Here is a 288358-nt window from a genome sequence, read left to right as displayed (position 1 = left end):
GCAAGATTGGGCTGGAGATTGACGATGTCCGTCACTCACTCAATCACATAGCACTTTGTGGTTCAATCTGTGAGAATGATTAGCATCTGTGACCCATCTCAAACCCTGCCCACTTTTCTTGATCCTCTAATCACAACTGTTGCTTCTTGTCTGAGGGAAGCAATAGTTGCGATTGGAGGATCAGGAAACGACAGCGGGTTTGAGATATGTCAATGGCTTCATACAACAAACATACAACATTGTATTGCTGTTGTAATGCCGCCATGCTGATAAAAGAAATCACAAAAAAAACACTAAATTAACACTTTAGTGTTAACTAAATTAACACTTTAGTTAACCACGCCGGGTTTTCCTTTTTACCCCCTGAATGCCACGGTCCGCTCCAATGTTAACGTTAATATCGCCTAATCTATGTTTTAAATTATGGCTATGTGTCTAATCTGCCCATCGCATTATCAAAGACTATTTTCCAGTCAGTGCTGTCAAGGCAGATTGGTTTTTTATCGCGTCATTTCCGTTTCAGAGCATTTAGAAAAGCACCCGTTTTGAGATAAAAAACAGCCCATTCTGGACCATTCTATGAAAATCGTCTTTTACTGGAATATTCCACAACGTTGATATTCGTCGGCCTTTTTATGAATCGTTTTCAAATAAACGCTAGATGATCAATATTATACGTGCACGCAAGCACATTCAGGCCGCGCACGGATAATCGCCGCATTGATTTCATCTTGGACTTTTACAGTGAAACCGAAAGAGCCCATTTCACAAAACAGCTTATAACTTCATCAAAATTAGTCTGATTATCCTAACACTGATAACATAGATTCCTTACCAGACATCAGATGGTATCCAACTGGTATATTCCAATTCCTGATCACCATTCGAAAAAATCGATAAGTGTATAGATCCAACGCGATACAGTAGAACTCCATGATCAGCGGGGCTCAGAGGCTCCAGAATGAACTCTGATAACCCCGGCTGGATCAGTGGACTGGAAAATGTGGAGTACCGGATTTTTTTCCCCATCCATTTTCATTGAGTCCATTCCAAAATCCCTTATGTCATCTGGGAGACGATAGGGGGCGCTTTTTTCCACATATGATCTCCGGCGGTGCTCGTGTATACTCGGGTAGGCTCGCGTGATGCAATATGATTTCAGATCGCTAAAAAAAAAAGATTCCGAGAAATCTCGTGAGTGGCTTTCAACCACATAAAAATAAACCAGAGATATCTCGTGTGTGGCAGTTAAAGTGTTAACACATTGGACGCCAGAGGTCGCTGTGGGCGTATATGGCCGTTTGTGCCAGTGCTGTAATGCAATGGGGGTAGTGCTAAAACTATATTAAATATTATAGCTATGGATCTAATAACAACACACACAAATGAATTCTGAATGGAAATAGCGAATAAAAGAAATAACGATCCAATAACGAGTTTACTCGTTGTTGGCATTATTCGATTGGCGGGCTATAACGAGTTAACTCGTTCTTGGCAATTAATGTGTTAACTTAATAGATGAATATGAAGAAACAACAACAAAAAACTATCCAGAAAGTGACCTAAATGCGTTTGAGTGTTTTTACCATTTTATGGCTCCAAAACGGGAGAAGATAATTTCCAGGTCCTCATCTGTAGTCACTGGGTTCAGCTTACACACAAACAGAACATTCTCTGGAGGCTTCACTTCTGCGTCAGGGAGGTCACCCACCTATATGAACACACACACACACACACACACACACACACACACTTGTGATTCCCTTGTACTGTAATGCACTAGCATTCTCTATAGCAGTGGTTTTGTGGTGGGTCCCAGCCTTTTTCCAGGTGGGTCGTGTGATGAAAACTAGCACCCCATCAAGAGAACCAAGTCTTTAGTGTTCTATCTAAGTAACTGATGAACAAGCTAGACGACTAATGATGCATTATTTTCACTTAACAGTTTAGAAATGAGCTATTATGAAAAGGTTATTATTAGCCAATAGCCAGACATAATATAATAATAATAATTTAGGACCTGCTCAGAGGTCATCAATCGGCACGCATGCGATGCATGCATGCGATTCATATCTGCGATTAACCCATCCCGTCGTCCTTCCCCCCCAAGGGCAGCCGAGAGCAGACAGGCGTCAACGTGAGCCGCGCCAGGGGACCAATCCAAGTGCTCCTGTCCGTCTTCGTCAAGGACACCACAGCGTTAGCGATCTATTGTTGTGCATGTTTTTCCATTGGGTTTATCTTATCGGGGGGGAAACCCTTGAGAGCACGGGGAGAACATGCAAACTCCACACAGAAAGGCCTGGGAGATACCCCACCTGGGTAACTGGCATCATGGAAACCTGGTCCCCAAGCGGGAATCGAACCCTGGACCTTCTTGCTGTGAGGCGACAGTGTTAACCACTACACCACCGTGCCGACATGGCCATGTTTCAGGTTTTGTAGGTCCTGAGCAGGAAAACACTGCTCCTGGTGGTCAATGCTTCTGCTGTGGAAGCTTTGGGAAGCGCTGCTCCATCAGGACCGGGTGAAACGGTCCAGGCACCACTCACCATCTCCAGCAGAATGGCCTGAGTCTTGGCCTCCTTCTCCTTCAGCAGCTCATCCAGCTCCTCCGCCTCTTTGCCCTCCAGGTCGTTTATGGCTTCGTCAGCTCCGATTCGGCCGCTCTGCAAACCAGTGGTGGAAACAGCCGGTTTGTTAAAGCAATGCTGACTTACTTGGTGCGACAGGAACTCACGCAGACCATATTTAAAGATGAATCTCAAATGTTTACCTTGGATGGATCCCAATAATCATCTCTCAGTTAAAAAAAATTATAATAATAAAACAAAGAACTATTGGTTACCATCATCGCCCCAGGTAAGCAATAAATTAATTAATTAATGCCATTATTATTTCACATCACATCAGTAATGAATACAGCACAAATTAATGAGGACATCTGCTATAGGGCAATTCCATGCAAATGTCAACCTCACCATGAAAAAATTTAAATAACATGATCATAACCAAACCAATTTCAAATGTATCATCAATGTCTATATTTTGAAGTACAAAATAGATTTGCTCGTAATATTTATGAGAATGCATGTTTTTTCACACTACAGGAGACACAATGATGTAAACATTTATTTTTCGATTAACCTAATTGTATGACTTTCTGAATGGCCAGAATGGCAAAAAAAATCAACATTTTTGCGTTATGGATGTTACACGTCTGAAATAGACAAAAAACACTATCAAAAATGTGTGTTGTTAAGTCCGATTATGACCCCTTTGTTTGATTTAAATCAGAAGTATTTTATGACTCCTTGTTTGATTAAAATCCAACATATTTCCAGACACAACTTTTTCACACATTGTTGGTCTAGGCAGAGCAGTGTCCACGTTAGCCTACTGCTAATCGGCTGCTGTCGGCCATCTCCCCCTCGCGTCTGCTCAGCCTACATGTGTATTTGTTATTGTTTTGCCGAGTATCGTGACAAGAAACCCACCCCAAAAAACACAGAAACCCCAAATGAAACCAAATTAGTATTATTCCAGGGACGACATTTCAAGACAGGGCCCAGGAATGAAGGATGCAGTGACCATAAGAGAAGGAGTCAAGCAGAGGGTTCAGAAACGCCACATGTCCATGTCCCTTATGGAGGCTTACTGCTGCACTTCCAACCAAAGAGGACAAGTCCTGGGTCAGTTTTGATCAGATTCGTGAATGCCTCAATCCTCACATGGATAACAGAGGGAGATACCATTTCTCTGAACCAGTCCAGGCAGAGTGAATTGGACTTGATTTTTTATAACCTTCTTTTTCATGGTGAGGTTGACATTTTCATGGAATTGCTCCAAAACTCATTTTCTGATTTAACCGATATTAATATTGCTATTCTCTGTATAGAAAACACTTTTTTGTTAATCAAATAAAGAGCTATTTTCCAAAAACGTTGTAATTTATTTTCAGAAGTGACTGATATTTTGAAACCAAGACCAATATATTTAAGACCAAAAAAAAAAAAAAAGTAATTTGTTTTTTTGTGATGTCACAGTATAATAGAACATTCTAGAACATTTGTGATGTCACAGTATGTCATAATAGAACATTCTACAACATTTGTGATGTCACAGTATGATGTCATAATCAAACATACTATAACATTTGTGATGTCACACGGGGCGGCTACGTGGTGTAGTGGGCAAGGCGCTCGCCACGAATACTGGAGACGCTGGGTTCGCCTGTTCGAGCCCAGCTCTCCACATTGCTTTCAGTTTAGCTGGTCGTCCGTACTAATACACATTGGCCGTATTAGGGGGTGGGAAACTGATGGGTGGGGATCGGGCGTTGTGGACAGCGACTCCTACAGGTCGGTTGGTGCGCCTGCGCAGTAGAATCAGGAAGTGTCGGGGGCAGCGTGAGCCTCCCACGCGTTACTCCTCGCCACTGAGAGATCGCGCTGTGCAGGTGAAAAGATGCGACTGCTGTTACCTCAAGTATCGGAGGGGACTCGTGCTATGTATGACTTAGTCCACATTGCAGCCGGCTTGTGGGAGGCAAGAAACAGCGTTCGTGACAGGGGAGGGTTGAATTGGATGATACGAAATTGGGATGGGAGAAATAAATAGAAAAAAGTAGCAGCATTAGCTGCACTCCAATGGACAATGTACGGGATGACGGGTTCCAGTAGACTGCGGGAAAAAAAGAAGAAGAGCCCATCAAAAGAATTGCGGAGGGCAGTAATACGCCACGATGCGTCTACACTGCCGGAAAATCAAAAAAGAAGAAGAAGCATTTCCTGGCATTTTTTCAGACTACAACATGAATCCAGACTGGTTTGACCCTCAAAATGGTCCACCGAAGTCAAACACATGTGGGTATAAAGCCCTATTTTTTATAGTGTTTTTTGTCTATTTCAGACGTGTAACATCCATAACACAAAAATGTAACATCCATAACGGCACTTTTTTGTGATTCATTCCTTGAGAGGAAATGCCAGGTTTTCCTGAATGTGCTTTTTGGGTACCTCAAACCCTTCCCTACAAAGTGATAGTAAACATGTTATTCTTTGAAAAAGATATTCACAGAGTTTTCATCATGTGTTCAGTGAGTCCGAAAAGCTTGTCCATTTCCGTAACATCCATAACGCTGTGTATTTTGTCACCTATCTCAAAATCCAAAAGGTCAAAACATTTCTTACTGCAGGCTCATCTTTATCTCAATAAGTGTAACTAAAATGTGTCAATTATACTTCCAATTCAAATCAATGCCTTGTCAATGTTAACACTTTGACTGCCGGAAAACGCTTTAAAGCGTCATTCCCGGCCATGCTCAAGTTGCCGGAGGACGCTGTACAGCGTCCTTATATCAATATTTCAAAAATCTGCGATTGGATTCATATTTCCCCTCCGCTGGCCTGAGATCCACCAGGAGGACCCACTGAGCTCTCTGGCGGTTCAGGAGCGCCATCTGGTGGCCGATCGGCGCAATCGCCAAACAGGAAGTGCTATGGAGGTTGTGCTGGTCGACCATATTACTTCCGGGCACTCTGTTTGGCTCACGGGACTCGATCTCGACACAATACATAGCGATCGATTGCCAATAACTCGATAAACAACATGATTTGGACATATATACCATTATACAAGCTGGAAATGGACCCGATATTTCTACATACCATAATAGGTAAATGACTGTTCCACGCTCATCGCCCAACGGCGCGAGGAGGATACGGTAAGATTCAGCGTTATTTTTGATCGTATTCCATATAAACTGTTATGATGAACATATCACCCACACTAGATGAATGATATAACGCTGCCCACGGAATTATAAACAATCCCCCGCCCATCCGGTCATCATCAGATCATACGTAGATCATTCTAGAAGTACGTCCAATTGAAATTTTTTATATCGCCCCGATTGCCATCAAACTGTATTTCATCATCAATATAATGCATTTGGGGCTATATATCACGTTCTGGAGAAAGCTGCAGAAAGAGATGAAAACATACTTATACATTAGACCATACTTTACTATGAATATGTGAATGAAAAAGTTTAACGTTGCTACACAATGAACAATACATATAGGACTTTGAATGGGCCCTAATAATGGCAATGTAGCAATAGAATTTAAAAAGTTATAGCCCTGCAAAGAAGGGGAATTTCTCCATAGACAAATAGCGCTGGCAATCCACAGTCATTTTCCGGATTTCTGGCCGGCACCCATAGTGTTAAGTTAAGTTTCCAATGTTCTCTCTGAATGTAACATCCGTAACGCTGGAATTGCCCTATGTTGTTTTGGTTTCATAATAGGTTTAGTAACTGTACTGTACATTGGGCCACTCACATCTAGCTGCTCCTTGGTAGGCTCAGGGGAGCGATCAGGCACCGGCAGGTCCGGAGGATCGTCAAACGGGTCGTCCAGTATCACAGTGTGGTTGATCCTGCAACAACATGACATCCAGTATCACAGTGTGGTTGATCCTGCAACAACATGACATCCAGTATCACAGTGTGGTTGATCCTGCAACAACATGACATCCAGTATCACAGTGTGGTTGATCCTGCAACAACATGACATCCAGTATCACAGTGTGGTTGATCCTGCAACAACATGACATCCAGTATCACAGTGTGGTTGATCCTGCAACAACATGACACTCTCATCCAGTATCACAGTGTGGTTGATCCTGCAACAACATGACATTCTCATCCAATATCACAGTGTGGTTGATCCTGCAACAACATGACACTCTCATCCAATATCACAGTGTGGTTGATCCTGCAACAACATGACACTCTCATCCAGTATCAGTGTGGTTGATCCTGCAACAACATGACACTCTCATCCAATATCACAGTGTGGTTGATCCTGCAACAACATGACACTCATCCAATATCACAGTGTGGTTGATCCTGCAACAACATGACACTCTCATCCAATATCACAGTGTGGTTGATCCTGCAACAACATGACACTCTCATCCAATATCACAGTGTGGTTGATCCCGCAACAACATGACATTCTCATCATCACATCTGTACACTTTATACAGGGAGCTTCCTCTGGGGAGCGATGACGTGGCACAGACGTTCACTCTATAGCAAAAATATAACTTAACTTAATTAAAAACAAGAAAAAGTTCATTCTAGTTCACCTGATATCCTGAAAAGGGATGAAGTCCTTGTCGACGAAGGTCTCGTTGATCCTGGCCAAGATGTCCATGCCCTCCGACACCTCCCCAAACACAGTGTGGACCCCATCCAGGTAGTCGAGATTATCTCCTGTGGTGATGAGGAACTGTGGATAAGAGCCAAGAGAACATCAATAAGCTGACACATTACGAACAAGGGTAAGCGATCGGAATCATTATGATTAAAGTTGCTGTAAGTGGCATTTATCTTGTTAAAATAATAGCTCTACATTCCGACAGCCATCACTGATATAGAGTTTTTGGTCAGTAACATGGGTCTCCCAATCCCTCTGCTCTGGAGTAAACAGAAAATGTATCCAATCAGGAGAGAGACCTCTCACTGCAAAAATAGTCTGACAAAAATAAGTTTTAAAGGCAAATATGGGCTTGAAATAAGTCAAATCTGCCAGTACAGTAAGCTAATTTGGCATGGCAAGATTTCTCTCTCCTGATTGGATAAAGTGGGATGGGATACCAGAAAATGTATTTTCTGTTTACTGCAGAGTGGAGGGACTCTATATCAGTGATGACTGTCAAAATGTAAAGCTATTTAACACTTATTTTAACAAACCACCACTTACAGCACCTTTAAGATAAAAGCTAGGCAAGGCATAAAGATAACTTCAATTACTTGGGAGCCGTGCTGGTCGCTTCCATTATTCACCATGGACACAATCCCCTTCTTTCTGTGTTTGATGCGTGGCGCTTTCTCTGCGTCAAAGAAGCGAGCCTGGTCCCCATAGAGTTTGCTAATAACATTGAGGAGAGAAGGTAAGCTACTTCATTGGCTATGTTACAAAAAGGCAAGCTAATTGGAATTTGTATGTTTTGCCCTACACACATGCATGCATTACTTCACAGAGGGTCGGCTGCAGAGCGCCCACACACAAGTTAGGAGTTCACAATTTGGCAGAGATCTCAGGCATATTAGATATGCAGTAATAGTAACCACCAGCTCAGAGCTCAAATAAAAATGACTGACCCATAGATGGACTCTCCACCACGACCTGATCCCGTAGGGTCTCCAGTTTGCACCATGAAGTTTCTCTGTATGGATGCGATTAATAACAGTGTTTTGTTAAGTGCATGGTCTCCAGAACTAATGTAACATGGTTCTGTGTGGGCTTGTACTGGTCCACAAGCTCTTCAATCTAGATCCAGTATATGTGATTGTGGTGAGGGGTTAGCGGATATTTATATGGCGAGTCGAGGCAAGCAAGCTTTTTACCTGAACATTGTGGAAGAGACAGTAGTTGTAGTATTTTATTTTGCATAACTTCAGAAAATTCAGGGAAGCTGCAAAACAAACACAACAAAGAAAGGAGGAGAGTAACGTTAACACTTTGATTGCCTAAGGCTAAATTCATGATATACCATAGGTTGCCAGCTCTATTTGCTCTATGGAGAAGTTCCCCTTCTTTGCAGGGCTATAACTTTTTAAATTCTATTGCTAAATTGCCATTATTAGGGCCCATTCAATGTCCTATATGTATTGTTCAGGGTGTATGAACGTTAAACTTTTTCATTCACATATTCATACTAAAATATGATCTAAAGTATAAGTATGTTTTCATCTCTTTCTGCAGCGTTCTCCAGAACGTGATTTATAGCCCCAAATGCATTATATTGATGATCAAATACAGTTTGATAGCAATCGGCGCGATATAAAAAAATCCAACTGGACGGACTTCTGGAAGTTACTACACGTCATCTGATGTTGACCGGATTGGCGAGGGGGCGTTTATAATTCTGTGGGCAGCGTTATACCATTCATCTAATGTGGGTCAAATGTTCATCATAGAAGTTAGTGTCGAACACGGAAATATTACACGCTAAAACTCACCCCAGTCTCCGCGGGCCGTTGGGCGATCAGCGTGGGGTAGACAGTTTTCCATTATGGGATGTAAAAATATCCGGTCCATTTCCAGCTTGTATAATAGTATATACGTCCAAATCATGTTGTTTATCGAGTTATTGGCAACGGATTGTGACGAGCTAGAGTAGGGCTGGGCGATATGACCAAAAACGTTATTGCGATAAAATTATAAAATTATTTTCATATAATTCGATATCGATAATTATCGTCAATATAATGTCTGTCAAGTTTAATTAACTTCTTATGCTGCTGCGAATGTCTCAAGTCGAGTTGATGTCGTCATCAGTCCGTGCACGTTAGCAGTTAGCCGACAAGCGGAGTATCTCATGACAATAAATATGACACTAAAATACTCTCTTCCGCCACAATATATTGAAACGAACTGTATACCCCACACTACTATAAACGTGGCCTCAGAATTCAAAACACACACATACTCGGCACGTAAATATATAAAACAGTGCCGTGCAAGCTAGTTATACTAGCCAACCTGTTTTATCTTAGCGGTGTATTCCATGACAATGTGCTAAATATGACACTAAAATACTCTCTTCCGCCACAATATATTGAAACGACGTCCACTGTATACCCCCACTACTATAAACGTGGCCTCAGAATTCACGCCACACACATACTCGGCACGTAAATATATAAAACATCGCCGTGCAAGCTAATTAGCCTAGCAAGCCTTGTGGTTGAGTGAGTCCTACCTCCTTCCGGGTCTACTTCGCTCTCGGCCATCTTCTTCACTGATTGGTTGTTAGCTGTTGTGCGTAAGCACGTCATCACGTAACGTTGGTTGTTGTTAGTGAGTGTGCTGAGCCGAGGCTGAACGGAGCCAAGCTTGGAAAATCGATATATCGAAACTTTGCGACCACGTTTCATGTTTATTTCGAGGAAATAATTTATCGCGATAGTTATCGTTATCGTTTTATCGCCCAGCCCTAAGCTAGAGTGCCGGAACCTATACCGAGTGCCCGGAAGTAATATGGGTAGAGCTGCCGCGGTATCGGTATTACCGCGGTATCACTGTTACATCATGCCCACCGCAGCGTTGGGCTGAATACCGGCATCACCGCTGTTTTTTATTATATTATTATTATTATTACGCTCTCGTTGGGCTTGCGGCTCTGCAGATATACCCTACTTCTCTGTCGAGATTCCAAGCGACCCTATTGGGTACCAGAAAAGTCACATGAAACACTGCAGACCACTGATTGGTCAGAAGAGATACGCGTCACATGCTTGGAGCATCTTGCAGTGCGTTTACTTCCTGAATCTCAGCCATCACAACACGGCTAATAGTACGTTAGCTCCCACCGGAGACCGGAGTGGATTACCGACGCCGTCGCTCCTCAGGGAACGAGGCATAATGATTTTACTGCAACGAAATGTTATAATAAAAGCCCTTCGTTCTATACACTTGTCTGATTGAAAACTTTATTAACAGACCGCAGAATGGGTACAAATCGGCACGCTCTGAGCAAAGAAAGGAACTTAGATATTAATTGAGTAACGCTTGCCTTGCTATGTGGTCCGGTAAATACGAACGTGTAACTATACTAACGTTAATGCCACAAATCGAATACCTTTGTAATCATAAGTAGTAACGTTATAATAATAAGAAAGAAAGGGTCGGGGGGGTAACCGGCGGGCGCGACACCGAGGGGAGACTTCGAATCCGTGTTTCACTTTTAATAACGAATGCGTGCATGCCGAATCCCAAACAATATTCATGCTGCAAAGTCATCCTCTAAAGATAGACATTTAGACTAGAGGCAGGCTATATGCTATATAAAGAGTAGACTACAAAAAAAATGCATTCAAACTTTTTTTTTTGTGTGTGTGTGTGTGCGGTAATACCGCGGCGGTAGGAAATATTTAGCAAATGTGTGCGGTAAGGAAAACATCAATACCGCGGCAGCTCTAAATATGGGTGAACAGCACATCGTCCAAGTAACTTCCTGTTTGGCGATTGCACCGATCGGCCACCAGATGGCGCTCTTGAACCGCTAGAGGGTTCAGTGGGGCTTTTTGGTGGGTCTCAGGCCAGCGGATGGGAAATATGAATCCGATCAGATTTTTGAAATATTGATATCAAAGACGAGTTACGGCGTCTTCGGCAACTTGAGCATGGCGGGGAAGGACGCCTAAACTCGTCTTCTGGAAGTTAAAGTGTTAACGTTAGTTTGATCTGATTGATTGAAAATGTTATTAACAGATTGCAGAATAGGTACAATACAGTACAGCTCAATACACACAATTGTTGTCTGTCAGGATCGCTGTACAGCGTTTTTTAGATCAATATTTAATTTTTTCGCCATGGCATTCATAATTCATATACCCATCCCGGTCCTGCAGCTGGACCTTAGATGTGACTGCAACGACGGCTCAATACCGCCGCCTGGTGGATGGTCGGGCAAGTTACACTCGCAAACAGGATGTGCCATCAGTGCATCGATGAAAATCATCCGGCAGTCACATCTCGTTACGGGACTCCCGACAGACACTATGTACATAATGGATTGCTTTCTAAACTTAATAATCTATATGATTTCGGCGTTTATTGCGCCATACAAACCGGATATGGACCTAGGCGATCGGCGTCGTATAATTGGGATCTCTCACCGCCAGTCTCATTGGCCCACGGTAAGAGGAATATAACGTTATTTTCAACCCGATTGTGCATTTCCTTGTTTGCAGTTACTGATGATCGGGGAATTATAAACGACCCCCCCCCCTTTCCTCCGCGCATGATGAGGCATAATGTATACCGATCATATACAAACATGAGTTTTTTGGTGTAGCGTGTATGGGGGGGAAATGGCAATCGATAATCTATATAATGTGTTTGGGCCTATAACTAGCGTTTTTGGAATTACAGCAGAAAAGATTAAAAACATACTTATATTCTAGAAGGTATTACTATTAACACAACAATGTATGAATGAAAAAGTATAACGTTCCCACATCCTGAATGATAGATAATCGATGTTGAATGGGCCATAGTAATGTCAATATAGCAATACAATTTATAAAGTTATAGCCCTGCAAAGAAGGTGAACATCTCCATAGACTTACTACTACTGGCAGAGAATGGTATAAGATGATCAAAGTGGTGGCAGGGAATGGGTTAAGCCAAGGGGATGCAGATCAGAGAAAGACTTTCGTCTCATCATAACATATATGACAGATACAGGTAGACAGTACTGTTACATCTAGACATTTATGACATACCAGATCTACAAATATACAGTACTGTTGGGAGTACAAAAGGAGTCTAAAAGAGGGGAGTGGGTTTGGACATTTACAGGGGCCAGTTTTCTGTTGCAAAACATTCGACTAGTATTATAAATAAAGAAACATGTGTATGAATAAATATATTCAAGCAGATTTGTGGTTTAACACATCTAAACATGTCTTCATCAGCTAGCTACTGTAACATTAACTAACTATATATAACTAACGTTACTAGTTAACGTTACTATTTGCAAGCAAGCTAATATTAAATAGCTGGCAGATTTCAGCTTCCGTAACTTCACCTGGCCAATACCTTGAAAAGCATGCATTTGTCGTAATTAACAACAACTAGCTACATTGCGTGTGTAATATTGTTTAATTTACTTACTTTTAGGCCTTTCATCTGAAAACAAATCAATGACAATGTCGCCCAACGTTGTTTCGAGGAGCACCGCCATGATGGTAATGAGTTTGTAGTACGCATGCGCTCATTGCGCTGTCCGGCGCTATTTTTTTCTGACAAGACGCTCTCTGGTTGGCCGACGTCTGTTTCTACACTGGTTAAGCTTAGGCACTCTTTCGAAGTTGGTTACGGTTAGAGTTTGTCTTAGAGCGTGACGGCAAGTTCTTTCGACGGTTAAGCTTAGGCACTCTTTCGAAGTTGGTTAAGGTTAGAGTTTGTCTTAGAGCATGGCGATAGAACGTCAGGTAGTTTGCAGGCTGTTCGACGCGGAAATGGGCAAAGACGACAGCTTGTCACGCGATTGGGCAAACATGTCAGTGGCCAATCAGAGAGCGTCTGCCAGAAATGCGGCTACGGAAAGAAATAACGCGTCCGGGCGGCGTGTATACTTTCCGCAACGGAATTCGGTTTCCGGGTTCCTCTGATTGGCCGCGACCCCCACGTGACGCTGCCGCTCTGCTGTGTGTTGTGTTTGCAGCACGCACCAGAGCGGCAGAGACGATTGATTGATTGATTGATTGATTGATTGATTGAAAAGTTTATTAACAGATTGCAGAATGGGTACAGTACAATACAACTCAATACAATTGTTAAGAGGATGCAGCAGACCTGAGAAAGACTTTCGTCTTGTTTCCATTAGGGTCCCCCATTTTCAATTCATCATATGAATGAATGAATGAATGAAAACTTTATTTAACAGATTGCAGAATGGGTACAATACAGTACGGCTCAATACATACAATTGTTAAGGGGATGCAGACCTGAGAAAGACGTTTGTCTTGTTTCCATCAGGGTCCCCCATTTTCAATTCATATAGACATATATGACATACATGACATACAGATAGTCAGTACTGCTACATCTATACATTTATGACATACCAGATTTGCAAATACAGTACTGTTTGTGATACAGAAGGAGTCAAGAAAAGGGAGTATATACATTTGACGTAGAAACTGTACATTGGAGGAGGTTGGGTGGGGGGGGTTGGGTACATTGGGATATTGACAACCATACTGGGTAATTTACATTGGAGGTGGTTGGGGGGGGGGCCGGGGGGCACACTGTATAAACAAGTAACACTGTACATTGAGGGGGGGGGGGGGAGGAGACACTGTACAAACAAACACAATTGTACATTGAACTATTGACAAAACCATACTAGGTAAATGACTGTACATTGGAGGGGGTTGGGTTAGGATATTTACAGGGGCCAGTGTTGAATTGCAGTCTCCCGTAGGTGTCCCTTGAGAGAGGTTTTGAAAGTGGGTAGTGATCCACATTCCTTTACAGCTTTGGGTAGGGCGTTCCACATTGATGTGGCATAATTGCGAAACGTGTTTAGTCCCTTATTTGAGCCGAATCTGGGTTTAACATGATTTGTGGAGCTCCCTCTGGTGTTGTGATCGTGGTATTCACTGACCTTTGGGAAGTATTTTGACATGTACATGGGTACCTTGGTCGTGTAGTGTATCTTGTAGACCAGGCCCATTGCAAGTTGTTGTACTCTGTCGTCTACTCTAAGCCATCCTAGGTTGTCAAAGTGGGCAGGGGTGAGGTGGGTTCTAGGAGTAAGGTCAAGCAGTAGTCTGACCAGTTTGTTTTGAGATGTTTGTAATTTTGTTTTTAGCGCCTTTGAGGTGCTTTGGTACCATGAGGTGCAAGCATAGTCGTAGTACCCCTGAATGAGTGCTCCTGCCAGAGTCTTCAGGGTGTTCTTGTTTACCAGAGAGGAGATCCGGTACAAGAATCGAGTTCGTTGGTTGACTTTTTTTATTACATTGGATGCCATTTTGTCACAGGAGAGATTAGCCTCTAGGATGGAACCCAGGTAGGTAATTTCATCTTTCCTTGTGACAATATTGTCACCCACTGTAACTGAGAAGCCGTCGGTCTTGCTGAGTTTGTTATTTGAACCGAAGAGAATGGACTCTGTTTTGCCCATGTGTAATGATAGTTTGTTATCAGCGAGCCATATGCAGATTCTGCCTAGTTCCGAGCTGAGGGTTTTTTCAACCTGTAACTTGTTCTTGTCAGAGACCAGCAGGGCTGAGTCGTCCGCAAACAGGAACAAGTTGCAGTCACAAGCTGACGACATGTCATTTGCATAAATTAGGAACAGTAGCGGTCCTAGTATGCTTCCTTGTGGAACACCACAGCTCACTGTGAGGGGGGGGGATAGGGTACCGTTTACCTCCACCATCTGTTCCCTCCCCTCAAGGTAGGATTGCATCCAGCTCACTGATAGACTATCAAAACCAATTGCTTTTAGCTTGTCAATCAGAATGGAGTGATTGACCGTGTCAAAGGCCTTTTGTAGGTCCAGCATGACCATGCCGCAGTATTTGCCTGCGTCCACCTCTTGTTTGATGTGGTCATTCAAATAGAGAAGGCATGTGTCAGTGGAGTGGGATGTTCTGAAGCCAGATTGGAATTCGTAGATTAGATTTTTTTCCGCTAGGTACTTTTCGACCTGTTCGTAGACTATTTTTTCCATGACTTTCGAGATGGAGGTGAGAATAGAAACAGGGCGGTAGTTGCCTGGGTCTAATTTGCTGCCCTTTTTGTGCAGAGGGGTCACCCTCGCAATTTTGAAGTCCTTGGGGACGTGTCCCTGTTTTATGGAGAGGTTTATTATGTGTGTGATGATTGGTGTGATGGCGGCTGCTGAGTCTCTGAGGAATTTGGAGGGGATGTTGTCATGGCCAGTGGCCTTGTTAGGTTGGAGGGCGCTCAGTTTATTGAGTACCTCATCTGTTGTTACCATTTCCAGCTTGAAGTCGTCCTTGCGGACCCCTAGGTTTTTGTAGTAAGCTACTATGTGTTCTACCCCATAAAGCCCTGAGTGGGAGGGTAGTTTGTTTACCAGTGTTGTGGCTATGTTTGTGAAGAAAATGTTTAAGTAATTGGCTACATCCAGCTTGTCTGTGATGAGCGTGTTGTCCGTTTTTATGTTTATGTTTGAGAATCTGGTTTTAAGTTTTTTACTGCATCCTAGTTGATTATTGAGTAATTTCCAAAGTTCACGTGGTTTGTTTTTGTTTTCCTCAGTTTTGTCATTGATGAAATTCTTTTTTGCAGTTTTGATCATGGAGTTTACGTCGTTTCTTAGTCTGTTTCTTTCTAGTTTGAGTTCAGTCACGTGGGCTTGGAGTTCACTGCTCGTGCTTTTAGTAAGCTTTGACTGACTTTTACGAAACTCAGAGCATTTTTTGTCTCTGGTTTTCATAGCGGCCAGTGACATACAGATGACACACATGACATACAGATAGACAGTACTGCTACATCTATACATTTATGACATACCAGATTTGCAAATACAGTACTGTTTGTGATACTAAAAAAATCCAGAAAAAGGGTGTATATACATTTGACATAGAAACTGTGCATTGGAGGAGGTTGGGTAGGTGGGGTGGGGCTGTACATTGGAGGTGGGGGAGGGGGGTTAGGGTAAAGACCCTAACCCTATCAAAAAGCAGTCAAATTGTATATTTTATATATATAGTTTGTTTACCAATGATTTTTAAATAAACAGTGTATAAGTGTATAAATATCTCGGCGGAACCCTGATGAATTAGACACGAAGGAAATTACGCCGTCATTCAAGTTTGTAGTCCTAAGAGACTCAGTACTGTGAATGAATGAAAACTTTATTTAACAGATTGCAGAATGGGTACAATACAGTATGGCTCAATACATACAATTAAGGGGATGCAGACCTGAGAAAGACGTTTGTCTTGTTTCCATCAGGGTCCCCCATTTTCAATTCATATAGACATTTATGACATACACAACATACATGACATTTATGGCATAGGGACATATAGGTATTTAGTAGAATAGAATAGAATAGATGTTCCTCTTCGGGAACAGGTGACGTCCAGACAGGGACGGCGGTCCTTTGGGGCACAGGAGAGAAACGGGTTAGAGTCAGGGGCGGATCTAGGATTGCCCCCCCCCCCCCCCCCCCTTTTTTTTTTTTTTTTTTTTTTACCATTTTTTTTTTTTATTATTTATTTTGTGCAGGCAAGGGGTGGTTTGATTTTTTTTGAATTTAATTAACCTGTACGTGCAATTTCCTGCAATATAGAGCCTTCAATCTTGACCAATAAAGCTGCTCTTTTCACTATAAAACTCAGTTAACCATAACGTAGTTATGGTTAGATTTATATATTGGGGGGGGATATATAATATTTTTCATATGATCAAAAAGTGGTGGAGCAAGAGCATACCTTTGCTCCCCCAAGTTCAATAGTGGGAGAGCAGAGATGCTCCGAATGCTCTTATGGCCAGGCGTCTATGATTCACTGATACAAAGTAAAATAGTGCAGTGCAATAAAATAGTTAGTAAAATAGAATAAAATAATGCAATAGTGCATTGCAATAAAATAGTTATCATCGTATTTTTTCGGGAGGCCGGTAAGGAGTGCATTACAGTAGTCGAGTCGGCTTGAGATAAAGGCATGGATCTGGTTTTCAGCGTCCTTTTGATTTATAAATGGCCGTACTTTAGCTATGTTTCTAAGGTGGAAGAATTAAGTTTTTGTCAACTTGTTGATTGTGATTTAAATCTTAGGTCTGAGTCTACCATAACACCAAGACTTAACTCACTCAAATACAGTTAGCAGCTGGATAGACCACAGATGGAAATTAGCTTCTGCTAAATCTGGTGCAAACATCATTTTCTTTATTTTTTTTTTTATTTTTTTTTTTATTTTTTTTTAAATAGATTCGGGGCTTTTCAGAATACATCCGGGGCTTGAGCCCAGGTAGCCACCCCCTAGCTCCGCCCCTGGTTAGAGTAAGCCAATACACGGAGGGTATCTAGTAGTAGAGCTTTCGGCAGAGACGTCGTACCTGGACAGTGGTAATTAATACCACGACAGCTTCTGGTCAGCGTCGAGGTGCAGATATAGTCCCCTCATCAGGGGAGGATAGGGTGCAGCTGGGGAGAGTGGGGTGTTTGCCCGTGTGTGAATTAGGGGGATGGAATACAGCTGGGTGAATGAGGGTGATGGAAGGGCAGACTGAAGAAAGAGAGGATGATGAGGAGTGCGCAGTGGATAGAGAGGGGGATGAAGAGGAGCGTGTGGAGGACGTGAGGGGAAAAGGAGGGGGAGTGAAGTAGGCCCATGCTGTGATTATGACACTGTAACTGAGAAGCCGTCAGTCTTGCTGAGTTTGTTATTTGAACCGAAGAGAATGGACTCTGTTTTGCCCATGTGTAATGATAGTTTGTTATCAGCGAGCCATATGCAGATTTTGCCTAGTTCTGAGCTGAGGGTTTTTTCAACCTGTAACTTGTTCTTGTCAGAGACCAGCAGGGCTGAGTCGTCCGCAAACAGGAACAAGTTGCAGTCACAAGCTGACAACATGTCATTTGCATAAATTAGGAACAGTAGCGGACCTAGTATGCTTCCTTGTGGAACACCACAGCTTACTGTGAGGGGGGGGATAGGGTACCGTTTACCTCCACCATCTGCTGTCATAATCACAGCACGGGCCTACTTCACTCCCCCTCCTTTTCCCCTCACATCCACTGCACACTCCTCCTCATCCTCTCCTTCTCCAGCCACCCCTCCCTTTACCCTCATACGCCCAGCTGTATTCCATCCCCCTAATTCGCACGCGGTCAGGCACCCCACTCTCCACAGCTGCACTCAATCCTTCCCTGATGGGGGGACTACTTCTACCCCTCGACGCTGACCAGAAGCGGTTGTGGTATTAATTACCACTACCCAGGTACGACGTCTCTGCCTGAAGCTCTGCTGGATTCCAACCTTATATTTGCCTACTCTAACCTGTTCTCTCCTGTGCCCCAAAGGACCGCCGTCCCTGCCTGGACGTCTCCTGTCCCCGACTAGAGGAACACTTGTTCTCCCGCTGCAGCCCAGCAGCTTCCAAGACAAGCACAAGGACCGCTTGCTCGCTCGCTGCCGCCACGGCAGCCACAAGACAGAACATAACCCTGTTCTATTCCCCCCAATTACTGTGTTGCTCATTTGACAATTAAACACCCTTGAAACCGCTCCATTCTCTTCTCGTGTATTCAGCAATTGGGCTGTGCTCCAGACTCCAGTTCTCACATACAGTGGGTGACAATATTGTCACAAGGAAAGAAGATATTACCTACCTGGGTTGAAGGGTTCCATCCTAGAGGCAAATCTTTCCTGTGACAAAATGGCATCCAATGTAATAAAAAAAGTCAACCAACGAACTCGATTCTTGTACCGGATCTCCTCACTGGTAAACAAGAATACCCTGAAGACTCTGGCAGGAGCACTCATTCAAGGGTACTACGACTATGCTTGCACCTCATGGTACCAAAGCACCTCAAAGGCGCTAAAAATACAATTACAAACATCTCAAAACAAACTGGTCAGACTACTGCTTGACCTTACTCCTAGAACCCACCTCACCCCTGCCCACTTTGACAACCTAGGATGGCTTAGAGTAGACGACAGAGTACAGCAACTTGCAATGGGCCTGGTCTACAAGATACACTACACGACCAAGGTACCCATGTACATGTCAAAATACTTCCCAAAGGTCAGTGAATACCACGATCACAACACCAGAGGGAGCTCCACAAATCATGTTAAACCCAGATTCGGCTCAAACAAGGGACTAAACACGTTTCGCAATTATGCCACATCAATGTGGAACGCCCTACCCAAAGCTGTAAAGGAATGTGAATCACTACCCACTTTCAAAAGCACTCTAAAAAAACACCTACGGGAGACTGCAATTCGAAACTGGCCCCTGTAAATGTCCTAACACAACCCCCTCCAATGTACAGTAAATTACCATGTATGGTATTGTCAATATTCCAATGTACAGTTTTGCTTGTACAGTTGTACAGTGTCCCCCACCCACCCCTCCTACCCAACCTCCCCCCACCCACCCAACCACCTCCAATGTACAGTACCCCCCCCCCCCCCCCCACCTACCCAACCTCCTCCAATGGTACAGTTTCTACGTCAAATGTATATACTCTTTTTTCTGGACTCTTTTCGTATCACAAACAGTACTGTATTTGCAAATCTGGTATGTCATAAATGTATAGATGTAGCAGTACTGTCTATCTGTATGTCATGTATGTCATATATGTTACGATGAATTGAAAATGGGGGACCCTGATGTAAACAAGACAAAAGTCTTTCTCTGGTCTGCATCCCCTTAACAATTGTATGTATTGAGCTGTACTGTATACCCATTCTGCAATCTGTTAATAAAGTTTTCAATCAATCAATCAATCAATTCAATCAGGTAGTTTGCAGCATAGATATCTATAGAACACTAGATAGCTTAAGGAGGAGTCACCAGCGTCACTGAACCGCCGCCATCTTGCTCCAGTTAGCCTTGAGTGAGAGTGAGTGAGCTGCACAGACAAAAATACTCATAACTCGCTGAAATATTGACGGATTTACAAACGGGTTGGTTTGCTATAAACATCAAAGATGTAGTTATGATACTGCATACTTATAAAAAAAAAATTTAAAGATTTTTTTTTTTACAAACCGCTTGAATCATAGCCACGTTAATAATGCTTGTAATAAACCAAACAGTTTGTAAATCCGTCAATATTTCAGCGAGTTATGAGTATTTTTGTCTGTGCAGCTCACTCACTCTCACTCAAGGCTAACTGGAGCAAGATGGCGGCGGTTCAGTGACGTCGCTCTCCATTGGCCGGCAGCGCGGGCAAGCTATCTAGTGTTCTATATATATCTATGGTTTGCAGGCTGTTAGACCCGGAAATAGAAGCAGAACTAGGCGTCACACGATTGGCGCACATGTCACATGACCAGAAACGTCAGTGGCCAATCAGATTGCGCAAACCGAACGCGGAAGTACAACCCGCTTAGGGAAAATCTTCACGCGTCCGGGTGTTTTTGATGACGCGTTGGTTCAGCCGAACCAGCCCGATAACGTTAGCTAGCCAGTAATACGGAATGAAGATGACACGAACATTAATTTATGTTGTCCTCCTGTTCTTCATTTCAACAGGTCGTACCGAGTCAACACCTAAACAGCTGAACACGGTAATAACATACACTAGCTAACGTCACTACTACAGCCGTACTAGTTCGCTAACGTTAAGTTATGGTTACCAGTGAGTGTGTGATGATGCTAACGTTAGCTAGCGTAACGTTAGCATACATTAGCTACCCCATCTGAATCAAAACAATAATGATTAAGTTCCTTTCTCTTATTCTTGATTTCCACAGGAAAACATTCTGATTAACGTGACTACAGGAACCCTAGGTGACACTCATTTACAAGAATCCAACAATTTACAGGTAATGTCTATGTTAGATTATTCAAGGTAACTTGCTATCATATCTGTCTAAAATAATGCCAGCATTGTGTTTACAAAACGTTAGTAGGCTTTTATTATAACACGCTATGGACCTGTGCAGCTCAATGGGTAACAATGGAGGAGTGTGACTAGAGTGCTTGGTGCTCAGAGCATTGGCACTGCCAGGGGGTTCAATTCCCACTGGGACCATCCATACTGTACGTATGCAGTCGTTCAGTTGTAAAGTGCTTTGTGTCCTTGTACTAGTAAGCATTATATAAATGCAGTCGGTCACACTGCATTATGCATTAGACACAGAATTAGTTGAATCGGCTGAGTCGTCATCCTATTTTGTATTTCTATCCAAATTTTTCAGATCAATCTGAATATTTCTGTGGATGAGGAGCAGGTGTTCATCAATGACATCCCTGTGGAATTGTCAGGGGTGACGAGGTTAAACTGCCAAGCATTGCTCTGTGAGTTTTCCTTGGTGATATTTTATTCTGTCGGTTCATGTGGAATATTAATGGTGCTGCTAGAGACGCATGCATACAGACTAATAAACATTTTCTACAGCAGACATTTCACAACTTTTTTTTAAAATGGCTGAGCCCATGGAAGTTTGTTATGCCGTGGAATTATTGTAAATTTAGTCTTTCTTAGTCAATGAATAATATATCTGAGGAAAATGTTTGTCTTCCCAATGGTCTCATCTTTTTCTTCAGTCATTATGACTTTGTTAGTTAAATCGCTAGCCTCTGTGGCTTCAAGACGCATTACCCGGTTGCCTAGCAACGGTGTCATAGCGACATCAACCACTTTAATGCTAAGCATAATTGTGTACTCTGCTTCCCATGTCGAGACCACAAACTCACGAGTGCCGTTTGAAGGCAGCAATTTGTCACAGCTAAATGGAACAGTGTTATGCAATTCATGATGAATTGTAAATGGGGGACCCTGATGTAAACAAAACGAAAGTCTTTCTCTGGTCTGCATCCCCTTAACACTTTGGTCGCCAAGGACGCCTTAACTCGTCATTCCCCGCCATGCTAATTCTGCCAATGACGCCGTAACACGTCATTGAGATCAATATTTCAAAAATCTGTGATCGCAATCATATTTCTCCCCCGGAGACTTGAGATCTACTGTTGATCCCCTCTCAACTCTCCAACGGTTCAAGAGCGCCATCTGGTGGCGGATCGGCGGATCGCCCAAACCGGAAACCGCAAACGGAAACTGGTGCTCATCCAAATTCGGTCCGATCACTCGCTATAGGTCCCGGGACTCGAGCGCGACACAATGGATAGCGATCCGTTACCAATAACTCGATAAACAACATGATTTGGACGTATATACTATTATACAACCTGGAGATGGATCGCATATTTCAACATCCCATAATAGGAATATTTTTGCTCCACGCTCATCGCCCAACGGCCCGAGGAGACTGGGGTAAGTTTCAGCGTTTTCTTTTACCGTGTTCGATACAAACTGCTTTAATGATCATATCACCCACACTAGATGAATCATCTAACGTTGGCCACGGAATTATAAACGACCCCCCCCCCCCCCCCCCCCATCCGGTCAACATCAGATGATAAGTAGTAACTTCTAGAAGCACGTCCATTTGACATTTTTTATCTCGCGCCGATCGCTATCAAACTGTATTTGATCATCAATATAATGCATTTAGGGCTATAAATTACGTTCTGCAGAATGCTGCAGAAAACGATAACATATTTATACTTTAGACCATATTTATTATGAATATGTGAATGAAAAAGTATAACGTTCCCACATCCTGAACGATAGATAATTGACGTTGAATGGGCCATAGTAATGTCAATTTAGCAATACAATTTAAAAAGTTATAGCCCTGCAAAGAAGGGGAACTTCTCTATAGACAAATAGAGCTGGCAGAGGACGGTATAATGATGTACATAAGCCTGGCAAAGAAAGTGTTAACAATGTGTGTATTGAGCCGTACTGTATTGTACCCATTCTGCAATCTGTTAACACTTTGAGTGCCACGCCGGGTTTTCCTTTTTACCCCCTGAATGCCACCATCGGCGCCAATGTTAATCTGCCCATCGCATTATCAAAGACTATTTTCCAGTCAGTGCTGTCAAGGCAGATTGTTTTTTTATCGCGTCATTTCCGTTTCAGAGCATTTAGAAGAGCACCCGTTTTGAGATAAAAAACAGCCCATTCTGGACCATTCTATGAAAATCGTCTTTTACTGGAATATTCCACAACGTTGATATTCGTCGGCCTTTTTATGAATCGTTTTCAAATAAACGCTAGATGATCAATATTATACGTGCACGCAAGCACATTCGGGCCGCGCACGGATAATCGCCGCGTTGATTTCCTCTCGGACTTTTACAGTGAAACCGAAAGAGGACATTTCACAAAACAGCTTATAACTTCATCAAAATTAGTCTGATTATCCTAACACTGATAACATAGAGTCCTTACCTGACATCAGATGGTATCCAACTGGTATATTCCAATTCCTGATCACCATTCGAAAAAATTTTGTGTATAGATCCAACGCGATACAGTAGAACTCCATGATCAGCGGGGCTCAGAGGATCCAGAATGAACTGTGGTAACCCCGGCTGGATCAGTGGACTGGAAAATGTGGAGTACCGGATTTTTTTCCCCATCCATTTTCATTGAGTCCATTCCAAAATCCCTTATGTCATCTGAAAGAAGATAGGGGGCGCTTTTTTCCACATATAATCTTCGGCGGAGCTTGTGTATACTCGGGTAGGCTCGCGTGATGCAATATGATTTCAGATCGCTAAAAAAAAAAGAAAAAAAATTCAGAGAAATCTCGTGAGTGGCTTTCAACCACATAAAAATAAACCAGAGATATCTCGTGTGTGGCAGTTAAAGTGTTAATAAAGTTTTCAATCAATCAAAGTTAAAGCTGTGTGTACCTTGCTTTGATGTGTCTGCTGTAAAAAACTGAAAATAAGTCTATTCACCCTCTGGCTGGCTCCCCCAATGTTTTTCTTCCTTCGTGTTGTCATAGTGGATGCCACCAATGGAACCAGTGAGTTTGAAAGTGGTGACCTGGTCTCTACTGTCACCCGGGTGATGGTCAGCCAGAACCGGCTGTGGAGTGACTCAGAGGAGGTGGTGGCTGTGCAGGTGTTCAGTGAGGTCATCGAGATGGAGGGGAGAAAGGTTAGTACAATGACGGACACAACTCTGTGCCGTGTCATTGTGATTTCTTGTGTCAGAAACACTTAAAGGGATATTTCACTTTAGTAGAACTTGTCAGAAAACTTGCGGTCTTACCTTCATCTAAAAGTCAAGTAAACTAGTGACCACTGCTGTCCCTGTTGTCTGCTGTCAGCACCGCCATTCCTCCCAGGTGTCAGGCTCTTCATTCACTTCCATTCATTTTGTGGGCCATGTTTATTGTTTACATATCATACTTCTGAATTATAAACACATTACAGCAATATAATTGGGTGTAATATAGTCAGGCATTAAAGTGTTCCGTCTTGGGACGGATATCCGTCCATTTGATTTGGAGATTCCGTCATTTGATTCGGAGTCGTGACGGATTTTAACCTGAGCCAATCAGAGGCGTCAAATATACTTTTTTTCCCCTACCGCGGCCGCACCAAGCAGTCATTTGCGAGCAATCGGCAAATTCTCAGGCAAATGCAACCAACCAGAAGGCGAGATTGTTCTGAGTTTACAGCCCTTTCACCCGCCTCCGCTGTGCTCAGCACCAATGGGAAGCGCCCATTTTCTTTTGAGTTTCTGAAACCGCCATTGCTCTCTAGCGTCTAGCTCTACTCGCGAGTAAACTTGACTCATCAACAACATGCGGCAACTTTTACGAGACCGTAAGTTCATTTGACTTATTCTAGTCTAAAGAAACATATATATTACTATTGCTATTGATAAATCTAGGTAACGTGAATGCCACAAAACGAATGCCTTTTGTTAATCAGAACGTTATTTACGCGACAAGCAGTGTAGCAGTGTGTTGTTGTCGTTGTTGTTGTTGTTGGTGGTGGTGTTGTTTCGTGTGTGCTTGCGCCGCTCGCTTTCTGATAAATGTATGAATGTTGATAAATCTAGGTAACGTTAATGCCACAAAACGAATGACTTTGTTAATCAGAACGTTATTTGCGTTATCAATTGTTTTTAAGCTCAATAAACGTCTTTCTCCCATTTGTCCGGGAGATCTCTGGGTAACAGTACTGTATATTTGCATATCATATATGTCACAAATGTAACATTACTATATGTAGTATGTCATGTATGTCGCTATGAATTGAAAACGGGGGACCCTGATAAACAAGACGAACGTCTTTCTCTGGTCTGCATCCCCTTAACAATTGTGTGTATTGAGCTGTACTGTATTGTACCCATTTTGCAATCTGTTAAATATTGATTGATTGTTATTAACAGATTGCAGAATGGGTACAATACAGTACAGCTCAATACACACAATTGTTAAGGGGATGCAGACCAGAGAAAGACTTTCGTCTTGTTTACATCAGGGTCCCCCATTTTCAATTCATCATAACATATATGACACACAGATAGACAATACTGCTACATCTATACATTTATGACATACCAGATTTACAAATACAGTAGCCTATTGTTTGTGATACAAAAATAGTCTAAAAAGAGTATATACATTTGACGAAGAAACTGTACATTGGAGGTGGTTGGGTGGGTGCGATGGGGGGGGGGGGTTGTAACTGTACATTGGATTATCGACAACCTTACTTGGTCCCAAGAAGAGGGTCTCGTGTATTAAATAAAGTTTTCATTCATTCATTCACTCTGGATCTTGTAAATCCAGTAGCAATACACACAATTGTTAAGGGGATGCAGACCAGAGAAAGGCGTTTGTCTTGTTTACATCATCAGGGTCCCCCATTTTCAATTCATAGCGACATTTATGACATACACAACATACATGACATCATGACATTTATGACATAGGGACATACATGCCTTACAGGTATATAGTTTAATAGTACTGTTACAGTTGTCACATATACGATATGCAAATATACAGTACTGTTACCCAGAGATCCTAACAGTAAATATATACATATGATGAGGAGGAGACTGTACATTAGGAGGGGGTGAGTGGGTGGTAAAAAAATATATACAAACGTGGGGAGGAGACTGTCCATTGTTGTTGTGGCATAATTGCGAAACGTGTTTAGTCCCTTGTTTGTATGATAACAAGCCGTTTAGTTCATGGTTCAAAGTAATGGGAAAAGGGTGCTAGCTCGCCATCAATCAGAAGCTAGCCACAAGACTTGCATTCACGCTCTCCAGCACACAGCCTCCCTGCCTGGCACAACAACCACAACAGTAGGGTCTATAGTCACAGTCAGGACAGTAGGATCTACAAGTAGGCTCCCTTAAAACGCTAACGTTATTAAAAAAAAAAATACAGTGGAGGTTAAAATAAGAATATGACTTGGCCAGAAAAAAAGTTCAGTCAGGAGATTTTTTTTGCTTTAATCCCTGAATATAGTCAAAGCTACTTGTTTTTTTTAAGCTAATTTAGTTAATATTACATTATTATTTTACAGTGGTACAAGTATGAATACATATGATAATAAACCAGTCTAGCCAGTGGTTTAACTTATATGAATAGTCGATTATGGATATATGTACAGATATAGATTAGGGATGCACTGATACCGATACTGGTATTGGATATCGGTCCGATATGAGGCTAACATGGAATATTGGTATCAGAGAATATCCCTGATAATAAAATCCGATACCAAGAAACATGTCTAACATGTCGGAGCAAAATGATTTGCTACATTTTTGTAGAAGCATGTTAGCTCTCTCTAATGGAGAGAAATGTATTATATCTCAATAATATTTGTCCAACGACCCCAAAATGACAGTCCAAGTCTATACTGTTCAGTAAAAGCGGTGGATTGGAACGGTACTTGGTATCGGCTGATACTGAAAGTTCTGGACTCAAAATCGGTATCGGTGGTGAAAAAGTGTTATCGGTGCATGCCATAATGGTGTTATATGGATCGACTATAGGTCGGATATAGTGGTATGATGAAAGTAGGTATGAGTACAGTCTACAGTTGTAGGCCGTATATTTTAAACATGTTTTTGCTTCCTCCAGGTCCACCAGCCTGACATGTGTGAGGTGAAGATACTGATGAGTCCAACTTTCCAGAAACTTGCACAGTTCACCAACATCTACCCCATCGGCCACAGTGAGATCTTCAGAATCCCCAGGGAGAACGACGTGGTCATCATAGACCCAACAAATCCTAAAAAAGGTCAGAGAATATTGTATTTTTTTCTCTAAATGATGAAATTCTGTATAAGCAGTCTAGATCCTTGTGGTATGTTGTTTTTGCGAGTAGGTCTGTGTTAAAACCATTTAACGCACACCTACAAGTTGATTATTCTTATGCCATGGTAATTTGTCAACAATATTAAATAAAAGCATTTACTCTGCCACAGTTGATAATGAATAAGCTTAGACAGCTGTGCTCTTTAACACTTTGACTGCCGGGACCCGTCTTTAGACGTCTTTCCTGGCCATGCTAAAGTTGCCGGGGGACGCTGTACAGCGTCCTTATATCAATATTTCAAAAATCTGCGATCGGATTCATAATGTCCCTCCGCTGGCCTGAGATCCACCAGCAGGACCCACTGAGCTCTCTGGCGGTTCAGGAGCGCCATCTGGTGGCCGATCGGCGCAACCGCTTAACAGGAAGCGCAGTAGAGGTTTTGCTGGTCGGCCATATTACTTCCGGGCACTCGGTATAGGTTCCGGCACTCTAGCTCGTCACACTACATAGCGATCGATTGCCAATAACTCGATAAACAACATGATTTGGACGTATATACCATTATACAAGCTGGAGATGGACCGGGTAATAATATATCCCATAATGATAAAATTTCTACTCGACGATGATCGCCCAACGGCGCGCGGAGACTGGGGTGAGTTTCAGCGTGTAACGTTACCGTCTTCGATAATAACTGATATTATCAACATTTGACCCACATTAGATGATTGGTATAACGCTGCCCACGGAATTATAAACGCCCCCTCGCCCATCCGGTCAACATCAGATGACGTGTAGTAACTTCTAGAAGTACGTCTAGTTGGAATTTTTTATATCGCGCTGATTGCCATCAAACTGTATTTCATCATCAATATAATGCATTTGGGGCTATATATCACGTTCTGGAGAAAGCTGCAGAAAGAGATGAAAACATACTTATACATTAGACCATACTTTACTATGAATATGTGAATGAAAAAGTTTAACGTTGCTACACAATGAACAATACATATAGGACTTTGAATGGGCCCTAATAATGGCAATGTAGCAATAGAATTTAAAAAGTTATAGCCCTGCAAAGAAGGGGACTTTCTCCATAGACAAATAGCGCTGGCAATCTATGGTATATCATTAATTTAACCTTAGGCAACCAAAGTGTTAATGTTGCTATGGTTATAGGTTGGGTTGTGGATGAATTTAGAATGGTGATTTAAACTTTAAATGCACACCTGCTGGCCAATCAGAAAAGAGTATTCACCCAGACCAATGGCATAAGACTAGATAATAGCAGGCATTAAAGCGTTCCGTCTTGGGACGGATATCCGTCCATTTGATTTGGAGATTCCGTCATTTGATTCGGAGTCGTGACGGATTTTAACCTGAGCCAATCAGAGGCGTCAAATATAATTTTTTCCCCCTACCGCGGCCGCACCAAGCAGTCATTTGCGAGCAATCTGCAAATTCTCAGGCAAATGCAACCAACCAGAAGGCGAGATTGTTCTGAGTTTACAGCCCTTTCACCCGCCTCCGCTGTGCTCAGCACCAATGGGAAGCGCCCATTTTCTTTTGAGTTTTTTAAACTCCGCCATTGCTCTCTAGCGTCTAGCTCTACTCGCGAGTAAACTTGACTCATCAACAACATGCGGCAACTTTTACGAGACCGTAAGTTCATTTGACTTATTCTAGTCTAAAGAAACATATATATTACTATTGCTATTGATAAATCTAGGTAACGTGAATGCCACAAAACAAATGCCTTTTGTTAATCAGAACGTTATTTACGCGACAAGCAGTGTTTTGTTGTTGTTGTTGGTGTTTCGTGTGTGCTTGCGCCGCTCGCTTTCTGATAAATGTATGAATGTTGATAAATCTAGGTGACGTTAATGCCACAAAACGAATTACTTTGTTAATCAGAACGTTATTTGCGTTATCAATTGTTTTTAAGCTCAATAAACGTCTTTCTCCCATTTGTCCGGGAGATCTCTGGGTAACAGTACTGTATATTTGCATATCATATATGTCACAAATGTAACATTACTATATGTATGTCACTATGAATTGAAAACAGGGGACCCTGGTGTAAACAAGACGAACGTCTTTCTCTGGTCTGCATCCCCTTAACAATTGTGTGTATTGAGCTGTACTGTATTGTACCCATTTTGCAATCTGTTAAATATTGATTGATTGTTATTAACAGATTGCAGAATGGGTACAATACAGTACAGCTCAATACACACAATTGTTAAGGGGATGCAGACCAGAGAAAGACTTTCGTCTTGTTTACATCAGGGTCCCCCATTTTCAATTCATCATAACATATATGACACACATGACATACAGATAGACAATACTGCTACATCTATACATTTATGACATACCAGATTTACAAATACAGTAGCCTCTTGTTTGTGATACAAAAATAGTCTAAAAAGAGTATATACATTTGACGAAGAAACTGTACATTGGAGGTGGTTGGGTGGGTGGGATGGGGGGGATTGTAACTGTACATTGGATTATCGACAACCTTACTTGGTCCCAAGAAGAGGGTCTCTTGTATTAAATAAAGTTTTCATTCATTCATTCACTCTGGATCTTGTAAATCCAGTAGCAATACACACAATTGTTAAGGGGATGCAGACCAGAGAAAGGCGTTTGTCTTGTTTACATCATCAGGGTCCCCCATTTTCAATTCATAGTGACATTTATTTATTAACATACATGACATCATGACATAGGGACATACATGCCTTACAGGTATATAGTAATAGTACTGTTACATTTGTCACATATACGATATGCAAATATACAGTACTGTTACCCAGAGATCCTAACAGTAAATATATACATATGATGAGGAGGAGACTGTACATTAGGAGGGGGTGAGTGGGTGGTAAAAAAATATATACAAACGGTTGGGAGGAGACTGTCCATTGTTGTTGTGGCATAATTGCGAAACGTGTTTAGTCCCTTGTTTGTTTGAAACAAGCCGATAGCTTGTCTTTCTTTCCAACAAACATGTTGGTCTAGCGACTCGTGTGAGAGGACTACTGTGAACCAATCAAGTGATCAATGATGCAGACCCTACTGTGAAGCCAATCAAGTGATCAATGATGCAGACCCTACTGTGAAGCCAATCAAGTGATCAATGATGCAGACCCTACTGTGAACCCAATCAAGTGATCAATGATGCAGACCCTACTGTGAACCCAATCAAGTGATCAATGATGCAGACCCTACTGTGAACCCAATCAAGTGATCAATGATGCAGACCCTACTGTGAACCCAATCAAGTGATCAATGATGCAGACCCTACTGTGAACCCAATCAAGTGATCAATGATGCAGACCCTACTGTGAACCCAATCAAGTGATCAATGATGCAGACCCTACTGTGAACCCAATCAAGTGATCAATGATGCAGACCCTACTGTGAAGCCAATCAAGTGATCAATGATGCAGACCCTACTGTGACAGTGTTAATTCTGTCAACTAAAATGATGACGAAAGATGTTTTTTTTTTCATGACGACAACAAGACGTGACGTCACGTTATTGAAGACCATGTGACGCTAACGAGATTAAATCGTTTATCAAATATCGTTGGACACAAAAAGGTAATTTACAAAAGGTTGTTTTGGCTTTTATTCCATTTTAATAACCTATTCAAGGTCGCCGAGCTGCACTGCAGATGTACCCTACTCTTTGAATTCGAGAAAGTGCATTACCGGCCAGATCCTCTTAGGGGCGCTATCTCGATAATGCAGTGTTCCCTGTGGCAGAAGCTGTCTTTATTTTTTTGGATCTCTAATGTAGTTTTCTACTCGCCTGAAGCGATCGCTATTGTCTGTTGCACGGAATACGTTTTGGATCGCGGATTTCACTATGCAGTAAGGGGATTTATCATCAGCCAATGGACATATCGATCTACCAGATGGCGATCGATAACTGGGAAATGCTCGGGGGGATCCAACCGGCTCATGGTAAGATCTTTTTCACGTAAATTACAGCCCGATCGGGCCTTGTTATGATACTCAACCAGGCAATCAGCGTATATGTGGCTACTTAGACGAACACGGTTATTGGTAATCAATAATCAGAAACGACGTCTCCCGCCCCCCCCCCCTTTCATGCATACATGCTTGAGGATTGTACCGATCATATGCAGTTTGAGTTTTAACTGTAGCTTCTGTATAACGGAAATGCCATTGGATATAACGTTAGTAGCTATTAGCCCTTTATCCAGCATTCCAGGAAATATACTAGACCAAACCCCGTATAACACTTATATTCAAGACGCTATAAAATGAGAACGTATTGATGATTTTTTTTCTTCTTTAAGCCATTTTGAAGGGACACTTTATGGTCTCAATTGACAATGAGAATGGACAGATAGCAATACTATAAAGTATAGATTTAGCTCTACAAACAGCCCCACGGACTGTGCAAGTCTATTTACATATGCTGGCCGTCTAGAGTGATATTAGACGCATCCCAGTGGCCGCCAATGTGTTAATGCCCTCGTCCCGACAGAGCAGTGTGACAGGGAGCTCTGTTATTAGCATTAGCTGAAGAGCTATTTGAAAAGCTAGTTTTAGCTTAACACAATCGCGGCCACTGGGATGAGTCTAATAAATCTCTAGAGGACCAGCAAATGTAAACAGACGTGGGGCTGTTTGTAGAGCTAAATCTATACTTTATAGTATTGCTATCTGTCCATTCTCATTGTCAATTGAGACCATAAACCGTCCCTTCAAAATGGCTTAAAGAAAAAAAAATTCATCAATACGTTCTCATTTTATAGCGCCGTGAATATAAGCGTTATATGGGATTTCGGCTAGGATATTTCCTGGAAGGCGAGATAAAGGGCCTATCACAAACAGTACTGTATTTGCAAATCTGGTATGTCATAAATGTATAGATGTAGCAGTACTGTATCTGTATGTCATATATGTCATATATGTTACGATGAATTGAAAATGGGGGACCCTGATGTAAACAAGACGAAAGTCTTTCTCTGGTCTGCATCCCCTTAACAATTGTATGTATTGAGCTGTACTGTACTGTACCCATTCTGCAATCTGTTAATAAAGTTTTCAATCAATCAATCAAGCTACTACCGTTATATCCAATGGCATTCCTGTTATACAGTTAAAACTCAAACTGCATATGATCGGCACGATCCTCAAGCATGTATGCATGAAAGGGGGGGGGGCGGGGACGTCGTTTCTGATTATTGATTACCAATAACCGCATTAGCCCCATTCATTGATCGGATGGATGGCTATCAAAAAATGCCAGATCGGGATGTACTTTACGTGAAAAAGATCTTACCGTGGGCCGGTGGGATCCCCCAAAGCATTTCCCCGTTATCGATCGCCATCTGGTAGATCGATATGTCCATTGGCTGATGATAAATCCCCTTATTGCATAGTGAAATCTGCGATCCAAAACGTAATCCAAGCTACAGGCTGCACATCCAGAATCGAGCTAACTGAAAACTCCATTGAAAGTAAAAAAAAATAGTCCACCGTTCAGCCACAGGGCACACTCCATTATCGCGACAGCGCCCCTAAGAGGATCTGGCCGGTAATGCACGTTGGCGAATTCAAATAGTAGGGTACATCTGCAGTGCCGCTCGGCGACCTTGAATAGGTTATTAAAATGGAATAAAAGCCAAAACAACTTGCCACGGATATATCCGTCCTTCTGTCCACAACGGGTGGAATCGAATCACGGAGATATCCGTGCTTGGGCGGGATTGTGTTAATGTTACCTTGGCTAAAGTTGGGACTATTCATAATCCAGCTGCAGACCTGCAAGCAAAGTACAGCAAGTTGGCAAAGGAGTATTCCAAGGTAAATCACTTTTTCACCAGTAACGTTACATTGTTTGTATTTCCATCTAGCTCGCGTTAATTAGTGGCTAACCTAGCTCACGCTAATGTGGCTAACTGATCGACCTCTCGCACACAATTAATGACATGTTGCGGACAGCCATACCGGTGACAATGTTTAGCTTTTAGTGCCAAATGATAAGAGTCTGAGGCGGAGTCTCAAAAGAGAATGTTGAATATTTATTGTGCATTTAAAATCACAACAGAGCCTCTGCTACTAGCTAACCTAAACAGAGCCTTCTGGAAGCAAGTGCAACAACGTATAATGTCTGTGTGGAACCAATGTGCCAACAACCTTTCCGTGGGTGAAGCATAGTTGTCATTTAATGATACTAATACTAATCTATACAATCACCTGTTGTTGAATAAATACCATTACTTTCTAGTTATTACTAAAAAACAGTATATATAAAACAGTAGCTGTAAAAAAAGAAAAGAAAAAAAAAGTTTTATAATTCATATAATATAATTCATTTTTTTAGTACATTAACTAAAAATAGACATGTCATCCGTTTTCGTCTACTAAATCTAGACTAAAACAAAAAAGACAAAATTGAGACAAAAACGGACAGACTAAAATGATCAGACATTTTATTTAGTTGACTAAAACTGACCAAACGAAAAATTAATGAAGATGACTAAATATGATGAAAATGAAAAAGGAGCACTTGACACATGACTAAGACTAAAACTAAAATGAAAATAGCTGCCAAAATTAACACTGTACTGTGAACCCAATCAAGTGATCAATGATGCAGACCCCAGGCATTAAAGCGTTCTGTCTTGAGACGGAATTCCGTCCATTTGATTCAGAGTTCCGTCCATTTGATTCGGAGTCTGACGGATTCCCCTGTCAATTGGCTACCTGGTATAATATAATTTGTAGATGCATACAGATTAGGGCTGGGCGATATGGCCTAAATATGATATCACAATATTTTCTGACCTTTCGGCGATACACGATACACATCACAATGTTTTTCTTTTTTTCCCCAAACAATTCATTGAGGCTTACCAAGACAGTATTTGAGTTTGCAAGCTAACATTAAAGACAAAATAAAATACCCATGCATTTTTATATTATATATTAGATTTATATTATTGGATTATTAGATTATATATTGCATATATTTAGCAATGAGATATTATATGATTTAGATATGAAATATGATGAATTGAAAATGGGGGACCCTGATGTAAACAAGACGAAAGTCTTTCTCTGGTCTGCATCCCCTTAACAATTGTATGTATTGAGCTGTACTGTACCCATGGGTATTCTGCAATATGTTAATAAAGTTTTAAATCAATCAATCAATAGCATTTTAGCATTTTTATGAAACTACTGTATATTTGTATGTCTCTAAATGTTTTGATGAATTGAAAATGGAGGACCCTTATGTAAAAAAGCCGAAAGTCTTTTTCTGGTCTTCATCCTCCAGTCCACTGTTGTTGTATTGAGCTGTACTGTATTGTACCCATTCTGCAATCTGTTAATAAACGTTTCATTCATTCATTCATTCGACGACAACAGAATAATTTTGATCGACAGTCGAGTCTGCCAATTACGTCACACCGCTTGCACCCGCCCTGCTGTTCTTAGCACCAATCGACAAGTGCGTATTCGTTTTTTACTTCCAGAATGTCCTCCATTGATTTTGACGAGTGCTCACAACGAGTGCTCACAACAAAGCTACTAACGTTAGCTCCCCGCGGCCGACGAGTAGATTACCAGCGCTCCGCAGGATGACTAAACGAGGCATAATGATTTTACTGTAACGAATGTTATAATAAAAGCCTTTCCATACATCTGTCTGATTGAAAACTTTATTAACAGACCGCAGAATGGGCACAACTCAGCACGGGCTGAGATATGAACGAGTAATGCTTGCTATCTATCTAGGTCATCCTCGGACGTTGCTATGGTCCGGTAAATACGCTGATGCTATTGAACGTGTAACTATTAGGGTGACCAAATCCATATGATCCAAATGCAGGACAGCGTGTCGATATGTATACAATCTGAGTAAGTAATTTAGTTTTTGGAGGAAGTAACTGTAACTAGTTACTTTTTTAAAGTAACTTGCCCAACACTGCTGCCTACAAACCTACCCACCCACATAACCAAATGCATACCTACATGTATGACCTATTTATCTATCTACTACACTTTGGCATTCTCAGGATGATTCCCCATGTTAACCCCGAGTCCTGGCACTCAACGCATGGCGAGATAACCCGACTATCATTGAGTCTGGCGCTGATTGAGTTAACAATTATTATTATTATTATTATTATTATAATTTTTTATTATTATTTAAACAACAAATGTATGTTTATTTTGCAGCAATTCTTTGTCGTTGCCGCCATCTTTAGTGTTACAGCCCCTCACACTCTAGTTCTCAGGCTGCAGCTGGTTTGAAAGCGAAAGTAAACAGGCTTCTTTGCTGGCTGTGGCTCCAGGGGAGTTGAACAGTTCTGGCTCTGCTAGTTTCTTTTCTATCTTTTGGTGTTTTTTTGGTGGACAAACCACCGCACATGTGCACCGTGACTCGCGACTGGAGACTAGCTCTGCTAACACACATAGCCTACTGTGTACAGACAGTTTCAAACTATTTTAAATTAGAAAGCAAACTAAATAAGAGAGAAAAATAAATATCAATTTGGTCAGTATTGTCATTTGGACAAGCAAAGCCATTACTTTAAGTTGCAGGCAAGAAAGACAAGTCTGTTCACTGTCTCTGGTTTTAAAGCTGCCCTGTTGCAGGTCACAATACAAAATAAAAAATATTATCAACCACGTTTCATATTTATATCGAGGAAAAATATATTGCGATAATTATCGTTATCGTTTTATCGCCCAGCCCTAAGCTGTTCCCTTCGCTGCACAGTATGCCAGGTCAAGGACCTTGAAGCGGATTTGTGCGGCGATGGGGAGCCAGTGCAGCTCTCTAAGAAGTGGGGTAACATGGGCTGACTTTTGTAGGTTGGAGATTAGGCGGGCCGCTGCGTTCTGTATGAGTTGAAGTGGCTTGGTGGCGGTAGTCTGTAGACCAGCAAGCAGTATATTGCCGTAGTCGAGGCGAGACATGGCTATTGATTGCAGGAGGAGTTGAGTGGCTTCTTTTGTCAGGAAGGGGGTGGATCCTTCTGACCTTGCTCAGGAAGAATCTGCAGGTTCTGGTTGTTGCTGCGATGTGAGCGGAGAAGTTCAGCCCGTCGTCAACAGCTACACCAAGATTCTTGGCGGTCGGGGACGAAGCCACAGATACATTCTCCACTGTGATCGAGAGGTCAGTCAGCAGGGAGGATTTGGCCGGCAGTTGAAGTAACTCCGTTTTGCTTAGGTTCAGTTTGAGGTGGTTGGTCGTCATCCAGGTGGAAATGTCGGACAAGCAGACAAGCAAGATCCGTTCAGAGACTTGGATATCTGAGGGAGGAAAGGAGACAAAGAGTTGAGTGTCATCGGCATGACAGTCAGTGATATGAGAAGGCATTATAACCGAGCATGATGAATGTACAGAAATTCTCAATTCATTCAGTTATTCTTTACTTGTTCATTCAGATGAGGACCAGGTGGTTTCCCAGACCACCAGCCAGTACCCTCTGAAACATGCCGAGACCACCCAAGAGGAGATAGCCGCCCCGGGCAAGCTCCCAGAGACCCCTCTGCGCATGGACCCCAACCGGCTGTACGACGCCACAGACAGCAGAGATGACTATAACGATGAAAGGGAACTGGGCCAGTCGGACCAGAAACAGACCGAAACTCCAGTCCAAGAATCCTTGTCATCTTACTCTGTAAGCAAGTCAAAGATTGTGATTTTCAAAGATAATTTTAATTATAACACACCAGAAGCTATTCAATTATATCTTTGGAATGTCATCTGGCTAACTGTGTAATCCTGCTTCCTGCTTCTATGATATTCTTTATCACCAGGAGAATTATCCTGATTAAATGTTCTCTCCTCTCCTCAGGCCATGTGCCGCTGGGTGGAGGAGGTGAGGGAGCGTCTGAGGCGCTTCTGGTCCGAGTCCCTGCCCCTCTTCTTCCTCATCATGTGGGTGGTGGTGATCGGGGTCGTCGGGTCAGCAGTCATCGTCAAGATCCTAGACATGTTCTTCCCCACATGTGAACACAAGTGAGTTTAAACCAAAGACCAGAAACACTTTGCTCACATTGTCCACACGTACACGGGTATAAAACCGTAGGTTTTTCTATGCGGTTTGGCCTTTCGTCCACAACGCAAATAGCATTTTAGATCATAGAAACCTTTTTGAAAACTCTGAGACCAGATTATTTTCTCTGCTATCAGGGACCAAAGGGTCTCGCAACTCTTTTTAATGCTCCCAATCTAGTTTATTTGTAGACTGGTAGCAACGTTTCAAAATGTTGTCTGAAGTCTACTAATGAACTACATTGGGAGCATTAAAAAAGAGTTGCAAGCCCTTTTTTCTTTAAAATAAATGTTTAAAGTCAATGTGAATGATTTGAGTTGACATTGACAAACGTCATATCTATTCCGCCTTCTCATGTCTTCTCTTATTAGCACTAGCATATGAATATGAAAACTGTTGAAAACATATGGAGATGAAACCCTCTCTTCTCTTATCACAGGGGAATATTTCACCTCAACCCTGTCACTTTGCTGCCGGAGGACGAGAAGCACACCCTGCTGGAGAACATCGAGATAGAGGTAGAGGACGAAGAGAAGAGAAAAGAGGAGGCCCTGAACCATCACTGAAGAACCAAGTCCTACCCGGAGCTGTTGAAACACATTATGTTAAGAGAAAACACCTCTTTCTCTACGTAGCACTAAATTACCAGTCATACATTTACCGTTTTCCCCTCCAAAATCAACCCTTGTTTGAATTGAAAACACGGATTCTGAGGCGTTACTACTGGAAAGAGAACTCGCTTATGGACCTTCTGCACACAATTACGCTTCATGTTGCGATTGTGTTACCTCACAGTGCCTGAGTAACAGTTCCATGTAAAGGGATACTTTTGACATTTTGATAATTTCAAAGATAATTTCTTCCTCAGCATTCGTCCATTCCCTGTCCTTAAAATGGCATGTTAGCATTATTAGCGCATTACAAGCTTACTGCTATTCGTGCCCCATTGTTTTAATGAGGCCAGTTTAGGGAAACTGCATGACAAATGTAGAAACATTTTCCTCCAATGTGAAGAGTGTCTAAAATAACATTTTAAATGTCAGAAGTATTCCTTTTTAAGAATAATTATTGTAGAGTGGCTCTATTATAGTATGTTGGTTATGATTCAGTTATTTCTTTTATTGCTCATTTCATTTTTCTTGAATTCCTTTGTTTAATCTGACTGGAGAATATAAACAAAGATTGTATGTTTGTCTGCATGCACCCTAAAATTATAACAGACAAACTAACGCTATGACTTTCACATACTGTACTGAAGACCCCCTGCACTGAATAAGATGTGATTTTGGCCCACAGTATGTACAGTATGTCCTCGAGCACTTGTACATTTAATGTGAATTCTTGATGTCATCTTGTTGCATTTTGATGGAATATGTTACCCTGACTTGAGCCTGCATGGACTTTGGGCTTCAGTTTGTATCTAGCAATTTTGAGAACGCTGTACCTGGTTATCCATCAGGAACTTGGGTTCAGGTAGCAGGCAAAGTGGAAGATGGCAAACCAGGGTAAATAATGACCAGGTAAAATGCCTCATCCCAAAACATTTCATAGAAGAAAGAAAGCCCTGTATGTTTTATTTTTTGTAAATTACATTTTTATTTGGCTGTCTGTTAACTTATACAAGTTTGTAGGTAATAGAATGTACAGGATGGACATGGCATAGTGCTGATATCAAGTCGTCCGTACATGCTTTGCAACACCACCTACTTAAATGACTCCTGCTTTTTTATGCTTGTTTATGAATGTCAGTCCTATAGTTATGGATGTGGATTGTGATTTTTAACACTGGTTGCACATCGTTTGACCAAAACGCAGGTGGATGCAATGGTTTTCATTTCCATTTTAATTGTTTCAGTAACCCTATTATGTTTATATTAAGACACTACTGGTTTGTTGACTAGAGTGGCCCGGTGCAGGCGAGGCATGACCAAAATTAACATGTTCACTTCTCAAGATCAGACCCCATTGACATTAGCATGTCGTTTTATGTAAAGGGTTCCAAAACACCACAAGCTGCACCAGCAGAGCCTGCATGTTTAGTCTAATGAAAGCAGTTCCCTGTCTCATCAGCCGCTTCATATTAGGAGACCGCATGATGAGTTGAACAGACAACCCTGCATTAGAATCGATCTGAAAATACAACTGAATGTGTGTTTATTATTTTTGTTGCGTCTCCGTGACCCTCGGTCCCTGCATTTTAAATGTTTCGTCCCCAGCTGGTGCTGTCCCTGGATTCGCTCCCAAATATCTGGTTACCTTATTGACCATATTCACACGGTGGCCGTTTTGCTCTTATGCCACACTCCGTGGAAAGGAATCCCAAGCTGAGCATGATATGAGCAAAATGGCCACTGTGAATATGGTAAATTCTATGGTGCCTCAGACTAGTTCCACACTAGTTCACAAGTCTTGTGCATGCTCCTCTGAAGCGAACCTATATATGGCTTGTTTCTTCTAATTGTAGATCAACCGTACATTTGGTTTTAAAATTCTGTTAAAATCTTTTTTTTTGGTCATGAATATTTCTGGTTTCATTCTCTCAACCACACACCACACTTCTTTCATACACTTATTTACATCAGAATCATTGGGATTCTCCCTTTGAATAAAGACACTGAAGTATATGTTAACTTAATGTTTTCTCAACATTAGGCTTGTTTCAACCCCTGGTCCCGTCTCACACACTGCTACAGTGGATGAATGAAAACTTTATTTAACAGATTGCAGAATGGGTACAATACAGTACGGCTCAATACACCCAACTATTCTGGGTCCTGGGATATTTTCAATGTTTTGGCTAATTTTGATTTCTATTGTATAATTCCCATTTTAAAATGTTTTACCATGGTATGTTTGGTATCCTTTTTTTCAGCACAGTCTCACCTATATGACTGACAGTTTTCATACTGTATATACTGCATAATGTACAACACAAAAACGGATTGAGAAAATTTGTTCTTTTTACTATAAACATGCAAACATAGTCAATGAAGCATATAAAACAGTAGAAATGCACCCTCAGGTAGAATATATACATAAAAACAATTCAATTTACAACGCATTATTTTCTCCATACACAGGTAATAAACACATACGAAATTTTGATTCTCAACTGGAAATTATCACCATGCTTTATTTTTTGTTACAAAAAGTCAGTAAAATAAGTTTTTTACAAAAAAAAGTTAAATTCAATATACATATATTACACATATATGACTAGAGTGCAGTCATATAGAGTGCAGGATGCCTGAGGCGGGTGTACGTGTGTGAGAGACACATGCTGCATGTGCTCAGCTGTGCCACTCTACAAAACAGTTTCTGTCTAGAATGAGACAGGGCTACATCGCAGCACTGGCATTTCCATGCAGTGAGGCTCCTTTTCCCAATAGTATCCAACTGCAGAGCCAGCGGCGCTCTCAGGTCGAGTAGGGTATATCTGCAGAGCCCAACGTCTGGGCGGGGCTTCGTGGCGTGGACTAGGCTTGAGGCGGGGCTTCGTGGCGTGGACTAGGTTAGACTGCGTGGGCGGGGTGGCGTGGACCTGGTTTTGCACTACTGCGGATGAGGGGGGGAGGCTCTCTCGCTCTCTCTCTCCTTGTTTACAACATACACAACTTTCGTCTTGTTTACATCAGGGTCCCCCATTTTCAATTCATCATAACATGACATACAGATAGACAGTACTGTTACATCTAGACATTTATGACATACCAGATCTACAAATATACTAGACATTTATGACATACCAGATCTACAAATATACAGCACTGTTTGTGATACAAAAATTGTCTAAAAAGAGAGTATATACATTTGAGGGGGAAGAAACTGTACATTGGAAGAGGTTGGGTAAGTGGGGAAAACTGTACATTGGAGGGGGTTGGGTGGGGGGGACTGTGCATTGGAGGATTGGAAGAGGTTGGGTAGGTGCCTTTCTCAGCCTTTCCTGAGCTAGACATCAAACAGATCTATAAGCAGATGTATGGATGTCTGGCATCTTTGTCATGGCAGCTAAAGCTTCTTTCGGTTTATTGTCTGTGGCTGTGCAGGGATTCATGGGGAAAGAAACAGGTTGGTACGTAATGGGCTGCTGGAGTTAAAATGACGTACCTGAGGCCTGCCTGGACACATGACATAAGTGGTGGTCCACCCGTCACCTCTCACTTTACCATGACTGCACATTAACCTGGCACACAACATACTTGTTCACGTCATTTTTCTTTCACTCTAAAGGAAATATGTCTCATACAGTAGACCCCCCCAGTACTTTGTGGAGACGAAGATGGGAGGCCCGTCTGTGGACCTGATGATGAGTACCAGTCTTCTCCTCAGACATATAAAATCAGTTCTGTATCGTATGGCTCCGCTCGGCGTCACTACTGCAGTGCACTGTACCTCGCTCGTGCATGCGCACTGAATAAAAAATTCCACAATGTACCTTTACATCCCAACATCCGTCTGGCCACACCCCTATCAGCTTACCTACATAAGCAGGGGTGGGGCCACATACTTGCCTCCTTCTTCGCTTTCACCACAAGGAAGTGCCTTCGGTAGATCCCCACTTGACGAGGTTGTTAGTAGAAGAAAGTTGGAAAACAAGAGATACGTTGACATCATATCTTTATTTTCTCTCTCACTATTTTTGAGAAAATACGGCGATATTGTCTTCGTTACTGGAGTGTCTGGAAGATGATGATCATTCTACACCTCCACCGGTTTTTTCGTATTAGGAGTTCACGCCGCTGACATGCCTCCCAACTACAATCCTCCTTGCTGCGGCTGGATGGGGTAAGACCCTCCAGCAACACAGCTGGACTGTAGGACGCACCGACTGTTGTGAGAAGCGGTGGGTTCCAGGTTTGGTGAGTAATGTTTGCTTGCGAGCACCACTTGTCTGTTAGTGCTATGGGGGCTAGGTGACAATGTTTACGGAAACCGGCCCCAGATTAGGGTCCTTCTGTTCAGCCTTTTAGGCGACAGCGGAGGATCTTGGTTTGAAGCCCATTATAGTCAACTAGTGGGCCACGACCACTAACTGGTGATCCCAGGATTCTCTGGACGAGTGGATGCTTCTCTGTCACCGTGTAGGCCCCATCTTTCATATACAAATGAGAGTATTCCCTAACGAGGAAATGTGGGCATGGATGTTCGTTATCGGGAGATCCATGTTCAAGTCGGCTACAGCCCAGATGGGACTTGTGCTGGCTCCGCCGGATGTCTGGTAAAATCACCGTTGTAAACTGTGTTGACATCTCTTTTTCTCTTCTCTCTTAAAGGGGGGGAGGGTTTCAGACGGCGACCTGTCGGAAGTGTGGCTTGTTATATCGTTTGTGTACGGGTTCAGGTGTAGCTGCTTAGCTTGCGTGCTAGTTGTGGCCTACCTGTTAGCCACGCAGCTGCTAGCTGCTGCGTTGGCTCGCTGTGTTTACCAGGCTGGTATACGTTAGCTTGTGGCTATCAGCCGTTCGGCTGTTAGCTTAATGCTACACTGTTGAACGTTCTGTGACTATAACATGCTTTAAACACTCTGACTACGACGTCATCTTTGACAGAGGATGTTAGTCGAACCTACCCGGAGCCCGGCCGGCGAGGACTGCGTCAACAAGGAGAACCGTAGCGGCGGGATGGAGCAGCGACGCTGCCCGTGTCGTCAACACAGATGCTGTGTTTACTATCGGTGCCCTGTTAGAGACTGCAGTTCGCTTGGTCTGCGCTCACGGTAGGAAAGGTCCCGACCGGACCTTGAACACTTCTTCTTTCTTTCCCTTCTAAATGTTTTGTAAATAACGATGTTTTCCAAAACGAGTGTTGCTGCACTACATTTAGGATACGACGCGAGTTGTGTGTGAATTGTCTTGTCACTGGTATTAGCTTCTCCATGCAAATCGGGTTGTTTGTTACAGATGTAAAAATGATCTGGTTTGTTGTGTTGAGAAACATCATGTACCGTGTACTCACAAGTTGTAACTGAGAAGCCGTCGGTCTTGCTGAGTTTGTTATTTGAACCGAAGAGAACGGACTCTGTTTTACCCAGGTGTAATGATAGTTTGTTATCAGCGAGCCAGGTGCAGATTCTGCCGAGTTCCGAGCTGAGGGCTTTTTCAACCTGTAACTTGTTCTTGTCAGAGACCAGCAGGGCTGAGTCGTCCGCGAACAGGAACAAGTTGCAGTCACAAGCTGACAACATGTAATTTGCATAAATTAGGAACAGTAACGGTCCTAGTATGCTTTCTTGTGGAACCACAGCTCACTGGGAGGGGGATAGGGTACCATTTACCTCCACCATCTGTTCTCTCCCCTCCAGGTACTGCACCCGGGGACCAATCGAAGTGCTCCTGCCAGTCTTCATCAAGGACACGACAGCGATCTGTTGTGTGCATGTTTTTCCATTGGGTTTATCTTATCGGGGGGGAAACCCTTGCGAGCACGGGGAGAACATGCAAACTCCACACAGAAAGGCCTGGGAGATCCCCCACCTGGGTACCTGGCAACGCGGAAACCTGGTCCCCAAGCGGGAATCGAACCCTGGACCCTCTTGTTGTGAGGCGACAGTGTTAACCACTACACCACCGCGCTGCCATTGACCGTGTCGAAGGCCTTTTGTAGGTCCAGCATGACCTTGCCGCAGTATTTGCCCGCGTCCACCTCTTGTTTGATGTGGTCGTTCAAATAGAGAAGGCATGTGTCAGTGGAGTGGGATGTTCTGAAGCCAGATTGGAATTCGTATTAGATTTTTTCCTGCAGGGTACTTTTCAACCTGTTCGTATAAAATGTTTTCCATGACTTTCGATGTTGATGTTTATGCCAAAATAAGAATACGGATTCAGTGCTTTACATTCTTTATTCATCACCCTCTTCCCTGCAACCCAACCCCCCCCCCAGAGCACGATGTACACAAAAATAATACAATTATCTCACCTCGACATGATTACAACAAAACCAGTGCAGAAAGGCCAGTGGACATATTCCATTAACTACATCAGAGATCTTTCCTAAACACCACGTGCACCTACTTAAATGACTCCTGCTTTTTATGCTCGTTTATGAATGTCAGTCCTATAGTTATGGATGTGGATTGTGATTTTTAACACCGGTTGCACATCGTTTGACCAAAACGCAGGTGGATGCAACGGTTTTTATTTGAATTGTTTCAGTAACCCTATTATGTTTATACACTGATATGAGCAAAATGGCCACTGTGTGAATATGGTCAATTCTATGACGCCTCAGACTAGTTCCACACTAGTTCACAAGTCTTGTGCATGCTCCTCTGAAACAAACGTATATATAGCTTGTTTCTTCCAATTGTAGCTCAACCGTACATTGTTTTTTAAATTCGGTTGATTAAATCTTTTTCTTGAGTCATGAATATTTCTGGTTTCATTCTCACAACCACACACATACACACTTTCAACATTAGGTTTGTTTCAACCCCTGGTCCCGTCGCCTGTTCCTTAATGATAAGCAAGCAGTGCAAGAATGCGGAAGCATTCTACCGTAGTGGCGTGCGGTAATGCGCCTTTCATTTTCCGCCGCCCAGCGCCCAGGTGCGTGCACCGGCGGCGGCGTGCTCGCTCAGGTGCGTGCGTGCGCCGGCGTGCTCGCGCGAGGTGCCCGCGCATGCGCATGAGATCCCGCCTTGGTTCGACACGAGCGGAGCTCAATATATATAAGTCACCGCCCCTTATTCAGTATCGAGAAATAGCTCAATTGGCAACACTGCATGGCTGTGGATCCTACAGCTCGTTTGCTGGCGAGTTCGAATCCCATAAAATATATTTTTTTTAACGTGATTTTTTTTTTAACGTGTATTCTTTCGCCGGTTAAGGTTAGGCATGGTTAAGGTTAAGGTTAGGCATTGTTTCGGAGTTGGTTAAGGTTAGAACGGTTAAGTTTAGGCGCTGTTAAGGAGCTGGTTAAGGTTAGAGTTTGTCAAAGAGAATGGCAATATTCTTTCTATGGTTAAGGTTAGGCATGGTTAAGGTTAAGGTTAAGGTTAGGCATTGTTTCGGAGTTGGTTAAGGTTAGAACGGTTAAGTTTAGGCGCTGTTAAGGAGCTGGTTAAGGTTAGAGTTTGTCAAAGAGAATGGCAATAGACAGCCTATTTCCGCGCGACAGCTCCCAAAGCGGGCCTGAAAAGAAAGGCGCTTTACCGTAGTGGCGTGCGGTGACGAATGCTTCCGCATTTTTGCACTGCTTGCTTATCATTAAGGTAGACGCGGTCCCGTCTCACACACACTGCTACAGTGGAAAGTTAATCTATCCCTCTTCAAGATCATAGAAAGGGCTGTGCATGATAATATTCAATATTATAGACCTGTAATATCTTCAAAAGCATTTAAAGTTAACCCATTGCAACCGGGAAACACATTTGTGTGTATATGCAGGCTATATAGTGAATTTTTTTGCAGGCGTTTTAGGTCTAAACAGTACAATCAAATTTTTTCTTAAAACAAGATATTTTCTAAAACCAATTGGTGTCGTGTTCACCCTTCACTCCCAAGACAGTTTACGATGTTACTGTACATGAGAAGTCTTGATGTCGATGCATATTCATCATTTTATTACCTTCGATAAACAGTGACAACAGTCTTGTTAGTGTTCTACAAGTGGTAGCAAAAGGTATCAGCCAGGAGAGCTGAGCTAAGTGCACATGGTTAATGTAACAAACCGCCCCAACGTAAGCACATAACATTACTTAACGAAGAAAGTGAAGAGCTGAAATACCCACCCAGTGTTAAATGTTCATAATCAGAACTACTCCATAAACCCCCAGTTCCACAAACAGAGAGCTCATTCTCTGGCGCTCCTCAGCAGGAGCCAAACTCTTCTATCCATTTCTCGTATTTCTCGAGGTCGGCCATCGACACGGATTTGGACACTTTCTTCAGAGCGTGCTCAAAGTCGTCCATGGTCGTGGGCATGTGCATCTCATCCCGAGGGATGTTGCGGATCTCCTCCGGGGTCAGGCCTTCGATCCTCCGCCTCATGGCCATCAGGGAGGCGTCCCTACGGTGGTGTAAAGACAAGAGAGTTCAAATGTCACCACAGGGACATGGAGGGCAAAGATAGGCACTGGTATCTATACATTTTTTACACAAAGTAGATTTTCCACCTGCTGGCGAGACCGAAGATGGTGACTGGTAAGAGGGAATAAAGATATTAACCTGCACACATTAGTGATGTCTGCACCAGAGTAGCCCTCCATCTGCTCGGATATTTTGTCCACGTTCACGTCGTTGGCCACCTCCAGTTCCTTCAGATTGATGCGCAGCAGCTCCACTCTGCCTGTGGCTGCAGAGACGACGACAGGGAGCAATAAGATAAGAGGGCAACTCACGACAAGACAAGATAAACCTCATTTATCCAAAAGGGGGTAATTGACCCATCTGTTGCTTCCCAAAGTTTTTCAGAGGGAAGCAACAAATGGTGATTGGAGGATCAGGAAAAGAGAGCTTGAGATAGGTGAAGTGGGTCGCCAGCAGCACTCAAAACCAATAGCATAAATCTGCAGAGCCGCAAGCCCAACGTCTGGGCGGGGCTTCGGGGCTTGTACTCTGTGTGAAGCGGGGCTTTGGGGCTTGTACTCTGTGACTGTGCATGGGCGGGGCGTCGGGGCTTGTACTCTGTGTTGTTTCATGTAAAACCCGGAAGTAGTCAGTTTGTGCTGTTTATTTTTACAAGCAGTGAGGACTCGACAGCATTTGCATTTCTGTGTTCCGTGTTGCGGGTTAGGGTTAAGGTTAGGGTTAAAAATAAACAGCACAAACTGACTACTTCCGGGTTTTACAGGAAACAACACAGAGTACAAGCCCCGACGTCCCGCCTCACACAGAGTACAAGCCACGAAGCCCCGCCCAGACGTTGGGCTTGCGGCTCTGCAGATATACCCTACTCCTCAAAACAGCAACATCCCTACAGCCACAGAACTATGCACGAAAGAATTAAACATTAACTCAATCAGCGCCAGACCCGAGGAAAGTCGGGTTAACTCGGCAACCGTTCAGCGCCAGACCCGAGTATAGTCAGGTTTTCATCGTTATTTCTTTTATTCAATATTTTTATTAATTTCTCTCACATGGACCTCAGGGTTACCATAGGGAACCACTCTGAGATCGCTAGAGTGCAATACCGGCCGCATCCAGGTAGGTGGTAGTATCGCCCACCCTTCGAAACCTTTTTTTCATACCCGGTGTTACATTCAAAATGTCTCCGGGCGCAGTTTTCTTGGTCAGGCGAGTCTAGCGGTTCACTCGATGGCATTGGAACGCGTCCAATGCCCCTGATGCATGTGTTGTGGTGGATTATGTTGGCGACACGATGGACACCAATACTGGAAATCGCGATCAGACAATTGGAATATTCTTTTTGGGGTACCTCCTAGTGAAGGTGAATTGAATGATGAATTGAAAATGGGGGACCCTGATGTAAACAAGACGAAAGTCTTTCTCTGGTCTGCATCCCCTTAACAATTGTATGTATTGAGCTGTACTGTACCCATTCTGCAATCTGTTAATAAAGTTTTCAATCAATCAATCAAGATAAGGACTATATTATGACATCAATCCTGCTTTGATCCAACCATGATTTCACCTTGATCGCAATGACCATGTGTAACGTACTCCAGAACGTATGCCATTGGTGACAATCAAAGCATCAAAAAAACATTTATTTGGAAATAGTAGCGTGTCCAGGCGAGCAACGCCAACGCTTTTAGTAAAATTCACGTATTAGCCAGGATCACTCTGAAACTATACTTATATTCACCACGGTATAACACGCAAACGTATACATGAAAGAATTTATTCTTTTTCACATATTGAACGATGGATAGTTGATGTCAAATGAGCCATAGTATTGTATCCATAGCTATAATATAGAATATAGATATAGCCCTGCAAACACCGTCACAGCGGGCAGGGCGATATGGCCAAAAATTATATCGCGATAACGATATCGATAACAATATCATATCACTCGATATCGATAATTATCGATATTGTTATAAGTATTAAAAAAATAAATAAACAGATGTTTATTTTGCAGCAATTCTTTGTCGTTGCCGCCATCTTTAGTGTTACATCCCCTCACACTCCAGTTCTCAGGCTGCAGCTGGTTTGAAAGCGAAAGTAAACCGGCTTGTCTGATGGCTGTGGCTCCAGGGGAGTTGAACAGTTCTGGCAATGCTAGTTTCTTTTCTATCTTTTGGTGCTTTTTTGGTGGACAAACCACTGCACATGTGCACCGTGACTCGTGACTGGAGACTAGCTCTGCTAGCACACATAGCCTACTGTACAGACGGTTTCAAACTGTATTTTAAATAAGAAAGCAAACAAAATAAATGGACAAGAGAAAAATAAATCTCAATTTGGTCAGTATTGTCATTTGGACAAGCAAAGCAATTACTTTAAGTTGCAGGCAAGAAAGACAAGTCTAAAGTTTAAAGTTTAAAAAAAAAAAGTCACACAAAAAAATAAATAAAAAAAAGAATTTTGATATTATTTATTTCGATATTTTTTCCCCCGATATTGATTATTAAAATATATCGCGATAATTATCGTTATATCGCCCAGCCCTACGCCACGCATTCCTATCTCTTAGAGTGGTGGCGTAGTAGGAACAAAGATGCTCGAGGCCTGCGGTGCTGAATGAGTTAAGAGTGGGAGATTTCTACCCCGTCTTTCACAGAGTAGCAGACAGGGGGTGTCCCTCTGCTGATTACTTTGAAAAGGCTTTGATCTTTTTGCCTGCAAATCAACGATAATGAGGTGCAGCCAGTTTGTCAAGTATGTTAGTGATAGCCAATCACCATCCTTTGCCCAGCTTTGCTTGGGCAATTCTCTCTAACAGGGTGCCTTTCTAGAGCGCCTTTCGAGTTGGCTACTCGAGCGAAAGCCAGGGTAGGAGATTTCAGCATAACGGCACTCAAAGTTGTAGTCTTCTTCAGTAGCCAGGGTTTAAAGGACTGACTGTGTTGTAACTTGTAGTCTTCTTCAGTAGCCAGGGTGTAAAGGACCGACTGTGTTGTAGTCTTCTTCAGTAGCCAGGGTGTAAAGGACTGACTGTGTTGTAGTCTTCTTCAGTAGCCAGGGTGTAAAGGACTGACTGTGTTGTAGTCTTCTTCAGTAGCCAGGGTGTAAAGGACTGACTGTGTTGTAGTCTTCTTCAGTAGCCAGGGTGTAAAGGACGCGTCTATGCCAAATACAACGGCGTTCGGTTTCCGGGTTCCTCCGATTGGCCACTAAGCCCACATGACCGCGCGCTAGCACGCCCCCCTTATCGCCCACTCTCGCGCTGTGAAGCGGAAGAGCCAGCGGGGGCGAGGTGGTGGTTTCTCCCCGGCTCCGTGCGCCGCTGACTCGGTCCAGCTCCAGCAGCAGCGGCCGTCTTCTTCCGAGGCGGCTCGTTCTTATTATTATCCCCCATTGTTCAGGTCGACATGGTCGCACAAACACCCGTTGGAGGAGTAGTGGGGGAGAAGAAGAGGAATATTTTTAAATAGCAAGAATTATCGACTGGCAACTCTGTGCTCGTCAGACATGTTAATGTCATGTATGTTGTGTATGTCATAAATGTCGATATGAATTGAAAATGGGGGACCCTGATGTAAACAAGACAAACGTCTTTCTCTGGTCTGCATCCCCTTAACAATTGTGTGTATTGCGCCGTACTGTATTGTACCCATTCTGCAATCTGTTAAATAAAGTTTTCATTCATTCATTCATTCATTTCTCCCCCACTATTCCTCCAATGGGTGTTTGTGCGACCATGTCGACCTGAACAATGGGGGATTAATAAGAACGAGCCGCCTCGGAGAGAAGACGGCCGCTGCTGCTGGAGCTGGACCGAGTCAGCGGCGCACGGAGCCGGGGAGAAACCACCGCCTCGCCCCGCTGGCTCTTCCGCTTCACAGCGCGAGAGTGGGCGATAAGGGGTCTGCGTGCTAGCGCGCGGTCACGTGGGCTTAGTGGCCAATCAGAGGAACCCGGAAACCGAACGGCGTTGTATTTGGTATAGACGCGTAAAGGACTGACTGTGTTGTAGTCTTCTTCAGGGTGTAAAGGACTGACTGTTACCTGAAGGCAGCGGGATGTAGATCCTCTTCTCCAGTCGTCTTCTCAGAGCCTCGTCGATGTCCCAGGGGAAGTTGGTGGCAGCCAGCACCATCACCATCTTAGAGGGATCCTCATTTTCTGACGCACCACCAACACCTTCACAGCAATAGAAAAACAAACAATACAAATATATTCAGAGGCCTAATATCAATAAAATTATTTTAAAAGGTTAATAGCGGTAAATATTAAGAAATAAAATCAAAAAACATTTAGTAAAATGGCAACTGTTAGAATACCATCCATCTGGACCAGCAGCTCCGCCTTGACGCGCCGGCTGGCCTCGTGCTCCTCAGACGTCCCCCTGCGGCTGCACATGGAGTCGACCTCGTCGATGAAGATGGTGGTCGGAGCGTAGAAGCGCGCCTTTGCGGACAGATACAAAAACGCAAGGACTTAGCACCGGACCGAAACTCGTTTCTATGGAGCGTAACGTGGCCAGGTGGCTATTCTTTCCTACCGGCAAATGATCCGAGGCCTCACCATTTCAAAGAGAAGGCGGACCAGTTTTTCAGATTCCCCTCTGTACTTGGAGGTGAGCGTGGATGAGGAGACATTGAAGAATGTGGTTCTGCACTCTGTGGCGACCGCCTTCGCCAAGAGGGTTTTCCCTGTTCCCGGAGGTCCCACCATCAGCACCCCCTAGGATATACATTATTACACTGAATTGGTGAATCATTGTTTTTTTAACCCTTTCACTACCACACTACAGACTGTTAACCTTCCACTACCACACTACAGATGGTTAACCTTTCACTACCACACTAGACGGTTAACCTTTCACTACCACACTACAGCAGGTTAACCTTTCACTACCACTACAGAAGGTTAACCTTTCACTACCACACTACAGAAGGTTAACCTTTCACTACCACACTACAGACGGTTAACCTTTCACTACCACACTAGATGGTTAACCTTTCACTACCACACTAGACGGTTAACCTTTCACTACCACACTACAGAAGGTTAACTTTTCACTACCACACTACAGACTGTTAACCGTCTGTTGTGTGGTTGTGAAAGGGTTAACCATTTGTCATGTGGCAGTGAAAGGGAACCTTCTGTATTGTCGCAGTGAAAGGGTTAACCATTTGGTAGTGTGGTAGTGAAACGGTTAATATAGTATTGTTATTGGAGTTACTGCATTGTTGGTCTTCTTTGAAAGTGTGAAACGTGATACACAAATTATTAATAAAAACACAAATGTTTAAAAGGCCAAATCAGTGATCCAATTCAGTAAACGAATAGGTATTAGTAGGGTCATCTGTGGCACTTCCGTGACCGTGGAGAGCGAAGGTCCGTTTCTCAATGGATTTGTCATCTAGGAGGGTTAATAAACAAATTTAGCCGGGGTGTATTTTTTTAAAAGGCGGGGAAAATTCGTGAGAGACCAAAATCCAAAATGGCTGCAGTGGAAATTAACTTTTTAATGGTTTGACCTATAATGATGCACAATACATGGTTTCAGAGCTTATTTTAATCAAGGAATACATATTTGGTGTTTATATAATGATTTGACCTATTGTTGACCTTCAAATGCAAGATGGCTGCCAATTTTGAGCTCAAATGGATTTTTTTTTCAAAATCGTCACAGAGCCTTCATATTAGCGCTAATGAAAGCTCTGCTCATGATGAGTTGAGTTATGGACAGAGGGGATAGGTGGCTATCTTCCACCATACTCCATCCATCTGTGAAAGTTGGAGACATGATCACCCCTGTTTGCTTCAGCAGGGTGGGTTATTGGCCCCAGATGCTGTTTCCACAAGGTAGTCTCACTGCTTTGTCTGACCTCTCACCCTAGACCTGTCCGGTTTGGTAAAACCTGCTAGGATTTTCCTCCTACTGGCATAGCTCTCAGGGTTCACTGAGGTACTCAAGCTCCCTTACCACGACAAGGTGAACAGTCAAAAGGGAGGTGTTTTTTTTCTTCTTTTTTTTATATATATGTTTTGTAACTTTTTTATAACTATGGTGCTTCAACAAATAGCACTCCAAACTAATAATTGATCAACTAGTAGCCTAATGGCCTTAAGGGCAGATTTGGAGGCAACAGCATCTCCCTCTGGCTGACACAGCAACTTAACCATGTAATGTCAAACTGAAAATATAATTGTTAGAATAAAACACTAATGTTCACATCACAATATTAAAAAAGAAAGGAAATAAGGGTGGAGAGAAAAGGCTGGTAGAAAACACAAAATACAGAGTAGGGATGGATATAAAATAAGATAAGCAGATGATATAATGTAACAACTTGTTGTTGATGGATGATAAGAACGGGAGACAGAATCACTATTATTCATCAGAATCTGTTGATTCTCCACACTGACTCCATTCATTATCACTGCTACTCTGATCTGAGCAGTCATGAGATGTGAGCTGCTGGGGCAAGGGGGGAAGGGTATGACGCACTGGCCGGCACTTCCCATTCACTAGTTCCCAGCCGTGACCAATGGGGGAAGGATGTTCTTGAAGGTTGTAATGGAGCTGGCAATATGTAATGTAGTTTGTCCTTTCCACATGAAGATCCAAGGAGTCCTCATCAGGTGGGAGACGAATCGTACACTTCTTCAATTTGTGCCACTTGGAAGCTCTGGCCTGGCCACACGTAACATCTGCACTCTCAGCGTAAACAATTGAGAGGACAAATGCTTTCATATCTGCTCTCACTTCATCTTTCAACTCCAGACTATCACCCACTCGTCCCAGGAGCTCTCTTGCCTCAGGAACAACCATCACCTTCTCCAACACCTTTTTCTTTCCATGCCCATAGAAGCCTGAGGTGTGGTCACTGCCACGGAGAGGTATAATGATGTCTGCAACCTCTTCAGAGAGCATTGCACGGCAGTTGATACATGCATTCTTGCGCTTGATCAGCAGATCACCTCTGATTTGTTGCGAGACAAACTGCTGTGTCTCCGCAGTCTAGAACAACAGGTCCAGTGTAGTTGGTGGTCCTCACCTTTGCATAGGCGGAGAGCAGCATTGTGTCTGCCTCTGGATGTTTGAAGACATACTCTCCATTAGCGATGCCAGTGCTGAGGTTGGTTGACACTTCTCCCTCACAGTATATGATATCACCCTGCACTTGACCAACTTGTGTTTTCAGCTGTTCTTTCACAAGTTTTTGCAATCTGACCTTGTTTCCTGAGTTGACCATGAGTTCACTGAATTCAGCAGCACTTGTCGTTGATGAGAATGATGAGGTAAGCATTGGCATGGCGTGAGAAGATGATTGCGCAGATTTTATTCAGGTAGAACCATCCCGCTTCCTAGCCTCTCGGTCCTCAGGTGTGGGGGTGGCAAGTAGGGCTGGGTGATATGGTCTAAATATGATATCACGATATTTTCTGACCTTTCGGCGATACACGATACACATAACAATGTTTTTCTTTTTTTCCCCAAACAATTCATTATGAGGCTTACCAAGACAGTATTTGAGTTTGCAAGCTAACATTAAAGACAAAATAAAATACCCATGCATTTAGCATTTTTATATTATATATTAGATTTATATTATTGGATTATTAGATTATATATTGCATATATTTAGCAATGAGATATTATATGATTTAGATATGAAATATGATTAATTGAAAATGGGGGACCCTGATGTAAACAAGACGAAAGTCTTTCTCTGGTCTGCATCCCCTTAACAATTGTATGTATTGAGCTGTACTGTACCCATTCTGCAATATGTTAATAAAGTTTTAAATCAATCAATCAATCAATCAATCAATCAATCAATCAATCAATCAATAAATAAATAGCATTTTAGCATTTTTATGAAACTACTGTATATTTGTATGTCTCTAAATGTTTTGATGAATTGAAAATGGAGGACCCTTATGTAAAAAAGCCGAAAGTCTTTTTCTGGTCTTCATCCTCCAGTCCACTCTTGTTGTATTGAGCTGTACTGTATTGTACCAATTCTGCAATCTGTTAATAAAGTTTTCATTCAATCATTCAGCCGGCAACAGAATAATTTTGATCGACAGTCGAGTCTGCCAATTACGTCACACCGCTTGCACCCGCCCTGCTGTTCTTAGCACCAATCGGCAAGCGCTATTTGTTTTTTACATTCCAGAATGTCCTCCATTGATTTTGACGAGAGCACAACAACAACAGCTCCCCGCGGCCGACGAGTTAGATTACCAGCCCACCGCAGCATGACTAAATGAGGCATAATGATTTTACTGCAACGACACCTGCGGCTCGTCACCCACTGATCAGTATAAATGGGTAACCATTAACCAACCCCTGTGGTGGTTGCCATGGTGACTGAAAATGCCACACCTCTGCACCGTGAGTACAAATAAAATGAAATAAACAGAAAGGCTTTTTGGCTCCAACAGTAACATTTAAAAAAAATTAAATAAAAAAGAAAATGGAAATATCATTTGACATTTTTATTTTTTAGCTCTTCCAGACATTTAAATGAAAAACAATCTATTGTTTTTAATACAAATATACCTCCTGTTCATTGTTTTTGGTTCGTTTTTTTTTTTTTTCTCTCGATATTAATATCCTATTCACTGTATTTTGGCTGGAAAAGGCATATTGGGAGTCCGAAGGTGCAGTACCGGCCAGATCCTGGTAGTGGCGCTGTCTCGAGAATGCAGTAACCCCCCTCCTTCCCAGTCCCTAGTGGACCTCTGCTGTTCTCTCTATATGGCTCTGATCAGCTTACGCTAACGCAACGTTAATTTCGGTATTTAACGCAACGTGGGCATAAAGGAATGGCGAGGATGCAAAGCATGTTAGATGCGTTTGACCCGTTGTGGGGAAAAAAATAACAGGCACTTATTTCGGGTCGCAAAATAAGCGGACTCTGAAGCAATGCTGTCTAACGTTAACACACGCTGCTACTGAGCTACTGTTGTGGCGGCCGGGCGGATATGCATTGCTCACCAGGGGATTTTCAAAATAAGAGTATCGCAATATGAATCGATCTTTTTACGTTGCATCGATCCTATTTGATAATTGATAATAGATCGATATATCGATCTGGATCGATGTATCGTCCCACCCCTAACCGGCCCAAACCATCACCGTGACCCAGCCCAAACCATCACCGTGACGTCACCATCCAGCTAAATCTAAAATGGCGGCGCCCATGGCAAAAACGGGGAAATTACATTTGAGTTTTCAGACAAATAAGCAGGATTTCACATTTGATTATAGGACCATGTCTTACCCAAGGTACACAACAAACAAACTAGGCTCATATTGTTTAACGCTTCATCTCCTCTTTAAAGAAATTCTGGAACTAACATCATATTTCTCACAAAATTATTACTGAAATGTTTGAGTCGGTACCTTCCACGGTCGTCGTATGCCCTTGAAGAACTCTGGCATCCACATCGGCAACACGACCGCTTCTTTCAGGAGCTTTTTGGCTTCTTCCAAGTCTGCAATATCATCCCTGAGGGAAACGGTAACAGCGTGGTGAGACACAGACGGTGTTTCCAGCGCAGCCTGCAGTCATTATTCCAGTACAGACAGAGCTACAGACGGAGCTACAGACACGCACCATTTAACGCTGGGGTTCTGAGATATGATGTCTCTCTCCAGGGCCTCCACCAGGTCTTTGTCGTATCCCGTCCCGTCAAACTTCATTAATTCTCTCTCCTGGAACTCTTTGTTCTGGAAAGCAAACACGCAGAAGAAGAGTCATATGAGGGATGTTGAGTTACATAAGTACATTTATATTGGATGTGTAAAATTGCACATCTGAATGATCCGATGAGAAACTTTTATTATGTAATTTTGTTTGTATTGTAGTACGTACAATAATTAATTAAAATAATGTGTATAATGTGTTTTTCCCCCCACCACATTGTTCAGCAAACTACTGAAAATGGCTTGGCAGCATCTAGTCCCCTTTACTCCCATTGAGAATGCAAAGGATCTATGAATATGCTAATTTAAAACAAGCATACATTGATATACACCAGGAATTCCAAATCAGCAGCTCAGATTATATTATTTCAAGACATGTAAACACCTTTCTCTGAAGCTAACGGCTTTGACTGAAATGTTTGTGTTACAGAAAGTCCTGGCTACCAATAGGGGCTTTACAAGCTATGAAAAAGCATGGTCATGTATGTATTGCATTCTGTACCAATAGGCTAATGAAATGTCTTACCATTACCATGGCAACCACAACTATTGACAACAATAACATTCTAAAAGGACCCATGTTTAATGTCTGCTAATGCAATAACTGAATATAATTAGGTCCAAACTGTTCCTTAGCAACAGCATTCCAGTGAAACAGACTATAATTATTGTCATTAATGGTTTCCCATGGCAATTCAAATGACTCAATTGTCCCTGTAGAAGCCTAGGCTACAGAGAACCGGATCACAACCCCCAGGTGGGAGAGACCAAGAGGGGAGGCAACACAAACACAGACAGACAGGGTGGGAGAGATACTGAGATAACTTACTTCATGTTTACTGTACGAAAGTATATTAGTCTGTAAACGCTTAGCAGGAGATTTTAGCCTACTCGTATTTGCGTTTTTTATAATTCCTTTTTGGCATTTTAGCTTTAGCTGACATGACGAGATAATATCACAGATGCAGAGTGCATGACCTGAGATGCATGTTGGTAGTCATAAGGGAGAGGAGGAGAGGGAGGGGCTGTCCGAGAGGGTGTTTGGTTCTGTATTTACTTTCAATTGGTAAGCTAAACTTGAACTTGCCATGCTGTAGGTAGCTGGCTACTTACCAGCAAACCATTATATATCTATCCATTGTTCACGTTAACTTGTTTTCACTGATGGAACATTCAACAACAATAATACAAATCTTACCGTTGTTATTCCGTCATGCCAAATTCTGATGTTTGATCGGTCACTCTGAACTATTGGCTATTATTATTCTGTGATGGTCTGTATCAAACACATGCACACTATAAACAATACCATTGGCTTGTAAGTGTGAAAATCTGATTGGATGCACCTCCACGTGAATCTCTCACTGTCCATGAATGAGACAGAGAATGAATGGCAAGTTATCCCTCTCACACTTTTTCCCCCTCCTCGGACCAAATGACAGAATTCCGTCTTAGTGATGGAAAGCTTTAATCCCTGTAAATGGTGTCAGTCAAGTTACCCCATATTGGACGATGAAAGGTTCAACCTATTTGTGACATAACACATGCAACTCAGATTTCAGGGAAGCACAGAGATGCTCTCCTTCTCCAGGGGAAGAATGTGGGAAAAAAGTGCTCTGGTGACAAGTTCTGCACAAAATACAATCTGTATAGTCAAAGTCATGCCTCCAGGAGGAGTTAACCATTAATTTTTTTTTAAAGGGGATCTTTTAAAGAAAAGGATATTTGGAATGCCAGTAAGCTGTATGAGGAGGCGCACCTGCTATCCATTCACTACTATATTATTACTTTGCCCTGAGGGGGCTCAATGTAATCCATGTGGCTTACACTTTCTACGAACCAGGAACCAGGCTAACAGGCTGGGGATGTTTGGAGGTAAACACACGCCAGTGCCGGAGTGCAGCTCGGTCAACAATACAAAATAGCTTCATGCCGTGCAAAGTAAGTTAACAATCGGCAATTCCTTCTCAAGGGACATGAACAACCTAGGGAATTTAGAGCTTTTTATATTCAATGACATTATAAAGGCAAAAGTAACTGCCCCACATGGTAAATGGACTGCCTTTATATAGCGCTTTTATCCAAATCACTTCACATTTATATTTAGCTGATGCTTTTATCCAAAGAGACTTACAAATTGTGTACAACAAGTCAGCAGGAGGGGTACACCTCTGATGGCTAAGGTTCTTGTTCGTCTAGCAGTGTCAAACTTGAGTGCATAGTAGTATAGCATAGTAGGTACTAGGTAGTATAGGCCTACTAGGCTAGGTAGTATAGGCTTTATAACTTATGCCTCTCGTTCACCCATTCACTCCCACATTCACACACCGACAGCAGAGGCAACCATGCAAGGTGCCAACCTGCTCATCAGGAGCAGTTAGGTCAAGTGCCTTGCTCAAGGACACTTCGACACAGTGCCAGGAGGAGTCGGAATCGACCCAGGCACAACATCAGCACAACATCTACCTTATCATCCTTTAGTTTTCCAGGGGCCTCTTTTGTCTCCTTCTTGTCCTTAGCCGTCTTGGGTTTCACTCTGTCTCCATTGGGCGTGCGTGGCGAGTGTCTCTGTTGGGCCCTCACACCAGCAATAGTCACGCGGTTGTTGTGAGGTTTGCCGTCTTTGCAGGGGTTGGCAGGCTTCCTCACGGGACAAGGGGAACGTCTTTTGAAAGAAGAGAGGAGTTCCATCAATTGGCCTGAGCACTTCATGTCATACATTTCAGCTACAAAACAATGACATCCTCAAATTTTTCAGGATGATATTGCCATTAACATTTGACATTCTGGTTCCGGGTCGAGCATGGGGTAGACATCTCTGAGCCACGCTGCCACTCCCAAACTTTTATTTTACTTTAAAAAGACTATTTTTTTTATTTCAAGATAATTTAACCACTACTATACGTCATCCATATCTCTGCCTGTATTATTCAACCAAAAAGAAAAAAGAAGAACGAGCATGATGGCTGTGCGAGTCTTGAGAAGCGGGACCGGCCCCGGGGATGGAGCTACCATGGCTTAGCTAACGGATGAAATCAGACGGGCTTTCACCGTGGAGTTCAGAGCGTTTGCTGCCTCGCTCGAGTCCAGACTCGACGGCTTCCAACTGGCGGTCGCGGACCATACCCAACGCCTGGCCTCCGTGGAGGACGGCATGAATACATGGTCTGGTAGGATGATGGAGCTGGAGGCCAGATGCACAGCTCAGGACGAAGTCATCGGCAAGCTAAAAAACAAGCTAATTGATGTCGAGTCACGCAGCCGGCGTTCTAACATACGCATCCTGGGCCTGGATGAATCCCTACACAGCAACCGTCCCAGTGTCTTTTTCGCAGAGGTCCTGGTGGAAATCATGGGGAAAGACGTCCTCGCTACACCACCGGAGCTCGACTGATGTCACAGGACACCAACACCCAAGCCAGCGCCCGGCTCCAGGCCTAGGGCGGTAATCGCCCGTTTACATCACTACAAGATCAAGGAGGCTATTATCCTGGAAGCTCGCAAACAGGGGAGGAAATTAGGCCACTTTACTCGCCAAATGCGAGTGTATGGTTGGCGAGTGATTCACGAAGACCACTCGCCAGTCTGGCGACTATTAAACAAAACAAAACAAAATTATTCTGCAATCTGCTCATTCGCGCACTGGCACAAGCCGAACTCTGACTCCCCCCTTATGATTCCTCTCATTTGCGCCTCATAATAATCCATAACCAATGAACATCATCGTTGTACAGATGCGCTCTAAGCTCCTCCAATGAACACTCGTTTTCTAGAAGATGTCGCGCATCTAGGGGAAGTGGATAGACCACTGCGTGCAGACCTACAGACTACTGTCACCGGCTTGACAACGACAACGTAGAGACAAAAACACATCGTGGATGAAAATAATTGCATGTAGAGTCGTCAGTGCGGTCTGTCTCTTCGAGTCGGATGAGAATGACAAGTGGGCGTGAGGCTAACCCAGCATTAGCCGGCTAGCTACCTAGCATGTAACAAGCTACTAGGGGTGGGAATCACCAGTTTCATCATGATACGATACGATATCGATTCTTTGGACAACGATACGATATTTGCCGATATCACAAAGTCTCTCATGATACAATACGATACGATTAGATTCAGGTGCCTGCAATCGATATGAGATGATATCATATGCCCATTTAACACAATCAGTAACATTTAGATCAACCAAAAAAAGGTAATGAAAATATCATTTGACATTTGTATTTTTGAGCTCTTCCAGACATTTAAAGGAAAATCAATATTGTTTTTAATACAAATAGACTTCCCGTTCACTGTAAAGTGCCACGTTTTGATATATTGAGCTTTAAACTTTAAGCAAAATTTTTTGGAACTCAAAACTCACAACCTAAAACCCCTCCCTACCTCCCTCTCCCAAACCGTTCCTACAACAATTTGTTGATGTTGCATGATCATGTATAGGCCTACATTTATTATGTATTATATTGTTTATGTTTAAATAACATTTAAACATCAAACTCCTCTGACCTCATCTGGTCTTTCCAAAGACGCGCGCACACACACACACAGAAAGGGAGAATGCTATGCTGTAACATCTACACACACGGAGCTACTGCTGTTGTTCTTGGGCGGATATGAGACTCGCCACAGGATTTTCAAAATAAGAGTATCGATATGAATCGATCTTATTACATCGCATCGATCCGATTCGATCATTGATAATTACATCGATGTATCGATCTGGATCGATGTATCGTCCCACCCCTACAAGCTACCATAACGCGCATTCAACATAGTGGACTATACTGAGCGGCTTTGCTTAACACATTGACGACCAGCGTCCCGCGCCGATTTATAGGCCAGAGGACCGAGCGTTGTCAACAAACCGATGTACTTTCTAACAGCTATATATATACTTTATAGTATTGCTATCTGTCCATTCTCATTGTCACTTGAGTGCATAAACCGTGCCTTCATAATGGCTTAAAGAAAATAAAAATCCATCGGTTGGTTGTCATTTTATAGTGCCGTGAATATAAGGTTTATCGCAGTTTTCGCCTAGTCTTTTTTCTGGGGAGCTAGATAATAGGCTAAAGGCTAGTCACGTTATATCAAACGCCATTTCTGCTGTATATATACGAATGAGATAAAACAAACTGCGTAGCATCCGGACTATTACAGAGCATCTATGGATGAAATGGGGGCGGCAGGTGACGCCGATTACTATTATTGATTAGCAATACAGTGTGCGTTCAATTAGCCATTTTCACTGATCGATCACGTTGCGTTTTAAAACAATGTCCAATCCAGCTGTAATTTGGGGGAATAGTATCCTACCGTCAGCCCATGTGATCGCCGGCAGCATTTCGTCATTAGTCATCGGAATCTGGTAGATCGATATGTCCATTGGTTGATCATAAATCCCATTATTCCAGGCTGAAATCTGCGTTCGGTAACGGGATCAAAGATGGAGGGTGTTTGTTTGGGATCGAGGCTCATATGAAACGCCCACAGACAGTAAATTTTTTTTTTCAATCACCCCCCAATGATACTGCAGTGGAGCGATGGCGCCCCTAAGCGGATCTGGCCGGTATTGCATGTTTCGAAAATCAAATATGCGGGTAGGTCCTGCAAGTCGATCGCGGACGTTAATAGCGTTATTAATATAGAATAAAACAATAACAACTTGCCACGAGTTAACTCATGGCTCTGGTCCACAACGCATGGCACCGAAACACGAGTTAGCTCGTGGCTGGTCCCTATAGTGTTAAATGCAGCCGAGTGACATTTTATTATTACCAGGTTTCCCCCCACATCACCACTTGCCCATATGCCCTTCACAACGGTGATGTTGTCATACTTGTCATTCAGAATACACCTGCTGAACCCCTAGCGTTGACAGGAGATTCGATTCCAATGTATTGTCATCATACAGCACAAGTACAGTACAACCAGAATACGTTTGGCATCCAACCAGAGTGCAAATGTAAGTCAAGTTCAAGTTTTTTTTATTTACATTACAGTGAAATGCTTGGTTCTTTCACTGCCCAGCCCAACCTAGACCAGCCCAACTTTCCCTGCCCAACCCAGTCCAGCCCAGCATCTTTCACTGCCCAGTTCAGCCCAACCCAGTCCAGCATCTTTCACTGCCCAGTTCAGCCCAACCCAGTCCAGCATCTTTCACTGCCCAGTTCAGCCCAACCCAGCATTTTTCATTGCCCAGTTCAGCCCAACCCAGTCCAGCATCTTTCACTGCCCAGTTCAGCCCAACCCAGCCCAGCATCTTTCACTGCCCAGTTCAGCCCAACCCAGTCCAGCATCTTTCACTGCCCAGTTCAGCCCAACCCAGTCCAGCATCTTTCACTGCCCAGTTCAGCCCAACCCAGTCCAGAATAGTTCCCTCTTTCATGTTAATATGTGATATCCTAATATTTTGAAGAGTAGAGACGGTGTGATTAATACATGTTTTATGCTAATATTGTGAAGAGTAGAGACACTTATTAATGTTTTATGCTAATAAATATTTTAAAGAGTAGAGACACGGTGTGATTATTACTATGATTGAAAATCAATTTAGACGAACACATACAAAGAAGTAATTATCACAATTAGCGATTTATTTTTGGCTGGTAAAAAATCAGTTTGGCTGGTAAAAAAAATCATCTACTCGCCAGTTGGCTGGTAAGCCAAAAAGTTAGTTTCCTCCCCTGCTCGCAAACGGAGAGGGAATCTGACATACAGAGGGAAACCAGTTTCAATCTTCGAAGACTACTGCCCCACCGAACCCGGCGGACCCGATGCCGGCTTCACCAGACCCGGACGCGGACCTGGTACCGGCTTCGCCGGAGCTGGACCCGATGCCGGCCTCATCAGATCCAGACGCGGTAGTAGCATGACTCTGGGCCGTTAGCATCCTGCTACGGCTATCACACAGAGAGGGGTTGCATTTAATATTTTATTACATATGTAGTTATGGATGAATACTTGACGTTAGGCTTCGCCTGGAAGTTTATCTTTTTTTTTTCTCTCGCTATCTGACATAAGGGGAGAGGGGGGACAATACTGCTGTATATGACTGTTGTACATTGTACAGCCGTGTTTTGGTTCATTGCCACCGGGATGCGTTTACTGTTGCTTGCACATTGAACGAACTGGGGTATCGTGACTGCGCCAGCCGGGCCTGGTCGGCCACATACAGCTAGCCACCCGCATGGCTCCCGTCAATATCTGCTGCTGACAACGTGCTCGCTGGAGCGGCAGACGGCCCCCTGCACAGCGCCCTCCTCTGGTGGGGAGGCCTAATCGCACAAGGTCAAACCAGCATCATGGGAGATAACAGACCCACGGACAAAGTATCGCCCCCTCCCGGCCTGGTGGATGTACGGCACGCCTGTCCTATCGCAACAAGCCTGAAAGATACAACCCCCCCCCCCTTTTACCACTAGTTTTGGGCTCCAGCCGTTGACCTTACTAATGGCTTATGGTTCAATTTGAATTTTCTTGTTTACTTTACACTTTGAGGCACTTTTGTATATAGGGGAATGTGGCAGTTAGCCACTGAGAGATGGTTCTACGAATGGTAGGTTTGAAGGTTCTGGAAATGTTGGTGAGTCCCTGTGATGTTGGGGAAAGACCCACTGGTCCCACACCTTTATATTTTTTTAATGTCATTAATATTTGTTTTATGTATGGCTCAAAGTACATAGTGTTTAAAATAAGTGAATTCTGCATGCCCACAGGCCTGTCCAGGTCTGCCCTGCCTACACCCCCCCTAATATTCTATGGCTACGGGCCTACGGCTAACTCTGAGAGCTTTAAGCTCTGCTCCTGGAATGTTCGAGGTCTTCAGAAATTAGCAAAGAGGAAGGCGATTCTGACCTTTTTAAAGAAGGAGAATGTCTCTATTGCTTTATTACAAGAAACCCATATGGGGCCCAACGACACCGCTAAACTCCAAAAGAGTTGGGTGGAACAGGTCTTCGCCACAAACTATTCTACATTCAGTAGAGTGGCCATATTGATCAATATAAATCTCCCCTTTAGACTCATAACTTCCTCTTTAGATAGCCAAGGTCGCTATGTGATTATCAAAGTCAAGTCAAGTCAAGAGTTTTATTTGTCACGGCATACAAGTATACAATGAAATGCGGGCAATCGTTGCCTGCAACGATGTGCAATACAGTGGTACAACATATAATAGAATCCAATAAAAACAAAAAAAGGGGGTTCTTAATGGTAAAGAAATGACATTTATGAATGTATACTGTCCCCCAGGCTACTCCCCTGACTTTCTATGCAAAATATTTACTGAATTTAATGGCCTGGCCTCTGAGAATGCTTTTGTGGGCGGAGACTTTAACTGTCACCTTATACCGTCTCTTGACAAACTCCCACCCAGTTTGGCTCCCCCCTCTAGGCAAGCAAAGATGCTCTCCTCCCTATGCAAGGACATTGGATTCTCAGATGTCTGGAGAACCCTTTGCCCATCCGAACTGAAGTTCACCTTTTTTAGCGGCCCACACAAGAGCAACAGTAGAATAGACTATTTCTTCATCCCTTCCTCTAAGCTCTTTCTAGTATCGTCCTGCACAATTCGGAAGTATTGTTTTATCGGATCACGCCCCTATATATCTGGTCTACTCCTTGTCAGAAGAGAGGGCACTGTCGAGGCGTTGGCATCTCAACCCATAACTCCTCAAGGATGATATGTTTGTCTCCTATTTCGAATCGGAATTTAAAATATTCTACTCAATTAACTCGCATTCTACGGATAACCCGTCTCTGGGAAACATCCAAGGTCTTTTCTCGCTGACTGATTACGTCTTACGTATCATCCAAGAAACGCAAGAAAAATGAACAATGCAAACTTCTTGAATCCAAACTAGCCGACCTTGAGAATCAACATGTTTCAAACCCAGCCCCGGCTGTGCTTATAGAGCTTACGGCCACCAGAACCGCGTTAAACACTCTTAAATTTGCCAAATACTCTCTTAAATTTGCCAGACAGAGAATGTACGAACACGGTGACAAGCCTGGTAGGTGCCTAGCTAACTTGGCAAAAAAAATGGCTGACACCCAAGTAGGGCTGACCCTTTTTAGTCGATTAGTCGACTAATCGGTCGAAAGGAGCCGTAGTCGACTAGCCAACCTCTTAGTCTATATATAAAAAATTTATTTAAAAATATTATAATATTTTTGTTCCCTTTTTTTATCATTCTTTCCAAAAGAAAAGAGGCCTAAAAGCGTGGCTAACACTAATGGCACGCATACCAGAAGCTAACTGCCTACGAAAACAGGCACAGAGGCACTGAAAGAGGATTTCACCCATCTAATGAACACACTAGACTAGACAAATATCAAGATGTATCCATCAGTGGACAAGAAGCCTTCAGTTGACTCCTTCAATAGTAGACTAACGGCAAATTTTGGCCAATCATAGTCGACCATCCAAATCCTTAGTCGGGGACAGCCCTACACCCAAGTAATAGCCTCAATCTCGGACTCCAACAGGGTCAGGTCCTTTGACACCAAAACTATTAATAAAGAGTTTGCCTCTTTCTATGCCCAACTCTATAGGACTGAACGACCCGATGGTGCTCTCTCTGACATGCACGCTTTTTTCGCTGATTTGCACCTCCCTAAGGTATCAAAAGATCAGAACTTGCTCCTTAACGCCCCAATTACGAAGGAAGAAGCTCTGGGCGCCCTTAAGGCTATGCCATCTGGTAAGGCTCCGGGCCCTGACGGTTTCGGATGCGAATTCTATAAGGAATTCTGTCATATTCTTTTGGATCCCCTGCTGGCAATGCTTAATCACTCCTCTGAGGTTGGGATATTACCCCAGTCCCTACGGGAGGCTAATATTTGCCTTCTCCTTAAAAAGGGTAAATGCCCTGAAAAGTGCGCCTCCTATAGACCTATAGCCCTACTTAATTCGGACCAAAAATTGCTCTCCAAGATCCTGTCCATGCGCCTAGAAAAAGTACTCCCTTTTATTATTAACGAAGACCAGACTGGTTTTATTAAGGGTAGGAACTCTACCGACAACATGAGTCGGCTCCTTAATATCATCCAAATGACTCGTGAGACAGACCACCCCGCTGTGGTTCTGTCTCTCGACGCGGAGAAGGCATTCGACCGTGTAGAATAGCCGTATCTGTTTCTAACCCTGGCTGAATTTGGCCTAGGAGACACTTTTATTGACTGGGTCAAGGTTCTTTACAACTCACGGATGTCGGCGTCCTGACTAACGGGCTTAGGTCTAACAACTTTCCCCTACATCCTCTTAGCCCTTTACTATTTGACATGGCCATAGAACCACTCGCTCAGGCCATAAGGCAGTCAGCCGAGATCTCAGGTATTAGAGTGGGCGAGAGGGAACACAAAATCACTCTTTACGCGGACGACGTACTGATCTTTATATCTAAACCTGACTCTTCCATCCCATGCCTAACCCGCATGATCTCCACATTTGGAACCTTCTCGGGGTACAAAATAAACTTTTCCCAATCTGAAGCAATGCCACTTGGGACACTTAAATCCATCCCGATCCTGCCCGAGCCCTTCCCATTTTGCTGGTCGCCCTCCGGCTTTGTTTACCTAGGAGTATTTGTGACACCCACCTATGATACATTGTTTAAGGCCAACTTTCCCCCCCTTTTAGACACCATAAGGGCAGACTTAGTGAGATGGGCCCCTTTACCAATCTCCTGGCTGGGTAGGATAGCCCTCGTCAAAATGAACGTACTCCCCAGACTATTATACCCTCTCCAAATGATCCCAGTGCTGCTGACAAACAAGGTTATCAAGGTGCTAGAAGGCTGGCTAAGCTCATTCATTTGGAATGGGAAGAAACCGCATCTGAAAATGGCCAAATTACAGATGGATAGTGAAGATGGGGGTCTAGACCTACCTAATATTAGACATTACCAACTAGCAGCACACCTTAGGGTACTTGTCGGCTGGTTCAGATCAGACCCACTATCAATCTGGCTAGACATTGAATCCTCGCAATCTAAGTCCCCCTGTGGAACCTACTATTTATCAAAGACTTTAAGTCTGTTAGGAAAATATGCTCCAACCCCATCACACTATGCTCTGCCAAGGCCTGGAAGACCGAGCTAAGCTGACCTCTCCTCTTACCCCGATCGTAGGCAATCCTGACTTTAAGCCAGACCAAATTGGCGGCAGCTTCAAGACCTGGCATAAGCAGGGCATAACTGATCTTGGCCACCTGTTTGATGGCCAGACCCTAATGTCCTTTATACAGCTGCAGCAGCGGTATGGCCTATTGAAAACGGATTTTTTTAGATACTTACAAATTAAGCAGTTTATCACCAAGGACACCTCACTGTTAACTAACAGTTCCACCTCACAGGTGGAGAAAGCCCTCTCCTTGCAGATCCCTAAAAAACAAATATCTATCTTCTATAGCAGTCTAAACCTTAATTCATCTTTATCTTCCCTTGTTACTAAACAGTCCTGGGAAAAAGACCTGGACATAGAGATCACGGATGTAGACTGGCAGGATGCATGGACCTACGCAGAATCTTGCACTGCATTCATATTACCCCTGACCTTAAGAGAAAAATCCCAATACATCCCCACTCTGCTTTAAATGCAAGATAGAGACTGGAAACCACGTCCACTGCTTTTGGACCTGTGTAAAGCTTCAGAGCTATTGTTTCGACATCGTAGAGGAACTATCTGACATATTTCAGACCCCCATCGAGCTGGATCCCCTCTGCCTCTTACTAGGCCTCCCAGATATTCATATTGCCAATTTCAAACATAAGAGACTGTTCAATCTGTTGACATTTGCTGCTAGGAAGAACATCCTGTTGTTCTGGATCAAGGATGAGGTCCCATCAAAGAGGTCATGGCACAATATCATAATGGAATGCATTCCCTGTGAATATATCACGTGCATGCTGCACTCCAAGTTGGACACTTTTTATGAAATATGGGACCCATATGTTAGATTCTGATCAATCAGCCGGTATCACGCCTTCGTCTGTTTGGCTTGTGTTATCCTCTCCATCCACTGACCTCTGCGTTGTGTATTTTATTCCCCCGACGTCTCCTCATACTGGCTGATAAACCTTATCATTTCCCCGTTAACACTTTCAGTGCCCAGCAGGGGGCGCACTTTTAGTGCTTGAATGCCCACATCCACTCCAATGTTAACGTTAATATCGCCTAATCTATGTTTAAAATTATGGCTATGTGTCTAATCTGCCCGTCGCATTATCAATGACCCATTTCCAGTCAACATTGTCGAAGCAGATTGTTTTTATCGGTTCATTTCCGTTTGATAGCATTTTGAAAAGCACTAATGATAATCGCCCTTTACTGTAATATTCTAGAACGTTGTCATTTTGCGGGCTATTTATGAATCGTTTTCAAATAAACGCTAGATTATCGATAGTATATGTGTATGTGTGCACGCTAGTGCCGCGCACTGAAAATCGATTCTCTCAGTTCCTGATCACTCTTAGAGTAAAACAGCCATATCACATAATAGCTTATATCTCCGTGAAAACGGGTCTGATTATCCTAAGACTGGTAACAGATTCCTTACCTGAGATCAGATGGTATCCAAATGGATTATTCCAATTCCTGATTGCCATTTGAAAAAAATCGATCCTTTTATTGATCCCACGAGTATACTGTAAAAACACATAATCCCCGCTGCTCTGAGGCTCCAGAGTGGAACTGATCGACCCCGGCTGCGTGAGTGAGAAGTAAAATGTGGAGTGCAGGGTTTTTTTTCTCATTCATTTTCACTGAGTCCAATCCAAAAGGGTGAATTACCATCTGGGAGACGATAGGGGGCGCTTTTTCACATCCGAGCGCCTGGAGTGGCTGATTTTCCAACGGTAGACTTGGTTGATGAAATATGATTTCAGATCGCTAATAAAAAAAAAAAGAGAAAATACGAGAATTCTCGTGAGTGGGCATTCAACCCGCGGGGGGTAAACCCGAGAAAACTCGGGTTGGGCAATCTAAGTGTTAATGCAATCCGCAACCATAATAATTCACCACCTTCGTAAGAATTCGACACCTTGACAGCATGATACCTTTCTTGGAAGAGCGTTGTTTATTAAATAAACAGAACCTCATAATCAGATGTTATCAAATTGTATCGTCATTGCTATCATCCTTTAAGGCTGTCCCCGAACCCTGTTTTTAGGGTTCGAACGTTCGCCAGGGTTTATCGAATGAACGTTCGTTTTTTTTTTTTTTTATCTTTTTTTAATACATTTTTTATTATTATTATTTTTTTAATAATATATATTTTTTTTTATTGTATTATTATAGATCCTACGGAGGGCGGCATTGCATAGTCTATTGGTGAAAAACATGTTGTTTACAGTGGTGGCTGTTCATGTAAACATGTAATTAAACAAAGCACTCAGAAGAAAATAAACAAGCTACTGCATCAAAGTTACTACTTATGATAAACAATAGCCCTTGCACACCGCAGTCACGTAAGGGGCTAGATAAAGGCATTCGTTTTGTGGCATTAACGTTATATAGTTAGTGTTACACGTTCAATAACATCAGCATATTATTTACCCAAACATAGCAAGTAGCAAGCACTCGTCCTCAGAGTCTGGCTATTCCCATCATGTCACTGCCATTGGCTCCGCGCCGCGCTCTCACCGGCCGTCTTACCCCACGGATGCGCACCTGTCCTGGGCATCGGTCAACCATTAGGTGGGAGCACCATGCGCCCTAGCCGTCCCCTTGGGCTTCCGTTGCTCATAAGAGCCCTGAGTTGTACCCATTCTGCAGTCTGTTAATACAGTTTTCAATCAGACACATGTATAGAAAGGCTTTGTTTTATTATAACATTCGTTGCAGTAAAATCATTATGACTCGTTTGGTCATCCTCATCTACGTTCTCGGCGGGGAGCTAACGTATTAGCTACGGTAAGTCTGTTGTGCTTCTCGCAAGCAGATCAATGGCGGCATTGCCGGAAGTAAAAAACTAATAAGCGCTTGCCGATTGGTGGTAACAGCAGAGGCAGGTGCAAGCGGTGTGACGTAATTGGCAGAATCGCCTGTCAATCAAAATTGTTCTATTGCATTGGTTGAGAGCTCTGGTTGAGACAATAGTATCCAGCTACAGCCCGGCAGACCATACTGGTTGAGCCGAGCGCCGCCTCTTCACATCGATCCAACCCCGTGCGCCTCCTTTATTTTTTTTTCACCGAACGTTCGAACCCATTAATTAATGTCCGAATGTCAGCGTAACGAACGAACGTTCGAACGTTCGGGCTAAGCCTTATCGTCCTTCTGCTATTCAGTCCAATAGTGCCCAGGCCTGGTCGTTAGCCAAAACCCTCCTTGTGTTAGCCGAAGCTAATGATGATGTGGCATCCTTCCCCCCCCCCCTCTCTGTGATGAGAGGAGGGATTATCTGATGGTTTCTCCTCTTCTGTGTGATCTCAGTCCTAGTCAGATTGTAGTCTGCCCCTACCCGGAACCACTGTCAGCTTTATAGGATCTTCGTCATAGCAACGACGGCCCCGCCCCTCTCCTGGTTGTCATGCGACGCGCTGTCATGACAACTGCTAATAACCTTTCACACACATTAAAACGCTGTTTCTAAGGATGTCGAACCTCTCCCTCGCTCTGTGCCTGTGCCGTTCGTATCAGGTTGTTGATGTTCTTGATGGAATGTAAACACCCTGCTCGCTCAGTGTGGTGCTCACACTGACTCCTGCTCGCTCTGAACCACCTCCCCCACTGTCGGCATGCACATTTCGACCTCTCTGACCTGGCCCCTTTAGATGCGGTCATCTCCCCCAATATACATTACATACATTGAAAACACCGATTTCTCACACATATCTATCACATATTGGACCTGCGCTATCCACCACTGTACTCGCCGGATTTCCCCATTACCCATAACCTCCCAATAGACCAATGCTGCCTTGTTTTGTCTGATTGTGCTGGTATCGTTGCCAAGGGAACCGTAACTGATGCAAAGGTGCTTACATATACACGTACACATATTAGGGATGGGTACCGAATTCGGTACTTTTGAGGTACCGAACCGAAACACGTCGGTACTACCGAGTATCGATTCAAGTGAGATACCAATTTTTTTTTTTTTTTATTACTTTATTTATTTTTTTGCTTTTTTTCTTTTCATGTCAACGTTCACACGCACAATATATGCTTACCTAGGATTTGACTTGATTCAACAACAAAGCAGTCGGAGCAATGGCAAGCCGAAAACGGTCGAAATTGTAGTTATTTGAAGTTTGGATTATTTTTTTCACGACAGAGGTAGGTAAATAATTTTTTTTGAGACTAAAGTACCGAAAAAGGTAGCGTTGGCGTTGGGTACCAGTATCGATTCACAATCGGTTCAAATGTGAAAGGTACCCATCCCTAACACATACACGCTCACACCACACATATACGCATGCACAGACATAGAACGCACATCACTCACACACATGCAACATGCAAGCGTAAATTACACAGGCATATTAAACATTCACACATAAAACAAAACACGCACATAGGTAAGGCACACGCACACATGGGTAGGTAGAACACACATATATATAATGCACACACATAAGAGCCACATTTATTTTTAATTTTTATTATTTTAGTTTCTTGTTTGCCCGTCTTGTACTGTTATTATTGTTGTCGTCGTTGTCGTTATTGTTACTATTATTATTAATGTTATTGTATTGTGATTAGGGATGTCCCGATCCGATTTTCCGAAGATTGGGATCGGCAATTATTTTTAAATTTTTTTAAATGCCATTTTTTTATTTTTTTATTCAACAAACATGACCATGTTCACGTCTTAAACTCATACTGAGGCCTTAGTTTTGGTTTTAAATTGCATATCATCATTCATTTATTTATTGTCACACAGAGCAGAAGAATTTTGCCAAAACAAACCAATAGTATCCAGCTGCAGAACGGCAGACAAGCCACACTCTCAGACCCAATTCTTTTTTTTTCTTCTTCTTTTTTATCCCAATTTCTCATATTACATTCACCCTGAATGTTGACGTTATCCAGGTGAAAAGTTAACTTCATAAATCATTTGATGTATAATTAAATCAAAGGAAATGCGTTTGGGTCTGAGAGTGTGGCTGGTCTGCCGTTCTGCAGCTGGATACTATTGTTTTTTTGTTGATCGGATCGGGAAATATCGGTATCGGTAGATACTCAAAATCACATGATCGGGATCGGATCGGGAGCAAAAAAACGTGATCGGGACATCCCTAATTGTGATGTCTTGTTCCATGTATGTAAATAGAAAAAAAAAACATTTATAAAAAAAGAAAAAAAAACATTTGACATTCTGACAGATGACATTTAGGTAAAACATATACCCCCTTCCAATAAAAAAAAATACCCATTCTATTATATATATTAGTACACACACCTATATTTTCTTATGCCGTTGACAGCTAGGTTGAATCAGTGGTCTCGTTTTGACGGTGGGTATACTGCGACGATTCCCTCCCATGTTATATATATATATATATATTAGTGCTGTCAATCCATTAAAATATTTAATCACGATTAATCGCATGATTGTCCATAGTTAACTCACGATTAATCGCAAATTAATCAAATTTTTTATTAAATTTTTTTTATCTACCTTAAACAGATCTTTTTCAAGTTCCAAGTTTTAATACTCTTATCAACATGAGAGTCAACAAATGCTTGCTTTATGCAGCCATTTAAAGGTGACATGCATTATAAATGTCTTTTTTGAGTCTCTAGCATTGTATTATAGTAATAGGAGTTAGTATCAATGTGTTTGTGTCTAAATACCATATTGGCGGATTGCTCTCATTCAGCTCAGACCATTTCCTGCTGGATTTAATTAGGTCATTCTGATTTGACTCGCATCGTGGCGTAATAAGGCGAGGATGGCCGCATAATGATCCGATTGGCTCTGTGGTTGTAGCGCACCAAACAGGGTTTGACAGAGCAAGAGAATCAGATAGACCCTCGCGACAGAGCACACATAATTACACACTGTGCCGCATGCTACATCTGCTCCCGAATCTAGAGAGATCACTGTGTATGCAGAGAGAAAGATATGCATACACAGTGATCTCTCTCTCGATTCGGGAGCAGCTGTAGCGTGCGGCACAGTGTGTATGTTCTCTCTCTCTCTCTCTTTCTCTCTCTCTCTCTCTCTCTCTCTCTCTCTCTCTCTCTCTAACGCATGTATTCCCGGTAACCTGCCCCATTTCTAAGCCATATAACCCAGGACGTTATACGTACAACATTAAAATCTTTTCTCATGTCAAGAATTATTGTTATAGATGCCAAATAATTCACTTAAAAAAAAATCATGTAATGAGGGATGGCGGACCTCTAAAGTTGACCTAAGTTACCGGGAATACCAATTCACTATCTCCTCCAATTTAAGAGAGAATTAAAATGTTTTGGTTGTTTTGTAGGGATATCATCATCATGTAACATATAACCATAGTTCTCTCCGAGTTATCTCAAGAGAATTCAAATTTAGCTGAATCTGAAGGAAAAATCCGGGATATGAGTCAACATAGTTCATGGCCTTCAATTGATGACAAACAAAAAAGGCTTAATTTTCATGGCAGATGCATGATATGTTTTGGGCATGATCTTGGCACCCCAATGAACAACCAAAATGAGTTTCGTCTTTTGTGGCCAATTATTTTAGGAGATAATTACGTTTCACATATTGATCCCAGGTTACCGTGAATACCTATCCTCACAATTCCAGAAAAACACTTAAATCTCCTATTTTACTAAAGATTGGTGAGATTTTATTTTTGGAAATCATTACAGCAATAATAAGGGTTAGAATTACTAGAATGTGTTGTGTTTTGTCTGTTAAAATGAGCAAAAACAAGGAAAGGGTATTACTATTCCCAGTAACTTAACAAACAAGTGCAAAAAATGCAGTTCTAGAACAAGTATTTAAATTTTTTCTATCTTCAAGAAAGTGGAAAGGAACCCAACATTTTCAATTGTCTGCACACAATCGTTGTTTTGTTATTCCAAGATGGCATTTGAACTGAATTTTGGAAAAAAAAAGGTATTCCTGGTCACCTCAAGTTCAAGTTTCTTTATTAGTTGTCATACAGAAGTACAGAATACTTTTATACAAAATGCTTCTTTCTGTTACGCTCCAGACTGTGCTAGACAAAAATAGGTAAGTATAAAATAAGTATAGCAAGTATAAAATAGAAGTATAAAATAGAAGTCACGTACGTAGGCACAAGTGTTCAGTATGTACATATGTACAATGTTCAATGCAGAGTAGAAGTAACTGAGTTACCATACAATATACTATACAATATACTAATATACAATATACTATATAGTGCAAAGCAGAAATGGGATGAGGTACAATTTAGGTACAATTTACAGTAAGGTGTAATGAGGTATGGGTTGTAGTGCAAATTCTTTATCCAATAAATATAAAGTGTGTTTAGGTGTTCTAAAGTGTGTAAATTGGGTGCTGCAGTGAGTTGTTTGTTTAAAGTGAGTGTGTGTGTGAGTTAGTCTACCTTTCCACATTACCAGTCTACCTTTCCACATTAGATCAGCCCAGACACTAGAAATGTTTGAATCATCACTAAGAACCCACCGTTTCTCACTGGCCTTTTGAAGCATGATGTGTGTTTTCACTGTGTATACAGTAGGGGTGGACGGTATAAACGGTATACGGTATAAACGGTATGAATTTGCTCTACGGTATGGATTTTGACTATACCGTGTAACCGGTAGAGCAGCTCTAAAATAGCAATGACGTCATGTAACCACAGCGCGACTATTTCACTCGCATTTGCCCCTAAAAATAGATAGAATTAGTCATAGATAATAGATATGTGCAAACTGGAAAAAGTTATTTAAGAGGCTTCGCGCAGTTGTCATTTCATAATAAACACATATCACCGCGGCGCACAGCAAGTTTCAATTTCAGTTCCTGGCATTTTTAAGTTTTGCAACTTCCTTGTAGGGGACACCCAGTGGCTGTTTTTTTTGCATAGCATGCTTGGTAGAGATGGCTCAATATCTAAAGCTCTCTCTCTCTCTCTGACTGCCACTGAAAGTGCTTATGGGCGGTGCCAGGCCAATAACAGGCTGAAATCTTGAGGCTGGAAATGATGCTTTTGAGTACTCCATTAGAAATATAAAACAATGATTTTTTTTTTTAAATAAACCTTACAGATGTCTTCCATAGACTCACAGGAATTGTGTAAAGTTACCCAAATAGTGCTAGGAATAGCAATAGCGGTTCAACCAGCGTCGCGGAGCATTTAGCATGCTGGCTACCTAGCTACAGTTCAACCAGCGTCGCGGAGCATTTAGCATGCTGGCTACCTAGCTACAGTTCAACCAGCGTCGCGGAGCATTTAGCATGCTGGCTACCTAGCTACAGTTCAACCAGCGTCGCGGAGCATTTAGCATGCTGGCTACCTAGCTACGGTTCAGCTAACTAGCTACATGCAGCATTTAGCGTGCTGGGTTAGCCGACTAGTTGGCTTTGAATCCCGGCTAGGTAGCCAGCATGCTAAATGCTCCGCGACGCTGGTTGAACCGTAGCCAGGTAGCCAGCATGCTAAATGCTCCGCGACGCTGGTTGAACTGCCTGGGCCGGTCTGTCTGTCGAAGACCGAGGGAACCGCATCGGGCTTCAGCTGATTAGTGGTCTTCTGGACAAACCTCCCACCCTCAACAACATAATCCGAGGCAATGAAGTGTGCGCTGCAGATCTGCATTCCCTGTCCAACAGCCTGATCGCGCCGCTTGAGTGGAGCCAGCCAACGCGCCAACAACACTGTTATTTTCACTGGTAGTTTGTGGAAATGAACCACCTTTCCTCTCTCTTTCACACGGTAAAATTAGTTTGAACAGCCAGGAGCAATACAAAAAGAAAAAGGGTCCCCCATTTTCAATTCATAATGAATTGTAAGTAAGGGTGCAACTAGCACCGTGCAATCCATTCTTTGTGGATCTAGCCCATAATTGTTATCAACTATTTATTATAAGCAACACAAGACTCAGCCAATGACATTTACACTGAAGCATGCGTTTTGTTTCTTGTTCCTACAGTGGAATATTTGAGCTTCACTGTGCAGAATGATGCATGTGTAGAGTTTGACACTAGAAGTCTGTTTTCACATGCATCTCTGCTGAAAGTGGAATGTTTCTATGTGCTTATTGAACATCTAATTTTAAAGGGGTGAGCCTACAAGCAGGATTTGTGACATCACAAATAGTTTGGAAGCCAATTCTGGTCCATAATCAAGTAATAGTCAACTTACATAAGTGTGATGTGGAAACCTGAAGCCTCCAGTGCACATACAGTGGACAGTTAAATAGGAGATATCTCATGTCCAATGGTCCAACTTTTGAGATTAAATATATTTGCATATTTCTAGATTATGGAATTTCTTAACCCTTTATCTGCCGGAGATTATTCTCATCTTAATCCCTTCTCTGCCAGTACTGTAAGTCTATGGAGATGTTCCCCTTCTTTGCAGGGCTATAACTTTTTAAATTGTATTGCTAAATTGACATTACTATGGCCCATTCAACATCAAGTATCTATCGTTTAGGATGTAGCAACGTTCTACTTTTTCATTCACACATTCATACTAAAATATGGTCTAAAGTATAAATATGTTATCGTTTTCTGCAGCATTCCATAGAACGTGAGTTATAGCCATAAATACATATATTAGATCATCAAATGTAGTTTGATACCGATTGACGTCAGATAAAAAATTTCAATTGTACAAGGTCCTAATCGTCATGACTCATCATCTGATGTTGACCGGAGGGGGGGGGGGGGTCGTTTATAATGCAATGACCGACGTTAAATGAATCATGTAGTATGGGTGACATATTGATCATAGCAGTTTGTATCGAAAATGATAAACAAACAGGCTGAAACTCACCCCAGTCTCCTCGTAGCGTTGGGTGATGAGCGTGAGCGTGGAGCAAAAAGATTGCTATTATGGGATGTTGATATATGCGATCCATTTCCAGGTTGTATATACGTCCAAATAACGTTGTTTATAGAATTATGGCAACCGATCGATTATCCAGTGTGTCGAGATGGAGTCCCGCGAGCGACAGCGAGTGGCTGGACGAAATATGGGTGAGCACCACTTCCGGCCGCTCACTTCCGGTTTTGGCAACTCGCCGATCGGCCACCAGATGGCGGTCTTGAACCGTTGGAGAGTTGAGAGGAGATCTACAGCACCCGTCAAGTCTCCGTGGGTGAAATATGATTGCCATGACAGATTTTTGAAATATTGATCTCAAAGACGCTGTACGACGTCATTGGCAGATTACGCATGGCGAGGAATGACGTCTAAACACGCCATTGGCGATTAAAGGGTTAATGAGGGAGAAGGAGTCGGTCATTTTTACATAATTTTCTACTTTTTCTTAATGGAAAAGCTATATCAGACACAAATGATTATTCAACTGAATCCTGCATGGCTGACACTTTGCACATGGTACATGTGGATACAAAATAAACTGGATAAATCACTACCAAACTTCACACAGTATGTCAGCTGCCACACCAGGGAAAATAGAACCCTGGACCTGCTGTATGCCAACATCAAGGAGGCGTACAGATCCTCACCACTACCACAGCTGGGCCGGTCGGATCACAACCTGGTTCACCTCAAACCCTGTTATGTGCCTCTGGTCAAAAGACAACCTGCAACCAAAATAAGAGTGAGAAGGTGGTCGGAGGAGGCCCCAGAGGCACTACAGGGCTGTTTTGAGGCCACAGACTGGCAGGCACTCTATGAGCCCCATGGAGAGGACATTGATGGGCTCACAAGAGTGCATCACGGACTATATCAACTTTTGAAAAAACCCTCGGCTCAGAACTCGGCAGAATATGTACCTGGCTCGCTGATAACAAACTATCATTACACCTGGGTAAAACAGAGTCCATTCTCTTTGGATCAAATAACAAACTCAGCAAGACCAACGGCTTCTCTGTTACAGTGGGTGACAATATTGTCACAAGGAAAGATGAAATTACATACCTGGGTTCCATCCTAGAGGCTAATCTTTCCTGTGACAAAATGGCAACCAATGTAATAAAAAAAAGTCAACCAACGAACAAGATTCTTGTACCGGATCTCCTCTCTGGTAAACAAGAATACCCTGAAGACTCTAACAGGAGCACTCATTCAAGGGTACTACGACTATGCTTGCACCTCATGGTACCAAAGGACCTCAAAGGCACTAAAAACAAGATTACAAACATCATAAAACAAACTGCTTGACCTTACTCCTAAAACCCACCTCACCCCTGCCCATTTTGACAACCTGGGATGGCTTAGAGTAGACGACAGAGTACAGCAACTTGCAATGGGCCTGGTCTACAAGATACACTACACCACTAAGGTACCCATGTACATGTCAAAATACTTCCCAAAGGTCAGTGAATACCACGACCACAACACCAGAGGGAGCTCCACAAATCATGTTCAACAAAGATTCGGCACAAACAAGGGTCTAAACACGTTTCGCAATTATGACACATAAATGTGGAATGCCCTACCCACAGCCGTAAAAAAATGTGAATCACTACCCACCTTCAAAACCGCTCTCAAAGAAACTGGCCCCCATAAATGTACAACCCCCCCCCCCCCCCCCTCCTCCTAATGTACAGTTTCCTCCCCCTCGTATGTATATATTTTTTCCGTTAGGATCTCTGTTTAACAGTACTGTATATCTTGTATGTCATAAATTACGTTTGGAATGTGTTACATTCCATTCCTAGAGGCAATTAGGCATAGTCTTTATTCACGAGGGAACATTTATGCGCATGCACACAGGAGCGTCATTAGAACACAGTGCAACCACCTATGAAATCACCACTGCACCACTGGGTTTGACACAGCGTCCCCGGCTAGTCTCTGTCGTCCCCCCCCCCCCCCCCCCCCCACCAAAACTCTAGTTGCCCTGTCCACCCCTCTCCCAACTCTCAGCCCTTCAACTCCAGCAACCACCCCCTCCCTGGTGCAGCCTGTCTACCCCCCATGGCTCGATGACCCGCCCCCCAACACCTGAGACCCCTACAGTGTGGCTCTCTGCAGATCAGGTGAATACACAGCTGAGCGAGTTACACGCAGGCAATGCTGCGGGTCCCGATGGGGTGAGCCCAAAGGTACTCAAAACCTGTGCCTATCAGCTGTGTGATGTGCTCCAGCACATATTCAATATGAGCCGGCAGAAAGTCCCGACGCTGTGGAAAACCTCCCGTGTGTGTCCCTAAATGCGCGTGTCCCAGCACGTCCAAGGACTACAGGCCACTGGCTCCAACCTCTCACATTATGAAAACCATGGAGAGGTTGGTCCTGGAGCAACTCCGTCCGGCAATCAAACCCCACCTAGACCCACTCCAGGGCCCTCATTCATCAACCTGACTTACGCACAGATTATGTGCTTAACCTGTGCGTATGACCATTTCTAAGCAAAGAGTGGGATTCATCAATTTCAACTTGAACTTGACTTCGTGCTTATGTGTACGCACAGCTCGGAGCACACTTAGCTGACGCCCAGTGGTAGAACATCGTTACTACGGCATAAGCGCTCCTCAGTTCTGCATTAGTTTCAAGGCGGAAATAAGCTTCCGTGCATTAGTGTTCAACTTCTGTATGACCCGTAATTCATTATAGTTCATTATAAAATAGCGACAGTAGTGTAATTATAACGGGGTCACACGCGAACAAGAGGTTGGCCTGCTTGTTTGGCACGGGGGGGCAGACGCAAAACACCAACCTCCAAACGCGATTAAATATTGTTTCAAATAAAAAGCGGATTATTTTGTGTTTCATGTTTCCAAATAAGATTGGTCACGAAATGCTTTCTACTTCAATTTGTTGGTTAGAATAGATGACCTCCGTTGAAACTTCACTGAGACTAACAGTCTATTTGTGAGCTCCCGCTCAGATGTGATAATAATAACAATAATAATAATAGCTTCATTTTATATAGCGCCTTTCAAGAGACCCAAGGTCGCTTTACATAGATAGGGGGGGGGGGATAACAAAGTAACAGACATAGTGGACAGACACACAACATATAAATATGATGATGGAATTCATTCAAGATCCTCTCCACCCTCGGGTCTTTGCCACCGGCACGGTCCATCGTGATATTGGAGATGGATCGAGCAATAGACTGTTACTGTAGCTGTCAAAGCTCCATCACAAATGCAGTTATGTGAATAGAAAGGGATTCCACTAAGTCAATGTTGCGATGCGCATTTGCCTGATACATGTTGTTGCTGCATGCCGGGAGGAAGGCGATGCTGAATGTTTTCAATTCATTAAATAAAACTGATACTTTTTGCAAGGGTTTACTGACTGTCATACAAATAATCAACCAACTACATACTGTAACTTTTCAGTGCACGTTCTTATTTACATTGTGACAACAGCCTTGTGAGTTCCCGCAGTGACCCGCACACAGACATGATGGAATTCAAGTTCAAGTTTGTATTGATCACATATAGGCAGGCTACACATGGCGTATAGGCTACATCATTGGCAGTGAGATTCATTGTTCTTGTATATGCTCTCGTATTATTGTTTATATAGGCTACCCAATACTGACATCAAAATAGATTGTATGACTCTAGAAATCATATGCAGCAGGTAGAGAATTGACGGAAAATCCGTCGCGATTTGGAATAAAATTGAGGAGAACTTTAATCCCTGGGTATTAATCAAACAAAACGGAAAAAGGCAGTCATATTCCAGCACGGTCTTTATTAGTGTTTGCGCTGCCCAGGCAGCAATGGTTAATAGATATTATATCCGACATCACCGTACGTGTACACGTCTGTCAGCCTGTCTCATAACACGCTTCCCTCGGTTTAGTCCATTCTTCCACATTTCATGGGGGTGCCCATTACCGTATATGGTTAATCGGGGCGGTTTTGGTATGCAAATACGTGAAAGTGTGCACGAGCCTCGGCGCAGGGCCAAGGTGATATTTATCATGACAGGTGTGCGTAGAACCTGCGTACGCACGTGTGGTAAATCCAGTTTTTTTTGTGCGTGCACCGATTCTAAATTCTGTGCTTACGTGTGGAAATAGAACATTTTCTACGCCACGTTGATGAATGAGGGCCCTGGTGACTTCTGATGACTCTGCGATAGTGGGATGTATAAAGGACGGTGATGAGGAGGAATACCGGGAACTGGTAGCGGACTTCGTCACATGGTGCGATAAGAACCACCTCCAGCTAAATGTGATGAAGACCAGGGAACTAGCTGTGGATCTGGGGAGGAGGAGGAGTACACCTGTGACCCCCCTTTCCATCAGGAGGGTCGATGTGGACATGGTTGAGGACTACAAAATTACCTCGGAGTCCACATCGACAACAAACTGAACGGGTCAAAACATGCAGAGGCACTCTACAAGAAGGGCCAGAGCCGACTCTACTTCCTCAGAAGGCTGAGGCCCTTCAACGTCTGTACAAGGATGTTGAGGATGTTCTATGAGTCGGTGGTGGCGGGCGCCTTCTTGTACGCTGCGACCTGCTGGGGCAGCGGACTGAGAGCGGGGGACACAACCAGGTTGAAAAAGTGGGTCAGGAAGGCCAGTAACGTGGTAGGGGTGGAGCTGGACTCTCTAGCGGTGGTGGCGGAGAGGAGGAGCCTTGCTAAGCTCCATGCCATCAGGGACAACCCCTCCCACCCACTATACACAGACTTGGCTGATAAAAGGAGCATGTTCAGTGCTAAACTAAGATGGCCATCAGACTTTACAATGCATCACTGTGCCTCACTGCATCACTGAGCAGCGTCTCTACAATTCGTAGCCGCATTTCTGCAGACCCCTCTCTGATTGGTTGAGGCCATTTCTGTAGACCCCTCTCTGATTGGCCGATCGTGCGCATGCGCATGAACCGCGACAAGCTCCTCTAGCCAGCAGTCGAAACTCTGTTAAGCTCCAGAGAGAGAGGCTGAAAACCCACAGTTGTTGCCCGACGGATGGGAGCCGAATCCCGGATCCGAGTTTTCTGATGAATAGCCCCAAAACATGGAGGTTGCGAACGCAATTTATACGCATGGAAGTATTGATTACGCCATAACGAATAATTAAAAAAATATACCGTTAACTGGAATATGTTGTGTGTGCCTTTACACATATGTTGGATAGGATTATGTAATTGGTTTGTCATTAAAAACCAATAATAATCGCTCGCCGGCTTCGCTGACCAGAGCTCTCTCAGATTCAAAGTTTTAATTGCAGCCTGGAACATACATGTTTCGGAACCAATGTGTAACTAGACAGTTACAATATAACATTTATATTAATTAACCCAGTTAATGCCTTAAGAGAAAGAGTCTGGTGGTCAATTGCTACGGAAATGTGTCTTACTAATAATAACTAATTCCTTGGTCAATAGAAGTCTCTGTGATACTTTCTGAATACATCAAATGGGCAGGCCGCGAAATAACAACGTTACAATGTACAGTTTCTGAATAAACCGCGAAGTCACGCGAAATAACGTTATAAGCGAATCTGGTAGTACATTTCCAATCAGAGAGGGGCTTCGCTCAACCAATCAGAGAGGGGTCTGCAGAAATGGAGCTCAACCAATCAGAGAGGGGTCTGCAGAAATGCGGCTACGAATTGTAGAGACGCCACTGAGCACAGGGTGACAGTTACCATCTTCCTGGACTTTTACTTTTAAAACAACACTGTTCAATATTACACTTACTGTAGACTTCTGTATATTTTACAATATTCAATATTACACTTACTGTAAACTTCTGTATATTTTACTTTATATTAGAATGTATAAACATAACATAGGAAATGTATATCCCAGAGCTGGGCATTTTATTCTTAGGCTTATTTTATTCTTCATTCGTGACTTGTTTTGTCTCCCTAAATGTTTACCGTGCGCGATTTGTAGTGCCAAATTTCCCTCGGGATGAATAGAGTATTTCTATTCTATGGACTCATTCATTCATTAATTCCTTCATATATTAACATTTTCATTCACACTTGTATATGTTCTGTATATTTATAGTAGGGTAGACTTAGTATAGAGTACTGTATTTTTGCACAGGATAAACTTAGGTTAGTTATATATATATATATATTGTACCAGGAGTAGACCTAGGATAGAGTTAGGTACATTTGTACAGGGGGTAGAGTTAGGTTAACACTTTCTGCGCCAAAAACATCGTACAACGGGTTTCAAGTTCATGCGAATTCTGCCAGATCACGGCGTACAACGTTATTTTGATCATATTTCATATTTTCGCCATGGTATTCATATTTCACTCACGGAGCCTTGTCTGATGCTGTGGGACTCAGCACAACTCTGCAACGCTTCAATACTGCCACCTGGTGGATGATCGGCGAGTTGCCAAACCGGATATGCCGGTTGGATATCGGTGAGTCTCCTAATTACGTCCGGCCACTCGCATATCATCCCAGGACTCTAGCCACACACCGTGGATATGGATCGCTGCCATAACTCAATAATCGACATGATTTGGGCGTGTATTATTATTATACAAACCGGAAATGGATCGCCTCGATCCCCATCAAATAACTGGGATCTGTTTGCTCCAGTATCATCGCCCAACGGTAAGAGGAGGCTGCCGTGACTTTCAGCGTTTTTGTTTATTATTATCGATGCAAACTGCTCTGATCTATATATCACCCATACTACATAAATCATTTAACGACGATCACAGAATTATAAACGACCCCCCCCCCCCCGTTCACCCGCGCATGATCAGTCATAACGTTTAGGACCATGTACAGTTGACATTTTTAATATAGCGTGGATCGGTATCAAACGGCATTTGATAATCTAATATATGCATTATGCCTATATCTCACGTTCTAGGAATTACTGCAGAAAACGATTAAAACATATTTATACTCTAGACGGTATTTTCGTATGAATGTGTGAATGAAAAAGTTAAACGTTCCTACATCCTGAACGATAGATAATCGATGTTGAATGGGCCATAGTAATGTCAATTTAGCAATACAATTTAAAAAGTTATAGCCCTGCAAAGAAGGTAAACATCTCCATAGACTTAGACTGGTGGCAGTGATCAAACATTGATGGATATAAGTGTGGCAGTTAATGTGTTAAAGGGATGCACATTTGCAATGGGGCAGACTTGGAATAGAGTTGTGTTCTGTATATTTATACCAAAGCAGACTTAGGATAAAGTCATATTTGTAGACTTAGGATTGACTGAGGACAGAGTTATGTTCTGTATATTATACCAGGGCAGACATAGTATAGTTATGTATATTCGTACCAAGGTTGAATTAGTGTCGGCTGTCTATCTATACCAGGGTTGGCTGTACATAATAATCGATAGGTTATGACTATAACCAAGTTCTGTTAATAGTGGTGACACTCGGCATCACTCATGCACTGTCCTCGCACACGTGCATGCGCACTGAATAAAGACCACAATGTACCTTTATATACTGTTGTGAAGCACTTTGAACTGCAACCTCTGTATGAAAAGTGCTATACAAATAAAGTTATTATTATTATTATTATATCCCAATATTTGTCTGACCACACCCCTATCAGCTTACCTACATAAGCAGGTGTGTGGTCACCTGCTCTCCTCCTTCCCAAGCTTTCACCACAAGGTGAGATCAAGGGCCGCAGCGGCGTCGGATGCCGAGCGTCACCACTATTAACAGAACTTGGTTATAGTCATAACCTATCGTTCTGTATCATAGTGGATCCGCTCGGCATCACTCATGCACATAGGGAGGCCGAGCGGAGCCACCGGCCGACAAATACACCCCGCTGAAGGCCCCCCACAACCATCAGAACAGGGAGGGCCGAGCCCCCCTGACCCCCCCTAATGGAGGGCACCCCCCCTATTGGAGGTTTCCCGGGAGGGCGACGGACCCGACCGTGCGAAGAGGCACTCAAGCAACTCAACGCACAGGGTGAGCAGACCGTGGCCTGACCCCACGACTACACACACGCACAACCCGCATGCCACCCGGGAACGAACGGAGGGAACAACCTCGTTACCGCCCCCAGAATCACGGGGTCAAGGGCAAACCCAACCCCGTGGCAAGGCCGTAGCAGCGGAGCGCGAAGGAAGGCCCAGACCCACCAAAGGGACTGGACCCCCTGGAACGGGGGCCCGGAGAAGTCCATGATGCCAGCATCAAGACCCCACCAGGTGGGCACTTAGTGACCCCGCCCCCCACATCGCCAGCGTATCTGGACAAAGGCCCCTCAGCCGAGCGGGCCCTGTCCCCCCAACAGTACACCGCCTGGCACACTGACCCTGCAGAACAGGCCGTAAGCACACAAAAAAGGTTAACCAACGGAAGCAGGCAGCGCACCGGGGAGAAAACCAGGCAAAGAATATATTGCACCTTGAGCCATGTAAAAAATTGGTTTTAGGGCTCTCCGGGGAGGAGGCACTGAACCCATACACACTCAATAATCGAATTGAATCGAATACACACACAATAGAGTAGGACTCCTTCTTGAGGTTCCACTCACCTTGACAATCTGAGGAGGAGGCTCTGTACTCTGAAGGAGGCTCCCTCACATGGAAGGAGAGTCCCAACTCACAGAAGGCCCGAATAGGAGCTTCGTGAGGAGGAGCCCTGACCACCCCCCGAAACAGATCCATCACATGGACCTGAACAGCACACGGAAGTCCTACCAACAGAGACGCGCACAGTGACGTACTCTATGGCGGGGGAATTTCTGCGGTGCACACGCCCAATATTCCAGGGCGTGGGACCAGGAAACTCCCTCCCCCCCCCCCCCTCACCCTGTAACGTGCCGAACCGCAACGTAACAGGAACCTTGAAGGACAGGTGGGTTTACCCCTGACCAACAGAAAAAAGGGGGAGGAAAGGTTACCAGTTCACCCCTTTACGACCCCACACCCATGATACGATGTAATGACAAAAAGAGAGTATGACACAGTCATAGTCAGCTCCATGAAGCGTCTAACAGCTTCACACAGTGCATGTGCTAACCTGCTATCTGATTTTTACTAAGGAAAAAACACAGAATAGAGAGGGCTCTCCAAGAGCCCCGGTACCAAACTTACACATGTGCTTCTGTGGCCAGCCCAACCCAGTTGTAGGTCACATGACACACACAACCCATCATCACCTACAAAAAATGGCAAAAACACTCTACAGAGGAACGCCGTTTTTCATAATGAGAGAATACATAATTCTCGATTAGTATCGGCCACAGGCCTTGCTAAGCACACACAAAAAGCGACCAAACAATCTTTTCTTTTAGGAAAATAAAGTTTCTCAAGCAGTTTTAGCACAACCTCAGCAATCAAGCTGAGGGTTACATCGTATCCCTACCACACAGTGACACAATGTAGTGTAACAACATGTCTGAGAGGAGGATGAAGAAGTCCCCAGGGAACCGGGGGGAAACACAACCCTCCTAATTTACCCTTAATACGGCCAGTTAAAACAGGAAAACCTGTTAATATGTGAACACACTGTTCATTGCCATTACAGGCTGAGAAAAGAATCATTCTTTACTCATATGTCACTAAGCATAGCTTTATAGGTTAGTTTAACCCCCTTAGTTGGGAGTACACGGTACATAAACACACATGATGTTTCTCAACACAACAAACCAGATCATTTTCACATCTGTAACAAACAACCCGATTTGCATGGAGAAGCTAAATACCAGTGACAAGACAATTCACACATAACTCGCGTCGTATCCTAAATGTAGTGCAGCAACACTCGTTTTGGAAAACATCGTTATTTACAAAACATTTAGAAGGGAAAGCAAGAAGAAGTGTTCAAGGTCTGGTCAGGACCTTGCCTACCTTGAGCGCAGATCAAGCGAAACTGCAGTCTCTAACAAGGCACCGTAGTAAACACAGCCGTACTGTGTTGTCGACCTGGGCATCGTCGCCACTCCATCCCGCCGCTACGGTCCCCCTTGTTGACGCAGTCCTTGCCGGCCTGGCTCAGGGCAGGTTCGACGAACATCCTCTGTCAAAGATGACGTCGTAGTCAAGAGTGTTAAAAACATGTTATAGTCACAGCACGTTCAACAGTGTAGCATTAAGCTAACGGCCGCCCTCGGCCGATAGCAGCAAGCTAACGTTTCCTAGCCTAGCCTAGGTAGGCCACAACTAGCACGCAAGCTAACGTTTCCTAGCCTAGTGATCACAACAGGCTAGCGCCGCAGCTAACAGCTGACTGGCTAACAGTAGGCCACCACTAGCACGTAAGCTAAGCAGCTATCACCTGAACTTGTACACAATGATATAACAATCACTCAGACAGGCCACCGTTCTGAAACCCTCCTCACTGTTTAAGAGAGAAGAGAAATGAAATGTTAACACAGTTTTACAACGGTGATTTTACCAACATCCGACGGAGCCAGCACAAGTCCCATCTGGGCCGTAGCTGACTTGAACACAGATTTTCCGATAACGAACATCCATGCCCATATTTCCTCGTGAGGGAATACTCTCATTTGTATATGAAAGACGGGGCCTCACGGTGACAGAGAAACATCCACTCGTCCAGAAAACACAGGGATCACCAGTGTTACTGGTCGTGGCCCACTAGTTAACTATAATGGGCTTCAGACCAAGGTCCTCTGCCGTTGCCTAAGAGGCTTGAACAAAGGACCATTAATCTGGGGCCGGTGTTCGTAAACATTGTCAGCTAGCCCCCATAGCACTAACAGACAAGTGGAGCTTGCAAGCAAAACATTACTCACCAACCTGGAACACACCGCTTCTCACAACAGCGGCGCGTCCTACAATCCAGCTGTGCCGCTGAAAGGTTTTACCGCAACCAGCCACAGCAAGGAACTGCAGTTGGGAGACATGTAGCGGCATGCTCCCAATATGAAAACCGGTGGAGGATTTTTAGAATGATCATCATCTTCCAGACACTCCAGTACGAAGACAATATCGCCGTATTTTCTCGAATATAGTGAGAGAGAAAATAAAGATATGATGTCAACGCATCTCTTGTTTTCCAATTCTTCTCCTATCATCACATTACGTCAAGTGGGGATCTACCGAGGCACTTCCTTGTGGTGAAAGCGAGAAGGAGGAGAGCAGGTGACCACACACCTGCTTATGTAGGTAAGCTGATAGGGGTGTGGTCAGACAAATATTGGGATATAAAGGTACATTGTGGTCTTTATTCAGTGCGCGTGCACGTGTGCGAGGACAGTGCATGAGTGATGCCGAGCGGATCCACTATGATACAGAACACATATTAATATTATCGCTTGGCTGATAATTCTGTCCATAAAACAATTGAAAATTAAGTAGCCTATGATTAGAATGTGGCAGAAGAAGATAGTATCAAGCAAATATATCCCTGGATGCCTGCAAGACAAAGAGCGCACAGGGTGAATTTGATGAATCGCCAAAGTGAAAGTTTGGACTAAAAACGATCTTGTTACGTATCCTTGTGCATTTTTCAGCAGGCATATGGAAATCCTGGAGCTTTCTCAGTGAGTATACTACCATATACCTGCATATCACATAGACTACACCGCACTGTGTACATAATGAAACTGAGACAAACAAGCGCTGAAAGGAGTGCTACAGGGTTAGTAGGCCACCTTCCAGGAGCCCATCAGCAGACCCACACCAGGCACTGGCGGCACTAATCTCACTCATATGACTGCATCATTGAGTTATTGTCCTCAGAGAAACGGCTTATTCAAACCCACTCACCAAACTGCAAGCACAAGCAGTTGTGAGCATGGAAAATGTCCTCTAATATTGTGTATTACAGATTATGACATGGGAAAAATAAGTGAGCGCAAAAGGAAAATAAAGTGTGTGTGTGTGTGTGTGTGTGTGTGCTATAATGCATGTGTCGGGTCTAGTGTTCATATAGCCTACCTGCGTTCCACCTGAACAGGCCGCCATATGTCACCATCATCATCATGATTACTTGGCTTGGCTGGAGTGGTGTCCAGCTGAAAGCTCTCCAGAGTGGTCATGATTTCCTGAACATTCTTATTTTCCTCATTAATCTCTTGCCATATCTGTGAAAAGACCAGACAACAATTATAGTTATATAAAAAGTAGGGATGCTCGATATTGGCTTTTTTACCGATACCGATATACCGATATTGTCCAACTCTTAATTTCTGATACCGATGTCAACCGATACCGATATATGCAGTTTCCCCCCCCCCAAAAAATTGAATAATTTCAGGTAATTAACATTACATATCTCTTGTTGTGGAATTAACACAACATTGACAATAAATAAAATCAGAATTTGTTCTTACTTGCTTGCCTGGGTAAATAAAGGTTATAGAAATGTTAAAAAAAAAAAAAAAAAAAATTGAAACCCGATACCGATATTTTCCGATATCACATTTTAATGCCGATATCGGCCGATAATATCGGACATCCCTAATAAAAAGGCCTAAAATATCCTCTCATATTTGGTGTGAGGATTTTCAGACAATTGCCTTTGAGTGACTGACAACTACTACTGTGACAAACTTTGAACAATGCAAATATGAATGAATGAATGAAAACTTTATTTAACAGATTGCAGAATGGGTACAATACAGTACGGCTCAATACACACAATTGTTAAGGGGATGCAGACCAGAGAAAGACGTTTGTCTTGCTTACATCAGGGTCCCCCATTTTCAATTCATAGTGACATTTATGACATACACAACATACATGACATTTATGGCATAGCCTAGGGACATACATGACATTTAGTACTGTTACATTTGACCCAATACAATAGCCTACCATAAACCATATCAATTACCTGTTGCCACCTCTGCTGAACACTGCTGTCGCGCACTGTGTAAGCATACTTCTTGATTTGTTCCAGTACTCCCAGGTATAAGACATTAGCAGAGTGGTAGTTTCCCAGAATGGCGTACTCTCGTGCCAGTTTCACATTCTCGCTGATTTCATGAAGACTCATGCTGGCTTCTAGATTTGGAGAAAGGCAAGTGCGCACTCAACCACTGGTGGCAATAATGTTGTAAGTAGTCAGTATTGCTGTCAAACGAACACGCCCGAACAGGTAAACCTCAACAACTTGGATTAATGCCGCGTTAGCCTCGTCTAATATTCAATCAAGATGGGGTTAAATTCTGTTTCAAATTAAACAAAACAAGACAAGAGTCTGACGGGGTGGTGGAGTAGCTGAATTCCGAGTATTCCTTGCAGCAACACGTCCTTCGAGTCCTGGATGGATATAGCTAGTTTCGCCGTCCCATAAGGGTTAACCATTAAGATTCATTGCGATTCGTGAAATACTAGTCAGAGTAACTATAGTAACTATGTACTAACAACTACTATAGCTATAGCTAGCAAACGTACCCACCTGTAGCGAAATGCGACGCAGAAGTGATACAAGTGTTTCCAATTATATGGAGAATATTGTCTGTTCTTAAACTGAGATGCCGGTAAGAAGAAACTGAGATTGCACGCTAGCTGACAACTAGCAACAACAACCATATCATTGTTTCATAAGTTCATAACAAAACACACTCCGGAGTTACGCCCGCATCTATGTATGTCGTCTGTCTCGGGACAAGGCCACCTATCTGCCGACTCCATGAACTGCCACGGGAGCCCCAGCTTTAGGGTGACCGTTGGCGGAGAGATTATGAAGGAAGGGTAGTAGGGCGTGGGTCTACTTCTACACATGGAATGTAATAATGGGGGGTATTTCCCAAGCCTTTCTGTATCTTCCTCGTAGAATAAATTGTATTCTATTATAAATGATCTTATTAAAAATATTATGACTATTATAAATACTAATAGTACAGCATTAGGTTGTTTGAACAACTCATGATGCCTCTTGAACAAGTCAACTTTTAAATCGTCATATCCGTCCTCTTAACAGCGCCAGTGGACACGAGTGGCGTGTCCTGAATCTGCAGTTGCTTTCTACAGACCGGAGTGGTTTATAGTTTATTGAGTAGGGTTTTGATTGATTGATTGCAAATTGTATTAACAGATTGCAGAATGGGTACAATACAGTACAGCTCAATACACACAATTGTTAAGGGATGCAGACCAGAGAAAGACTTTCGTGAGTTGTTTACACCAGGGTCCCCCATTTTCAATTCATCATAATATATATACATGACATAGGACAGTACTGCTACATCTAGACATACCAGATCTACAAATACAGTAGTGTTTATGATACAAAAAAATAGTCTAAAAAAAGAGAGTATATACATTTGAGGGGGAAGAAACTGTACATTGGAGGAGGTGGGGTAGGGGGAAGGGGAGGTAGGTCTGCAGTTGGAGTAATTAGCTCCATGGCGGCCGTCCCCAATTCCTTTTCAGACCTGGCCTGATTCAATTGTGCATCTGCGGTTTGCTATATAAAATGGCATTCTAATAAAAAAAACTGCAGCTATTAAACCTGTATCAGTAGTGTACTCCTTCAAAACCGCTCTCAAAGAGCACCAACGGGTGGCTGCAATTAGAAACTGGCCACAGTAAATGTCCAACCCCCTCCAATGTAGTTTCTTGCCCTTCGAATGTATATATATTTTTGTATGATCTCTTTCTCACAAACAGTACTGTATATGTGTATGGCTTGCATGTCATAAATGTCTTGATGAAACAGTACTGTATATCTGTATGTCATAAATGTCTTGATGAATTGAAAATGGGGGACCCTGATGTAAACCAGACGAAAGCCTTTTTCTGGTCTGCAGTCCCTTAATAATTGTTTGTATTGAGCCATTCTGCAATCTGTTAATACATTTTTCAATCAATCAATACTCTTGCTGTGATCAGTTCAGTAGCCTATTCATATTGGCTATAACAGTTATAAGTACAGCATGTTGATGTGTGCCAAAACAAGAATACGGATTCAGTGCTTTACATTCTTTATTCATCACCCTCTTCCCTGCAACCCAACCCCCCAGAGCACGATGTACACAAACATAATAAAATGATCTCACCTCAACATGATTACAACAAAACCAGTGCAGAAAGGCGTGGTCATATTCCATTAACTACATTCAGAGATCTTTCCTAAACACGACGGAAAAGAACAAGAGGATACGATACACTACGTGAGATTAAAAAGTGTGTGGTTGAGTGACCAACATCAGTCCAGTGGTATGCACGAGCCACTGACCTGTATGTAATGAGCAGGTCAACTGTACTAAGCTCATACACGGTATATAGTATAGTGCTTTGGATGAGAGACTATACAGGAACTGGGATGCAAGCCTGAATGTATGTAGGAACAAAAGAGTTACACAAGAAGGCACAGCAGTTGTCTGGTCATTTCATCGGTTAGTATTGAGTCCAGTATAATATAAGTGTTACATGGATGTCTCCGGTGGGTTGATTACGTTGGAGAGAAAGGAGGCACACAACAAATCAAAACACCTGTGTGTGTGTGGAAAGATGGATACAGATGAAAGGCTGAAGGAGGGGACACTGAAGTAGAGGGCCTGCCCTAAAGAAAATCAACTAAACAAAAAAAATATTTACAGAAAAAATATTTACATTAGCATGTATACAACATAATTTATAAATACATTTTAGGTATAAATTAGAAAAATAAAACAAAAAGAAACTACTTCAATCAACTACTCTTATTTAAAATGCCAGTCTGATTATACCCTTCCCCCCCTTTATATTTGGTGAAGAGACAGCAGAAGATCAAAGGCACAGCAATGAATAATTCAAGAGTTATTTATCCCTGCAAAGTTCTACCAGATATCACTAGATTCCCCCATTGCAATAGACTTATTAAAATATAAATTAAGACAATTTCCAATAAAAGCACATTCTGACAAACAAAGATCCCATACTCAAATAGCATCTAAACTAACGTCACCGGTTTACAATTTCTTAAATAAATTAAGGCTTAAAAAGTGGGGTTGTGGTAAGTTCTCAAAGAGCACCCTGATATTTTCTATTCCTTTCATGATTTTTCTGACAGCACATCTGATGCCTACCCTGTACATCCCACTAACGCACCCATAGTGTGACAACAACTGTAGCTTCTTGTTTTATTATTAAGTCTCAAAATAATAGTCTATTCATGTGAGACATGTGGCGTAGTAGAGTATTCTGAATGCCTAAAGTGTACCGTCAGCTCTCCCAGTGGTACATTCCTATGTGCTATGTTTCAAATGCTGTCCTCACATGAACATCAAACCCATGCACGCACACACACACACATACACTCTTTCTGATAGACAATAAACTCATCTCCTTCCAAACCCATCACGTACCAGCAGCTCAACAGGACAAAGATGGTCCCGACACCAATAAAAACTACACATACACCAAGTCCCGCCCTTGTGCCCCTGAACCGCCACCCCCCTCCTCCTCCTCCTCCTCCTCCTCCTCCTCCTCCGGGGCTTCAGAGTCCGGCTCGTCCCCGGCGCTGTAACCCTCGTACTCGATGGGCTTGGGGCAGCTGTACGGGTGGCCGTTGTCATCGAAGAAGCGGCGGAAGGTGAACTCGTAGAAGGCGTGCTCAGGGTGCTTGCCGTTCCGGAACCACCCGTTGAGCGTGTCGTTGTGGTTGCCCTCCCCCTCGCTGTCACTGCTCCACAGCTTGTCGGGGTCCACGGGGTCGAAGTTGGAGGTGTCCGTGCAGTGTGCGATGGTGGGGACGTAGGGCGCCGGCTGCTGCTGCCGCAGGTCGTTGGAGAAGTCGATGGCCTTGAAGAAGGGCTGGGCTTTGATCTCGTCCGCTCCGTCCTTGCCCAGTCGGTCCTCAGGGCCGCGGCACAGCTTGACGATGAGGTCAGACGCCTCTGGACTCAGCTTGGCTTGAGGGGGGATGTGCAACGTGCTCTGCCAATTTATCACCTGGGTAGACAAGTGTGAGAATGTTAGGGAACGCGATACTGTGTATAATGCAGGTGGATGGTAGGGTTCGGTACGGTTCACATTTTAACCGGTACCAGTACCAGTTCCTGGAATTCGGTATCGGTACCAAACGGTTCCTTTTTCCGGTACTTAACTCTCTCTGTAATACCATAACATATTTTATTTCAGTTGTAAAAAAGAAGTCCAAACATCTCAATATCAACATTGTTATTTATTTAGAACATTTTGTTATCTATTGTTGTAACACACCACACAAAATCAATTGCATGATCATGTATTATGTTTTTAAACGTTATATCTGGCCATTCTCTGTAAATATTATGAAACTCCTCTTACCTCATCTTTCCAAAGACCCAAGAGATGGGCCAGTAATATATATTTGTGGAAATGGCTCCCTCTTGTCTAGTATATTACTCTTATACTAAACATGTAAAGGTATCGAAATTTGGTACAGATTGATCTAGCATGAATCTGTACTACTGTTGTAATTTGGTCGGTACCCTTGAAAGTACAGAGTTCGGTACCCAACCCTAGTGGACGGGGGTTCAGCTTGAAGTAGCGGACGTACTTTCAACTGGGTCTCCAGGGGTGTGGTCGCTAAGAAGGGAGGCTGCCCGACAACCATCTCGTACAGTATGACACCGACACTCCACCAATCACAGATCTGGGTGTATCCTTGAGGACAGAATACAAGACATTTTCACGTTAGTGAAAAAGAAACAAACCAGGTGGGTTTTTAACATAAACATACTATCTTTCTACAACCATACCTGTCCTGAGCAGCACTTCGGGGGCTATGTAGTTGGGCGTCCCCACCAGGGAGTGGGCCAAGCAGCGCTGGTGCTGCCTTGCCTTCCTCCTCTCCAGAGGTTTGAGTCGATCACAGTGACAGTTGGCGGGGTCTTCCCATTCCTTACTGAAGTCCATGCTGTCCTGTCTAACATGGTCCCCTAGAGAGAAATACACCACATCTAGAGTTCAACCATCTGTGGTATTGCAACTGGAGCACAGAGTGAATTAAAATAGTTTTTCTCATGATATGAGTATAACTATTATAGTATAGTAACTATAGTATAACAAGAGTATCATCAACCATGGTAAGAGGACGTCGACACTAACCGCTCTGGTAGTACTTGGAGTCGTGCGTCCAGCGGAAGCCGGTGCAGAGGCCAAAGTCGGTGAGCTTGATGTGTCCATCTCGGTCTATGAGGATGTTGTCCGGCTTGATGTCCCTGTGGATGAAGCCCATCTTGTGGACGCTCTCCACGGCGCAGGTGAGCTCGGCGATGTAGAACTGGGCCAGCTCCTCCTTGAAGATGCCCAGGCGGATCAGCAGGCTCATCATGTCCCCGCCGGGGATGTAGTCCATGACGAAGTACAGGTTGTCCTTGTCCTGGAAGGAGTAGTAGAGACGCACCACCCACTCGTTGTCCGCCTCCGCCAGGATATCCCGCTCGGCCTTGACGTGGGCCACCTGGTTCCTCAGCAGGACGTCCTTCTTGCGCAGCGTCTTCATGGCGTACAGCGCTCCGGTGTCCTCCTTCCTGGCCAGGCAGACCTCGCCAAAGGCGCCGATGCCCAGGGTCTTGATCCGCTTGAACATAGACTTGTCCATCTTGGCTCGCTTCAGCCGGATGTAGTTGGACTCCTTCTGAGACAGCATCATGCGCATCTGCTCCTGGGCGTCACACGACAGCCCCACCTTGGGAATGGCAAGGAGTGACTGTTAATATATTTCATAATACAAACCCAAAACAGAGAGAAAAAAACAGATACACCAATGAGAATCAACCATCAAGACACACTGAAGCCTACTAGTGCAAACATGTATATTGATTGAAAAATACAGTCCGATTGATGATAAACCACTGGTTACAGTTGTGTTATCATCATTACCATCGTCGTTATCATCATTATAATTATTAGAATATTTTAAGGTGAAAGGACACATCAGAGAAGGCATGCGTTTCCCTCCATCTTTGACGCTACAATACCGTCGGCGGAGGAGTTCATGCTGGTAAATCAAAAAGTCTGGGCCAGTCTCTCAACAGCGGCTTACTTGGTCACTGATCTGTGTGGACTTAGTCGGGTCACGCAGGAAAGCAGAGATACCTTTACCTTCTAAAGCAGCTGTTAGCGACAGCACACGGAAGAGGGAAGGAGAGAGAAAAGACGAACTAAGAGAACAGAGAACACAGGAAAACATGAAAGGCACAGACATCTCTAAGAAAAGACAGTGTTGAAGATGAGTATAGGTGCCGAAAAGGTTCCGAAAGAATGAAAGGTTTTAGACGAAAGAGCCCAGTTTAGAAAGGGATATCGCTGAATTTCCAGCGTTGAAATATGTTTCCTCACACTAGGGATTTTCAGTCTATAGTTAACATTCACAACCGTTTCTGCCATAACTGGAAATAAAGAGCGTGTCCTGCCCCCTAATTTGTAATAAAAACATAGATGCACAGTCTGTGGAGATAAGATAATTAATTGGAAAAGGTGGCTCCATCAAGGATTAGGCTATTTTCTGGGGCATCTGGATATATTTTCTGGTTTGAAGCGGATAATACTAACCCTTACATAAAGTATTTACATTGTATGACTATAAAAAAATCTGTTTGGAATTTATAACCAGCGCAGCAGCTCCAGGCTGTAAATCAGTATGACAACTGTCTAGGTTTAAAGTCTACTGTCGGTTCTCTGGCTTGGCAGCTTTGGGGGGAACGTTTCATGATAACAAATACTCACTGGACTACCATGACATCACAACAGACCAGCGTGTTAAATTCACTGAGTCAAATAAAGCAATTCATGACCACTGCCGTTTGTTACTTGGTCGCTCACCCTCTGCATCTCACTCTCCAGCTGCTTCCTCCTGCGGATCCTCATCTGATGGTTCTTCAGGATGTTCTCCACGTGCTGCTCCATGAAGAACTTGAAGGCCTGAGGTGAGTACAGTGGTATTCTGGAGGACTCCCCGCGCCGCTCCTCATCCTTCTTGTTGCGCCGCACAGGGACGGGAGATGTGGTGATCTGTTTGTTCTCCTTCTCCTTCTCCGCCCCGGCGGTGCCCTCTGGGCCTTCCGTCTTGTCGCCCTCTTCCTCCTCGTCGGGGTCCTCTCTCCCGCAGGCACACGGCTTGGCCCCTGGGTCGTAGGCACAAGGCTTGGCCCCTGGGTCGTAGGCAGGCGGGCAGGGCGCGGCTGGCTGCTGGATCAGGTGTTTGGGGTAGGGAGGGGGGGGACCCTGATAGCTGGGTGCTTCCACGACAACAGAGACCTGAGGTACGGGGGAAGGGGGATCCGGGTAGTTGTTCGGAGGCGGAGGGGGTGGGGGCTGCTGCATCCACGGAGGGTGTGTGGGAGCGACGGCGGTGTGCAGCTCTGGCTTCTGGACACGCATGCTCTTGACGGGCTGCAGGATGGGGGCCTGGGTGATGGCAGTGACTGTGGTGGCAGAGGGCTGAGAGCTGGCCGCGTGGGCCTGTCTGTTGCTCAGCTGGTGACTGTTGAAGGAATTGGAGCGGACAGGCATGTTGTTGTGCTGCCACGAGGGGGACAGGTCCTGGTTGCTGCCGTTGCCGGGGGAAGCCTGGGTCTGTCCCGTGGCAAGTGACGCTTGGGACCAGGACTGCGGAGGGCCCATGTTGTACATGTCGAGGTTGTGACTGTTCCGGTTGGGCACCATCATAGCCTGAGGGATGTTCCCTCCATTCATGTAGGAGGGAGATGACGCGGGAGATGATCCAGCCTGCATCTGCTGGGCAGTGGGGCTCTGCCTGCTGCTCTGGTTGACCGGGTAAGGGGGAGGGGGCTGTCGGCTACCCCCGGCCATGTAGTCTGGCTGAGAGGAGCCGTTCTGAGGCCAGCCGGGAGGGAAGTTGAACTTGGTCCCCCCAGAGCTCTGCATTATGATGGGTTGGCGGCCCATTGGCACTGGGCTGATGCCCCGCTGGTTCTGGGGAGCTGGGGCCGGGTAGCCATCGGGCCAGGCCCCTTGGGGCACAGGAGAGATGCGGGGCACCAGGTAATCCATGTTGCCAGAGTAGCGCTTAGTTGAGGGGTTGCTGTCCCAGGAGGGCGGGGGAGGGGTGGCACCTCTGTTTGGTGGAGGTGTGACACTGCGCACCTGAGGTGGAAGGGGAGGGTTCGCTCTCTGGCCGCTGCTGGAATGACCCTGAGGAAAGGCAGGGGGTTGGCGTGTGGCAAGGTCTCCCTGGGGCCCGGGGCTGTCTGAACGGTACATCATGCCATCTACCATGAGGGGCCCATGTCTGGGAGCCAGGGACTCCTTAGAACCCTTCCAGCTCTGTCTCCTCAGCACTGGCTGCTGGATATGGGATGTACCTGCAGGGAATTAACACAGAACATCTAACTAAAATGGAAGGAATCTCTGTCCGTCTGTCTGTCTTTTGATTTTCTCGAGAATCCTTCATCTGATCGACTTCACACTTGGCGGTATATTGCCAGAGGACCCAAGAAAGTGCAGTGTCTAGTGTGAAGTTGATTTGATGAGTAGTTCGAAAAAGCCGCAAGCAGCAATACCAGGGGACCAAGCAATCGGGCACTGCACTGGTACAATTAAAAAGCGGAGCTTGGAGATTATTTGTAAGGCTGGCAATGACTTGCACTATGAGAGAAATACAAATAAGACAAATGTACAATGGAATGTACAATTGAGTTATGCAGTGTCTCATTCCCTTTGTGATAATGTGTTGACATTCCGTCAACAAATGGTATAGCCAACACCTAAATCCTGCAACAATAGCGGGTTTCCGTGAACAAGCCTGGATAAAGGAGGGGAAAGCGACCAGTTGGTCCCAGGGGACAGACTACCTACCTGGGGCTTTCATGCCTGCATTGACAGGGCGGGCAGCGGCAGCAGCAGCAGCCATCTGCTCCCTGACCGGATCCTGGTAGCTCATCTTACTAATGTACTCTATGGCTGCCTCCATACTGCGACTGTTGGTCTGCTTCAGAGCACGGATCACCATTTCCTTGAAGAAACAACGTTTAACAGTTAGGCCAAATCTGGAAGAGGCAATCAGTGTGCTACCACCACTACCAGATGTGAATATTGACCAGACAGTCCTGCAAGTAATTACCTAAGAATTAAAAACAAGTCTACAAATATGTATACATAAGACATGCTCATACTGGAATGACCCTCTTAACAGTTAGCTTTTTGTTAAAGATAACATTATTTAGGTTTCCTGTTTCTCAGTAAACTGACACATAACAAACATGCCAACTGCTTCCCCAGCAAGTGAAATGCTACCTTGAACACCGCCATGTCAACAGTTAAAGCTGGTCATTCCACATTGCATGCTTTTCATATTTCAAACGACACTCCACTCCACATTCACAGACTAAAGAGCGCCAACACAACATCCTCTGTAATTGAGCCTTGTTTAGGCTGACATTCCTCAATAATCCTCACTGCCTAAATTGTCTCTGACTGAGGGGAAAAAATCAAACGGAGGAAATGTATGTGAACAGCAGCATTGCTTAATATAGAAACACCAACGTATCCCTTACCTCCTCAAACCCAGCGGATAGGAGCTCCAGCAGCATCTGTTTGTTAACTTCTGCAGTCCTGCTTGAAGTGTTGGGCTCATTGGCAAAAGGCATGAGGGACTTGCGGATCTCCTGCAAAGCCTTGTGGTATGGGTTTCTAGGGTTGGGGCAGCGTCCTTGCTGCCTAGGGTCTTCGGGCAAGGCTTTCCCTGCACCGCCCATATCCACCTTAGGGGGGTCAGAGGGCCTGGTCAGGTTCCGGAGACTCTCGCGTATCTCCTGCAGCATTTGTTGGCTGTTGCCGCTGCAATTGCTGGCGGGGAACGTCTTGGGTCTCATCTGTCTGTATCCTTCGGGTTTCTCCCCCCTCTTCATGGAAGAGCATATAAATTGGCAGCCAAAGGGTTGAACAGGGCGACGTGCAGCACTAGCTTACTGCCTGGGGACCAGGGACAGAGTAGTCTCAAGGAGTCGTGGACTTCACATCTGCATGCTGCTAAAAGTACATTTAGAAGACACGGTTATGATAAAACTCACAAGACCTACAGTCAATGTAATTACGTGCCATCACTCCTTGGTAGTATATATACCTATGATTTATATTTGACAGATAATAGATTGTATGTATACCTACGGATAACCTGTCTGTATGGGGAAGTTATTACATCAAAGTTACTGAAATGTTGTCCCCACAACTATCAACTCTACAAACTATATTTTGAAAAGCAGAAGCACTTTGACGTGCAATAACTGGTGCACCCGTGTAGCAGTGACAGGATGTAGCTGTAGTGTACAGTCATAATTTATAGGGGGCCGACAATAAAAGTGAAAAAGTCCCCATCACCCGATGTACCCTACCGTAATCCCCCTTATTATGGGGGACATATGTGCATGTAGAAGTAATTTCAAACAGATGAGTATTACGATTTATGTGATAGACAGTCTACTGCGAGCAACTCAAATATGCAACGCAGGAACCGCCTGGGTGCACAGAGGTATCGCCTTTGAAATAAAGAAAGTCGCCGACAAAGGAATAACACGGCACCACCAGGGGTCACAAAACAAGCGCTCCTCGACGAACGATAGTTGTGCCACGCTAAAAGAGGTTGATCTTACATGCAAAGGACATCAACATGGTCAATTGTTATTTGTCCAATCTGGTTAGATGTACAAGTTACAAAACTGAGTTCTCTAACGTTATCGTTACCTTGTATCGGATTCAGCGGCGCACCAATGCCACCGCGGCCTGCCTGTTTCTATATCAACAGGCAACCATTTGCTAGGTAGCTATATAGCCTGGGTCGCTAGCTAATTCAACAACAGATCGCATTTAGCTAGCAAGAATTGTTCACATTATCTAACTACTTACCAGTAGTTGTAGTAGTGTTTCTGGAAATGTACAGATTTAGTTTAATACCGATACTCTTTAGCTAATCGGGTAATTGAGACGTAATTTTGAATTAAAAGTGTCCTCGTTTCCCTGCTGTGCCGAGCTAACTAGCTAGCCGTGTTGAATTCCTAGGATGTCTGACTGACACAACTAGCGCAGCGTCAAGCTACAATAACGACACTCGAGTCTGGTTGTTGTCGGACTTCACAATAAAGGTCCTACAGCTTTATTGTTGACAATCATGTTGAAACTTGAAAGTAACATCTTCCCCCAAAATAGGCGTTACATAAATAATTGGCTACAATAGAAAAACATACGGAACATTTATATATCGTCGGGCATTTTACATGTTAGTGATTTATAGAACATGTGAAACCATCCAAACAGACAAATACAAAACATTCAATTCAAAGATGGTTACAAAAATAGAGTTGCCCTGCCCACTTATCAATCATACCTGTAGGTTTGGGGACTATGCACTGTAACCAGAATATCTCGTCCTGGTGGACTTTAATTGTGAAAGGTAAATGTGATTCGGCAGCAACACCGGAAAGGTTTGTGGCCCATTAAAGTTAGCTTTACAGCGCTCTAATTCCAGTTGCATGTGATAGGACGTTTCCCGCATGTCGCTTGTTTTTCTATTTCTCATCACCAGTTAGTTAGTTAGTCCCCTCCTTCTGCTCCACTCACAGTAAAGTAAACAATGAATGAAAACTTTATTTTTGCAGATTGCAGAATGGGTACAATACAGTACGGCTCAATACACACAATTGTTAAGGAGATGCAGACCAGAGAAAGACGTTTGTCTTGTTTACATCAGGGTCCTCCATTTTCAATTCATAGTGGAGACTATTGCCTCTCTGCTACAGCAAAGATAGCATTTTGACTAACTAAAACCATATTTAGTAACACATGTATTACTTATTATATACAAAAATGATTGTTGAAATATATGACGAGATTTCTGCAAAGGCATTTTATTTCAAAACAAAGTCCTCAAACGACATCCTTACAAATACACTGGGCTCAACAATTTTATTCTTAAAACAGTCGAATGGTCCCGTTTACAACACTTTACATAAACCCTTAGCAATACTTATGATAAGTGCCATCCCAAGTTGTCCTGTATAGCTGAATGGCTTGGATTTGATTTCCATTGAGACCACTCAGGCTAAACCACTCAGGCTAAACTCGGTTTAAAAGGAGCAATAGGCGACAGTTGATTTTGGTTTAAAATCCTTAAACCTAATACGACAACGCCCTTCCCAATCAGAACGCATCAAGATGCCTCCAAAGTATCTAGCAGGCAGTTAGCAGCAGGCCTTTGCGCATAACAAGTGCATGTGTCATATTGGGTTTGATAGACTGCTCACTCTTTCCAATCATTCAACTTGGCCATTCGTTTGATTGGATTGGTCGTTGTTTTAGCTCCTGCCCCTTACCAAAACGACAGATTATTAAAATGTTGATGTCAAATGTCTTATCGTTTTGAGTACTATTGATTACTGTCACGATATAATAAATAACATTTGAAATGTTGCCGCCTATTGGTCCTTTAAGTTATGTTAGGTCATAATCACAAAGTTATTACTTACAACAACAATGGACAACCTTTCTAAACAGGGACCTCTCGGTTGACAAAAATAGCCTCTCCATCCGTCCCACAGACCAGACACTGTCCCAGCACATCCAGACTGTTCACAGAGAGGGTCTGGCTGGGAAGCATATGCGTTGTCTCCAGGCGTCCTTTACTGACGTCGCCACTGAGCCAGGCGTTAATGAGGGACTGGTTCCCACCGGCCGGCGCCGCAGCGCTGCGTGAAGTGGTACCGGTGGTCCGCCCACCTGAAGAACCAATGACCAATTACAATATGTTGTAAAACAAATACACTATTCTAAATAAATAACTTATATTGACTTTTAAATTAATTACTTCAATTACATCATTGACTCAAGAATGCCTTGTTATTCTATACACTGGATTCATTATTACATGCACTAGTCATAAGGAAATTATACTACTCATTTAGTTCAGATAATATGCTGTTCTTAGTCTGCATATGCACAACATACATATTTGCACAAGGTGGTTATTCATAGCAAATCCTTCCGATTACCTAAATGGTATATTCAGGCCAAGACAGAATAGTTCTGGCTCAGCTCTAGGAGGCATATGCACATGACTTGCCTTGTCGGAATGATTGTGTGTCTGAATTGGAAGAGGTCTCCCAGTGCAGCAACGATCCGTCTTCTGAGCATGTGAACAAGTGGTCTGGGTTGGTGGGATGGAAGTGGACTTCCCACACTATGAAGACAAACAAAGACTTAGACAAAGAAACAACCAGACAGCTATAAAGAAAAAAGTCCATATATGACTGACATGTTCCGACAGGTTCTTGGGGTACTTGTGGTGGTGGCAGATCAGGGCAGACAAGGTACACAAATGGACCCATCCCAAACCCTGCCCCCCTTTTCTTGATCAATCTCCCTCGACATGTTTGCGTGTGTATGGGCCACGTGGTTGTGGTGATGTAAACGCTGCATAAATTTAGTGGCACATCCGCCGGCTATGATAAACTGTCAAATCATGTGCAGACTCCACCTACCTAGCGCACCACAGATGTACATCAACGTGATAATGGTGCGGACGCAGAGTCTCCCACCCCTAGAGTTTAGTGCCACACCCTAGATTGTGATTAGTTGATGAAATTCAAACAATCCAGAGTGTCCCCCCCCCCTTCTATTCCTAAATGCTAATTGTTTATGCCAGGCTTTTCTTTCACACTGGTACCTGCCAGGGCAGAGAAAGTGGCATAGGGCATGCCGTGCTGACATGCCACAACATATGCCTCCATTCCACTGACATGCCAAGCCATACGCTTCCATACACCCTGTGTCCCGCAAAATGTATCTCTCAAGCCCTGCCCTCTTTTCTTGATCCTCCAATCACAACTTGTCCAAGGGAAGCAACAGTTGTGATTGAAGAATCAATAAAAGAGCGAGGCCGATTGTGGCAAACAACAACAATGTCCACACATTGTAATAACTGTTGGTTATTATTGTGTGATGTGGGATCATAAAGCATGGGACAGCAATAATGCTGTGTGTTGCTGTAAATGTCTGTTGTAAGGCGTTTAATGTGAACTTACTTTCAGCGGAGTGTGCCTCCATCAGTGAAAAGGGGGTGTTGCCTTGTCTCACATCCCAGATACACAGCATGCCATCCTGACCCCCTGTGGCCACAATATGTTGCTGGTTGGGATGTCTATCCACACAGTGCAGTGGGACTCTGTCTCCAGACCTGGAAGAGCAGAAAGAGCAAGGGATGAGGCACTAACAGATGGGGGATGAGACTAGGGATGAGGCTGATACCAGGTTACAGTGTACTGATATTGGAGAATTTCCCAAATAAATAATAAAATCCAATACTGGGCGAGTAACATGTCAGAAATGTAAGCAACAAGTGGCTCAGCAGGCTAACTAGGGCTGGGGGAGATTTAAAATAAATTCATATCACGATAGTCACCTGGAATAAATAAAAATTCGCTATTAAAATATGTCACAATATCTGTTGACGTATATGTAACATCACAAGATAGATGATCCAATTACTGTTCATCACTGTTCTGTTACACAGAACCATCTGGAAGGTCGTCCTTTGATACAGTTTGGAATAGGACTATTTGGCAGGTGATCGGCCGGTAGCTGCCGTAGCGTTCCTCAAAGGACGCGGCCTGGTCCGAACCATTGTGCATAACTTGAAGCCTGACAAGAAAGATTCTCAACTGATCTTGCGAAGCCAGCAGCCGTGCAAGGTTATTAAACTGCATGATACTGTCATGTGTGATATCAAACCAAAACGTTATTTTCAAATAACATCCCCACAACACAAACACTGATCTTCATTTCTCTTCTCATATTCCCTGTTGCTATATACACTGTACTGTGTCTGTGTAGCAAAGCAGAAATGGCTTTTCCATTTGCATTGTTGGCACCGAGGTATGTTGAATCTTGCCATTGGAGAAAAAATTATTAATTTTTTATATTTTTTGTCACATGACCCCAAACAAATTGTGCAATTGTCATGTTCAGTAAAGTGACAGTGGCTCGGGAGGTAGAGCAGTCATCTGGTAATACGGATGTTCCCGGTTCGATTCCCACTCCTCACTGGCAGCGTGTCGAAGTGTCCTTGAACAAGACACTTAACCCCTAACTGCTCCTGATGAGCAGGTTGGCACCCTGCATGGTTGCCTCTGCCGTCAGTGTGAATGTGCGAGTGAATCTGTCAATGTGAGGAACAAATTGTGAAGCGTTTTGGATAAAAGCACCATTTACCATTTAAAGCAAATGGTTTGCATTGGTGCTCGGCTTATGCTCTTAAAGTTTAAGATTCCTTAATGAATCATGACCTTAATCATAATGTGGCCGTCCACAGAAATAAGAACAAATGTATTATAATTAGTTATGTAAGCAAAACAGAAGAAAGCTTACATAGAAAGAATCTGTGATGGTGTGTTGCTCTGCTGCCTGAAATCCCATAGCTTGAGTTGGCCAATGGAGTTCACCGTTAGGATCTCTGTTGTCCTTAGGAAAGTCACAGCATGGATTGTGCTGCTATCAGCGTTCTCTAACAAAGACATGAAACAAAAAGTAAACTTCAAGTCAATTTGACACATTCAGTCAAATTACACTCTAAATCATTCCTTAAAAACATCACACATTCGAAATTAGGTGTGCTTTTGACATGAGATGATTAGTGAGCTACTCTAACAAATATTTCACACCTATAATACGGATTATTCCTTCCTGGTCTGCTCTGAAGATGATTATCCTCCCATCTTCCCCAACTGTAACAATATCAGGGCTGTTGCACACGACTCCAGTGCATGGGGCATTGTCACACGGAAAATGATGAGCTCTTCCCCACTGTTTAGCAACAGATATTGTCTGCAGTGGAGAGAACGAGGTAAAATATGAAGGAAGGCCGCAGCAATGAATCCACAAGGATGCGACATAGACAGACATGGTTAGAAGAGGCATGCTATTTGGGTATGATGTATCATTACAAAGTTATTATTGGTAGAAATCCTTGTTACAGGTACCTGGCTGTTAAGATGATGATGGAAAACGGTCACTGCTCCAGTTGATGAAGCTGTGACAATTCTGTCTTGGTCCAGAAACTATTATAAAAAAAAAAAAAAAAAAAAAAAAAAAAAAAAAATCAATCACTACCAGTACAAAACGCGTGCAATGCAAAATGTAGTTAGCCGTTTGTCTACAGATGTGTTTCTCACACTAATCTTACCTGAAGATCCAGAACATCCCCGTCATGCTTGTGTTCACATAATAGTTGGGGGTCTCCCTCATATTCATTTTCCATGTCAGAGGCCCCATGGTCTCCAATAGACCAAATAGAGATCTTGTTATCCTGCTAAATGATCAAAGTTAGCAGGTTAACTTGAGCTACAGTACAGACGACTAACGTTAGCTATTATTATACAGTAACTATTATAATAACTGACTCATAATATAATAACTAAGATATTAACTAAAAAATACAAGCTAACCCTAGTCATCATAGCTTGAGGATGTGAAGTTAAGTTTAAGTGTTTGATAGCAAACACGTTGGCTAACATCAACGCTGTAATCTCTCCAGCTAACGTTAGCTAAGGAAGCAGGCCCACCTCGTTGTCCCAAGATCCAGTGGCAAATATGTCTGGTTGCTGTAAGGAGGAAGATGAAATTGGCCTCCATCTCGTTTTTCTAATTTTCTGAGATACGTATTTGGCATTTACACTTTCCATGGCTTTTACAAAGTGTGTTTGGTTGTTTACATGGACAGACTCTCTCGAATGAAACGGGCCGCTACACAATCTACGGCGGCCCAGTGAAGTAAAAAAACATTATTTCACCAAAGCGATTATCTCTGAACAGAATGATGTCATAGATCTCGCACCCCCCCTAGTGGCCATTAGCAGCAGTGGTAGCATGTTAAATAATAATAATAATAATAATAATAATAATAATAATAATAATAATAATAATAATAATAATAATAATAATAATAATAATAATAATAATAATAATAATAATAATAATAATAATAATAATAATAATACATTTAATTTATAACGCACCCTACATTCCTGAGAGTCTCAGAGTGCTACAGAGTTAAAAAGAATAGAATACAAATGGATATATAAAAAAGAAGAACACATAGCAGAACAACATATGAATAAGACATAAAAACGAATAAAAGGCCTTTCTAAAAAGGTATACGTCTTGAGTCCACGTTTAAAAGTATTAACAGTTTGTGGTGCTCTCAGGTGGTTGGGGAGAGCAAGTTCAAGTTCAAGTTCTTTAATAGTTGTCATACAGAAGTACAGAATACTTTCATACAAAATGCTTCTTACTGTTACGCTCCAGAGACTGTGCTAGACAAGATAGTATCAAATAACATAATAACATAATATAGCATGAACCATTCCATAGTCTGGGCGCGGCCGAGCAGAAGGCTCGATCACCCATGGTGTGCAGCTTAGTCCTGGGGGCTTTGAGGAGGTAGGCAGTGCCGGAGCGGAGGGAGTGTGAGGAGGACTGGGGGGTGAGGAGTTCCTTGAGGTAGGCAGGGGCATCACCGTGTACACACTGGTGAGTGAGGAGGGAGACCTTGTACTCAATCCTGTGTTCCACGGGGCGCCAGTGAAGTGATCTGAGGGTGGGGGTGATGTGGTCATGTTTGTGCACCCTCATCAGGATCCTAGCAGCGCTATTCTGGATGAATTGCAGTTTTTGAATGCTTTTACTAGGGATCCCGATGAGGAGTGCATTACAATAATCCAGCCTGGAGGAGATGAAGGCGTGGATGAGTTTCTCTGAATCTGCCAGAGTGAGTGAGGAGCGGATTTTTGAGATGTTCCTGAGGTGAAAGAAAGAGTTCTTGCAGATGTATTTGATGTGAGTCTCGAATGAGAGGTGGGGGTCCATTTTCACGCCCAAGTTAGTGACAAGGGTGGAGAGAGGAATGTCCTGGCCGGAGAAGGAGATGGTGGTGATGGTGGATGACCGGACCTGGAGTGGGGTACCAACCAGCATGGCTTCCGTTTTGGAGCTGTTGACCTGTAGAAACCTGTGGTTCATCCAAGCTTTAGTCTCCTCCAGGCAAGCAGTCAGTGTGGGGGGTGATGATGGTGAAGATGGTGAAATTCGAATGTACAGCTGGGTGTCGTCACCATAGCAGTGGAACGACACACCGTGCCGGCTGATGATGCGGCCGAGGGGGAGCATGTACAGGGTGAACAGCAGGGGGCCGAGGACAGATCCCCCCCTGGGTGGGTAGAGGATGTTGCACCTCCCAGGGAGACACACTATAGATGCAGTCTTCTAAAAATCTATCTAAAAGCTAGCTGCTGAATTCCATCTAGACGTGCGTTGCACAAATATACTATTTGGAAAAGACTGGGCGTTATTTTTTTTCATAGCCACAGTTTGCGAAGACGCTCTCTGATTAGCTAGCCCGCGTACATCGAAGACCCTCTCTGATTGGTTTAGCTCCGAAGGGCTCTTCCGCCTTGTACATATATTCTCTGCTTCAAACTGGTTATGCTTTGGCCCTCTTTCGAAGTGGGTTATGCTTAGAGTTTATCTTTAGAGCAGGGCGATGGACCACCAGCCCTGATTCCAAACTCTAAGCATAACCCACTTCGAAAGAGGGCCAACGCATAACCACTTCGAAGCAGAGAATATATCCTTGACAGAGTCAAGAGTGCACGGGCTGAACTGGGAAGGTATAAGTGGGTGTGGCACCCATAGCGTGCTCTCTCTCGGGGCATGGGAAATGGTAGCAATGAGTGAGTCTGATACTGCAACCTGTAATGGAGAACTGTGATAATAAAGAAGTGAACTGAGAAATACATCTGCCTCGAGAGTCGTCGATAACGTTTGCATCCCCTTAACAATTGTGTGTATTGCGCTGTACTGTATTGTACCCATTCTGCAATTTTCATTCATTCATTTCTCCCCCACTACTCCCAAAAGTAACACTAAATAGATAAAGTACAACAACGCCAGACTCAAGAAACTGTGTTCCCTTTGGCGCAATACACACAATTGTTAAGGGGATGCAGACCAGAGAAAGACGTTTGTCTTGTTTACATCAGGGTCCCCCATTTTCAATTCATATCGACATTTATGACATACACAACATACATGACAGCTTTGGCTGTTTGTACGATGAAACAAAGAACTTCTAAGATATACATTAACTTGGATTTCAGTGATATTCAGCGGTTATGTCAGTGTTCTTAAAAGCTTGTAGTTGTAAACTCGCATCATTTGGGTATTTCTGAATGTTTTGGCATATGAGTCTATATAGGATGCATTTTTGTGTAATTGTTTGATCATAATACAGGACTAAGGAACATGGTATTTTTTTTATTTCAAATTATATATATAGGACTATGTATAAAGAAACCATTTCTTCTTTCAGAAAGGCTGATATAAAGATAAAGTTTTGTGTAATTGTTATACTCATTGAGGACCATTACATTTGTAGTATTAATCGTAGAATCATATCATATCAGTACCTTCAATAAAGAGTAGATCTGACTACTTTACTGAATTAACCATTACTGTGAATATCTCCAAACCACGCTCACAAACATTGAGTAACAATACCTTGGATGATGTAACTGATATGGATATTAGTCGCGCTACTGGAGAAAAAGACGCTGGTACCCTTGACAGTTAAAAAAAAATCACTTTATTCATTCCAGATGTAGCTTATTTTTCCAATCATATTGTACTGAACAAAGATTAGCAACACATTTTCTTGCTGTGAATTCCTGCCTGAACATTCAAGACATGCTGTATTGCTTGGGGCTTAGAGAGGAAGATCCGTAGGACATCACAACGTCGATTCCTGAACGCAACCTCTTTGATAGAGGAGAGATTACACCTATGCAGCCTCGAGTGTTGTATTATGCAGTGTAAACAAACATTGTTTATGAGAACACATCCAAAGGGAACACAGTTTCTTGAGTCTGGCGTTGTTGTACTTTATCTATTTAGTGTTACTTTTGGGAGTAGTGGGGGAGAAATGAATGAATGAATGAATGAAAACTTTATTTAACAGATTGCAGAATGGGTACAATACAGTACGGCGCAATACACACAATTGTTAACACTTTGGGTGCCGGGAAACGCTTAAACACGTCATTCCCGGCCATGCTCAAGTTGCCGAAGACGCTTTACAGCGTCTTTAATATCAATATTTCAAAAATCTGGGATCGGATTCATATGTCCCCTCCGCTGGCCTGAGATCCACCAGGAGGACCCACTGAGCTCTCTGGCGGTTCAGGAGCGCCATCTGGTGGCCGATCGGCGCAATCGCTTAACAGGAAGTGCCGTAGAGGTTGTGCTGGACGGCCGTATTACTTCCGGGCACTCGGTACATGTCCCGGGACTCTGGCTCGTCACACTACATAGCGATCGATTGCCAATAACTCGATAAACAACATGATTTGGACGTATATACCATTATACAAGCTGAAGATGGACCGGGTAAATCTACATCCCATAATGATACAATTTCTACTCTACGATGATCGCCCAACGGCGCGCGGAGACTGGGGTGAGTTTTAGCGTGTAAAGTTACCGTCTTCGATACTAACTGCTATTATCAACATTTGACCCACATTAGATGATTGGTATAACGCTGCACACGGAATTATAAACGCCCCCTAGCCCATCCGGTCAACATCAGATGACGTGTAGTAACTTCTAGAAGTACGTCTAGTTGGAATTTTTTATATCGCGCTGATTGCCATAAAACTGTATTGCATCATCAATATAATGTATTTGGGGCTATAGATCACGTTCTGGAGAAAGCCGCAGAAAGAGATGAAAACATACTTATACATTAGACCATACTTTACTATGAATATGTGAATGAAAAAGTTTAACGTTGCTACACAATGAACAATACATATAGGACTTTGAATGGGCCCTAATAATGGCAATGTAGCAATAGAATTTAAAAAGTTATAGCCCTGCAAAGAAGGGGACTTTCTCTATAGACAAATAGAGCCGGCAACCTACGGTTGATAATGAATTTAACCCATGGCAGCCAAAGTGTTAAGGGGATGCAGACCAGAGAAAGACTTTCGTCTTGTTTACATCAGGGTCCCCCATTTTCAATTCATATCGACATTTATGACATACATACATGACATTAGGGATTAATAAGAACGAGCCGCCTCGGAAGAAGACGGCCGCTGCTGCTGAAACCACCGCCTCGCGTCGCCTCGCTGGCTCTTCCGCTTCACAGCGCGGCAGCGGGCGATAAGGGGGCCGTGCTAGCGCGCGGTCACGTGGGCTTAGTGGCCAATCAGAGGAACCCGGAAACCAAACTGCGTTGTATTTGGCATAGACGCGACCTGGCCAATCAGAGCACAAAACTCGAACGCGGAAACACAAATTTGTTGTGGAAAGTATGCGTTATTTTTTTCCCTAGCCGCATTTCTGGCAAGACGTTCTCTGATTGGCCGACGCCTGTTTCTACACTGGTTAAGCTTAGGCACTCGTTCGAAGTTGGTTGATTGATTTATTGAATGATTGAAAAGTTTATTAACAGATTGCAGAATGGGTACAGTACAGTACAACTCAATACATACAATTGTTAAGAGGATGCAGACCTGAGAAAGACTTTCGTCTTGTTTCCATCAGGGTCCCCCATTTTCAATTCATCATATGACACACACGACATACAGATAGACAGTACTGCTACATCTATACATTTATGACATACCAGATTTTGCAAATACAGTATAGTGATACTAAAAAAATCCAGAAAAAGAGTGTATATGCATTTGACATAGAAACTGTGCATTGGAGGAGGTTGTGTAGGTGGGGTGGGGCTGTACATTGGAGGTGGTGGTGGTGGGGGGGGGGGGGGGGGGGGTGTTGGGTAGGGGACACACACACTGTACATTGGAATACTGACATACATTTGACATAGAAACTGTACATTGGAGGAGATTGGGTAGGTGGGGTGGGGTTGGGTGGGGTTGTACATTGGAGGTGGGGGGGGGGGGTTGGGTAGGGGGGGGGGGAAAGTACATTGGAATACTGACAAAGCCATGCTTGGTCTTTATTGTACAACTGGGTTAGGACATTTGTAGGGGCCAGTTTCGAATTGCAGTCTCCCGTAGGTGTTCTTTGAGCAGACCTGGGCATTGTACGGATGATTCTGACCGGCCCGCGAAAGATTACATCTACAAAGATTACAATTTTTTTTTTTGATATATATATACATTTTTTTTTACTTTTTTTTTTCATGTCAACGTTCACACGCATAGTATACGCTTAGGAGACATGCTCAGAAGATGTTGATTTTCTTTGGATCCACCTACATATGTGAACAGACATTCTCAGTCATGACGTTTACCAAGTCCAGGTACAGATCCTCTCTCACTGATGAAGATCTGGCAGCTGTGCTTCGCATCTCCACCTCAGACATGCAACCTGACTTTGATGGACTTGTTAAAGCTCAACAGAGACTGGATTTCTCACACTGAATGAAAAAAAAAAGAACTGAAGAACACTAAAATGTGGAAATATAACAAGTGAAATGGGACACTTGATATTTTTTTTCTTTTTTTCGCACAGTTCTGAAAACATTAAATGTTTAATATAGGCATGTAAAGTAAAAAAGGCTACAAAACTGGGACACTTTTCTTTACACAGTTCAGTGACATGTCTTGTTTATTTTTGCTATAAGATGATGTGATGTCTTTAGAAAGCTAAGAAAATCCTTGTTTCAATAGTATATGAAACTCAAAATGCCCTTTGTTATTAATGTTTCACATTTTGTTTATCATTTTGGAAATAAATTCTATTTGAATAAATTATATTTTTGAAAGCTAACCTCACATTTTAATTGCCAAATAATAACATACACTCTTACCAGGGGTCAAAACAATGCCATTTACTGCTTTTTATATAGAAATAAAATGTATATTATGCATAATTGAGTTTGGAATTTTGGCCCGGCCCCCCAACATATTTTCAGTTGCTCATTCGGCCCCCTGGGAAAAATAATTGCCCACCCCTGTCTTTGAGAGTGTTTTTGAAGGTGGGTAGTGATTCACATTCCTTTACAGCTTTGGATAGGGCGTTCCACATTGATGTGGCATAATTGCGAAACGTGTTTAGTCCCTTGTTTGAGCCGAATCTGGGTTTTACATGATTTGTGGAGCTCCCTCTGGTGTTGTGATCGTGGTATTCACTGACCTTTGGGAAGTATTTTGACATGTACATGGGTACCTTGGTCGTGTAGTGTATCTTGTAGACCAGGCCCATTGCAAGTTGCTGTACTCTGTCGTCTACTCTAAGCCATCCTAGGTTGGCAAAGTGTGCAGGGGTGAGGTGGGTTCTAGGAGTCAGGTCAAGCAGTAGTCTGACTAGTTTGTTTTGAGATGTTTGTCATTTGGTTTTTAGTGCCTTTGAGGTGCTTTGGTACCATGAGGTGCAAGCATAGTCGTAGTACCCTTGAATGAGTGCTCCTGCCAGAGTCTTCAGGGTATTCTTGTTTACCAGAGAGGAGATCCGGTACAAGAATCGAGTTCGTTGGTTGACTTTTTTTATTACATTGGATGCCATTTAGTCACAGGAAAGATTAGCCTCTAGGATGGAACCCAGGTAGGTAATTTCATCTTTCCTTGTGACAATATTGTCACCCACTGTAACTGAGAAGCCGTCGGTCTTGCTGAGTTTGTTATTTGAACCGAAGAGAATGGACTCTGTTTTGCCGATGTGTAATGATAGTTTGTTGTCGGCGAGCCATATGCAGATTTTACCTAGTTCCGAGCTGAGGGTTTTTTCAACCTGTAACTTGTTCTTGTCAGAGACCAGCAGGACTGAGTCGTCCGCAAACAGGAACAAGTTGCAGTCACAAGCTGACGACATGCCATTTGCATAAATTAGGAACAGTAGTGGTCCTAGTATGCTTCCTTGTGGAACACCACAGTTCACTGTGAGGGGGGGGGGGGATAGGGTACCGTTTACCTACACCATCTGTTCTCATCTCATTCTTTATCTCATCTCATTCTTTATGATGAATTGAAAATGGGGGACCCTGATGTAAACAAGACGAAAGTCTTTCTCTGGTCTGCATCCCCTTAACAATTGTATGTATTGAGCTGTACTGTACTGTACCCATTCTGCAATCTGTTAATAAACTTTTCAATCAATCAATCAATCAATCAATTTCTCTCCCCTCCAGGTAGGATTGTATCCAGCTCACTGATAAACTATCAAAACCAATTGCTTTTAGCTTGTCAATCAGAATGGTGTGATTGACAGTGTCGAAGGCCTTTTGTAGGTCTAGCATGACCATGCCGCAGTATTTGCCCACGTCCACCTCTTGCTTGATGTGGTCGTTCAAATAGAGAAGGCATGTGTCAGTGGAGTGCGATGTTCTGAAGCCAGATTGGAATTCGTAGATTAGATTTTTATCCACGAGGTACTTTTCGACCTGTTCGTATAAAAATGTTTCCATGACTTTTGAGATGTTAAGGTTAGAGTTTGTCTTAGAGCATGGCGATAGAACGCCAGGTAGTTTGCAGGCTGTTCGACGCGGAAATGGGCAAAGACACAGCTTGTCACGCGATTGGGCAAACATGTCAGTGGCCAATCAGAGAGCGTCTGCCAGAAATGCGGCTAGGAAAAGAAATAACGCGGAAAGTATAGACGCTGTCGGGTTGCATAACAGTTGGCGCAGGCGCAGGCACTGACAGCTGCTGTCTACTTGCTCCGCAGAGTGTGTTTAATAATGGCCTGGAAATCTGGAGGAACCAGCAACGCAGAGCTTGTCAACAACCTCCGCAGTAAGTACAGGTGTTATGTAGAGAGACGCAGTGCCAATTAGTCAAATGAGAGTTTCGATATTTGCCACGAAATTTGAGCGTTCTCCACAAGGCATTTCGGGGGCTAATAATGAGGCTAACGTTAGCAACCCTGAGCTAACGTTAAATGCTGCAACGTTAGCCATGTAGTAAGATCATGTAGTCGATGTGTGTTGTACTAGTTGTTGCCCTCACTCACCACCTCTTTAATTGAATTGCATTTGCATTCTGAACGAGATGCATGTATACGGAGTTGCAGAAATCAACTATTGGACACAGACGATTGGCAATATAGGTTTAGACTGCTAGCTAGTCAGCTAACTCAACGTTATGTGCGTCATTGCGCCGTTTTTCCTTCTCGCTGCCCTGCATACATTCTTTCTTTGTAACTTTGCATTCATGTTTGTAAACCAACACTATAAAGATGCACACATATTTCACCAGATATTATGTGGCTAGTTGTCTGTACACATGGTGAAGACTAAGAAATGTACACTACTGTGTCTATAGCGTTAGCTTCTTCATTTGGGAGATCGATGGTAGCATGTATACCCAACCATCACACCGCGTTAATACTGTGCGGTTGGGATAGAATACCATAGTAGGCCAGAAAACAAAATGATCCCAATGTAAAGATGTAAATACTTCAAAAAATGACTTCGTTGGTTTACGAAGTTGCAGTATTCACTCGCTCATTTATTTGTAAAGTGCACTTGCAGCAGGTGCCATGTCGTGCCAAAATGAAGTGTCCCTAATCCCTCATGTTGACCTGACGGGTCGCGTGAATATTTTAGGCAACCAACTTGTGTTTAGCGTTTCTCTGATTGGCCACTACGACCATGTGACTGCGGCGCAGCGGCAGCGCGAGAGAGCTGCAGTGCGGAAATAGGCTGTCTATTGCCATTCTCTAAGACAAACTCTAACCTTAACCAGCTCCTTAACAGCGCCTAAACTTAACCCTTCTGTTCTAACCTTAACCAACTCCGAAACAATGCCTAACCTTAACCTTAACCAACTCCGAAACAATGCTTAAAGTTAACATGCCTAAACTTAACCGGCGAAAGAATGCACGTTAAAAAAAAATTGAAGGGAATCGAACTTGTCACCAACGGACCGCAGGATCCACAGAAAGGCGGCGCTACCAGTTGAGCTAGTTGTCTGTTAAAAGAGGTGGGATTACTGCTACATAATGCTGCCGCGACAGAGCTCAGAGCTTGTGGCTAGACGCAAGTTGGGCGTGACTAGACACAAGTTGGTTGCCTTTAATATTTAGGCTGACGGGTCAGCGGGAAATGATCACGTGTCAGATTACGTAGCTCCGTTTGATGAAAAAGCCATATGCCGATAGACAGTGCTGAGATTATAAACATTGCACTTTACAAACGATCGAGTAATATAGCAATTTCGCGGCGTCGGCCCGGTTTTTGAAGTCTGTGCCCTTATGGCGAGCATTTGTTTTTTTCCCCCAATCTCACTTTCCCAACCTATGCGGTTGATAGTATGTATACGTTGGATATACAGCACCACCAGCCAGGGCAATGGATGCACTTGATTTGGTTTCCATGGAGAGCAAGGTGTGCGACCTTGCCTTGCTTTTTCTTACAGCAAGTCTACTAACGTCATTGGGCGGGGCAGCTGTGTCATTTGTGTGTCAGAGCTACCAACCTCTTCTCTGTGTTAATGGTCTGGTGCTCTATAAGCAATATATGTCTCTGTAAATGAGTCTTGCTCAACATTAAACTAATGTTGTGCACAATTAACTTGCATGATTATTCTATGTCTTGAGGACACAGTTTGTCCAGAAAACTGATTTGATGTAGATTGTAGACAGTAGTAACTATGCTTCAGTTTCCAAGGGCCAGTATCCAGTGAGTGCAGTGTGCATCCTATTTGTATTCTGTCCACCAGCTTGGGAAAAGCAATGCAAGACAGTGCTGCTGGATGTGCACAGTTTGCCAGAAGCTCTCTGGGTGCTGGACTGTGGCCAGCAAGCTCAGTTGCTTGTTAGGGAGTCCGAGTGCAATAGTAGTGGTATCCTAACTGTATGTTCTCTTTACTTTAATCCTCTGCCCTGGCTGAAAACCTGTATTATGATACTGTAATTTTACAAGGACATTGTTTTACATGGGAAATATTGATTTTCTACAGGAAGATAGATTGCAGTCAGTTTGAAGTGCCATATGCACGGCCCTGGCTGGGATAAAGAAAAACAGGATAGAATACCTACGTACATTTTTTATTTCATCCACAAAAGTCAAGTTCTGAGTCAAATTTAGTAGCACTCCCCAACCCATCCCCCGTTTTAGTGTGTACGCCTCCTCCCTGACCCAGTTAGACATAACAGCAGACCCCAAGTTAGCATAAACTGGATCTAAGCAGGTCACGCTCCGGCTGCATGCTAATTCATGACTTTCTCGCCTCTTCTTTAGAACGGCAGCACTCCTCTCTCCGTTAGCCCCAGAACACTGTGTTCAGGCCACTCCGTTTTTCACACTTTTTTTTTCCTAGTGGAATTTGCTTTGAAACTAGAATGACCTCAATCAAATCAAATCGAGGTTTATGTGTCACATGCTCCGTCGTACAAGTACAACGTGCAGTGAAATGTTTGTTGCAGACTCGATAAATGTGCTACTATTCAATAGATAACGTAATGGTAAAAAAAGAGAGAATGTAAACAAGAATAAATCAAGCTAGTATAAACTAGGTACAATATATACAAGAGTCAGATATTATCATAGATGGGTTGTACTGGTACTGGTTTGGTAGAACCAGTCAGTATTTGTCATGGATTCGATGTGTGTTCATAATGTGTATTCACAAAATATAGAAATATATACGACATAAGAATATGTATGACTATAATGCTATCGTTGTGTATATTCACAGAATTCTATAAATAGAAGAATATTTTATGAGAAATATAAAAAGAGAAAATATATATAGGACATAATAATATGGATATGTATATATTATAATGCTATCGTTGTGTATATTCACAGACTTTTATAAATAGAAGAATATAGAGTACACAGAATTGACCTGGTGAGCAAAGTAATGTGGGTAGAAGCTCCTCCTGAGCCTCTGTATATGTGAGATAATATGCAATAATGTGCTTTTTTTTTTATTGTAGGCTCAATAACACTGCATTAGTGTGCAAGCTCCTGAGAATCATCTCTACGTGTGATGGAAAAGTTCTCTAGTCTACACAATGTAATGGGGGAATTGTAATTCTACGGAATTCCCAATTACCATTAAATGCAATGCTGGACATTACCTGTACAGGAGTGGCAATGCACTGCACATTGAGTGCACAGGTTGTAATTGACCAACCTATGTTGACCATGAAGGACTGGTTCTGCCCAAACCGTTCGTTATACAATTATCGCAGAGAAATTTCAAAGGTACTCACAGTTGGTCACACTGGTCAATTTGGCTGCTTGGTGTGCCTGCGCTGTGATCACAGCGCATCATGCACCCAACGCCGGAAATAATGCAGTGTTGACCAGTTTATAAAAAATATTTAAAATGTTTATTAGCAACGCCGAACTCTAAAAAAAAAAAAAAATAAAGGAAGTTCACTATTATTAAGCTAAGATCTTTATTGAAATTGGGCAAAATTCCAGAGCTTAACTCCCCGTGGAAAATCTCCGGAAAGTTTCTGCCCCTTTGCAACCCTAATTGGGGGTCTGCTCTTACCACAGAATGTGCGGGAATGTCTTCCATCTGACGGTTGATATGTGTTGTTGGGAATGTTGGTGTATGTGTCATGTATCTGCCTGGTCCACGACCACCAGGGTGAAGGGAATCTGTAAGGAGAGCAGCGCCGGCTGTCTTTGGCACTTTCTGCTGTTCAACCAAGTACCAACTGTCACTGGCACCTCATGTGGAGGATTACACTCGGAGGACACTTAACGCTTGTGTGTGTGTGTGCGTCATGTGTCGTGCTGCTTGCATGTGTCTACATATTTCTCCAGAAATCAACATATTGCAGCATCTGTCTTTTTTTGTGTGTCTCCTCAGAAAATGGGATCATTAAATCAGACAAGGTCTATGAAGCCATGCTGGCCACGGACCGAGCCCATTTCTCTAGATGTAACCCTTACATGGACTCTCCACAATCGATAGGTATGAGCTGCTAATCTAATCACACGCACGCTGGCAGTGCAAATGTAATAACGGAATCCAGTGATGATCGAACTAACCTAATCTATGCCTCTCTTTTTTTAATCAAAAGGCTATCAAGCAACCATCAGTGCTCCACACATGGTATGATCTACAAACACATTTTCCACATCTCATGAACCTGGCGGCTATTATCAATCACAACTATCAATGATTTATAAAGCCTGCTCCCGTCTCACATTCCGCGGGAGGTAGTGCCCGACATTCCACAGGAGTCTCATCTACATTAAGGACACTGCTGAATGACGGGTAGTGATGCAGTTTTATTTTCTTTTAATCTCTCTGCAGCATGCCTATGCTCTGGAGCTTCTCTTTGACCAGCTGTACGACGGAGCCAAGGCTCTGGATGTGGGCTCGGGCAGTGGAATCCTCTCTGTGTGCTTTGCACGAATGGTGAGCCACACATGACGGGTAAACAAATACAACTTATCCTTGGAGGCAGCTCTTGATTGTTTGTTTGATTTTGTCGTAGCGATCTAAAATGACTCAACCATAAACGGTCTGAATTGCTTGTTTGGGGCGTTTTTATTATTTTAGAGGAAAGCACCATCTCTTGTGTTCTCGCTTCACAGGTAGGTCCCAAAGGGAAGGTGATAGGAATTGACCACATCAAAGAGCTGGTGGACGACTCTCTAAACAACGTGAAGAAAGATGATCCAAGCATGATCACGTCTGGCAGAGTAAAGCTAATAGGTGAGGTGGTATTGCTGATGCTAACCTGGATTTTGTCTCTCAGGCTGTGGACTTGGTCTGAAAAGGTTAACAGAAAATGGCACATTGTTTGGTTTAACCCACAAATGAAAACGGCAGCATGTTGGCAAACTGGTACAGCCGCTAGTGCTTGAGGTCCCCTCCCTCAGAAGAGAAACACAGCATGGCTCAGTGGACACTTTGAGCAGTGAGTGCTTGTTTTCATCTGCCCTGCGCCATCCAAGGACATGGCTCTATTGTGTGTCCTGGCTGGCACCTCTCTTCCTCTATCTCTCTGTGAGTGAATGTAGCGGATGAGGCTGGCACGGTGTGGCCTGTGAGTGACCGCTTCTGCCTGTTTCTGTTTCAGTGGGAGACGGGCGAATGGGTTTCGAGGAGGAGGCGCCTTTCGATGCCATCCATGTTGGTGCAGCAGCCCCCAACGTGCCCCAAGCAGTTGAGTTTCTTAACCACAGCGTGACAAGTTATGACTGCTTGATGATGAGTCACATCCACATGATTTAAAGATATTGTCGTGCGATTGTGTGTTTGGATCTGTTGCTCTCGAAATTGTGTCCTTCAGAAAGGATCTTCTGAGCACTGCGTGGTGTGTTGGGTTCAAAGGGGGATGGGTTTGTGCCATAGTTGCAGGTGATTTGGGTCTGAGCATGACCAGAACTCGCATGGATAAAAATGGCATTTCCCAGTGTTTATGATGGTCATTTGATTTACCTAAGATGGCTTCCATAGAGTTTTAAGCGAGTGTTGTTTCATGTGTGAATAGTGCATGACACTCAAAAGTGGAAAAGTTTGACTGGACTGCCGCTGGAATGTTCAACAAAATTATCCCATTGCTATGGCAACATGTCAATTTTCAGAGTCTCTTGCGCCAGACCAACACCAACTTTCTTGACAACATTATACAATTTGTTTGGCAGCCATTTAAAATGAATAATCTACAAGTCAATACAAAAACAACAATGACTGCTTATCACCAATACATCACTTTTAAGGTGTACAAGCATTCAAGAATGTAAATATCGCTGCTGTCGGGACAAAACCTCATAACTCCAAAAACCCAACTTTTCAGCAGATGAGAAAAACTAACACAGATTTGAGGGTGAATAGAGTTAGGAGGTTTAGACGGATGATCGGTTTAATGCTTTCCCATTGTTTAAACTTTGTAAAACCCACACACACATATGGAGGATGATCTACGGAGTTGATTTATATAATAAAAAAAAAAAAAAAAATGGAGTTATGAGGTTTTGTCCCGACAGCAGCGATATGCTTTTTCCCTCCCATCAATTCAAATGGGGGGGGGATTCATGAAGAGACATCATCTAGGTGTTTCTAGTAGTCCACAATGCAACGCACACAGACCACTCCTCTTCTGTTGTCACAGGCAGCCTGCAGCCTTCTACATTTGCATTGAACATCGGCCACTCATATTTGCGCAAGAAACCGAGGCAAATGTGCAAATCTCGTATGGAAGAAAATACTGACATAAGGACTGCCACATCGCCGCAATGTTGCTCGCTGTGCTAACATTAGTCGGTTAGGACAGTAACGGCTAGAAGGCATCCACATTACAGCCGGCTGCCTCTGACTGCGGCAGAACAAACACTGATGACTCTTTAACGAATCACCGCCTTTCTATGGTGTCTTCTCTCCCTCTCTCCAACAGCTCCTGGACCAGCTTAAGCCAGGCGGTCGGCTGATTCTGCCCGTGGGCCCGGCCGGGGGGAATCAGATGCTGGAGCAGTATGACAAAATGGAGGACGGCAGCACCAAAATGAAGCCCTTGATGGGGGTGATTTATGTGCCTTTAACAGACAAAGACAAGCAGTGGTCCAGGTGGCAGTGACTTCCTTCTCCCTCTCCTCCTCCCTCTCTCTCCTACACACACGGGCAAAGGTGATATGGTGTGGCCTGGAGCACAAAATGGATCGCAAGGGCTGAGTTTTGCTGCTTGTCGACATTAATTGCTTCTCCCATACCATTAAACTAGCTGCACGTTTCTTTTTATTTGGTTTTAACCCCATAAACCCCATTTATTAAAGAAAAAAATTAATAATCATTACAACTGCTCAATACGGTAGAAGTGTGGAATGATATACATTTTGGAACTACAAGAGAAGTACAGTACAGTGTGGACTAAAATTGGCTGCAGTGCGGTGGCATGTGTTTATTCCTGTTTTGCATTTGGCTGATACTTGACAGATGCCTAAATAAAAGCATGCCAGAATCATGAATGAATCATTCCTAATCCTCGTAGGAGGGAACCACTTTTCCCCAAGATTACTAAAACAACACACCTTCCTCCCCGTGAATCTTGACGTGTTCTCGTGGGTGAAACGTCAAGATTCAAAGACTAATTGAAATTCTTTTGCATTCTGTTGTGATGGGTTTGATTTGTCGTGACGTGTTCTGCATGGCAGTGTGCCTTTCACTTAGGGCTGGGCGATATGACGATATTATATAAATATCGGGTACAGTTCATTAACGATACACTTTTTTAATGTATCGTGGATATCGTGATGTTTTGCCCAAGAGGATTGTGTCGCGTCAATCTGGTCCACCCCGTTCAAACTTTTGAACAACGCCGCTCCCACACACACACTACTGCATCAAAGTTAGTTAGTACTTATGATTAACAAAGGCATTCGTTTTGTGGCATCAACATTATATAGTTACACGTTATATAGTTACACATCAGCGTATTTACCCAAACATAGCAACGTCCGATGACGACATAGATAGCAAGCGTTACTGTTCATATCTCAGTCCGTGCCGAGTTGTGCGTGCCCATTCTGCGGTCTGTTAATAAAGTTTTCAATCAGACAGATGTATGGAAAGGCTTTTATTATAACATTTGTTGCAGTAAAATCATTATGCCTCGTTGTCATGCTGCGGTGCGCTAGTAATCACTCGTCGGCTGCGGTGAGCTGTTGTTGTTGTCGTTGAGCTGAGCTCTCGTTAAAATCAAGGAGGGCATTCAGGAAGTAAAAAAAGAATAGCGCTGCTTGCCGATTGGTGCTAAGAACAGCAGGGCGGGTACAAGCGGTGTGACGTAATTGGCAGACTCGACTGTCAATCAAAATTATTCTGTTGCCGGCTGAATGATTGAATGAATGAACGTTATTAACGATTGCAGAATGGGTACAATACAGTACAGCTCAATACAACAACAGTGGACTGACTGGAGGATGAAGACCAGAAAAAGACTTTCGGCTTTTTTACATAAGGGTCCTCCATTTTCAATTCATCAAAACATTTAGAGACCTACAAATATACAGTAGTTTCATAAAAATGCTAAAATCCTATTGATTGACTTATTAACATATTGCAGAATGGGTACAGTACAGCTCAATACATACAATTGTTAAGGGGATGCAGACCAGCGAAAGACTTTCGTCTTGTTTACATCAGGGTCCCCCATTTTCAATTCATCATATTTCATATCTAAATCATATAATATCTCATTGCTAAATATATGCAATATATAATCTAATAATCCAATAATCTAAATCTAATATATAATATAAAAATGCTAAATGCATGGGTATTTTATTTTGTCTTTAATGTTAGCTTGCAAACTCAAATACTGTCTTGGTAAGCCTCATAATGAATTGTTTGGGGGAAAAAAGAAAAACATTGTGATGCGTATCGTGTATCGCCGAAAGGTCAGAAAATATCGTGATATCATATTTAGGCCATATCGCCCAGCCCTACTTTCACTCTTGACTTTCTGTTTTGCACGACGACAGGATGCTCGTCGGTCTTCTCACTGCATCTCGTTAACGTTCATCATCCTCTCCCCTTCCGCAGGGATGAACTTTGAAGAGGAAGGCGGTGTCCGTATTCCACATTTCAGTTTGAACTCTGGAGGGAAACTAGATTGGATTCCAACGACCATTGGGATTCTCTCAAAAAGCATTACAAAACCATCAAGTTGTATTTGTTTTCTTTACTCTGACATTGGGATTAGAGGATCATGCTGATGGAAAAAGCGCTGGTGGCAAGAGGGGGAAAAAAGACTGTTTGAGATTCAACAAAAGGAAAGTGTTGTTTTTTTTCTATTTTATTTCATTTACAGGCATGCATCTTTGGTTGTGAATTTTCTGTTATTTTTGATTTGCTGGACTTTTTTAGTTTTTGTGGTTTCATCCGTCTAATTGCAATGCAACCATTTCTACACAGTAACCCATTTCGGCTCCATCAAAGCTAAGTGTAGGGGGAGGCCTGGGACAGTAACGTCCAGTCTTTGAGTTGGTAGTATAATTCACCGTAGCTGCAGAGTGCGTCTTGAGGACCTAACTGTAGATTTCTCTGCTACCATAGAAGCTTTTACCCAACAATGACTGTATTGTTTTCGTTAAACAATTATTTTATAAAAAAGCTGTTTATTTTGGGTGATGCGTTTCTGCAATGGCATATAGAAATAAAGAGATGCTTATGTTTTTGTCGTGTCACTGACAAATAATCACAGTAGCCGCAGAAGTAGGAATGTATGTACATTTGAATATCATCACAGACACATTTGATCATCAATAATAAACCTTTAATAATTTAACATAAAATAATGCAGGCTGATGAATACATCTATGTATATGCATTTCATAAGCATGTAAAGGCTTGGTTCATAAAGAAAATAAGCAGTATGAAGTAGGCTGGGCTATGGCTTGCTATTATATTGGGGCACAAGGGGAACTGGTGTTAACCCTGATGAAACCGTAATAACCATTTACGTCCATTCATTTATTCATAATATGATTAGCACAAGCGCTCTGATATACAAAGTTAAAGGGCAACTCCAACATTTTGGGAAATTAGCTTATTTAACATCTTCCCTGGAGTTAGACAAGAAGATACATACCTTTTTTGTCTCTGTGCGTGCATTTAGCTTTGGGAATAGACGCTCCGTTAGCATAGCTTAGCTTCATCACTGGAAGTGAGGCAGATCCGTAGCCTTACAGTGTATTGCAAGGTCTGACATTGACCAAATTTGATATGCATGACCTTGGTGGGCTCTAGGTCAACTCCTGAAAAGGGGGTCAATGTCAGACCTTGCAATCAAAAGTTAGGGGGCGCACTGAAATTATGGCAAGGGTTATTAGCCCCCTAACTTTTGATTGCAAAGTCTGACATTGACCCCCTTTTCAGGAGTTGACCTAGAGCCCACCAAGGTCATGCATATCAAGTTTGGTCAATGTCAGACCTTGCAATACACTGTAAGGCTACGGATCTGCCTCACTTCCAGTGATGAAGCTAAGCTATGCTAACGGAGCGTCTATTCCCAAAGCTAAATGCACGCACAGAGACAAAAAAGGTATGTATCTTCTTGTCTAACTCCAGGGAAGATGTTAAATAAGCTAATTTCCCAAAATGTTGGAGTTCCCCTTTAAGTTTTGAGTCTAGTAATGGATATATTTCAGAGCCAAAAACCTTCCATAAAGCAGAACATAAAATATGGCACAAATATAGCACAATAGTGCCACTCAGTGGCTGAAGTATATTACTGTACAGCACTATCTTAGATGAAAATACATCCACATAAGTGAAAATAAGGTTCATATTTGATATCAAAATAAAATACATTAGAAGGGTAAAGGTTTGATATTAAGGTCCGTATATAACTTATGGAACATGGCAGAAGCAAGCTTTTGTCAGGCCTAGAATCAGATTTTCCTATAGCAATACAAGTGGTTGAACAAATATCTGAATCTGTATTAGTGGATTAGCCAGTTTGTGGGTCCAGTATGGCCATGCATTCACCACCTCTGCCATTCTCCTATGCAGAGAGTTGGATGACGTTCCACTGTCAAACATCTCTGCCCAAAGAGGAAGTAAACTAACCTATACTAGTATTCTTTTTGAGTGCTTTCAGTCACTAGATGTCACACTAGACTAGAGCACCAGTCATTTGTCCAATCAGGTGCATTCCACGGGAAAATGGGTATTAGCGAGGGGATACATGTCACCAACAAAATTCACTTTGGACCCGCAAATAATGTTTTTAGGGAGAAAAGCAATACTTTTATTCTGCAACTTTCTAAAAGCTCTGTGGACGTATTATAAAATAAATAAAGATTACATAAACATTTTATCTATAGCATTTATATTTTATATCTATAGCAATTTTTGGTTAACAATTCAAAGTTAGCGGGCGGTCAGGTGGCGTAGCGGAAATTGTGCTCGTCACCAATGCAAGAGGCTGCGGTCTCGACTTCCGGAGAGTCAGCATTGCCTTGGCTCGGGCTGATCGCTATACTAACTCGTTTGGCTGAGTTAGGGGGAGGGGAGCCGTGGGTGGGTCCTGGGTGTTGTGGACAGCGACCCCTACAGTTCGGTCGGGGCGCCTGCTCAGCAAGGGTAGGATCTGGAGAGAGGTAGTGCGACCTTCCACACGTTACACTCTCCCGTTGAGAATCTGCGCGGCCAGGCTGGCTGCACATGCGTCGGAGGAAAGCATGTGACAGTCTCCGGCCTCTCGGACCAACAGTAGGGGAAAGTGCGCAACAACCAGGAAGGGGGTTGGGAATTGGCATAACGACTAACAGTGGGATGGGAGAAAAATCGGAAAAAGAAGGAGGGGGAAAAAGATAATAAAAAAAAAAAAATCAAAGTTAGAGACGCATTTTCTTTCAAACTATTTTGGTAAAAATGTCTCTTGGACAGAGACAGCTCTGCGTAGGAGTGTGCACCTCTGCCTTAGTTACAGGTACATTCCATTGATGAGGTAATCCGACTCCTCAGTTGTCAAGGGGCGGGCCTTCTTCATCCTGTGGCGAACAAGCCTTAGGCGACAGCCAATCATGAGTAGCAGCAGAGCAGTGATGATCAGGCCAAGAGCCAATGGTAAGATTGCACCTGTAGGGACAAAAATGAGTGGCAAAAAAATAATCAGACCTGCTAAGTGGCCATAAAATCAACTCATGTGATAACCACTGACCTAAATACAGTTCCAACTTGATTTCCTGTCAGCTGTGGATATTATCAAACACTGCAACAAGAAATAAACTCCCCCTAGCAACACAATTCCACTGAAACCAGTATTTTCTAAACAACCACATGCTCCGAACGGGCACGCTTTCCAAACAACCACATTGATGAAATCAATGGTTTTAATTTTTGGTTATAACAACCTATAGATATCAGTTAAACTGTAAACGCTGAGACATACATCTCTGTGTGTGTGTTATCCCATTGAAACCGGGGAAACACATTTGTGTGTACAGGATATATAATGCATTATTAGCAGGCGTGGTAGGTCTAAAGGGTTATAACTCACTTCACTGGCTCCCCGTGGAACACAGGATCGAGTACAATGTCTCACTCACCAGTGCGTACACGGTGGTGCCCCTGCCTACCTCAAGGAACTCCTCACGCTCGCTCCGGCACTGCCTACCTCCTCAAAGCCCCCAGGACTAAGCTGCACACCATGGGCGATCGAGCCTTCTGCTCTGCCGCACCCAGACTGTGGAATGCTCTCCCCAACCACCTGAGAGCACCACAAACTGTTGACACTTTTAAACGTGGACTCAAGACCTACCTTTTTAGAAAGGCCTTTTATTAGTTTTTATGTATTATCATGTGCTGTTCTGCTATGTATTCTTCTTTTTTTATATATCTTTTTATTTAATTCTTTTTAACTATGTAGCACTCTGAGATTCTCAGGAAGGTAGGGTGCGTTACAAATGAAATGTATTATTATTATAACATGTAGGTAAAGTACATATCTATAGAGATATTAGTTTAAACATTGTATTTTGTGTTGATTGTAAGACAGACAGGCCCTGTGAGAGCGATAGCAGCCAGCAGCACCGAGGTCATCGGCCGAGGTGCTTTAGCATCAACAAAAATAGCTGGTCGGCTAGGGAGGGGAGAAGCCGTTGCTATAGTTATGAGATAGGGTGGGGTTGCTATGGGCTAGCAGCCGTTGCTAAGGAATATACTTTATAGTTGTGAGTTCTTCCGGTTTGACTCAGACTAGGAGACGAGGTAGACATGTTGACAAAGAGACAGCAGTAAGCTGGAGGGTGGGGGATGGATGGGAGGCCCTCCACCCTCCGGAGCCACGAGATAGCTAGCTTCGGCTAACAGGGAAGGCTTTTGGCTAACCACTGGGCCGCAACAAACCATCGAGCTGATAACAGGAGAGGTCGATAGAATAATGAATTTAATAGACTTTTCAAAGACTTTCAGAACTGTTTCCATCTTGTACAAGTCTATGTTTATGGAATAAACATCAAGGAAAGAGACAATGTTTTCAAGTTAATTCTTTGTACGGATGCATTAACGGGGTGAAACAGTGTTACAGCCAGTACGGGGGAGGTCGATTTCCAAGTAAGATAACCATCATTCAACAAAAAACAACACAACGCAGAAACTTCACGGAACCACAGGTGACAAGTTGATTACAGGCTGAAAACACTGATATCTATCAACATGCTCCGAACGGGCACGCTTTCCAAACAACCACATGCTCCAAACGGGCACGCATTCCAAACAACCACATGGTCCAAACGGTCACGCGTTCCAAACAACCACATGCTCCGAACGGGCACCCTTTCCAAACAACCACATGCTCCGAACGGGCACGCTTTCCAAACAACCACATGCTCCGAACGGGCACCTGTTCCAAAAAACCACATCCTCCAAACGGACACGCGTTCCAAACAACCACATGCTCCGAACGGGCACGCTTTCCACACACACCCCCCGACAATGCTGCAAGCAGCAATACCGGGAGCCAAGCAATTGGCCCGTTCCGAACTGGTATGCGCTCCGAACTGGCACTGCACTAGTTTGAATAAATACACATTTCTACCTGGAGACTGGAGTGCAACAATATACGTCACATTTCAGATAAATATTTAGAGCATCCGCCGAACACAGATGGCAAAGCACACGCAGATGACCAATGAACAACAAACAGATAAGCAGGACCACAGTGTGACAGCAGATAATCAGGAGCACAGTGTGACAGCAGATAATCAGGAGCACAGTGTGACAGCAGATAATCAGGAGCACAGTGTGACAGCAGATAATCAGGAGCACAGTGTGACAGCAGATAATCAGGACCACAGTGTGACAGCAGGCCACTGGGCATATTCTTGTATTATTCTAGACTGTGGCTCATTTGAGGGAGAAATTAGCATTTAGGATCAAAAGCCTCAGAATCAAACATGTCTTGTGATGCTTCGTGCAGCAGTCTTGTGTTTTAGCGTTCTATTACATGGTTCAGTCAAAACTTGACCCAAAAAGTGATTTACACAATGTTATGAAAAGGAATATATTCTTTTGATCTAAGGAATGTTCATTTTGAGAAGCAGATGCATTTGCTCCATAGGTTTACTTGCAAAGGATGGAAGAAGCACTGGTAGACAAACAATACCACATATCCTTAGAAAGGTGTGCACTCTTGCTGACTTGTACACAATTTGTAAGTCGCTTTGGATAAAAGCGTCAGCTAAATGATTAAATGTAAATGAACAGAATCAAACTGTTTCAGATATCCAATCTGCTTCCCTGAACACACTGCATAATCTACTCTGGTTACCCCGATTGGCCCATCGGTCAGTCTGTCTATTGTCAGTAGTTGTAAAGGATATCAACTAGCTAGTCCACAAACAAGTAATGAAACTAGTTCGCTACAATTTATTTAATTTAAGTGGTTGGTTCAAAAACATTCGCAGCAACTGTGACAATTTATTTATCAGCTGCTAGCACAGGTTATAGCCAATGTGTTGAGATTGGAAACAAATTGTTAATTTCCAATGTGATTACTTACAAAGTATTTCCAAGTGATTATTCAAGGGGTAAATGTTTCTTCTCAAAATGGAGCTGTAAAGGGGCACTTCACCAAAAGCAATGCTGATTTATTTAGCACATAATCTCACACAAATGAGTTAAGTAACAGCAGCACTTTAATTATGATCATTAATCATTATTAATTAAACTAAATACAATTTAATTGGCTCATTATTAGATCATTATTGCATGGTTTACCAGACCTGACTCAGGCATTGGATGTCCTCCCATCACTGGATACATCTTGGAGACTGGGACATCATCCTTAGCTTGGCTCTCTGAAACGGTGCCTTTTGGAGTTGCTGCTTCAAAGATAAAGATAAACATTATGCTCGGAAATAGTGAGTAGCTGTTATTTCTATATTGATATTTTATGGAAGTATGGCAGCTTCTGTTTAATTTCACAGCAGGTTAGTTGTTAGTCTTACCTGTCTGTGTCTGTTTGGTGGTGGTGGGAGCCATGGTTGCTGGTTTGAAATCGGGACCTAAATAATTTGTTTTCATTACTAATTGCAGTATTACATCGACAATTACAATGAAATACCCTGAAGGTGCAAATAAATAAACGAGAACCAGAATCTCACCTTTTTGTATACATTCCATTTCACAGTCGAGCTCCTGCAGGAAATTGTTATGGTTTCCTTGGCAACCCCCGTACAAGAAGTGTTTGCATTCTCCAGCCTCTTGATCATAATACCAGCGCGGGAAGGTGCCTTTACAGGGTCCTACGACAGGAGGCGCAGCGCAGGGATCTGCTGAGACAGAGAAGGGATTCAGCACTTCATCATTCCTCCTATCCGCTCTTCACTCCACCGCCTTGCCAAAAAGTACTAGAGGAGAGAGGCTGTGGTATCCTGTCATAAACCTATGATGTTGTCTGCCATGAATTCAACCCTCCCACGCATTAGGAGAATGCGGACTGGGAACGTGTGAAGGGTGACAAGGGTTCTGGGAATGCACCTTGCTCAGGTAATCTCTGTAGCGAAATGGGAATGGGGAAGTAGCCTGCCCCCGTCTGTCTCGGTCTAAATCAGGGATTGTATGTCAGGGGACAGAGACGCTTTGTTCAGGCACCCTGGGGGTTAGGTTGGGATAGAGTCTCATTCTCATGCCAGCCCTGCGTGTGGAAGACTGGCCCTGTGGCCTCCATTATGGCTCTCTCACCATAACCCCATTCTCTATGTGGCTCAGTGGCTGCCTACAGGCTTCTCCATCTGCCTTCTATGTGTCCAGAACAGCAGCAAAAGGCCCTCTGCTGACTTAACTCAGACTACAACTAGAGAAGTGTGCTCAGTAGAGCACAAATCTCCACCAGGCGGTATGCCTATAATGCCTATACCTATATCTATAGTCAATAGAGGGCTTTCACAGAATGTTTAGAATGTCCATTTTTCCTCCATGTTGGAAGAAACAACAGTTGCTATGTGCCTTGCTGCATCACATGACTTTTATAATGTGAGGGGCACATTATAAAAGTCAGATGGCAGTGGCTCAGGTGGTAAAAAAAAGTTAATAATAACCCTAATTAACCTTACTGTCATGGACTTATAATAATAATAATAATAATAATAATAATAATAATAATAATAATATACTAATCTATATTGTAGCACTCAACACTTGATGAACATTGTTACTCAGCTGATAGAGTTGTAGCCTACCCTTCCTGCTGACTTGTCGTACAAAACTTGTAAGTCGCTTTGGATAAAAGCGTCAGCTAAATGACTAAATGTAAATGTAGAGCGGCCGTCTGGTCATCAGAAGGTTCCCGGTTCGATTCCCGCTCCTCCCACGCAGCATGTCAAAGTGTCCTTAAGCAAGACATTTAACCCCTAATTGCTCCCAATGAGCAGGTTGGCACCTTGCATGGTTGCCTCCGCCATCGGTGTGTGAATGTGAGGAACAGAAATTGTGAAGCACTTTGGATAAAAGCGCTATATAAATGATCCATTTACCATTTTACATACATATGATGATGAGCAGCTAAATGCCCCTAGAAGCATAACCAGTGAGATGCGGCTGAACTTAACGTTTTAGAGAGAGAGAGAGAGAGAGAGAGAGATGCGGCTGTACATTACAACTATAACATAATGTTAGCCTAAATAATATTAGCCACTATCTGTAAAAGTGACGTTAGCTTCATTAATAATGAATTTCAGATAGCCGTTAGCCTACCTGATTACGTTAACGTTGGGCTAGCTAGCTTGACAGTCTGACTGACTCCAGAAGTTGTTCTGGGGCAAAAACATTATCTCAGAAGATATATCCACACACACATATCCTTCTCACATCTGCTTTTCTTGATGTTTCATCTGGACAATTTGTTGTGTGTCAAAATCAACATCTACTTGCTGCAGTAACAAAGTGCTCACTGGTTATAATTATTTGGCCATAGACAGCAGTACCTTGGCTGGCTGTGCTATCCTGTTGAATGGGACTTTGTGGGTGTACAGGTGGAGGAGGTGCTGCCTTGGTCCGGTCCTGGAGTTCAGGGAGTGTCTGTGGTAGTGAGAGACTCTCTGTGGTCTTCCTGGGCCCAGCCTGGACCATGGAACGGTCGTCAGCTTGTTCTGTCTGGGTCACAGGCCTGCGAGGGCTGGTCACCCCTTCAGGATGGCTCGCTGACTTCCTGTTGCTATCAACTATAGACAAAACAGATAAACAGATCATCCTGGGCATATAAGGGTGGAAGTCCACCTTTTTAAACATAACATGGAAACCATAGGAAAGCTATTCGAATGCTGCCAATTATGACATGCATTTCCACCCACATCATGTGTGAAAATAATGCTCAGTCCCCTGTATTATGAGCTCCTCTCAAAAAGACCTCTTAACCATTACAAACAAGGGGAGCCATTAGCTGTGGACACACCTCCTAGGGCTTAACCCTTTGCAACCCAGGCTGTATTTGATGCCCCCCTCCCATGTTTACGTTGCAATCAAATCAGATCTGGGTCACATGAATAAATCAGGGGTTAAGAAAGCCTGTACAGATACAGACGCACAGACACACACACACACACACACACACACACACACACACACACACACACACACACACACACACACACACACACACACACACACACACACACACACACACACACACACACACACACACACACACACACACACACACACACACACACACACACACACACACACACACACAAGCTACACAGCCACAACCTTACATACATTTTTCAATTAATTTCAAACCTTTATTTAAACTCAAAAACCAACTGAGGTTTCCTTCATTTACAGTCACGTCGAGTGTACATACCAAAATAAGTTGGAGTTCATTCCGTTAGCTATGGGGTAGCTGCAGATTTACCCTGTTCCGAGCAAACTCTGAGGACCTTAAGGACCAGCCAGTCACTAGAATGGGTTCCATAGGTTCCAAAATTCCATTCCAATAATGATGTAGTATAAGCTAACCAATAAGGGCCTTAAAAATGAACAAATACCAGTGTTTGTTGCACCTCTCCATCAGCGAGGACCAACCAACCTTCTCATAAAGGACACAGTGATGAGTGTCGTATCTTTCATTAGTGATGAATCTGAGGGCAGAGTGAAAGAGAGAGTCCAGGGATCTAAGAGTTGAGGCCGTAGCATGCCTATAAATAAATCACCATAAAAAACTGCTTCGACAACTCTCTTCCTACTAATCAAAGGAAAGTTGGTTCTGTTTCTGTATAGGAAGCCAATTTTCTGTCACAACTTGGAGGCAAGGTTGTCCACATGGAATTTAAATGTAAACTTCTCTTCGAACCACACACCATATTCAGTGACTCTCTCAATGCTAGAACCACTTGATAATGTGTAGGTAAATATGTGTACACCATCATAGAAAACAGCATAAATGCAGTTGTACTGGCATTAAGAACCAATTTAAGTTATTAACAGTTTCCTAGAGGGTAATAAAGGAAGATTGTAAGTTTTTAATGGCCAGTTATACAGAGTCAGCAATACAATACACAACAGTATAATCTGCATACAGATGGTATGCAGACAACCATTCAGCAAAGACACAATGTCATTCATATAAATAGTGAAGAGGACAAGACCTAGAATTGAACCCTGTAGCACACCTTTAGTTATTGATACAAATTCAGATTGGGCATAACCCAACTTTACATACTGACCACTCCCTGACAGATAATCTTGGAACCAATCATATGCATTTCTATCCAAACCAATAGTAGCTCATGTTTTTAAGAGTAAATGGTGACAATAGAAATGAATAAATACAAACTCTGGTTTGATATAAATAAATTATCTTTAAATCTAAATAAAACAGGGGGCGGAGCCAGGCGTTCATGGAGTATGTCACGTTTTCACGGGAGCTCCCTATTATTGTGCGAAATACACTTGTCACCCCACTAGTCTTTATTTTATTTTTATTTTTTATTGGTCCTTTTGTTGAGTGGTCGAGTATCTACTACTTTCGTCGACCTTTTTTCAATTTTCACGATGACAATGAGTACCAGAGCCTCGAGTACCCCAGCCGGCAAAATGACATCGGCCCGTCCACGCTGTCGCCAGAAATGAGTGAAATTCTCTCGGTCGTGACCAAACTCCATGCGGACTTTGAGGAACGCTTCGCTGAGGCACAAAAGAAAGCGCAGGCGGAGCTGTTTGATACCTTTCATCGGGTAATATCGGAGGAAATCAGGCTGGCGGTCGCCCCGATGAGAGAAGAGATAGAATCGTTGCACGCTAACACCGCTGCAAATGCTATCGAGCTAGCCTCGCTAACGACAGAGGCCTCTCGACAGAGCGAGAAGGTGGCGGGTCTTGAGAGCTCCCTGCAGGCTAGGCAGGCTGACGTTTCCCAACTACAGTCGGTGATTATGGAGATGCAGTCCCGGGAGAGACGATACAACATCAGGATTGTCGGTGTACCGGAGGGCAGTGAGGGAGGAGGACGTCTCTCGGAGAGCATGCCGGAGCTACTGCAGAAGATACTGGGGAAGGAAGTCCTCTCCGACCCTCCTGTGTGTGAAACGGCCTACAGAGCGGGCAAGGCCAGTCCTGGTGTGAGCAGGGGGCTGAGGCCTATCATTGTAAAGCTAAACAGGCTACAACAGAGAGAGCTCATCATGCGGTCGGCCCGTGCCAGGAGGGGGGAACTCGCTATCGGCAATCACAAAGTGGCCATTTTCGAGGACTTCACACCGGAGGTTCAAGCGGAGAGAAGCAAATACAAAGTGGTCATGGCCAGGCTATGGGAACTGGGCATGAGGCCTACACTATTTGCCCCCGCAAGATTGTCTGTGCTGTGCAAGGGCGATGACCGTCGCTCATTTTGGACGTTGGCCAGGGCGGAGGAATATCTAGGGGGGTTAGCCGTGACGGTGGCTTGATAGCTATGTCGGGTGAGTGACTTGATGTGTTGGACCTAGATGCATTGACAGGGCGGACTACTTACAATTGCTGGTTGTCATGCCTAATGACTTCGGTGACTTGCTAAATGCTGACCTCATGGTCGTACGTGTGCGTCGCCTTTATGATAGCTAGCGAGTTAGCTGGACAATGCTCATTTCAGATGCGGGCGTACGGGCTGGTTTCATCACTAGCTTGCGCGCTAGCATCGAACTAACTAGCAGGCTACGGCTATCGCCCGCATCGAGACATTCGAGAACCGATAATGTTTGCGTATGCACAATTCAACGGTGATCGGGTCCTTATCTTACCTCTTGTATGCTTTAATTTTTATTTCCAGGCTGTTTTGAGCAGTGGTGCGTTATTGAAATCAACTGGGATTGCACGCACATAATGGCGCCACGTGCACGCGCTCTCCCGCGAATGCGCATTTAATGTCCCATCGCTTGAGCACAGACTACAGACAGTGCCTAATTGCCTCTACGAATGGAATGTAACACGAATGGAATGTAATTCACAACAAGTTAGGTGTGAATGTATCTGAGAACGTATTTAACACACCTGACGACCGGCGCTATTGATATGCAAATAGCGAGTACTTATCTGGGCTTGCACGTAGTGCAACTCCGTCCCATGAAGAACGCATGCCTGGTTTTGAGCCTTGGGCTCCAGTAGTATAAGGTCGGTTGAGTATATATATGCAATTTGTGATAACAGGTTGTGTCAGGTATAGCTTATTATTATCCCCGGGTTAATGAAGGTGTTTAATTCTATTCTTACATAGGTTATGTCTTTCCAGCCGTTGTGCCTGACCAGAGGGGCTGTTACATGCTTGCACTTAGTCCATAACCCCTTTTTCCTTTTCTTCTCATTGTCGCTGTTTAAATGACATCTATTTGCGCAATCTAACTGTGACCCGATCCTGCCTTAGTCTATCTGCTGGTATGCTTTAATTTAATTTTGTTTGGAATTTTCCTTTATCCATTTATGCTATAACGTTGCGACATTAATACGCAGACTCGGTAGTAGATGGTTACAGGGCTGATGTTGAGCTATTATATAGTAATGGCTAATTTTTCCATTATAGTTGTCTCATGTTAGGGCCTAGGCTCACTGTGGTTTTCGACCGATATCTTTATTGAATTTAATTTAAATTTTTATTTGTGTTTAGTGGACTAGTGGGGGTTAATCAGGGGGTTATCTAGAGGGGGGTCGATGTGGAGAGTGTCTTATTGGATCCATGACTCCAGTGGGTATTGATAGGAAGATGACCATCCTTAGTGGATGGGGCAGAGTGAGGGGATTGGAGAGTGGGTATAGGAGGGTTAATGCTAGGACGGGTGGGTTAGGGTTTAGAGTAGAAGGAGGGGGGGTTGTAACTGGGGTGGTATTGTTCTGTGTTTTATGTACTGTTGTCTTATATGTGTGTGATTGTTCCTCCTCTGAACTCCTGGGATTGACCGTCTGGGCCCGCCTGGATCAGCGCCTCGAGCCTCAGCCTGGCTGCACTGGTATGTTCTCTACGCATTTAGACAAATTTGACCATGGCTAAATTGAATATTTTAATTTGGAACGCTGGGGGTCTTAACGCCCCACACAAGCGTGCCAGTGTCCTTTGGTTATTGAAGAGAAGAAATATTGACATTGCTCTCCTTAGTGAGACGCATTTATTGGTGGGTGATGTGTCAAGGCTGGCAAATCGACAATATCACGTTATCTCCTCATCCTCAGCCGATGATAAGACGAAAGGAGTCGTCATAGTTACAAGACGTAACCTTGATATCAAAGTCCTGGGCGTGTGGTCGGACACGGAGGGAAGGATTACTATAGCAAAAGTTGAGTTCTCTCATAGGAAGATGGCAATAATAGCATTGTATGCCCCTAACACATTTGATTCAGCGTTCTATAATACAATCACGAAGAATATGTTGGAACTTACTGGATACGCTCTCATTGTGGGTGGCGATTTTAATGCGTGCTGGGATGCGGAGATGGATAGGTCCGGGTCCTCTGAAACAGGCGACCAAAAACGGTCCTCTAAGGCCCTCAGGATGTGGGCCCAGGACACGGGGCTCGCAGACCTATGGCGCATATCCAATCCCACCCTCAAGGATTACTCTCACCTGTCAGCCAGACACAAAACCTTCTCTCGAATAGACTATGCATTCGCGTCCCCTAATATGTTTGATAGTTTCGACGTCTCATTGGTTCCCCTGGCTCTCTCGGACCACAAGGGGATTTTCCTTACGGCAACCTTTGGTAGGCTCACCACGAGAGCTCCCAGGTGGCGTTTTAACTCAACCTTTTTAAAAGAACGATGATTTCTGTTCTGAATTCAGGAGTAAACTAGCTGAATTCTTGCAGATCAACGTTGGCACGGTTGAAGACCCTAGGGTCCTGTGGAACGCATTGAAAGGATTTATCAGGGGTCATGTCACACTTTTCGCCTCCAATTTGCGTAAATCCCGGTCAAAAAAGCTAGAAGGACTGGAATCATTATATGCGGAACTATACGCATCCTTGCAAACTAACTATAGTGAACGACTGAACACACAACGTAAGATAGTCAAGAAAGAAATAAACTCCATACTTAAACAACAGTCTGACAAGGCAAAATTACTACTTTCACGGTTCCAGGCCTAGCCATCTATTGGCAATGAAAATACGCTCTAATGATCAATTCTCGGATATCCCTTAGATCAAGACGCGACAGGGAACAGTCACTACTGATTCGAAAAAGATCAACGACACTTTTAAAGAGTTTTACTCACAGCTATATAGCTCAGAGGTTAATCTCGACGACTCTAAATTTGAGTCGTTCATTGGCGGGCTTGAGATACCCCACATTTCTGAGGAAGAGGCCAAGGAACTGGGGAAACGATCACTCTTTTGGAACTGAGGGAGACGATTGCTGAAATGCAGAGGGGTAAGGCACCAGGCTGGGATGGTATTCCACCCGAGGTGTATTTAGCTTTCTGGGACCAACTGGGTCCATTGATGCTCGATATGATCAATTACGCTATCGAACAAGGGGAGTTCTCAAGAGATGTCAACATGGCGTTGATTTCTTTACTTCTCAAGAAGGACAAAGACCCCAATGATTGTGGTAGCTATAGGCCCTTGAGTCTTCTCGGGCCGATTTAAAAGTGTTTGCCAAGGTGCTGGCCCGCCGCCTGCAGAAATGTATGACGGTATTGGTACACTGCGATCAAACTGGTTTTATCCCGGGGCGCCTGGCTGCAGATAATCTTAGGAGGCTGCTGCATGTAGTCGATAACAGTAAAGACAATACAGCTCCGTCCACAGTTCTGTCTTTGGATGCCATGAAGGCGTTTGACAGACTAGAATGGTCATACCTGTGGAAGGTACTTGAGGTCATGGGTCTTGGAAAGAATTTTATTCATATGATCAAAGTCCTGTATGCCTCGCCGTCGGCAATGATACTGACAGGCAAAAAATTTTCCACACTTTTCCCAGTCTCCAGATCTTCTAGACAGGGTTGTCCTCTGAGCCCAGGACTATTTGCGCTTTCCCTCGAACCGTTGGCCCAATTTATTAGGCAATCGGAGGACATCGTCCCCATAATGATCAATAATACACCACACAAGATTGCTCTCTATGCGGATGACCTACTGATTTTTATGGATGACCCTTCCCGGTCGGCCACAAAATTATTGGGAATAATCGACGACTTTGGTAAATTGTCAGGCTTTAAGATTAACTGGAACAAATCAGCCTGCCTACCTCTTAATGAGCTGGCCAAGGCGGTGCGACTACCAGCTGATATCCCCATAGTGGAACATTTTAAATACTTAGGTATAGAGATATTCCCCACGCTGAGTCAAACTACTAAGTATAACTTCACGGGTACTTATGATAAAATACGCCAGGATCTAGACAGATGGTCGTCCCTTCCTAACTCCTTACAAGCCCGAGCTTCCATAATCAAAATGAACGTTCTGCCTAGAATAAATTTTGTTAGCTCAATGCTCCCCCTGCCCCCTCCAATAGACCACTGGCGCAAGGTACAATCGATGGTATCTAAGTTTATCTGGAATAACAAACGCCCGAGAATCAAAAGAGCTACTACTCAACGTAGGAAACAAGATGGGGGCCTCGCAATCCCTGATTTTAAGCTTTATTTCTGGTCCTTCTCACTGAGACCTCTGATGTGCTGGCTAGACCCTGTAGATGCGGTATCTTGGCGCTCCTTAGAAGCGGTGGCGGTCTCACCGCTAAGATTGCAGGATGTAGTGTACTCCACTGTCTCTATTTCGAAATGCCGGCTGAGGTATGGACCGATCATAACTCACGTGATCCAAACGTGGCGTAATGTACAGAGGTCGTGTGGGGTTAAATGCCCATGGCACCTGGACTCTCCAATTTTTAATAACCAGCAATTACTTGTTGGGCACAAGCCGGTTAATATTCCTCAATGGCAAAGGAGGGGAGTTCATACTATGGGGGATATTTATGATAAGAACGGCCTCTGTGCGTTTCAGGACTTAAGAGAATTTTATGATCTTCCCGGCGAGTCCTTCTTTCTTTACCTACAACTAAGGTCAGCGCTGAGGGCGCATGGCGTGCCGTGGGCTCAAGCTTTGCACCCACACCCCTTCCTCAGGCTCATAGTGGACAGGACGACCTCCAGAGGGTTTGTCTCAGACTTTTATATGCTCTTAATTCAAACCACGTATAAAAATGTATCATTGGATACAATCTGGCGTGTGGATATCCCGGAGTTGGACCCCGAGTTTGACTGGGATGATGTTTGGGCAAATGTGGCATTGTCTTCCCGCAACCCCAATCACCAGCAAATTAATTTTAATTATATTCATAGGACCTATCTTACACCTAGGAAGCTATTTGTTATGGGACTGATAACCGACTCTCGGTGCACTTTGTGCTCTCAAAAGGCCACTGGCACTTATATGCATATGTATTGGGATTGCCCACCAGTGGCCCGCTTCTGGAGGTCAATAGCAGACAAACTGTCTGATCTGTGTGGCTTAACTATCCCATTCACAGCTGTTAAAATAAATAAATAAAATAAATTCCTAGGAGTGATTTTAGACCATAAACTCTGCTGGAAACCCCATATAGAAATTATGTGAGGGCTAAGATGGCAAAGAGCATCTCAATTATTAGTAAGGTGAGACATGTACTCAATCCCAACTCATTGCACACTATGTACTGTGCAATGATCTTGCCTTACCTGCATTACTGCACAGAGGTATGGGGTAACACATACAAAACAACCGTAAATACATTGACTATCCTACAAAAAAGAGCAATAATAGTAATAAACAATGCAGGATATCGGGACACACACACACACACACACACACACACACACACACACACACACACACACACACACACACACACACACACACACACACACACACACACACACACACACACACACACAATCACACATTTTTAAGTTCATTGATATGGTAAACTTGAAAACTCTGCAAGTTATGTACAAGGCAAGAAATAATTAAGCAAATTTCTGGATAAAGAGGGGGGATACAACCTCAGAGGACCATTGAACTTCAAAAAACCTGTGATGAAAACCAACCTGAAAATAATGTGTATCTCCTCTTACTCCACCCTGTGGAATGGGCTAGAGCAGGGGTGGCCAACCAGTCAGAGACTAAGAGCCACAAAAATTACTGTGGTACTACAAAGAGCCACACCATATACCAGCGTTTCTCAACCTTTTTTTTCAGTCATGGCACCCTTCATGTGTTTATAGGTCTCACCCTCTGGCCTCTGAAGTTGCTAATGTCTTTTTAATTTGGGCCTCACAGGGTTAACCTCTTAACACATTGGTTGCCAGCCGGATATGACAATTTATCGCTTGGATGCCAGCACGTTAATCAATGGGAGGATGAGCACACAAAACTACCCTACCCAGCTCACGCCAGCCCCGGCCTGTCAATCATCTGACTTCTGGATTAACTTTTTTATTTCTCTTATTTTTTGGGATTATCTCCCACAAACCTGAACGTTATTGCCATAAAACAGAACGCAGTTAGTTTCTCTACCTTTCTGTGAACGTCTAGCAAAAAACGGTGTTGCAATATGATGAACAATGGTGGAGAATTTTACATTTGAAAAAAGATGGCAGAATTCAGTACTGTATCTACAAAACCTTCTGTTTAATCATCTTTCCTTTATTCATTTGCTTAGATTTTTCAGGTCTGGTCAATTTTAGCATGGTGTTATTCACAGTCAAAGATAATTTTTATTTTTATTTTTTTATATAATTGATATTCTCCTTTGGTTCATTACAATTTACTCAAGCCTAGTAACAGACACACTATTTCTGACACTGGGAATACATTCCCTGAGATCCATAGATGTCCCTAGATTCAGATACCAAGAACATGCAAATGGGCCATTTAAAAAAAAATCTGTAAATGTTTATTCTACGTCCTTATGGAATGAGTGACATACAAAAAAATATGTAAATTAAAAAAAAAAATTATTATTTTTTATTATTTTTCTTTTTTTATGGAAGAGCCACACATTGACGGGCAAAGAGCTACATGCGGCTCGCGAGCCACGGGTTGGCCACCCCTGGGCTAGAGGATGAACTAAAATATTGTGAAAACATAAATCAATTCAAATCTAGACTAAAAAAATCTAGGTACAGAGGGGAAGAGCTTTAATTGCATATTCAAAAAAAATACATATGATGATAATGTATTGTACGTTACATTATATAATCATATTATAATTAATTTGTATATTATATTAAACTATATTTACACTATATACTATTATATTATGGTACTATATTATATTGTATATATAATGTACTATATATCTCATATCACATTATATATGTGTTGTATACATGTACTATATACTATTATATATACTATTATATACTGCAGGTATACTATACTGTAATGTGTACTGTAATATGTACTATATGTGTGTACTGTAATGTGTACTATATGTATGTAGGGGAGAACGGGGGACGTTGTCACACGGGTAGGTTGTCACAATCATTATATTTCACCACCAGAGGGTCCTGTCTCCCATATTTTGGTATTTAAATGTTCAGAATTGTGGTCAGAGTTCACCTACATTGTCATCTTGAGGTGAGAGGACTTTTTGTGTTTTTCATGTCCATTTGTAAATATTCCGCTCCTCAGTATTTTTCTTCTAGGCTTTTACACAATTGGTTTATAATGAAACAATTATTACCCTTAAAAAGTGTGAAGGGATAGCTATAGTTTAGATTGTTGTTAGCTAGCTAACTAGTTGTTAGATGGCTGTTAGCCTTGATGCTATCAAGACATTCCAGTTGGGGTTGGTCGTCACATTCTCTTTGGGGTTGGTTGGTTGTCACATGTTGTGTAGGCTATTATTGTTAGGCCGATTTATTGTGTTCTTATTTTGTTATATAGGATGGCCTACAGATGTGTTTCCTGTTTATGTTCATGTTAAGATGCATTAAGTTATGTATTTGTCAACTTGTCAATGCAATTAAACTTTCAAATTTAGTTCTGCCTTGTCTTCTTTTTAAGATTTTTCCAATTAAAACACATGGTGACAACCAACCCCATAGTGTGTGACAACCATCCCCATGATGGGGTTGGTTGTCACAATGTGTCAGAGTGTCTTTGATAAGTGATTAACGTAAGGTTATGTATATAACCAAGTTCTGTGAGTTATGGTGCGCTCAGCACCAGTTGCACTGTACTTCACTTCGTGCACGTGCACTGAATAAAAAATTCCACCATGTACCTTTACATCCCAACATTCATCTGACCACACCCCCATCCGCTTACCTTCATAAGCAGGTGTGTGGTCACCTACTCGCCTCCTTCCCAAACTTTCACCATAAGGCGAGATCAAGGGCCGCAGTGGCGTCCTGGTGCTGAGCCCACCATAACTCACAGAACTTGGTTATATACATAACCTTACGTTCTGTTTCATTATGGCTTCGCTCAGCACCAGTTGCACAACAGGAGCTGAGCGGGAGCCATAGCCCAACAAATGTACCCCGCTGAGGCCCCCCACAACCATCAGACCGGGGAGGACCGAGCCCCCCGACCTCCCTAATGGAGGATACCCCCCCTATTGGAGGCTTACAGGAGGGAGACAGATCCGACCGTGCGAAGAGGAACTCAAGCAACTCAACGCACAGGGTGAGCAGACCGTGGCTTGACCCCACAACTACACACACGCACAACCCGCATGCCACCAGGGAACGAACGGAAGGAACAAACCTCGTTACTGCCCCCAAAATCACGGAGTTAAGAGCAAACCCAACCCCGTGGCAAGGCCGTAGCAGCGGAGCGCGAAGGAAGACCCAGACCCACTGAAGGGACTGGATCCCCTGGAAAAAGGGGGCCCGGAGAGGTCAATGACGCCAGGCATCAAGACCCCACCAGGTGGTCACTTAGTGACACCACCCCACATCGCCAGCGTATTCGGATAAGGCCCCACCAAGAGCAGGCCCTTTCCCCCCAATAGCACACCGCCTGGCACACTGACCCTGCAGAACAGGCAGTCAGCATGGCCGTAAGCACTCAAAAAAGGTTAACCAACGGAAGCAGGCAGTGCACCGGGGAAACCAGGCAGCAGGCTGTAACCTGAGCCTGGAGTACTGCGGACGAGACAGGCGCCAAAGGAGTCAGCTGAAAACAGCCCCCCCGGCGGAAGGGGCATATGCTGGCGTTGTTGATCACCATGACAAAGCCTCCATTAAAAAAAACCCACCCAGAGGGGTCGAGGCAGAGAAGGCTGACATGATTGGCAGACGTCATGAACGTGCAGGGGCACACTCAACCGGGTAACCCGGGAGTTGACTCTGCTCCAACACACCAGGGAATCAACCACCCTCTTGGTACCATATGCGGTGGTTGTTCCTATAACCCCTCAAGAAAAAAGGGTTATCCCAGGTCTACGGTATCAACGAAACTTTACTTCGGACCGGGCCCGGCGGCTCGGGAAGCACACAGGGTTACCAGAGGAGGTCCAGAAGACCACCCCAACAGCCCTCTCTCCGCCATGCGTGAGAGAGGAGCGAAGAAAAGAGAACCAGCCCCTTATGATAGTGCCAGGTACAAAAGAGTACCCAACAAGGGTCTCCATAACGCCTAACCTTGTGACACCCCGGGCCGACCCGGCATTTTTCCCCCTGAAAAAAGCCCAAGTCCCTCAGGGTACCAGAACAGCAGATCTGCATCCCCGGTGGACAAACGGGTTAACTGACCTGGACCAGCGTGACCAGAACCAGTCCCGTGCCCTAACCACGCCGACATGCCTACTCCGGGAGAAGGGGCAGATATGCGTGTCGATCAAAAAACATGAAAAGAGGGCGCCATCCAGACGGGCCGGTGTGAACCGTGCTCGGTGGCCCACCCCAAGGGCGTGAGACCCCTCTACCTATGTTCTGATCTATTCCATTAACATCCCCCAGATATGAACGAGAATCCGTCGAGAACCAGTAACAGGTTCTCGGAAGAGGACAAACCTCCATCCCAGTTGCTTTATAAAAACGCTGTTTTAACAACAAGCAACCAAGGCGTACTAGCTACCCGCATGATTCTTATCAGAAACACACCGAGCTAGCACCATGCATGCGTCGGGACACAACCACATCAATGAACAGGCTAATTTAGACCCTTCATTGAATCCTCAAGGCGCCTGGGAGAATGACAAGAAGGGTGTGGTGCTTCCTATACTCCACTCTTTTATTAAAAAGAAAAGAAGCACCGACTGACATGAATCCCATTTGACACAGCTGAGGATAAAAACTGTTCACATTTTTATATCCAGTCACCCCCACCACAGAGGATTAGACGGAACTCCCCAGAGAGACTTCCCACGTGAGTCATAGAGTGAAAAAGCCATGGTAATCTTGAGTCATGTGACCAACCGACTCAAGTTACACATATATCGAGCGTAGTGGAACCGTAAGTCCCACGCTCTATCCCGACACTTTGACAACAACAGACCGTACATACAGGTCTAACTCACGGAAGCCATCGTCAATAGCAACGTGCGTAGTGACGTGTGCTATGACGGGGGGAAACCCAACACTCAACGCCTGTTAATAGGAGCAGAGTCAGGGAAACCCTTTCCCCCCCCCCCCCCTCCCTGCCAAGTCGCCTAACGGCTTGGCCCTGACTGGACTGACAAGAGATGAATAAACCCCCTGACCAATCAGAAGAGGGAAGGAGGGGTTTATTCGGTACCCCCTCACAAGCCCTTCCCTTGCACACAACAACAACTTTAGCACACGATACCTTTAGTAGCAATGCTAATGAATAGCGCAAGCTAATACAATGCATGCTAACCACAGACAACTGTGAACAGGGTTTACAACAAAACCAAATCGCATGTGTGTGTGAATCCTACACCCGTATCCATGTTGAACATAGAAAAACACTGATAGAGAGAGCGAGAACGGCTGAGCCGTGGTACGTGTTCATACAAGCATTACTGCAACCAACACAACAGTGTTGTAGCTCAACATTACTTGTGTAAGCAACAGAACATACAAGTAACCTCTACCTTTATGTGGAGACTCAGGCCGAGGTAGAAAAAACCCTTTTTCAACTGAGTGAAGGCTGCAGACCTTGCTTAAGCTCTTAACATGAATGTAACCCTCCTATCAACCCATACTAGTGAAGATTCACACTTTGCAACCCCATCATATGTTTGGTGAAGAAACACACAGTTTGTTAACAAAAAATACAGTCCCCCTTTAGAGGGGACTTTTTATTTCTGAACAAATCATATGGTAAGGCCGGGAAGGGAAAACAGAGGGGACCGCAGGGGAAAAAAGTCACTGGGTCTAGCAGCGCCTGCCGCCTCGAGCCGCTCGGGATTTGCCACCCCGGGGAGCACCGGAGGGACGGTAAGCAATCGGCGGCTGGTCTCGACGGTCCCTACCGTCACCTCCGGGCGTAGATGGGCCGGCTGTAGCGTAGATGGGCCGGCTGTAGCGTAGGCGCCATCTCTCCTCCTGGCCTTCTTCCTCGAAGGACCAGCAGTGGCGGTGGTGGCAGCAGCAGCCACGGCGGAAGACGCTCGACGACGTGGCAGCCGTCTGACTCCACCGGCGACATCCGGAGGGGGGAAATGAGGTTGGAGCACGGATCTCTCCTCCTGCATCTCTCTGCACGTCGAGGTCATCAACTGCAGGGCCTTCTCGAATAGTCCAGCCTCGGAGAGGGGTGCCGTCAGAAGTGGAAGCCTCTTCTTCTCCGGCACACGCGCCTGCTCCAACCAAAGATGGCGTTGGACCAGAGTTGCCAGGGCGCGCACTTTCCCAGCGGCTATGGCCTGTGGCTGAGTCAGATGCAGGATAGCTCCTGCCGCCTGGGCGAGCTGGTCATGTTGTACATCACTCAGCTCTATGCCGCCCGTCAATATCCCGGACATGAATCTTGCCAGCTGCGCGATGTTAGACGCGGCAGCTAGAGATTGTGTTCCGGAGATAAATGACTGGTCGCTCCAGTATGCCAACCGCCTCGCCGATTTCCCTTGAGGAACCGGCTTCCGTAACGGTTCCCACACCACCTCCGGACAGAGGAGCGCGGCCATCGGCCTATCAAGCCGCGGCACGCCCTCCCTCATACCGTTGACCAAACCCGCCACCCGCGTAACTTGTACGTAGGCGGGGGTGAGGCCTATGATGTGGGAAACCACCTGGCCCTGACGAACATAGGCCCCCATTGAGGGGAAAAATGGGTAGACAACGACGCTGCCATAGATGACCTATGAGATCATCAGGGACAGGAACAGGCAGTGGCTGCGGCAGCGGCACGCCGTTTGCCACCGCCATGAGCTCGGGGAACAAAGCCTGCAGTTCCCCCTGCAGACTTTCCTCCACCGAGCCCGCATCCCTCACATACAGCAGGCTTCCACTGGTCAAGGAGCCACACTCCGATGTAGGGCATCCCGCCGATGAGTCAGAGGTTCTTCTCCAACGTCTTCAAACGAGGCGCCCCAAGGAGACATCTCACCCCCCTCCAGTGTTACCTGGACGGGCGGGATACCTGTCTCCACCGGGCCTTCAAATAAGAACCCGTCCGCCTCTACCATGTAATCCTCTGTTTCCATCGGGCATGTAGAGACCGACGCATCCTCACTGGGCTCCAGCAACTCACCAAACCCGGGCCGTTCGCGTCTGCAAGCAACCATCTTGCGACGGGAGCGAGCCGACGCAAAAGGTTTGCGTCTCAAATCCCCTGGAACCAAAGGAACCGGCCGCTCAACAGTGGACGATTCCCCGGAAACAGAGGAACCAGAGCCAGGACCAGGCCATCGCATAGACGACGGCACCGGTGCACCAGCTCCTTGGAGAGGCAAACTACCCATCGGACGCCTACCGGGCGTGGCTGTCAACCACGAGAGAGGCAACAGCCCAGCTCTAGGACGTACGACGGAGGCGGAAATGGAGAACCGCTGGTGGAGAGTGGCGCTGCGAACACGACTCTCCGGAGTAGACATTATGACTTAGGTTTTTCTATCGAATATATGAGAGAAGAAAAAAATAAGCACAATGTAAACACGTCTCAACTTTCTTCAGCTAATAACCTCGTCAAGTGGGGATCTACCGAAGGCACTTCCTTGTGGTGAAAGTGAAGAAGGAGGCGAGTAGGTGACCACACACCTGCTTATGAAGGTAAGCGGATGGGGGTGTGGTCAGACGAATGTTGGGATGTAAAGGTACATGTTGGAATTTTTTATTCAGTGCACGTGCACGAAGTGAAGTACAGTGCAACTGGTGCTGAGCGAAGCCATAACAAAACAGAACTCTTTGTTACAATATGTTGGAAAATGAGAGGGATACACATTTCAAGCCAACATCTTAAGCTTCAATTTAATGTAGGAATGACTATTGAAAGATGTTTTGATGATGAGCAATTCACACTAGAGTAAAAAGTGTGACAACTATCCCCGTTCTCTCCTACTATGTATGTTAAAAAAAAGAAAAAAGAAAAAAACGAAACGTAAGTCTTCAGGGGTAGGGCCCGAAAACCTAGTGCTTCTCCCTAGCCCTTTTCGGACAATTGGACAATGCTGCAATCAGGGACCGAAACTAGAGAGCGCCACCCGCCATTTGCGCTCAGTTTTTACGTTTGGCGCCTCCCACTGAGAGGTCTGACCGCTGTGTGGCGGGCAATCAAATAGTCATGTGAAAACCGAAAATCATGATCCAATTCTTTAGCGGAGTTCTCACTCAAAAAAAAGTTGGCAGGTAAGAAATATGCTTGGCGGGTAGATTCTTCCCATCTACCCGCCACTGGCCGGTGAGTCAAAAAGTTAATTTCGCTCCCTGGCTGCAATAGCAGCTGGTAAAACATTGGCAATTTATGGAATGACCATTGTTATGTGTCCAAACCCCGAAATAAAAAATAACTGAACCGAACTGAACTGAACTGAACTGAACGACTGTATCAAAAGAGGGCAGCACAGTGTTTATTCATGTCTAAAGCCTACTGGTACTTGTCTACTGGCTGGTACACTATCAAAAGTTATCTGTAACTCAATGCATGTTCCTAGCAAATGGAGAAATAAATGTTTGGAACATAGAGAGGTAAAGTAGGGCAGCTCCCCAGAGTCATTATATTTAGGCATCAGCAGAAATATAAATAAAAGATAAATTACACTAGATTCAAAACAACCAGGCCGTTTCATCTGCATCCAAACCATGTTGGTCTTCTTTTAAAGTATGTTAGCATCTTAGTTTAGAGTGGGAGTCTATGACAATTATACTCAATATGATTTAGACTTCAGACCCTATTCCATACAGTCTGATAAATCTATCACACATCTATAATCTCTCATGTCTGATAAATCTATTACACAGCTATACTCTCTAATGTCTGATGAATCTATCACACAGCTATAATCTCTCATGTCTGATAAATTTATCACACAGCTATAATCTCTCATGTCTGATAAATCTATTACACAGCTATACTCTCTACTGTCTGATTAAATCTATCACACAGCTATAATCTCTGATGTCTGATTAAATCTTGTACTTTGCTACAGTATAACCTCTACAGTGCTGGTCTGGTTGTGTTTCAGTCTGTGTGTTGCTGGTCAGTGTGACCTCTACAGTGGGGGCGACAGTGGGTCAGGAGGTAGAGCAGTCGTCTGGTAATCCGTAGGTTCCCGGTTCGATTCCCGCTCCTCCCGGGCAGCGTGTCGAAGTGTCCTTGAGCAAGACACTTAACCCCTAATTGCTCCCGATGAGCAGGTTGGCTCCTTGCATGGTTGCCTTTGCCGTCGGTGTGTGAATGTGTGAGTGAATGGGTCAAATGTGAGGAACAAATTGTAAAGCGCTTTGGATAAAAGGTCATTTACCATTTACTTACCATTACAGTGCTTCTCTGGTTGTGTGTCTGGGTGCTGCTGGTTAATATAAGCTCTACAGTGCTGGTCTGGCTGTGTTTCAGTGTGTGTGCTGCCTGCAGCGTGACTCACAGTTCTGGCAGAAGGCTTCGTCAGAGCGGTCTGGACACTGCTGTTTCCCATCACATGCGTAGGTGATGTCGATGCAGCAGCCGTCGTCACACATGAACTGGTAGCGCGAGCAGTGACCTGTACACACTAGGGAGAGAGAGAGAGAGAGAGAGAGAGAGAGAGAGAGAGAGAGAGAGAGAGAGAGAGAGAGAGAGAGAGAGAGAGAGAGAGAGAGAGAGAGAGAGAGAGAGAGAGAGAGCGCGCGAGCTATGTTGAGTCCTTCCACTTCCCTTTGACAGAAACACTGAGTTAACTGTACCTGCATTTGTGTGCGTGCGTCTGTGTGTACCAGGGATGTTCTTATGATCGGATCAGATGGATCGAAATTGGAGCCAATCGTGGCATATTTAAATTGATGGAGAACGGCTATATTAAGCAGATCGAATTCAGATCATTCAGAATTTGTTAAAAAATTACCATTAACACTTTGCCGCCCAACCACGAGTTAACTCGGGTTTCGGTGCCATGCGTTGAGGACCAGAGCCACGAGTTAACTCGGGTTTCGGTGCCATGCGTTGAGGACCAGAGCCAGGAGTTAACTCGTGGCAAGTTGTTATTGTTTTATTCCATATTAATCACCGTATCAACATCCCCCATCGACTCTGCAGATCTACCCGCATCTGTGATTTCGGCAACATGCAATACCGGCCAGATCCTCTTAGGGGCGCCATCGCTCCACTGCAGTATCATTGAGGGCGAATGGGATTTTTTTTAAATTTTACTGTCTATGGGCGTTTCATATGAGTCTGATCCCAAAAGAAGGGCCTGCACTGTTGTTCACGTTTCGATTAGCAGATTTCAGCCTGGAATAATGGGATTTATGATCGGCCATGTGTGTGTGTGTGTGTGTGTGTGTGTGTGTGTGTGTGTGCATGTCACCTTCTGCGTGGCTCTCTGGTGCCAGCGCCGTGACAGACACGTTGTCAGAGCTCTTCTGTCCTGCAGTGTCAGTGACAGTCATCTGGAAGGTGTAGACCCCCTGCTGGAGGCCGCTTATCTTCAACAGTCCTGGGTGAGTCACCTTCACCACAGAGGGAGAGAGGGAGAGAGAGAGAGAGAGAGAGAGAGAGAGCGAGAGAGAGAGAGAGAGAGAGAGAGAGAGAAATGGCAAGCACAGAAAGACTCAGAAGAAGCTTCTATCCCCAGGCCATCAGGATGCTCAACGATCAATAACACTATGTAACAACCATCAAATGCACTCACGGCACACACATCCACACGCACACACTCACTTTAAACCAACAACTCACTGCAGCACCCACTTTACACACTTTAGAACACCTAAGCACACTTTATATTTATTGGTAAAGAATTTGCACTACAACCCATAACTAATTACACCTTACTGTAAATTGTACCTAAATTGTACCTCATCCCATTTCTGCTTTGCACTATATAGTATATTGTATATTAGTATATTGTATGGTAACTCAGTTACTTCTACTCTGCACTGAACATTGTACATATGTACATACTGAACACAGCATAACAGAAAGAAGCATTTTGTATAAAAGTATTCTGTACTTCTGTATGACAACTAATAAATAAAGAAAGAAAGAAAACTAATAGTAACACTGTCTGCTGCCACAGGAATCCACAGGAATGAAGATAAAACAGCCCAGTTTTCAGACTGATGCCCGTGTGTGTAGGGCTGACCTTCGAATTTTTTTTTGGAATTCGAAGCTTCGGGGCCGAGATTCGATTTTAATTCGAAGCTTCGAGATTAAAAAAAAAATCATAAAAAGAAAATGTATATATTTTTGGGGGATTTTTTTTTTTAATGTTGTGGGACTTGTACAGCACTTTGTTCAACTTTGTCAGTGCTGTAAAGTTTAAACCTTTTAAAATCTTAGACAAACTAAACACTTTCATGAAATATTGTAAGCCGCCATTTGAGGCTTTATAAAAGCAGCACAATGAACACAAATCTGTCAGTGCCGAGTCCGACCTCATCAACAAACAGCATTGCTTGTTGTAATTAACAAAGAGAGGCAGAGTTGATTTTGCACACACACAAAAAAATACATTTTTTATTATTACAATTTTTTTTTTTTTTTTTTTTTATTATTGCAAAACAAAAATTATTAAAAGTCAGTACTCAACACATAATGCATAATGAAACTAACAGTCAAGGTGGCTAAAATGACATGCAAGTACAGAAACAGAAAACAAAAAAAAAGTCTATAATAATATTTTAACGTATATAGTGTATATCCAACGTAATTACCAATTATACAAATGCCTTATACAGGATATATCCCTAATACCTATTTTCTAAAACCCTACACACATATGCTCCAGCTCGAACCCCCCCCCCTCCCGGACCCCTCCTTGGATAGTACCTCCATTATCCCTCACTCCTAACCACCTAAGCTAGCTTTTATTCTCTCCACCACTTCTAACCACATTGACATTTTGGATTCGTTGAGACCCAGAATTCTTGCTGTAGATATTTCTTGATAAATCACACCGAGATATGTAAGAGACCAAACCTTCCGGCACATTTTTTCCGGTTGAAACCAGCGTGATGCGATCAGTTTTTTTTAGCTACTGTGATACCCGATAAAACCAATCTCTTTAGCTGTGGATTTACTGTAAACTCAAAAACATCATTCAATAGTAATACAGAGGGGTGTACTGGTATATTCCAAGATACGAGTTTTGATAATTGATGGGTCACATCTTTCCAGAATGTCTTAACTGGTGGGCAGTCCCAATACATGTGCATGAATGTCCCTTCGTCTCCATTTGTAATTCTTTTGAATATATTCAGATTTTATTTTCATATTCGAATCCCATGCCCATCGAACGAAGCTTCGAAGTATTTAAGACAGCCATACGTGTGTGTTTGAAGTTATACGTAGGGTTCTGAAAGGGTTTCCCATGAAACCTGGACACAACAAACAGGACCATGTACACTTTAAATTCAAGTAAAAAAAAAATTATTATGGAAATGATGGAAAATTACGTGTTTAGGTGTTTAGCCTGCTCATACCTTAAAAGCGTGGGGCAGCATGAATAACTTGGCTCTGTTAATGTATAACGTGCTTCCATTCAAACAGACGGCAACAAACGTGAAGTAAACGTGAAGACTTCCTCTACATACTCTGGCAATACATGGCCAGGGTACTCCTGGCTCCTAGTGTCCCCCAGGTTACACTATATGTTATGTGTGCACATGTATTTTATATGTTAATAAAATTGCATTTATCTATAGTCCTAATTCTGTCACTGTTTGATGTCACAAAGAAGGGTGTATCCGAAAGCTGTCTACAAATTTTTTAACAGGTGATGAAAAAGTCAACAAATAATTAACTGTGTTACGAAGGATCAGATTAAACCGAATATATATATTTATTTATGGATATATATTGAATAGTATTTGTATGTCGTTTGATATCCCTTGTATATTCCTTGTACATATGCACGGAATATCCCTTTAGCCTACTATAGCCCATAATAGTTCATTCTCTTATTGGACAAAGGACCAGGCGCCAGGGGACCAGCCCCTGGCGTCAAGTTCAAAGGTACCGACGAGACATGTCCGTACTAGCCCTGGCTCCGCTCAGGGATACGGCTACCGAAATGAGAGTGGCACTATTTGTTCACCGTGCATATAAATATGGCGCAAGTAAATGTAGAAGCCCCTTACCCTTCTTCCCAACTTAGTAACAGAACGTGAAGCCTCACCCACGATACGACGTGCGGTGAAGTATGGCCTGTTTGGCCTTAGAATAGCATTGAGACCTCGTGCGAATTAATAACTGAATTTGTCAGAGTTTGGCACTGTACCGTCGAGTGCGACGTATTTCTATCAAGTAATAATAGTCTATCGTGTATGGTGCATCGTGCGGTTAGAGTTCTAAAGTGACCAGCATCTCCAACGCTTCCTCGTGTTATCTAGAGTCTTATCCAGGTTGGGCCGACCACATGGCGCTTTCATCCGAGGAGATCTAGGCGAGGACCGAGGGACATGTACACTGGATTACCTACCCGACGACTGCTGAGCCCTATGCGGCTGGAATATATATTTGCTTTGGTACTGTGATTTGTGGAGCGGATAATCGCCGACGCCTGTGAGTGTTGGATTTACCCCCGAGAGGAGTCAAGTTGAGTCGGCGCTCAGAGAGACTGAGGTCGCCTAGCTTCTTCTTCATTGTGGAGCTACAGCCTACAAGAGAACCAAGGTGTATTCATCTACGGATCAAGAGTCTATTGCACTGTCTTCTGTACTTGAAGTCTCCATAGATATCGTTGACTAGACGGTCTACTACCGACGGCTCTCCTACCCCCCCTACCGGCTTACAACCGGGAGGACCCCCTCCAGAATATCCCGCTATATCATTAAGTGTACCATAGATATAATTCCCTAAGAGCCAGGTTGTATACTTGCTTCCTGCGTAACCAGAGATTGGACATTCAGTGTTGATTTGCCTACGAGTACTCATTTGCCTTACAAGTGCATTCAAATGATAAATGTAAGATAAATATTCTATGTACCTTTTGCTCCATTAAATATTTGATTATTACCTTTGACTGGAACCGATTTCATTGTGGAAAGTGTTCATCATATTTAGATATCGTGTACTGTATGGCCAGTAGTTAAAGTACATAAAGCGGTAGTGGTTTAATGATACCATACTTATCAATACAGTCAGGGAATTGTACCCCTCAGTTACAATTGGTCCTTCGAGCCGGATGGTAATTAGTGTAATATTAATATAGTGGTATTAATATTGAAATGGCCTATGATGAACACTCCACGAAACGGTCCTCCTAAAGTAGAACGCCCGCAGCGTAGACGGCAGCCACCTCAGTACTTAGAGGATTACGCTGCCAGTATACTACCTAGCCTTCTACAAACGGTAAACGCGGTAAAAGTAGAAAGTAAAATTATGTCCGACCCTATCAACCAGGATACCCCGACCACAGAGGCCCTAGTGGGTTCTAATGTAACTGACCAAGCTCACGGTGGGGACCAGGAGGGAACTGACACGACTTTACCCCCCGCCAAGACCGAAGAAGTAGTCCCCGGAGAGCTCCGGGAGGAAGACAACCCTCCAGAGATGGAACTCTGCACGGAACAAGATGAGGAGAGCGCCGAGGAGATAGAGCTCCAGGACTCCCCGCAGGAAAACGCATCCCCAACGAGTACTGCCAGGAGCGGATCACCTCAACCAGCGTCTTCCCCCAGCGAGGCGGACAAGATGCTGGCACAGGCGTTCCTCGCCAGCCTAGCAGCCTCCACAGAGCGCGATCGGCTCCAAGCACAGACGCTTAGTGAGCGCGAACATTCTACCATGGAAAGAGAACGCATTCAAGCGCAGCAACGGAGCGACGAAGAGCGTATACGTCTGGAGATGAGACGCCTTCAGACGGAAGAGAATATGGCAGGAGACCGGGCCGACACCCAGCGTGCCGCTGCCGGTGCCCAAAGAGAAGCAGATCTCACCAAGCGCGAAGCCGAGCGCGACAGACTACAAGCGCAGCTAATGGAGCAGCTGATCGCCAGGGCAACACCCCCTCCCTCCACAAGGGGTTCCAGGGCCTCGTCAAGACACGGGTCAAGGGCACCCTCCCCTAACCGATCAAGCGACCCTGAACTCGACCACCAGAGAGAGCCTATACCCCCCTCCGAACCCCTTCCCCGACCGGTCCCAGTGAGACCCAGCTACAAGGAAGGAACGGCGTATACCGCGGAGAGGCTAAATAGACGACTACAGGATCTAGATGACCTGACAGAGGAAGAAGAGGGAGAAGAGGAGAGTCAAGCCCGACAGCAGCACAGTACTCCACAGGACCAGGAGGTCCAGTACAGCCCAGGCTATACCCCCGCGGCTCTGCGCTACAGACCCCCGACTCTATTCACGGGTGAGCATGACGCACGACCAGTCCCGAGGAATAGCACCTGGACCAGCGGGCCATGGTACCCTGCCGGTACCAGCCCACCGAGAGGCGTAAGAGGAGACTCGCCTAGGAGGCCTCTCTTCCAACGCTCACCGATGTGCCAGCCATCCACGGCGTCATACATTGGCACACCGACGTTTCCAGACTTCACCCATGAGAACCGAGCACAGTACACGGAGCTACGGATGTGCTTAGAGACAATGATGGTGGATGTAGCTGATGAACGCCACAAGTATGCTATCCTATTGAAGCACCTGAAAGTGCCCAGAGCGCACAACATAGCGCTAGCTTATGCCACCTCTACGACCCCATACACCGCGGCTCTAGCAGCACTAGACCAAAGATATGGACGTATATGGGGACAAAGAGAGTCACAGTCAACGGAGTGATGAGATACGCAACTCCACTCCTGAGGCGAGAGGGAATGCCCACCTTTCACGCCACAAAATAAGCGACGGAGCGGTATCTATTGAACACAGAGCGGCGCCTAGCCAAAGACCCCGCTCAAGAGACTGTGTACCGCGCTGAGATTAACAAGCTAATCACAGCGGGACACATAAAGAAAATTGACATTAAAGAGGCCGATCAGACGACCGAATCATGGTACGTGCCGCACCACAAGGTCCACCACAACGGCAAGGATCGTATTGTGTTTAACTGCAGCTACCAGATCGGATCACAAAATCTGAATAAAGAGCTCTTGCCCGGCCCAACACTCGGCCCCTCTCTACTAGGCGTGCTACTACGCTTCCGCCAGGACAAGGTGGCTATCAGCGGCGACATCAAAGGGATGTTCCTGCAGGTGAGACTAGTGGAGGAGGACAAGCCCCTGCTGCGGTTCCTATGGAGAGAGAGGATCGGAGATGAGCACCCAGCCATCTATCAATGGGAAGTCCTCCCTTTCGGAACCACATGCAGCCCATGCTGTGCTACGTTTGCACTACAAAAACACATCGGAGAGGACCCAGCAGCAGATGAAGAGGTCCGACAAAGTGTGACAAATAGTTTCTACGTGGACAACTGTTTACAAAGCGTCTCGACGCCAGAAGAAGCCGAGGCTCTTCTACTCAAGCTCTGCGCCTCCCTGATCAAAGGCGGCTTTGATCTCAGGCAGTGGGCCAGCAGCGACCCGCAAGTATTGCGCAGCCTCTCCCCCGAGGACAAGGCAGCGAGCAGCGAGACCTGGATGGCGACCATCCCAGGAGAAGCCCAAGAAATGACACTAGGACTAGTCTGGCGCTTCAAAACAGACTCGCTCCATTATAGACACAAACCCCTGACCAAGGAGCAGGGAAGGTCGACGGCAATACCGACCACCAGACGGAGTGTATACAGAACACTCGCCAGACAATATGACCCGTTGGGATGTATTCTACCTTACACCACCAGGGCAAAGATGATTGTAAGAGCGCTATGGGACAAGGACCAGGGCTGGGACGATCCCATACCCGAACACCTTGCATCCACATGGAGAGAGTGGGAGACGGAACTCCGCTCACTCCCAGGTGTTAACATACGCCGCAGCTACTTCCCACCCACAGTGAGGCCAGAGACATGCAAGATGGACCTGCACGTATTCAGCGACGCCTCCGAAGTAGCCTACGGTTCGGTGGCCTACTTGCGTGCCCGAGAGGAGGGAGGAGAAATACATACTGCTTTCATCCTGGCTCGCTCAAGAATAGCCCCACGAAAGCAACAATCTATCCCGCGTCTAGAGCTCTGCGCAGCCCTAGCAGGAGCGCAGCTCGCCACGTTAATCCAACGTGAACTCACCATCCCGGTGCAAAGAACAATCTTGTGGTCAGACTCCACGACAGTACTCACATGGATCCGGTCTGATTCGTGCAGATACAAGGTCTTCGTGGGAGTCAGAGTCACCGAGATTCAAGAGTTAACAGAAGTAGCGAGCTGGAGGTATGTGGACACCAAACACAACCCAGCTGACGTCATCACCCGGGGAATGTCCCTGGATGACCTCACCCGTCACAACCTCTACAGTGACGGACCAGAGTTTCTCAAGCTCCCCGAAGAAGAGTGGCCTACACCCACCCCACGGGAGGCGAGTAAAGAGGAGGCCGAGAACAAGAAACCTATGTTCTGTGGATTGAACACACTCGTCTCCACAGACCCCGACATAGACGATTGCCTCACCCTACAGAGTGCGCAGCTAAAGACATTTCTGTGGCACCACCCAGAGGTTCAGCCCACGACTGACATTTCAGCAGCTGACTACGAAGAAGCAGAACTTCTTCTACTACAACGAGCCCAGAGAGACTCGTTCCCCGATGAGCTAGACTGTCTACAGGGAGCAAAGCCCGTCCCATCAGACAGCAGACTGCTCCACCTAGCACCCGAGAGCGACACCCATAGTCTCATCAGAGTGGGTGGTCGTCTGCGGAGAGCCCCAGACTTACCGGATGACGTCAAGTACCCGATAGTCTTGAACAGCCGACACAAGGTCACAGAGCTGATCATAAAGAAATACGACGAGGATGTGCACCACGCAGGGGCAGAGAGAGTCTTCGCGGAGATCAGACGTCGTTATTGGATACTGCAAGGGAGAGAAGCAGTGCGGCGCTTCCAGCGAACCTGTCTAGACTGTCGTAAGTGGCGAGCCCAGCCCAGTATACCCCGGATGGCTGACCTACCTCCCTGTCGCCTCCGACTCGGCGACAAGCCTTTTCACTCCACCGGTATGGACTGTTTCGGCCCGCTGTATATAAAGAAAGGAAGAGGAACCGAGAAGCGGTGGGGTATTGTATTCAAATGCATGACCACCAGAGCGATACATATCGAACTCCTTCCAACCATGAGCACAGACTCATTCCTTATGGCCTTCCGAAGATTCACATCACGGAAAGGAAAACCGTCTACATTATTGTCTGATCACGGGACAAACTTCAAAGGCGGAGAAAGAGAGCTGAGAGAGAGCTTCCAAGCTATGGGCCCAGAACTTAAGACCCACCTCGCTCCATCCCAGATTGACTTCCAGTTTAATCCCCCGAACGCACCTCACTTCGGTGGAACCTGGGAACGAGAAGTACGTTCTATAAAGACAGCCCTGTACGCCGTGCTTGGGGCCCAGACCGTGGCGGAAGAAGTCTTAATGACAGTCCTCACGGAGATCGAGGGAGTATTGAACTCAAAGCCCCTCGGTTACGTCTCAAGTGATGTAGCAGATGTCGACCCAGTCACCCCCAACACACTCTTGATGGGGCGGCTGGACCCCGCGCTACCCCAGACAATGTACAGGCCTGAAGAAGCGAACGGCCGAAGAATGTGGAGGTACAGTCAAGTATTGGCTGACAAGTTTTGGAACAGCTTCCTACTCCACTACCTACCGTCTCTACAGACCCACCAGAAATGGGTGAAAGAGAGAGACAATTTGACAGAAGGAACAGTCGTCATGATTATCGACCAGTCACTACCCCGAGCTATGTGGCCGGCTGGCCGCGTAAGCAAAGTGATCACCGGTGCCGATGGAAAGGTCCGAGCAGCTGAAGTGCTCGTCCAAGGGCGGACCTACACCCGACCCGTGGCGAGGCTAATAGAACTGCCAAGGCTCCCCGATACTATCGATGACGACCATGACCCCATGACTTTGTGAACTGACTGACCCTCACAGCGGACATTGAGTAGTGGACAGTGCGGTTAATCTGTCTCTGCTTAGCTAATTAGGTGGGACTAATTAGGGGGCGGCTGTTACGAAGGATCAGATTAAACCGAATATATATATTTATTTATGGATATATATTGAATAGTATTTGTATGTCGTTTGATATCCCTTGTATATTCCTTGTACATATGCACGGAATATCCCTTTAGCCTACTATAGCCCATAATAGTTCATTCTCTTATTGGACAAAGGACCAGGCGCCAGGGGACCAGCCCCTGGCGTCAAGTTCAAAGGTACCGACGAGACATGTCCGTACTAGCCCCGGCTCCGCTCAGGGATACGGCTACCGAAATGAGAGTGGCACTATTTGTTCACCGTGCATATAAATATGGCGCAAGTAAATGTAGAAGCCCCTTACCCTTCTTCCCAACTTAGTAACAGAACGTGAAGCCTCACCCACGATACGACGTGCGGTGAAGTATGGCCTGTTTGGCCTTAGAATAGCATTGAGACCTCGTGCGAATTAATAACTGAATTTGTCAGAGTTTGGCACTGTACCGTCGAGTGCGACGTATTTCTATCAAGTAATAATAGTCTATCGTGTATGGTGCATCGTGCGGTTAGAGTTCTAAAGTGACCAGCATCTCCAACGCTTCCTCGTGTTATCTAGAGTCTTATCCAGGTTGGGCCGACCACATGGCAATTTCATCCGAGGAGATCTAGGCGAGGACCGAGGGACATGTACACTGGATTACCTACCCGACGACTGCTGAGCCCTATGCGGCTGGAATATATATTTGCTTTGGTACTGTGATTTGTGGAGCGGATAATCGCCAACGCCTGTGAGTGTTGGATTTACCCCCGAGAGGAGTCAAGTTGAGTCGGCGCTCAGAGAGACTGAGGTCGCCTAGCTTCTTCTTCATTGTGGAGCTACAGCCTACAAGAGAACCAAGGTGTATTCATCTACGGATCAAGAGTCTATTGCACTGTCTTCTGTACTTGAAGTCTCCATAGATATCGTTGACTAGACGGTCTACTACCGACGGCTCTCCTACCCCCCCTACCGGCTTACAACCGGGAGGACCCCCTCCAGAATATCCCGCTATATCATTAAGTGTACCATAGATATAATTCCCTAAGAGCCAGGTTGTATACTTGCTTCCTGCGTAACCAGAGATTGGACATTCAGTGTTGATTTGCCTACGAGTACTCATTTGCCTTACAAGTGCATTCAAATGATAAATGTAAGATAAATATTCTATGTACCTTTTGCTCCATTAAATATTTGATTATTACCTTTGACTGGAACCGATTTCATTGTGGAAAGTGTTCATCATATTTAGATATCGTGTACTGTATGGCCAGTAGTTAAAGTACATAAAGCGGTAGTGGTTTAATGATACCATACTTATCAATACAGTCAGGGAATTGTACCCCTCAGTTACAAACTGTATTAGACATTTGTTAATGATGAATATTCTTCACTTTAGATTAGGGCACACAATAACATTGCAAATGATTTATAAATCCTTTACGAATGTTTTACAAATAATTGGTTGAACATGAACAAATAAATGGAGGTACAGTATAGTAATTTTTTCATATCCATTTTTCAAAGCATCTACAAAAGTGTTACACATTAAACAACATTATTTAATGATGAACAAATCAAGTACAAAGAATGTTGATAATGAGTTATAAATAATGTAGAACTAATTTGTAAATGTTATACAAATATAGTTATAAATTATTTAATAATAATTTACGAATGTATATAAATGGTTTGTTCATGATTAATTCATTATCTACAAATACCTTATAAAGGTCCTATAACTGAGTGTTATTATAAAGTGTTACCGTACAATTTATACCTCCTCTGTACTCGTTTTTTGCAATGAACTGATTGTGCCATAGTACTTCAGTATAAATACATGTTTCATGAACGTGGCGTTTATCATGGTGAACCTTGTAATTATTTACTTGATTAGAGTAATGAATGAAGGCTCTTGCCATTAGCTTCAATGTACAAGAAATTGCCTTCAGTAACAAACACCATGCAGACAACTGACCTATCCCAAGCTCTGCCCTCTCTGCGCTTGACAGAGGACATTTCTTTATTTGTATTTTTATCTTATTTTTATTTACTTATACTTAGTGGTACTTATGTTATTGTACAGACAGTTTATTGTATATAAATTCCTGCTTTTTGTATTCTGTTAATTGTTGCTTTTTTTAATTCCTTTATGCTGTGGAGCAAACGGAGAGTAAGAATTCCATTGTACTTGTAAAAAACGTATTAAAAAATATCTGAATCTGAGCCAATAATATAATATTTTTTTGACTGAGGGAAGCAGTAGTTGTGGTTGGAGGGTCAAGAAAAGAGGGCAGAGCTTGGGTTAGATCAATTGTTGATGTGTTTTAAAACCATCACCAGTCTCCAAGAATGCGTGGATGGAAACCAGCGGTCTACAACAGGACTCCTGTCCTCGAGGGATGTTGGGTTATAATGAGGTCTTATCTCTGTCTGGCCAGCAAGGTGTGGAGCTTCAATCACACGCCGCAATGTTGACTCTACAAACACACACACTGTTCTGCACTGTGTGGCTTTGTGGAGTCCGATTAGAGTTAGATTATCTTTATTGTAATAGTTAGTATATGACATTGCTCAAAGGGAGAAGAGAGCTGAGTGGCAGTCAAATGCCTCTCTGCACTGAAATTACCTGCAAAATAATTTTCTGATCTAAGAAGCCTAATTCTCTTAGCCTGGAAGCCATTTCTTTGTGATACAAACTGGCCTTCCTCACATACAATTAAACAAGAACAAGAGTAAGCACCAGCTGATTTTCTCGGGGGAAAATACATTTTCGCCATTCTTCCCACTGGGCGACTTTTGTAATGCTGATTGGCTGAAGGAGTTTGTCTGTCAAGGCAAGTGCTCCCGCCCACTGAAATGGGTCTGGTGGCTAGAAGTCCAGGCTTAGTTTACAGTAGCCAATGACTTCCAGGCTATAATTGTCTGACCTGGAGGTGGGAAAGACCAGGGTGTATTTCACATTTTCACATCTGTATCCTGTGGGTGTGATTTACGTGTTGACATGATTTCACGTGTCATTTTCTTTAGTTTTCACATATTATCACACGTAATCCCATGTGGCTTGTATGAAAGTATAGTTATCATATACTATATGTGAAAACAAACACACGTGACGTGATACATTAAAGATTAGAAGTGTGATAATGGAAGCACATAAGCATGTAAAATAACGTCAGAAGTGTTCCAAAAACACATTGGAAACACATGGGATAACATGTGAAATTCACGTTTTTATTTTTCTGCAGACAACACACATTTACTGTATGTAGCCTACTGTACATCTTGTGCTTGTATGTACGTACAGTTGACTGTACAAAATGGCCGGTTCCCTCTCATGTTTACCTTCATGTTGATGGCTGAGTCGCCCTTTACGAGAGCCCATTCGTAGCGGCTGATCCCGTGGTCGTCAACACTGTCCCGTCCATCCAGTACAGCCCAGTCTGTGGGCAGCTGGATCACCACGTCTTGGCCAGCGTCACTGCGGGGCGGCTCGTCCAGGTCTGGAGACAACCAAACAGGTCAAACAGGTCAAACACAGAGCAGCTGCAGCTGCAGCTGGTCTCACTGACCTAATCTCATTATCAGAGATCCAAGAGATACAGTAGTCAAGTCAAGGCAAGTCAAGATCTATTCATAGCCCAATATCACAAAGTATGCCTCGATACATATAATAAAACAGTAAGGAGCAACATTAGCAAAATATATAAAAACTTGTCAAATGTAGATAAACTACATATAAAACATTATACACAGAATATTTTAAGTGTTTAAAAATGTATAAAAGAACAAAAGTGAAGTAAATTACCAATATACCCAATATGCACATAAGACTCATTATTATTATATATACAAAAACGTGTAACATATAGTACATAATACATATACGTAAAACCAATGCATGCTGAATATACTGTAAGCTGGATAACCATAATTTAGTACTTAGGGCAGGACTAAGTGAGGTTGAAGGTTGAAGATGTGAATAATGTGTTTTGAGTTTTACTTTTGAACGAGTCAACTTTACTGAGCTAGCCTCTCAAATTGACCTATCTCAAGCCCTGCTGTCATTTCTTGATCCTCCAATCCCAACTGGTGTAAGAGAAGGCCCACCCCTGACTGGTGTTTTATTTATTTTTGGAATAATCAGGAGACCGCCATTTTGTGATGGTAGATGAGAAGCCTAGATGAGACAATTGCATGAACATGTGTTTTCAGCATTAGCCACAGAAAGAATGGGACGAATCTTAGCAATATTTTGTAAATGGAAATAGGCAAGTCTTTGTAATACTGTTGATATGTTGAGAGATTAGAATCAAACAGGACACAGAGATTTCTAATACAAGGACTTTGTTCGTTTTCTAATCTGCTTTGGACCAAGAACTAGCATTTCAGTTTTAATAGAATCAAGAATCAAGAGGTTTATTTGTCACATACATACCAGGGCATACAGTGAAATGCGGGTGGTCATGCCCGCATTGATTGTGCAAAATACAATAATAAGAATAGACATGGAAAAAATAAACAGAGAAAAAATAAAATAGGTAAGACAGAAGATATGCATGGTAAAAAGAAATACATGCTAAGTTCCTGAGAAACTGGTTCCTATATACACTACTATACAATTAAAAATGTTAGCTCTTAATGTATTTTTTTTTTATCCGCTTTTTCTCCCATTTTCTATATTTTCTCCCATCCCAATTTCGTATCATCCAATTCAACCCTCCCCTGTCACGGACGCTGTTTCTTGCCTCCCACAAGCCGGCTGCAATGTGGACTAAGTCATACATAGCACAAGTCCCCTCCGGTACTTGAGGTAACAGCAGTCGCATCTTTTCACCTGCGCAGCTCGATCTCTCAGTGGCGAGGAGTAACGCGTGGGAGGCTCACGCTGCCCCCGACACTTCCTGATTCTACTGCGCAGGCGCACCAACCGACCTGTAGGAGTCGCTGTCCACAACGCCCGATCCCCACCCATCAGTTTCCCACCCCCTAATACGGCCAATGTGTATTAGTACGGACGACCAGCTAAACTGAAAGCAAATGTGGAGCGCTGGGCTTGAACTGACGAGCCCAGCGTCTCCAGCATTTCATGGCAAGCGCCTTGCCCACTACGCCACGTAGCCGCCCTAGCTCTTAATGTATATAAGCTATACTATTAGTACCTCCTTCCTTTAAAGTGACTTTCTATTTTTTAAAGTGACATTTTGTTTAAGTAATTGTTTTAGCGGTTACCGCATGAGTGTTGTGTGTGTGTGTGTGTGTGTGTGTGTGTGTGTGTGTGTGTGTGTGTGTGTGTGTGTGTGTGTGTGTGTGTCTGTGTGTGCTCATGTGTACTTGTGAGTGGAGAGTTCAGTGTTCAGGCATTCTTCCTGCTTCATCAGCTGATGACAGGCATCAGGCTTAATGGAGATGTAAAGCTGAGTATCATCTGCATACTGTAGAAATGGGAACCTAGTTTACGATTGATTAATGTACCAAGGGGCAACATGTAAATAGAGAAAATGATAGCACCAAGCACAGTCCCCTGTGGCACACCATAACTGACCTGTGGTCTGATGAACAGTTGTTCTGTCAGAAAGTGAGATCTGTCAGATAGGTACGATCTAAACCAGGAGAGAGCAGTGTCAGTGAGACCAATATAACTTTCTGGGCGATCTAATAGAATGAGTTGATCAATCGTGGTGAGGGCTGCTCTGACGTCTAATACCAATATTGAAACTGAACAGAGGGCCGTTATCAGCTGGGTGGAACAGAGAGAACTAGGGGGGAAATATCAACAACCTGTTAAAGTTAGCAATCAATCAATGTATTACCATAGTGTCTTTATACCTTCATCACTGTCGGCTACATATTAATACTACAACTCAAGAAGAATCAAGAGGTTTATTTGTCACATACATAGTGAAATGCAGGTGGTCACGCCCGCATTGACTGTGCAAAATACAAAAAAAATAGGCAGTGATCTGTACTGTACATACATCTGATTAGTATTGTATATTACTATTGCACTTTACTGTTACATTTGCACTCTGGTTGGATGCCAAATGTCTTCGTTGTACTGTATAATGACAATACATTTTAATCTAATCTAATTAGACTGTCTTATCACTCTGGAATGGATGGGGGATACCACTTCATCCCCTGTGGGGGTCTCTTGCATCGTCGCACAACAATGAAAAAGGCTGAGCTTTATTATGCTTGTAACGTCGTCATCGAACTCCACAGCTATGGCACCTGTTGAGCAAAAGAGTCCAGTGATTAGATTTGATTGTCCTTTATATTAGCAAAACAGTCTTATCTATAGATCCTTTTCACAGCAATTTAACAGAAAGCAGGGTAAACCTAGGCTAGTATATTGTCTATTCATTAGTAACGTTAGCTGCTAGCTAGTCTGCCACCAAATGGGGGATGGGACCCTGATGTAAACAAGACAAAAGTATTTCTCTGGTCTGCATCCCCTTAACAATTGTGTGTATTGAGCCGTACTGTATTGTACCCATTCTGCAATCTGTTAAATAAAGTTTTCATTCATTCATCATCTTACCTTTGATGGCTTTCGTTTTCCCAGTCGAGTACTTCTGAGCAGAGGCAGAGTCAGGGAACATATCTGCTACGCTCCGGTTGAAATCGTCGCAGAAACTGAAGGCCCTCGTTGGCTTTTGCACAAAGCATAGACATTTTAACTTCAGCTTTGTGACTTGATCAGCCTCTGATGTGTTTCTCGTCACGAACGTAGTAATACATTTCGCGCTAAACCCCTCCTTTATCCGGTCGCTCTTCTTCTTCGGGTCGCAACCGTCTTCCGGTCTGACTTCCTGTGATAACGTTCTAATCTACACTGCTGCCACCTGTCGTCACGGAGGGGAATTGCAGCCATTTTGTAAAAATTAATAAGTTAAAAAAACGTGCAAATTCCGTGAACCGTGAGGAGGACGTGAAGAAGGTTGAAATACCATACAATCCAGGGGAAAACGGGACTGTTGACAGGTATGTTGTGCGTTATTTTTTCTCCGATCAGCTGTGAGACTCCGCGGTCCGCCGGAAAAGGTTGACGCGTGTGTTCGCGCGAGCGTGTGTGTCTTTTGGTTAACATTATTGGGCAAACAAGAAAACTAAAGAAAACTGCAAAATTGTAATAATTAATTCATCATGGTTTTGTTTTAGGGACAAATAGGCTGTAGTAAACAGGAGAGGAGGAGGGGAGAGCCGAGTGCGGAGTGTCACTGCGCGCTGTTGTTATTCTGTCCCCTTGTCATCCGAGATGTATTCACTGCATGGCTGGATGTACCGCACCGTGACGGCCGTACCGTAAATTCGCGGGACGAATACACGTACCGTTACACCCCTAGTAGTAAATAATTTGCCACTTCTGTCACCACCCGATTGGTGAGTTTCATACACATCATTGGATGAGAGGTGATCTACGAGTTGCTGAGCCACTGCTTCAAGGGGTTTTGAAAAGAATGGCAGATTTGTGATCTGTAGTTGCTGATCAAATCCAGGGTCCAGGTTATGCTTTTTTAGGAGTGGCCTGATAACGCCTGTTTTAAAAGATGCAGGCACCATTCCACTGATGAGAGAGCTATTTATTATCTGTAATAATAGTGGGCTGGGAATTGGGGAAATGTCTTTAATAAACTTTAGTAGTGGGCTTGGAGGAAAATACCAGTCTAGAGAGTGTTTCAAAGAAGATTATCTCCAAGTGGGTGAGATTGCAAGAAGAAGACTGTCCAGATGTAATCGCCCTGTCCTGGGTAGGAATCGAGAAGGAGGAGGATATGCTTGTTATGATTTCATCAACTTTAACGGTGAAGAATTCTATGAAGTCAGTTGCAGTAAGAGAGGTGCTACATACAGTATAGTAGGTGGTTTATAAGTGAGTTTATTGACAGTCTCAAAAAGACATTTTGGGTTATCTTTATTATTTTGTATCAGGTCAGAAACATTTGCCATTCTAGCAGCACAAAGAACACATTTATATTTAAGCAGGCTAGTAGACCACACACGTTGAAAACGTTTCTGGCTTGGTTATTGCTATTTGTGCTCAAGTTTTCTGAGTGTCCAGGGGATGGTAACTTGGCAGCAGGGCTGATCTATGGTGGTTACAGCAGACTCAAGTTGCTCAGCAAGTTTATGAATGGTAGTTGAGTCAATACGACAGGTAGTGTAGGCTTCAGATTGGCCAATACAATGCCTAGAGAGAGCAGCCTTGAAAGTAAGGAAGGAGTGATTTGAAAAGACATGTGGATGTGGTGAGATAGCGAGATCTGAGAAAGACCACGTGTCAAGAAGACGAGGTCAAGCACTGCGTTGTCATAGAGTTGAGTAGATACATCAACATGCTGTGTAAAACCTGTGGAATCTATGAGATCTAAGAAAGCTTTAATGAGTTGCTCAGATTTGTCATTAACATGAATATTAAAATCCCCTATAATTAAAACACTGTCCACTTGTTATGTCACAAAGAAAGGTAGACAACTCTGATGATAATTGTAAATAAAGCCATAGTGGTTGCTATAAAATTGCTATGTAAAATGATTGTAACTTAGTACCTCCAAGCCAAAGATGTAAACATTGGTGTTAATTGGATTTAGCATTAAAGGGGAACACCACCCAAATGAAGAATTCCAATACTAGCATGTTATTTCCATGGCCTAGGAAAGTACAAATCATATATATATATTTTTTATCCACTTTTTCTCCTTATTTTCTATTTTTCTCCCATCCCAATTTCGTGTATCCAATTCTCCCCTCCCCTGTCTTGAACGTTGCTCGACTATGCCCCCCACTGGTCGGTTGTAGAGAGGATAGAAGCCTTGCATCACGTGTTCCCTCTGGCACACGAGGAGGCAGCCTGTCACATATTTTCGCCTGCCAGCGCGGACTCTCATTGGCGAGGTGTAACGCATGGGAGGCTCACACTACCCTCGCCACTTCCTGTCTCTGCTGTGCAGGCGTCTCCCAACCAACCTGTAGGGGTCGCTGTCCACAACGTCCAATCCATTCCCCACCCATTGACTTCCACCCACTGACTCTGCCAAATGAGCCAGTACGACGGCCGGCCCAAGCCGAAGGCAATGCTGAGACTGGGATTCGATACCGGAGTCTCTTGCATTGGTGACGAGCACAATCTCCGCTACGCCACCCAGCCACCCTACAAATCATATTTGTGAACATTACCTACTTTTCCCACAAAGTTTGTTTGTTTGAGTTGATATCCAAATTATCTTTATTATATAGTAGTGTTCTCAGTTCTGGAACTGGAAATGTACCTGGGTGCTCAGTGTCACCTATAACATTCTTTCCCAATTCATTGTCCATGGAGCAGCTTCAGACTTTATATTTGACGAGATCACTACACTCCAGTTTATGGATTTGGGAAAGAGTTGATCAAGTTTCAAGTTTCAAGTTTCTTTAATAGTTGTCATACAGAAGTACAGAATACTTTTGTACAAAATGCTTCTTACTGTTGCGCTCCAGAGACTGTGCATGACAAGATAAGTATGAAATAAAAACATAGTAAAAATTAGAAGTAAAAAAAGAGGTCACAGTGTTCAGTTTAGACATATGTACAATGTTCGTAGACGTAGTTACCATACAATATACAATACTGTGCAGTGTACTAATATACAATACTATATAGTGCAAGGCATTAATGGACGAGGTGCAGTTTAGGTACAATTCACAGTAGGTGTACGAGTTGTAGTGCAAATCCTTTATCAATAAATATAAAGTGTAAGTGTGTTTGTGTGATCTAAAGTGTGGAGAGTGGGTGCTGCAGTGTGTTGTTTGTTTGAGTGAGTGTGTGCGTGTGGGTGTGTGTGCTGTGTGCATTTGATGGTTGTTGCATAGTGATTATTGTTCGTTTAGCGATTATTGTTCGTTTAGCAGCCTGATGGCCTGGGGATAGAAGCTCCTTCTGAGTCTTTCTGTGCTCGCCATAAGACTCCGGTATCGCTTGCCTGACGGCAGCAGTTCAAAGAGGCAGTTGTTCGGGTGGCTCGAGTCCTTAATAATTCTCTTAGCCTTCCCCTTGCACCGCTTGTTGTAAATGTTCTGGAGGGTGGGAAGCCCCCCTCTAATTGTGCGTTCGGCTGAACGTGTCACTCTTTGTAGTCTGCTACGGTCTTGTGCAGTGCTATTCCCAAACCAGGAGGTGATGTTGCCGGTCAGGATGCTCTCTATTGTACATGAGTAGAAGTTCCTAAGGATCTTCTGACTGACTTGGAACTTCCTTAGGCGCCTGAGGAAGTAGAGGCGTTGTCGTGCCTTCTTCACAACACTGTCAATGTGTGTGGTCCATGTCAAGTCCTCGGATATGTGGGCTCCGAGGTACTTGAAACTGTTCACTCTCTCAACTGGTGCCCCGTCGATGCTGAGGGGGCTGTAGTCCTTGACCCCCGACCTCCTGAAGTCCACAATCATCTCTTTTGTTTTGCTGACGTTCAGGGAGAGGCAGTTCTCCTGACACCACTGTGACAGGTTCTCTACCTCTTCCAGGTAGGCCCTTTCGTCGTTGGCAGAGATCAGGCCCACCACTACTGTGTCATCAGCAAATTTGATGATGGTGTTGTTGTTCCGCTGTGCTACGCAGTCATGTGTGTACAGGGAGTAGAGGAGGGGGCTCAGAACACAGCCCTGGGGGGCCCCTATGTTGAGCGTGATGGATGAGGAGGTGCAGTTGCCGGCTCTTACCACCTGATCATGTTCACTAGTCTTTTTAGACCATCTTAGACCATAGGAATTACGTGTATTTAAAAATAATTAGGTGTAGTTCCCCTTTAACGATCTGGAGTCATATAGCAGCTATGACCTCACCTCTTCTTGATTCACATAAACCCATAAAATCTAGATTATGGTAATTTATCATGTGATGGATAAGCAGTGTGTTAGTAGAAAGTGATCTAAGGTAAATTAAGCGAATATTTCAAGTAACATTTTGCAGTGGCAGGTTTGGAAAGTTGTAGCTCTTACATTTAACATCCCTGTAAAAAAATATCTGGGACTTGGCAGCTTTAGGAATTCTATCATTTGAATGACTAAAAGCAGGCCATGGAGGTCAGTAGGACCCTCTAGAGTGGGTGTTTTTTTAATCAAGATGAGGTTGTTAAGAGTCTTGCTGGGATGTATGTCAGAAAGAGTTAAAGCTATTGTTGATATAATTCGATACCTGGTCCCTTTCCAGTTTGGGTCTCAGCCATCAGTTTTATACAAATGTATGCGCAGTCCAAAACAAACTGAAATGCTGGTTGACAATTGACATCGTAGGAATATGATATAGAAGACAGTGTTTGCCCAGGCTCTCTAAATAGTTGATTCCATGTCGCGCTGTGGCTTAGCTGATTGTCTGGACATAACGTAATTTGTTCCTGCATGCACTATGACTGTGGGGACCGATGGGGGAAGTGCAATCAGCTAAACAGAAAATCATTAACCCAAGCTACTTGTCCAGGCTAAAGCACAACGTTCTGTATATGGAACAGTCTAGATCCACAAAGAATGGATTGCAAGTTGCACCCTTACTTACAATTCATTATGAATTGAAAATGGGGGACCCTGAAGACGAAAGTCTTTCTCTGGTCTGCATCCCCTTAACAATTGTGTGTATTGAGCCGTACTGTATTGTACCCATTCTGCAATCTGTTAATAAAACTTTCATTCAATCAATCAATCAATCAATCTGCACATGATTGATTGAATGAACATTTTATTATTAATAATAATAATAATAATAATAATAATAATAATAATAATAATAATAATAATAATAATAATAATAATAATAATAATAATAATAATAATAATAATAATAATAATAATAATAATAGATCAAATTTATATAGCGCCTTTCATAGAACCCAAGGTCGCTTCACAATCAGGACAAAAAATAGAAAATAGGGCTAGGGAAATAGGGGGGGGGGGGATGAGGGCAGGTAAGGGATAATGGATAATGGACCTAATCTAATCTAAACTTACTAACTGATGGGGAAAGGCCTTGGTGAAAAGGTATGTTTTGAGAGCAGTTTTGAAGGTGTCCAGGGTTGGGACGTCGCAGATTTCGGGGGGGAGAGAGTTCCAGAGGGTAGAGGACGCCACGCTGAAGGCTCTGTCCCCGAAAAAAAAGTAAGCTGGAGACGGGAGATGTTTTTGAGGTGGTAGAAGGCAGACTTGGTGACAGATTTGATGTGGGAGTGAAATGAAAGTGTGGAGTCACGGGTGACGCCCAGGTTACGGACTTCGAGAGATGGGGAGATGGAACAGCCGTCAAGGTGGAGGAGGAGATCTCCAACCTTCCCGAGCAGTGCCTTGGGGGCCACAACCATGAGCTCTGTCTTTTTGCTGTTCAGTTTCAGTAATTTGGTTGACATCCAGGTTTTTATGGCGTGGAGGCAGTTGACTAAGGACTGTGGGGGGAGCTGGGAGGATGTGAGGTGCTGAGATAGAGCTGAGTATCATCAGCATAGCAGTGAAAGTTGAGTCCGTAGTGACGTATAATCTGACCGAGGGGGAGCATGTAAATGGTGAATAGTAGGGGACCCAGCACGGAGCCTTGGGGGACACCGTGGTTGACTGGGGCCAGGGGGGAGGATGAGCCGCTGACAAACTGAGATCTATTTGTGAGATATGAATGAAACCAGGAAAGAGCTGTATACCGGTGATGCCAAGGTTGTCGGAGAGGCATTTGAGGAGGTCTGAGTGGGATATTGTATTGAACGCCGCGGAGAGGTCGAGAAGGATGAGGAGGCTGATGTGTCCGGAGTCTGCAGCAAGGAGGAGGTCATTAGTGATCTTGATGAGGGCGGTCTCTGTGCTGTGATGTGCTCGGTAGGCTGACTGAAGGGGTTCGTATAGAGCTCATGGTTGGACAGATGTTGATGAAGCTGGGCGGCGATTATTAACAGATTGCAGAATGGGTACAATACAGTACGGCTCAATACACACAATTGTTAAAGGGATGCAGACCAGAGAAAGACATTCGTCTTGTTTACATCAGGGTCCCCCCATTTTCAATTCATAATGAATTGTAAGTAAGGGTGCAACTTGCTCCGTGCAATCCATTCTTTGTGGATCTATAGATGGCAGATATATATTGGTCAATCCATTTATTTGACTGATATACAGTTATTTGTCTTCAAATGTATTAACTTATGGTTCATGACCAAAATATTTGATAGCAGGTACAAACACTACACATATCTCACCTTGTATTTGAGTGCCATCTTCAGTGGGGTTTTCTTCTATTCTCCTGGCTAAGCTGACCATTTTGGTATTAATATCTCCTTGGCCACCGGAGGGGCTGAGGTGGCCTGTAATGTTGTGAGCCCGGCTGTAGGTGCTGAAGCCTTGCTGTGGAGCGAAGGAGCAAACGTTTTTATTTCTATACGTGCAGTTGAACAAATAGCAACTGAGACCGGCATCCGACTGCCTTAGATCCTCCGGGACCACCGCCACGGTGCAGTGAGGCTCGGAGCAGCAGGCGTGGATGCAGTCTTTCCAGCTGTACACCTCAGGAGCCGAAAGGAAGGTGGCCCCTTGTTCAATGGAGGCCCTTGCCCGGATGATGTGCTCTGCCACGGCATCGAAATCGCCGAGACAAGCGTCAAATACCCCATCTTCTCTCGGATACGCTTGGTCCTGTTGGAGCTGCTTGCGGAATTCTTCCAGTAGCTCCTCCACACCTGATATTTTGGATTTTAAATCCGATATTTGCGAAGATCTGGTATTTACACTGTTCACCGCACACAACAATGACACGCAGGCTATCAGTAAATGATGCTGAGCTGGCAGAGGCAGAGCCATCATGTTCGCGCAGTTAAACGGCGTCCCCTCTGCCTGCGTCTGTTCTCCGACGCATTAGGTTCCTATATAACACCACGAAGATGTCCTTATAACACACAAATACAATCCATATTAAAATATACTAAATCATCTCGCTAGAGGTTATTCGTAGGTAGATACCACGATGATGAGGTTGCGCAGGGAGCGCTCAGCATCGGTAGCGTATGAACAGCTCTGCTCAACCGAGATTATTGACGTCACGGCTGATGTATCCATCCCGTCTGTACACGTGACGTCACACCCACACCTGTCGCTCTCTCCGTCTCCCTCTGTGCTCCTATCATTCTGTCATTTATGGGAATCTTCTGTACTTAAAACCTTTATTTTACAATATAATTCAAGATTAAACGGTTTGCTTTACACTACAGCACACAAATAGGCTGTAAACCCTAATATGAACACACAACATATGAAACAAAACGGAACAACACTTATTATACCCCCCATTTGAGGATAATGGATTTACCCTGACCACCACCACCGCCAGAGTTGTCTGGGCGATAACTTGAATAGCTTTTATTTGAATCTTTCCAAATGTGCAGTGCACACCGATGACCCTAGACTACTAGAGAACTAACCACCCTATTGTTTTTGGTGACCCCACGACCTTTCCTCCAGCGCCACCATCAGGCCAAATGTTCAATACTCAAATTAGTGTATGTATCTCTCCTGATCCGATTTCCACCAAACTTGAAAAATATACCACATCAAGGAGGCCTGTGAAGTTCTGAGTCATCTGGCCTCATGGTGGCGCTATTCTCATACAAGTAAAACATGGTCACAAAAAGTGAACTGAGAATTGGGGCTGTTCATGGATATACATGCTATTGGCCACTGCATACATCGTTTTTTTTTATTATTATTATTTATTATTCCATACATGTTTTAAATAAAATAAAATAAAAAGTCAACATTTCATACGAAATTTGTTTTCAGTTCAGATTTTCATTCAAACATATACATCTAATTAAACATTCGGATCACAAAAAGGCCAGCTTAAACATCACAATTCTGTCAATAAAGTACAATAAATGTAATGTATCCATACATAAAGCAATTCAGTGGACCCGGAGTGATACAAAATATCACCACAACTTTCTATCATTATGAAACGCGACACCAGGGAGGATCATATGCAATTCATCATCTAAATTTGTTCTTTAAAGTCACTTCTCTTCAATAAAGGCCAATAGAATTCACACAGAGACTTAAGCCAACTAACATGTAACATGGAAATTACATCACTGAGAATAGTTATTCACAGGAAATTAGCAAATTATTTACACAAAACCACAAAATCATAATAAAAATGTCCACAGTGTTAGAAAGGAAAACGTGAAAATGAAAATGAAGGTTGAAAAGTTTGAGCACAGTAAAAAAAGAAGTTAAATAACATTTAAAAAAAGGTTTTAAGAAAATCTGGCAATGTGGAGTTCTTAAAACATTTTATTTAAATAAAGTAGTGATAAAATGACTATGACAATGTTAATAAACATGTAAGACCACACTTTTCAAAAAAGTCCATTGAACATAGTACATCATCTCTCAGGCTTGTAGTATTACAAAATGGTCAAACTCATGATGTGTAAACATAATGTAGCCTATGAAAGGAGACAATGCCACAAACATAATAATCAAAATCACCTAACATGAATTCTCTCAGGTAAGCTATTCATGCAAGGCTTTAATGTTCACATAGTTATTCTGTAGAAGCACCAGCTGAAAACCGTGTCACGTCTACCACACAGACACACACAGTAACATCAGTGGCACTTGCAAATGTAATCTTGCTTTCAAAATGACCTTATTTCAAAATAGTATGTTGCCAAAACTATTTTCATACTCCCGACACGGTCAGACACAGAGTTTGACAACCCATCTTGAGTCAGTGGTGGGCCGCTGTGTACGTGGCAGTATACCCACTCTCTTCCAGTCCCCCTCTGAGTCTTGGTCTAATAAATAACGTTACTGAAGTTAAAGTGCAGTGGTGTCAGGAGAATACTGGGTTGCGGTGATAAAGGTTCTGGCACGAGGGTCTGGCTCCGGCTTAGTTGCTCTCAGGCTGGCTGCTGCCTGTAGTCTGTGATGGCCCTCCATACCTTGCACAAGATCCCGCCTCTGGTCAGAGGAAATAACACAAACACAATTGGAGGCACAACTGCTATCATAACACATTACAGTGGATTAAATGCTAATTAGATATTAAAAAGGACCATACCGGTCTAAAGACGAGTTTTAGACTGTTTACAAATCAGCACACATTTGACTTTACCCCTGACCTTTTTCCTGCGCGAAGCAACCCTCCTAACATTCTCTCTCTCTCCGTCTCTCCCTCTCTCCTTATCCCTCTCTCCCTCTACTTCTTTGTTTTAGCTTGATGTGTGTTTATGGGAGGGTTTACTATTGCTGACCAAACATCAGGCTCTAAGGTGTGGCCAGCAAGACAAACACCTCCCCTATACAGACTAACCAATACAAAGAAATGTAAACAATGTGCTCTTTTGCCTTGAGGTTGCCATTTCACGCCATTACAGATTCTACCTTTAACGTAGCCGGCATGGTGCTTTAAGGTTTACAAAACAATGAAGGAAAGATGGATTACTTTAGTCTCAAACTCTTCAGGTCGTCCCGTGTTACATAGTGGAGGATGTCATCCAACGTGTACTCATCCATCAGTACCTAGAGGAAAACATGTGGATGAAATGTTGAGTCAGCACAACAAGTTGCTTCTTTTTGGTCTTTTATTGATTATTGATTATTGATCTTTTGGCTTGAGAGAGGAAGTTATATTCTACATCAGCACACATATACTATAGTTCAAATAATAAACAAATCTTTCTGTGTGATAGGATTCTATCCACACCCATTGATTTAAGCAATACAAATAATTCATACAAATAATTATCATATGGTGACGAAGCGTCATAGCCTATAAGCTTTTACATTATTACATACGTTGTTTATTTATTTGTACTTTTCTGTCATTTCCTTCCCAAAACTCCCTGACACATCTTTGAAGCTCCAGTGCTCTGGATCACCCACCCTGTCTATTGATTCCTGGTCAGCGCCATGGAGCTTCAGCCACCCACTCAGCTCTGGGTCCTCCTCATGGCTCTCTGTAGACGGACTCTGATGGCCAGCCGACGATGCGGGGACGTCTGCCACAGAAAACAAAGTGGACAGACTCAATCGTTACAGAAGACTAGGAAGGCAGCGTGTCGAAGTGTCCTTGAGCAAGACACTTAACCCCTAACTGCTCCCGATGAGCAGGTTGGCACCTCGCATGGTTGCCTCCGCCATCGGTGTGTGAATGTGTGAGTGAACGGGCAAAATGTGAGGACCAAATTGTAAAGCGCTTTGGATAAAAGCGCTATATAAATGCACCATTTACCATTTATGTGTCTTTGTGCTGTTCGTTCCATCGTTTCTTTAAAGGTTTCCATTAGCTTTAACCTTTCTAACTATTTATTTACATTTACATTTAGTCATTTAGCTGACACTCTTATCCAAAGCGACTTACAAGTTCTATGAGTAACAATGTCAATGTTCATCAAACAATGCTGAAACTTGGGTGGTGCAGTGTTAAGTGCATAGTAGTAAAGACATAATTAGTATAGTAGGAAGAGTCCATGATAGAAGACAGTAAGAAGGTTATTTAATTATTAGACATTTTCATTTCAGATATTGATTGAAGAAGTGTGTTCTTATCGAAAGATTAGTCGGGTTTCGGCTGTTTGTTAATTAAAGTGACTGGACTGCTGAGTGGGCCGTGTTACGTGCCACATTATGTTCTTGTGAACCATTACTACCCTGCTGAGCAGACCTACTTAAAAGGAACATCTCTTGGTTTAAAGGAACATGCTAACATTATGGGAGTTATTCGCTTACCGTTTTCTCCAGAGCCAGACAAGAAGATAGATACCAGTTTCTTCTCTGTGCGTTCAGTAGAAAACTATTCGGCTGCACGCTATAGCCTAGCTTAGCACAATGAATGGAAACGGATGCTCGGGGTTAGCCTAAGTGTTGGCCAACTAACACCTCTCCCACAGATGGATAGCTTTCCACTGAACACACAGAGAGGAAACTGGTGTCTATCTTCTTGTCTCACTCTGGAGAAGACGGTAAGTGCATTTCCCATAATGTTGGCGTGTTCCTTTAAACCAAGAGATGTTCCTTTTAATTTTTATAAAAAAAAATGTATAGACAATGTGCATTTACATTAATCATTGTCACATGAAGACATGTTTGCACCAGCTTTAGCAGAAGCTCATTTCCATCTGTAGTCTATACAAAAAATATACATACACGTAAAATGCCACACAACATGCACAGGACAGGACACACAGCATAAACAGTGCAAGATTTCAAAATACATACACGTAGAAATGCAACACAACATGCACATACACACAGCACAATGCCAAACATACTCAACTATTCTTGACGCTTAAAATACAAGACAGAATTCAAAAATACAAAGTAAAAATAACTGAGTCCCTTGTGTAATTATCTATATATATTATATATGTGTGTGTGTTTTTAAGTACCAACAACACCAAACTATGATGTTGTTGGCACTTTCAAACACCAACAATAAAAATTATTTTGTTGTTGTTTGTTGTTGACGATTTACATCTTCCTGCAGGTGCCCAGGAAACCAGACAAGAAAGTCAGACAGCACCACCTAGTGTTGGCAACATTGATTACATTGAGTAGGTCTGCTCAGCAGGGTAATGGTTCACAAGAACATGATGTGTCACCGTTGAGCTCTCCAGTAACACGGCCCTCTCGCCAGTTTACTTTCCACAGGCTAGTTTTCCTTCCGCGTTCCCGTTTTGCGCTCTGGTTCGCCGCGCGCATTTCTGGTCATGTGACATGTGCGCCAATCGTGGGACTGCAAGTTTTTGGACGGTTAAGCTTAGGCACTCTTTCGAGGTTGGTTAAGGTTAGAGTTTGTCTTAGAGCATGGCGATAGAACGCCTGCCCTGATTCCAGACTCTAACCTTAACCAACTGCAAAAGAGTCGCCTAAGCTTAACCAGTGATAAACTAGGCGTTAGGTAGTTTGCAGGCTGTTCGACGCGGAAATGGTCTAAGACACTGCTCGTCATGCTATTGGGCGCACATGTCACATGACCGAAGGCGTGCGTGGCCAATCGGGGTGCAGAACGGGAACGCGGAAGGAAAACTAGCCTGTGGAAAGTATAGACGCGGCCCTCTCAGCAGTCCAATCACAATGGAGCCCGAAGTGCCACATTAAGTGGGCTCTCAGGTTAGTTCTGTACTCTATATTTGAAGTGACTGCACTGCTGAGTGGATCTACAGAAGACAAAGAGATAATTACATCAAATCCTGTGCATTAGTATTACAGGGAACATGTATCATGTGTACTAGTAATTGTATAGTATATTGGTTACTGTGTATTAGTGTCTCCTGTGCAATCCTTTTTGTATTAGTATCACTGTGTGTATCAGTATCAAGTATGGGAAATAATGATGAAGCAGCTTGGTAAAGGAACAGACCTATGAGCTCAGAGCGTATCTTCAGTAGTTTGATCTCCTGTTCCCTCTCCTCCAGGACCTGTTGTAGGATGGTCTGGTACTCCCTCTCCCTCTCCAGCAACTGCTCCAACAGTCTAGGGGGGGGCACAAGGAGGTGAGAGGGACAAGAGAGTTAGGGAGAGAGAGAGAGTAGACATATTTGTTTTAGACCTTATTAGCAGTTACGGATTCAATATTAAATTGCCCCCACGAAATGACATGAAATGTCATGGAAATACGTTCTGAAACCTACTTAGGGTACAGTGTGGAGTATGTTTCAGTGTTTATGTCCGGGCTTGTACAGACTGGAGTGTGGCCCCATTGACTTGTACAGTCCCATTGAATGGAACAAGACCAAGCTACATTGCAAATTCCCTAGTCAACTATGTGCCTTCAAGAACATTGCGATCATCTACTACTGGTCTATTGAAGGTTCCAAACCACAGCCTAAAGAGAATCGGGAACGCAGCCTTCGCTAACATGTTAACATTCATGCCATCATTGAGGATCAATAGGAAGGACATTATTTTATTTTATTTACATGAACAGAGGTGGGAAATTGGATTATTTTACAATCAATGAAAAGTTTGAATTATGCCCGCGAGTGCAGGATGAGTCAGTGTGATCAAATGTGGTCAGAAATAGGCAGGAGTGGAATTTGTATATGATTGGCATGCATTGGTACATACCGGTAGATGTCACAGACATCCAGACACACATGTCAACAAGACAAACATTTAGTTTTTCACCTCATTGGAACTTGAATGACCTGCAGCATACTATATGACATCTAGAGAGATCTAATGTGGCGAGCTAATCCCCATCAACGTAGTAGTTGTCATGGTTACCTGTTTGTCTCCAGTTTCATCCTGCCAAGCTCCATGCTGACCGAGCGCTGTGCATTGTGGGACTCATGCGAGACGGTGGAACTGAGCGTGCTCACACCGGAGGTAGCGACCGTGTCGTCGAGGGAGGTGTTGGGCGGGGCCGAGCTCTGGTGGGCGGAGCTTCCCTCCGGCTCATCATCAACGTCCTGCTGGTCGGCCACGTCGCTCTCTGACGCCAGACTGAAGTGAGGCCTCAGCTCTGTGGAGACACACGTGCCACGTCACCATGGCGATACACTGTTACATTCAAGTGCCCAGGAAAAGGCATGAAGAGTGTGTTTTGCTTACATGACTAGATTAGATTAGATTAGATTAAAACGTTGTTGTCATTATACAGCACAAGTACAGTACAACAAAAATATGCATCTAACCAGAGTGCAAATGTAACAGTAAACTGCAATAGCAATATACAATGCACAGATGATTCAACTGAAATATATACTGTATAAATGAGTACTACTGAGTGATTTGGTGTCCAAAAGAAGTTGTTTAGGGTGTGTCAGGACGGACTTGATTTTAACACTAACCAAAGATAACAAAAAATAAATAAAACTATAAAATAAGCCAACCAAAGGGAGTACATCATGATTGGACTTGGACATGTTTGGAGGGACAGATCTAATTTGGTCAAGATATTGGGGAAATTAATGGGGTTTATTTTTTTTTAATTTGAAGCCTGTTTCTTTTCAAACACTAATGTCCTGTTAGCAGCAAGCTAGCACATATTTATTTGTGGTTGTGGATTATTTGGTACTACACTGCAACAGACAGTAAACGACCTCCGCTAATTTTGGTGTTAGCATTTAAACTTTTACAAATTCACCAAATAACAAAAATACACCAAATTAAAATATCTTATTATTTGGGGGCATCCTGATGGCTCACCAAGCTAAGGCACATACTGTACCATGTAATAGCAACGTCCTGTTTGATTCTGGCCATTGATCTATGTTGCATGGCATCCCCCTACCAATGAGTTCTAACCCTCATGCTTCCTGTCATTCTGCACTATGCTGTCAAATAAAGCAGAAATACCTGAAAATATATCTAAGACATCTCATTATTTTTCAGTCAACATAATAGGGTGGAGGGAAAGGATGGAGGGAAAGGGTGGGGAAGAGGGTGGAGGGAGAAGGAGTGAGAAGGAGGGTGGAGGGAGAGGATGGAGGGTGGAGGGAGAGGGTGGAGGGTGGAGGGAGAGGGTAGAGGGAGAAGGAAGAGAGTGGAGGGAGAGGATGGAGGGTGGAGGGAGAGGGTAGAGGGAGAAGGAAGAGAGTGGAGGGAGAGGATGGAGGGTGGAGGGAGAGGGTAGAGGGAGAAGGAAGAGAGTGGAGGGAGAGGATGGAGGGTGGAGGGAGAGGGTAGAGGGAGAAGGAAGAGAGTGGAGGGAGAGGATGGAGGGTGGAGGGAGAGGGTAGAGGGAGAAGGAAGAGAGTGGAGGGAGAGGATGGAGGGAGAGGATGGAGGGAGAGGGTAGAGGGAGAAGGAAGAGAGTGGAGGGAGAGGATGGAGGGTGGAGGGAGAGGGTAGAGGGAGAAGGAAGAGAGTGGAGGGAGAGGATGGAGGGAGAGGATGGAGGGTGGAGGGAGAGGGTGGAGGGAGAGGATGGAGGGTGGAGGGAGAGGGTAGAGGGAGAAGGAAGAGAGTGGAGGAAGAGGGTGGAGGGAGAGGATGGAGGGTGGAGGGAGAGGGTAGAGGGAGAAGGAAAAGAGTGGAGGAAGAGGGTGGAGGGAGAGGATGGAGGGTGGAGGGAGAGGATGGAGGGAGAAGGAGGGTGGAGGAAGAGGGTGGAGGGAGAGGATGGAGGGTGGAGGGAGAGGGTAGAGGGAGAAGGAAGAGAGTGGAGGAAGAGGGTGGAGGGAGAGGATGGAGGGTGGAGGGAGAGGGTAGAGGGAGAAGGAAGAGAGTGGAGGGAGAGGATGGAGGGTGGAGGGAGAGGGTGGAGGGAGAGGATGGAGGGAGAAGGAGGGTGGAGGAAGAGGGTGGAGGGAGAGGATGGAGGGAGAAGGAGGGTGGAGGAAGAGGGTGGAGGAAGATGGTAGAGGGAGAAGGAGGGTGGAGGAAGAGGGTGGAGGGAGAGGATGGAGGGAGATGGTAGAGGGAGAAGGAGGGTGGAGGGAGAGGATGGAGGGTAGAGGGTAGAGGGAGAAGGAGGGTGGAGGGAGAGGATGGAGGGTAGAGGGTAGAGGGAGAAGGAGGGTGGAGGGAGAGGGAGCAGGTGGGGAAGAGGGAGAGGAGGAAGAAGAGGGTGGAGGGAGCAGGTGGAGGATGGAGGGAGAGGGTGGAGGGCTTGTTTGCTGGCCCGTGAAATACCTTCCGTGATGCACCCATATTGGCAGAGAGACGTGACTTGCATTGGTATCCGTTTCTCTATAAAGCCATTATTGATGATCTTCCACCCGACATCACTTCTGGACTGGAACTCTGAACCCTATTATACTTGCTCTGGTGCTTTGCTTACGCTTAAGGTCCCCAGAGTTAGGACCTTTCCTGAATTAGGGAAATCTGCTTTTAGCTTCTGTGGCCCCGACACGTGGACTGTTTTGCAAAACACCATAACACTCAATACTTTAAAATCCATTGGTCAGTTTAAATCAATAATGGCCAACCATTTCACCTCAGTCTGTAATTGTTTTGATTGATTTGAATTGTTGAATTGGGAGACTCTTCTGTTTTTATATTGTTTTAGTATCATGCATTGTTCCTCTCGACAGCATTGTAAATGAGAGTCTGCTCTCAATGATCTTTCGAGATTGACTAGAAGTTTAATGAACGAATATCATGTCTCTGTATCCAGAGCCTTAGTGCAAAGTCACTGCCGTACGTTAAGCAGGCAGCCGGCTGTGGCCCAAGGTGGTGGTGATGGAGGGGGGGGGGGCATGATAACTCATCTAGAACTGCTGAGCTGGAGAAGCAGGCGCCAGCTATTACCTGGCACCAGGATGGTGATGGCCGTCTGCACGGCCTTGCGGATGATATTGTCCAGGGCGAACATCCAGTGGGGCTTGATGTTATGGTTCCGCAGCACTTTGTTTACCTGGAGACGACGGCAGTGGAATATAATGCACTCACAATTATATAAACACACACACCAACACCCACACCAAGAAAAAGAAGACGAAAAAAAAAACGTCTAACACATGCACGTGTTTAACTCTTTCAGTGCCACTCACGAGATTTCTCGTGTTTTTTATAGGTGGTTGCTAGCCACTCACGAGATTTCTCGGATTTTTTTTTTTTTTGCGATCTGAAAAATTATTGCATCACCCGAGCCTACCCGAGTATAGCCGAGGGGCGCCGACGATCACTGTGGAAAAAAGCGCCCCCTGTCGTCTCCCAGATGACATAAGTGATTTTGGAATGGACTCAATGAAAATGAATGGGGAAAAAAATCCGGTACTCCACATTTTCCAGTTCACTGATCCAGCCGGGGTTACTAGAGTTCATTCTGGAGCCTCAGATCCCCGCGGATCATGGAGTTCTACTGTATCGCGTTGGATCCATACACGTATCGATTTTTTCGAATGGTGATCAGGAATTGGAATATACCAGTTGGATACCATCTGATGTCAGGTAAGGACTCTATGTTATCAGTGGTAGGATAATCGGAGTAAGTTTGATGAAGTTATAAGCTGTTTTGTGAAATGTCTTCTTTCGGTTTCACTGTAAAAGTCAGAGAGGAAATCAACGAGGCGATTATCCGCGCGCGGCCGTAATGTGCGTGCGTGCACGTATAATATTGATCATCTAGCGTTTATTTGAAAACGATTCATAAAAAGGCCGACGAATATCAACGTTGTGGAATATTCCACTAAAAGACGATTTTCATAGAATGCTCCAGAATGAGCTGTTTTTTATATCAAAACGGGGGCTTTTCTAACTGCTCTGAAACGGCAACGACGCGATAAAAAAACAATCTGCCTTCACAGCACTGACTGGAAAATAGTCTTTGATAATGCGATGGGCAGATTAGACACATAGCCATAATTTAAAACATAGATTAGGCGATATTAACGTTAACATTGGCGCCGATGGTGGCATTCAAGCGGTAAAACGGAAAACCAGGCGTGGCGCTGAAAGTGTTAAACACCTACACAGACACATGCCGTCATATGCAGGAAAAGCAAACCAGTGTTGACCTCTGTGGCTCTGTGACTGTTTACACACAGACTATGATGGCTACCTTGTAGGATGACACATATTCCTTACTGGAAACACCCTTTCCCCATGAATAAAAAATAAACTACAGCGATATTCCACCCCTCTGGAAGATGGAGGTGCATGTTTTGAGAGTTTGAGCCTGTTTCCCAGCAGACAGCTGCTGCTGACGGCATGTGCTGTGGTAGAAGCTGTGGCACAGTACGCTCCATCTCCAGCAGGAGGCGCAGGTGTGCTACTGAAGACCATTACGCAATGTGACTCTCACAGAACAACAACCTGCTCCAGTATCACTGCATTTGCATAACAGCATTTTGAAGGCATTGGAGCAGATCCAGGGTCTTTATATGATGCACAATTAAGTCCTGGCTGACCTCCCTCTTATCTTCCTTCTTAGCAGGTTTCATAAGCGAGTGTCTGGGCTCATCGCTGGTGCTAACAATGTGACATCATGCCCCAGTTAACGCCTCACCTATAATGACGTGGATGGAGGTGTTAAACATATCTGACATTAATACACTTCAGATTCAATTTCTTAACATTCACTCCACGTTTCTGTTCTCTGCCGTTATCACACCAGATCTGTTGATCTTCTATATGTAGTCAGTTCTACAGAACGAGCTGTGGCCAGTTTATACTGAGGGTCCGGTCATCTGGAGCAGCTTTATTCTGCTTCACTTCGCAATCATTCCTCAGATAAAAAAAAAAAAACATCTTAAACAGATGAGACAAAAGTACTATATAATAATAAAAATGTGCAGTGCAAATAATACACATTATTATAATTCTTATATTTATTTAGTTTTTTTTCTTTTCTTGTTGGAAATTGTATTTTCTTCTCTCTTTCAGATATTTAATGAAATATTGATTTTGAAAAAATTTGTCTGGTAAATTTGGTTAGGTGGGTTCTTTTTACAAGTTCTCTGAGTTTCATCATCCCACCTGTGCATTCTTATGTTATTCTATGCTTCTTCTCTTTTGTTCTATTTTATCATATGCACAAATAAACAATCAACAATGATTGTCACAATGTTTCAGTGACTTCAGAGCCTCTGTGATTTACACAAAGGCAATATTAGCTCTGTTTACTAAACAAAACAAACAGAGTACTAGTTGAAGAGGAACTTACAGCATCCTGGAAGCCAAACAGCACAATCTGTAGCTGGCTGATGGCTGAGCTGTCAAAGTCCAGCTCCAGTTTGAGCTGAGACAGTGTGCTCGCAATGATCTTCCTGTCCGCCATTCGCACAAAGTCCGCCAGACTGACCACTAGGGTGGTGATGTGCTGATGCCTCAGCCTGGTCTCCTCAGAACCCTGGAGAGCATGGAGAGAGAGGTGGAGGGAGCGGAGGGAGGACGAGGAGGAGGGAGAGCACGGAGGGAGAGGTGGAGGGAGCGGAGGGAGGGAGAGGTGGAGGGAGAGGATAGAGGGGAGAAGATAGAGGGATAGGATGGATGGAGAGGATAGCGGGGAGAGGATAGATGGAGAGGATAGAGGGAGAGGATGGAGGGAGGGGATAGAGGGGAGCGGAGGGAGGGAGAGGATAGAGGGGAGAGGATAAAGGGGAGAAGATAGAGGGAGAGGATGGAGGGAGAGGTGGAGGGAGAGCATGGAGGGAGAGGATAGAGGGGAGAGGATAGAGGGGAGAAGATAACGGGGAGAGGATAGAGGGAGAGGATGGAGGGAGAGGATAGAGGGGAGATGATGGAGGGAGAGGATAGCGGGGAGAGGATAGAGGGAGAGGATGGAGAGAGAGGATGGAGGGAGAGGATAGAGGGAGAGGATGGAGGGAGAGGATGGAGAGGGAGGTGGAGGAAGATGATGGAGGGAGAGGTGGAGGGAGAGGATAGATATCACTATAACAGTATTCCTGTGGTTTTACTATAGTATTTGGTGCAAACAAAAGAAACACAGGAATACAAAAGTTTTACTAAAGTACATTTTCATATGGGATTTTACTTTGTGTGTAAGGGTTCCAAATAATTATTGTCCTATTTCACCATTACATCACTGTGTAAACACATAATGAGGGAGGTAAATGCCACTGACTCTCAATGAAAAAAGCATTTTCTTTGTTTTTTATTTGTAAACAGCAAGATCTATCTATCTATCAATCAGATATATCAGATATCACATTATATCATTATGTCAGCATAGAGAGGAAGTCAGTGTATTTGGTTGAGGAGAAATTATGTATATTATCTATCTATCTATCTATCTATCTATCTATCTATCTATCTATCTATCTATCTATCTATCTATCTATCTATCTATCTATCTATCTATCTATCTATCTATCTATCTATCTATCTATCTATCTATCTATCTATCTATCTATCTGTCTACACGTTGGGTTGTTGTGGTGGCCATTAGGGGCCATGTGGTAGGATATGTAGCATCAGCATTATCAATATCTGGAGCTCTAAGTTCCATAGTACAAGTATTTATAGGCATGTTAGACTTTCATTTGGTAATGGGATTTGGTTTCTTCATCGAGCACTTATCCTTATCATTAGGGAAAGTATCCGTCCGTCCGTCCGTCCGTCGGTCTATCTATCGGGATCATCCCTATGTTCCCCGGGTCCTATGTTCCCCGCTTTGATTGATCAATAGATACATTTTATAAATTTTTATTATTTTATTAATTATTAATGTCCGCCTGGTTTCGAACGGTTAAGCTTAGGCCCTCTTTTGAACTGGTTATGGTTAGAGTTTGGAATCAGGGCTGGTGGTCTAAAATGTTCAATCAATCAATCAATCAAAGCGGGGAACATAGAACCCGGGGAACATAGGACCCGGGGAACATAGACATGCTCCCTATCTATCTACTTATAGAGTCAGGGATTAAAGCAAAAAAGATTCTCCTGACTGAACTTTTTTTCAGGCCAAATCATATTCTTATTTTAACCTCCACTGTATTTTTTTTTAATAGCGTTAGCGTTTTAAGGGAGCCTACTTGTAGAGCCTACTGTCCTGACTGTGACTATATACCCTACTGTTGTGGTTGTTGTGCCAGGCAGGGAGGCTGTGTGCTGGAGAGCGTGAATGCAAGTCTTGTGGCTAGCTTCTGATTGATGGCGAGCTAGCACCCCTTTCCCATTACTTTGAACCATGAACTAAACGGCTTGTTATCATACAAACAAGGGACTAAACACGTTTCGCAATTATGCCACAACAACAATGGACAGTCTCCTCCCCACCGTTTGTATATATTTCTTTTACCACCCACCCACCCACCCCCTCCTAATGTACAGTCTCCTCCTCATCATATGTATATATTTACTGTTAGCATCTCTGGGTAACAGTACTGTATATTTGCATATCGTATATGTGACAAATGTAACAGTACTATATACCTGTAAGTCATGTATGTCCCTATGTCATGATGTCATGTATGTTGTGTATGTCATAAATGTCACTATGAATTGAAAATGGGGGACCCTGATGATGTAAACAAGACAAACATCTTTCTCTGGTCTGTATCCCCTTAACAATTGTGTGTATTGCTACTGGATTTACCAGATCCAGAGTGAATGAATGAATGAAAACTTTATTTAATACACAAGACCCTCTTCTTGGGACCAAGTAAGGTTTCGTCGATAATCCAATGTACATTCCCCCCACCCCACCTACCCAACCTCCTCCAATGTACAGTTTCTTCGTCAAATGTATATACTCTCTTTTTTAGACTATTTTTGTATCACAAACAATACTGTATTTGTAAATCTGGTATGTCATAAATGTATAGATGTAGCAGTATTGTCTATCTGTATGTCATGTGTGTCATATATGTTATGATGAATTGAAAATGGGGGACCCTGATGTAAACAAGACGAAAGTATTTCTCTGGTCTGCATCCCCTTAACAATTGTGTGTATTGAGCTGTACTGTATTGTACCCATTCTGCAATCTGTTAATAAAATGTTCAATCAATCAATCAATATTTAACAGATTGCAGAATGGGTACAATACAGTATGGCTCAATACACACAATTGTTAAGGGGATGCAGACCAGAGAAAGACGTTTGTCTTGTTTACATCATCAGGGTCCCCCATTTTCAATTCATAGTGACATTTATGACATACATGACATTGACATCATGTCATTTATGGCATAGGGACATACATGACATACAGGAATATAGTAATGTTACATTTGTGACATATACCGTATATAGCCTAGTACTATTCTTACTATATTAAACTTTGGATACATCTTTTGTGGTGGCTCAACATTATTCACACACGGAACTATGTGTTGGGGATAATGGTTCCGCACGGACCATATTGTTCGTTACATTGCTGTCGGCAAACTCGCTCAGAGTGTCAACATAGTGTTGACATTGAGTTGATGTTAGCTGCTAGCTGGCTACCCGAATCCACAACAGCCAGGCAGCCAACCGTACAAAATACAGTCTCAGCCAATCACATCGATTTGTACAGTTAGTTAGCTCCACTCCATTGCGAATTAAAAGTTAGCCAGCCAGGACAGCCCGTATTAGCAAGCTACAGTTGCTAGGTAGCTGACGTTATCCACCCGAAGATCGATAGCTAGCTAACGTTAGCCACAGCTTCAAAAACGAATTTCAATTATGTTATGAGCTATCAGCTAGCCAGCTAGATAACGTTAGACAACGCCTCGTGTAGTAAACTAAAGTAAATAGTTTACTGGGCCATTGTTTAATGCTTCAGTGGTGTTTAAAAGAGGACCTGCACGCTTGCTATCTTCGGTGCAAATGAGACGGGTCTGTGAGGGGGAGGGCACTGCGAACAGCGTGTGTGTGCGTCAAGCTCACGTTTGATTGGTTAGAATGGTCAAAACGCCCCTTTTCATGATATTTGACGGCTCTGATTGGCTAAATGTTGTTTCAATCTGTATGCATCTACAAATCATATTATACCAGGTAGCCAATTCCGTCAGACTCCAAATCAAATTGACAAAAAAAAAGAAAAAGAAAAAAGACTGAAATCCGCCTGGAGACGGAACACTTTAATGCATGTATAGAGTCTACATCTGAGTTCTGACCTGTGTGAGGGCCTCCATCAGGTTGGCTACCACCTTGTCCCTGTCCTCCGTGAGGATGTGGTGCAGAGTGGCTCTCCTCTCGCTGTCTTTCCTCAGCATGAAGAACCCAGAGTCCTTCTCGTCTGGAGACGGAGGGGCGCTGTGGTCATCAAAGTTCTCCACTGGGATGCTGGGGAGAAGAACATGGGAAGTGAAGTTCTGTATTAGTAGTGTACAGTAGAGAGAGTGACAGGAGATAGGAGAGAGAGATAGAGAAAGAAGGGGGTGGGGAGAGAGAGATAGAGGGGGGGGGACATACAACAAAGGATTTGAACCCATAACATAGTATGTAGTTGTGTTTGGACTCTCTGCACAGGCAACTGTTTGAACACCTTGTTTGTGTGGGGTCCTTGCATTGTGGGCTTGATTTTGGTGCCGGCACAAGGCTGGTGCAAGCACTGACGCAGGTGTATTGGGAATTTGGTCAGGCGCTTGTGCCGAGATGGGTGGTGTGACAGAGTTGGAGGTGTGTCAGAACAGATCTGCGGGCGCAGTATGATTTTAGTATCCATTTCGGCATATAATCACGACTGCGTGTCCGCCCGCTCAAACCATGGCTAAGCGCAGATATATAGACTATATATAATTCATATAATATTTATATAGGCTATATATAATTCATATAATATTTATATAGGCTATATATAATTTATATAATATTTATATAGGCTATATATAATTTATATATAATTTATATAGGCTATATATAATTTATATAATATTTATATAGGCTATATATAATTAAGCAAACATTCTCTTTTGCATGTGGAGGAGTGACAGAAGAGAGCTTGACCAGAGTGAAGAGTGACCTGGGTCCTACCTGAGAGTGACCTGGGTCCTACCTGAGAGTGACCTGGGTCCTACCTGAGAGTGACCTGGGTCCTACCTGAGGAAGAGTGACCTGGGTCCTACCTGAAGAAGAGTGACCTGGGTCCTACCTGAGGAAGAGTGACCTGGGTCCTACCTGAAGAAGAGTGACCTGGGTCCTACCTGAAGAAGAGTGACCTGGGTCCTACCTAAGAGTGACCTGGGTCCTACCTGAAGAAGAGTGACCTGGGTCCTACCTATGAGTGACCTGGGTCCTACCTGAGGAAGAGTGACCTGGGTCCTACCTGAGAAAGAGTGAACTGGGTCCTACCTGAGAGTGACCTGGGTCCTACCTGAGGAAGAGTGACCTGGGTCCTACCTGAGGAAGAGTGACCTGGGTCCTACCTGAGGAAGAGTGACCTGGGTCCTACCTGAGAAAGAGTGACCTGGGTCCTACCTGAAGAAGAGTGACCTGGGTCCTACCTGAAGAAGAGTGACCTGGGTCCTACCTGAGGAAGAGTGACCTGGGTCCTACCTGAGAAAGAGTGACCTGGGTCCTACCTGAAGAAGAGTGACCTGGGTCCTACCTGAAGAAGAGTGACCTGGGTCCTACCTGAGGAAGAGTGACCTGGGTCCTACCTGAGAAAGAGTGACCTGGGTCCTACCTGAAGAAGAGTGACCTGGGTCCTACCTGAAGAAGAGTGACCTGGGTCCTACCTGAAGAAGAGTGACCTGGGTCCTACCTGAGGAAGAGTGACCTGGGTCCTACCTGAAGTACTAAAAGAAACGGTCCCCAAGTACCTAGTAAATTATTTTAATAAAGTAGGAGATGTCCACAAACACGCCACAAGAGGAAGCCCCACGGACCTGGTCCCGCCGAGAGTCAGGACATGCATGGGGAAAGATGCATTTTTTTTACTCGGCTACGGTAATGTGGAATGCCCTGCCAACATTTATAAAACTCCTGAACTCCCCTCTCGAATTTAAATCCGCCCTAAAAACATGGCTCAGCAGCAACTCAAATTGGTCTTAAAATGTTTTTTTTATCTCTTTTATCATAACTTGGCTTTTATTTCTTTTATCATGAGTTGCTTTTAAGGGTTTGCGGATTTTCTTTTAACATTAGTTAACTGTATGAGTTGTCAGGTTAGGTGTTTTTATAATTTTTTTTTAGAATGTGTCCTGTCAGTGTACATGTCGATTTGTGTTTCTGTGCCTTTTTATGTTCCATGTATGGACCACAATGGAAACAAGCCTTGGCTTTATTGTGTTTTATCCATTTTTGACCAGCGTTATTGACACTGTTATTGTCTTGTCTTTTAAAATGTTTTTTTGTCATACGATTTGTGTCAAAATAAAGTATTCAATCAATCAATCAAAGAGTGACCTGGGTCCTACCTGAGGAAGAGTGACATGGGTCCTACCTGAGGAAGAGTGACCTGGGTCCTACCTGAGGAAGAGTGACCTGGGTCCTACCTGAGAGTGACCTGGGTCCTACCTGAGAGTGACCTGGGTCCTACCTGAGAGTGACCTGGGTCCTACCTGAAGAAGAGTGACCTGGGTCCTACCTATGAGTGACCTGGGTCCTACCTGAGAGTGACCTGGGTCCTACCTGAGGAAGAGTGACCTGGGTCCTACCTGAGAGTGACCTGGGTCCTACCTGAAGAAGAGTGACCTGGGTCCTACCTGAGAGTGACCTGGGTCCTACCTGAAGAAGAGTGACCTGGGTCCTACCTATGAGTGACCTGGGTCCTACCTGAGGAAGAGTGACCTGGGTCCTACCTGAGGAAGAGTGACCTGGGTCCTACCTGAGGAAGAGTGACCTGGGTCCTACCTGAGAGTGACCTGGGTCCTACCTGAGGAAGAGTGACCTGGGTCCTACCTATGAGTGACCTGGGTCCTACCTGAGAAAGAGTGACCTGGGTCCTACCTGAAGAAGAGTGACCTGGGTCCTACCTGAGGAAGAGTGACCTGGGTCCTACCTGAAGAAGAGTGACCTGGGTCCTACCTGAGGAAGAGTGACCTGGGTCCTACCTGAAGAAGAGTGACCTGGGTCCTACCTGAGGAAGAGTGACCTGGGTCCTACCTGAGGAAGAGTGACCTGGGTCCTACCTGAGGAAAAGTGACCAGGGTCCTACCTGAAGAAGAGTGACCTGGGTCCTACCTGAGGAAGAGTGACCTGGGTCCTACCTGAAGAAGAGTGACCTGGGTCCTACCTGAGGAAGAGTGACCTGGGTCCTACCTGAGGAAGAGTGACCTGGGTCCTACCTGAGGAAGAGTGACCTGGGTCCTACCTGAGAGTGACCTGGGTCCTACCTGAGAGTGACCTGGGTCCTACCTGAGGAAGAGTGACCTGGGTCCTACCTGAAGAAGAGTGACCTGGGTCCTACCTGAGGAAGAGTGACCTGGGTCCTACCTGAAGAAGAGTGACCTGGGTCCTACCTGAAGAAGAGTGACCTGGGTCCTACCTGAAGAAGAGTGACCTGGGTCCTACCTGAGGAAGAGTGACCTGGGTCCTACCTGAAGAAGAGTGACCTGGGTCCTACCTGAGGAAGAGTGACCTGGGTCCTACCTGAGAAAGAGTGACCTGGGTCCTACCTGAGGAAGAGTGACCTGGGTCCTACCTGAGGAAGAGTGACCTGGGTCCTACCTGAGGAAGAGTGACCTGGGTCCTACCTGAGGAAGAGTGACCTGGGTCCTACCTGAAGAAGAGTGACCTGGGTCCTACCTGAGGAAGAGTGACCTGGGTCCTACCTGAGGAAGAGTGACCTGGGTCCTACCTGAGGAAGAGTGACCTGGGTCCTACCTGAAGAAGAGTGACCTGGGTCCTACCTGAGAAAGAGTGACCTGGGTCCTACCTGAGGAAGAGTGACCTGGGTCCTACCTGAGAGTGACCTGGGTCCTACCTGAGGAAGAGTGACCTGGGTCCTACCTGAGAGTGACCTGGGTCCTACCTGAGGAAGAGTGACCTGGGTCCTACCTGAAGAAGAGTGACCTGGGTCCTACCTGAAGAAGAGTGACCTGGGTCCTACCTGAAGAAGAGTGACCTGGGTCCTACCTGAAGAAGAGTGACCTGGGTCCTACCTGAAGAAGAGTGACCTGGGTCCTACCTGAGGAAGAGTGACCTGGGTCCTACCTGAGGAAGAGTGACCTGGGTCCTACCTGAGGAAGAGTGACCTGGGTCCTACCTGAGGAAGAGTGACCTGGGTCCTACCTGAAGAAGAGTGACCTGGGTCCTACCTGAGGAAGAGTGACCTGGGTCCTACCTGAGGAAGAGTGACCTGGGTCCTACCTGAAGAAGAGTGACCTGGGTCCTACCTGAGGAAGAGTGACCTGGGTCCTACCTGAGGAAGAGTGACCTGGGTCCTACCTGAAGAAGAGTGACCTGGGTCCTACCTGAAGAAGAGTGGCCTGGGTCCTACCTGAGGAAGAGTGACCTGGGTCCTACCTGAGGAAGAGTGACCTGGGTCCTACCTGAAGAAGAGTGGCCTGGGTCCTACCTGAGGAAGAGTGACCTGGGTCCTACCTGAGGAAGAGTGACCTGGGTCCTACCTGAGGAAGAGTGACCTGGGTCCTACCTGAGAGTGACCTGGGTCCTACCTGAAGAAGAGTGACCTGGGTCCTACCTGAAGAAGAGTGACCTGGGTCCTACCTGAGGAAGAGTGACCTGGGTCCTACCTAAGAGTGACCTGGGTCCTACCTAAGAGTGACCTGGGTCCTACCTGAGGAAGAGTGACCTGGGTCCTACCTGAGAAAGAGTGACCTGGGTCCTACCTGAAGAAGAGTGACCTGGGTCCTACCTGAAGAAGAGTGACCTGGGTCCTACCTGAGGAAGAGTGACCTGGGTCCTACCTGAGGAAGAGTGACCTGGGTCCTACCTGAGGAAGAGTGACCTGGGTCCTACCTGAGAGTGACCTGGGTCCTACCTGAGGAAGAGTGACCTGGGTCCTACCTGAGGAAGAGTGACCTGGGTCCTACCTGAGGAAGAGTGACCTGGGTCCTACCTGAGGAAGAGTGACCTGGGTCCTACCTGAGGAAGAGTGACCTGGGTCCTACCTGAGAGTGACCTGGGTCCTACCTAAGAGTGATCTGGGTCCTACCTAAGAGTGACCTGGGTCCTACCTGAGGAAGAGTGACCTGGGTCCTACCTGAGGAAGAGTGACCTGGGTCCCTTCTTGACGTCCCTCTCGCTGTAACACTTTGTGCTGGGCTTGAAGATGAAGGGGTTGGTGTTGAGGTCATTGTCAGGGGAGACAGAGCCGTACTCACTGCTGCTGCTAGTGTCCTCCACCACCACGGGCACCGGCAGCGAGATGCTACGCAGGTACTCTGAGGAACACAAAGAGCACACAGGGCAGACAGTCATTACATGGCCCTGTAACCAAAACAGTCTGAATAATGTAAGTGGGACTGGGCTGTTGCATTCAGCAACCCACAGGGGGGCACATTCTTTTCCCAAGTGCTATAGCACAGAATTGTGCCAAGCAGTTGGCTATGGACAGAAATAGAAAACTGTAGCCTAGATACTAAGCAAAGCAAAGCAGAGGGATATTACTTGGAGACCAGGCGGTTTGTGAAATCACCGCCTCTAGCGAGATTCTCCAGAGAGAAATGACCACAGAAAGCCAATCCAACTCACCTGATCCTGGTGTCAGAGCTGTGAGAGAACGAGAGAGAAAATACATATTTACATGTCAGCAGCAGTAACAGAGTAAAAAAAAATCGACAAAATAAATCCAAACACAATGAAGTAACATTTCCAAGCATGCCGTGCGTGAACCATACAGCCAATGCAGTAACACCAGCCGGCACGTTGCCTGGCGACCTACCCGTGAAGCTGCTCTTGCTCCTCTTCTTGCGGCTGGTGACGGTGAGGAACTCGTCGGTGAGCAAGTCCAGGGCGGTGGCGCGCCCGTCGGGGTCAGGCTCAAAGCAGCGCAGGATGAAGGCCTTGGCCTCCAGGGACATGGACTCTGGGATCTCTGGGTGGATTTTAAACATGCCCACCTGCAGGCAGACAGGCGAGACAGACGCAGTCAGGAGGTAGAGACACCAAAGATGGACACGATAGACACCGAAAACAGAGAAGAACAGAGACTGCCATGGCAGGAGAACAAAGCCCATGCCCCCCCCCCCCCCAAGTTCAATTGCTGCCCCCCCCCCCCTCACAGTAAATTATGTGATTAAGTTTAGAGGGGATTACTTGGTAAACCAATATAATTTATCACATGTAGTTTCTCTGTTGAGACTGAAGCATTTATAAGACTGCCGGCGGCTCGAGGCTTAGCGGTTGAGGCAAAAGACTCAAACAAACGTCAAGCAATCAGGGGCGTGTGACAATAAGGGCACTAGAAATTCTTGTCATAGCTGCAGAGGAATGTTTGGCTTTAGATTAGTAATGAGATGCTGCCTCCCTAGAGGCGTTCTGCAAGGATGAGCCGTGCGAGAGGAGAGTTGAACCAAAGACTTCAATTGTTGGGGGAAATTAATATGTTGCACAGGACAACGCACAGCACAAAGGTAGAGCTCGTTGTTATAGTGACTGCTCATTTGACTACACTGTGCAATTTAATATAATTATAATTATATTAAAGGAACACATCCACATTATGGGTAATGCACTCACCGTCTTCTCCAGAGTCAGAGAAGAAGATGGATAAAAATGTCTCTGTGCTTTCAGTAGAAAGGTAGCCTAGCTTAGCACAAATTAATGGAAGCGGATGCGGATCAACTAGCCTAGCTGTTGACCAAAAACACCTATTTTTTTTTTTTATCTATTTTTTGTTCTCACTTTTTTCTGTATTTTTCTCCCATCCCAATTCAGTCGTTATGCCAATTCCCTTCCTGGTCGTTGCGCGCATTGCCCCCCTCCTCTGATACATGTGGAATCAGCCAGCCGCTTCTTTTCACCTGACAGCGAGGAGTCTCACTGGGGGAATGTAACGCATGCAGAGGTTCACGCTATTTCCCCCCGATCCCCTCCCTGCTGAACAGGCGCCCCGACCGACCAGTAGGAACCGCAGTTTACAACGACCAGGACACATACCCCGCCGGCCTCCCACCCGCTAACACTGCCAATTGTGTTAGTAGGGACGACTGACCAAGCCGCAGGTACCGCTGACAGCTGGATTCGAACCCAGAGTCTCTGCGGTGGTAGGCGAGTGCATTCTCCACTGCGCTACCCAGCCGCCCCACCAAAAACACCTCTTATGGAGTTTTCAGCTATGCTAGTGGTCCGTATCCACTTCAATTAGTTTGTGCTAAGCTAGGCTAGCTTGCAAGCCGGATAGCTTTCTACTGAACACAGAGAGGAAATTGGTGTCTATCTTCTTGTCTGACTCCAGAAGACGGTAAGCGCATTTCCCATAATGTTGCCGTGTTCCTTTAACACAATCATGACGTGTCTCGTTAGCTGCGATTCGTCTGCCATATGGGGAAAGCACACAGGAACACGGGTCCCTCTGAATTGTCTGAATTTCCAGCAATTAAATTGAATTAAATGGTATGGAAAATTCCAGCGTTCAGAGCTTCACCATCAGCACCATAACACTACACAGGCCACCCTTTAGGATCTTTACTGCCCTTAATGAACCACATATGTCGAAGCAACGGATTACATTTCTGTGCAACACTTTGCATTTCCACACAAGTGAGTAGTGGAAAGAATGGGTGCAGAGGACAATCTCAACGATCCACGTGTAGGAAAAAAGACACAACCGTAGTTTTTGTATACGTCGAAGGTCTCTCTCTGCACAAATGTTTGCGTGTTTGTGTTCAAACACCGGTGTCTCTCTGCAGTCAGTGTTTGTGGTTTCTACTGAGGTTACACAGCGATGCAGGCGGTGACGCAACGGCCCGAGCTTGAAGGCTGATTTATGATTTTACTTCCAGAAAACAGGTCAGAGGAATGTACAGGTTCCCTCGGCTGAATCCTATTTCATGGTATCTTGCTGAAGAATTCAGCAAAGCAAAATACTGTAGACCTTTAAACCGACATATGAGTGTTAAATGAAATTAAGTCAATGAGCTAAACGTGTGTGTGTGTGTGTATGTGTGTGTGTGTGTGTGTGTGTGTGTAGTTGACCTCTGCACTCTGACCTTGAACATGGCTGCCTGCGGCTCCCCCAGCTCGTAGAAGGGTGGTTTCCCAGTAGCCATCTCTATGATGGTGCAGCCAAGAGACCAGATGTCCGCCGGCTTGCCGTAGCCTCGAGGGCCCTTGTCTATGATCTCAGGGGCCATGTACTGTAGTGTGCCTGCAAACCAATCAGAGATATATGTAAGGATGATATATAAGGATGTATATCATATATATGTAACGGATGGTATCGTGAAGCGCAGTCAAGAAGGGCTGGGGTGAGTAGCGATGCTATGGGTTAAACTCACTCTCACATCCTCAAAGTCAGATAGACACGTTGCGAAGTAGTGGATTCACCTCTTGGTATAGCGGTCTGTGTTGCTGCCTGCGACGTGGGAGACCGGGGTTCGACTCTCACTCGGGGCATCGAATTTTAAGGTGACGTTGTCACAACCGTTACAATGGTGCCGATTGACCCGGATGCCTTGGGTGGAGTGGAGTGTGTTTGAGAGGGTGAGTGTAACGGATGGTATCGTGAAGCGCAGTCAAGAAGGGCTGGGGTAAGTAGCGGTGCTATGGGTTAAACTCACTCTCACATCCTCAAAAGACGCATAGACCCAGTACTTAGAAGTGGATTCACCTCTTGGTATAGTGGTCTGTGTTGCTGCCTGCGGTGTGGGAGACCGGGGTTCGACTCCCACTCGGGGCATCGAAGTGCCTTGGGTGGAGTGGAGTGAGTTTGAGAGGGTGAGTGTAACGGATGGTATCGTGAAGCGCAGTCAAGAAGGGCTGGGGTGAGTAGCGATGCTATGGGTTAAACTCACTCTCACATCCTCAAAGACAGATAGACACGTTGCGAAGTAGTGGATTCACCTCTTGGTATAGCGGTCTGTGTTGCTGCCTGCGACGTGGGAGACCGGGGTTCGACTCTCACTCGGGGCATTGAATTTTAAGGTGACGTTGTCACAACCGTTACATATATATATATATATATATATATATATATATATATATATATATATATATATATATATATACATTGACATTGCCATTTACAAGTTGTTGTTTTGTATTTTATATACACGGACTGGCGCAGGAGCATTACTTCAGAGCCTCTTTCGTGACATTGTGTAATTACAGAACAAAGAACTCTTTGTTGTAACTTGTATTGAAAAGAATCGTTTGTTCTATTAATAGTCCACTGTAAGTAGAGCTTTAGAAAGGTAGACCGACTGCCCTGAACCTCGGAGTGACACACATACAGTAGAGTTCTGTGCTCTGAACACCGTCATTCAGGAAGATAACCTGTCTGCTCCAATGAGCTCCCATGTGGTTTTAAAAAATAAATGAAAAAAAAAAGAGGTCAAGGTGAGCTATGATTGGCTGCTACTGTCATGTCAACATCACACACTGGCACAAGCCAGCTTCACGCCAAGTCCGGTGCTCTGAATAGGAACAGAAGGCTATTCTCAGAGATATCACTTACAGTACAGGCTAACAGGAGAGACTAGATTAATCCTCCGAAATAGTAACAGCGCCGGCTCTGACAGGAAAATGAATGGGAAATAGAGCGTGAAGTAATCACTTGTTCCAGACCATTACAAAACATCCCATTGTATCTGCAAGTACACCATAGAAAAACATAATCTTAACAAGTAATTTAATGTCGTACTGAGTCTTACAATCTTATTTTCTTGAAAGAAGTAAAAATAAATCAGCTAGAGGGTGAGATAAACTCACATGCTCCAAAACAAATGGGCATTGCATTATCAAAACTATCCAAATGATCCTGAAACAGGAATGGCCTGCCTAAGGTATTATCACAGTAGTGTATTTCAAGAATTGTGAAATCTTCTCACCCCATAATTTGCAGATTTCTTTCACTTGTTTTAAAAGTGTTTAATATATAAGATAATATAATAGATACTTGAATATAAGATTAAAGGAACACGGAAATGCACTTACAGTCTTCACCAGAGTCAGACAATAATATAGATACCAATTTTGTCCCTGTGCGTTCAGTAGAAAGCTATCTGCTTTCATTAATTTATGCTAAGCTAAGCTAGTTTGCAGCCAATTAACTTTCTACTGAATGCACATATGAAACCGGTATCTATCTTCTTGTCGGACTCTGGAGAAGACTCTAAGCGCATTTCCTACAATATCAGCTTGTGTTGCTTTAACATACTTGTTAAAATGGGGATTTTATTTGCTGTGTAGAAAGGAGGCATGTTTGTTGTTGACAATAATTAAAAGGCAGACAGGCAGACAGAACCCTACCGGTGAAGGTCTCAGTGCAGGGGTTAATCCCAGCCAACCTCTTGGATGTGCCAAAGTCGGATATCTTCAGCACGCCGCTGTACGTATTGATGAGAACATTATCACCCTGTGGATAGAAAGATATCTCATCAAGAGGTGATAAGGAGATGCCAGCTCTATTGGAGTTCACCAATTACCATTCCTTTGCCTTAAATGAGCTATAGGTGGCCATTGATTTTGGGCAGAATTTACAAATATTCTCAAATCCTTGAACCGGATTTGACAATGCCCTTCCCAATTGGATGTCGTTGCTTTAGCTCCTGCCCCTTATCAGAACGAATTGGTGTCAAACGCCTTTTTTTGTACTATCGATTACCGTAGAGATATAATAACAAATACACATTTTTATCAAAAATCCGCTGCCGCCTATTGATCATTTAAAACCAAAGGCTGTGATAGACTGGGCTAGAGAGAGAGAGAGAGAGAGAGAGAGAGAGAGAGAGAGAGAGAGAGGAGGGGTAAACAACAGGTGCACAGGGCTGGGTATGTTAACGACACAATCTGGAAGATGATGGGCTTCCCAAACCACAACAAGGCGATTGACATTTACGTGAATGGCCGCTGGAGTCATTTATATGACTGTGTGGTTAAATCAAGTGGAAGAGTCTAGGGACTTTAATGACTTTTCAGAGCTGGGAGTGTAATCAGTGTGGTTTATTATGACTGAGACAAGGCAGGACAGCCCGCTTGCGTAACGATAAGGGGAAGTCATCATACTAACAATCCATGCAGGGTCAAGTTATCATTTCAGCGTCACCCCCTGTTGTGAATGGCACCCTTCCATTGGCTAGCTGCACATTTTGATTGCATGAAAGGAATTGGCCTATTGCCAACCCGCCCTCTTTTCTTGATCCTCCAATCACAACGGCTGCTTCCCTTGGGACAAACAAAGTTGTTCTTGGTGCAAGAGTTGTGATTGGTCAAGAAAAGAGGGCTGGTTTGGGATAGGTCAATTGGCTATTCACTTTATGATAAATACAATCAAAGCGTTTACATAACACAACATCTGTCTCTTAACCCTTTCACTGCCCTTTCGTGTGGCAGTGAAAGGGTTAACCGGCTGTTGTGTGGCAGTGAAAGGGTTAACCTTCTGTGAATTGCCGCAGTGAAAGGGTTAACCATTTTGGTAGTGCGGCAGTGAAAGGGTTATTATCCTTACCTTGATGTCCCTGTGTGCAATCTGGTTGTCATGCAGGTACTTGAGTCCCTCCAGGATCTGTCTGGTATAGAAGCCAATGGTGGGCTCATTGTTCTTCAGTGGGCCCCACTTGGACCTGAGCAGCGCAGAGAGGCTCCCTAGGAGACACCGGAGGACAAAGTACAGCAGCAATCAATACATTCATTATGCTTCATACTTAGTAGCACAGTAAGTGTATTGACATAACGATTAAGGTTTCACTGTTGAGAGATAGTGACATTTCTAGGCCTAACACACACACACAGCTAACTGGGTAGGGCAGTGCCTTGGGAATTGGCATATTTATAATATCGTCATAGCGGAAATGCAAATTGTAAGTAAGTAATGTTAAAGGTGAGTTTACTTGCCCAGGACAAATGCAGGAGCGAGTTTGTGTGTTGTGCCCATGCACGCACAACAAAGGCTTTCCACTCCCAGAGGCACCAGCAGCTTTAAGCTGAATTTTTCTAAATACATTTTTCGTTCCGTGTGTACTTTTCGACGGGGAACGCAATAGTGGTCTTAGTTTTCGCGTCCCTGATTGATGCAGGGAGCTGTTGTTTTTGGCCAATCAGGTGTTTTTTTTTCATTCAGCTTAAAGTTTCTGGTGCCTCTGGGAGTCCTGTGAAAAACCTTTGTCACATGTGCCTGGGCTTGAAAAAGTGATTTGCTCTCTGCTGGGCAGGTCAACTCACTCTTGCTAATTTCTCAGAAGTTGCCTACTGCAGCTTTATTTATTTCACCTTTCAATGCAGTTGAGTAGCAAATGTCACAAACTAAAAGTTTCAAAAGGAAAAAAAGAGCAATTGTAAAGGAAATGTAAGGAGCTTCTTCATTTAAGAAGCTCCTTACGTTTCCTTTGGGGAGGTGGCTCCTGACGGTGTCATTACCTCCAGGCACCTGCTCCATGAATATCTTGATGAAGCCATTCTCACTGAGGGAGCCCAGGTATTGCACGATGTTCTTGTGCTTCAGATGCTTGTGGAGGGCGATCTCCTCGTGGAGGGGCTGGGAGTACCTGCGTTACAAACAAATCACTGTTGACATTTCACTCTCCGACAGAAGGGGAGCTGGGGAACGTTGACAAATGGAGCAGACTGGGCTCAGAGAGGGAGAGGAGAGACGTCGCTGTAAATCAAGAGTCTGTCTCCAGTGCCTCGACGTGACACATACTGCGTCCAAAGTAGAGAGCGTGAGAACAGACGGCTACCAGACAGCGCCCCCCTGGCTCCCTCTAAGGCATTGATTTAAGCGATGTGGAACACAGCTCCACCTAAAAAGGCATACCAACAATAGGGTAATTGCGCTGTCCCTATGAATTGCACAGGTGCCTGTCGGTCGGTGCCAGTCAATTTAGTCCTTAGTGTGAGTCAGACACTTCGTTATTGTCTCGAGATTTCAGAGCACTCGTGAATTATGAACTTAGCACCCGAGCAGCACCCCCCCCCCCCCCCCCCCCTCCTCCCCCAGCCCTAATGACTTTGTGATGTGATTAGCGTGACAATGCGTGGCGGTGGAATCATCTAGCCTGTGAAGTAGCCCCATAATTACAGACGGATAGACGGAACAACGTGGAGACAAATATTCTGAGCAGAGACATTGGCGGCAGCACAAAGCAGTGTGTAGCCATTGCTAGGCGACCGCCAGGCAACATGGTGGCGCAGTGGTTAGCCCTGCTGCCTCGCAGCAAGAAGGTCCTGGTGTTTCCGTGGGTTTCCTCCGGGTACTGCAGTTTCCTCCCACACCAAGTAGACATGCCTGTGAGGTACATACTGTACTCTCCTACCATTGGCCTTTACCAAGGCACTGGCATTAGAACTGGAGTTGGTCCCCGGGCGCTGGACTGTGGCTGCCCACTGCTCCTAACTAGGATGGGTTAAACGCAGAGGACTCATTTCAGGTATATATATGTAAAAATGGACTTGACAATAAAGATAGCCTACTTCACACATGCAGGTGTGGACAAACCTATTTGGAAAGGACAGGACACACCACAGTACCGTGCAGGGGAATCACGTTCTCACTCTCAGGACGAGCAGCACTTTCGTTAATTGTGTTGTGCATTAGCACTCACTCACAGAGGAGGTGCTTACATAACATAACAAAGGCCTGTACTTATAAAGCCAAAATCACTCCACGGAGTGGACAAAATGCTTGTACTGTGCCGATACTTGAAACAGAAGAGTGAAACAAGAGATAGAAAACAACATGTAGGCCTCTCATTAGAGGACAGGAGAGGGAGAAATACTTACCGACTATCTCTCTCTGGAATCTCCTTGATGGCTAGTCGCACCTGGTTGCTAAGGTCCCGGCCTGCGTACACCACTCCAAACGTGCCTTTTCCCAGAACCACCCTCTCCCCGTGCTCATCATACTCATAGTCATACTGTGGAGACGAGAGTAGGAAGCAGAGAACAGCATGGTTGTTGTCATCATGATTATAAGATCTTTATGGATTATGGCCAGCTCCTAATAGAGACAAAGCTGTTGCACTTGTGTTTAGACCATTATAATATAGAACTAGGGGTGTAACGGTACACAGAAGCCACGGTTCGGTACGTACCTCGGTTTTGGGGTCACGGTTCAGTACGAGTTCGGTACAACAGGAAAAAAATATTATTATAATTATTAAATATAATTATCTTTTATTAAGTTATACTTAGTTCCATCTAGGCTTGCCGCGGTAGTCAGTGATATTCTGTGTCCATGCAGCCACTGAGTAAATTAATTGCCTACCGCCCCTGTCCCCACCAGTGTACGCTTTTTAAGTTTCAGTTTCACTTCTAGAGTAGATCTAACTTCACGTGAAGCAGAGAAAGAAGACTCTAGAGAAGAGATGACATATTACACAACAATGGCAGAGGATTTATCAATATTTTGGATTTAAACAGCGCAGTAGCTTGACTGGAGAGGAGCTAAGCAAAAGTATGTTGTGCGCTTTCGTTTTTTTTCTCGGATCAGCTGTGAGTGAAAGTCGCGCGGAAGAAAGTTGGTGTGTGTGTGTGTGTGTGTGTGTTATTTGGCGAACAAGAAAATAATTTCAGATTTCATTTTCAGTGATGACCCTGCTGTATTACAAACATATATCTTGGGAAGGGGTGAATTTGGAGCTTTGAGTAAAATTCTGCACGCAAAAAAAGGTTCTGTATGCGCGTTCCGTTAGTGGTTGCATCCGTTCGGTACACAGCGCATACTGAACCAAAGGTCCAGTACTGAAACGGTTCGGTAAGGATACGTGTACCGTTACACCCCTAATAGAAACTGTGCTAAAGATGTGATGTTTAATTATTCAAGTTCACAACCACTCACATGGTGAGTGGTTGGAGTATAAAATACAGGAATTCTGCTCTAGATTTGACATTCAACCTGCTATGCTATGATTTATGTAGTAGTTAATACACTAGGGCTGACCTTCAATTTTTTTTGGAATTCGAAGCTTCGGGGTCGAGATTCGATTTTAATTCGAAGCTTAAAAAAAAAAGAAAAAAAAATTATAATATATATATATTTTTTTTAACTTTTTATGTTGTGGGACTTGTTGAAGTCAGAGGTTCTGTGTAGGATTGTTAGTAACTGTCTAACTGTATATATGGCTGTTTACACTAGTAACTGTTTACCTGCATATATACAACTGTCTCCACCAGTAACTGTCTAGCTGTATATATATCTGTTTCCACTAGAGGCGCTCTAGGCGGAGCCACTCAGGTACACCACCATGTGATGAGTATAAAAGTAGATGTCTCCTCCCACTTCTCTCTCTCCCCCATGTCCCTCAGTAAGAGAGGAACTATAGAACTGCTGCTTATCATGTGAACAAATAAACCACGCCAGTTAGGGCTCAAGATAGAAACCATGCCTCATGACCACATTATTGTCGCCCTATTGTCGCCGAATTCTGTTAACAGGACTTGTACAGCACTTTGTTCAACTTTGTCAGTGCTGTAAAGTTTAAACCTTTTTAAATCTTAGACAAATGAAACACTTTGCTTTCATGAAAGCAGCACAATGAACACAAATCTGTCAGTGCCGAGTCCGACCTCATCTTAAATAACAAACAGCATTGCTTGTCGTAATTAACAAAGAGAGGCAGAGTTGATTTAGCAAAAAAAAAATATATATATATTTTTTTATAATCTAATTTTATTTTCATATTCGAATCCTATGCCCATCGAACGAAGCTTCGAAGTATTTAAGACAGCCCTATAATACACACATACAAACAGTTGTAATGGGAGCGCTCTGGCTCCAAGCCAACATCAAGTGAGCCTGACAAGACTGATCAAACAAGAGAGAGAAGCTGTTGGACATCTGATCTGTGCCGTGCTCTTGACGGTAAGAGGGTGTATGACAGAGTAATTAGTTGTTTTCGTTAACACTATGTGGGCTGGCAGGTGGATGCACAAGCATGTGCCTCCCAATCACTCTTGCATCCACGTGACTTTGGGACTAGGGACTTGACTATCTGACTTTGAATAAGGACTTGACTATCTGACTTTGAATAAGGACATGACTTATTCTGATGACGATATATGATGAATTGAAAATGGGGGACCCTGATGTAAACAAGACGAAAGTCTTTCTCTGGTCTGCATCCCCATAACAATTGTGTGTATTGAGCCGTACTGTATTGTACCCATTCTGCAATCTGTTAATAAAATTTTCAATCAATCAATCAATCAATGAAACACCAATAATAACTTATTTGCATCCTCTTAACACGGTGGGACAGTAATTACGTTACCCAAGATGATCAGAAAGCCAATTTGGGACCCTTTGCCATGCTATACATATTGATGTATACATAGTACTAAATGTATACCTGTATACATACATTGATGTACAGTCTACTGTACTGCAATACAAAAGAAGAGGCTGGTACCATTATGTTTTTATGATGCTCTGATGAAGGCACTATGCCGAAGCGGAAATGTGAACCTGAGCCAAAGGTCTTGCATTTCCATAGTATTTATATAGTGTGTGTCGGTGTGTGTGTTGTAGCCAAGCAGGTGTCCTACACCCACCAGAAAACGACAGGTTCAATACATGGGAAGACAGAGGGTCTGGAAAAATAATTATTTTTTTTAGATTTAGACTAATTTCTTTGCAAAAAAAAAGAAACTTAACACAGATTCAAGGAAGTCATACTGGAGATGTATTTCTATTGTTGGGGTTAACTTGTGGAACAATGCTGATATACATTTAACAATAAGTAACTTTTGGTTTTCAAGAAAATGGTGTATATTAGGGATGTGCATCTCCATCACTGAGGCCGATGCGATGCGCATCTCGATACGGTGCCAACGATACGATACATTAACGATACATTTGAAGCACTGGGCGATGTGATGCGATACGATTCACCCCTGTTGAGATACGATACGATTCGATACGATTTGATTCAACATAATGCGATTCGGGGCGATACGATGCGATTCAACACAATGGAAAATAATGATACAATTGTATGGTATGACAGAGGATTTGGTTGTATTCCTTATATGCATCTTATATTATTATTAAAAATAAAATAATCTACTGTAAGACAATTTATATAAAAACTCTTGGGTGCCTAAGACTTTTGCACAGTATTGTGTTTTCTATCCACTTTAGCTAAAAACACACACACAATGTATATATATACACACTACTGTGAGACAATAATAATCACACACAAAGGGATAATGGCTTATAGCAGACTTAATGATTTTATAATATTTCAGATAATGAAATTAAATGTTTATCATCAACTATCCAGTTAGTATTTATATTGTAACCTTTGACCACTTTTAATCATTGAACGGAGAGAGAGAGAGAGAGAGAGAGAGAGCGAGAGAGAGAGAGAGAGAGAGAGAGAGAGAGAGAGAGAGCGCGTTTGAGTTTGAGCGTTCTGATGTTCCGTAGCTCACCACACCATGATGGCATTTTGTCAACACAGTTGGAACCTGGAGGAAGCGATATTGCCAATAAATGTGAAGTTATCTTTGAACTTGTTGTCAAGCGTCGTCAATATACCCCCCCCCCCCCCCATTTCCTCACTAATGGAACTGGTGTTGCAGAGTCACGTTAGTTAGTTAGATAGTTTAGCGTTAGCTGAACGGCTAACAGTGACTAACGTTAGCCAGTTGGTCAATTCAATTCATGTCTCCTCCTCGACTTCCACTGTTTGTTGATAACTGTGACGGCTCTCGCCTTCTGTAGTAGCGAAGCAAAGATAGTCTCTCTGCTGCTGAGTGCTGACAGAAGTGGATGAGAGGAAATTATATGAATGAATCGGTTTTGACTGATGCAATGACGCTAACAACAGATGCATCGCAAGTTCAACCTGAATTGTAGCCGATGCGCACTTATTCCACCGGTGCACTCGCATCTTGAACGTTTATGCCGGTGCACCGATGCGAATCGGTGAATCTTAACATCACTATAGCTATTTCTTAGGGTTACAAATGTGAATAATCCTTTTTACATTTTTTAGAATTTTTGTTTGTTTTGGAGGCTTAACGTGATAAGAATATAGGACAGGCATATATAAGCATTATACTTCAGCCTGTACCTTTTCAGTCAGCCAAAATCAAAGACCATTGACTGTCTGGAATGATTGTGCCTATTGTATTGTGTGTGATGACTGAATATAAAATCTGCTACAGTATACACACTTTTTTTTTTTTTTTTCTTTTTCCTCCATTTTTCCTCCGATTTTCTCCCATCCCAATGTTAGTCGTATGCCAATTCCCAATCCCTTCCTGGTCGCTGCGCACTTACCCCCCACAGTCAGATCATCTGGGAGAGTGGAGGCTATCACGTGCTTCCTCCGACACACGTCCAGCCAATCAACCGCTTCTTTTCACCTGGCAGCGCGGATCCTCCCTGAGAGGGCGTAGCGTGTGGAAGGATCACACTATCCCACTCAGGTCCTATTAGACTAGGCAGAATTTCTGAAAATGTGCTTGTATAAAGTGCTGAAGGCATTTCGTGTTTATTTTTGGTACACAACATTTCTAGGGGTATTAAGGGGTGCTGAATCCAAATCTGCTGTATACCAAGCTCAAAAATGTCAAATAAGGCCTCAAAATTGAGAAATCCAACATGGCCGCCAGCACCAGGCCCTCTCTCCACAAAAACAGGTGCTAAACCCACAGTTTTTATTCTACTGACATGAAACTTTGCACAGAACATCTGCACCCATGGAGGAAGAAAGTAGGAATATAGCTGGGGTGCAACCATGAGTAACAGGGTGTTTTTGACTGTCTAACTGTAATCTTTGTATAGGCGAGGATAAATAAAATTAAATGTCTTCAGTGTTTGCAGGAATACTACAGCAATTTGGTAATAACTGTACAGTGTTGGTCACCAACATTAGAATCCCCCAAGTCTTAGCTTTCTTCAGGTACCAAGTTTATGCAGGTAGCTCTTATAAATCTGGATATATAAGCATTTTAATGTAAGCATGCTGTTTGAGGCGAATTTTCTAAAAATAAATGGTGGGGCTTAATGAGTTAAGTGTGACTACACAAGGTACAAACCTGAATTAAATGAGCTTTTGTAAGTTTTCTTACATACATCAACAAGGACGTAGTCACACCGGAGATTCAAGAATCCATACTTGGCGCAGAACACCTTGGACAGGCACAACTGAACATGTTTGTGGACAAACGTTTGTGTGAACCTCCAGATAGTGACCAGCACCTGAACCTGAAACCACCCATTCGAATGAACAAAGCCAAGACATTTGCCTCTTTGTATGAAGTTCTGCAACTTTCCAAGAACAAGCAAAACACCATCAAAGTGGACAGGCAGATTCTACAAATGCTCATCACAGCTTACAGAGCAGGTCGTAAGGTAGACCTTGACAATATCCTCCAGCATGAGCTCATGCCCATCCCGCCATCTCTGGGCACAACTAACGGGAGTCTACATTCCACCAACAAGTCTGTGTTTGCAAATATACTGATGAAACAAGTTAAAACCCCTGCAGATCTTACCCTTCAGGGACCCTGCTGCCTGGTCATTGATGGCCAAGCTCTGGTAATGGCACTCGGAAAGCCACCTGACACTACAACATTTGGTGACTATGCGAACAAGTTCACTGACACCGTGTTGAAGATGAGAGCAAAATACCAGAGAGTAGATGTCGTCTTTGACAGATACCATGACCAATCCATCAAAACAGGCACAAGGGTGAAACGCAAACAGCGCCACAGACCAGTACGTTGTGAAATCAAAAACAAGTCTGTTCCACTTCCTGCCGATTGGTCGAGCTTCATGGCCCTTGAAGACAACAAATCAGATATCGCTCAACTACTCTCAAACCACCTGATAGAACACAGCCCGGATGATGAACCTGTAGTTGTAGTATCAGAGAGGTTTGCTGAAGCGACAACTGTCAAGTCAACAGATCCAGATCTTGAAGTCTCCTCTCTGAGTGCTGACCATGAGGAAGTCTGATTTTCTCATCCAGGCTCCAGTGGAAACAATCGTCGTGTCAGCGCGTGACACAGATGTGCTGCTTCTACTCTTGGCTCACTATGACAGAATCCGATGTACGCATCTCTACATGAAAGCTGGGACATCGAAGGATCCAAAATATTTTCCAGTACATGACATTAGAAAGCTACTATCTGATGATCAACTGGACACAATCCTTGCCTTCCATGCCCTCACCGGCTGTGACAGTGTGTCCCAGTTCAGTGGTCATTGAAAGAAAACAGCCTGGCAGGTGTTCGAGCACCATCACACTGATCTTGCTGGCCTTGGGAAGGGCCCTTTCACAGAAGATATTGTGACATCAACAGAGAGATTCATCTGCAAGATCTATGGTGTGCCTGAGGTGGATACGTGCAACAAAGCAAGAGTTATTCTGCAAAGGCCGTCCACAAGAGACTCTGCCACCAACCTCGGATGCTACATCTGTTCCTCCCTCCCCATCAACCTGGACCCCCTGCAATTTGCATACCGCCCCAACAGGTCCACGGAGGACGCCATAGCCCATGTGCTGCACACAGCAGCATCACACCTGGACAAGAGGCAGGGGAACTATGTGAGAATGCTATTCATTGACTACAGCTCAGCATTCAATACCATAGTCCCCTCCAAACTCATAGCCAAGCTCAGGGACCTGGGCTTGAACTATGACCTCTGCCAGTGGGTCTTGGACTTCCTGACGGGCAGACCCCAGGTGGTGAGAGCAGGCAACTGCACCTCCTCATCCATCACTCTCAACATAGGGGCCCCCCAGGGCTGTGTCCTGAGTCCCCTCCTCCACTCCCTGTACACACATGACTGTGTGGCACAGCGGAAACTACAACACAATCATCAAATTTGATGACGACACAGTAGTGGTGGGCCTGATCTCTGCAAACAACGAGGGGCCTACCTGGAAGAGGTTAAGGTTCTAGCGGGATGGTGTCAAGAGAACAGCCTCTCCCTGAACGTCAGCAAAACAAAGGAGATGATTGTGGACTTTAGGAGGCCAGGGTCAGGGACTACAGCCCCCTCGGCATCGACGGGGCACCGGTTGAGAGAGTGAACAGTTTTAAGTACCTCGGAGTCCACATATCCGAGGACTTGACATGGACCACACACATTGACAGTGTTATCAAGAAGTCACGACAACGCCTCTACTTCCTTAGGCGCTTAAGGAAGTTCAACGTGAGTCAGAAGATCCTCAAGAACTTCTACTCATGCACAATAGAGAGCATCTTGACTGGCAATATCACCTCCTGGTTTGGGAATAGCACTGCACAAGACCGCAGCAGACTACAGAGAGTGGCCCGTTCAGCCGAACGCACAATTGAAGGTGGGCTTCCCACTCTCCAAGACATTTACAACAAGCGGTGCATGGGCAAGGCTAAGAGAATAATCAAAGACTCCAGCCACTCAAACAACTGCCTCTTTGAACTGCTGCGGTCAGGCAAGTGATACCGGAGTCTCATGGCAAGCACAGAGAGACTCAGAAGGAGCTTCTATCCCCAGACCATCAGGATGCTCAATGAATTAACAATGAACAATAAGCAAACCATCAACACACCCACAGCGCACATACACTCACTTAAAGGTGACATGCATTATAAATGTCATTTTTCAGTCTCTAGCATTGTATTATAGTAATAGGAGTTAGTATCAATGTGTTTTTGTGTCTAAATACCATATTGGCGGATTGCTCTCATACAGCTCAGACCATTTCCTGCTAGATTTAATTAGGTCATCCTGATTTGAGGCATATCGTGACGTCGCCGGGGCCTGGGTAAGCGGACAGTGATGCGATTGGCTCTGTGGTTGGAGCTAATGCCCGCCCACAATCTACCTAGACTACACAGCGAGTGGAAACCACTTCCTCATACTGGGAGGCAGAGTGAAACCCGACACCTCTGCATGCACTCTGCGAGGGAGAGAGAGAGAGAGAGAGAGATAGAGAGAGGAAGAGAGAGAGGGAGAGACAGAGAGAGAGAGAGACCACTGTGCAAACACTCCGCACGCAGGTCCCCCCCCCCCCGCACAGAAACACCGCCCTGCGGAGAGCAGAATGATACAGAGGGAGAGAGTGAAAGAAAAAAAGAAGAAAGGAAGAGAGAGGGTAGGGCCTTATCAATAACGGCTTGTCTTTTTCCCCTGGTCTGCTGGACGCACACAAGGACGTGAATTCTCTCTCTCTCTCTCTCTCTCTCTCTCTCTCTCTCTCTCTCTCTCTCTCTCTCTTCTCTTCTCTCTCTCTCTCTCTCTCTCTCTCTCTCTCTCTCTCTCTCTCTCTCTCTCTCTCTCTATCTATCTATCTATCTATCTATCTATCTATCTATCTATCTATCTATCTATCTATCTATCTATATATATATATACATATATATACCAGTCGCAGACTGTGTGGGCTGACTTTCACTCAAAGTGCTTATGGGCAAAGCCAGGCCATAACAGCCTGAAATCCTGAGGCTGAAAAATGATGGTTTTGAGTACTTGATTAGAATTATTTTTTGAAAAAAAACTTACAGATGTCTTCAATAGACTCACAGGAATTGTGTAAAGTTGCCCAAATAGTGCTAGGAATAGCAATGCAGGTCCCATTTAAATAAACAACACACTGTAGCACCCACTTTACCACTTTAGACACACTTTACACTTTATATTTATATTATTGGTAAGGAAATTGCACATCATTCTCATTCCTTATTGCACCTCACCACTACAAGGTGGCACCACAAGCTAAGCTATACCTCACCATTTTTGTACCAGCTGTACATACTGTATAGATACACTGAACAATTTTGTTGTTTACACTTGTTTACGTACTTGACTTCTTGACTTTCTATTTTATACTTATTATACTTATTTTATACTATCTTGTTATTATCTAGCACACTCTCAGGAGCAACACAGAAAGAAACATTTTATGCAAAGTATTCCGTATTCTGTATGCCAACTAATAAAGAAACTTGAACATTCACTTATATTGATATGGTAAAATAATATTTTTATTTTATTATATTATAATCTATTCTATTTTATTCAGGAAAAGTGGCATTGGATGAATCATGCAACTGCAAGACACCTGCGACACCTGCCTGAATACGATTGATGACTGACAATAAATGACTGTACCTAAGCTACTGTACGCATATTAAGGACTATCTAATTTGCATACATGGCATGTTGATTAACAAAAATCAAGAGAAAAGAGTTTGATGAATAAATCCATGGCCTGGGATCATCCTGCTTTTCTTTCTTATTTGGCTGATGAGTTATGCATCAATAACGACCACAGTTTCTGCTATAAATATGAGTTTCAAGCAACATTTTCACAACTGATCTAAAATCAGGATATGATTTTAAATTCCTCATGTATGCAAACATATAAAAACACATTTCATTCATGTTTCTACCTTGTTTAGTCAAAAAGATATGCACTTAAATAGATTTCAGCCTGGCGCTGGCGGCCATGTTGGATTTATCAATTTTGAGGCCTTATTTGACATTTTTGAGCTTGGTATACAGCAGATTTGGATTCAGCACCCCTTAATACCCCTAGAAATGTTGTGTACCAAAAATAAACACGAAATGCCTTCAGGGTTATGATTTTCTGAAAATTGACCCTGTCTATATCCGCGCTTAGCAGGCGCCCCGACCGAACTGTAGGAGTCGCTGTTTACAACAACCCGGACCCACCCCACCAGCTTCTCCCACCCTCTAATACAGCCAATTGTATTAGTGTGAACGGCCAGCCAAGCTGGTGACAACCCCGGAGCTGTGAGCTGGATTCGAACAGGCGAATCCAGCTCACAGCTTCGGGGTTGGTGACGAACGCAATCTCCGCTACGCCACCTAACCGCCCCTATACACACCTGTTGTAAAGATACATGATATGTCTCATTTAACCCTTTCACTGCCACACTACCAAATGGTTAACCCTTTCACTGCGACTCGACAGAAGGTTAACGCTTTCACTGCCACATGACAAAGGGTTAAAAGCCCCTCACCACAATTATCACTAATTCCTGTGCACTCACTGTATGTGCCGAATACGGTGAATCATGCCTTGACCTCTCACCTCTAAGGCGTCGGCGTCACACTCGCCTTCCTCCGGGCCTTTCCAGGCCTCCTCCGTCAGACTGTTCACTAGATCACAGAATCTGATGAGGAAGAAGAGATGCGACAGCGGCGCTCAGTGTGCGTACAGACTTACATACACAACGTCTCCCACACACAAACACATGAAGCACGAGACAACCTTTAGCATGCTAACACAACGTCTCCCACACACAAACACATGAAGCACGAGACAACCTTTAGCATGCTAACACAACGTCTCCCACACACAAACACATGAAGCACGAGACAACCTTTAGCATGCTAACACAACGTCTCCCACACACAAACACATGAAGCACGAGACAACCTTTAGCATGCTAACACAACGTCTCCCACACACAAACACATGAAGCACGAGACAACCTTTAGCATGCTAACACAACGTCTCCCACACACAAACACATGAAGCACGAGACAACCTTTAGCATGCTAACACAACGTCTCCCACACACAAACACATGAAGCACGAGACAACCTTTAGCATGCTAACGACACAGCAGCTGTGAAATACCACAGTGTTTCGCCAGCCTTGTACACATTATCGCACATGCACTGTGTGTGTGTGTGTGTGCCTTGTTGTACACATGCAGGTGTTCTGCATATACGGTACACTTCAATGCACGTGTTCATGCACTCTCTCTCTCTCTCTTCTCTCTCTCTTCTCTCTCTCTCCCTCTCTCTCCCTCCCTCCCTCCCCCCGCCCCTCTCTAGTCCAGGGCAATAACACACTAACACCTGTAGTGAGTCACAGACTCTCACTGATTGGGCCTGCATGTGCTTTGGTCCTTTGATGCGATGACTCACACAAGTCTTGTGGGGGGACGCTACCAGGCGACTTATAATGCTGGACCTGGATAATGCTGTCTGTCGGTAGGCAGCAAGACTCAGTGAGACATAGACAGATAGACAGATAGACTGAGTGACAGACAGAAGGATGAACAGGCAGATGAACAGACCGATGGATAGATAGAAGAGGAATAGACAGACGAAGAGGAGAATAGACTGATTGTAATACAAACTTTTTGCAGTGCATCTCTGTGCAGAAGTAGATCTGGAAGTCCTCCGCATTGTGAAGCACGTAGAGGAATGCGCTGCGCTCGTCAAACTTGGAGATACTGAGGAAAGAGGAATTCACAGAGATCAATAATGAACAACAACAACAACAACAACAACAGGTATAACCCTAAGTCACTGAACTGAAACTGTTTGAATGACGCCTTCCCACTCATTGCATAAATCATATTTCCCTCAAAGGAACACAGTGATATGTTTACTGTTTTACACAGCTGCTCATAATAGCGAACAATAAACGGTACAAGATGTGCACGGCTCTGAAACATCCATTCCTCGCACACACACACACACACACACACACACACACACACACACACACACACACACACACACACACACACACACACACACACACACACACACACACACACACACACACACACACACACACACACACACACACACACACACACACACACACACACACACACACACACACACACACACACACACACACACACACACACACACACACACACACACACACACACACACACACACACACACACACACACACACACACACACACACACACACACACACACACACACACACACACACACACACACACACACACACACACACACACACACACACACACACACACACACACACACACACAATGTACATGGTCTCCCCAGTCAAGTGCTCAGACATTGCCAGCCGATGTACCAAGGTCAGAGTTCTGCAGGCGGATAAAAGAATGCCTGTGTTCATCCCACTATGGATGCCTGTGTTCATCCAACTATGGATGGTTGTGTTTCTCCCTCGCCGCTAAAAAACTCCTATTGCATCCTCTTCAGCCACTGGAGGGTGAGTGGGCACCGAGAACGAGATGTTCCCTAGCAACATCTGAGCAAGGCCCTCCAGTTCCACCATCCGGTGTGCCACTAAATGGCCTCTGAGGACAGAGGAGTAGCAGGGGAAGGAGGGGTGGGGGTGGCGGTGAGGGGTGTGCAGGAGTGTGTGATTAGCCCTACGATGACTAATCCACTTCCTCTGACATTCATTATGTGGTCACTGACGCATGATGCCACCCGTGGCAGGTAACAGGAGTGTGGCCGTTTTTACATGTACTTAAAGGTAGAATCTGTAACTGTAATGCCGTCAAACAGCAACATCTAGGGCAAAAAGTGTCATGTTTGATGGCATTACAGTTTTATTATGTCCATAATCTCACACATATAGCAAAACTATAAACTCAATTGACTACTTAATTAATGATCATATAATCATTAATTATCATATAATATCATATAATAATAATTAATGATCACTACGATGAATTGGAAATGGGGGACCCTGGTGTAAACAAGACGAAAGTCTTTCTCTGGTCTGCATCCCCTTAACAATTGTATGTATTGAGCTGTACTGCACTGTACCCATTCTGCAATCTGTTAATAAAGTTTTCATTCATTCATTCATTCATTCATTAATCATTAAGTAAACTAATTCATTTGGCTTGAGAGTTTGGTTTAAAGTATGATGTAATTTTGATGTCACATATTCCAGGAAGTATTAAATACAGTTCAGTGAAATTATAAAAATGAATAAATTCCTTGAAAGCTACATTATGTGGGCGGACAGGCGGAGGATACAGACCTGACGCCTCGCACAGACTTGGCGCTGAAGTTCCACTCATGGATGCCCTTGTGCTGCGGGGAGCGGGATGAAACAATAGGCATCAGCATGACAGACTGACACCAACACTGACGGCTTGTCAGAGGCTGTGATGACTGCATACATATAGTAGGCAGGTAGGATTGCTATATGAATTTAAACCTTTACTTATTCTCGAAAAGACAATTGAAGTCACCCTCATTTTCAATGTCGTCGAAACTTTACAGACATTTCAATGCACACATTTCTACAATATAACAATAATAAATATTAATAACTATCTATATAGTAGACTGACTCATCACAGAAGTACTATTCTGATACTATACTGAATTATGGAAAACGGTGTAAACCATGTGATTTTCATTTTAATCCCTGGGGGTTAGTTCTTGAAGCACCATGTAGCACCAAAAAACCATGTAGTTGTTGATGTTTTGAATAATGTGTGAAATGAAAGTTAAGTATTTGTTCTTATGGATGCCTTTAAGCCACACAAATCTTCTCTCATTATGAACACCACTGGAGCACAGGCTCATTACATCACACCGTACACGTATGACGTAATGCCTGTGTGACCAAAACTGAGTCCTGATCCATAATACAAGAAACCCTGGTAAATCAGTCAGTGTCAGAAATCAGTGTCACCTGGTGTAGCTGGACACCTGCCTTGTCATCAGGAGCCACGTGCCATATGGACACAGTGTTCTCCTCCACGTCGTTGTTGATGGACAGATAGGATGGCTGGTAGACTTTGGTGGGTTCCAATATCAGCACCTGGGTAAGATGAGAGTGAGACTCATCACCAGGAATACATTCCATAACACAGACAACCAAATGAACAAAAGTGGAGAGAGGGGGTGGATAGGGGGGGAGAGAGAGAAAGAAAGAAAGAGAAATAGAAAGTACATCTAGAACTGTGGTTGACAGATGTTTTTTGTAATCTCTGCTTGATTTGATACTCGTGAATAACGGCGAAGGGGGAGAAATGGTAGAGAGAGATAAGAGGATGACATGTGATCCAGTCAGGAGTCAGGACTAAAATCCACCACAAGTTGGCAGGGGGATTCTAAATACAGAAGAAGAGCATTGGGGAGACATTCCAAAGAACGGAGCATTGCTTTGCAGAGACGCTTGTTGATATGAGGGGAAATACATCATGATGATCAAGGGGAACACTACCAATAGTGACACATGTATATCAACATGGAAAATGTAATTGATGTAAGAATTTAAGACTTAATATTAGCGTTTTAATATAAATCTAGACAACAAAATTGTGTTTCACAATTCACAATATAAAAACTAACAGACAATAAATGATAATATTGATATATTGCAGAACATAAAACAAATCCATATTGTTATGGATGCCCTACATGCTTCGACCATGATATAGTTTTCAAGATTCAAGAGGTTTATTCATCACATACATACACATAAGACATATAGTGAAATGAAGGTGGCCATGCCCGCTTCGATTGTGCAAAAAATACAAATAATAATAGAATAGATAATAAAATAGACATGATAAAAGTACTAAGATAAAATACAATACAATGATACCTTGCCACCAATATATCGCCCAACCCTTGTTTGCGGAGCCTGTGCTACTCACAGGGAATCTGACGGAGGAGACATCTTTCTTGGTGGCCTCCACCAGGAAGTCCATCCAGAAGTCCACCAGCTCCTGCTTGGGTGCCGGCTGCTCCACACCAGGTTTCTTGAAGTGTTGATAGATCAAAAAGGTCTCCACCAATGAGCGAAGATACCTGGGGTCAGACAAACACAGAGGTAGGGCTTTCAAAACAGAGAACAGGATAGGGCTGTTATTCAGCTTTAAGGACTACGGAATTTATGTTTTAACTATGTCCTGACCTAGATGTTGTGTTCTGAAGCAATAGTCCCAACACATCACCAGTACATCACTCCGTGCAATCCAGTCTGACAGTGTGGCTACATGGGTAGAGCTCCGGAAGATCACCGATTGAAGCCCTGGTCAAGGCCGTTGTCGGAAAGTGGTGTTGATGTCCAGCAGGGAGCACTCTGTCCGTGACTTGGCAGTAACAATGCCCCTGTTACGGTGATAGGGACACTGTACAGCTGCGAGTGCCGTCCTTCCTTCGGAACCGAGATCCCAACTGAATTTGGGTGCCTATCGCGAAGAGTAGGGGGTTCCCCGATGTTCCTGGCCAAATTCCCAATCAGGTATCTGACACCAAGGCCACCTAATCATCCCTCCCCCTTAATTGGCTGATATAAATCCCTGTCTCCTGAGCCTTTCGGCCATTGTGATGTGTGCCTGGTGACAGTGTATGGCAGCCATTCGCGCGTGTAGCATAATGACAAGCAAGCAGTGCAAAAATGCGGAAGCATTCGTCACCGCACGCCACTACGGTAAAGCGCCTTTCTTTTCAGGCCCGCTTTGGGAGCTGTCGCGCGGAAATAGGCTATTGTCTATTGCCATTCTCTTTGACAAACTCTAACCTTAACCAGCTCCTTAACAGCGCCTAAACTTAACCGTTCTAACCTTAACCAACTCCGAAACAATGCCTAACCTTAACCTTAACCTTAACCATGCCTAACCTTAACCATAGAAAGAATATTGCCATTCTCTTTGACAAACTCTAACCTTAACCAGCTCCTTAACAGCTCCTAAACTTAACCGTTCTAACCTTAACCAACTCCGAAACAATGCCTAACCTTAACCTTAACCATAACCATGCCTAACCTTAACCGGCGAAAGAATACACGTTAAAAAAAAAATCACGTTAAAAAAAAAATATTTGATGGGATTCGAACTCGCCAGCAAACGAGCCGTAGGATCCACAGCCATGCAGTCTTGCCAATTGAGCTATTTCTGGATACTGAATAAGGGGCGGTGACTTATATATATTGAGCTCCGCTCGTGTCGAACCAAGGCGGGATCTCATGCGCATGCGCGGGCACCTCGCGCGAGCACGCCGGCGCACGCACGCACCTGAGCGAGCACGCCGCCGCCGGTGCACGCACCTGGGCGCTGGGCGAAGGAAAATGAAAGGCGCATTACCGCACGCCACTTCGGTAGAATGCTTCCGCATTCTTGCACTGCTTGCTTGACATAAGGAACAGGCAGCCTGCGTAGCCCAAGGTTGGGTGCTACACAGTGGTGGTGAAGGAGTCTGAATATACCTGCATATAATCCTTTTTGCATATCTGTAGATACTATATCTATATCTGTACATATTCCTTACCTACACTTGCTAGTTACGCTGCTGCCCAATACTACTACTACTACTTTATACCTGTATCACTGTACATATTAATACTACAACTCAACTACAACATACTGTACGCACTATTACTCAGTAGTACTAATCTATATATTTTATATCCAGTTTAATCACCTGTACATTGTATATTAATATTGCACTTTACTGTTTGCACTCTGGTTGGATGCAAAACATCTTCTTCTTCTCTTCTTTTCGTACTGTACTTGTGTTGTATAATGACAATAAATCTGAATCTAATCTAAAGAACATTTTACGTGTTATATTAATGTTATTTGAGTACTATGAGACGGAGATCGTTGGGAGATGTGGTCTGAGTGTTGTGGGTTCATGCCAGAACATGTTATGTGCATCCTTACCAGATGGGGGCCTTGAGTTTGAATAGTTTCTCAGAGGCCTGGATCACCCTGGTGTTGTCACAGGCCAGGATGCTGGCCCCCAGGAAGAAGCCCACGTCCCAGTAGCTCAGCAGCTTATCCAGACTGCCCTTCTTGCCCAGCAAGCTGCTCAGTTTCACCCCTGGTCAACAACAACAAATAAAGATAATAGTTTATTGCCATATCTAACACACATTGATTGATTGATTGATTGATTGCAAACTTTATTAACAGATTGCAGAATGGGTACAATACAGTACGGCTCAATACAAACAACTCCTAAGAAGATGCAGACCAGATAAAGACTTTCGTCTTGTTTACATCCACGGTCCTCCATTTTCAATTCATCAAGACATTTATGACATACAAGACATACAAAAAAACATTTAGGTATACATAGGTATAGATATATGCAGTACACAGCTCTGCGTAGCCTGGCCAAATGATACATTAAGAACCATTTGATAGTATCTTTTCATGTATCTTTCCATGGGCCATGTCCAAAATAGATGTTTATTTTGGGGTAGACTCCCCAGATAAAATACACAGAGAAACTCTATAAGGAGTTGATTGATTGAATTGATTGATTGATTGATTGATTGAAAACTTTATTAACAGATTGCAGAATGGGTACAATACAGTACAGCTCAATACACACAATTGTTAAGGGGATGCAGACCAGAGAAAGACTTTCGTCTTGTTTCCACCAGGGTCCCCCATTTTCAATTCATCAGGACATATATGACATACATGACATACAGATAGTCAGTACTGCTACATCTATACATTTATGACATACCAGATTTGCAAATACAGTACTGTTTGTGATACAGAAGGAGTCAAGAAAAGGGAGTATATACATTTGACGTAGAAACTGTACATTGGAGGAGGTTGGGTGGGGGGGGTTGGGTACACTGGGATATTGACAACCATACTGGGTAATTTACATTGGAGGTGGTTGGGGGGGGGGGGGGGGGGCACACTGTATAAACAAGCAAAACTGTACATTGAGGGGGGGGAGACTCTGTACAAACAAACACAATTGTACATTGGACTATTGACAAAACCATACTAGGTAAATGACTGTACATTGGAGGGGGTTGGGTTAGGATATTTACAGGGGCCAGTGTTGAATTGCAGTCTCCCGTAGGTGTCTCTTGAGAGAGGTTTTGAAAGTGGGTAGTGATCCACATTCCTTTACAGCTTTGGGTAGGGCGTTCCACATTGATGTGGCATAATTGCGAAACGTGTTTAGTCCCTTATTTGAGCCGAATCTGGGTTTAACATGATTTGTGGAGCTCCCTCTGGTGTTGTGATCGTGGTATTCACTGACCTTTGGGAAGTATTTTGCCATGTACATGGGTACCTTGGTCGTGTAGTGTATCTTGTAGACCAGGCCCATTGCAAGTTGCTGTACTCTGTCATCTACTCTAAGCCATCCTAGGTTGTCAAAGTGGGCAGGGGTGAGGTGGGTTCTAGGAGTAAGGTCAAGCAGTAGTCTGACCAGTTTGTTTTGAGATGTTTGTAATTTTGTTTTTAGCGCCTTTGAGGTGCTTTGGTACCATGAGGTGCAAGCATAGTCGTAGTACCCCTGAATGAGTGCTCCTGCCAGAGTCTTCAGGGTATTCTTGTTTACCAGAGAGGAGATCCGGTACAAGAATCGAGTTCGTTGGTTGACTTTTTTTATTACATTGGATGCCATTTTGTCACAGGAGAGATTAGCCTCTAGGATGGAACCCAGGTAGGTAATTTCATCTTTCCTTGTGACAATATTGTCACCCACTGTAACTGAGAAGCCGTCGGTCTTGCTGAGTTTGTTATTTGAACCGAAGAGAATGGACTCTGTTTTGCCCATGTGTAATGATAGTTTGTTATCAGCGAGCCATATGCAGATTCTGCCTAGTTCCGAGCTGAGGGTTTTTTCAACCTGTAACTTGTTCTTGTCAGAGACCAGCAGGTTCAGCAGATGTGTTGTTTTTCCTTCCTCCAACAACCATGGATATGTTGCAGCATGTAACACAGCTACTCATCTTTCTAGGCCAAGACACGACATGTGCAAAAGATATGACAGAATGTGGACCGTCGCACAGTTGTCCTCTGCCACCACATGTCCTGACCAGCCTGTGAGTACCTGTACTGTGTCGGGAGAGGGGGGGGGGGGGGGGGGGGGGGGGGGGGGGTTGGGTTAGGGGAAGGTTAGGGGAAGGGAGGTAGGGTCCAGGGAGGGGTGCAGAGGGGGGGGGGGGGGGGGGACAAAGGGGATTGCAGCCAATTCCCAGGCCTGCCCCTCCTATTTCTCACATTCCTGAGCTACTCTGAGCCTCGAATTTCATGGCATACACAGAGAGGATTGGCAACAGAAGCTAAACAGCATGAAGAACAGCATGCTCACTTGCAAAAACTAAAAGAAACATCACTGTATAATCCGATTTAGCTTTATTAAGCTCCCCTCTACACTCTCCTCCAGACGTCCTTCATATTGCATGTGTTATAATAACCAGACTATGTCTGAGCAGATATTGATTATGGAGCATTATTTCTGTGGAAGGAGAGTGTGTGTTGATGATTACTCAACAGTTAGTTGTTAAGAGCTACAGGTGTCTCTATCTATCTCAACACCGATTTGAGATAGAACCCTGTGGCCGCTCGATATCCCTCAGCGAGGTGCTAAACTCGCTAAGTTCTCGAGTCAATTCTCAATCCTAATCACGCCATGTATTAAGCCCCAGAACCTCTGATTAGTTCAACAAGTCCATTGACCAATAGCCTTGGTACCCCTCACCACAGCGTCCTGTTGTGAAGAATCTCAAGGCCGCGGATAAATCTCATGCACTGGCTGACACAGAGTCTCTGGTGCTTGCTTGGAATCTCTTCCAGGAGATTGGCTTAATTCTTCATGGAAGTCGCCAAGTCTGTATTTTATTTAATTCCCATTTCATAGTCACTGGTTAGTTTTATCCATTTCATATGAAATATAAACTTAGAAGAGTTGTTAACCTCTTTATTGTTTGTAATAAACAGAATGTCTGCTTGGGAAAACTCCTTTAATTGAATAGTCATATTCACAGCAATACTATTTAATAGTTAGTACTATTAATAATAGTATAATATTAGTGTATAATATCCTTCCACCAGTTACACCCTCTCAGTGAGAGTCCGCGCTGCCAGGTGAAAAGAAGCGGTTGATTGGCTAGACGTGTGTCGGAGGAAGCACGTGATAGCCTCCACTCTCCCAGACCGACTGTGGGGGGTAAGTGCGCAGCGACCAGGAAGGGGATTGGGAATTGGCATAACAACTAACATTGGGATGGGAGAATATCGGAGGAAAAAGGAGGGGGAAAAATACCAATAAAAAAAAAAAATATATATATATATTAGTGTATAATATTAATAATAATTTCCATAAGACCAGGTCGAAAACACGCTCAATACAAGGGTATCCACATCAGAGCCCTACTTTTGACTCCAACCCGGGTACAGACATAAGAATACTGAATAGTCATTGGTATAACTTTAGCTAGAAGCAGTAACCAGCAATTGATTGAATCTGTAATCAGGCTACCCAGTCATATTTAATTCCATCACGCTTACCTCAGATGAAAGCAAGGCATGGCCAGCGTTTTGAAAGATCATGATGGAGCTCGTAAAAGAACGCGGTCCAAGAGTTGAATAAAAGTATTTAACAAAGTTTGGTTTAATTAGAAAAAGTTGTTACAATAATACTGTCTTGGAAAGATCCAATCCAGGAAAAAAATAAAGCACGGATATAAAAACTCATCAAAGTCAACATCTTTCTCCAGAAGAACAATAATAAACCTCTATAGTTTAAAAATCATCACAAAAAGTGAGCCAAAAAGAGCCAAGCACAGCTCTTAACAGACAAGATAGTGCATGGCCATCATAGGGAAAAGCTCGCATTTAAAACTTTCATTTTTCAAGTCCCGTACACCGCACAACATTGAAAATGAAGATAAAAAAAGTCACAAAAAGAAAAAGAAAAAACCTTTTCATGCGCTCTTTATACACAGGTTCGTAGCGTCACATTGCAAGCAAAAGATAAACACTCCTTCTTTCAAAATGTGACTTGCCATTGGCTTATCGCTACTCCAATGGTTAGTAACTTGAAAAGTAAAAGTAATCAGTTTAACTGAAACGGATTACTGTACTTCGGAATTCCCCTAGGATCCCTCTCAAGTTTCAAGTTTCAAGTTTCTTTAATAGTTGTCATACAGAAGTACAGAATACTTTTATACAAAATGCTTCTTACTGTTACGCTCCAGAGACTGTGCAAGACAAGATAAGTATGAAATAAAATAACAGAGCATGTAAATTAGAAGTAAAAAAAAAAATGAGGTCAGTGTTCAGTATAGACATATGTACAATGTTCGATGCAGAATAGACGTAACTGAGTTACCATATAATATACAATGCTGTGCAGTGTACTAATATACAATACTATATAGTGCAAGGCAGAAATGGGATGAGGTGCAATTTAGGTACAATTTACAGTAGGTGTACGAGTTGTAGTGCAAATCCTTTATCAATAAATATAAAGTGTGTTTGTGTGATCTAAAGTGTGGAGAGTGGGTGCTGCAGTGTGTTGTTTGTTTAAGTGAGTGTGTGCGTGTGGGTGTGTGTGCTGTGTGCATTTGATGGTTGTTGCATAGTGTTCATTGTTCGTTTAGCAGCCTGATGGCCTGGGGATAGAAGCTTCTTCTGAGTCTTTCTGTGCTCGCCTTAAGACTCCGGTATCGCTTGCCTGACCGCAGCAGTTCAAAGAGGCAGTTGTTCGGGTGGCTCGAGTCCTTAATAATTCTCTTAGCCTTCCCCTTGCACCGCTTGTTGTAAATGTTCTGGAGGGTGGGAAGCCCCCCTCCAATTGTGCGTTCGGCTGAACGTGTCACTCTTTGTAGTCTGCTACGGTCTTGTGCAGTGCTATTCCCAAACCAGGAGGTGATGTTGCCAGTCAGGATGCTCTCTATTGTACATGAGTAGAAGTTCCTAAGGATCTTCTGACTGACTTGGAACTTCCTTAGGCGCCTGAGGAAGTAGAGGCGTTGTCGTGCCTTCTTCACAACACTGTCAATGTGTGTGGTCCATGTCAAATCCTCGGATATGTGGGCTCCGAGGTACTTGAAACTGTTCACTCTCTCAACCGGTGCCCCGTCGATGCTGAGGGGGCTGTAGTCCTTGACCCCCGACCTCCTGAAGTCCACAATCATCTATTTTGTTTTGCTGACGTTCAGGGAGAGGCAGTTCTCCTGACACCACTGTGACAGGTTCTCTACCTCTTCCAGGTAGGCCCTTTCGTCGTTGGCAGAGATCAGGCCCACCACTACTGTGTCATCAGCAAATTTGATGATGGTGTTGTTGTTCCGCTGTGCTACGCAGTCATGTGTGTACAGGGAGTAGAGGAGGACTAAACACGTTTCGCAATTATGCCACATCAATGTGGAACGCCCTACCCACAGCTGTAAAGGAATGTGAATCACTACCCACTTTCAAAACCACTCTCAAAGAGCACCTACGAGAGACTGCATTTCAAAACTGGCCCCTGTAAATGTCCTAACCCAACCCCCTCCAATGTACAGTAAATGTCCTAACCCAATAATACACGAGACCCTCTTCTTGGGACCATGTAAGGTTTTGTCGATAATCCAATGTACAGTTACCCCCCCCCACCCCACCCACCCAATCACCTCCAAAGTACAGTTTCCCCCCCCATCCCACCCCACCTACCAAACCCCCCCCCTCCACTCCACCTACCAACCTCCTACCTACCGACCTCCTCCAATGTACAGTTTCTTCGTCAAATGTATATACTCTCTTTTTTAGACTCTTTTTGTATCACAAACAGTACTGTATTTGTAAATCTGGTATGTCATGAATGTATAGATGTAGCAGTAGGCCTACTGTCTATCTGTATGTCATGTATGTCATGTGTTATTGTAACTGAGGGGTACAATTCCCTGACTGTATTGTTAGATATGATACTTACTACCACTACCTCTTGTACTTTAGACTCTGGCCACCCAGTACTAGGTATAAATAATTATGATAAACACTCCCACCTGATGAAACGGATCCAACACAAATGTACCAAGTCGAAAGTCTGCGTTTAATAATAATACATAGCAAAAGGTATGTACAACAATCACTTAATTACATTTATGATTTGAAATAGTATGCACTTTTATGGCAAATGAGTATTCGTAGGTAGATCAATATCAAATGTCCAATCTCTGATTGCGCAGGAAGCAAATATACAACCTGGAATATTTAGGGAACAATAGCAATGATACTTGAATGATTATATAGCTGGATACACTAGGGGGAGGTTCCGACTGCTTGTAGGACAGCTGGAGGGGGGGGGGGGAGAGTCTGGCTGTATCCCGTCTGGCCGAGGGTATCCTGGGAGAGCCCACAGTCGTGCGACCCGGTGCCCAGCGATCCTCGATCCACAGATGAAAGCAGTTGGACTCTCTGTGGCCGGCGTCCTCCGGTCCACGATGGAGAGACGTGAGGCGACCTCGTCGTGTAGAGCGTCTTCTCACCTGTCGTCCTCTCCGGGGGGGGTATTTCCAACACACCGCAGTGTTGGCCTTTATCCATAGAATAATCAAAGTACTCAAAGCATAATCCAAGCCGGGGAAGGCTAGCCGTCGTCGGTAGAATAATCCAATATACAGGTCCACTCGCTCTTTGGCCTGGAGCTCCTCGGGTGCAGCTTCACGTGGGGTCAACCACCCTGGATAAGCGTCCAGCTGATGCCCGAAACGATGGGGGTGCTGATTACTATAGAACTCTTACCGCACGAGGCACTACATATGAATAGACTATTATTAGCTTAATAGAATACGTCCAACTCGACGATATAGTGCCAAATATGACTATTCAAATATTAATATACACGATGTCTCAATGCCGATACTGGGCCGAATTGGCCTTACTGCCCACACGTGGTTCGCGGGGAGGCTTTTGCGTCTGTCACTCTGTTGGAGGGTAAGGAACTGGACTAAAAGAAAGCTCTACTTTAATAGCGCAGTATATATACGCACTATGAACAAATAGTACCATTAGTGGTGCGGTAGACATATTCCTACGCGGAACTAGGACTTGTCCATACATGTTGAGCGGTACGATTGAACCTGGTCTGAGGGGTATGGCGACCTGGCACCAAGGTCTCGTCCAATGGTAGAATGGAGACTATTATGGGATGTTCAGTAGACTAGAAGGGATATTCAATGCATATTGTACAAGGAATATACAAGGGATATCAGGGGATATACAAATACAATTAAATATATATAAATAAATATATATATTCGGTTTAATCTGATCCTTCAGAACAGCCGCCCCCTAATTGGTCCCAACCCAATTAGTTAAGCAGAGACAGATTAACCGCACTGTCTACCACTCAAGGGTTCGCTGTAAGGGTCAGTCAACTCACAAAGTCATAGGGTCATGGTCATCATCGATTGTGTCTGGGAGTCGGGGCAGTTCTATGAGCCTCGCCACAGGACGGGTGTAAATGCGCCCCTGGACGAGTACTTCAGCTGCTCGGACCTTGCCATCGGCACCGGTGATCACTTTGCTTACGCGGCCAGCCGGCCACATAGCTCTGGGTAGTGACTGGTCAATAATCATGACGACTGTTCCTTCCGTCAAATTGTCTCTCTCTTTTACCCACTTATGGCGGGTCTGTAGAGACGGTAGGTAGTGCAGTAGGAAACTGCTCCAAAACTTGTCGGCTAATACTTGGCTGTACCTCCACATTCGTCGGCCGTTCGCTTCTTCAGGCCGGTACATTGTCTGGGGTAACGCGGGATCTAGCCGCCCCATCAGGAGGGTGTTGGGGGTGACTGGGTCGACATCTGCTACATCACTGGAGACGTAACCGAGGGGCTTTGAGTTCAATACTCCCTCAATCTCCGTGAGGACTGTCATTAGGACTTCTTCCGCCACAGTCTGGGCCCCAAGTACTGCGTACAGGGCTGTCTTGATAGAACGTACTTCTCGTTCCCAAGTTCCACCGAAGTGGGGTGCGTTTGGGGGGTTGAATTGGAAGTCAATCTGGGCTGGAGCGAGGTGGGTCTTAAGTTCTGGGCCCATAGCTTGAAAGCTCTCCCTCAGCTCTCTTTCTCCGCCTTTGAAGTTTGTCCCGTGATCGGACAATAATGTAGACGGTTTTCCTTTCCGTGATGTGAATCTTCGGAAGGCCATAAGGAATGAGTCTGCGCTCATGGTCGGAAGGAGCTCGATATGTATCGCTCTGGTGGTCATGCATTTGAATACAATACCCCACCGCTTCTCGGTGCCTCTTCCTTTCTTTATGTGCAGCGGGCCAAAACAGTCCATGCCTGTTGAGTGGAATGGCTTGTCGCCGAGTCGGAGGCGACATGGAGGTAGGTCAGCCATCCGTGGTATGCTGGGCTGCGCGCGCCACTTTCGGCAGTCTAGACAGGTTCGCTGGAAGCGTCGCACCGCCTCTCTTCCTTGAAGTATCCAGTAACGACGTCTGATTTCCGCGAAGACTCTCTCTGCTCCTGCGTGGTGTACATCCTCGTCGTATTTCTTTATAATCAGCTCTGTGACCTTGTGTCGGCTGTTCAATACGATCGGGTACTTAATGTCATCCGGTAAATTGGGGGCTCTCCGCAGGCGACCACCCACTCTGATGAGGGTATGTGTGTCACTCTCGGGGGCCAGATGAATCAATCTGCTGTCTGATGGGACGGGCTTTCCTCCCTGTAGACAGTCTAGTTCATCGGGGAACGAGTCTCTCTGGGCTCGTTGCAGTAGAAGCAGTTCTGCTTCCTCGTAGTCAGCTGCTGACATATCAGCGGGGGACTTAATCTCTGGGTGGTGCCGCAGGAATATCCGTTGCTGCGCACTCTCTATGGTAATGCAATCGTCTATGTTGGGGTCTGCGGAGACAACAGTGCTCAATCCACAGAACATGGGTTTCTTATTCTCAGCCTCCTCGTCACTTGCTTCCCTCGGGGTGGGCGTGGGCCAATCTCCTTCCGGGAGCTTGAGGAATGCTGGTCCGTCACTGTAGATGTTATGACGGGTTAAGTCATCTAGGGACATTCCCCGGGTGATGACGTCAGCTGGGTTGTGTTTTGTATCAACATAGCGCCAGTTTGCTTCTCCGGTTAACTCTCCGGTTAACTCTTGAATCTCAGTGACTCTGACTCCCACGAAGACTTTGTATTTGCATGAATCCGATTTGATCCAGGCGAGTACTGTCGTGGAATCTGACCACAGGATTGTTCTATGCACCGGAATGGTGAGCTCACGTTGGATGAGCGTGGCTAGATGCGCTCCTGCGAGGGCTGCGCAGAGCTCTAGACGTGGGATAGACTGTTGCTTGCGTGGGGCTATTCTCGAGCGGGCGAGGATGAATGCTGTGTAGATCTCTCCCCCCTCTTCTTGGGCCCGCAAGTAGGCTACTGATCCGTAGGCGACCTCGGAGGCGTCACTGAAGACGTGTAAATCCATTTTACATGTCTCTGGCCTCACCGTGGGTGGGAAGTAGCTTCGGCGTATATTAACGCCTGGGAGTGAGTGGAGTTCCATCTCCCACTCTCTCCAGGTGGATGCAAGGTGTGCGGGAATGGGGTCGTCCCAGCCCTGGTCCTTGTCCCACAATGCTCGTACAATCATCTTTGCCCTGGTGGTGTACGGTAGTATACATCCTAACGGGTCATATTGTCGGGCGAGTGTTCTGTACACACTCCGTCTGGTGGTCGGTATTGCCGTCGACCTTCCCTGCTCCGTGGTCAGGGGTTTGTGTCTATAGTGGAGCGAATCTGTTTTGAAGCGCCACACTAGTCCTAGTGTCATCTCTTGGGCTTCTCCTGGGATTGTGGCCATCCAGGTCTCGCTGCTCGCTGCCTTGTCCGCGGAGGAGAGGCTGCGCAGTACGTGCGGATCGCTGCTGGCCCACTGCCTGAGATCAAAGCCGCCTTTGATCAGAGAGGCGCGGAGTTTAAGTAGGAGAGCCTCGGCTTCTTCCTGGGTCGAAACGCTTTGTAGACAGTTATCTACGTAGAAGCTGTTCTTCACACTGTGTCGGACCTCTTCGTCCGCTGCTGGGTCCTCTGCGACATGTCTCTGTAGTGCAAATGTAGCACAGCATGGGCTGCATGTAGTTCCGAAAGGGAGGACTTCCCATTGGTAGATGGCTGGGTGCTCATCTCCTGGCCTCTCTCTCCATAGGAACCGCAACAGGGGCTTGTCCTCCTCTACTAATCTCACCTGCAGGAACATCCCTTTGATATCCCCGCTGATAGCCACCTTGTCCTGGCGGAAGCGGAGTAGTACGCCTAGTAGGGAGGGGCCGAGTGTAGGACCGGGCAATAGCTCTTTATTCAGATTTTGGGATCCGATCTGGTAGCTGCAGTTAAACACGATGCGGTCTTTGCCGTTGTGATGAACCTTGTGGTGGGGCACGTACCACGATTCAGTCGTCTGGTCGGCCTCTTTAATGTCAATCTTTGTGACGTGTCCCGCTGTGATGAGCTTCTCAATCTCAGCGCGGTATACACTTTCTTGGGCGGGGTCCTTGGCTAAGCGCCGCTCTGTGTTTAGTAGGTACCGCTCTGTGGCGTCTTTCTTTGCGTGAAAGGTAGGCATCCCTTCCCGCCGCAGGAGTGGCGTGGCGTATCTCAACACGCCGCTGACTGGGACTCTCTTTGTTCCCGTCTCGAGGAGGTTAATGGCGTAGATGTCGTCTTTAGAGCGAATGTCTTTCTTTTCGTTCTTAAAGGGCATTTGTTCTAAGGTCCATAGCCTCTCTACATGCTGCAGGAGTGCGGTGTCTCCCTCTGTGACTCGGGAGTGGAGACAGCTAGTGGCTGTGGTTCGGTTGAGAGATTTGGCGAGTGGGCCTTGGAGAGTCCATCCTAGGCGGGTCTCGACTGCTGCAGGACAGCCTCTGGGTCCGGTATGAACCCGGTCTATCGGGACAATGAGGTCTGCATGGTCGGAGCCTATCAACAGTGTCGGGGTAGCACCGTCTATGAGTGGGATCGGTAGCTTGCGTAGATGTACATATTTCTCCATCAGCTTGGCTACGGGGTATGTGTACCGCGACAGTCCTATTTCTTGGCTGGTGAAAGCGTCTGTAATCCTGTACCGTCGCTCGGGCTGGCCGCTTGCTGCGATAGAGAATGAGACATTCTCGCCCTTTATCGTTTTCAAATCTCTTCTTATTGTCCGAATTGTCATTTGGTTTTCGCTCCCCCGCAGCCCTAGCTGGGCCGCAGCGGACGCGAGCAGAAGGGTCTTCTCTGACCCGTCATCAAGGACGGCGTAAGTGTCCATGACTTTATTCTGGTAGCTCAATGTCACACGGACTACCTTTAAGAGCACTCTGGCTCCGCTGCTGCTGGCGGGGTCGATGTACATGACGCTTGCTTTGCTGCTTGATGGTGCGGGTGGAGGCCGCCGTCTGTTACTGTCGTGGAGTATGTCCAGATGGGCTCCATCGCACCGACTGCACTTTTTCTTTAAGCGGCATTCGGCTGCCATGTGTGATCGCGCACAGCGAAAACAGCGTCTGTTGGACTTTATCCATTGACTCGCTTCCTCCGCATTCATCTTGGGGAATGAGTCACATTGTGACAGCCAGTGTTCTTTCTCACAGTAGGGGCACACTATCTTCCACTTCTCCTTTCTTGAGGGGGTACTGTGGCTCCTACTGCTTGGCACTGACTCCGATTGGTGCATGACAGTCACCGATCTTCTTCCATCATTTAGTCTCCTGGTTCCTTCTCTGGAGCCAGGGGTGCTCCGTCCGAATGTATCTAGCCGTAAGCTGCTGACTTCTCTCGCCAGGAAGTCGGCTAGATCGAGGAGGTTCGGTTCGGGGCCATTAGGGTCTCGGTGGTCTCTCTGCCGCCTAAAGCGCTCCTGTCGGGCGGGCGGTAGCTTCTCCAAGATCCTCTCTACATTTGAGTTGGCGTATAGTTCATGCCTACCCTTTTCCCTCTGCGCTCCCAGCATCCCTACCAGGGACTGCACTCTGATGGACAGGTCGTCCAGTGCTCGATTGTCTGTTGCTGGGGGTAGGCGGTCGATGTGCCTGATCTCCTGGATCACGTAATCCCATATACGTCCATATCTCTGGTCCAACGCTACCAGCGCTGCGGTGTATGGGGTCGTGAAAGTGGCGTAGGCGAGCGCTATGTTGTGCGCGCGGGGTACCTTTAAATGCTTCAGTAGTATCGCGTATTTATGGCGTTCATCAATGACATCCACCAACATTGTCTCCAGACACATGCGGAGCTCCGTATACTGGGCCCGGTTCTCCTGGGTGAAGTCTGGTACCATAGGTGTGCCAATGTATGACGCGGATTGTTGATACATCGGCGAGCGTTGGGGGAGAGGCCTCCTAGGCGAGTCTCCTCCTGCTCCTTGGCGTGGGCTGGTACCGGCTGTGTACCATGGCCCGCTGGTCCAGGTGCTGTTCCTCGGTGCGGGTCGTGCGTCGTGCTCACCCGTGAATAGCGTCGGGGGTCTGTAGCGCAGCTCCGCGGGGGTATAGCCTGGGCTGTACTGGACCTCCTGGTCCGGTAGAGTACTGTGCTGTCGTCGGGCGTGGTTCTCCTCCTCTTCGTCTTCCGTTAGGTCATCCAGGGCTTGTAGTCTCTGATTTAGCCTCTCCGCAGTGTATGCTGCTCCTTCCCGGTGGCTGGGTCTCGCTTGGACCGGTTGGGGAAGGGGGTCTGCGGGGGGTATAAACCTCGTCTGTTGGTCAAGTTCAGGGTCGCTTACTCGGCTAGGGGATGCCGCCCTGGAGTGATGTCTAGACGAGTTCCTGGAGCCTCTGGTGGAGGGAGGGGGTGTTGTCCTTCTGATCAGCTGTTCTATTAGTTGCGCTTGTGCTCTGTCGCGCTCGGCTTCGCGCTTGGTGAGATCCGATTCTCTCTGGGCACCGGTGGCGGCGCGCTGGGCGTCGGCCCGGTCTCTTGCCATATTCTCTTCCATCTGAATGCGTCTTATTTCCAGGCGTATGTGCTCTTCTTCGCTCCGTTGCTGTATCTGCAATCGATCGCGTTCACCCTGGAGTCTATCGCGTTCAGTAGAGGCTTTCAGGCTGACGAGGAATGCCTGCTGTAGTGTCCTCTCTGCCTCGCTGGGAGAAGACGGTTGTATAGGGGAGCCGTCCCTTGGGGTACTCCGTGCGGAGTCTTGGAGCTCTATCTCCACGGTGCTCTCCTCATCTTCTTCCGTGCCGAGTTCTCTCTCGGTAGTGTTGTCTTCCTCCCGGGACTCGTCGGGGACTACTTCTTCGGTATTGGCGGGGTGTAAAGTCATGTCTGGTTCCCCCTGGTCCCCACCGTGAGCTGGGTCAGTTACGTTAGAACCCATAGGGGCCTCTATGGTCGGGGTAGCCTGGTCGTTAGGGTTAGACATAATTTTACTTTCTAGTTTTACCGCGTTTACTGTTGGTAGAAGACTAGGTTGTTGACTGACAGCGTAAGCCTCTAAGTACTGAGGGAGCTGTCGTTTGCGCCGCGGGCGTTGTTGGTTAGGAGGATCGTTTCGTGGAGTGTTCATCATAGGCCATTTTAATATTAATAACACTATATTAATATTACACTGATTACCCTCCGGCTCGAAGGACCAATTGTAACTGAGGGGTACAATTCCCTGACTGTATTGTTAGATATGATACTTACTACCACTACCTCTTGTACTTTAGACTCTGGCCACCCAGTACTAGGTATAAATAATTATGATAAACACTCCCACCTGATGAAACGGATCCAACACAAATGTACCAAGTCGAAAGTCTGCGTTTAATAATAATACATAGCAAAAGGTATGTACAACGATCACTTAATTACATTTATGATTTGAAATAGTATGCACTTTTATGGCAAATGAGTATTCGTAGGTAGATCAATATCGAATGTCCAATCTCTGATTGCGCAGGAAGCAAATATACAACCTGGAATATTTAGGGAACAATAGCAATGATACTTGAATGATTATATAGCTGGATACACTAGGGGGAGGTTCCGACTGCTTGTAGGACAGCTGGAGGGGGGGGGGAGAGTCTGGCTGTATCCCGTCTGGCCGAGGGTATCCTGGGAGAGCCCACAGTCGTGCGACCCGGTGCCCAGCGATCCTCGATCCACAGATGAAAGCAGTTGGACTCTCTGTGGCCGGCGTCCTCCGGTCCACGATGGAGAGACGTGAGGCGACCTCGTCGTGTAGAGCGTCTTCTCACCTGTCGTCCTCTCCGGGGGGGGTATTTCCAACACACCGCAGTGTTGGCCTTTATCCATAGAATAATCAAAGTACTCAAAGCATAATCCAAGCCGGGGAAGGCTAGCCGTCGTCGGTAGAATAATCCAATATACAGGTCCACTCGCTCTTTGGCCTGGAGCTCCTCGGGTGCAGCTTCACGTGGGGTCAACCACCCTGGATAAGCGTCCAGCTGATGCCCGAAACGATGGGGGTGCTGATTACTATAGAACTCTTACCGCACGAGGCACTACATATGAATAGACTATTATTAGCTTAATAGAATACGTCCAACTCGATGATATAGTGCCAAATATGACTATTCAAATATTAATATACACGATGTCTCAATGCCGATACTGGGCCGAATTGGCCTTACTGCCCACACGTGGTTCGCGGGGAGGCTTTTGCGTCTGTCACTCTGTTGGAGGGTAAGGAACTGGACTAAAAGAAAGCTCTACTTTAATAGCGCAGTATATATACGCACTATGAACAAATAGTACCATTAGTGGTGCGGTAGACATATTCCTACGCGGAACTAGGACTTGTCCATACATGTTGAGCGGTACGATTGAACCTGGTCTGAGGGGTATGGCGACCTGGCACCAAGGTCTCGTCCAATGGTAGAATGGAGACTATTATGGGATGTTCAGTAGACTAGAAGGGATATTCAATGCATATTGTACAAGGAATATACAAGGGATATCAGGGGATATACAAATACAATTAAATATATATATATAAATAAATATATATATTCGGTTTAATCTGATCCTTCAGAACAGTTATGATGAATTGAAAATGGGGGACCCTGATGTAAACAAGACGAAAGTATTTCTCTGGTCTGCATCCCCTTAACAATTGTGTGTAAATCAAATTTATTTATATTAAAAATAATTTGTATTGAGCTGTACTGTATTGTACCCATTCTGCAATGTGTTAATACAATTTTCAATCAATTCAATCAATCAATCAAGTCTGCTTTGAAGGAGCACATCGTCAATTTTAACCATAATCCTATCGCTCTGTTGTGAGGAGGACGTCACAACAGAGGACGCGATAATTGGACATGTACTGTAACTCACCGACGCGTTGTGTCTCGAGAGCTCAGCCACACCCCAAGTAATTCCTCCGGGTGATGTCACCAAGAGGACAGACCTCTAGCGAACCACAGACACTATTTCTTCAACTATTTTCAACTGTAGCAGGTCCAACTCGGGGGAAAGTTCAAGCAATGGTTGAGGAAATAGTGTCAATGCGGCTGAGCTCTCAAGAGACACAGATGAGCTACATGTCAGATTATCACATCTCCTCCTCGTAACAGAACAATAGAATTGAGGTGGAAAATCAGCGAAGTGCCCTTCTGAGGACATCATTAGATATCAAGAAATATATAAATGGTATAGTTTGATAACTCACCCACTTTGCGGAGCTCAAAGGAGGTGTCAAATTGATACCCAGCTGCCAAGAGTAGAACAGCGTAGTTGATGCCAGAGTGCAGAGTCGGTTCCGACTCGAACCCCTTCTTAAACCTGAGAGGAAGAAAATTATTTGTAGCATATGCGTCATTCTAAACCCTTGTACCTCGCTGTCTATCTCCTTTTGTAAAAGGGCTCTCCCTGCGCCCCCCAGACTTTTTAATAAAACATCAACACGATTAGAGAGGTATTGAGTAGGGTCTGCAGTGGCGCTAATTAGTCGCCGCCTAGCACTCACAAAACAGGACATCTCATTCCTTTAATGAGCAATCTGTTCTGCGGAGGGAAGGGGAAGGAGTGGGTTTTATTAGAGGCCTCGTCTCCCAAGATACGCTACGTTACACAGGAAGACAAGCTGCTGGGAGAACTCCTTCTCAGCCGGGTTCAACGATATGAGATCTTGAGAAGCCATTTCAGGTAGAAGGCAGTTAAGACTTATTATTGTCATTATTATCATCATCATCATCATCACCACCACCCGCTGTTATGAATCAGCCTCTGCCCTGCAGACGCTGTGTGCCCAAATGACAGCGATGTTCATTAACAGCGCTGAGGAGGGTGACGTCTGAGGGCGAGAGGGGAGCGAGGGGTTGGTAATGAAGCTTATTAGTCTCTCTCTCTCTCTCTCTCTCTCTCCTCTCCACTCCACTCCCTCCCCCCATCCCCTTTCTCTCTCCCTCTCTCTTTGACTGTGGAACCGTTGCATGTTGCTGCCCTTCCTTTTTGTGCGTCTGACTTTTCGGGAACAATGTCCTTGTAGAGGCATGACGCATCTGTACACCTACACTCAGACACAACCCCCCCCCCCCGTCTCTCCCTTATCGTCTCTCACCAGAGTGTGCCACTGTCCCGGCTCTCCGTGTCGATGAAGTGAGACTCCAGGAACATGTCTTTGTAGATGCGTCCCACCAGACAGTAGATATCGGAGGCCACCTGCTCCTCTGCCTGCACCAGAGGCAGCATGATGTCCAGTGCCTTCTGCCTGTCTCCTGGCAGATTCCTCCTGATCACACACACACACACACACACACACACACACACACACACACACACACACACACACACACACACACATACACATAGGGCAGACACATGGTCAGGCATACAGCAGGCTCAGCAGAAGGTGGATATCACTGCTGTCACCTGAAAACCTTGTCATTTCACTTTTGGAGATCCTACTTGCATTTTTTTTACATGGTCTTTCATGACTAAATAATAATAATAATAATAATACAACTTTATTTGTATAGCACCTTTCATACAGAAACTGCAGCTCAAAGTGATTCACAACAGAAAAAAGACAGGCATAAAATGAGCACATAAAGTGCAGACATATAAAGTTTTTCACATTAGGATCTAACATCCCAACAGGCCACCTTGTTTATGGTTTGATTCAGACATATTAAAAATAGACAATGATAAAAAGAGTAAGATAGAATAGACAGAGTAAAATAGTACAATAGTGCAGTGCAACAAGTAGTAGAATAGAATAAACATAAAATGCAGACATAACATTAATTTTTTATTTTTTACAGTGCAATAAAATAGTTCTGGATTACTGTTTAATCCTTTCACTGCCACACTACCAAACGGTTAACCCTTTCACTGCGACAATACACAGAAGGTTAACCCTTTCACTGCCATACGACAGAAGGTTAACCCTTTCACTACCACACTACAGAAGGTTAACCCTTTACTATCACACTACAGACGGTTGGGTTAAAGTCGTCTTCACCTTCTCTGTTTGGTATCCACAGTTTAAAAAAAGGACACACCAATAAAAAAAATTCCAATGCCTATACCCATTCTGAGTGCTAAACTTTGAGTATCGTCCGACACAGAGTACCGATCCATCCGCTTTACTAAGTAAGCAGTGTAGACTCTCCATTCGTTTGGGGTCATTGACCATAATTATTCACACGGCAGCCGCTTTGCTCTTACATAATGCTCAGGTTGGGATTCCTTTCCACCCTGTTCCCTGGAAAGGAATCCCGACCTGAACATGACATAATGAGCAAAATGGCCGCCGTGTGAATATGGTCAATTGGGACGAAATTAGAGTGCCGTTGCTTTGAGCCATGAACACATTGACTCTTGGTATGAGCTCTTAGCAGAATTCTACCGCTGCTAACACTGTATTTAAGCATCAGGAAGATATCCAATACCAGTACTATATACCCATGGAAAACCTGTAGCCTAGTAGAACTTAGGTCAAAATGGAAATCAGCTTGATTTGTTCTTAATTTGAGTTGTCTTTTTAGAGATGCAAGGTTCTCATACTACTGTTACTATGGACACATATTTGCTAAATGAGCCATACATATATATAAATATCTCTATATATAAACATGTGATACACCACTTCCTATGCAACATTTCCTGTCCAGTCTGTGCATGCATGTGTGTGTGTGTGTGTTCACTTGCCTGGTAGAAGTGCATACTATATATTGTATAGCTGTTCACCTGCTTGGTAGTGGTATATACTGTATATTGTATAGCTGTTCACCTGCTTGGTAGTGGTATATACTGTATATTGTATACCTGTTCACCTGCTTGGTAGTGGTATATACTGTATATTGTATAGCTGTTCACCTGCTTGGTAGTGGTGCATACTGTATATACCTGTTCACCTGCTTGGTAGTGGTGCATACTGTATACTGTATACCTGTTTACCTGCTTGGTAGTGGTGCATACTGTATATACCTGTTCACCTGCCTGGTAGTGGTGCATACTATATACTGTATACCTGTTCACCTGCCTGGTAGCAGTGTGTTTTACGGTCCATGTGTTTATGTACCGTAGGTATGGAGTAATGAGCCATGCAAACACATCATGTAATCCTTTAATCCTTGTATCTATGATTATGACTAAGACCTATGCACACCTCCTTCAATCTATTGTATGTTTATGTGTGTAATTGTTAGACTAGACTAGAAGTCTTTATTTGTCATGCAGTTTAACACACACACACGAGATGGGCAACCCACAGGAACACACACACACATGCACTGAGTCGCCGATGAAATGTCTCTCTGCACTTTTCCCATCCCGTTGTCCTTCCCCCCCATGGGCAGCCATAGGGCGGCAACGTGAGCCGCGCCCCGGGGACCAATCCAAGTGCTCCTGTCCGTCTTCGTCAAGGACGCCACAGCGTTAGCGATCTGTTGTGCATGTTTTTCCATTGGGTTTATCTTATCGGGGGGGAAACCTTTGCGAGCACGGGGAGAACATGCAAACTCCACACAGAAAGGCCTGGGAGATACCCCACCTGAGTACCTGGAATCATGGAAACCTGGTCCCCAAGCGGGAATCGAACCCTGGACCTTCTTGCTGTGAGGGGACAGTGTTAACCACTACACCACCGTGCCGCTATGTGTGTGTGTGTGTGTGTGTGTGTGTGTGTGTGTGTGTGTGTGTGTGTGTGTGTGTGTGTGTGTGTGTGTGTGTGTGTGTGTGTGTGTGTGTGTGTGTGTGTGTGTGTGTGCGTGTGTGTGTGTGTGTGTGTGTGTGTGTGTGTGTGTGTGTGTGTGTGTCTGTGTGTGTCTGTGTGTTTGTGTATGTACAATGCGTTGCTATGAATCATTGATGGCATGCATGAACTATAACACACAGTAATTTGCTGGAATGGTGTTTCACACAGGAGTGAAAATGAGAGAGCATGAATAAGCATGAATGACTGTGTGTGAGTGTGAGTGTGAGTGTGAGTGTGAGTGTGTGTGTGTGTGTGTGTGTGTGTGTGTGTGTGTGTGTGCTGAGAGTACTGCAATGTTATGGTTGTGTGCCAGTGATTCTTGGCAGAGAACAGCTCATCTCCAAGTCTACAGCTTAAATTACAGAGGTTAGTGGGTTCAGAGGCCCGGCCTGTAGTTCTACGACTCCTATTATCAGAACGGGAGGCTGAAACAGCACAAGCACTTAGCCCAGATATTTACCTTTAGATTAAATTACTCTACCGCTGGACCCATTCCAATTCTGCAAACAATGTTCCTCCGGGTATATCAACAGAGATGAACTAACACAGAAGCCGTGCGGCACCACGGTGTGTAATGGTCGTGGAATCCCAAGCTGGTACACTTGATCTGATTCCCCACCAGAGCGCTGGTGTTAAATAAAGCATAATTGAACTGACAGCCGTTACCATGGAGTCCACCCAGAGGAGATGGAGCATAATGAGACTACAAGGGTTCTCTCTTTATACAGCCTTTGCTCTCTCTCTCTCTCTCTCTCTCTCTCTCTCTCTCTCTCTCTCTCTCTCTCTCACCAGTGTGCTAAGAAGGGATTATTTACAATTGGGCGTTGGTGGTGGTGGTAGTGGGGGTGGTAGTTATGACTCAACCCATTCCTCTTGGACTCAGTGCACAGCAGGCTTCTCGAAACGTCCACATCCCACTCCACAACAAGGGGACCCACACAGTGAGTGCGTGCGCCGTGGCAGGCTCCAAGCATTCAACATCACCTCCCGCTACTGTTTCTCCTTGAGCAGCTTAACCCAATTACTCAACACACTTGTGCTTGTCAGAGCCGTTCAGATCTCTCTCTGGGCTTCATTATTGCTGTATGCAGATGACTCTACTGCTCGACACACGCTGCGCCCCGTCACAGGACACCTCCGGTTAAGAGAAGCTCACAGCAACAATTCAACCCGCTCTTTTGCTCAATTCTCAATACGACGGTATGAGTGAGACACAACATCTTCTTCGTCCTGGGTCTCCTTGAGCGTGTGAATGCAATGCGACATCCTGCACAGGGGTGTAAAAAGTATCCAGAAATTATACTTAAGTGAAAGTATGGGTACCGTCTCAAAATCGTACTCAAGTAAAATTCAGAGTATCTGTCTAAAAGCACACTTGAGTAAAAGTAAAAAAGTTTCTACTTTTAAATGTACTTAAGTACTAAAAAGTAAAGTTTTCTGACTGTCTATTCTCCTGATAGCAGGTGTTTAATCAAAGATCCCCGCTTTCTAGTCTTGCACAAGGACCAATCAGCATGGGTATGGGCGGGTTAATTTTCCATTGATGGGGATTTGATTGGCTGTTTTTAAATAAAGCGCAGCCGCAGGATTAATAACGTTAATGATAGTTCGGCCAGAGAAACAAATATACTAATAAAAATAGTTGGACCTGCGAGATTTGTACTTTGTAGGTCTGCATTTTAAATGTAAGGAGTAAAAAGTATGTTTTTTTCCCCTCTGAAATGTAATTGAGTAAAAGTACAAATCCCCGAAAAACAGTACTTAAGTATTGTAACGAAGTACAATTACTCGAGTACTTTACACCCCTGCATCCTGGTAATTAGAGAGATGTTAACCCTTTCAATGCAGCACTACCAAATGGTTAACTCTTTTCACTACCACACTACAGAAGGTTAACCCTTTACTATCACAGGGTAACAGTCTGTAGTGTGATAGTAAAGGGTTAACCTTCTGTAGTGTGGTAGTGAAAGGGTTAATGTGGTGGTTTCAGAGCGGAGGAGCAGCCTGGCACCCTGGTAGGGCGTTTTCCGACCGCTTCCAAATGAAGGAACAGCGGGCTTTTATTGGTGTTGGAGCCACAGTCACAGCAGCAGCAACCACAGGACGTTTACTAGGGAGGCAGCTGGTGTGAAAACACTCCTGTGTGCGTACATCTGTCTACTTCCTGCTCAGCAGTAGCTGCAAGTGTTCTGCACATGTTGCTTGTTTTATGTGCGTGTGTTCATGAGTGTGCATGTGCGTGTGTGTGTGTGTGTGTGTGTGTGTGTGTGTGTGTGTGTGTGTGTGTGTGTGTGTGTGTGTGTGTGTGTGTGTGTGTGTGTGTGTGTGTGTGTGTGCGTGCGTGTGTGTGTGTGCGTGTGTACATATATGTGTGGGTTTGTATGGGTGTGTAATAATATGTTGCTATGGCAACTTACCGATTCAGTGCAAAGGCATAATGGAACTTCACATGAGGATGAGCCACGGGGTCAAAGGTCGGAAGCTTTTCCAAAGTCTCCACCAGCTTCACTATGGACTCATAATCCTGAGGGACACATAGAAGAGACAAGCGATGACTTTATTGTCAACCTGCACAACCTGCACTAAACAAACATACATATAGTCCCCCAACACATGTATTTCATCACAGAGGTCAAAGTGCAGGGCTGCCTGCAGTCAGTGACCCTGGAACAGTTGGGGTGTTCGGTGCCTTGCTCGAGGGCCCTTTGGTTACTGGCCGGCCTCTCTACCACTACGCTATCCCACCACCCCATATATAGAAACCGGCTGATTGGGTTGAATGCATTCTCCCGCAGTTAATGACTGCATTGAAGATACGGTATGCGTGTGTATTCCTTTAAACTATTCTATTTGAGACTGACTTCTGCACTTCAATAACTGCACTGCACTGCACTTCAATAACTGAATGTCACCTTCACTAGTATACAGCATGTTTTGGGGGGATCCGGCGTACATACCCACTATTATCTAAAACACGCAAACACCACCTCAACACGTGCTGTGCGCATCGATAACTCATGAAACTGAGGGCGGCTGCCTATTGCTGGTGTGAGGAGGTGTGGGGTGAGTGGCATTGCAACACTGTGAGAAGAGAGAAGAGGCCCTGTGGTGGCAGACTTGAGACCAGCAGACCAAAAGCCTTGCCTACAGCGCTCCACAGGAAGGGCCCCTCGGTGGCAGACCTGAGACCAGCAGACCAAAAGCCTTGCCTACAGCGCTCCACAGGAAGGGCCCCTCGGTGGCAGACCTGAGACCAGCAGACCAAAAGCCTTGCCTACAGCGCTCCACAGGGAGGGCAGCAGCATCTGTCCCTGAAACAGTGATGCTGAGGCAGTGAACTCTGTCTAACTGTGTCCTCTGTTGTAAGTTAGTACAGTAGCCTGGGCCATGGTCAGACCAGGTGTACCTGGATGTTCCTATAGCAGGTTGATGACCATGTTAGATAGATCAGGTGTATCTGCATGTCCCTATAGCAGGTTGATGACTATGTTACAGTAGATAGATCAGGTGTATCTGCATGTCCCTATAGCAGGTTGATGACCATGTTAGATAGACCAGGTGTACCTGGGTGTCCCTATAGCAGGTTGATGACTATGTTAGATAGATCAGGTGTATCTGGGTGTCTCTATAGCAGGTTGATGACTATGTTAGATAGATCAGGTGTATCTGGGTGTCTCTATAGCAGGTTGATGACTATGTTAGATAGATCAGGTGTATCTGGGTGTCCCTATAGCAAGTTGATGACTATGTTACAGTAGATAGATCAGGTGTATCTGCATGTCCCTATAGCAGGTTGATGACTATGTTACAGTAGATAGATCAGGTGTATCTGCATGTCCCTATAGCAGGTTGATGACTATGTTAGATAGACCAGGTGTACCTGGGTGTCCCTATAGCAGGTTGATGACTATGTTAGATAGATCAGGTGTACATGGGTGTCCCTATAGCAGGTTGATGACCATGTTAGATAGACCAGGTGTACCTGGGTGTCCCTATAGCAGGTTGATGACCATGTTAGATAGACCAGGTGTACCTGGGTGTCCCTATAGCAGGTTGATGACCATGTTAGATAGATCAGGTGTATCTGGATGTCCCTATAAGAGAGCAGCAGGTTGATGACCATGTTAGATAGACCAGGTGTACCTGGGTGTCCCTATAGCAGGTTGATGACCATGTTAGATAGATCAGGTGTACCTGGGTGTCTCTATAGCAGGTTGATGACCATGTTAGATAGACCAGGTGTACCTGGGTGTCCCTATAGCAGGTTGATGACCATGTTAGATAGACCAGGTGTACCTGGATGTCCCTATAGCAGGTTGATGACTATGTTAGATAGATCAGGTGTACCTGGATGTCCCTATAGCAGGTTGATGACTATGTTAGATAGATCAGGTGTACCTGGATGTCCCTATAGCAGGTTGATGACTATGTTAGATAGATCAGGTGTACCTGGGTGTCTCTATAGGACAACAGCAGGTTGATGACTATGTTAGATAGAGCAGGTGTACCTGGATGTCCCTATAAGAGAGCAGCAGGTTGATGACCATGTTAGATAGATCAGGTGTACCTGGATGTCCCTATAAGAGAGCAGCAGGTTGATGACTATGTCAGCTGAAAGGCACTCCACGTTGTCCAGTCTCTGCTGGATACGGCTCAGCTCGGCAGCCAGCTCCATGCCTGTGTACAGCTCCCGAGCCTTACGGATCTCGTTCAGAATGGTCTCACGGAAGTATTGGCTGTGGAAGGTGAAGAATGTGAAAAGAAGACATGTTCTGTTCAGAGGCATTCTCACTAGGACGGCATTGACACCATGGTCTCATGTCAGTGAATCATTAGTTTCCACGTCTTCATGTGACTTCCTTCAGGCCACAGTGGTCTGAACAATGAGTCTTGTGACCTTTAACAATTTAACACGTTTGGTGAGTTCATCACATGTTACGCTACCATCTAGATCTAGTGCAACTTTAATCCCCATCTATTATTAATAGCCAGCGATGCCTCCATGCGATGTAGAGCATGTGAGGTGGTCATCCGCCTGGCAGCTGACTGTGTTCACCGGGTATCTCTATTTCTAATTATATCCCCGAACAACAGTGTTATAGATTTACCCGGACCGGCACTGCAGAGTTTTCGTGTGAACGCGATAACTTGAATAGCTTTCATTTCAAATTGTTTACATGTGCAGTGCACATTTATGACCTCTGGAGGATGAACCCTATTGATTTTGGTGACCGAGTGACCTTTCCTCTAGCGCCACCATCGAGCCAAATATTCATATCCCAGTTATGAATGTGATATCTCCAAGAGCTTTCATCAAAATCTTTCCAGATTTGTGGTGCGGATTCATGACCCCTAGGGGATTAACTCTATTGATTTTGGTGACCCCATGACCTCTAGCTCCACCATCAGGTCAAACATTTTTAGAATGAGTGTATCTGGGTCCGTAAGGACCTATGAAGTCTGTCCTATCCAAGGAGGGGTCCGGGAGGGGGGGGTTCGAGCTGGAGCATATGTGTGTAGGGTTTTAGATAATAGGTATTAGGAGTATATCCTGTATAAGACATTGGTACAATTGGTAATTTCGTTGGATATACACTGTATACGGTAAAATATTATTATATACTTTTTTTTGTTTTCTGTTTCTGTACTTGCATGTCATTTTAGCCACCTTAATTGTTTCATTATGCATTGTGTGTTGAGTACTGACTTTTAACAATTTTGTTTTGCAATAATAAAAAAAAAATAAAAATAAAAAAAAAGAAGTCTGTCCTTTTGTAATTTCCATCTTGGATTATTGATTCTCATCAAATTTGCCTCTTCAAATGTGTCATTTAGATCAGTGATGGGCCAAGCCATATGACGGGAGACTGCAATTCTAAACTGGCCCCTGTAAATGTCCTAACACAACCCCCCCCCCAATGTACAGTAAATGACCAAGTATGGTCTTGTCAATATTCCAATGTACAGTTTTGCTTGTTCAGTTGTACAGTGTCCCCCACCCACCCCTCCTACCCAACCCCCCCCCCCCCCCCCCCCACCCACCCAACCACCTCCAATGTACAGCCCCCCCACCTACCCAACCTCCTCCAATGTACAGTTTCTACGTCAAATGTATATACTCTCTTTTCTGGACTCTTTTCGTATCACAAACAGTACTGTATTTGCAAATCTGGTATGTCATAAATGTATAGATGTAGCAGTACTGTCTATCTGTATGTCATGTATGTCATATATGTTATGATGAATTGAAAATGGGGGACCCTGATGTAAACAAGACGAAAGTCTTTCTCTGGTCTGCATCCCCTTAACAATTGTATGTATTGAGCTGTACTGTACTGTACCCATTCTGCAATCTGTTAATAAAGTTTTCAATCAATTCAATCAATCAATCAACCTTCAGATGAACAGAAAATCATTTGTTACTAGTCACTGTCTCGATTTCCACCAACATTGCCAAATACAGTATGCTTGCCTTACAGTAGCAAGGAGGTCTGTGAAGTTGTGAGTGGTCTTGCCTCATGGTGGCGCTATTCTAATCAAATTAAAAACATGAACTAACCCTCAGCGGCTCAAATTAGGGGCATGGTCACAAAAAAGGTGGATTGAGAAATCTGGGATTTACCCACTCTCAGTCACAGATGTGTTTGTGTCTAGGTTTCCAGCAGGCATTTCTCCAGAAGACTAAATATTAATCCAAAGTGCACATTCTTCCTGGAAGTGAGGCTGAGATGCCGAGGACCGGCACTGACGTCTCCAATGTTACACCAGTGACTGAACAAGTTGAACATTTTAAACCTGGTGTTTGCTACACTGGCCAGTAAACAGATCCAAATAAAACCAATGCACCACATCAAGTCAAACAGGGAGAATGGGATAATATCAGGGTTCCCACAGACATTGGTAAATGAAATTCAAGGACATTTAAGTACTTTTCCAAGCACTGTTTTTGATTTTCAAGGATGTCACTCGAAGGATACAATTCACTTTTAAATGCTGTTTTTGTAACCCTGCTTGCCAACTAGAATAGCTAGAGCATCACACGCAAAAAATAAATTAGGAAAAGCAGTTGGAGCGTGCGAGACAGCGACTCATCAGATTTGATTAAAATAGAAAAAAAAAATACTATTTCTTGATTCAGAACAATTTGATCATGGATGAACAAAACATTCAATGCGAATGGTTGCTTTGAATTTCAATGACTTTTTAAGCACCTTGTTAAAAAAATTGCTGTTTTCAAGGAATTCCAGGCCTTGACTTTTTTTGGTAAAAAATCAAGCACGTTAAGCACTTCAAGGACCTTGTACGAACCCTGTAATATATCAGCCCTATTAAGCAAGTGTAGTAGACTGTAAAACACTTGCTGCTCTGAGGCTCAATTATTCACGGCACATAGTTTTATGGTGTTTTCCTGGTGCCATGGCGGCACTTAGGCTTCGTTTACACCAATACGACTTCAATTCAGAGTGGAGTAAATGGTCTCCATCCACTCTAGCTCTCCTGAAAACGCACATCACGAGGCCTCTCACCTACACTGGACGTGCGTGTGCCTGTGTAAACGGTCAATGGGGAGGATTCATTGAAGGTTAAAGGTTGATGGTTGCACTTCTGAACTCGCCGTCGTTAGTGGGGAAGTCCGAATTGAAGGCGGAACAGTCTGTGTTACAGATGGTGTTACTGCAATCAGTTGTGCATATTCTAACAATCAGAACCTTGAAGTTGGCTATAGAAACCGTAGTAAAAACTCACTTCTCATTGTGTGGTAACGTTGTTAAATCACGTTGTTAAAAGGGGCTGTAAGTGGTATTTTGTTGTTAAAACAAGTGGTCTACATGTTAAAATAATAGCTCCACCTTCCGACAGCCATCACTGTTTGAGTGTTTGGTTAGTAACATGGGTCTCTCAGTTCCTCCGTTCTGCAGTAAACAGAAAATCGATTTTCCGTTCTCACTTAATCCAATCAGGAGAGAGAACTAAAATAAAAACTAGTTTTAAACAAACGTGTGCTTGAAACAAGTCAAATAATCTGCCAGTGCAGTAGGCAAATTTGGCTTGGCAAGATTGAAAATAAGGGGAAAATATGTACAGTAGGGTTCTCTCTTCTGATTGGATAAAGGGGGAACGGGATACCAGAATAGCCACAGCACACTAAACTTAAACTTAAACAACACCTAACTATGATTCCATTTAGGGGTCTAGGAAGCTCCGGTGTCCAACCCCGAGTCCCCGACCCTCGGTACTCACTGGGAGTTGGCCTGGGGCACCTTGAGGAGCTGTATGAAGCGCTCCAGCAGAGGCATGCAGATGGGCCCCAGCAGCATCTCAAAGCTGGGCTGCATCAGCTCCGCCAGGCCCTTCATCAGGCTGCTCTCGCAGCAGTAAACCTTGTTGTGGGGCGTCACCATGTATGGGATGAACGTGTAGTTGGCTGTGCACGTCTGCAAACAAAGAAGAAAACACATGGGCATTATGGGATATAACTCAAGATAAGTAAGTAAGTAAGTGAGGCTTTATTTTTATAGCGCCCTTCCCAGCACCAATGCACAGAGTGCTTCACACGTTTAAAAACAAAAAAGAAAAGAACAAGGCAATTCATACAAAATAAAAAAATACATCCTAGGTAAAAGTGTAAAAACAGTGCTTCACCAGTTTAAAAAACAAAGAACAGGTAAATTCATAAAAAACATACAATATAAGGGGCGGCTAAGTGGCGCAGTGGGCAAGGCGCTCGCCAGGAGATGCTGAGTTCGAGCCCAGCTCTCTGCGTTGCTTGGCTGGTCGCTCATACTAATACAATTGGCAGTATTAGTGGGTGGGAAAGCCGGTGGGTGGGGATCGGACATTGTGGACAGCGACTCCTACAGGTCAGTTGGTGCGCCTGTACAGCAGAATCAGGAAGCATCGGGGGCAGCGTGAGCCTCCCACGCGTTACTCCTCGCCACTGAGAGGTGAAAAGATGTGACGGCTGGCTCCTCGTGTACCGGAGGGGACACGTGATGCAAGGCTCCGTCCACATTGCAGCTGACCAGTGGGAGGCATGGTCTAGCAACGTTCGAGACAGGGGAGGGAAGAATTGGATAATACGAAATTGGGATGGGAGAAAAATAGAAAAATGGGGAGAAAAAGTAGATACAAAATAAAAACATACAATATAAAAAGAGGCATGGACAAAACAGAAGAAACTAAATCACGTGTGTACGTGGCCAAACGCCAACCTAAACAGGTGGGTTTTTAGTTGAAGATCCAATCAGAAGATGGTGGTAGCGAATGTTTTTGATAAATATAAATGTATTCTACTACGCCAGTCTGTTGCTGTGCTGCCGCAGTGTACTTTATGTCAGTTGTCCTGCCGTCACCGTGTCTGGAATACTGACACCCGTGGGAATTGTTGAAGGCCTCTGAGCCATTGTTGTCAGCGAGACAAACCCTGTGCATTCTTTGTTCTTGATTAATGAAGAGAGATGACTTCAGAAGGTGCCACAGCACAATGGACTGTTACATGCCTGTCTGCATGCATGTTATAGGGGGAAGCAGACAGTCTGGAGGAAGTCTGACTAGTTTGCCCCGTATTGGGTCATTTACAGGTAGTGACATAAGGCTGGTGTATCGGCAGAGACAATGGTGTGTTTGTCCTGTTGCGTTTTGGCCAGCCAGTCGAAACAGGCAACGGCTACAGGCTACAGATCGGCATCAGTACTCTCTGACGGTTAGTCTAACAGGACTGTTTGTACCCAACCCCCACATCCTCAGGACAGGGCTGCCCTTCAAATTCCATTCATTCATTCTGCTCACTGCTCTGGGAATTCACCTACAAACTCTCACTGTTTCCCTCTCTGCTGTATTTGCGTGTGGCATAATAGAGTGAGAGAGAACCAGGAAACACACCATTCTCTCTCTCTCTCTCTCTCTTCCTCACATTTGACTCATTCACTCACACACCAATGGCAGAGGCAACCCAGTTAGGGGTTAAGTGTCTCAAGGACACTTCGACACGCTGCCCGGGAGGAGCGGGAATCAAACCGGGAACCTCCGGATTGCCAGACGACGCTCTACCTCCCGAGCCACCGTCGCCCCCATATAAATATATATTATAGAGAGAGAGAGAGAGCTTCTGCAGCCGGAAGGGGTTTGGCTGACACCCAGCTGCATCCTGAGTGTTTACAATCTATTTTCATCGCATGGTTTCTACACACTGGGAGCTGCCGCGTGCTGCTTCTCACAGGCATCAAGAAGGAAGTGAAAGGAAGGCAGGCGATGGAACCTTCCAGAGGAAAACAACTTCCTCCTCCTCCGCCACAACTGATGACATCACTGCCAGCATCAACGGCCGCGCATGCCTCTCAGAAATAACCAGTGCCCGGTTTGTTAGGTGCAAACACACAGGTTACAAAACCATGCTATATTTAGTTCATCTCGGTGTGTTTCATGCCACTGTGTGGGTCACATGACAATGCGCCCATTGCGCCGTCACACAGGCTAATGCATATTTCAGTGGCAGAGTGCCGGTGAGAGCCCATCGGTCCTTTAGGCTGTTAACCCTTTCACTACCACACTACCAAAGGGTTAACCCTTTCACTAAGTCAATACAGAAGGTTAACCCTTTCACTACCACACGACAAAGGGTTAATCCTTTCACAACCACACTACAGAAGGTTAACCCTTTCACTACCAGACTACAGACGGTTAACCGGACTGTTACAGACGGTGAAAGGGTTAACCTTCTGTAGTGTGGTAGTGAAAGGGTTATGGCAATACTAGATTCCCCAAAGCCAATAACAGAACTCCCCTGTGCTGCTATGACACCTGCGTTTCCCCAATCAATAAAGGAACATCTTAGCTTATCTTATCTTATCTTAGAAGCACATGTGAGAGCAATGGCTTGGAGTCTGGCTGTCTGCCTTCGAGGGCTGGGCTGCTCCATTTTAGTCCATTAGTAGATTAGTTATTATATTTGTATGTCTTGTATGTCATAAATGTCTTGATTAATTGAAAATGGAGGACCCCTATGTAAACAAGACGAAAGTATTTTTCTGGTCTGCATCCTCTTAGCAGTTGTTGTATTGAGCCGTACTGTATTGTACCCATTCTGCAATCTGTTAATAAAGTTTTCAATCAATCAATCAATCAATAGTCAGCCAATTTGGTCTTAGTTGACCAAGACTCTGTTAGTCAATTCATCTTTTGATTTTCTTTACATTACTACCGTATCTTTTTTTTGTGTTTTCTTTTTACGAGGTGTTTCCTGAAATAATGACAGCACATCTCTGGTAAGCAGTAGGTGTAAAGAGGTCCTTCTGCATGACTGCATGTGAGAAACACACATTTTAGATTTGTCGATTAAATCAACTGTTTAATTAGTTGGCAAAGTTAGTTAAGTCGATGCAGAAGAATAACGTATAAGATATATAGATAGAGAGAGTGATAGTGTAAGAGAGATGTAGAAGAGAGAGAAAGAGAGTGAGAGAGACAGAGAACAGATAATAAGGGATAGATAGAGTGAGAGTGTGAGAGATATGTAGAATAAGAGAGAGAGAGCGAGAGAGATGGGAGAGATGAGTGCAGTGCACACACTCTCATGCTGTAATCAGTAATCAATCCATCTCATACAGCTCATACACCATCTCATACAGCTCAGTTAGCCATCAGAGATCAGCTCCTGCCCGTTACCTTATTCCACTCTGCAAAGCCACTTAGTCTGGCTAAGCCTGGGGATGGCCTCCTCCTGACCTCCAGCTGGACAGACCAGCCACAACAGCCTGCCTCACTGTGTCCCCCTGTGTCCCAGTTCTGCCCAACAGTGGATGAACAGGACTGTAAAGCAGTCGCTGGAGATGAGGATTTCCCTGCAGGGCCCAAAGCCAATGTCACCGCTCAGTACACAGAGATGCCGCCTTATCGCAGACTGCAATCTACTGGTCTCATGTGCGTGTTTGTATGTGTGCATGAAAGTGTTTGTATGTGTGCATGCAAGTGTTTGTATGTGTGCATGCAAGTGTTTGTATGTGTGCATGCAAGTGTTTGTATGTGTGTGTGTATGCGTGCGTGTGTGTGTGTGTGTGTGTGTGTGTGTGTGCGCGTGCGTGCGTGCGTGTGTGAGTGTGTGTGTGCGTGTGTGTGTGCGCGTGCGTATGTGGTTGTGTGCATTAGTAGGGCTGCCACTACTCATTATTTTCATAATCGAACATTCTGTTGCATACATTTTTTATATTTTTATTGCAAGATGCAAATATAACATTTATTGACAAAGCAAAGGACATTCTTTCACATACATGGCATTCAATTCGTATTTTCGTATTTAATTTTAAACTGTAATTTAATTCATTTGTTTATATTTCAAATACATAATGGAGTTGTGTGGTGGAACCGGATCGATCAATTACGCACGCGGACAGATCTTCATGATCAATATAGATGTATTAACAAGACAGATGAACAAATACAATTAGAGAGATGGATACGCCCGTCTGAGAGGAGCGTGCCTTCTGGCCACTGGAAGCACACGGCTCAAGAGGAGGGGGTCAGTCTTTTGTACTCAGGTTGAGGGGGCTATAGAGGGCGGGGTCTATGGCCCTCCAAGGGTGGGGGCTTATGGGGCAGCGTCTTACTCAGGCAAAGGAATGTAGGAGTAGGGAAGAATTCCTCAACAAGGAATCAGCTTTTCTTTTTTAAATATTTTTTTTCGTAATCTTTTTTTATTGCAATTGTTCCTCTGGGGACCGATTACATTGTGGAGCTAACTGCTGTCCAACTAATTGTAAGAGTATGTTTGCGTGTCCTTAACCCTTCTAGTTTGCGTGTCCTTTAAAAGAGTGGAATTTCTGAAAATGACAACTGAGGAGAAACACACCCAGGACAAGTGCTATGGTGCAGCCGCACATTCCAGCAAACCTGAGGAATGAGAATTACCATCTGTATCGGTGCCACACTGACCTGACGAAGGCCTTAACATGACATGCGCTGTGTGGAGAATAGATTGCCTTGCTTGCAGCTGAACGTGAAAACCTGCGGGATCCACTCGCAAGGCTAGAACGCACAGAGCGGCCCGTGCTGATGCAGCAGCGCGACAATTCATTACAGAAATCATTATCGATCAAATGTTATAATCAAATGAATCGACTCATTTGAGTATTTGTTGCAGCCCTAGTATGCAAGTGTTTGTGTTTGTGTGTGTGTGTGTGTGTGAGTGTGTGTGTGCACCAGAGACGGGACCTAGTCATTGTTTTGCAAGTCCCAAATAAGTCCCAAGTCTTTACACTCAAGTCCAGAGTCACTTTTGTAGTGGTGGCGCCGAGGTGAGTGGCAGCCTATCTCAGCACCTCCCACCACCCTACCTGTACCCCCCCCCCCCCCCATGCTGCTATGATGCCTGAATTTCCCCAAGGGGATCAATAAAGGAATATCTTACTCTGAGTTCCGAGTCAAGACTGACAATTCCCAAGTCAAGACAGGCAAGTCACAAGTCTGAAACTTTGGGTTTCGAGTCTTAAACAAGTCCTAATGTGTTCTTTACAAATGTATTTCAAAATGTTAAAGCAGAATAATAGTTAGAAGCATATTACATTTAAATGATTCTGCACTGACACACAACTTCCTTCTCTGCTCACGCAACTTGATTGGCAGCTGATGGTCCAAAGTGGAACTGTAATCAGAGAGTATCAAGTCTTTCAAGTCATAAGGCTTTCATGATTTTGTCGAGTCGACGTCATCAAATTTGTGACTTGAGTCCACACCTCGGGGGCGACAGTGGCTCGGGAGGTAGAGCAGTCATCTGGTAATCCGGAGTTTCCCGGTTCGATACCCACTCCTCCCGGGCAGCGTGTCAAAGTGTCCTTGAGCGAGACACTTAACCCTTAATTGCTCCCGATGAGCAGGTTGGCACCTTGCATGGTTGCCTCCGCTGTCGGTGTGTGAATGTGTGAGTGAATGGGTAAAAATGTGAGGAACAAATTGTAAAGCGCTTTGGATAAAAGCTGCTATATAAATGCAGCCATTTACCATTTACCATTTATTCACCTCTGGTGTGCAGGTGCACCTCTGTCTTATCAGTAGTACTACAACCCCTTCCGTGACTCTCTGTCTGCCCTGGCCGTCTCTTGGCACCGTGCAGAAGCATAATGTAATGAACCTCCTGCTTCTGACTCGGCACTCTCTCAAGCAGCGTGTCCAACACGACGCGAGTTCATCCGCCACGACTCCCTCACCTTACGAGGCACTTTTCACCTCGTCCGCTCACTCAGCGCTGAGAGAGGCCGCTCTGTCGTCCGAGACCAACCGTCCGGTACCTCTACACAGAGTAGAACGTTAAGAGTTGCTTTTTTCTGTGCACGCAGCAAAACAAAAAGGAAAAAAAGAAAGAAAAAAGGAAAGCTAGCAAAAACGATCTCCCAAACTGCTGCTATACGGACAACAGCTTGTAAAATGAGACTGGATACGGTCTGGTGTCGCACAGCGTCTGCATGGTGTGGGAAAAGATGTATCAAAGGAAACCAGATACTGGTTAGAGGAGGAGGAGGAGGAGGAGGAGGAGGAGGAGGAGGAGGAGGAGAAGAAGAAGAAGAAGAAGAAGAAGAAGAAGAAGAAGAAGAAGAAGAAGAAGAAGAAGAAGAAGAAGAAGAAGAAGAAGAAGAAGAAGAAGAAGAAGAAGAAGAAGAAGAAGAAGAAGAAGAAGAAGAAGAAGAAGAAGAAGAAGAAGAAGAAGAAGAAGAAGAAGAAGAAGAAGAAGAAAGAGACAACGACAATTGCACTCTGTACTTACAGTGTTCTTCTGGCAAATAATCTCCTGTAAGAAAAAGGAGAGAGAGAGGTTATAGAGAGACAATGATACTATAGGAGTGAGTTTGCCATATTGATGCTTTGAAGATGGATAAAACAACCTTTAGGTCAAAGGGTGAACCCAATCAATAAGACTGAATTCTATTGTCAGTGGTTTCCTATCCTACGTGTCAGTTAATGAATATTAAATAGCTTGTCTATATCTGGGGTAATTATTTCCGCAAATCAGCTACTTGTAACACTTTCATTGTTTGAGCCTTGATAGCTGATCAATGGGAAATACCACTCAGTCTAAGTTCACGTGTTATTCTTATGACATGGACAGACTAGTCACTATTCATGAACATGGACAACTCTCTTCCGGAGCTGGAAATCAGGGAGCCAGCCAAGACACTGATCTGTGATGTCATACCGACCCTAAGCCTGGAGCGACTCCATTGACCATGAATGTCAGGCTGACTTTGTGGATTCAAACAATGTTTGACTGAACTTCTACATCCTGTTGAGTTTCATATTGTGGTAGTATTCTAGCTATAGTATCTGTGTGACTGGAAATGCTCAAACAAATGGAAACACAATTCTCATCTTAAAATGTACTGAAATGTATCAATCTGCCCAGAAAGTAATCTTGGGTAACTGTCAAAAGTCAATATTTTCCAATTCCCATTTCTGTCCAGCTAAACGTAGGTATGACATTATTTCAGTTGGGGCTGAAAACAAACTCTTCTTTTGCTTCAGCTACGATACAGTAGTGAATGTTCACTTTAACTTTCATACTTTTATTAGAGAAAAAAAGGACAAGGGACAAACAAAATGATCTCTTCAAAGAAGCATTAACTGACTTTTTATTTTTTTAAATAGCTATTCTAAAACAAAAAAACTCCATAACACCAACCACTGGAACAGTTTAATCACAGTAGGCCAACAGTTACTTGAGAAAAAGAGGTCTTTCACTGCAGGGCTGGGAGCAGCCAGGCAGGCATGTGTGGTTTCCTGTGTAGATTACAGTCACAAACCAAGATATAGTATACACCAAAAACATGAAGCCCGACACGTGACTTCCTCAGCTAGCCTATATTATTTATACTTTCTCTATCCAAGTTGTGATCATTTTACTTAGCCTTTGCTTAAGCTTAAACTTATTACACTCCCTAACCATAATATTTTACCGCACTGTCTCCCCCTCCTCAGTATGCAGGACTGAATGGTAATTAGATAGGGCGCGCCGCTATGTACAGTGTTACCCTCCTCAGTATGCAGGTGGTAATTATATAAGGCGGTATGCACGGTGATACCCTCCTCAGTATGCAGGACTGAATGGTAATTAGATAGGGCGGTATGCACGGTGTTACCCTCCAGCCGTTAAGGCTCCTCTTCATTTACAATTACATTTACATTTAGTCATTTAGCTGACACTTTTATCCAAAGCGACTTACAAGTTCTGTACGACAAGTCATCAGAAAGGGCACAGCTCTATCAGCTGAGTAACAATATCACTTCACTATACAAGCAACCTTAAATGTTCACTGTATCCTGGCTACAATCCAGGGCGCAAAGGTTACAAAGCAGACATGTCACCCATGTTGGCAAATCGCCACAAACCTACTTTGTTAATCGCAGGATATGAGTCACTTTGCTGCTGCAACAAACACATTTGCACTTTCGTTTGAATGCTCAGGTAAGGAGTGCATTATGTTGAAATTATCATTTTGTTTCTTGATTGCTGTTCATCATCCAAATGCTATTTTCACCCTCATACTTTTTTTTTCTTTCTCTCTCTCAATTAAGCCCTGACCTCACGTCATATGAAACATGCTGCTTATTTACTGTACAACTTCAATCAGTTGTGTTAATATGTCTTCTACCATCAAATTACTAACGTATTAGAGGGTCAACGCCACCTAACAGCAGTCACTCAATCAATTTACAGCCCCTCCAACACACACACACACACACACACACACACACACACACACACACACACACACACACACACACACACACACACACACACACACACACACACACACACACACACACACACACACACACACACACACACACACACACAATCTAAATGTAGACTTTAATCATCAATTTATAAACCGACATTGGAACAGTTAATTTGATAAATGTGTTGACCAAGTGATGAGAAAGGGGTCTTAATTTCCATCGGACAGTGTGTGTGTGTGTGTGTACCTGTAGGGACTGCAGGGAGTCAGTGTGTGTGTGTGTGTGTGTGTGTGTGTGTGTGTGTGTGTGTGTGTGTGTGTGTGTGTGTGTGTGTGTACCTGTAGGGACTGAAGGGAGTCAGTGTGTGTGTGTGTGTGTGTGTGTGTGTACCTGTAGGGACTGCAGGGAGTCAGTGTGTGTGTGTGTGTGTGTGTGTGTGTGTGTGTGTGTGTGTGTGTACCTGTAGGGACTGCAGGGAGTCAGTGTGTGTGTGTGTACCTGTAGGGACTGCAGGGAGTCAGTGTGTGTGTGTGTACCTGTAGGGACTGCAGGGAGTCAGTGTGTGTGTGTGTGTACCTGTAGGGACTGCAGGGAGTCAGTGTGTGTGTGTGTGTGTGTGTGTGTGTGTGTGTGTGTGTGTGTGTGTGTGTGTGTGTGTGTACACCTGTAGGGACTGCAGGGAGTCAGTGTGTGTGTGTGTGTACCTGTAGGGACTGCAGGGAGTCAGTGTGTGTGTGTGTGTGTGTGTGTGTACACCTGTAGGGACTGCAGGGAGTCAGTGTGTGTGTGTCAGGGTTTCCGTTAGAAAAAAATTGTTGCCGGCCTCAGTGTCCGGTAGATTTCAATCTACCGGTCAAATGAGAGAAATTCCGGTCAGAGTTTATTGAGCTTAAAAACAATTGATAGGCAAAAGAATGACAACAAAACAAAAGAATGACATCATCAAGGCATGTAGATTTATAATATTTTTACTTAAAACTAGGCTACTTTTGCGTATACAGTCATTATATTCCAAATAAAATAAGTCCCGAGACTCCGTGCTGCTGCCGACTTTAAATCAAATAGGTGTCTGTGGGCAGTCGCCCGACATTAATAAACAGCAGTCTGTTATAATCACATTTTTATGAGCTAACGAATTCCGTTATATTGGACATTTGTATTAATTATATCAAGCGAAGAACTGAGAAATTTGGCAGAGAGAGACAGCAACATTATCATGGGTTTGCGTGACGACTCTCTCTCTCTCCACCTCCCAATGACTTATTTGCGAGAGTATGTCGATGCAGAGCAGCAGATTCAGCTGTTTTCTGGCTCTATCTGGGGACCGCTCAACAGCGCCCCCCACCCAACAGCTGAATTGCCAATGGCTGAATTGGAGTACTGCACTGTGCCGCTGCAGCTCCGGCTCTGCAGCTGCACATGAACTCGCAAACCCAGCACTAAGCTCTCGCTGACAACGTCATTGTCATTATTAGAAGCAACGATGAAACAAATGTAATGATTGTTTCGTTCATCGCATAGGCTATTTAATTTTAGCCTATTTTAATACAATTCAAATAATCAAATTGTGCTTAGAGGGAATTATTTTCACCGGACATTAAGACCGGAGAGATTAAATATGTCGGACTTCAACAGATTTTGCCGGTCAAATACCGGTAATTACCGGCTAACGGAAACGCTGGTGTGTGTGTGTGTACCTGTAAGGACTGCAGGGAGTCAGTGTGTGTGTGTGTGTGTGTGTGTGTACCTGTAGGGACTGCAGGGAGTCAGTGTGTGTGTGTGTGTGTGTGTGTGTGTGTGTGTGTGTGTGTACCTGTAAGGGCTGCAGGGAGTCAGTGTGTGTGTGTGTGTGTGTGTACCTGTAGGGACTGCAGGGAGTCAGTGTGTGTGTGTGTGTGTGTGTGTGTACCTCTAGGGACTGCAGGGAGTCAGTGTGTGTGTGTGTGTGTGTGTGTGTATGTGTGTGTGTGTGTGTGTGTGTGTGTGTGTGTGTGTGTGTGTGTGTGTGTACCTGTAGGGACTGCAGGGAGTCAGTGTGTGTGTGTGTGTACCTGTAGGGACTGCAGGGAGTCAGTGTGTGTGTGTGTGTACCTGTAGGGACTGCAGGGAGTCAGTGTGTGTGTGTGTGTGTACCTGTAGGGACTGCAGGGAGTCAGTGTGTGTGTGTGTGTGTACCTGTAGGGACTGCAGGGAGTCAGTGTGTGTGTGTGTACCTGTAGGGACTGCAGGGAGTCAGTGTGTGTGTGTGTGTGTGTACCTGTAGGGACTGCAGGGAGTCAGTGTGTGTGTGTGTGTGTACCTGTAGGGACTGCAGGGAGTCAGTGTGTGTGTGTGTGTGTACCTGTAGGGACTGCAGGGAGTCAGTGTGTGTGTGTGTGTGTGTACCTGTAGGGACTGCAGGGAGTCAGTGTTGGAGTCACAGTAGAGCACGATGTTGTTGGCCATGCTGAAGCTCTCTCTCACGCCCAGGTGGTAGAAGAGGGAGGGCTGGCGGAACGCATCCGTCATCTCCACCACGGCTATGTCTGAGGAGGAGGATGTACGTTACTGTAGGTGCTTTGTTCCTGTAGGACTCAATCCATGTTGGGCGGGTGTCATGCATGTAGCGGCAAGCGCGCACGCATCATCCCTCCTGGGATCGAACCTGCGAGTGCCGCGCTCACCCGGTTGGAGAGACGGCAACAGTATTGATTGAGCTATTTTGAAAGCACGCTCTTGAATTAGTCATAGGATTGTAATTTCCCCCCTAGGAATGAGATCTGACCAACCATTTCCGCTACACAGATACATAGAACTGCATGTTGTCATTACTGGTCTTGGCATAGGATAATAGCTAAGTGTGCATTATAATATTTCTACTACTACTAATTCAAGATTCAAGATATATATTGTCATATGCACAGTTAAACAGACAACTTACACTGTATAATGAAAATCTTACTTTGCTAGTCCCCCCTTCACACAGAATCACAAAATATAGGAAAAGCTGTGAGTGACAGAGTAACATTATTGCACATTCAGTTCACAGCGTAGAAAGCGTAGAAAGTGCACAATGCATTGTTGCAAATAATGGTAGTGGAGGTGACAGTGAAGTCACAGCAGCAGTCAGAGTGTCTGTGTAGCGTTCACAGTTCAATCTAATGATAATAATACTAATGATAACACAGTGGAGGTTTCTCTATGACAACACATGAAACACAAATTCACTCATAATTCATAATTTTTATTAATTTACATATATAAATATATATATTTTTTTTAATTATTATTATTATTATTATTATTATTATTATTATTATTATTATTATTATTATTATTATTATTATTATTATTATTATTATTATTATTATTATTATTATTATTATTATTTTTATTTTTATTAGAAATGTTTTTCTCTGTAAAAAAAATTCCAGGGAATTTTTTTTTCTTCAAAAATGGCCAAAATTTACAGCTCTGAGCAGGCCTGCACTGCAGTAATGACTGCACTGCAGTATATTGGTGCAGATGGCTGCACAGGTTGACCCAGGATTAAATAAATAATAAATAATAGCCAATCAAAATAGGCTATTAACGTCATCTAAGCACGGTCTGTGCAGTTAAACTCTTGCCATTGAATGGGGGATTGAATGATTGACAGCCCTTGACATCCAATACACGGAGGTTGAATATGATTGGCAGCCTTGAAAATCTAATCAGAGGTTGCTGCATTGCACAGTCAAAACGGGTCCAGCTGCAGGTCCGTAGGTTAGGTTTAGCTGGGGCCAATCTCAAGTTTCTCAAGTTTCTTTATTAGTTGTCATCAGTGATGGGAATAACGGCACTATAAGTAACTTTGTTACTAACGGCGTTCGTTTTTTCAGTAACGAGTAATCTAACGGATTACTCTTCCAATCTTAATAACGTCGTTACCGTTACTACAAAAAAATGCGGCGCGTTACTATGAATGAACCTGTTTCTTTCATCAGACATATCTCTGCGCCGAGAGGCAATAATATGTTCTTCCTTGTTTAGTGGACAGTGCGCGAGCCAAGCATACATGCTGACGATTGGCTGAGGTTGAATACAATGTCATGGTAAGCCAATCAGAGGTGGAGGTGGGCGGGTGTCTAAAGCATCCAGAGTCTGACACACAGCGCGACAAGACAAGCGATTCAGTCAGGGTGAGACCGCGGTCCGTGTAGTGTACGTTTTGAGCTCAAAAACGAATCCAACGAACAACACAAGCGACTCAGTCAACATGAGACCGCGGGTCCATGAGCGTTTTGTGTTCACTCTTTGCAGCGCAGGGCACTGAGTGGCTCTACTGCAGTGCTGACAGCCTTATCAACAGTGCTGCACTTCCTGGTTTAATAGCACAGGCTTCAGGTGCTCAGAGATATATATATCTCTGTATGTCATGCATGTCTTAAATGTAATGATTAGATTAGTTTAGATGATTCGATTAGATTCTTATATCTGTATGTTGTGTATGTCATTGATTGATTGATTGAAAAGTTTATTAACAGATTGCAGAATGGGTACAGTACAGTACAGCTCAATACATACAATTGTTAAGGGGATGCAGACCAGAGAAAGACGTTCGTCATAAATGTCATGAATTGAAAATGGGGGACCCTGATGTAAACAAGACGAAACTCTTTCTCTGGTCTGCATCCCCTTAACAATTGTGTGTATTGAGCCGTACTGTATTGTACCCATTCTGAAATCTGTTAATTAAAATGTTCAATCAATCAGTATATATTTGTTATTTATTTTTGGTATAGTGCTTAACAAGCATAATTTAATGTTGCCCAGTTGTGGCCTGTTGAGGGGCAATACATATCAAAAGTTCCAAAACATCTATTCTGTTTGTATTTGTATGATCCACTATATAAACATAGTAATTATAATATCTACATAGCCTACATGGCATTTGATTGGAGGCTAGTCTCACTTTGTCCCACAGCAACATTAAAATAGTTTAGATTTGTGTATGTTGTTTATGTAAAAAAAAATCTTGAAAGTAACGCAATAGTTACTTTCTGAAGTAACTAGTTACTTTTATAATTTGTAACTGAGTAAGTAATTTAGTTACTTTTTGGAAGAAGTAACTAGTAACTGTAACTAGTTACTTTTTTAAAGTAACTTGCCCAACACTGGTTGTCATACAGAAGTACAGAATACTTTTATACAAAATGTAACAGAAAGAAGCATTTTGTATAAAAGTATTCTGTACTTCTGTATGACAACTAATAAAGAAACTTGAGAAACTTGAGATTGGCCCGAGCTAAACCTAACCTACGGACCTGCAGCTGGACTGGTTTCACTGTGTGAAAGAGCAAGTTAGTAGTTTAGTAAGCTGTACAGCTATAACAACACAGTAGGCTAAATTAAACTTTGCGCCAACATTAGGACCGAAGTATAAACCAGCAACTGAGCAACATGAAGAAGTGGACTTATGCATCTGGATCAGAAAAAAAGTTGTGGATGAAAAAGTAAGTAGGCTACAGTGTTTGTAAAAGCTTGTATGCTAACAGTAGCTAGCCAGCTTAGCCTACATCACAATGATGATCACCAAGCTAACTTACTGTACACACTGTAGGGCTGGGCAATTCATCGAAACAGAATCGCGATATCGATTCATAGACCTATGCAATCTCATTTCTAAGTTATGACGATTTTTCTTTTATTAAAAAAAAAGTTATATATATATATATTTTCTTTTTACTTTTTAAATTATTTTATCTGGGTTGAACATGATTTGTGGAACTCCCTCTGGTGTTGTGGTCGTGGTATTCACTGACCTTTGGGAAGTATTTCGACATGCACATGGGTATCTTAGTGGTGTAGTGTATCTTGTAGACCAGGCCCATTGCAAGTTGCTGTACTCTGTCGTCTACTCTAAGCCATCCTAGGTTGTCAAAGTGGGCAGGGGTGAGGTGGGTTTTAGGAGTAAGGTCAAGCAGTAGTCTGACCAGTTTGTTTTGTGATGTTTGTAATCTTGTTTTTAGTGCCTTTGAGGTGCTTTGGTACCATGAGGTGCAAGCATAGTCGTAGTACCCTTGAATGAGTGCTCCTGTTAGAGTCCTCAAGGTATTCTTGTTTACCAGAGAGGAGATCCGGTACAGGAATCTAGTTTGTTGGTTGACTTAGTTTTATTACATTGGATCCCATTTTGTCACAGGAAAGATTTGCCTCTATAGGATGGAACCCAGGTAGGTAATTTCATCTTTCCTTTTAAGATAAGATAAGATATTCCTTTATTGATCCCTTTGGGGAAATTCAGGCATCATAGCAGCATGGGGGAAGGGGGGGTACAGGTAGTGAAAACAACACAAGCAGTGTAAACAAATAGGTCAATATAATTTACTATCTAACTAACTGAAATATATTTTCACAGTGTCCCATAAGGTGCAGTATGCATAAGGTAGTGTTATAATTTACTATCTAACTAACTGAAATATACATTATTCATTATTCACAGTATCACAGTATTCACATAAGGTGCAGTATGCATAAGGTAGTGTTATTGTCCTACTTGGGTTCTTATTAGTTCTAGGTCGATGTCTGGCAGCAGTCCCTGCCCACTGTTGTGGAGCCTGATGGCCACTGGTATGAAGGACTGTCCGAGGCGGTTAGTTGAGTGTCGGGGGGGTATGAGTCTGTGGCTTCCTTGTCACCTTCACCTAATATGTTTTGATCTGGTCAGGTGCGCTGTCACCTAATATGTTTTGATCTGATCAGGTGCGCTGTCACCTAATATGTTTTGATCTGGTCAGGTGCGCTGTCACCTAATATGATTTAATCTGGTCAGGTGCGCTGTCACCTAATATGATTTCATCTGGTCAGGTGCGCTGTCACCTAATATGTTTTCATCTGGTCAGGTCCGCTGTCACCTAATGTTAATATGTTTTCATCTGTGTCCACTGACCACTGACACACAGTGGGGGATGTTTTAAAAATATAATTTAATATATAATATAATATAATAATTTGTGCTTCACCTAAAAATTTGGTCAGCAGCCTCCACTGTAATAACAAGATTAATTCGCTGGGGTTTCTTAAACTGTGGACTTGATAACCAGTATTGTTTTAATGTGAGTGGGTCCCAGGGTGAGACTAGGGTACCATGCTGGAAAAGTTGAGGAACCCCCTGCTCTAAAGGGACAGTCCCCATTTTGTTCTCAGAGCTCTTAATGAATGAAGAGTTTGTCCAAAAGGCTTACTACAGGTATGTAGCCAAGATCTGATTAATTGCTTCTGAGACTTTATGAGGTCTATAACTAAATATAGACACAGTGCTATAACCGTTCATATAAACATGAAGTTTATGTAAGACCTTAACCTTGACTGACAACTTGGGGGGCAAGGCTCTAAATGTGGTCCCTGCTGTGGCTGCTACAAGCTACTGATTTTGGTTTTCAAGCTGTATAGAGGAACACACTGTCTGTGTCTTCTTCATATTGAATGCTGTAGAGGACTTTTTGCATGGAATATTTGTGTACTCTCTTTCTTCCATCATGGCTGCCTGTAACCACTGGTAACCACTTTAAAAAGAAAATGCCTAATTTCTGTGCAGTGGTAGAGTAGGTAAAACGCTGGAAAAGCACGGTATTGATGTTCTACTGTGACTGTTTACAACATCCAGTAATAAGACACCAAATGATTATGTTTTTGTTGATATATTTTCTCGTATATATCTACACATAGCAACCGTTCTCTTCCATTGCCATGTACAAAACAAGGGTTGCTGTTACAGGCGGCCATGCTGGAAGACGGATAACTACACAGACATTCCGTGCAAGGCCTCTCTATTGTATGTGAATGTGACTGCTACCTTGACCAGACATCCAGCAGCCATTCAAATGAGAGAGAGAGACCGATCTAGTACCCCACCCTGACCTTTTCATCTTTCCTCTCTGTATCAACATACACATAACATAACAACTCTATGGCTTATTTTCACAGAGCCACTGACTGAATCAACGAACCAATGGCTTATCCCATTCTCACAACATCATCTCTGACACAGCTGTCAGAGTAATATGTGCAGGAACAGAAAAAAAAGCATTCACACATACATCCAAAAAGTCGAGGGGATCCTCAAAAGACAAACAATTTCAATGGGTTTGTATGATTGTGTGTGTTGAAGAGGGCCCTGTTGTCTGTGAATGGGCCAGTCCCCAGGGACAGCCTGGTGCGGTAACGCCCACTCCCACCCAGCCCAGCACATGTAAATGCCACCGGGAAGTGGTTTCTTCTTACCAGGCTTAAAAGCTCTGATCATCAACCCCCCACCATCGTCAGTCTCGCACTTTCATTACACAGGGGAAGGAGGAGAGGAGACAGGGGTGAATGCTGTGTTGCTGTGCAATAACGCAGGTTGAAGAGTGTATTGTTCCAAGTAAGTAGCCATCGTCACTCCTTTTGTGACGGTCTTCATCCTCCGATTGAGCACATACAAGATTACGCTATTTGACATATGAGAGCTGAAGGCAAAATTACATTTCAGTCGTCCCTGAGGTTGACCTTTGACACATACAAACGCTCCCACCGCAGCCGCGACAGTCTGTAACGGCCGCTGTTGCAGACATTAGTGGTTAGTGGTATTAGCCAGTGCCCATATTTAGAGAGCAGGGCAGCCAAAGGCAGATATAATGATTTGATTGATTTAAAATAGCTTGCATTCGGTAAAATACAACAATTTAACAAATGAGACCCAAAATTGCTGAACTTAAGTTTGCTAATATTAGCTATATTATCTCACTATATCTACTATTCTCACTAAAATACCAGAATCAATCAAATTATACATACATTTTTGGTTAATTGGCCACATGGGCCGATGCCGACTATACAGTATCTCGAAATGGCAGATATGGGCGACAGATTAATCTATCCCTACACAACATGGTAACAAACGGAGGGTAAAGTAGTTGACACTTGCTTTGCCCAAATTATACAAACCAGACCGTGCAAGAGATAAGAAGCTGACCCCCCCCCCCTTTCCACTCAGTCAATACATGGGAGGGCATCCAGTATTCCAGACAGCACAGGTTGGCTGATGAATAAAACATTGGTGGTCTCATTTCACCGTTGGCAGAGAGGCCCCATCAATATTACATCTGAAAGAGTTCTTCATGCAAGCAGGCCATGAAAAATGCAATGGCTTGACACAAACCAGCTCTAATGTAGATGTGTGTGTGTGTGTGTGTGTGTGTGTGTAGTACTAGTTGTAGTGGTGATAGATAGAGGTTGCAGTCATGTTGCTGAAATACAGTGAAGAGATGGGGGAGCAGTGGTGACCTAAGGCTCAGAGCAGCGGTGACCTAAGGATCAGAGCAGTGGTGACCTAAGGATCAGAGCAGTGGTGACCTAAGGGTCAGAGCAGTGGTGACCTAAGGGTCAGAGCAGCGGTGACCTAAGGATCAGAGCAGTGGTGACCTAAGGGTCAGAGCAGCGGTGACCTAAGGGTCAGAGCAGTGGTGACCTAAGGGTCAGAGCAGCGGTGACCTAAGGATCAGAGCAGCGGTGACCTAAGGATCAGAGCAGCGGTGACCTAAGGGTCAGAGCAGCGGTGACCTAAGGATCAGAGCAGCGGTGACCTAAGGATCAGAGCAGCGGTGACCTAAGGGTCAGAGCAGCGGTGACCTAAGGGTCAGAGCAGCGGTGACCTAAGGGTCAGAGCAGCGGTGACCTAAGGATCAGAGCAGTGGTGACCTAAGGATCAGAGCAGCGGTGACCTAAGGGTCAGAGCAGTGGTGACCTAAGGGTCAGAGCAGCGGTGACCTAAGGATCAGAGCAGCGGTGACCTAAGGGTCAGAGCAGCGGTGACCTAAGGGTCAGAGCAGCGGTGACCTAAGGATCAGAGCAGCGGTGACCTAAGGGTCAGAGCAGCGGTGACCTAAGGGTCAGAGGGTCAGAGCAGTGGTGACCTAAGGGTCAGAGCAGCGGTGACCTAAGGGTCAGAGCAGCGGTGACCTAAGGGTCAGAGCAGTGGTGACCTAAGGGTCAGAGCAGTGGTGACCTAAGGGTCAGAGCAGTGGTGACCTAAGGGTCAGAGCAGTGGTGACCTAAGGGTCAGAGCAGTGGTGACCTAAGGGTCAGAGCAGCGGTGACCTAAGGGTCAGAGCAGCGGTGACCTAAGGGTCAGAGGGTCAGAGCAGTGGTGACCTAAGGGTCAGAGCAGCGGTGACCTAAGGGTCAGAGCAGCGGTGACCTAAGGGTCAGAGCAGTGGTGACCTAAGGGTCAGAGCAGCGGTGACCTAAGGATCAGAGCAGCGGTGACCTAAGGGTCAGAGCAGCGGTGACCTAAGGGTCAGAGCAGCGGTGACCTAAGGGTCAGAGCAGCGGAGGCCTAAGGGTCAGATCAGTGGTGACCTAAGGGTCAGAGCAGTGGTGACCTAAGGGTCAGAGCAGCGGTGACCTAAGGATCAGAGCAGCGGTGACCTAAGGGTCAGAGCAGCGGTGACCTAAGGGTCAGAGGGTCAGAGCAGTGGTGACCTAAGGGTCAGAGGGTCAGAGCAGTGGTGACCTAAGGGTCAGAGCAGCGGTGACCTAAGGGTCAGAGCAGCGGAGGCCTAAGGGTCAGAGCAGTGGTGACCTAAGGGTCAGAGCAGCGGTGACCTAAGGGTCAGAGCAGCGGAGGCCTAAGGCTCAGAGCAGTGGTGACCTAAGGGTCAGAGCAGTGGTGACCTAAGGGTCAGAGCAGCGGTGACCTAAGGCTCAGAGCAGTGGTGACCTAAGGGTCAGAGCAGCGGTGACCTAAGGGTCAGAGCAGCGGTGACCTAAGGCTCAGAGCAGTGGTGACCTAAGGGTCAGAGCAGCGGTGACCTAAGGGTCAGAGCAGTGGTGACCTAAGGGTCAGAGCAGCGGTGACCTAAGGGTCAGAGCAGTGGTGACCTAAGGGTCAGAGAAGTGGGCTTGTGAACGGAAGGTCACCGACTCAATCCCCCGGAATGGCAGGAAGAATCTGGTCGGGGGAAACAAATGAATAATCAGTACCCACCACTGAAGTGCCCTTAAGCAAGGCATGTAAACCTCCAACTTCTCCAGTGGGAGCTTCGCAGTGGCCAACAGTGTCAGACTGGTTGTGCTGGGCAGCTCCCAGGTGTGAAGGTACAGTACTGTGTGAGTGTGAAGCAGGGCGTTGCTGAAAAAGAGCATCCGTGCTCAGAGAACCTACCCTGGGAGAGTAGAGATGGGATGGGTGGGGTGAATCCACTGCGATCCTTAGGAAAGTTCACCTACTTTATAGCAACAGGTCTAAGAGCCAGTGTAAATATTTGCTGTCATGGGGTAGGGCTAATACTATACGTGACGACTCAGTGGACGTATGGCAAAATGGAAAAGAAGACAGAGAAAGCGTTGTACTATGGGAAATGTTTTTGTTTTTGTTTTTAGAGAAAATGCATGTGTTTGGGAAGAACCGAGCATACGACTGGATGAACGAGACCTGGAATATACCAAGCCATGTGTTCGAGAGTTTGTAAAACGAATGCTTTGATATAGTTTTGCTGTTGTTAAAATTAGCCCTGTTAACTTCAATTCATCAAGTATGGCTAACGTTTGTTGGGATTCCCTCGTTCACGGTGGAGGCAAGGTAAAAATAAAATAAAATAAAAATAGATCGTCACAAATTTCAGCCATCACGGAGTGAGTAATCAATATACTGTACAAATTACTATTTTTGGGTGAAGTACTCCTTTAGGCCTATTAAGAGTGTGGAAGTCAAATGAACCCTGTAGGGACTATTTCTTCACCTACATCATTTAATTGAGCTGTTTGATTGATTGACAACTTTATTAACAGATTGCAGAATGGGTACAATACAGTACGGCTCAATACAAAACAACTGCTAAGAGGATGCAGACCAGAAAAATACTTTAGTCTTGTTTACATCGGGGTCCCCCATTTTCAATTCATCAGGACATTTATGACATACAGATATACAGTACTGTAATTAACACAACACAAGGATCCAACGTCCCCGATGACTGGTGGCCCATATTCAAACTCAATTACTCTTAATTAATAACTGTCAAACAAAATTAATGTGTTTTAGAGTTTTTGGATGTGTGTGAGATTATGTGCAAAATAAATCAGCATTGTTTTTTTGTGAAGTGCCCCTTTAACGGTGCGTCTGTGTTCGCCGAGACTGTGTGGGCGGTGCCGCTCCGTATCCTCCTCACACACCGGAGCTTCCCGGCGGCGACACGTGAGATGTTCCACTCTGTCAAACATCCTCGACAACAGCAGCAGCATGATGTGACCTTTATCTCTTACATAAACACAACAACAGGAGAAGGGGGAAGGCGGATGGTGTCTTGAGGGACAGAGTTTTTCGGGCAGAAACTGAACGACTTAAGTGTATTCATTGGTTTGGTAGCGCTCTCGCATCCAACAGCCAAGGATGGACAGTAGGCAGGCAGAGTCCCATACTCTTACAGCACTCTGTGTCCTTCGATGTTCTTTCAACCCGGTGTTGCCTCCTCTCTGAGGGAAGGGATGCTTTTAAGTGTAGTCCTGGAATTCTGGCTGTCTGATGTCAACTCTGATGTCCTGGGAAGAACCAGTACTCAACTAAAACACATACACACACATTTAACCCTTTCACTACCACACTACAGAAGGTTAACCTTTCATTACCACACTACAGAAGGTTAACCATTCACTACCACACTACAGACGGTTAACCTTTCACTACCACACTTGTCGTGGAATATATTATCATGTCATTATAGATCTGGGTTGAGAGATATCATTTTATCATTTTACAGCTTGACTTGTTCAGTGTGACCAGCTAGTGTAATGTGTGTGTGTCTCTTTAAGAGACTCCAAGTTACCAAAGTTATCTCCCCAGCCAGCCAAAGCAAGGTTATTATTACTTCCCGTAACAGGGAACCATTTTTATTTACTTTCATCATCATATGAAAGTAGAAAGTTCTAATGTTACGTCTTGCAAGTGTGTATAAACTAGAGGTGGGCATAGATAATTTTTTTTAATCTAGATTAATCTATCTGCAATCCTGGATTTAATCTAGATTAATCTAGATTAAAATGGCTAAAAAAAAAAAACTGCCAAAGGCATTCAAAATATGTGTGTTCTACCCAAATAATGACCAGAAGTAAGTCCTTACTTTTTCTTTCCTCCTTATGTTTCTCAGGCCAGGTGGCCCATTACACCATGAGCCCATCTCCCGTTTCCAAAATGCATTACAGACTGTTTGAAAAAGCTGTTTTGCTATGATAATTGGTAATGAAATATCAAAATAATGTTCAATAAGATGTACTTATTGTAAGTTGTTTTATTCAGAAGTTAACACAAATAAATAATATTACCAGTACAGTACAGTATCTAGCACTCTCAGGAGCAAAACAGAAAGAAGCATTTCAAACTTGAACTATGTGACATGGCTTGAATCAACTGCTCCAGTGGAGTTGCTCAGTGGCCAATGGTGTCAACTGTGGTTGTACTGGGCAGCTCCCAGGTGTGAATGGAACTGTGTGAATGTGAAGCAGGGCGTTCCTGAAAAAGAGCATCTGTGCTCAGCGAACCTACCCTGGGTAAATAAAGGTAACATTTTTCTTTTTTTTTTTTTGGATTAATGCGTTAATTATATTATCGCGCAATACTAGTATAGCGTTAACGCAGCACGTTAACGCCGTTAACGGCCCAGCTCTAGTATAAACTATGTTCTGCCCAGACCTCCTGGTCACTTTATGGCCAGATGCTTATGTGTGAACATGATATATCTGTCTGTAAACTGTCCTTTCATTGTGGCCACGGTGAAATAAACTTTTCTATTATTAATAATGACTCAGAATGATTTATAAAACGGCTCATCGTTTTGTCCTTTAATATTTCCCATTACCACACTACAGACTAGGGGTGTAACGGTACACAAAAACCACGGTACGGTATGTACCTCGGTTTTGAAGTCAAGGTTCGGTACGGTTTTCGGTACAGTGGGGGAAAGTTTGGCTTTCCATGTTCCACTCAGGGGTGATGTAGTGTGCAGTAACTAATTGTACTTGTAGGGCTGTCAACGAATATTCTATATTGAAATGAATAATCGACTTGTAAAAAAAATTAAAAAATATTAATAATTATATTAGATTGTGAAAAAAACAGCCCCCGGTGGGCGGTCATTAGTGGTTAACATACCGTTGTATTCGCTCGGTACACTACACAGCCGTTCGGTAAGGTACGGTACACACTGAAACTTGTTCGGTTAGGTACGGATACGTGTACCTTTACACCCCTACTACAGACGGTTCTATTTCATTCTGGCTCCGCTCAGCGTCAGTCTGCACGCACTTCACTTTGTGCACGAGCACTGAATAAAAAATTCCACAATGTACCTTTACATCCCAACATTCATCTGGCCACACCCCTATCCGCTTACCTTCATAAGCAGGTGTGTGGTCACCTACTCGCCTCCTTCTTCACTTTCACCACAAGGAAGTGCCTTCGGTAGATCCCACACTTGACGAGGTTGTTAGCTGAAGAAAGTTGAGACGTGTTTACATTTTTTCTTGCTTTTTTCTTCTCTCATATATTTCGAAAGAAAAGAGCTAAGTCATAATGTCTACTTCGGAGGGTCGCGCTCGCAACGCCACTCTTCACCAGCGGTTCTCCATCGCCGCCTCTGTCGTGCATCTTGGAGCGGGGTTGAGGCCTCTCTCGTGGTCGGCAGCCACGCCCGGTAGGCGTCCGATGGGTAGTTTGCCTCTCCAAGGAGCTGGTGCACCAGTGCCGTCTCCTGTGCGATGGCCTGGTTCCGGCTCTGGTTCCTCTGCTTCCGGGGAGTCGTCCGCTGTTGGGCGGCCGGCGCCTTTGGTTGCGGGGGATTTGAGATGCAAACTTTTTGCGTCAGCTCGCTCCCGTCGCAAGATGGTGGCTTGCAGACGCGAACGGCCTGGTTTTGGTGAGTTGCTGGAGCCGGATGAGGATGCGTCTGTCTCTACATGGCCGATGGAAACAGAGGACTACATGATAGAGGCGGACAGGTTCTTGTTTGAAGGCCCGGTGGAGACATGTCTCCCGCCCGTCCAGGTAACACTGGAGGGGGGTGAGATGTCTCCTTGGGGTTCCTCGTCCGCAGATGTTGGGTTAGAACCTCCGACTCGGCGGCGGGATGCCCTGCTATCAGCCACATCAGAATGTGGCTCCTTAACCAGTAGTCTGCTGCATGTGAGGGACGCGGGCTCGGAGGAGGAAAGTATGCAGGGGGAACTGCGTGCTTTGTTCCCCGAGCTCATGGCGGCGGCGGCAGTCGCAAACGGCGTGCCGCTGCCGCAGCCACTGCCTGTTCCTGTCCCTGACGATCTCATAGGTCATCTATGGCAACGTCGCCCGGTGAGAGGGGTGGATGTTGTCTACCCATTTTTCCCTTCAATGGCGGCCTACGTCCGTCAGGGCCAGGTGGTCTCCCACATCATGGGCCTTACTCCTGCCTACATGCAAGTCACGCGGGTGGTGGGTTTGGTAGACGGCATGAAGGAGGGCGTGCCACGGCTTGATAGGCCGATGGCGGCGCTCCTTTGTCCTGAGGTGGTGTGGGAGCCGTTACGGAAGCCGGTTCCCCAAGGGAAATCGGCGAGGCGGTTGGCGTTTTGGAGCGACCAGTCATTTATCTCCGGGACACAATCTCTAGCTGCCACTTCCAACATCGCGCAGCTGGCGAGATTCATGTCCGGGATATTGACGGGCGGCACGGAGCTGACTGATTTACAGCATGGTCAGCTCGCCCAGTCGGCAGGAGCCATCCTGCATCTGATTCAGCCGCAGGCTATAACCGCTGGGAAAGTGCGCGCCCTGGCCACTCTGATCCAGCGCCACCTTTGGCTGGAGCAGGCGCGTGTGCCGGAGAAGAAGAGGACTCCACTTCTGATGGCACCCCTCTCCGAGGCTGGACTATTCGGGTCGGCACTGCAGCTGATGACCTCAACCTGCAGGGAGATGCAGGAGGAGCGCTCCGTGCTCCAGCCTCATTTCCCCCCGCCCGATGTTGCCGGTGGAGTCAGACGGCCGCCGGGTCGTCGAGGTTCCTCCGCCGTGGCCGCCACTGCTACCACCGCCACTGCTGGACCTTCGGCGAAGAAGGCCAGGAGGAGAGAGGGCGCCTCCGCCACTGCAGCCGGCCCATCTACGCCCGGAGGTGACGGTAGGAATCGTCGAGACCAGCCGCCGATCGTTTACCGTCCCTCCGGGGCTCCACGGGGTGGAAAGCCCCGAGCGGCTCGTGGCAGGCGTCGCTAAATTCATTGACTTTTTCCCTCTGTGGTCCCCCCGTTCCCTTCCCGGCCCCACTATGATTTGTTGAAAAATAAAGAGTCCCTCCTAAGGAGGGACTGTATTTTTTGTTAACAAACTGTGTGTTTATTCACCAAACATATGATGGGGATGCAACGTGTGAATCTTTCGCTATTATGGGTTTGATAGGAGGGCTAGACGTTACTTTCATGTTAGAGCTTAAGCAAGGCCTGCAGCCTACACTCGGTTGAAAAAGTTTTTTTTCCTGCCTCGACCTGAATCTCCACATAAAGGTAGAGGTTAGTTGTGTGCTCTGTTGCTTAAACAGTGATATTGAGCTGCAACACTATTGTGTTGGTTTGCAGTAATGCTCGTATGAAAACGTACCGTGGCTCAGCCGCTCTCTCTCTCTATCAGATTTTCTGTGTCTTACAACATAGATACGGGTGTCGGGTTCACACACACACAACTTGGCCTTGCTATAAACCCTGTTCACAGATGTGTCTGTGGCTAGCGTGCATTGGATTAGCTTGCGCTATTCATTGGCATTGCTACTGAAGGTATCATATGGCTGTTGTTGTTGTCATATGCAAGGGTTGGGCTTGCGAGGGGGTACCGGATAAACCCCTCCTTCCCTCTTCTGATTGGTCAGGGGGTTATTGGACTCTCTTTTCATTCGGTCAGGGCCAAGCTGTTAGGCGGCTTGGCACGGGGGGGGGGGGGGGAAGGGTTTCCCAGACTCTGCACCTATCACAGGCGGTTGAGTCTTGGGTTTCCCCCCGTTATAGCAAACGTCACTAGGCACGTTTCTATTGGACGACGGCTTCCGTGAGTTTAGACCCGTATGTAGGGTCTGTTGTTGTCAAGTTGTCGGGGCAGAGCGTAGGAACTTACTGTTCTACTACGCTCGATATACGTGTAACTTGAGTCGGTTGGTCACATGACTCAATGTTACTGTGACTTTTCAATCTATGGCTCACGTGGGAAGTCTCTCTGAGGAGTTCCGTCTCTCCTCTGTGGTGAGGGTGGCGGGATGTAAAAATGTAAAAAAAAATTACCCTCGGCTGCGTCACGTGGGATTCATGTCAGTCGGTGTTTCTTTCTTTTTTAATAAAAAAGAGTGGAGAATATGAAGCACGACAACCTTCATGTCGTTCTCCCAGGCGCCTTGAAGGATCAATGTGGGGTCTGGTTAGACTGTCCATTGATATGTTTTGGGTCCCGACGCATACATAGTGCTGGCTCGGGGTGTTTCTGTTAAGAATCATGCGGGAGGCTAGTACGCCTTGGTTGCTTGTTATTAAAACAGCGTTTTTATAGGGCAACTGGGATGGGGGATTTTTTCCTCTTCCGAGAGCCTGTTACTGGGTCTCGACGGATTCTCGTTCATATCTGGGGGATGTTAACGGAATAGATCAGAACATAGGTAGAGGGGTCTCACGCCCTTGGGGTGGGCCACTGAGCGCGGTATAAATAGGACCGTCTGGGTGGCGCCCTCTTTTCATGTTTTAGATCAACACGCATACCTGCCCCCTCTCCTGGAGTGGGCATGTCGGCGTGGTTAGGGCACGGGACTGGTTCTGGTCGCGCTGGTCCAAGTCAGTTAACCCGTTGTCCACCGGGGATGCAGATCTGCTGTTCTGGTACCCTGAGGGACTTGTGCTTTTTTCGGGGGGGAAAATGCCGGGTCGGCCCGGGTGTCACGGGGTTAGGCGTTATGGAGACCCTTTGTTGGGTACATGTTGTACCTGGCACTATTATAAGCGGCTGGTTCTCCTTTCTTTCGCTCCTCTCTCACGCATGGCGAAGAGGGGGCTGTTCGGGTGGTCTTCTGGACCTCCTCTGGTAACCCTGTGTGCTTCCCGAGCCGCCGGGCCCGGTCCGAAGTAATGTTTCGTTGAAACCGTAGGCCTGGGATAACCCTTTTTCTTGAGGGGTTATAGGAACAACCACCGTATGTGGTACCAAGAGGGTGGTTGATTCCCTGGTGTGTTGGAGCAGAGTCAACTCCCGGGTTACCCGGTTGAGTGTGCCCCTGCACGTTCATGACATCTGCCAATCGTGTCAGCCTTCTCTGCCTCGACCCCTCTGGGTGGGGGTTTTTGATGGAGGCTTTGTCATGGTGCGCAACAACGCCAGCATACACCCCTTCCGCCGGGGGGGCTGTTTTCAGTTGACCCCTTTGGCGCCTGTCTTGTCCGCAGTGCTCCAGGCTCGGGTCTACAGCCTGCTGCCTGGTTTCCCCGGTGCGCTGCCTGCTTCCGTTGGTTAACTTTTTGAAAGCTTTACGGCCATGCTGACTGCCTGTGTTGCAGGGTCAGTGTGCCAGGCGGTGTACTAATGGGGGGAAAGGGCCCGCTCTTGGAGGGGCCCTGTCCGAATACGCTGGCGATGTGGGGGGCGGTGTCACTAAGTGACCGCCTGGTGGGGTCTTGATGTCTGGCGTCATTGACCTCTCCGGGCCCCCCTTTTTCCAGGGGATCCAGTCCCTTCAGTGAGTCTGGGTCTTCCTTCGCGCTCCGCTGCTACGGCCTTGCCTCGGGGTTGAGTTTGCTCTTGACCCCGTGATTTTGGGGGCAGTAACGAGGGTTGTTCCTTCCGTTCGTTCCCTGGTGGCATGCGGGTTGTGCGTGTGCGTAGTCGTGGGGTCAAGCCACGATCTGCTCACCCTGTGCTTTGAGTTGCTTGAGTTCCTCTTCGCACGGTCGGATCCGTCTCCCTCCCGTCCTCCAATAGGGAGGGTATCCTCCATTAGGGAGGGTCGGGGGATCGGTCCTCCCCGGTCTGATGGTTGTGGGGGGCCTCAGCGGGGTACATTTGTCGAACTTCTGGCTTCCGCTCAGCTCCTCTTGTGCAGACTGACGCTGAGCGGAGCCAGAATGAAATAGAACGTAAGGTTATGTATATAACCAAGTTCTATGAATTCTGGTGACGCTCAGCGTCAGGACGCCACTGCGGCCCTTGATCTCACCTTGTGGTGAAAGTTTGGGAAGGAGGCGAGTAGGTGACCACACACCTGCTTATGAAGGTAAGCGGATAGGGGTGTGGCCAGACGAATGTTGGGATGTAAAGGTACATTATGGAATTTTTTATTCAGTGCTCGTGCACAAAGTGAAGTGCGTGCAGACTGACGCTGAGCGTCACCAGAATTCATAGAACTTGGTTATATACATAACCTTACGTTAACCTTTCACTACCACACTACAGACGGTTAACCTTTCACTACCACACTACAGACGGTTAACCTTTCACTACCACACTACAGACGGTTAACCTTTCACTACCACACTACAGACGGTTAACCTTTCACTACCACACTACAGACAGTTAACCTTTCACTACCACACTACAGACGGTTAACCTTTCACTACCACACTACAGACGGTTAACCGTCTGTAGTGTGGTAGTGAAAGGGTTAACCTTATGTAGTGTGGTTGTGAAAGGGTTAACCCTTTGTCGTGTGGTAGTGAAAGGGTTAACCTTCTGTATTGTCGCAGTGAAAGGGTTAACCCTTTGGTAGTGTGGTAGTGAAAGGGTTAAGTACTATAATGTTTTTGGAGACCTCCAGGGGGCCAGCAGAGACCTCCAGGGTGCCGGCAGCACAGACCTCCAGGGTGCCAGCAGCACAGACCACCAGGGGGCCAGCAGAGACCTCCAGGGTGCCGGCAGCACAGACCTCCAGGGTGCCGGCAGCAGACCACCAGGGGGCCAGCAGAGACCTCCAGGGTGCCAGCAGCACAGACCTCCAGGTTGCCGGCAGCGCAGACCTCCAGGGTGCCGGCAGCACAGACCACCAGGGGGCCAGCAGCACAGACCTCCAGGGTGCCAGCAGCACAGACCTCCATGGTGCCAGCAGCACAGACCTCCAGGGTGCCAGCAGCAGACAGGCCAACATGATGTAAAACACTGTCCTCCTCTTGGAGGCTGTGACAGTGTCAGAGGTTCAGGATCCTCTCAAGTCCGCTAGTGCTTGAACTGATGAGCTTTGGTGCAAGCATAGTGTGGGGGTTCACACAGTCACACACACACACACACACACACACACACACACACACACACATACACACACACACACACACACACACACACACACACACACACACACACACACACACACACACACACACACACACACACACACACACACACACACACACACACACACACACACACACACACACACACACACACACACACACACACACACACACACACACACACACACTCTCTCTGCATGGGACCCGAAGGAGGTGAAATACAGACAGAAACATGCATGGTGATTACCTGATAATCCTGCTCACCACCTACGGCTGGAAACACTACTGTTGAGCAAAAACCAAATTGATCCCCTCGCCTACTGCTCGAAGCAGAGGGGGAAATTCAATATTCTCTCACACAGTTAGGCTTTTAGCAGCCCACAGCTTGTTCCGTCAGCTCTCCCAGCCCAGCGGTGGCCCAGAAAGGGGCCATGGAAGTGGAGAGGAAGGGAGGTGGGCAGCGTGGAGAGCCGAGAGCCGCCTGGAGCCACCAGGGTCATTATTCTACTGCCTGTCTGCCCTCCTTTAAAGAAGCCCTCAAACTCATTTACAAAGCCTGTCGGGAGAGATGCGCCAAACAGCGCAATCATAGCAGGATCAAACGAGACTCTTAAAAGTGCAATGGATTATTTCAGATTCTCAAAGTCTCTCTCTCTCTCTCTCTCTCTCTCTCTCTCTCTCTACAATAGTCCTTGCACAGAATGCCTGTGTAGTTATCCGTCTTCCAGCATGGCTGCCTGTAACATAGCAACCATTGTTTTGTACATGGCAATGGAAGAGACAACGGTTGCTATGTGTAGATACGAGAAAATATATCAACAAAAACATAATCATTTGGTGTTTATTTATTATTACTGGATGTTGTACTTGTAATCAGCCACAGTAGAACATCAATACCTTGATTCTCCAGCGTTTTACCGACTCTACCACTGCACAGAAATTAGGCATTTTCTTTTGAAAGTGGTTACAGGCAGCCATCCTGGAAGAAAGAGAAGTACACAAACATTCCGTGCAAAAAGTCCTCTACAGCATTCAATATGAAGAACACACAGACAGGTGCAGCTTGAAAACCAGAAGCCACACCTATATTATATGCAGATATGGCTGCAGGACAGCGAAATACAACAAAAAAGGGTATCGCTTTCAAAAGTAACACAAGTAACTTGGACATATTTGTGTATCTAGCGCTGTTATCAGATGTTATTACTGGTGGCAACACTGTAATGGCTGCGGCGTGAGAAGAGAACATTATTTTTAATTGGTCATATTGACTGACCCTAACAATTACACATAAGAGCACTATAAGGTAGTGTGTAACCATGGAGATGTTTTGCTTTCAGCTCAGAGGCTCAGACACTGTAATGGTTGTTATGAGCAAAACCATCAGTGTGTTCTTTTCCCCTTATCACTGGGGCAAGAGTGGTGGAATGAGGGTAATGTCACTGGAGCAGTGGTAATGGATTTCCCTGGAACTCAGCCGACACACTGGGGGAAATGGAACGGGGGCTCTTAATTGTGTGGGAGAACTCCCTCTCCCTCCCTCTCTCTCTCCCTCTCTCTCTCTCTCTCCTCCTCCACTGGAAACCAATGTTTCCCCGACTCAGGTCTTCCCCCGAAAAAGTGTCATGGTATTTCCAAAGAAAGGATAATTTCCATAATTCTTTGGTCACTACGACGATTTGGTCACTACGATTATGTAAATACCATGACATTACCATCAGTATCCTATCCTGGTCTAGATTGGATTATACTAGGGAATGGATGCCCTAATCTATCGACATCCGATCGTTATGGGCAGATATTCAGTATAAATGTGAGATCGGGGAATTCCCATAATGCTTTCGCCGATTGCGGAAAAACCCGATCAATGATGAAAAGAAAATATGCGCCAATTCTCAATGGAGTTGGTGTCATTGTCACCAATTCCATCTGCAATGTATGCCACGATAAAATACCCAGTGGGGGAAGCAAGGTAAAGGCTGTCAGTATCGGCAGTGTATGGGGCGATATGGCTGATCTGTGACGGTATCGACGGCAAAGAAAACATTATGGAAGCATCCCTAGATAATACCATGGTAGTAGAAGTGGCATCATGCCGACGCATGACTTTTACCACAGCAGTGCCAGGATAAATAGTTTATATACTGCTGTAAAACTCAAACTACCATTTTCTCTTTAGTACTCCTGTCAGTCTGATAATGAGTTGCAGAAGAGCCTCTTGGCGTTGTGCTGGTCTTACGTGTTGCTTGACGGCGCGGAGTGGGATAATGGGAATGAAACAGAATTCACAGAAACAATATCTCCTGCTTTGGGAAGTATACAGTATCTAAAACCAGTCAAACGTGAAACATCAAATTCAAAAGCAGGTTTCGTCGCATGGGAAGGGCATTAAGGCCCTGGAGGTTTTAACGCCTGACTAGGCTCTGTTTAAACCATGCATAGGTTACGTCTTTCAACTGAGCACGCCAATCCCCCCCAGAGGAAGATATGGGTTGCACTAGACAATGGCTATTCAGTCGTTTAGATGCCCTGCCCGGCTGAGAGATTGATGCCCTTTTTTATTTTTAGACAGAAGTTCAATGTGCAGGAAAGAGACCAACCCAGATCCTGAAAACGCCACAGGAGGCAGGAGCAGAGTCTGCAGCCCTGGCCCTTAACTACTGTTCTGCCTATTGCCGTTAACACACGGAGATATTCTATACAGGGAACAGCGCTGAGAACAGACTGTGAATTCCTCCTGTACACACACAGGGAGAGGAGAGACTCACACAACCATCCCACACGGTTGCCCCGACTTGCCTTTATTTACTTCCTGCTTTTGGTTTCTTGTTAAACACGGGCCTCTTAAGACGTTTGCTTTGGTGGAAAATACACAATGTTTCATCTTAATCTCACTTCGGTTTACTTTAGATTTGATTTAAACAAACATTTTGTTTCATTGTGCAGAAGAATGCTGTGACGATGTCACTAAAAAGATTAGCTGCTTCAGAGTTAATCCGAAAGCATTGTGCTGTAGATCTGGGCTCTAGATATAATATTTGAGTTATCACGTTCATGTTCAAGTAGAATATGAGTGTTTGGCCTAATGGGGTCGTCAAAATCAGTAGGCTTCTTCCTCTGATGGTTATGAATGTGCACGACACATCTGAAGAGATTCAAATGAAAGCTATTCAAGATACACTAATTAGAAAAGTGGACATTTGAACTGATGGTTTTGCAAGAGGAACGGTGTCATGGGGTCACCGCAATTAATAGGGTTCATCCTATAGGGGTCATAAATGTGAACCGCAAATTTGAAAACATTTGAATGAAAGCTATTTGAGTTAAGCACAATGTCACTTCGGTTCATCTTAATCTCAATTCGGTTTACTTTGATTTTTAAACAAACGTTTTGTTTTGCTGTGCAGAAGAAAATGCTGTGAAGGCGTCAATAAAAAGATTAGCTGCCTTTAGAGGTTATTATCCCAAAGCATTGTCCTGTAGATCTCTAGACGTCCCTGTCAGTCAATATGCATACAGTGTAGTCTGCTTGACCTCTGGGGTATAGTGAATAATTGACTATGCCCCGCTGATGTAAGCCTGCCTTATCATTAACCCTAGATCAATAATTTCACCTCCACCAGACTTGAGGAAGTTGATTCAGTGTGATGCTGGTTGCCAACTCCTACAGGCGTGCACCTCACCTGAACCACCGGCAACAACACCTCACAGGGAGCTTTGATCGACTGGCGCTCCACCACCACCATCAGTCATTTTTCTGAGAACATTTTATGGATTTACTTTCTTTATAGTGAAGGTGGTTTTCCCTCAAAGTCCAGACAATCAGTGACCTGTGATCTAATTACTGCTGACCATATGTACTCTAGCCCTGATGAGTAGCGAGCCAGGCAGCGTGAACAAGACAAGAGGATAAACAACTTAGTTAACAGAGGGCCAGCCAAGGAGCTAAGATCAGCAGCCTCTTGGCCAAGGCCAGGGAAACGTGTGGAATCTTATACTAGACGAGAGAATCCTGTATAACAATACCTTGAAGCGTGGCAATGTTTACAGTGTGCATAATAGTATCTCAGACAACAAAAGCATGACCTAATCTAGGGGGGGTTAGCCTTAGGGATGCATCATGCACCGATCCGACTTTTTCAGTCCCGATACCGATACCTGGGTTTGGGTATCGGCCAATACCGATACCCATCAGATACCCATTGTCAAATTTTATTTATCCAAAAAAGTTAAAAACAAAAGATATTTATCCACGTTTTTTTTTATATATTAAAATATTTTTTTTTTTAAGAATTGTAAAGGATCACAAGTGTGTTTTTGATTTGTTGTAAACAAAGACAGAAAATAAACTTCATTCATTCAATTAATGAACTGTATGCCTCACTGTCACTGCGTGGAAGAGACTGGGATCATTCTTTTGTGCAACATCAGGCTTGACTTAAAACATTACTTTCCTAACTTAGTGAAACTAAATGTAACAAATTAACACATAGATATAAATGTACTGAATGGTTATTTCTTATTTTATTTATTATAAAAAAAAAGAAAAAAAAGAAATCCGATATATATTTTTTTACCGATACCCGGCTACTTTACTGATATCGGCGGCCGATACCGATACCAATATCGGATCGGTGCATCATCCCTAGTTAGCCTATCATCAACAGGGTAAGTACTCATCTTTGAACTTTGGAAGGCTGTGTAGCCTATGTACTATGTATGGTGGGACAATGAGGAAATATGTTCACGGTTTTCCAGGATTATTGTAGTCGGTGAGTGTCAGAGAGACCAATATTTTCTTGTGTGGTCTGATGGCTTTCTTTTCATAGAGCTTGTTGTATTTTGTTCATTTCTTCCTGTCATTATTTGTAGTTTCTTTACTTTATTTTCTCTAAACTTGAAGCCGTATGGCATAAGTGCCTACTTCAGTGTGTAGACCTGCTTGTATGTAGGGCTGGGCGATATGGCCTAAATATGATATCACGATATTTTCTGACCTTTCGGCGATACACGATACGCATCACGATGTTTTTCTTTTTTTCCCCAAACAATTCATTATGAGGCTTACCAAGACAGTATTTGAGTTTGCAAGCTAACATTAAAGACAAAATAAAATACCCATGCATTTAGCATTTTTATATTATATATTAGATTTAGATTATTGGATTATTAGATTATATATTGCATATATTTAGCAATGAGATATTATATGATTTAGATATGAAATATGATGAATTGAAAATGGGGGACCCTGATGTAAACAAGATGAAAGTCTTTCTCTGGTCTGCATCCTCCAGTCCACTGTTGTTGTATTTAGCTGTACTGTGTATTGTACCCATGCTGCAATCTGTTAATAACGTTTTCATTCATTCAGACGGCGGCGCTGTTCAAAAGTTTCAACGTGTGGACCAGATTGACGCGACACAATCCTCTTGGTCAAAACATCACGATATCCACGATACGTTTAAAAAGTGTATCGTTAACACTTTGAGTGCCACTCACGAGATTTCTATGTTTTTTTTAGGTGGTTGCATGCCACTCACGAGATTTCTCGGAATTATTATTATTATTATTTTTTTCGATCTGAAAAATTATTGCATCACCCGAGCCTACCCGAGTATAGCCGAGGGGCGCCGGCGATCACTGTGGAAAAAAGCGCCCCCTGTCGTCTCCCAGATGACATAAGTGATTTTGGAATGGACTCAATGAAAATGAATGGGGAAAAAAATCCGGTACTCCACATTTTCCAGTTCACTGATCCAGCCGGGGTTACTAGAGTTCATTCTGGAGCCTCAGAGCCCCGCGGATCATGGAGTTCTACTGTATCGCGTTGGATCCATACACGTATCGATTTTTTCGAATGGTGATCAGGAATTGGAATATACCAGTTGGATACCATCTGATGTCAGGTAAGGACTCTATGTTATCAGTGGTAGGATAATCAGAGTAAGTTTGATGAAGTTATAAGCTGTTTTGTGAAATGTCTTCTTTCGGTTTCACTGTAAAAGTCTGTGAGGAAATCAACGGAGCGATTATCAGTGCGCGGCCGTAATGTGCGTGCGTGCACGTATAATATTGATCATCTAGCGTTTATTTGAAAACGATTCATAAAAAGGCCGACGAATATCAACGTTGTGGAATATTCCACTAAAAGACGATTTTCATAGAATGCTCCAGAATGAGCTGTTTTTTATATCAAAACGGGGGCTTTTCTAACTGCTCTGAAACGGCAACGACGCGATAAAAAAACAATCTGCCTTCACAGCACTGACTGGAAAATAGTCTTTGATAATGCGATGGGCAGATTAGACACATAGCCATAATTTAAAACATAGATTAGGCGATATTAACGTTAACATTGGCGCCGATGGTGGCATTCAAGCGGTAAAACGGAAAACCAGGCGTGGCGCTGAAAGTGTTAATGAACTGTACCCGATATTTATATAATATCGTCATATCGCCCAGCCCTACTTGTATGTATTATGAATGTTCCTTGTGTGTGTTTTGGTCTCTATTGGGGGGGATTTAAAAATAAATTATATTGATGTAATCTGACTATAATTTAGCTTCTTGGAGAATGCCACATACTAGCCCCTAGAGAGTTTTTAGGCAATTCTCCTTCACATTTCTTTGTGGACTGGATTATATTGTATATGTATCTCCCCTAGATCTAGAAGATGAATCCTATTCATTTTGGTGACCCCATGTCCTTTCCTCAGTCCAACTTTTGAATGTTCTAATTGGTGTATCTTGGATAGTTTTCATTTGAATCTTTTCAAATTTGTGGTGCACATTCATGACCACTAGAGGAAGAAGCCTCTTTTTTTGGTGACCCCATGACCTTTCCTCTAGCACCACCAGCAGGCCAAACATGTATATCCTACTTGTGAACATGATAACATGATTTTGGTGACCCCAAGACCGTTCTTAAAATCCAGTATTGGTCGGGCTCTAGTTCTTTCCCCCTTATCACTGGGGCAAGAGTGGTGGAATGAGTCTAATGTCAGTGGATGTGTAAATGGATTTCGCTGGAACTCAGCCGACACACTGGGGGAAACGGAATGCCATATTTACATCTCTCTCTCTCTCTCTCTCTCTCTCTCTCTAGTGCACATTCAAGACCCCAAGAGAAAGAATCCTATTGATTTTAGTGACCGTATGACCATTTCTCTATACTCAAATTAGTGTATCTCCTGATCCCATTTCCACCAAACTTGACAAATATATTTGCATTACCACAGCAAGGAGGCTTGTGATGTTCTGAGTCATCTGACCTCATGGTGGCGCTATTCTCATAAAACTAAAAACACGAACTACTCCTCAGTGGCTCAGATATTAGGGGCATAGTCTCAAAAGGTGAATTGAGAATGTGGGCCGTTCAAAGGTACCTGCCATCGGCCACCAAAGGCAGTGAAATGAGTCAAGTGAAATTAGCCAAGAGCACCGAGTTGACTTTGTTTTCTCATTGTGGTCCAAATAACAGAACGCTGTTCAACACAAGTACTGACCCACCCATTGACAAAATCCCATGTAGCGTGATGTGATGACCTTTACAGAGTCTGTCAACATACATGTACGAGTACAAAAAAATATTGTTTGTTTCCTGTTGGTTGTCAGTTAAGGCCATGGATAGGTAGGGAATTTATTTTATTTAATTTTTTATTTTATTCTTTCCCACGGCGACTATGGATAGGGAATTTCTTTATTTAATTAAAATGTTCACAACAACATGGATGCATGTACTCTGCCAGCATGTTTAATATCCATAATACTAAAGGTTTGACTAAGATTCCGATGAAACTTTATTCAAAAAAAAATAATAAAAAAAAATAAGGATTTTATTTTTTATTTTTTAACTAAAAATATATTGGGTCGCACCTAAATCGGCAGGGTCGGTCGGCAACCGGAAACAAACCATTAATTTTTTTAGGCCTCAGGGCACTGTTGTCAGTGTGTTTGTTTATCAGGTGCCGAGGGGTCAGTCGTCACGTGTGATCACCATGGGAACAGATTAGAAAATACAAGGTATGAGAATGTGTCACCGCACTGTCCGCACACCTCCCCCCAACCCCCGCCATCACACAGACCAGTGGCCCCCTTTCGCGACTACACTGTGCCCGTTTCGAGTCCCTCTGTTATTGCAGGAAGGACAGTTGAGGGCATTTATCCAGAATATGCGGATTTGGCACATCATCCCATTCAAATATGGGCCCACACACCGTCTGGTATCCAGCTCGTTTTTACAAAAGCTTTCTCTAGTCCCAAGTTTCCATCCCTGATATGTATTTACAGAGCAAAAATAATAACGGCTGCGGTCCTGTCATCCCAGTGGCGTCTGTACATTTGAACTGGGATTTGAACCGGGGTCTCTGGGAAGAAATGCATCTCACCCTCCCATGTGAATTATGAGAAAAATTCCAGGGGCTCAGAGGAAAATTGCCAAATAAAAGAAACGGGAATTTGGCCGGTGTTTACACAACCAACAGCGTGATGTTATGACAACCAACAAGTCTCTCTGACTCTCTGCAAAAACACATACAACACATGTCCCCTCTCCTCAGCAGCATGTTTTCGGTTTTTATATCAAGCCCTCTCTCTCCTTGTTTGATGAGGGCAAAACAACACCTGTGTGTGGGAATTATTTAACTAATATGGAGGAGTCATATAGGCTACGTTCCTTCCACCTGTTCGTTCTGCAGACTCGCGTGATTGGCACTACAGTCTACAGACATGACTCATGCTCCATTTGACCCCCCCCCCCCCCCCCTCGATAACATCCCTCTCGCACCTCGTTCCTGCATGTATCAGGCAGATGACACGATAACCAGGCCACCATCAGCATAACAGCTGCCGTTTATGTGTAGCAATAATCCCTAAAGACCATACTTTCCAAAATGAGTTTTTAGAACCCAAATGGGCAACAGATCATTTCCAGGGGGGATTAGCCAGGGGCCAAATAAGACATATAGTAATAAGGGGAAAGTGGTTGAAGTTCACTTCTCTGCCTCGCGCGGATTCCAATGGAAAGTCCAGCCTCATGCGCGAGCTCAGCCCATGATGCTGCTGCACACTTCTCCAGACATAGGCGCACAATGGAAGGGGAAATAGTATGTGGGGGGAAATATAACAATTAACCCCCAACCCAACCATTCGTGTGTTACTCAATGAGGTCCAGCTAATGCAAATTGGTAGGTTGTGTAGTGGAAATAATTGTGAAAGGAAGGCTATTCAAGCCCTGGCATGCAACATGTCATGCAATCTTTGTGCACTGTTCAGGGAAACCATAGCAACAGTGAGCCTCGTTTACTTGTGTAACAAAGGTGTGACCCTTGACCTCTTAATAGGCAGTTGTTAAACTGCTGATGTTTGACAACTGCACCTAACAAGCAGCTTTGTTTACAAATAGACTAGGCTAGTGAATGAATGAATGAAAACTTTATTTAACAGATTGCAGAATGGGTACAATACAGTACGGCTCAATACACACAATTGTTAAGGGGATGCAGACCAGAGAAAGACGTTTGTCTTGTTTACATCAGGGTCCCCCATTTTCAATTCATAGTGACATTTATGACATACACAACATACATGACATCATGACATTTATGGCATAGGGACATACATGACATACAGGTATATAGTACTGTTACATTTGTGACATATACGATATGCAAATATACAGTACTGTTACCCATAGATCCTAACAGAGATATACAGTTGTTGGGTATTATTGATAGAATCATCTGATTTCAAGAATGACTTTAGTCTCTCCAGTGATCTACTTGCATTTACTTACCGGCATTGTAAAACTGGTCAAGCACCATGGTCTCTCCGAAGTCCAGTGTTCCAAAGTTCACCGTTTCCAGTTTACTTCCCATCGTGTCGCACGCGTCTTTCAGACACTGCAAGGCCATGTTTTCGGCATTGTTCTTTTGATTGAGTTCGCCGTTGATGACATATGCGACAGTGATACACCTGTTTTTAGAGCACTTTCCAATAGACAGCAAGCCACCGCTGTCCGGCGTCGGACAATGCATGACACTTGGACCGGTGATGATGCTCCTGCTGACCCCCGAGTCCTGCCAGAAGGTCCCCGCCGCGGGGACAGCGGCGCCGCTCTCCTCCCGAAAGCCAAAGGAGCCTCCCCGAGCATCACCCCCCGAGTCGCACTGACCAAAGGAAGGCACCGATAAGGAGATCCCGTCAAGGTCTTGACTCATTCTCTGTGTTTCAAGTAACAAGCACTGTTTTTTGTTATGAATGTTGACAGTTGTCCCGCGACTTCTATCCATAGGCTCCATCCAAACCCTGTATACGCATGGCTACCCCACGGGCAGCATTAATCGCAGACGTGTCATGCAAGATATGCACCTTTTAAGAGCCCCTTTAACAAATGTAAACAACAGACTACATGCTGTGTAGGCGCACTGCCCGGCGATGCATGTTTGGTTTCGGTTATAATAACGTCATTACGTTAAGCTAATACGTTAATAATCAAATGATGAGAGTAGCTTCGTGGACCTTGTTGTATCCCAGATAGCCACTGCCTTATCGCCTGATCACGACACAGGAACTCACGGTTTTCTGCAGAAGACACAGTTGCCACTAGATCGCTGCATTCCTTCTCCTATCTAACAGCGAATCCACGACGTACACTTTCCAAAGTTGAGCAATGTCGCTGGTGTCAGCAGCAGCCAGCAGGGCGAGCAGGAAACATCACACTAGTAGAACACAAGTCAGTGGTCAGGTCCAAAAGGTCTGCCTCGGCGAAACGTTTATATAGCTTAGTGTGTGAACGAAGAGAAACTGTGTATGGCTCAATGCGAAATTCATAATACAGTCCCTGCCCTGTTGCCACTATTATCTTTCCTGCACAGGCTCACGCATAGGGTGGGAACCCGTGTTTACTGGGCGGAGACATGACCATATTTGGAACGGCGTAGCGTAGACCTAGTAGACAGAGATTTTTTTGTAAAGGGTTATTTCACCCAAAGCCAGGACAACCCCTCATTGATTGATTGATTGATTGATTGATTGAAAACTTTATTAACAGATTGCAGAATGGGTACAATACAGTACAGCTCAATACAGACAATTGTTAAGGGGATGCAGACCAGAGAAAGACTCATTCACAATGTTACTTATGATTATCCCGCCTCCACAAGGGAAAGGTTTTTTAGGAAATATTTAGGGAAACTATTTGGAAAGTGTAGTAGTGGGCAATCAAGTTTAAGTTTCAAGTTTTCTTTTATTTGTCACATATAAGGTACATGTACATTATAGTGAAATGCTTGGTTCTGTATGACCCTCCTGAAATGGTGCTTCATCCAGTAAAAAGTAAAAGAATACAGACCAAACACTATACACAATATACAAAACTAAAATGTACAAAAATCACAGCAAATACACTTTCAACCCCTTCATCATCTTCATAATGACAAACAGTCATCAGACATAGCAGTCATCATTACAATAACCACAGCTGTCATATGGATTGGGTAACGTTTTAGAAATATAGCCTAAGAGGATACAGGGGTAATTAATTGAATTTAGACAAAGTCATAATCATAACTTGCTGTGGGTCAGATTTTCATTGCTGTTGGCAACAGGTGAGTGACAGCGCCACATGAACATAGCAGTCAATAAGATATCATGGCTAAGCTATGTGGGCAAGTCAATTAAGATATCATGGCTAAGCTATGTGGGCAAGTCAATAAGATCATGGCTAAGCTATATGGGCAGGTCAATAAGATATCATGGCTAAGCTAAGTGGTCAAGTCAATAAGATCGGCTAGGCTGTGTGGGCAAGTCAATAAGATATCATCATTGTTTTTGTTATTGATGCTTTTAGTTTTTTATCAACCTGAGATTAACAAATATGACTGGGACTCTGGGATTTTAATCACTTATTTTATTATAGTTTACGGAGTAAAAATTATGGGCTACCATGTTAGATAATTGATAGTTGTGTCACCTGGTCTAGTTAGATAGTAATGTCTTAGTACAATCTTCCGTTGTAATAAGGGGGACATCTTGTGGTGGTGTTTTGATATTACATCTAGGGGCAAACATGCATCTGGGGAGATACTATTACAAATCATGATGAAGATAAACTCACTTTATAATTTTAATGGATCCTCCTATCAAAATAAATGATCCAGTACAGGTAATTAGCTGATTGATTGATTGATTGATTGATTGATTGATTGAGCAATACATGTTTTTTCTTGCAGAATGTCCAATTTCAGAATTCATACATGTTATTCCTCTGGTCAGACAGTACAAAAATATTAGCGAAAATTAGCAACGCTCTAGAGAGCTAAAACTCAAACTGTCATAAAGTCTGAAGCTGCTCCATAGACAATGAATTGGGAAATATTTTATGGATGGCACTGAGAGCACACAGGGAATGTTCTGAGTTCATTTTCTGTTTCAGAACTGAGACCACTACTATAGAATAAAGGTCTTTTGGATATAGAAAAAAAAACATTCTGTGGGTCCACAAAATCAGTCTCCCATTCATTGTCAATGGAGCAGCTCCAGACTTTATACCTGATTCAGATTCAGATTCAGATTACTTTATTCACCATATTGTTTGTACAAATGGAACGTGATTCGACATTTACAGTGCATGCTTTTTTCTTCTTCTCACAATTAAGAACAACACAACAGTAAATAAATAATTATAAAGTGCAAAACAGGACAGAACAGTGAGACAACAATAAGACTGTAAAGTGCAGTGGTTGAATGAATGAATGAATGAATGAATGAATGAATGAATGAATGAATGAATGAATGAATGAATGAATGAATGAATGAATGAACACTTTATTTAACAGATTGCAGAATGGGTACAATACAGTATGGCTCAATACACACAATTGTTAAGGTGATGCAGACCAGAGAAAGACGTTTGTCTTGTTTACATCAGGGTCCCCCATTTTCAATTCATAGTGACATTTATGACATACACAACATACATGACATTTATGGCATAGAGACATACATGACATACAGGTATTTAGTACTGTTACATTTGTGACATATACGATATGCAAATATACAGTACTGTTACCCATAGATATATAGAGTATATACATATGATGGGGAGGGGACTGTACATTAGGAGGGGGTGGGTGGGTGGGAGAGAAATATACATACGGTGGGGAGAGAATATATACATGCGGTGGGGAGGAGACTGTCTATTAGGAGGGGGTGGGGGTGGGGGTGGGGGGGTTTGGACATTTACGGTGGCCAGTTTCGAATTGCAGCCTCC

At 44.3% G+C, this 288358-nt stretch overlaps 8 protein-coding genes across 10 annotated transcripts in view; 2 read left to right on the top strand and 6 right to left on the bottom strand.

Annotated features, from left to right (window-relative positions):
- The window catches only part of LOC311227888 (peptidyl-prolyl cis-trans isomerase-like 4), an 18625-nt gene extending 5620 nt beyond the window's left edge, over nt 1–13005 (bottom strand). The window contains exons 1-8 of the mRNA XM_084313737.1: nt 12696–13005; nt 8420–8487; nt 8174–8238; nt 7823–7940; nt 7156–7298; nt 6345–6441; nt 2553–2669; nt 1587–1711 (exon numbers count right to left, since the gene is read on the bottom strand). Of these exons, the coding sequence (XP_084169863.1) occupies nt 1587–1711; nt 2553–2669; nt 6345–6441; nt 7156–7298; nt 7823–7940; nt 8174–8238; nt 8420–8487; nt 12696–12765 (803 nt within the window). The 5' untranslated portion in view covers nt 12766–13005. The remainder of the gene's footprint in view (nt 1–1586; nt 1712–2552; nt 2670–6344; nt 6442–7155; nt 7299–7822; nt 7941–8173; nt 8239–8419; nt 8488–12695) is intronic.
- A 7685-nt stretch (nt 13006–20690) lies between these two features.
- On the top strand, nt 20691–40318 carry ginm1 (glycoprotein integral membrane 1). The gene is made up of 8 exons (XM_084313738.1): nt 20691–20812; nt 20999–21070; nt 21446–21545; nt 24110–24264; nt 27224–27383; nt 36855–37090; nt 37268–37431; nt 37908–40318. Exons 1-8 carry the CDS (start codon nt 20723–20725, stop codon nt 38032–38034), a joined length of 1104 nt encoding a protein of 367 aa, XP_084169864.1. The 5' UTR covers nt 20691–20722; the 3' UTR covers nt 38035–40318.
- A 3762-nt stretch (nt 40319–44080) lies between these two features.
- katna1 (katanin p60 (ATPase containing) subunit A 1) lies at nt 44081–90852 on the bottom strand. 2 transcript variants are annotated; one of them, XR_014619649.1, is made up of 12 exons: nt 90590–90852; nt 90023–90192; nt 89125–89270; nt 58670–58868; nt 56115–56227; nt 55901–56006; nt 51061–51219; nt 50817–50943; nt 50542–50676; nt 46633–46759; nt 45684–46474; nt 44087–44899 (listed from the first exon to the last, which is right to left on the bottom strand). XR_014619649.1 is itself a non-coding variant. In XM_084313736.1 (11 exons), exons 2-11 carry the CDS (start codon nt 90182–90184, stop codon nt 46276–46278), a joined length of 1473 nt encoding a protein of 490 aa, XP_084169862.1. In that variant the 5' UTR covers nt 90185–90192; nt 90590–90852; the 3' UTR covers nt 44081–46275. The 2 variants fall into 2 exon arrangements, 1 of the variants encoding a protein (XP_084169862.1); XM_084313736.1 differs by having other exon boundaries at nt 44081–46474.
- Nucleotides 90853–93525: 2673 nt separating this feature from the next.
- Nucleotides 93526–101114, bottom strand: lats1 (large tumor suppressor kinase 1; the record flags this gene model as incomplete). The annotated part of the gene is made up of 8 exons (XM_084314235.1): nt 100969–101114; nt 99621–100095; nt 98923–99079; nt 96928–98429; nt 95209–95791; nt 94860–95039; nt 94658–94764; nt 93526–94068 (listed from the first exon to the last, which is right to left on the bottom strand). The coding sequence occupies exons 2-8, from the start codon at nt 99972–99974 to the stop codon at nt 93526–93528; spliced, it is 3426 nt and encodes a 1141-aa protein (XP_084170361.1). The 5' UTR covers nt 99975–100095; nt 100969–101114.
- A 79-nt stretch (nt 101115–101193) lies between these two features.
- On the bottom strand, nt 101194–106862 carry nup43 (nucleoporin 43). Of its 2 annotated transcripts, none has more exons than XM_084315269.1 (8): nt 106674–106862; nt 106295–106420; nt 106092–106169; nt 105774–105936; nt 105481–105616; nt 104139–104290; nt 103178–103294; nt 101194–102834 (listed from the first exon to the last, which is right to left on the bottom strand). In XM_084315269.1, the coding sequence occupies exons 1-8, from the start codon at nt 106791–106793 to the stop codon at nt 102605–102607; spliced, it is 1122 nt and encodes a 373-aa protein (XP_084171395.1). In that variant the 5' UTR covers nt 106794–106862; the 3' UTR covers nt 101194–102604. The 2 variants fall into 2 exon arrangements, with proteins under 2 accessions (XP_084171395.1, XP_084171396.1); XM_084315270.1 differs by having other exon boundaries at nt 106295–106417.
- A 7943-nt stretch (nt 106863–114805) lies between these two features.
- Nucleotides 114806–124230, top strand: pcmt (protein-L-isoaspartate (D-aspartate) O-methyltransferase). Its single transcript, XM_084313964.1, has 8 exons — nt 114806–114875; nt 118914–119018; nt 119128–119159; nt 119364–119468; nt 119648–119768; nt 120136–120221; nt 121453–121622; nt 123597–124230. The coding sequence occupies exons 1-8, from the start codon at nt 114821–114823 to the stop codon at nt 123607–123609; spliced, it is 687 nt and encodes a 228-aa protein (XP_084170090.1). The 5' UTR covers nt 114806–114820; the 3' UTR covers nt 123610–124230.
- A 915-nt stretch (nt 124231–125145) lies between these two features.
- Nucleotides 125146–172956, bottom strand: lrp11 (low density lipoprotein receptor-related protein 11). The gene is made up of 9 exons (XM_084313983.1): nt 172297–172956; nt 162440–162597; nt 150360–150501; nt 149442–149567; nt 131987–132223; nt 130166–130333; nt 130010–130066; nt 129785–129886; nt 125146–126638 (listed from the first exon to the last, which is right to left on the bottom strand). The coding sequence occupies exons 1-9, from the start codon at nt 172895–172897 to the stop codon at nt 126484–126486; spliced, it is 1746 nt and encodes a 581-aa protein (XP_084170109.1). The 5' UTR covers nt 172898–172956; the 3' UTR covers nt 125146–126483.
- Nucleotides 172957–173858: 902 nt separating this feature from the next.
- map3k5 (mitogen-activated protein kinase kinase kinase 5) lies at nt 173859–285887 on the bottom strand. Its single transcript, XM_084313723.1, has 30 exons — nt 284879–285887; nt 257194–257333; nt 252839–252862; nt 246328–246521; nt 242654–242822; nt 240504–240610; nt 235447–235617; nt 234556–234668; nt 218857–219016; nt 216847–217000; nt 215877–216005; nt 215214–215266; nt 213557–213652; nt 212497–212578; nt 202217–202350; nt 200855–200982; nt 199947–200083; nt 198749–198854; nt 196489–196646; nt 194220–194397; nt 194030–194047; nt 193539–193719; nt 188545–188713; nt 184647–184832; nt 182291–182396; nt 179321–179558; nt 178455–178567; nt 175976–176091; nt 175536–175612; nt 173859–175051 (listed from the first exon to the last, which is right to left on the bottom strand). The coding sequence occupies exons 1-30, from the start codon at nt 285381–285383 to the stop codon at nt 174991–174993; spliced, it is 4203 nt and encodes a 1400-aa protein (XP_084169849.1). The 5' UTR covers nt 285384–285887; the 3' UTR covers nt 173859–174990.
- Nucleotides 285888–288358: the final 2471 nt, after the last annotated feature.

Source organism: Notolepis coatsorum, assembly GCF_963971535.1.
Source record: "Notolepis coatsorum genome assembly, chromosome: 5".
Lineage (NCBI taxonomy): Eukaryota > Metazoa > Chordata > Actinopteri > Aulopiformes > Paralepididae > Notolepis > Notolepis coatsorum.
This window is presented reverse-complemented; position numbering and strand designations above follow the sequence as displayed.

What these genes read in the sequence shown, in the direction of transcription:
- katna1 (XM_084313736.1), bottom strand. Translation starts at nt 90,184, where the DNA reads ATGAGTCTTCATGAAATCAGCGAGAATGTGAAACTGGCACGAGAGTAC. An exon ending in CTACATCCCGCTGCCTTCAG is followed by an intron (nt 46,760 to 50,541) that starts GTAACAGTCAGT and finishes TCGTCTCTGCAG; the next exon opens with CCACAGGCAGAGTGGAGCTG. An exon ending in GACATCACTAATGTGTGCAG is followed by an intron (nt 46,475 to 46,632) that starts GTTAATATCTTT and finishes ACACCACCGTAG; the next exon opens with GGACGCCTCCCTGATGGCCA.
- lrp11 (XM_084313983.1), bottom strand. Translation starts at nt 172,897, where the DNA reads ATGATGGCTCTGCCTCTGCCAGCTCAGCATCATTTACTGATAGCCTGC. An exon ending in GGATAGCACAGCCAGCCAAG is followed by an intron (nt 130,334 to 131,986) that starts GTACTGCTGTCT and finishes CTGTCTCAGCAG; the next exon opens with ATCCCTGCGCTGCGCCTCCT. An exon ending in AATGGAATGTATACAAAAAG is followed by an intron (nt 130,067 to 130,165) that starts GTGAGATTCTGG and finishes CAAATTATTTAG; the next exon opens with GTCCCGATTTCAAACCAGCA.
- map3k5 (XM_084313723.1), bottom strand. Translation starts at nt 285,383, where the DNA reads ATGGAGCCTATGGATAGAAGTCGCGGGACAACTGTCAACATTCATAAC. An exon ending in CATGGAGCAGGTGCCTGGAG is followed by an intron (nt 200,084 to 200,854) that starts GTAATGACACCG and finishes GGTGTCTCCTAG; the next exon opens with GGAGCCTCTCTGCGCTGCTC. An exon ending in CTGAAGAGTTTGAGACTAAA is followed by an intron (nt 175,052 to 175,535) that starts GTAATCCATCTT and finishes TCCTCTGACCAG; the next exon opens with AGGCGGGATCTTGTGCAAGG.
- nup43 (XM_084315269.1), bottom strand. Translation starts at nt 106,793, where the DNA reads ATGGAAAGTGTAAATGCCAAATACGTATCTCAGAAAATTAGAAAAACG. An exon ending in CCATCACAGATTCTTTCTAT is followed by an intron (nt 104,291 to 105,480) that starts GTAAGCTTTCTT and finishes CTGCTCTTCCAG; the next exon opens with GTCTGGAGACAGAGTCCCAC. An exon ending in CACACAATCATTCCGACAAG is followed by an intron (nt 102,835 to 103,177) that starts GCAAGTCATGTG and finishes TTGGTTCTTCAG; the next exon opens with GTGGGCGGACCACCGGTACC.
- ginm1 (XM_084313738.1), top strand. Translation starts at nt 20,723, where the DNA reads ATGAAGATGACACGAACATTAATTTATGTTGTCCTCCTGTTCTTCATT. An exon ending in AAACTGCCAAGCATTGCTCT is followed by an intron (nt 21,546 to 24,109) that starts GTGAGTTTTCCT and finishes GTGTTGTCATAG; the next exon opens with TGGATGCCACCAATGGAACC. An exon ending in AATCCTTGTCATCTTACTCT is followed by an intron (nt 37,091 to 37,267) that starts GTAAGCAAGTCA and finishes TCCTCTCCTCAG; the next exon opens with GCCATGTGCCGCTGGGTGGA.
- pcmt (XM_084313964.1), top strand. Translation starts at nt 114,821, where the DNA reads ATGGCCTGGAAATCTGGAGGAACCAGCAACGCAGAGCTTGTCAACAAC. An exon ending in GCTTGTCAACAACCTCCGCA is followed by an intron (nt 114,876 to 118,913) that starts GTAAGTACAGGT and finishes GTGTCTCCTCAG; the next exon opens with AAAATGGGATCATTAAATCA. An exon ending in TGGCAGAGTAAAGCTAATAG is followed by an intron (nt 119,769 to 120,135) that starts GTGAGGTGGTAT and finishes TTTCTGTTTCAG; the next exon opens with TGGGAGACGGGCGAATGGGT.